Source organism: Fistularia commersonii, chromosome 12, assembly GCF_037954325.1.
Source record: "Fistularia commersonii isolate RoL2024-O1a breed Wild chromosome 12, RoL_Fcom_v1.0, whole genome shotgun sequence".
In the NCBI taxonomy this organism is placed as follows: domain Eukaryota; kingdom Metazoa; phylum Chordata; class Actinopteri; order Syngnathiformes; family Fistulariidae; genus Fistularia; species Fistularia commersonii.
In genome coordinates, this window is record NC_141295.1 from 14,323,253 (window position 1) to 14,559,936 (window position 236,684).

At 43.9% G+C, this 236,684-nt stretch overlaps 1 protein-coding gene across 2 annotated transcripts; it reads right to left on the bottom strand.

Annotated features, from left to right (window-relative positions):
- Positions 1 to 63,786: 63,786 nt before the first annotated feature.
- On the bottom strand, positions 63,787 to 231,306 carry bnc2 (basonuclin zinc finger protein 2). 2 transcript variants are annotated; one of them, XM_086157279.1, is made up of 7 exons: positions 230,851 to 231,306; positions 154,441 to 154,806; positions 150,821 to 150,883; positions 107,753 to 107,855; positions 105,917 to 106,152; positions 75,616 to 78,020; positions 63,787 to 69,162 (listed from the first exon to the last, which is right to left on the bottom strand). In XM_086157279.1, exons 1-7 carry the CDS (start codon positions 230,851 to 230,853, stop codon positions 68,340 to 68,342), a joined length of 3,999 nt encoding a protein of 1,332 aa, XP_086013405.1. In that variant the 5' UTR covers positions 230,854 to 231,306; the 3' UTR covers positions 63,787 to 68,339. The 2 variants fall into 2 exon arrangements, with proteins under 2 accessions (XP_086013405.1, XP_086013406.1); XM_086157280.1 differs by lacking the exon at positions 230,851 to 231,306 and adding an exon at positions 155,957 to 156,207.
- Positions 231,307 to 236,684: the final 5,378 nt, after the last annotated feature.

Here is a 236,684-nt window from a genome sequence, read left to right on the forward strand (position 1 = left end):
CACCGTGTACTTTGGTAATTAATAAGCACAACATATTATCTCTACCGATGGTCTTATATTAGAACTTTAAATTTCTACACATACACAGTATGTATCACTTATTTTGTCGCTCAGTGAGTCCCTGTTGTAATGTAAGTTTGGGCGTTTTCCTTAAAAAATCTCATTGAGTCATTGATAATTGCTCAAGGTCGGGCCCAATGCGTTTTGATCCCCTACTTTTTAGAAAAGGGATTTGTTCTCTATACCACTTATCCTGCGCCCAGGGTCATGGGTTTGCCGAAGCCTACCCCAGCTGTTTCGGGTGATAAGAGGGGTTCGCCCTGGACCCGACGCCAGCCAATCCCAGGGCCACATACACATACAGCCATTCAATGTCCCATGAACCTTCTGCATGGTTTTGGACCCTTCGGAGGAAACCGGAGAACCAGAAGGGTTGGAACCGAACATTTGCCGTCAGGCGAAAGCACTAACTACCGTAAGCACATTTTTGTAAATGTAAAAATATAAAATTATTGTACCACAGCACTTTTTTTAAACAAACAGTTAAAAAATAGATTACAATTAATGAATATTTGAAACTGTCACAAGAGCACAGGGCAATTAATCCTCTCATCATTCGTTAATGATTCACAAAACCCCATCAATAATTACATGTTACTATTGCACAAAGGCTAATGTTGACATCATAGTGTCAGTGTAAGAAAATGATGCTGCATATAATTGATAAATTACAAATTGCATGGAATAATGATACATCTGACTAAATTAGTAATCATAGATACGTTGATCTGAAAAAGGCTCATCAGCCACATCTTCACTCAGTTACTAACAACGGTGTTTCTTTGTTATTCTTTACTATGGTAGCATCTCAGTAGTATCTGAAAGCGCTGTTTAGCAACAGTTCCAGATGATACAAAAAAATTGTTGAGTCACTATTTATCTGCATGATATGCATATTTTTTTGATATCAGTCACAGCGAGCCTTATCATGGGGAGGAAGAGGGTTGGAGAGTTTGTCGGACAGCTTCAGCAAAACAGAGTATCAACTATATGATTGTCAACAGTAAATACACAGTGCAAATGATATACTGATGTATTTAACAATCACTCATATCAGATATGGTCTGTATTTCCTCTCTGAACGTCCTGTCAATAAACAGCAGTCATTTATTTCATAAGGAAAGAGAGGGGAAATGAAATAAAAGAGGGAACGTGGGACTTTGAAGGGATCAGAATCAGAATACTTTATTGAAAAAAAAAAAGCTTTTTGTTGAAAGCAGCTCCTTCTCACAGAGTAAAGTGGAGAAGAATCAAAATAGGAATCTATATAAAAATACAGAATAAAATAGAGAATAATAAAAATAATCGAATTAAAAAAAAGTTAAAAATTACAAGAAATAAATACAAATAAGGTTAAAGGTATGTAGAAATATATGTAACATATATACATGTACATGTACAAGTACATGCATACGATTACAATTCAATACAATATTTGATCGCACTTCTGCCTCACAACGAGATCCCTGGTTTAGTTCCAACAGAAGGCCTTTCTGTGTGGAGTTTGCACGTTCTCCATGTGTCTGCGTGGGTTTCCTCCGGGTTCTCCGGTTTCATCCCACAGTCCTAAATTACCCAAATGTATGAATGAGAGATTGAATGGGTGTATGTCTCCATATGTGGCCCAATGCATTTGACCGTTCTGTTCAGTGTGAACCCGGCCTATTGACAGCTGGGATAAGCTTCAGTCCCCCTGCGACTGTGAGTGCAGGAATACGTGATGAATGAACGAATGAATGAATTTCATCAATGGTTGAAGTTGAACAATCGGCCAATTCAAACATTTTTGAATTGCAGGAAGTGTCATAGGGCGGCACGGTGGCTCACAGCAAGAAGGGTCCTGGTTCGATTCTGACGAGGGGGACCTTTCTGTGTGGAGTTTGCACATTCTCCCCTTGTCTGCGTGGGTTAAAAATCAAAAGAAATAAATACAAATAAGGTTAAAGGTATGTAGAAATATATGCACAAGTACCTGTATATGATTACAATTCAATACAAGATCAATATAATCTGGTATTACTGGTGGTTCGCACTTCTGCCTCACAACAAGACTCCTGGTTCAGTTCCAACAGGAGGCCTTTCTGTGCGGAGTTTGCACGTTCTCCCCGTGTCTGCGTGGGTTTCCTCCGGGTTTTCCGGTTTCCTCCGACAGTCCAAAAACACGCAGCAGATCAATTGGAAAAAAAAATTGGAAAATTGCCCCGAATGATTGAGCGAGTGAATGGTTGTTTGTCTGTATGTGTGTCCCTGCGATTGACCTACGACCAGTGCAGGGTGTACCTCGCCTCTCGCCCAATGACAGCTCTCCGCCATACTGAGTCCAGGATAAGCGTCAGAAGATGGTTTGATGGAAGGAAGTTTCATCCCTAGATTTTTTTAGTGCCTACTCATGTTTAATACCATCGCTAAGGTCATGTTACAATCTGATCGTTCCCGAAGCGAGTACCCTCTCCTCCCCTGAGAGGAGAGGATACCGAAGGAGAAACACAGCTTGTCAAAAATTAGGCTCAACGTCACACACGCGCCCTGCCAAACCAGGAGGACTTGGAATGTCTTTTGTGCATCCTACATTTGGCCCTTCAATTCTTTCGGAGGTGGGAAATCCTTGAAAAAATCCGATTCGTGTGGGATTGGTCAACTGTGAACGTTCTCCAGGTCTGGCCAGCCGTCCCGCACGAGGGGAAAAGGGTGGTGATATTCCTTTCCTGTTTAGGGGCCGGGGCTGTACATTCCAGGACACCCGCACAAGGGTACTTATGAAAACATTCTTAAACATGAGCACAACTGTGTTTATGCCTAAATAAACTTTACACTTAGTATACATTTTAGTGCATACGCAGGAGTGTGCACTCACACATCGACAGTAAATGCATTCAATAGCCCTCCAGCCCTGACACACTCGCTCACTTAGACGCCATCTTCCCTCTACTTTCTCCCTTGCTCTGTTTACTGGAAGGCCACTCTGATAGGCCCGTCATAAGGAGACCACCATCCCAGCTGATTCCGGGGGGAGTCCTTCAGAGACTGCACTTCCAGTGGCTTCAGTGCATTAAAGCTTTTACCTTTTGCTTCTAAAGGCATCGGGACAAAAACAGGCCAAGCTCTTTCTCTCCACTGGGGAGAGTGAGAATGCATTGTCTTGTGAGGACACTGATTACTTAGAAATCAGTCATCAATTATTCAAACAATGGCATACTGTATTGCCTCCACCTTTAGTGACAAGACGGCCTTTCAAGGCTGGGAAGTGCAGAGACACACCCTGCACGGTCCACGAGAATCAATACAGGCCCGGGTAGCTCGCTTGCTTACTTTCGTTGTGGCCTGCCTTTGTCTCCGTGCCAGTGAGAATTTAGGGCCCTGGCTTAAGTAAGTAAGGCATTTACGAAACCTTGAAGTGCCAGCTGCTGAGGAGGCCACAAGGTTAAGGCAGGCCACCATGAAGGCCCTGTAAGGTTTGGAAACACGCCCTTTGGCATGTCCCCGAGTCCAGCCCATTGCCTTTTTGTCAAATTGCGTTCATTCTCTTTGGTCTCTACGGCGTCTATCATTTTAATATATCCGATTAGCTGTAAGGGGCCCCGGTGAATGTCCGTCGTTCATCCGCGACACCTGGATCGTCGCGAGGAGGTCGAAAGTTGCATCAACTACGGGCGCAAATGAAAAAAAAAAAAAAAAGGGGGGGACTTTCTCTCAGACCAACGCCGAGATGAGACCACCCAGAATTTGCATACTTGAGGTTTCTACTTTGCTTTTCTTCCTCCCCTCCACTATATGGTGTTACCAAGTTTTCACTGGACCAGACTTCTGGCACACCTCACTCCCCTCCTCCTCAGTCACTGTCATTGCAACACAAAGAGCACAACACGGCCCTGTGTCCCGTCCCAGACTGTTGGGCCGCTGCTCTCTGGAAGCCCTCACTGCCTCGCAATGTTTGCTAATACAATATCCCCTTACTCTGCCTCAAAGCCAGATAATTTATTTTGAACCGCCAAGGGCCGCTAAGAAGGTCAAGCATCCCAAGCCAAAGAACAAATTATACAAATGAAGTGTGATTCACACCTAAGAAGTATAAGTGGCTTGCATTCTGTACTTTTTTTTTTTTTCTGTGTGTTTATCCCACTGATTTTCAAACACGGCGGTTTTTGTTAAGAACTTTCTCTCAATGTCAAGCCGCTCGCCAGAGACGTTTGTTTGCGGGCCATTTAGCCCTTTTTTCGGAGCTCTGCTATAGGCCGCGGCATAAAACAGCCCGGAGAAAAAAACGTGGAGGGGGAGAGGAAAAATGGTAAGGGTGAGGGAAATATAGGGGGAGGAGTGAAAAGGGGGGAGAGTTGCAGAAGGAGTTGGATAACAATGGCTGGAGTCCAAGGCTGGCTAATAGTATCTGACACACTGCAATTTTGAGGCTTATATCAACATTGTTTTTACAGCTGTAATTAAGCCACCTAATCAGAAGCACATTGGTCGGGACAGTCTGGGGCTGTGAGGGGGCAGACACACAGTGAGCTGTGTTCAGCCCTGCGGCAAAGCAGCAGCGCCGCACTGGGCTTGGGCTAGGTGGAGGCCAGCCAAGGGAACTGTGGGTGGGAGAGCATCCTGAGTGTGACACACGCATACACACAGATGTACGCAAGAGCCGTGCGCACTTTGAGCCGGCATACTGAACGAGTGCAGATATGGGTTAGCGGCATCATGCATGCACATATGTAAGGAGCTCCGCATGTGTGTGTGTGTGTGTTAGTGTGTGTTTGTGTATGTGCGCGGGCCGGAATTTTTGCGGTCATACATCTGTCCAAATGCTGTTTGTGTTGCAATAGTCTCCTCGTGCATATCAGTGTTTATCAAGTGCTCAATTATGCCCAAATCTTACTTATGCACGCATATGTGCTCAAGTGCATTCCCATCTGTGTTCAATGGACAATTTATAGAGTGTGCAAAGGGTGAATATGTGCATGTGTGCGGCCACCTCAGCCCCACAGAGGTTCACCCCGCCCTTGTCAGGGCCCGGTGCCGAGTCACCCAAGTCTCAAATGGCAACAACACACAGACGAGCACACACAGACACGCACACAGAGCAGGACGCAGAGCTCAGCTGGGGCCAAAGTCAACAGATGAGCTGGTCTGAACTGGCTTGCTGTGTGTTCTGATTGTAAATTGCGCTGGTGATGATTAGAGAACTCCAGCACAGGATGTCGACTCTTAAAACTGTCCAGAGAAAATAATTTTCTACTATGTTCAGGAAACTTTTTTTTTTTTCTTTCTCTCTCTCCTCTACACTGACTGCTCCCTGCTCGAAGCCCACCCTCCTTCTTTAATTTAAACATCATGGGACTGTATGTGAGGAGGTGGAAGGGGTTGGTGTGTAAATTGGTTTAAGGCCTCGAGAGTAAAAAAAAAAAAAAAAAAAAAAGCCAGACAATGAGGGCTGTTTAGAGTTTCATCTTGTGCACAGACCCCTAGATTTCCTCTCGTGGATACGCACACTTACAAATATCTCTTAATGTCACTTTTTCTGCGGACATCTGCATTCACTTTTCCTGATTATCTTTTTACAACAGGACATTACCAATTTTACACTTAACACTTGTCCATGTTTACTGTGTTAATGTGTGCATTAACAGCATTAGCCGGGTTTTTATTCCAGTGCGGCTGTCAGAATGTGGGAAGGAAGATCAATGAGTGTATGTGTAACAGAGCCAGAGGTTGATGGGGATGAATGATTATTGTTCTGCTTTTTACCTCCTACTCACTGTGTCATGATGTCATCATCCTGAGACACACTATGCTTGGCCAAAGCATCTTGTTGTTGTTTCCTACATCCCCACAAAAACCACAGCGTTCTGACTCATCACTCACTGACATCACATGGAGTGATGGACCGAATCGGATCATCGAGAGATGGAGCTTCCTAGCCGCTCGTAGATTTATTAGCGATATTGGTGCTTAAACGCAATTGTGAAGGGAGTCTAATAAAGTTAGTTGTATAAATCAAAAGATTTATGCCGTATAACGACAGCCAACTTAAGACAGTACATTGTCCCGGACACCTGATAAGACTTTTCTGAACGTTCTGCAGTCTGTAGCCAGCCGGCGGAGTTAATCCCCCATTCTCGGACCCCTGCTGCGTCGCCCAGCCCGGCGACCGTGAATGTGTTAGCAACTACCGAGACCTCTCACCACGTCCTTCAGCCTAATTTAGATTTATGTCCTTTTTAAAGTTTTTTACATCCCTTTCCTACGGCGGTGATATTTTTGCTTGTTCGAGCCATACGGTATGTATAAATATTCCTCATTCATACATGGTACACAGGCAAAGAGAGGGGAAGGCGAGTTTGTGCGACTCACTTGGAACAGTGTCACCGCTCACCAGATATTTGGCAGCGGTTTCACTCTCCCTCTCTATCTTCTCTCTCACCTTCCACAGAAATGTCCAGTTTAATTTAATCAGGGAGGCAGTGGGGAAATAAAAACGGGCGTGGGACCAAAAGCTTCCTTTTAGGGACAGGCCCTTTGCTGTGGCCTGATGGACTCTTGGGGTAGGGAACAAAGAGAGGCAGTGATTTCCTGAAAGAAAGGCTTTTTCTGTCTCGTACGGTCATACGTATACGTACCGTCAGAGCGTGATTCAAAGAGCGAGCGAGGCTATCGGGGGAGCGGAGATGACGTTAATGTGTCCCTGAGGTGGCAACAGTGGCACTGCTGTACACACACTTGTGTTTGATATTGTGTGAGTCAGGGGAGAATTTCATACGCCGATGATCCCCTCCCCCACGCCCTTCCTGCCACGTTGATCAGATGTTACAACTGGCATTAAAGTCCTGTGGACAAACTCACGATGGGTTTCCGGCCATGTTTTCCGTAACTGTGTCAGCTGACCCTGTAGGCTGGTTGGTGACCTTTTCATATGCGCGGGTATAAGATAAGATAAGATAAGATAAGATAAGATAAGATAAGATAAGATAAGATAAACTCTTTTGTCGACCACTTGTTCCTACATTTTTTTCGTGAATTTTTAAATCAGGTGTGCCCAATACGTCAATCTCGATCAATCGGTTGATCACAAATGGTAGTGTGGGTAGATCGCATGGCATTATAACGTAGACGTCAGCCTATCATCCTCACTATGAAATTTGTCACTTGACTGACAGTCGGTCTGTCCCATCTTACCTTTTCTGACACAGGCGTCACTGCGCATGTACACATAACTGTGCATTCTAGCAAGCTGGCGAGTCAGCTTCCAATTTATGTCTTCTAAACTTATGGGTATAAAAATGAGTGGGGGAGCTGGACCAATTACAAATACTACAACGTATCACTTCTATGCGGAATAGGAGGTGGACTTTTTTTTACTGTGTCATTTTCAAATTGCGTTTGCCTCATCTCCCGGTCTGCCATTGCTATACCGAAAAAAGGGAGATGTGAAGTGGCATTTTCAGACTGTTCATAACAATTACAGCACTGACTTCCCTCCAAAAAGTGAGCTGAGAAGCAGAAAGGTGAAGGAAGTAAATTCCTAGCTGTCAGGACAGCAGTCATTTTTCTCAAAGCTAACTTCAACTTTGCTGCTGACTCCATTCAAGTCATCAGAACAAGGTATTTACCAAAATAGTACTCTGTTGTAGTGTGCCATAAGGGTTCATGCAGTTATGCAAGATCCACGAACATTTATTGTATTAAGTATACTCAGTAGATAAACAAATAAATATATATTCAGCATTTTTAGTGGAGGTAAATCATTTTCACATGGTCATTTGAAAAGTGGCTCACAAGGCGAAATAGTGTGGGGTTTAAATGAAGTGATGGTTCCTCTTTAGTTTTAGGAATCAGGAATCAGGAAAAACAACTAACTTCCAAACTCATTCCTTATTCATTCGTTCATTCATAACTGTACAATTGCTTATCTTGTACCCAGGGTCGCACTCTGTCACTCATACGTCATATACAAACAAACAACCATTCACTCCTTCATTCAACTGCCATAAAGAGACAAAACCATTCACTCTGTCATTCACACATCATATATCAAATAACTTCTCCCTTCACTGACGGAGGGCCGGGCCAGTTTGTAACAAAAAGTGTGACAATATTGTAGAGGTGTCTCAACATAAACATTTATTGTTTTCCAGAAAGCCACACATAACCAAAAATTAACCCTTTCTGGGATCTTGACTGGATAAAAAAAAACAGAATATAAATTATAACATTATTAATGAAATAAATAACACTATTTATGAAATAAATAATAACCAAATAACCCTTTTCAAGTTTTTCACAGATAAAAAGACCAAGGAACATTAACTTTTTTTGTAGACACGAGTGTTTGCAGCTCTCTCATATCAAATTTACTGAGAAAACCAGAAAGCAAGCAGGCTATGAAACTGAACTGAACATCTACCAAGTTAAATACACCTATCAGGTTAAATACCCTGCATTCTTAATCTATTTTTCTCTTACCTTACCTTTTTCTCTTTTTGCCATTATTCCATGTTATTTGACAGGGGTGTGTCCAGGATTTTGTCTTTTGAGGGAGGGGTTTTAGATGAGGCACAGACTGCAGAAGGGTGGAATAGAAGGTTAGGTTCATGTGTTGCGTGTACAAGTCACGATTATGTGGCCGGAATTAGAAAAAAAATCATAATGCATATCTGGTATCTTTCAGGGGCCGGGCGAATGTGGCGGCGGACCGTATTCGGACCCCGGGCCGTAGTTTGGGGACCACTGACATAGCGTCATACAATCATTCATTCTTTCATTCACACCTCATATAGCAATACAACCTTTCACTCTCTAATTCACACATCACATAGGAATTTATCCATTCACCATTTGGACCCGTTTCTCCACAGGAAAGAAAACACCGTGAGCCACACAACCATTTTGAAATGTTAAATAAATTGACACGGCATATAACGTTATTTTATTGGCCTTTTTGCTATGTATAAATTAAAAATATGTGTTGCATTTTTTTAAATCAATGAAAAACTGCAGAGAAAACGAAATAACATTTCTGCATGCACCAAAACATTTTGAACTCCAAAAAAAAGACGTTGGGTAGTTGGGCTCTTATCTTCAAATTTATAATTACGTTTTAAAAATAAACAAACTAAGATAAAACACATTTTAATCAAATACTCGTTATTACTCTGGCGTCATTATTTTCAAAAGCCATGGGGGGGGTCAAAGAGTCACAAGCCAACCCCTGTCAGAGACATTCACTCTCTCATTCACAAATCATATATAGACATTCAGTCATTCACTCTCTCATTCACACATCATATATAAACATACAAACGTTCACTCACTTTAAGAAAGAGAACAAACACCCTGCCATCCGGAAATCATGTTATTACAGTCTCAATGTATCCAAGCCAAGAGTGGCTCTGACAAGGAGCTTGTAGTGTGCAGTATATATTCAAACTGCAGTCATAGGTCCTTAAGGACTTGCCACTAAGTATGTGTGTGTGTGTGTGTGTGTGTGTGTGTGTGTGTGTGTGTCTGAGTGGAGTTTGCAGAGAGGGACTTGGAAGTGAAAAGACCCAGATTTATACGTTTTGCTCTTGGAATATCCCTGAGATATGTTGGAGGCAGCAAGAGGATTTTATAAAAGTCCTCTCCGGTTTCTCTGGTTCAGCATTTTGTCATAGTGAGCATATTACATGGTGACAACAGGCACAGAAATACTGCCCCCCCTTCCAGTTTTCTCCATTTACAGGCGTCTGTGTCTCCTCCTTAGTCTGTCTCGCCTAATCATTTTCCATTTCATCCTTGAAAACAGGGAAACGGCCAAGGTGCAGCTAAGCTATGTAAACATCGGTTTTTCTACCTTATTTTTAAAAGAGCCCAATTGAATTGAAATGTCATTTTGTGCTATATGTGAATAGGTTACAGTGACTCATGGGGGCCCAGAGATTGTTCAGGGAGAGACTCAACTGTCCTGATATGGTTCTCACCCACAACCCACTCAAATGAATAATGAGTCTTTCCCTCTCAGACATGTTGCTACTTCTCCTATTAAAGCAAGGGCCTCATTTCAAAGGCTTTCCTTGAAGCTAAATACTTATCTTATTCTAATGGTACTCCTGAGAACAGACCGCTTATCCTGATATGAATGCAAAATTCACTGAAGGAAGCAGCCATGGCGTGCAATTTAAAACATAAAACATAAAACAGGGTGTAATACTTGAGGGGCGATGCAGAAATATTTACACAAAGTTGCGCTTTATTATTAATATTCGTAAAGAGTGTGAGCAAGGTTTCTTGTTCCATGTTCACAAGTGTAATAAAGGTTGTTGCTATCGCATGGTATGTGTCTCTATATGGTTGTACATGAATGTGCTGTGTCTTTGCTGTGCTTGCTGAAGGCTATAAACCCATTTATGAGTGATTGCTGTTTCTATTTTACCATCCTGGTCAGAGGACATTATAAATCTATACTATTTGTATAATGGGTATACATATTTGTGTTTTTTTTTTGTTATTTGTGTATGTCTTTTCTATAATGAGCAGGTATAAGCAAAAAAGAAAAAAAATTGCAAATTTTTTGGATAAAGTTGATTATGGGGCGGAGTATATGATAAAGGGGAATCCATGGAATTCCTGTTAATTCTATAATGAATTGGATGCTACACAGATATTGATTAAGAAAAAAAAAACAGCATACTTATCATACTTTGGAAACATATCCAGACATTCTGTATATAATAATTTGAGTTGGGGATTTGCATATAATACAAGAGTGGTCTATTGGCCTTGGCTTAGGCTTGCGGTCTTTGAGTGCCCTTATGGTCGTTATTATGCCAGTGCTGTCAGTGGATATGGATGTTGAAGTGAAGAAACTTGAAAACCATAATGGTGTTTTTAGGAGGTTTACTATATCTACCCTTGGAACTTTGTTGGATTAAGCGTATGAATTTGTGTGTGTGTGTGCGTATGTGTATACACACTCGGCTCTGGCAAGAACTTGGGAAACTTTAGGTTATTCACATAACCACAGTTCTCTGAGTAGCATGAGCGAGCGTCTCAAATTGGGAGCGCCCTCGGTATGACCTCACCAGGAGCTCCTATTGCATTTTGGACCTGGATTTCTTTGTTTCGGGGAGGGAAGAGTCCATCTTTAAAATTAATTGAGCTGACACTATGCAAACAGTCGTTCCAAACGATCATGTCTTTCTCATGACATCGGCTCTGGTCAGACAAACACATTACTCAGAGAGAGCGATGAGAAGGAAACACGGAATTTGCCTCTCAGCAAGGCCACGGCGGACAGGTTAACCACCAGTCACCACCAGTCATCTGCGGTTGGTGCCGGTAACCGCTGCTCACACCCGTCACCAACTGAACAATTTATTTTTCTAAGTCTGTTTTTAATAAAGTACCTGGAGGTAAGAACCGACTACAATAATTAACAGGAGCAAAGACGTGAGGAAGGCACATGGCACCCTCAGGTGAGGGTCCCGGTTTGATACTTACCATCGCGACAAGGGGTATTTCACCGCGCCGCTTTTGCGGGCACCTTAGCTGTAGCCGTTGAAAGGTCTTATTTGCCGTCAGGGCATAATATGACGGTTTGTCCGCAATGGATAATGATGTTTAATTAGCGGAAAGCAAGAACCGTCTTGCACGTTGCAACCTCTAGAATGCAATGAAAGTAGCAGAAGTACTCAACGTGGAGTCATTTAATTGACTGTGTAATGGTTGGATGGGCAAGTGTTGCACAGCTCAGTTGGAAGACACACACACACACTGACAAAATATAATCATATTTGAAGTGCCTCCTCCTCCTCACGGTGATCTACAGTTTCATACTATTTGAACGACAAACTGCAATGGCAGCCAAAAGGGACCATTTGGCTCAGCAACCGGAGTGTGTTTTAAAAGGCCGGATGAAACCACATGTCTTTCCACTCACTTTCCTGGATTCTGGACTTGAGAAAGGACTTTATTTACCCTCACCTAAAATGGTCCGGGTGCAAAAGAAGCTCTGGTACACACATAGCGAGCTATGTTATTTTTAATTTATTGGACAAAGCCTCAGCTGTGGAAGTCATCTGAGAGATTCTTTTGGTTCAGTTGTACTCTAATACAGCCCCGGCTGTGTATTAATAGTTTAAAACTCAACAGTACAATCAGATCACCAAACTAAACAACACTTGGGCTTCTGTAACAGTCAGTTCTCTGAGTCTCTTTTTCTTTTCCAGTTTTTTTTTTTTTTTTCACCGGGATGTCTAGAGTGAAAAAAGATGCCTTGAGGCACAGCACTAGAGTTGTAAAGGTTTTGGAATACTCAAGATCAGAAAATCCCTCCCAAAAGTAGGCGGTGTTATCGCTCAGAAGAATTAGCCTGATTAACATTTTAATACATTTCAATTGTGCATCGCAAGCTAAACAAACATATACATGTCTAATGGCATCGAATGTTAATTCTTACCCACCATGTTTGTTCTTACTTGTGATGCTTTCATGGGAATCACTGGGGAGCTTATTGTTTAATAAAAAGAGCAGATATAATTTCAGCGCACAGTTAAAACAGAGGGAGTTGCATCTGTTGAGTGTTCAATATTCTCGATCAATGCTGTTAAAATTTGGGATGCCATGGGGCTGACAGATACGATTTGGATTATATTGGTCAGAGTGAAGAGCGGCAGAATGTTGTGGGAATTTAAATCCAATACTTACTTTCCGTACATATGGATTTGGGGCATTTAACACTTTGGGCTAAAAGACCCCAAGACCCTGGCCCCTCATACAACCCACATACAGTATACCTCAATAAATCACAACACAGAGAGCTTATATGCTTTTATCACGACTATTTCTGTCAAAACTAAAGTACATTTTAATAGGCTAAGCAAAATTAAGGTGAGGTATTTTATTTCATTATTGTCGATGCTGGATCTGATCCCAGGTGACTTTGGGCCAGAAGTGTTTTTTAACAGGATGCCTCTCCATCTCAGGGACACAAATGGAGGCGAACAACCATTCAGGCTCATTCACACGTCTGGGCAATTTAGGCTCTCCGATGATGTTGTTTTTGGACTGCGGGAGGAAACCGGAGAACTCTGAGCAAACCCACGCAGACACGAGGAGAACATTAACGCTCCACTCAGAAAGGCCTCCTTTCGGAATTGAACCAGGGACCTTCCGGCTGTGAGGGGGAGGTGCACAACCACTGCACCTCTGTTTTTTTTTCAGGAAATAGTTTTACTTTGCTATCTCTAAGACCACTTATATTTGAAATCAACCAATATGACATGCTTAGACATTTCTGTCTAAACTTCTACACCCATAGTGAATGTTGAAAACAGTAAATGAGGGGTGATGCAGCTTAAATGGACAGTTTCAATTAAATGTAAACTTACATTCAGATCTGGTCATCCATTTCAATCTTATGTGGATGTTTCTTGATACAGCACTGGAATTACGTTTCACCGTTGACGAAGCGTTTTGAAAGGGTTTGGTTTAAACGAAGAAGCTATTGTGGAAAGGTTACAGTGTTACTCATTTGAAAGATCACGAATAAGAAAACCTTTGTCAGTTGCTATTATTACCATCCATGTTTTTATCGCAAATAAAAAACCAACCGAAAAAACACACAAAGAAAAAACAAGCAAAACACTCCTCCATACTTCAGAGCAGGGGTCTCAAACTCAATTTACCTGGAGGCTGCTGGTGGCAGAGTCTCTGTGAGCCTGGACCACAGCAGGTTTTCCACGAGACAGGTTTTGTTAAAAAATTCAAATCTTCTCAAATCTCTTTATTTCTATTAACACAAAATAAGATGAAAAAATAAATAAACAAATCAAGAATTGATAAGAAAATACATACATAAATCAGTAAATAATAATAATAATAATAATAATAATTTGATTTCTCTAGTCAGCGACTATATCTGCTTTCTTCAGTCTTGTAAAATGATTCGGATTCAAATATCAGTATGCAATATTGAGATGCACAGAGAACGTCTGAACGCATGGAGAACGTCATTTTCGTTTCTTTTTCTTGTAACCGCAGCACGGTGGTTGGCGGTTAAAAGCCTGATAGCAGTCTCCTTTTTTATCCACTCCTTTTTGCTGTTGTTGATGTCATTTATTTAACTACTTTTACATCATATAGAAATATATGTAAAGTTCATTGTGTAAGGCAATGCAAATACAATGCAAATGGTGTGATACAAATAAAAAAACAATGACCCACAAATAACGGTGCAACCCTACAATTGATCTGGGTTACCAGGGACTGTTATTGCCAATGGACGGGTGTCGCTATGTAACTGCAGACTACATTAGGCTGCATTGGGTTCCATAGTTTTCCTTTATCCCGCTGCGAACGCATCACTTTGATTTATTTTGTCAGAGACAGAGAGACCTCATATTAAGTCTCTAAGTGCTATTGATGTGTGTGTATAAATATCTATCTATATACATATATATACGTATATATATATATATATATATATATATATATATATATATATATATATATATATATATATATATATATACGTATCGCCCCGATAGTGGGCCACAAGTTTGAGATTCCTGCTTCAGATCGTTCACCTGCCTGAAAGATGACCCCACAGCCTTCAAACAGGCGAGTAAACATCGTCAATACACATTCAACCATTTATAACCTTGAGCCTTGTAAGGGCCTCTGCACATAGAAATGTAATTCCAGTGGCTTCTGGTGCATTAAGAAATGCATTAATTGTCAATACAGTTATGCATACAGCACAACGTCAGAGAAATGTGACAACTGCATTTAACCCATCAAGGATGCACCATGAGCAGAAGGCAGCTAATGAACAGCACCAGGGGAACAGTTGGGGGTTCGGTGTCTTGCTCAACAACACTTTGGTAGACTAGGAAGAACCAGCAATGTTCAGTTCCAACGGCAATCTTGTGCTTCTATGAAAATATAACAAAATTTATCAAAACTCATTGCAACAGTTATCTGATTACTGTAACATCTTGCTATATGCCTATTCAAAATCCCACACTGGGGGTCGAAAGTGGTGCTTCTGAGAAACAGGTAGGAAATTAAATGCTGTCTAACCATGTGAGCAGGATAATATCTCCAGTGTTATAATTTGGTCATTATTATCAAAGTAGAGATGCTACGGACATGGCAAGAGAAGCCAATTAGCATGATAAAGCGCTACTGATGACGGGCCAATGTATTTTCTTGTTACCCTATCCTATGCCTGATTTTATTTTTCTTAACATGCCTACAGAAGAGAAAGCTATCACACAGTAAGGAAATATTCAGAGAAATCACCTTAAATTGAACTGAAGTACAATTGCTGACTATACCTATAAGTCGGAAAATAAGACCGAAGCAACGTAAAATGCTCTAAATTTCAACTGTAGCCAATAAAAGTGGCTTGTGGCTGTCAGTCAATCCACTGCTGGAAGGTGTTTTATGAAGTGAAATCAAGCTGGTGAACTAGGGATGAGGTGGTGTAGTGAGATGGAGAGGCCAGGCAGCCAGAAGGCTACACAAGAGTAGCTGAGTGCCGGAGAGGGAAACACCATTGTACTATTCGTTTGGAGACATTCTGTCAGAGCCAGTCCAGGCTGACACATCGGATCACAGTTTGATAGACGGAAGAGTAGCTCTCGCTGACTGGGTCCTATTAAGGTGGATGTTTTCAAAGTTTGGGCCGGGCACTAGGGAAAAAATAGGAAGGACACAGAGGGGAAGTGGAGCCTGAGCGGAGCTGACATGCTTCAAGACCTTCTTCCCAAACAGCGCAGTCGGGGGTCAAATCGCTTTCCTTCCTTCACCCAGTCTGGATTGGTGTCCAACTTATTGAATGTCTGAAAAAAAAAAAAAAAAAAAAAGAAGAAAGAAAACCCGGGGAAATAGCCACACGGTGCTCCCCAAAGACACACTCCAAAAAACAAAATATACATGTTAACACGTTTGAGTAAACAAATACCCCTTGTAAAAATGCAGAGAAATATGGCGATTTGCATATGTAGTTCTGTATTCTATTGTGTCCAGGCCAGTGAGATTAGTGTTCGTAGGTTTCCCTGCAAGACCTTTTGCGGTTGACTGCATCCCCCTCTCCTGGATCAATGCTCTCCCACTGTCACAGTGCAATGAGCAGACAGAGGCAACCAAGAGAGGCCTGCTAGACCTACAGAGGCACAAAAAGCATTGAGCGGGAGTAGCGGGCGGGGTGGGGGAGGCGGGGGTAATGCTTGAATGTGTATGTGTATGCACACTGCTAGTCGTCAGAGAGGGGGCGGAAGCAGACATGCTGCACCTTGACCACCTATTATGAAGCTCTTTGCTGCGTTGTCAAGTGAAAGCAAGTTAATTGGGTGAAGCTGTAGAGCATGTTAGGGCGGTGGTTGAGGGCTTGCCAGCTTGACAGTTGAGTGTCAGCGGGACCCAGTCAAGTGTGGCTGAGAGACAGAGCCCTGTCACCGGGCCTAAAGCAGGGCCGCTGGGGCTGTTAGGGTAAGACACTGACCCCTCCCAACACCCCCCCCCCCCCCCACACACACACACACACGCACGAACCGCACACAACGACACATACACACCCGTGAAACACTGGAATCTGCACCCAATTATATTTATTTATCCCCTCTGGTACGGGCCACACGATGTCAAAAATCGGGATCATCGTGGAAAAGGAGGTTAAATAATTACCGTTTACTTGTAGCGAATATAATATCGATGGAAACTGATGCGAAATTTTATGTCTATTACTTTTCCTTTTTAAAACCCAATCCAGAACTCTTCTGGATTCTGAGTATAAATTGTGGAAAGAGCTTATAAAGAACAGAATGCTCTATTTATTTCAGTTACATCTCATTTAACTAACTTTGAAATGATACATTTTACTGACCTCTTCAAAATCAATATCCCCGTATGATGTCAAAATAATCGATGACGTGATTTCCTTTTCCGTTCGATGTGTTCACAACAGGAAAATGTATACGATTCTAATGGTCGGCGAACCAAGTCAACGTCCCTTTTCCTCCCTCTCGAAGCAGAATCTTTGACAGTATTGAACATGATCCCCCTTTTTAAGAGGTTTCCTCTCCTCCCCCTGAACGTATTCACTAATTTAATGGCAATGAGTGGGGGGACACAACAAGTTATTGACAAACCTAAACAGAACTTAATGAAAGAGGCCCCAAATATTCACTCTTAAGTGGTTCCCCCGAGAGGGTTATGTAGCAGCTTTGGATATATAGTGTCGGAGGGTTGGGGAATGCCCATTTATCTTCCTAAAGCTCACATTCAATCTCCATCACACTGTCAGATGGAAATGAGACCCTCTCTTTTGTAGCATCCACTCCCCCAGAAGAGCTACTCAGTGCCCCTCTCTACATATGACAAAAACACTCTAATTAAAGAGGATTGAATGATAGATGAGAGGAAGATGGCCGTGGCCCCGGGATCGTTGTGTGTTGCACCCGTGTTATGGCCAGGGCTTTAATATTTGTGCAGAGCACTGTGGGAATCAAGCAAGACAGTAGATCCCCTGCTATGGGTGTCTCAACATACTCAACGAGCCATAATGTAGGCCTTATGAAACTGATGGGCCAGAACACAGTCTCTATTCTGAAAGGCACAAAGCATTTGACAAGGTTATTAGGACTTTGTCTGGCCACAGTAACTGACCGGACTAATTCTGAATTTTCGCTTTCAGCGGTGAGCTTGCATTACGGACGTTTAAACCCGCGCCCTCCGGTTCAAATGCAAATGGTACGTATGTTAGTGCTCCCCGATTGTTGACGTAGACAAAAGAAGGGAATCAATGATGAATGTATTTTTCATTTAATATTAGTCAGTCAGCATTATAAAACTGGATCAAATCCAAGCCTCCAGCTAGACACAAGCCCTTTGACACTGAATGGAGCACTTGCTTTGGGCAACGCTGAAATAATTATGCTAATTTGAATAACCCACTAATGGTACAAAATTCAAATAGGAAAGGTTAGCATGATCCTGGAAATACAATCTGAAACAAAATAGTTAAGAAACTAGTCTGAGTGCCCTAATTGGTGTTAAGCACTTACCGGGCGTTTCATATAAAAATTTCAGTTATCCTTTTTAGCCTCGAGAGTATTACCTAAAACCTGAGCATCTGGCTTAATGGCATCACGCGCACTTTTAAAATCTAATTCCTCAAACATTTCTACCATTGTCTGAATGTTCACTGCCTGTGTGATTCTACTTCATTACTCCCTTGCCCTCACTAACAGCTTTGTAAACTGCTTATAGGACCATTACTTCTCCTTACTTCCTCCGTCATTACGGGTTAAACGTACTATAAGCGGTCGAGTCAAGTTGTTAAGTTAAAGAGCCATGAGCTGTCAAGTCTTGAACAAAAACCGAGGTGATAAAATAGTTATTTTATTATCATCCCCGTGTTCCTCTTCGTCTTCCCCTTCGTCATATTTTACATTGCCGACGAAGCGACTCGTCGTTTCTTTGCCTCACTGTTGAGAATATCTGAAAATACCACAGAATTCACAGAGCACCATCAGGATATCATTGTATTCAAATAAGTCACAGAGATTGAATGATACAATTGATTCTCATTTGTTCAATTACCTCAAAGCTTTTAATATTTGTGGAACTGTGGCAGGTCCTTGGTTGGTTATATTTAAGTGAATTTATTGAAAGATTTATTCTAAATTTGCTGAAATAAAAGCCATATTGCACCTCATCTTGTACAATATGAGAGTAGGGAAGGCATGTTATATGGGAAACACTGGTAAGACAGAGAAGAAAAGAATAAACAAATAAATAAAAATTGATAAGTAAAGCACAGCATATAGCTGGCTATCATTTTGACCATGCATAATTAAAAAATAACATGGCACTATATCTCTTATGTATTCTCATTTGATATACTTATGTTGGAATTGCAGGACAGTATATCCTTTCAATCAGGCTGAATTAACACTTACCTGATTGTATAAAATTGTAGCCACTTCTAATAATTGAATTATGTACAAAAAAAATCCCCGATGTCCCAAGAGACGGCGTTTCCTGTTTTACCCATCTATTGTAATTAAAAAAAGATAAGTTTGGGAGTCTAATTTTTAAAGTTCCTAACAGAGAAAAAAAAAAGGGGGGGAGAAAATCAATAAGCCATTTTAGTCTCTATCTATCAAAGCGGATTCCTTCTTGTCTGTTTTAAAGCGGGGATGTGGCACTTTAATAGGATAGCGCAAGGCTGTTTGAAATGTATGCCAATGATTCCTGTCATTTCATGGCAGCCCGGCCATGGTTCACTGAGCGCCCACTTCTCCCCTGTCAGCTCGACTGAAGACAAGCATTTAGTTGCAAACTTTGAGCAGGTTGCGCAAACCAGAAATGATGTGACTGCTACTTCCAATCCCATCCTTCCCTTTCATGCTGCAATGCCACTGGCGGTCAAAGAAAGGGGAGATGAGTGCGCTTTCCTTCATTTAACCGGGGAACATGCTGATTTTGTGAAAACTTAAAAGGTGAAAAGACAAGAAGTAGGAAATGATGACAAGATATTAGGTGAAGGGCAAGGTCACCGTATGTGTGCGAGAGGTCAAACTTCTGTAAGTCAGGGGTTATCGCTTGACCTATCGCGCGCAGTTAAGAAAACCCGAGGTTTACTCGCCGTTCCGCCGATGAAACCTAACGACTCCGCTTTTTATCCAGATAACGTAGAGCCAGACGCTTTATTTCGTGATGCACGGCCTGTGTCATTTTACAGATATTGATGATATGATGTTTTGCCGCGGTATTTTCACTAATCCTGGTGTCTTAACACCGGTGCCAGCGAGTCAGTATCAAGTTGCCCTGCTGGCTAGATGACAGTTTCAAGGCCACGGCCCTGTATTTTCTGCCTTGTAGCACACCAAAGTAAAATCGCTTGTCAGGCCGAGGTGTCTGTGAACTGACAAGATGCCCCAGTGACATTTCAGCTCGAAAGAGCAAGTGTCTTGCAACCGAGTGGTCAAATATCAGAGAATAGGTCAAGCAGGGCGGAGCTGAGTGCTATCCGGAAGGCCAGTCTCTACCAAACGCCAAACGCCCCCTTGACTTTGACAAGTGGGACTGCTGGGGGGTCAGTCGGGGCAGCGAAGGGGTGTCTGTGCGACGGAACAAAGTGATGTTCTGTTGGGCATGGCCAGACAGGGTGCACCTTATTGGCTTCAAAAGGGAAAAGACATTGACATTGATTAATCTTCTTAACCCTCTTGAACATGGAGAGGGTGGTGGGAAGCATGGTGTGTGTGGGGGGTTGGCAGCCCCACAAGATGGACCACTCCAGTGGTTTGTACGGAGCATGGCCCCCTGAAATGTACTCTGACATTCATTAGAATATCTTTGACACCTATCATGGGGGCGGCAGCTGGGCTGGAGGAGAGCACTGTCTCAGGCGATCTCAGTCACCTCCGAAATCTTTTAGATCGGATCTATCCGGTGAAATCGAGCCGCGCTAAACAGTGAAAGCTAATCAATGCCGATTCTAAAGCTCTGCGTTTCAGAATAACTCTTTAATTGATACTAAAAAAAAACCTGATAAACAGAGGGGACATTTTCATCTGAAGGCTTTCGGGACGGATGCCAAGTGAACTTTTGGCACCGGCGCACAGTGAGGCATAAAGTTTAAAGAAAAGAAAAAAACAAGCGCGCTACAATAACTCACGGCTTTGCGTTAACAACGAAGTGCGGGTCGGTGCTGTGAAGGCATAAAAGGAATTTATCTTTAGGTTACACCTTTGTGTTTGTCTTTGTTTTTCGATTTCGCTGAATTTTAATGCCAACAGAAAGAGAGAGAGTGAGATCGCGAAAGAGAGAGAACACGTGTCAGAATCTTGACAGCCATCAAGGCAATACGATGGTGCTGACATAAATATTTAACACTGAGGGGTAACCTACAGCATGTCATGTCACGGCCGTGATTAGGGTGAATGGTGACCCCCTCTCATATAACATGGTTTCATGTTGGAGAGTGGCGGGAGGGGGGGGGGGACGTGTCAGCGCTTCATAGGTTCCCTATCAGAGGGTGGACAACGCTCCCCTTAACCCTCATTTCCATAAAGCCATTCCTTTGGAACAGCGTTCCCCACCGGACTCGACTCCCTACCTCCATCTCCAGGTGGTGTGGAAATCTTGCAGGAGGAGCCGACCCCGAAGACCGGGGGATCGCGCTTCTCCGAAGCGTGTTTGCGTGTCATCCCGCTTTGACGTTGGACCTCCAAAGAGCCCGATGGTGTCGGTCTGGGGAGGTGAGCTATTTATCATTCAGCCAACATCCTTTGGTTGTTTTTCATCGATTGGCTCAAAAATGTTTTTCCGATGTTATGTCATTGTTTGCAAGCCGTCAAGGGTGAGCCCCCTGTGAATAATTCCAACCTTAATTGGAAAGAAATCCATACATGGAACTTCACTTGCACACAGGATCACAGTACCCTGAAGAAACAATTACAAAGCATAGAGAGGTAATCAATGGCTTTACCTGACCATAAAATGTCACCATATGAAACTAATATACAGTTAAAGCATTAGTGTTGGCTAAATGGCTTCAAAAAAAGAAAAAAATACTGATAATAGATGATTAAATGGCAGCGGCGAGTGGCAGATTGCATATTTAAACAAACATAAAGATGTTCAAATCTTTATATAACCTCATTCATATTTCTTTTTGACCCATCTAGGAGGATACAGGAGGATACAGAGAATAGGGTTAGATGGAGAAAGTTGATTCGCTGTGGCGACCCCTGAAGGAAAAAACCGAAAGGAGAAGAAGAAGATGCATTTTGGGTTTTTAGAGCACTTCTTAGCTCGGTGTAAATCGAATTAACCTACTTTTGAAATATGGAATTACTGATAAAATAAAAAGCATTTAGATATTCTCAAAACACATAAGCGCAGAGAAGAGAAGGTCAAGAGAAATTTGCTTTTTTGTCTCTCTGGATCCTTTAAATGCAACAGGAGACAGCTGTAAAATGTTAGATTTTATTCAACTTTTTTTGGGATCGAGCCTCCCTACTGTAAGTCAACACCGTCATTGTACCAACAACCATAGCCTTAACCTCAAACACGACCTCAGCTCACAGGTTGTTGCAGAAATACCTGCGAAAAGAAGGATCTCAATACAATTAAAGTCTAAACAGCAGATGTGGTACAAAGGATATCCATAATATTGGAATCTTCATTGAGTAGGATAGAGTTCAGACATGGCGGGACAAAAAAAAGACTCGAGCTGAATTAATAAGAGAAAATCACTTCTTCAGCAACGAAGTAGGACAATACAGTTGACACGATATCATTTACCCTCAGCAAACCGGGAGTTTATTCCTTTTCCAGTAGGCTGAACTGATAGCTCTTCCGGTAGATGACATATTACACCGGTCCTGTGGTCGTGCCCAGTCTCCATCTTCCCACTTCTTTGTTTAGTCACAAATCATTCTGTGGGCTCCCTTAAGTGCATCTGTGTTTGTTAAGTGCCCAGACCATAGACGGCATTGTTAATCCAATTTGGCCTTAACATTTTTTGCGCAGTCGCCGTGCTGGTGCGGTTAAGAGACGGGGATGGGGGGCACACCTGGGAGAAAATGAAAGAAGTCTCCCAAGGTAGGTTCGGGGGATGAAGGTGAAACAAACAGCGTGAGAGGGGATGAAGATGGGCCGTGAGTGCAGCTACCTGTCCCTGTAGTCGCTCGCACACGTCGTCACTTATAGCGAGAGACAAAAGTCTCTCATTAAAATTTAACGGGAAAGCCTTTTTAGGCCGGCCCTATTGTCTTTCCCATTAAAGTCCCGGGGATACTGGTGTCTCTCTAGTGAACGGTGACAATAGGAGACCCTGATATACTGTCCTCCCCGCCTCTCCAGCATGGAGACGGAAGTGGGATGTTATTATTATTTCATGCCTCAGAAGATTTCAGTGTTCACTTTAGGGCTTGGTCATAGCAGAGGAGCATCCTGCTTGGGGAATGCTCTGAGAGGTGCTCTGAGTGCACATGGTATTGTTCATTTCAGGTTGTGTACCATTTTCAAACATGCCCCCTGAGCAGAGGAGAAGCGTTTTACACCGGCCTTGTTTCGCTTGGTAAGACAAGAAAAGCATTTAGTGCCTTAAATAAGGTCAAAGGTGGACAGGCAGCATAATGGTCAAGCAAACTGTAAAATTCTGTTCCAACTGCGAATTAAAGTGCAGATTGAATAAGTTGGGACAGTGGCGGGAATACAGTGTGCGAGTGTGGCCAACAGTTGTCCTTCCGCCGCCACTGGACACGCAGAGGCCGGGGAAAACGCAGGGGACTTGTCAGGACATTTAGTACACAGAAAACTTTCCCCTACATCTCTTATCTCTGGTTCTTGTCTTTTGGTGGTGAGTTGAATAATAGTTTTAGTTTCTCTTGATATTGACTGAATGACCAATGTGCAATCTCTGCTAATGTTTTGCTCCCCTTTTGCCCAAGTTCAAGTAAGTTGATGGCCTTTGGAGGTCATGCTTTTACTCCAGACGGACCAAACCCTTTGAGGAAATATTGTCAATTAAACTGACAGTTCATTAAAGATATCAATAAATGCAGAATGAACGGATGGAAGTTGGGTGATGTCCGCCGCCTCTCACCCTCAATGTCAGCAACAATCTGTTCCAGCAACCCCTGCAACAAAAAATTGCCGATATTCATGCGGCCTTTCAATGTTGTTACCCCAGTGCTGAATTTAAAACTCAAGAATGTTGGAATACCTGTAAAAAGTAGCCAGACCTAACCTTAATTTCATATCAAAAAGACAGGTGTTGCATTGTAAAAGGAACATGGGTCAATACGCAACATTTACCATCAGAATTATAGCTATCATTTTTTTTTTAAATAAAATATTGCTATGTGAATTTTCCATATCAGATGGCATATTATGCCAACAATGATTTACCAGTAAAAATCAAATATCCAGCACAGTAACATAAAAAAACAAACTAAGAAACTAATTAAATTTGCTTAAATAAGTAACAAGGCCATCCTTCGAATATGGCTTAATGTTCTATGCAATATTAATATCTATAGAAAACATTCTGTTTGCTGGAATTCAGCGCCCCTCATGTGCAAATATTATGAACGAAAAGGGCACTGTGAGGGGAAACTATATGATTTCTTCACAGTTTCTTCCATGTTTTGACATAATTGCAAAGCTATTTCCTTTGCCAAAGACTGCAAATTAATAAAACTTATTTGCCATGATTCTTCAGTTTTATTATAGTTTGATGTGTTCACTCATTAGAAAACACATACACACATGTATATATTAGCACTCCTTTTTTTTGTTACTCAACAAGAGCAAAATCCAATCCAAAAAAAAGACACACAGTGAACAGCTAAAAACATCACAGAAAAAAAATCACACAGCAAAGATTTTTATTAATTAGAAAATTTTGATTGCCGGAACAAGAAGCTGAATGAATATTGAAGTTATGAATGTATTTATGAATCCCCTCTAATAACCTTTCAGTGGCCGCAGTGCAGGGAGTCGGGTTTGTTCATTGTCTGTGCGTTCTGAGGGTATAATTAATGAAAAATAGACTAGCTATGACCTTTGTGCAAAGTGATTGACACAGATGGACAGTTACAATCTTTTAACCTTCAGAAATGTCAAGATAATCCTAAACCATGTGGCTCGGCCCTCTGACACCTGTCCTCCCTTTTTTTTTTCCCCCCAAGCCTGGACGCCACAGTATTAGTCTCCTGATGTTTACTATCGCCATATCGATTTGTTTGTGAAGACACCACGGCGCTCATTAAATATTCACCAATATTTAGGTTTTTTTTTTCTTTTTTCCCCTTTCACCATCACTTTATTTTAGAAAAAAAAAAAAAAAAAAAAAGAAGCGGTTTGCCTCCTCAAGTCTTTATAAGCCAAGTTCTGCTCGCGAGTTGTAGAAACATGAAGGAAAATCCTTTCCACTATTAATTTTTAAATGTCTTCGTTTGAATCTCTAAATCCCTTTATCTCTTTTGGCAGTCGGCTCATTTTGTCTGGAGCTGGGCTTGAAATAATAATGTGGAAAGAGCTCCCCTTCCCCCCACTTGCATTTACAGTTAAGATAACTATTACTGCCTGTTTCTCCGTAGTCTGAAGCAGTTCATAAGAGGCACCATCCCGCTCCCTCTTGTAATTGATTTGCGGGATCATGCCATATTTTTTTGGTATCAACTTCACATCTCCTGTCAACCAACAAGAACTTTCCTTAGGTTGATTTCGAGGGTGGCGAAACTACCCCCCCAGCACCCCTCTTTGCGCTTGTTTGTTGTTTTGTTTCAACACAACATTGTTAAAAACAGTGAAAAAGTAGCTGATGTAGATTAAAGAACTCTGTTTTTTGTTTTTTGTTTTTTTTGTTGGGGGGGTTCTTAATTCTGGTGTTCCCAGAAGAGCAGACGCTCTTTTGCTGAAGTCTTTGCTGCCGTCAGAGTGATTAGGTGTGGCTGCGGAGGCCAGCATCCTACTCCCCCTACCCTCCCCGTCTTCAGCAGGTTCTAATTTCTTGTGAGTAGCTGAAAGGATGTGTTTGCGTTTATTTGAGCCTTTTATGTCGAAAAACTTCAAAGCGGCCCTCTCCTCTTCACCTATCATCGATGACAGATCGCACACCCCGGGAGAGTGCAGGGAATCACTTTCTTTACTTATTTGCTCTCTATCTGAAGATGAAATGCATCGTGCACACACCCCCACCCTCCCCAAAAATATAAAAGGGGCCCAGAACTGATAGTGAGAGGGCTGCAGGTGAGGGGCGTCCGTTAATATGTTAATGTAATCCTCCTGTTAGGTGTCTCCAATCCCCTGAAGATGGGCAGTAATCAGTTTGTTCCTGTCTGCTGGCTTTCTGGGAGGGAAAGGCGGCACTAATCAGAAGTGGCGTAGCTCTCGCGGATGCCAGGCAAAGCGTAAGGGAGCGAGATGACACTTCACGGATTTATTAACTCCCCAATCTCCATCCTGAGCCGCGTGAATCCTTCAAAATATTGGCAAAATAAATAAAGATAACTGCCACGTTAACCGTACGTGGCAAACGCGGGGATGGGAATTTGGAATCAAGAGCAGGCGCTCCGGTGCTTAAATTAGTGTTTGTGAAATTTCATCTGCAGCTCATTGTTACTTTGCATCTGAAAAATCGTAGGATGGGTTTTTCCTCCGGTTGTAATAGAATACATTATCAGGCACAATAAATGTAAAATATCCAAATCCTCATTCATCTCATTTATCATAATTGTGTATACTCTGATTTGTGCTGGATAATTGGATCTCTTTTTATGCCGGTTAGAGCTTGGTTAGAGCTTCTCCCTCGCCGCGAGAAGGTCTCTGGTTCGAGTCCGACAAGGGATCTTTCCTTTTGGAGTTTGCACTTTCTCCCCATGTTTGTTTGACTTCTCTGGTTTCCTCCAACACTCCAAATACATGCAATTGGAGACCCTAAATTGTCCAGTCATGTGAACGACAGAGTGAACGGTTGTGTGTCTCTGTCTGTAACCCTGTGAACCCCACCTCTCGCCCAATGACAGCAGTGCCCGGCTCCGTTCCCGCCATGATCCTGCAGGAGAAACGGTATAGATCAACAGCCCTCAACCTTTTTTTTGTATTGTGCACTTATAATAGATATTTATCGGTTATCGCACCAATATCTAATCATCGTAATACAGAATCAGTGGGAGCCCTGAGCTTGTTTTCTCTAGACCGGGGGTCCCCCAACTCCCTGTCTGGTACTGGTCTGAGGATCACTCAGCACCGGTGCGCAAAGAAAATCTTTCTTGGTTTAGTTTTCAACTAGACATTCTGGGTCTTATTCTGAAAAACTACTGTTTCTGCTTTTGCCTTACTGCTGCACTTAATATTGGAAATGCCAAATATAAAGTATAACTGTTGTATTCAGATTAAATACTGGGAAGTGACAAAAGTTTTTATTATTTGAACCCCCACTTAACAAATCCACAGAAACATTTTCATGCATAAAACTGGTCGCTGGTACAAATGAGGTTGGGGAGCGCCGCACAAGACGATCTCAGCTGGGGATGACGGAAGTCCCTCTTTTTGCTGGCACTCCGAAACCCTTCTGGTGTCTTATTGTTTGCTCTTGTGACATTTGTTTGCGAGCCATTTTAGTAAGGCTTAGCTCGCCGACTTTCCGACGCATGGAAAATCCTATGACTAATGCTGGCTTTACACCTTCAGACTTTGAAAAGACTTATGTAAAACTATCATCTCACACCCAGAGACTAGTTTTTAGAGTTCAGTCAGTCTAATGTCAGCATAGTCTGAGACCAAAGACTGCAGATTTTACATCTAAAGAAAATCATTTTGAAAAAGCCTGTAGAAAACTGAAAACTTTCTTTTCCCATCATGCAAAGTTTTCCCATCATGCCAAGGATGGCCAAAGCCCGGCCCGTGGGCCAAATGCGGCCGTGTTCAAATTTACACCGGCCTGAAGCCTTCGTCATAAGATCACTAATAAAATATAATTTGGTCCAGCTGCCTGTTTTTCTATTTTGTATTTTTGATCTTAGTCTAAAATTGAAATAATGAGACACATGGTATTTCTCCTTTTTGATAATGAATAATAAAGAGATTCATATAGCCTTCAATGTTTTGTACTTTTGAATTATATCACTGTTATTGTTATTTTCAATGTTTTGAATTTAGAAATTCAGATGTTTCTGAAAGTTTTTTTTTTTCCAGACAGACTTTTTCCTCACTTTATGTGGTATTCAAATATGAAAGACAGTGTGATTTCCTTCTGACTTACAGTTTGAAGTCGACTTGAAAATCGTAAGGTGTCGGCCCGGCATAAGTCAAGTGCAGGAGTGAGACTCTGGCGGAAGTTACAATTTCACAAAATAAAATTCCTGGAACACTAATGAAAATAAGATACATGTAATTTTAAGCTATTTTATTTTCTTTCTGGACCGATAACACAGGGTCCATGGCCCAGTGCTGGTCTGCGGTCCAGGGTTGGAGACCTCTACTATAAGTAGTAAATAAATGAATGAAAGAAGTTGAAGTTCGTGTTGGATAATACACTAATATGTGATGAGAAATATAATTAATTTCACTTCTGACCTCTGTGTCTCCTGAAGCCTCTTGCTGTTTGTGAGAAGCAGACTATACATCTGCAAAATCCAGAGAGATGTTTTAGCAAAGGTGAAAAGACCAAAGCAGATGTTGAAGGAAGCTACTGAGTAAAATGAGCAGCGTAGCTGCTTACCATGTCTAGCATTACAAAGTGGAATTGGTGCACATTTGGTTGTCAAATCACACACATGCCAACAAAGCAGGATGTATGTGCATTATGAAAGACTATGTGGATCGTGACGCTCGGGAAAACAGGTGAGAAACATAAGATGATTTGTCAGTTTTGGTTCATTTTATGTAAAAAAAATGTTATCCGATGTCACTGGAGATGTATTATTAACGTATTATCGCTTCCGACAGGGGGCCTTTGCATGCGGAGTTTGCATGCGTCTTCCCGTGTCTGCGCGGGTTTTCTCTCATAGTCCAAAAAGTCCAGTGGGTTCATTGGAGACCCTGAACCGCCCTGTGTGAATGAGTGAATGAGTGAGCGAGTGAGTGAGTGAGTGAGTGAATGGTTGTATGTCTCTATATGTGGCCCTGTGATCAACTGGCGACGGATCCGGGGTGATCCCGCCTCTCGCCCAGTGACAGCCGGTACAGGCTGCAGCCCCCTGTGACCCTGAGTACAGGATAAGCAATACAGATAATGAATGAATGAACACTCGTCAGCATTGTGTAGAGTTAACACCTCTAGAGGGCAGTCATGTATCTGCGCAGAGCTGAGTAAGAAAATAATTTACTCAGTCAACCGTCAAGTTAAAGGTGACAAAAAAGTGAGCAGGAACTGGAAAGCTTCCAGACAATGTGCAAACCCTTTATACTTTGCAGTTTGGCCGGAAAGCAATAAACACCTTAGTCCTGATACTTTTCACGACCTTTGTGCAGACACCTTGGTTTCTTTAAAAAGTCATCGTGACACCAAATGACTCAGCTTGTTTAACTGCACGGATTTTAACCCCTTTGGTTGGAAAATATTTTTCTTCAAAGTCTGGGAAAAGGGTTGCAAGATGCAGTCCTTTTATTCTTATTCCTGTGGGCCAGATCGGAAGTTAGCTGGCCTTTTTTTAGCCTTTAGCACCACTTAGTCGATTTAATGGATCTGAACGACGGTGCCGCCTCTGTCCCCTATTTAATTCTAGTCTGATCTTTTGTTTTTTAAACATCCAAAGCTAGAATCATAGACCAAGAATTGTTGTCTCTTGTTTCCCTTATGTTTTGTCTCCTTCGCTTGCTTTCCATCCTACGTGATGCAGCTTTAAAATGCCAAACATATCCGACATGTGACAACAATAAAGGCCATAATAGCCTAAAACGATAAACCAAATACCATTTGGTTTGGTTGTTAGGGCCGTTCCATAATGTTTTGCAATTGAGCTTCAAATTAAGGCTTTGACCTTTGGATGTAACTAAACTGGCCTTTTCACCCGCAAACATTCACCTCTGACCTCTGTCACTCTCAATACGCCCAGCACCTATTCAGAAGGTGGTATCGATTACGTCTCACGGACGCTCGGATATTGAGTCCTTTTTAATTTCTGGTGGATTGGGTGAAAGACCATACACGCCGAATCACTGAAATCACCGAAATCACGCAAACTTGCATTGTTTTGCGGGTGGATTCTCGAGCTTACCAACCGCCAATTTAATATCAGACCGATAAACTCCAAAGTTAAGTATTTTCCTAGAATATTTTTTTAAGAACTTTGTCTGATTCGTCAATGAAAGGCACCGTTGTTGCCGTTGTCTCGGTTTTCCCTGTGTCCGGCAGTGAGCGGCAGATTCATTAGACCAGTATGTATTTGAAGTTGTATCTCTGTGTGTACGTGGGCGTGTGTACACATGGAGCGTCGCAGGACAGGGGCGGTAAAGGTCAGCGTGATGAGTTCAGGAATGACAGGAAACAATGAACCTTCCCAGGTCCAGTAAATTAACCCATGTCACGAGCTGCTCATCCCTACTGATCAATACTGAACACTTTGCTTTCAGAAAATGAGGGTCATCCTCCTTGGGCCCCGGCCTCCCCCGGGGACAGACAGGAACGCTGATAAAACAATCACCATAACGAGGTTCCAGACTCGCTGCTGCTAAAAAGGGAGAGCTGGAGGCTTCCCCAGTGTCAGCCCGCGCGCGCTAAGAGCCGCTTGCTCTGCTCTGACAGCGGCACGGTCGATAAAGTGGATTTGAGATATAAATGTTTCCCAGAGCCCTCTCCATCACTTGAAGACACCTGCAGGCTGGGTCACAATGACACAAAGGGAAACTCCATTCCGGCGTTGCTGTCAGAGCAGCCTGTTTAGAGCGGTGGTCCCGCTATGTTGTGCGCACAATGGTAGCATAGCTCATAATCTCTTACTCCTAAAGGCATTTAAATAAATCTTGCAGTGAATTTCCCGACATAACGGAGGGGCTGAGGACTTCCTCTGAGAGGGATACGCCGGGGAGCCATAGGAGTTAGATAAAATGATTTAGGTTCTTAGTATACACAGCAACACAAGACACAGCAGTCTTGTACAGGAATGGTCTTTTTTTTTTCAGCTGCTGTAATGGTGTAGCTCAAGGTTGAGAATATACAATATGTTCCAAATTAACACTCATTAGCAGACCGCAATAATCTTGAATGTCTTGTTGCAAAATGTAGAATGTTCAGGGTCCACGGATGAACCCCCAAGGAAATAAATCCCACAACTGTTTTTTTTTTAGCATTAAAATTGTCCTTTACATTCACAGTAAAGCAAATGTGTCAAAGCTTAAAAGCTAAAAAGTGAAATATCAGGAAGTTTTCAACCCAGGGCCTGTTTACTGTTCAATGGCAAAGTCAAATACTGATTATATTATTACTAGAATTAATCTGTATATAGAATAGAATAGAATAGAATAAAATAGAATAGAATAGAAACCTTTACTGTCTTTGCCGAACACGATAAAATTGGAAACCTACTCCTTTGGTGAAGAAAACAGAAAGAGGGAAACAGCCATAAACTTCACAGTATAATAATAGATGACGAATAAAATGAAACACAATAATAAAATGAAACACAATAATAATACTAATAATACTAATACTAGTCTGTATTCTCTGAGCACTAATACTAATACTAATACTAATACTAATACTACTAATAATAATAATGACAATAATGATAATAATACGATCATTGTAATAATAATTTAAAATAAAGTCAATGATCATAAAGTAAAAAAAAATCGATCTTCTGAACGGCAGGCTATCAAGAACAGCTGGAGACGCACCGGAAGCAGAACCGTGACGCGTCAACCGCACTGGCAGTTGGTGAATTATTCGTGGGAAAAAAAAAAAAAAAAGTTTAACGTGAAATAAGTAAGACCTCGCGGAGCCACCGTCAACTGCAAACTTAACTCCATCACCCTAAACTCGACGGTCGGCTGCGGGCGAGTGGAGGAGCAACCGGTGGAGCCTCCGGTGGAGCCCCGGTGGCGCCCCGGTGGAGCCCCCCCCTCCTGCGGAGGCTGGTGCCCCGGCAGAGGCCGAAAGGGAGACGCTCCGGAGCGGTGACTTCCCCAGGGTCGAGGTATGTCACTCTGCAAACTCATGATGAGGGGTTAAGAATGAAAATGTGAAATAGGAAAATGTTTACTGAGTTGTATTTTGCTCGATCGAAATGTTGCCACATGTGATGCATTTACAATATTAAGAAACACAAAAAGCTACAACAAACAAACAAAGTGAAATTCCACTTAAAAAAAACTCAAGAATACAAAGTTCTGATCATGGAGGATTCAAATGATTGGCTAGAACAGACTGTATTTCCTCAAGCTTATTCATCATCATTTGTCTCATGTTTTTGTGTATTTTATATGAAAAAAGTTACAATTTTAATGTTGATGGAGTTGTGTTGTGATGTGATTTGGAAGGTCTCTGGTTCTAATCCGAAAGGGAGCATTTTGTGGACTTTGCATGTTTCTTCCCACAGTCCATGTCCATGCGATAGGTTCATTGGAGACCCTAAATTCTAATTCTAATTCCATCTAGACGTCTGAATAAGAGAGTGAACTCTTGTACGTCTTTATCTGTGGCTCTGTCATTGTCTGGCAACCGGTCCAGGGTGAGCCTCGCCTTTCGCTCAATGACGTCTGGGATAAAACCCAACCCCCTTGTGACCCTGAGCACAGAATGATCTTGCACTATTTGAGGAAACTCGAGAACCTGGAAAAAACTCAGGCAAACATGCAAAAACTCGACGGAGAGCCGTCGGAATAGAACCCGGGACACTTCTTGCTGTGAGCGAGCGCTGACCACTGTATCGCCGGCTCAAGTATTGCGTGAAAATGCTTAAACGATCACGCTTTGCATCAACTATGTCTGCTGGGTGAAGGGATTTCTACCAACGAAGGCTATCATCTGTTGGAAATCAGGAAGAAATAGCCCCAGAGGCTTTGTTGAACGGGATGATTGTTTTGGTGAATGCATATGCATCGCAGAGTACTTTTCTAGTCCACCGACCATTCAAAGTAGTACTGCACTTTACTACTCCGCATTCTTCCAGTCTCACGCATCCATACGCTGTTTGGCAGAGGCCGCCGCGCACCGTGCCAACTTGCAAATAATTCCCCACCCGTTCAAACATTGGCAAAAGAATTACTTTCAATCACCTTGTGGTTACTCGATGACCCTCGCTACCTCTGGAGCCACAGCTGGCCCTGATCTGCGCGGAGCGGATTCCAGACGGTCGTCGGCCTGTCTGTGGGCATCTGTGGCTTCGGTCCTGCGGTGTGTTCCGCACGTTTGTTCTAATCTGCCGTTGTTGTCGGTGGTTTGTTTAAATGACACCGGAGGCCACTGGCGGGAGAGAATCTCTCTGGTTGGCTGGAGGAAGTAGACACAAGCGGGTGAAAGCGGAGAACTACTTTGGTCAAGAGGGCAACTCCGGCTTTTTGGATTTTGGGCTTTTTTTCTCGGTGCAGAGCACCTCTATTGCTCTGGAGTGATGTGATAATGAAGGACATTATCGAGAGTTCCCTATTTTGAATAAGAAATGCGAACGAATGTAAGTTAGTTACTAACCTCTTGCTTCATTTTTCAGTTTGGCGAGTTCAAATGCAAGCTTTTGGTCGACGCGTTTGTAAACATCAGCCTCAATGCTAGATATGAAAACTGTTAGCATTGTATTGGTGTTAGCATTCTCAGAAGGTGCATTCCTGCTACCTATTGGACACGTGCACTGCAGCTAAAGTGTCACATGTCACCCCCTTTAACACTAAGTGGTATTAACTTTTCTCTTAACTTACTATTTTGCCTTCTCTTTGTTTTTGAAAAGCGCGCAAGAAAAATAAACATCGATTTTTGTCTTTACACAGCGAGCGATTCAATTTTTGTTCTTTTTTTTTTTTTTTGTGCCATCTGCTGGCTCGCTCATCCTTCAGGAATCTCTCGACTTCGCTGCTGTGAATTTGTGTATTTTCAAAGTATTCCAACCCCCATATCGGTGGTGTTTTACGCTGTCACCCACAATCACGGCTTCTTCGCGAACACGTTGAGATTAGACAGACGAGCACATACGCTCAGCCACCGATGCCTCCTGACCTCAGCTTGTGGTCGCCGCTGGCTGCCCAGAGCATATTAAAGGCTTAGATAAAGTGAGCTAGATACTGGTTGGGGCTAACCCATCAGGCCGGAGAAAGTGCTTGGAGCAGCAGATGAAGTGACGGCTGAGGGAGCCCTTTTTTCCATTAGGAGTCATTTCCAGGTCCACCCTCAGCCAGTGACAAAGTGGTCTCAGCATCTTCATTTTCTGCTGATCCTGTGTGAACTGGAGGGAGGGACTGTCATCAGTTACTTCTGCTGCTTCCCTCTAATTGCAGCCAACTGTCGATGCATGAATTTAGTCCTTTTTCAGGGCTGCATTATTTATTGGAAGGAAAATATTGTATTGATTTTGGATGGCACGGTGAAGTATATGTAAAGTTGCCAAAGAGCTGATAAGACATTCAAACTTTTCCAATTGTCATAGCTGTAATTCCCCCCCACAAAGAAATCGACATACTTTATTCCACTGATTATTTCAGAGGAGACGTGCATGTGGAACCCCGGGTGATACTGAACCATATTTAGGAAATTCAAGAAGAAAACACAACAACGGTACAGCGAAGCTGAGCTATTTGAGCCTTGTGAGTGTTTTCTCGCAGGTTCTGGTCCCTGTCCATCACAGTTTACTCCAAAAACAACGGCTAGAAGGGCCGGTTTAACGTGTCATCTTATTGCTTTTATTTCTGGGTAATGCGAAACACATTCATCCGAACAACTGCTCGCCGAGCTTTCCCCGAAAAGACTAATTGCGGAGAACGGGCCCGACCGGAGAAAGAGAGAGAGAGAGACAAAATAGCAGTCTATGCATCTCACTTTTGAGTGCATTTCAAGCAAGAGCTGGAAAAGGAGGAAAAGATGATGCAAACGCCGCTGCTTTTATTTCCTGTTTTAATGCGAAATTTTGAAATGATTGATCGCATGGAGCCAAAGGTATCGGGTGAGTATCTCCTGAACTAAGAAGACGGCGCTAATAATTAATGTCATCTAATGCTGTTTAAAGCAAATGACTCATCTTTTCCTGGTCTGGTCTTCCTCCAGACCGGAAAGGCAGTTACAACCACAGCGTCTTTCCACCCAGATCTTCACTGTCCCTCGTCTGAATGCGTCCAAACCATCTTTATCTCCTGAACATCTGACACGTAGCGTCCCTCTGATCAACTCATTCCTGATCCTCTCCATCCTCCTCACAACCAACATCTTCATCTTCAACTGTATGCCGCCGCTTTTCTCTTTTAACTTTCCTCTTCGCTGTTACCGATGACTGATGTGCTAATATAAAACTGTCTGAATTAAGGAAGTTCCATCCAATTACAGAATAATGCTAATTAGTGTGCTTTTATAAAAGCTTTGTTTTGGGCTGAAAGAGTGCTGAGATGAACTGGCACATAAGATTTAGGAGATGGGGAACCCTAATGCTTGCTCCAACAGATCCACTCCTAATATTCACAAAACTGCAGGGAATGGGAGTGCGCATTTAGTAATTTTTTGTAAATATTCCAATAATGAGATTCAGGTGGAAACTAAGCTAAGAGATGCATAATGCTAAAATGACTTCTATCAAACACACTTTTTTTCCTCAATCCTGTCAGATACGATACTGGGTTGGCGTGTTTTTATACGTCAACAAAGTAACTAGCTATGCATTGGTGTTGATGCCGAAGGAATATTTTGCCTATTTTTCAACTTCGCTGCTTAATATTTCAGGCGAAGCAGGCTTTCACAACAGAAACATGAAGATAAATACTTCCCGAGTGGGCGGTATTCCTGTCTTTGGCACAAGTCCCGGTGTAAATCCTGTCACAGACGGTCCAGGGTGATACGTCACGAATGACAAAATTAAAAAAATCCAGCCGCTTAACATTTCTTCTGTCACCTCGGCGATGCCGCGTGTGATATTTATGTCTTTTTTTCAGCTTTCCCGCTTTGCTTCAGTGTCGCCGTCGGCTCGCATACTTGGCCGCCCCGTTCTCTGAGGTCATCGCTGAGCTGTATTTTGCGTCTCGTTCCCCTCGCTCGTGCTGCATTATAGAAATATGCTCGTGATCATCTTCCAATGCAGTTACCTCATTACCTATAAAGGCTCCTAGTAGTGAACACGTTCGAGCTGTTTAGTGGTCCGAGGGCAATAAGAGACAGGACCTTGACTTAGCACCAGGTGTGAGCGCTCCAGGAGTCCCAAGAACAAGGCGGCTGGAATGCTTCTCTGCATATTGAATGCCGGTCCAATTTCATAATGAAACACATACATTCGTGGAATGACACATATATAATCCGGCTCTTAATGTTTTCGGACATTTTAATAATGATGAAATGTCGCGTAAAATCTAAGGAACCGTGCAATAAAATTCCATGTACGATGGTTAGCGGGGCACCGTTGAGGGGAAAAAAAAAATATTATGTGGTTCTTGGAAACACTTGATTTTGTTACAATAGTATTCATATAACAAAAGACTGTCTCAGGCAAGCAGGGCAAGGTCTTCTTTCTCCCTCCCTTGCCTTCTTTCAATAAAGACCTTTTGCCCAGCATACCTGCAATGTTTGATTCCGTGTAATTGAAACAAGACGAGAGTTGGTCCTTGCCAGCACATGGCCTCACCATTTAAGGTAATGTTTGCGCTGCTAAAGCGGCTAATGAATCCAAGTCTTGGGAGCTGGCACGGCGACTCCCTTCACTCGGGCCCGAAAAGCGCCTCGGGATGCTGTCCCCTTCCCGTCCACACAGCTGTGAAAAGCTTAAAAAGCCCGACCTATAACATGAAACAGTGATGGTGAATACAAGTACAATTAAAAAGGGGGGAAAAAATATTACTTTGGCATCCTGAGGTCATTATCCACATTTTATTGCCATTTGTACAGTGCTTTTATTTTGCTTTATATGAGAAGGATTGGCCCTTAATTGCCGCATTTGCTTGTTTTTCCTTGCAGTGTTTCTAATTTCTGAATGCTTGCATGTGTCAAGGGGGGAAAAAGCCGGCGTATCTTTAATGACCTCATGAGGTTCCCAAGCAAGATGGCGTGTTCTATCGCGAATGCTTGTTGCCTCTGAGATTCTCCGCGGAGATCAAGACAAAGGCAGCCTTGTGACAGTGCTTGAATCAATCCAATATTATTTTTTAAACCTTTTTGGAGCTAATTTGAAAGTCAACAGGTTGAGGGGCTTGGGCTGTTTAGCTGCTGACCCTTGCATTTTAGGCAAGGCTGCATGAAATTAAACTAAATGTGCCTTATTGGTTAAGCTATGAGTTTGATGGCCATGGCAGTCTGTGTTTTTTAGAGCGAGCGGAGTCACATTTATGTGTTTTGTGATGCTTTGGGCAGTGGATCTGCTGGATATCGACCAGATTCCGACATGGGCGAAGGCCGCGTCTGAATCCCCGATGGGTCAGAAGCGCAGCGCCGACTTTAACAAGTCATTTCAATTCCAAAATGTTGTAAAAGTAATTACGGGCAGAGCCAGCATAACTACACTTAATTCACATTATTTTGTCACAGGTTTTCGGTGAAAGCGTGTGCTGCAGCACGCGGTCAATCCACGAGGTGCCAGACCACATTCAACCAACTACACAACAATTACATCTGTCCCAGAAATTAAGAACACATTTGAGACCACAAGCCACTGAAACAGTTCGGGATAAATGGTACTTTTCTGCCATGCTACCTTTCTTCTGTGGCTTGCTTTATTGAGCCTTTTGAGAGAGGGTCTTAATCCACTAACTGCACCCTAACTGGCCTAATCCAGAGGCTCTCTGGGGCTCTCACAGGTACTGATTGACTGATTGGTGGAGATGGATGCTGTGTTGTGCAGCTCCATTGGGCATTTAAACAACATTAACGTTGCCGGATGGGCAGAGCGAAGCAGAGCATTATAAACTATGAATGATGGTCTCCTGACAAATCAGTATGTGTCATGACAAATGCACATTTTATGACACTCTCCAGTTGCTTCTGTCAGCAGCAATGACAAATGAAGCTACTCTGTTTGTATGTTCCATGTTGGAGTTGATGCATGAATGTCAAGTGAGTTCCTCAGTACCGCGTAATTGTGACCAGACCGGCAATACTCTCTCTTTCTCTAGCTTTTTACTGTACATACAGTGTAAATGTAGAGACAGTTTAAATGCAGGAATGTTCATGTCATAGTAAACTTTGTTTGTGACTGGTCTCATGGTTCACGAAAGGTGTCAGTCTACATTATTAAATTTACGTGCATAACCTGAACTCATGGATCTTGTTCCCATTTCATTTTTCTTGAAATTGAATCCATTTGAAATGTAAATATGCGTCTCTTGGAACCTTTATTTAAATAATCGTCCAATAAAACCAACATCTATTTGCACGTGAATGATTTACATTATCCAGATTGTTTATCTACACTATTTATTTATTTTTTGTGTGCCAACAATTCATGTAAAGTTTCACGCTTCAAATATTGCAGGTGTTTAGAATTTTAATTTATTTCCTTAATTCTGTTTGGACAACCAAACCCCCATCGTCAATTAATATTTCACACCCATATTTTTTTACAATTTTAAATGTACAGGAAATAGGTGTCATCTGTCCTTGCTGCCAAAGCTTCTTGTAAAAATATATTTGTTGTATTTTTTTTATTTTTCTTCCTTTTTGGCTTTGGATCACACATAAACTTTGTCTACCCTCTATCCTGGGAATTATATTACTTTTTAAAAAAGTGATAATTAAAATTGCAACTATGATCGTTATGATAATATATATTTTTCTTTTTCTTGAAAGAACAATATGTAAAATAAGGAGTGTGTGTTGCCGGTGCGTTGCAGCTCTGGGTTGTAAATGATTCCCCTCCCCCTTCATTGCTAAGTGATTATCATCACAAAGATTCACATAGTCATTTACCAATAGATATGTTAAAGTTATTAAGGTAATCAGCGGCAAAGGAAATCTATTCGAAATGGATTGCAGAATATGCTGATTGAGGCATGGTATTATTTGGCGGTTGAGTCCAGTGTGGGAGTGATCATTAAGAGAGCCTCCAAATGAATGGGAATTATCCTTATTCTGAGGAGGAGGCTTACAGGAGTGGGGGGCTTCTCGCTGAAACGGACCTTAATTAAGATCTCCTCCAGTATTTTCTTACAATTTCTAAAAAGGCTGTGCTGAAAGAGGATTTCTTCTCTTCTGTTTGTCAATTTTCTACCTCACTTGTCCTGCAAACAGGACCTCCCGGGGTAAAGTTGCTTCAGCGCAAATAAATCCGTTGGTGATGATGAGACCATTAGTAGCGTTTCTTGGAGGTAAAAATCCGCAAAATGTAAAGTTTATATAAAGATGAGAATAGAGTAAAAAATGTATCCTCCACGTCCCTTTCCTCTCGCTTTATTTTATTTGCATGCAGCTCTCAAAGCTGCCTTTATCCAAGTGAAAATCAATGCTGATTAGTTTGATAATATGATTATGTGCATCTGGAATTGATGTTTACTCTTAAAGCGGTCGATGGACGTTAGGTATGAAACCATGCATGATCCTTCCCACCAAATCGCATTAATACCCAATCATGCAGAATGAAGGGGAAATTCAATTGGTGACAAACTCACTTAAGTTATTGGTTGGTTTTTCCAATTTTCGTTGATACCTTGACAGCCCATAATGTGGTCCCGCTTAAAAAGAAAACTCTGCTGATAATAGACATTTATTTGGCTTTGAATTACTTATTGTCATAAAATAAATGACTGTGTGTTCGTGTTTTGAGTTTTTGGACTTTCTCTGAGCTTGCCCACATGGTCAGATGAAGTTTTGCATTTATTGCTGATTTTTTTCGAGGTGAATATGACCGTTTTAAATTGTAATAATGGAGAAAGAACTGTGATATGGTGTTTTTACAATGTGTAAAATGATTTTTGCCGTGCATTTAATTTTAATGGCTCTGAAATATCGAGATCGAGGCGTTTCCATTGTCAAAATCACTTCATATAAAGATCCCGAACATGATGTTCACTCCATTAGAGAGATGGGGAAAAGAAAAAAAGTGTAGCCGCTTTTGAGTAGTGGAAGCAGCAACACATATATTTTGCGTCTGGGCCTCATTTTCATCATCATTTGTACTGCAAGCCCAGCGGAGACCACAGCAGAAAATGGCACAATAGCGATTCGGATCTGCTTTGCATTACGATACCAACAAGTGCAGATGCCTTTTTAAATTCATAGGAAGTCCCGACAAGCAAAATGCTCAGGAATGAAAATAAGAGAGTGTAGGCACACAGTCGGCTCTAATGAGATCTGTTATTCTGCTCCGTTTTATGCCCACCTAATCACACGCTCAAATAGATTCTGTGAAACCCCATCTCCCTTTGAAGACACTACTACCACTCATATGATCTGATTAGTATTTTACATGGGATACCAGCCCAGGCCAATTATGAGAGCTGACCAGAATGTTCCAATCATTTGATGGGGTGGAGATTCGCTGAGGTGGAATCATAATTTAGGGCAGTTAAAGACAGGCCCCTGGATCAGTGGCTCCCATAATGCAGCGGGGGTTAAAAAAAAAAAAAAAAAAAAAAAGGTGGCCCAATTAGTGTCCACCCAAGAGTGCTTTTAGTCCAACCTTGCTTTGCATGCTCTGGCAAAGTGATTAGTCTTTATCTCGATATAATTTCTTAATTTTTTGTTGCCTTTCACATGTTGGTTTGCAAGTCTGCGATATATTAAATTGTAGCAGCATAAACAAAGCAATTGCGTTCTGTGGAATCCGACTGATAATATCACATTACATTGTGATTGTAAACACGGCTTGTTTTTTTTTTTTTTTTTTTTACATTTTAATTGATGCGTTCCACTCTGTCCCGCATTAAGCGTTTCCATTCGTGAGTGAGTCAGAAAAGCAAAACCGTCACGTAACAGTCTCCCCGCTGTTCCCTGCGGAGAGGATAGTCGGAAGATTGTGGGTCCAGAAGAGGGTGCCATAGATCAGACTCCGCACACAACCGGCTGTTCATTGCATTCTTTTATATTGGGTTGGCAGCAACACACACGCGCATGCACGCACACACACACATACACACACACGCTGAGGTAGCTGGCTATTCTCGTGCAGCGTTCACAACCGTCAGCTCTTAATTCACTACAGTAGATTCTGTTAATTATCACCCGGATGCAGATAGAATGGCGGGGGTTGGCGAAAGGAAGAGCTCTTCAGAAAAATGGGAAAAATGTATTTTAGCTGTGAGGGGAAGTAATTATGCTTTTATCCTCCACAATATTCTCTCTTCTCTTCGTTTCTCTCTCTCTTTTTCTCCTCCAAACCAGTGCGAGCGCTCTCCCGCAGGACCCAGGTGAGGAGTTATTTCTGCATCTGGCTTGAGGTTCCATCGAGCTTTTACATAATCAAATCAATATTGCTATGATTCACCCTCTGGCAATGACTGCCTCGTGCAAGTTTCACTGGTGATGTTTGGCAGCTTACGAGATAAAAAAAGACAGAGTGAGAGGAAAAAAAACCTTAGTTAAAAATCTCTGGGCTATTGATTTCTTGCATCGTTGGTCCTCTCCCTACCACCCGGTTTCGGCTCGCCCTCTTTTTTTTTTTCTCCCCCCCCTCCCTCTCTCCTTTGTTGTGTCTTCCGCGTTTCAGGTGTAAATCTTCAGTCAGGTAAATAAAGAAGTGGTCCGACAGCGAGGAGAGGGTTTTCCGACCGAGGAGGGGCCCGAGGTCTGGTGCGGCTTCTCTTTGAGGAAGTGCCGTGGCCCACTGCGAGAAACCGTCTTGATAAGTTGACGGGCTACAGACAGGAGCAGCGCACCGAACGAAAGCCTCAATAAAAGCAAATATGACAGCCAAATGTTGAAAAGAGAGAAAAAACACACCCACTGATATCTAAAACACAAAAGACAAAGCCCTTGAAAATACCAGAGTGAAAGGCAGATCTCAGCCCTCGTGTTTCACCCGTTATTGAATTGAGCGGTCGGAGAGGAGACGCAGAACGTTACATATCCTTACACGGCTTCGGAACGATATGATGAAAAGGGCCGGGACCTGCTGCGATCCGTCAGAGGCAGACAAATCCAAATGCATATTGAAACAATGCAAAGATTAAAATTTGCAGCTCGCAGTGTTTCTCCGCAAGCGAACCCGGAGCTTATCAAAGCCGTCCCCGGAGTGGTGAAACTAAAAAAAAAAAAAAAAAAACGAGTGGAGTGCGCACATTCAAATATTCTCAAAGATGATATTCAGGTTTTTTTTTTTTCCTCCCTATCTCTTTTTTTTTTATCTTGCCCGAGTATGACTTATTTAAAAAGTTGGTCGAGCGCTCGAAGCTCCCAATTTTATTTTTATTTTTTTCTTCATCTGAATACGGCGGCGGTGACTCGACAAGTTCAACTCCGGTCCTGTTAGCGGCCACAGAAGAGCGTAAATCTTTTCCCCCCTTTGTCACTTTGATCGGCCTCGCTTCCTTTCCTCAAGTGTCCATGAGGAATGTCAGATAGTGGTGGTGGAGAGGGTGACAGGAGGAGCGATGAAGAGTGTGTTTGGGGGTTAGGGGGGTGTCTATAGCACATATCACATCACATTGATTCGGTCCATTTGGTGGACTGAACATGAACCCAATAATCAGATCTTGCTTAAGCACGCGCTTCCTCAGTAATTGACTCTCGCGTATTGATTAAGATGTTGATGTGTCCCGGTCCTGCTCCTGTGCTAATGCAACTGAGAATGAGCCGGATCCCCGCACCAAAACTGACACGCAGATAAATGAAACGTGCACACACACACACTCTCGCTCTCTCTCTCTCACATACACACACACATACGGATGAACAGGCAACATGGACTCACGCGCGCAGCCGGAACAGGGCTGTCACTGTGCTGGGTCTAATAGATAAAGCTGTCATGCCGACGCTGCAGTGTCTCACAGGGCCGGCAGACCAAATTAGCCAGTCAATAATTTATGTAGAATAAGCAAAGAGACTCAAACAAACAGTATGGAAAATGCTGGACGGAAATGACAAAAGCGACACACTTTCAACTCGATTTTTGTTTTCAAAATGAAAATTTTCTCCCTAATCGGCCCTTTTTTAATTTATTTATTTATTACATTTTTATTTATTTATTTATTTTTTTTTTAACCAACCCATGAAAAAAATAATAGATTAAGACACAGAAAATGTTTAAAAATGCTTGAAGGCGGAAATCACAACATTTTGCAAAAGCACATTATGGGTACTTCAATGTCCACGTGTGTCTAAGTACCTTTGTGGATATAAAGAACATTTCAACATTGGATATTCGTTATTTAAATGATGTAGTGGGTTTTAGCTACAGTAATTAAAAACCTGATATGTAGCAACATAGGTGTTCTGGTAGGAACAATTTAGCATAATTAATAACATACAACAAGATAGTGAATATTCACACCCTATGATAAAGTTCAACAAATAATCCATGTGTTTAATGTGCATGTGTCACTCCGCCGTGTTGTTTATCAACATACATTTCCTTGTTGTTGAGCAAAAAAAGAGGACAACATGATATTTTCATAATGTTTAAGTGTGAGTAAACAGTCTGATTGTTTAGTAATGGTATTCATTGCGTCATTTGGCATACAATCGTAATTGCATTGACAGCAGCGTTCCACTGACCAGTTTATAACCTGCCACATAATTCATGGCATATTCATCATAATTAAGTATATCCTGTTTTTAGTTAATTATTCACATGTCCACCCTCAAATACAAAATGTAGATGCCCTCTGTCAATACATATAACACTGTTTATAGAGTTCCCGTATGGATAAGTATATGCTGATTTAACATAATGATTGCAACTTTAATATTACTTTGAAATATATTACCCTTTGTACTTTTAGCATCTTTCTTGTATACAACTGAATGTATTACCCTTTCTCTAACTCCGTATTAATGCCCTTTTTATGACATATCTCCCACATGGCCATTTGGATGAGCCCTCGAATGACAGGAACGTTGTTTTTTTTTTTCCGTGTTACACAGTTTTTCTCTGTCGGACCGAGTAGTTCATTCTTGATTTCCATCACCTTTGAAGAGGCGCACACATACAGATGCTCACCCTCACAAGTTTAACGGCGCAGAATTAACTATTCAGCAACGCGGGGTTACGGTGGCAAAGCATACAAGCGCTCTTGTTTGATATTAACCCTTGTCTTGTTGGGCCTGCGAGTCCCATGACAAGAAAACAGATTGCCAAGGAGATGGTAAAAAAGATTGTTGTGTGTCTTTTGAAAAGCCGATTGCAAGTGCGCGCGCCTGTATGTTTGTGTGCGTGTGTGTGTGTGTGTGTGTGTGTGTGTGTGTGTGTGTGGCCTTCAGGCCTCTCCTTGCCTGCTCCTGCCCCAATGGGAGAGCCGCCTGTAGCGAGGTGAACCATCACTCTGAACCACCCACCCCTTCCCTCCCTTCTCCCTCACTCCTCCATCTCTCCCAGGAGTGGACCGACACCTCTCTGCTGGCCAGAGGGAAGACCGGCGCCTCTCTTGGGCCTCCTTCCATGTCTCCAATCAGCCTGCGCTGCCATGGCCCTAGGGCTCCTGCAATGTGATAATCTCTGCCTTTTGCGTTATGCATTGCCCTGATGAATTCATCTTGTGACCACCTGGCACTCGCTGTTAGGAATTCATGTGTTGTTTTTGCAGCAGAGGCAGGGCCGAACGCTGTGAGGGACTGTTTTCTGACTGTCAGAGAGACCTTGTTATCCTCCCTCCCCCCCCTCCGTCTCCTCATCTCTCCTCCTCCAACATCGGCAGAATGTTTTAACCTCTCCGAAGACCCGAGCGTATCTGCTGTTGTGGTGGCAGGAGTGGGATTCTTCACCTCAGCAGGACCTGTGTGGGAAAAAGCCCTGCTTGGTATTTAAAAACGGAAGGGCTTTTTGCTGTAAGACAAATTGAAACGCGGGAGGCTAGAAAGGAATGTGGCTGTCAGAGTCAACAGCTGCGAGTTTTTCGCAGTGAATAATCACGTAGGTTGACCCATGGAAGCCGAGGATTGTGTAACACACATTTTCACAAAATTAGAGGTCAACGCAAACATATGGTGAATATTTTGCCCCATAACTTTTGACTTTCATCAAAGCTGCTTTTGTGACCTCAATTAAATTATGGAAATAGAAACTTGAGGCAGACGGAATAACCGTTATGGCTTTTTTTTTTTGTGTGTTTGTTTTGTTTCAGGTTTTATAATACAGGTTCAATTGAAATAATGAATTAATTGATGCATTTTTCATAAACCCTCCAAAAAAAAAAAAAAAAAAAAAAAAAAAAAAGCATCCTGATACTGTCCAGTCCGTATTTGAATATAGTCACACTGCACTAGAAATAGCTTGTGGCTCAAAACATTAGAATTTCATATTTTTTTTCCCGTATTAGTTGCTTCTCTGTGCGTGCATCTGAAGAGAAAGAGCGAGTGAGAGAGAGAAAGAATTGAAGGAAGTGTTTAAAAGCGAGTGTCCACGTCCTTGGCATCCCGCCTAATTTATAATTCACGCTTTTATATAATTGGGCTTTGCCACTTTATCGATTGCGCATCCTTGTCTTTTTAGTTTTCTCCACGCGATGGAGTAACGGGGCGAATGTTTTAATAAAACATTTAGATGAAATTAAATGCCAACGACTCGACCAGGATTTGTAAGGTTGTGCGAGGCCACCATGTTTTGGCATTTCCTGTATATTTCAGACCTCGGGCGAGCGTTTGTTCTTCTCGCAAAGTAATTCGGTCGTGTTCCATTCGAGCCAGGCACGGACGCTAAACAGTGCACACTACTGGGTTCCTGAACTAAACTTTTTTTTTTTTTTTTTCTTCTTAAATGATCAGAAATTTTGTCTTGAGATCTTGAGATCAGTCTTGAGATCAGATTTTTTTTCACTCTCCACAAAATGAAAACAACCAAGTGATTTGCTCTGTTTATCATGCAGAGTAATTGGATATGATAAATTGTGCTTTACACCAGGACAGCCTGCCAGGAAAATCTGATAAGAGAAATATTTACCCCTAGAATGCTGCCAGTAAAGCACCAATGATGGATGGGCAAAGAGCAAAATGCAAATGTGAGACGATCCAGTTCTCGGTCCCAGATCAACTTCGAATTTTCCTCTCTTGTAAAATTTCGAAACCCAATTGGAAGCGTGCGTTTTTTCTAATCGCTTCTCTATTAAGGCCCCGACGCCGTGAACTTTTCTCCAATCACGTCCGGATGTTCCGTGTTCCGCACAGCAGCGAAAGCGGCCCCTTTTGCCGGTAAAAACATCTGACACGCCAGCAAAGAAAGTTGCGGTTGACAGATTTCCGAATGGGCTTGAAGTCCCTGGTTTTTGTAGTCTCAGCACAAAGTCATCCGACTAGTCTGATACATCTGAGGGGCCAAAGTTTTCGAGATGAAATATTAATCAGAAGAGGTAGCTTAGCAGGCCGCTGTCACTCTCCTATCATCCACAGGACTTTGGACTTGTTAGCCAGGTAGCTACGGGCCAGACCCCTCGGCGAGAAGTGTACGCCAAGCTGCTGAGTGGGCAGGTGTCTTTGTGTCAAACCTCTCACTTGTTTTTCCCGCACTAACTGTTTGTATGGCTCTGCCTCTGATCATAAAGGGTAACCGTAATCGTGGAGGGTGAAGCCAATCTCTGTGAGCTGTCATTAAAATGTCCCCCGCGGGCATGGTAGCGCACTTGTAATTTTGCACTCTGGGCTATTGACGTGGCCATCTAAAGAATCCCTTTTTTTTCCCCCCCGTTCCCCTACAAGCTGGCTCCAAATCTCCACCGTTCTTAATCCTCAGAGCTGTGTTTGATTTAACATGACAGCCCTGTAACTAAACTTGAAAGAGGCTCCGAATATATGCTGCTGTTGTGGCTTTTCTTTCAGAAGTATCATCAGCTACTTCTCCAGGAAGTTTAAGGAACCCAAATTGGCTGAAATCCCTGAGCTTTAAAAAGCCGCGTTTTATTGCGAACGTCATGCTGAAATACATTGAATGCGCAAGGTGGATTTTTCAGAGGAGCGACAACCAGCATTAGAATAAAACAAAAGTTAAATAAAACTCATATGCACTGAAGTATCCTTTGCAAACACATATCAATTTTATTTTTTTTTCAATCGCTCCCGCTGTATTCTTGGAGCAACTTAAGGATATAGAAAGTCACTGAACATGGAGAAGAAAAAGTACAACAAACTGCAATGCACTCCGGGCAATCGCGCTTAATTGGCACGATTGGTTCCCTTAATATGTGTCCTCAAACTTCATAGTTCAGAGTCACTTTACTGAGGGTCAGGACTGGAGTTATGCCATCGCTCCTGGCAAACGGTGAACTTTGACTCAGCAAAGAGCTCGCGTGGATCCTCCTCCGACAGCCCACAGACCGCCGCTCCCGTTGCCGGGGTGCCGTCCCTCGAAAATGGATGTCTACTTTTCCAAAATAGTTTAGGTTAATGCTCTTGAATTTAATAAACAACATGCGTTTCAAATCACGGGCGAGCGTGCATGTGGGCACGGGATGAGAATAGAACGGTCTCGGTGTGCTGCGGACTTCTAATCACCCGCAAGGTTGTGTGTTCTCATTTAGGGTCCTCCCCCCTGCTCCTCGATGCTGCTGCAGACTAATAAGCTTGTCCTGTAATCGCGTTAGCCGCCCTGTCGGCCCCAGCCAGGGGACCTAATTTGGACAGAGCCCTAGACAAAGTGAAAATTAATAACTTTTGTCAAGCTCCTGGCGCATTGTCTTATGAAGCAGTGCAGGTCAATTAGAAAGCGTGATACGATAAGGTCCAAGCTGCAGAGGAGAGCTGACTCAATTAGGACGGGGACTGGACTGGTAAGCCCGGAGTCAGAGAGGGAGGCGGAGAGCGATTTCATCCCTAAACTGCAGGTTAATGCGCTGCAGATACGGGCCCTTAGTTGCATTCAAATGTCTTTTCTCAGTTAAGGGGACATGGCGTGGTTTTAAATCCGCCGGAGACGTTCAGTACCTGGAAACATTTCTATATCCGAGCACCGAAAGAGACGTAATGGTTTTAAGCATTTTTGTGCGCGCTCGTGCAGCTGTCACTTGGGTAGACCGTTCCCGTGCAAGCAGCGCAAACTCTCCCGACCGCGTAGCGTCGATGCGCTTCAAAGGTATTGCGCGAAAGCCTTTTTTTTTAACTTTTTCGTAATAATGGATGGACAGACGCCAAACTGTGAAAGTCTTGACATCTTCCCTCCCCTCTTTTTATTACTCCCTCCTGAAAGATGAAGTGTGGGATCAAGTCAGGGCGGGCTGTCAGAGAATAAGTGGCCTGGCTTACTGAAATCACCAGCTTCCTTTCCTTTTTACACCATCGTCATTAACGATTTGTGTGTAGTTAAGCTGTAGTATGTAGCCCAATATAGACATGTGGAAAGCTTCAAACTTGATCTGAGCATGCAGGCTGTCTTATACAACGACCCCTTTCCTCCCTCTACATGTGCTAATGATTCCGAATATCTCAGGACTGCCACAACACATGTAATTTAATTATCAGCTTTACTTTGTGTCAATAGTGCCTGCAAGAACACAAAGCGGATCAGCGGCAGCCAAGAATTGCAGAGCTGCCCGTAGTTTTCTCTGGAGAGGAAGAGCACACTTATCTTTGATTCAACATATTGTCCCCATGTTTCCCCCTCATTCCCACTACCTGCCTCCCCTGTTACTTCCTTTTACGCAGATAAGGATCTCCACCTGCCAGAAATGTTACACTAAATACCGGGTAATTTAGGGCTGCATTGTTGCACTTAATCGTAGTGCGGCCGTCATTATGCAATATAGGGGAAACACGCGGTCGTTTGTCAATGACATCAACGTTTGGATCTTGTAACGGTGACTGACGCAGCTGGGCACCGATACAGAGCAGCCGCTGGGACATGAACACATTTTCAAAGAATCTCTCTTTTGAAGGGCTTTCGAAGCTCCGGGGAAATTTCTCAGGGAAATCAAGGATATGAATTAAATGGGGATGGCGAAGGCGAGCGCAGGTGGGAAGGAGTCACAACAGTACCGCCTAATCGCCGTAAGGGGTATATACAAAATATGCAAAAGTATATCACTTCTGACGCCATGATAAAAAATAAAATTATCAAATGCAAACAACCAATAAATGTCCCTTAAATTCAACACTTTTGTCAGAAGAGAGCAATTAGCATTTTGTACTGTTTTGAGATTTGCAGGAAAAGTAGTAAGGTTAGTCTTTATTTATTTTATTTTAATGAATTTATTTATTCACATATTTTTACGTTCTAAAATAATTTTTGATTATTTTAGTCATCTCCTTATTCAACATATGGCTTAGTTTTCTGTGTTTTCTGAAAAACTTGAAAAAATGTCGTATGCGACTATTTTTAAGAAGGTAAGCGATATGCGGTACGGACAATTACGAGATAAACAGAAGAACGTCATGACAATAAATATGAAGGTTTGCTTTACAACAACGTTGTAACTTCATTATGATAAGGTACTTGGACTAAATCAGTGATGTATGTGGGACACCTTGGCTTCCAAATGTGATGCAGAAGTGAAAAAAAAAAGCATTTCTGCTGCCATTTCCAAAATGCATCCAACTCTTAACAAGATGTTGTCACTGATGTTATCACAGCAATGCCTGTCGGATGCATCATCGATGCAAAGTATCACAACGCAAACGTATTGGATTTCACGCAATTCAGACTGAACAATTTCAAATCCTGTTTTTCATCTCCAACCTGAAACCAAACCGGGCTCCAAATGTTTTGTCCAAATTAACTCTGGCCCATTTCTCAGCCACCATAGATTCCCAGTCTACTGAGTATAAATGGGCTTTTTTGATGACCCGTATATTCCATTTCAGGCATTTACAATATTGACTTTGTTTATTTTCATTGCTTCAAAACACTGCGGAATTGTCTTCGTTTGATGACAAAGACGAACGCATCTGTTCCCTGGCATGCATATCTATTTCTCGATCGCTAACCTTTTGTTTCCTTTCGTGCTCAGTCAGTTGTTCCAGGATGTGATTCAATCCTCCTGTGAATCAATGTATTTTTTATTTTTTTTTTCCCAACTGTAAATCCCAGTTAGGAGGTGGTGACATACGCTGATTGTACGGTCAGCCGCAGTTCCTCGTGTCTAATGTAAAATTAAAAGGCGCAGCGCGAGCTCCCTTCGGACCGGACTGGTAGCTGTTCGTACCGCGCAGTCCGGTGTGCGTGCGTTGGGTCCGGGGTGGACAGGCTGGAAAAGCGTTGCCAGGTTTGGGTTGAGCCCGTGTCTCCAAGAAATGGCTCTAAATACTTTCCACTTGGGAGAGAAAACAAATGTTTCAGTTAAATCAAACGGGACTGAGTTGCCTCGCTTTGAAGTGAACAACAAATTGAAATGCATCGATTTGACTTGCATGACACACCATTTTGAGCTGAGACATTCACAATTTTATTGAAAATGCTACACAAAACCACTGGCGTGATGTTATTCGGCGGTCGCAGTGCTTGGGGCACAGCTGCGGCTCCTAACTCGGCTCCACGAAACCAATGGAATAGCCAGAACTTGGTCACATAATGTGATACTACACACATCACGCCGTAACATGAGGCAGATGTCTCAATCTGTACTTTCCCAATTGTTAGCAATTCAATCTTGGGCTACATCTGCGTGTAACCGAGTAAGCGGTCCCTCCTGCCACCGCATTATTGTACTCTCCGAGCTCTGTTCCTTCTCATGAAAGTTTCTGCTCCTTTCCGTTCAGGTAATGTGGACAAATGGAGGTTTAATGTTATTCGCAGTCCCATCCTACATTGCCTAGCTTTGTCATCGGTTTGTCTCCCCTTTAAATGCATTTCTCATCCTTAAGCAGCACTTTATTGTGGCGTGTTATTTTGTCCAATTGGATTAAACGGACAGTGAGTTGGAATCCATTTAAACCCGATCCTCGCAAAGGCTTCCTTGGCCAAATCCATTAACTGTCATACTTGTCTAGAAGCCCTTCGAAGCGATGGCCAAATTTGTAAGACGATGCATCCTCAAGAGCTGAGAATTGCAGTCTTTAAAAAGTAAAACCTTATATTTGATGTCTTTCCACGGAGGCAACAGATCAAATCAGGAACAGTAAAGGCCTGGGTCTAATATGTTTAAAGACTGATGAGACGCAACTCTAGACTTCCCTGAATGGGACCGCGGCACTCCGGTTCTCAGCGTCTCGACATAAATTGGTCTCGTCCGCAAAGTTACGAGCGTAGACACAGACATCGGCGCTAGTTTACTGACATCATTAGAGTTTCCTTATCAGGGCTTCAGGGACGCAACCCCCTTCTCACATCTCCGTCATGAATTGCTTTTCCTTTTGGAGTCTTGAGAGACGAGAGGCAGCAGCCCAAGTGTGTGATTTCCCCCCGCAGTGAGTGCTTCTCTCTGGGCTTATTCCATGGATCTCCTCCCCGCGACGCCTACTGGGACTCTCTCTTGATGCTAAAGAGTAAGAGGACACCAATGCCCTGAGCAGCCTCTCAGATTTATTGAAACTTTACGTCCTGTCCCGGCTGCTCATTTGTCAGGAGACCTAATTTACACCGGCCCTTAAGACTAATTGCAAATTTGTGGGGAAAAAAAAAAAAATGCTGATGTCGTTGGATATGAAGAGAGCTTTTTTTTTTTTTTTTTTCCTGCTCCTCCCTCAGTGTCCCTTGCCATGCATTTACTAATGTGTTTCATATGTAAAGCATAACATAGACGTGCGTTCTCTTGCATGTACGCGTTAGAGAGGCTGGGCGTGCAGGAGAAAAATCGCTCCAGGATAAACCCCCGGCGGGACTGCTAGCAAACAGGAAGTCGTGACAAAAAAACAAACGGTATTTACTGTTGAACTCGGATTCCGGGAGATCGACGCTCTCCCGTCTTTTCTATCAAGTTATCAAAGCCAGCAACAACAACCCCCACGACACCGGGCCACATGGCACCGTCTATTCTTGGCAGGCAAGCAGACACCACATGACAATTAGCAGTACAATTATCCCAGCCACTGGGTAGCTCTGTGTGCAGATGGCAATTGCTCCTAATGAGACGGCTTCTAAAAGGCTGAAGATACGTACGGGGGCACCGATAATTAAACCGCTGCTTTGTACATTTTTCCGTATTTCACATTTTGGCCTCACACCAAAAACTCCTACAGGAATGGCATGACTGCGTGTACTTTTTTTTTTTTTTTTTTTTTTTTTTTTTTTTTTTTTTGGAAATGTCTTAATCGCAGAAGGACGGATTCTTGAGGTTCCGGGTACATTCCTGGTAAACGCATCGCGTCAATACTCCCGAAAAGAATGAGGGTCTGTTTGTCAGAGGCAGATCACGGTTTCACCCTGCCCATTAGATTTCATTTATATTACTTCCAACAATAATGTTTATATCTTTTAAGAGGATGTGAAGTATTTCGGGGCTAAATGGCGGAGCGGAGATGTGAGCGCGCTCGGCAGATGTGAATGCAAAGCACATGCCAGTTGATTTGACTGATAATATGCAACCGCATGACTCAATCAGCAGATCCCCTCCCTTCATCAGAGTTTTGACACATTCGACATACTTTGGGGCCTTTTTCACATGCAAGTATTTAGGAGCTGACAGATTCTTGTCCCGGAGAACGTGTTTCATTAAATCTCCCGAAGAGCGCACACTTCTGTAAAATTTTAGTGAAAGTTTCCAGTAATTATTTTTGTCTCCCGTCTCCCGTCGATTTTCGCATTGTCCTCGCGAAGGCCCCGATTGGCCAGGTCAACTACGACGCACTTACAAGACACACACGTAACCTCTTCCTCCTCCCATCGTGATTTGATGATAGCACATTATTTCAGCATCAACACACATGCATAGCGGGAAAAACTGTTCAGTGTGAGTTTGAGGTTGAGCAATTATCTGATTATAAAAAACATTACATGTCAAAAAGAACAACAACGTGAAATTGGCTCGTGCGTTGCAGCTCCGGAAAGCCAGATGTACAGATGTGTGCATGCCTGTCAATGTAATGGCTAACAGCTTGACCACACAGTCCATAAGGCCTGCACCAGAAGGGCTCAAACCGCAATAAAATCCATCGCGAGCATTTGTTAGTACTAGACACTTCAATTTGATTGGTAAAATTCACACTCTAATAGGCTTATAAAGGATTTCTTGGGCCCAGAACAATGAGCTGGAGGGCTAGAGCAGTGCCAGGTCATGGACACCCAGCGATTCACAACATCCCCCCCTTCTGGGCATGCTTAGTTTCCTCCATATCCACCAGTTACCCTCTGCAGCTCTTTTTAAAAGCCAGTCGGGATGTTCCAAAGGTATTTAATAGTAGCGCTGGTGGAGATGGGATGGGGGATTTCTGGACCTCCCACATTCAGGTTCAACCACAGAGCCATGGCTTTTCTGTTTTACCCCACCCCATCCCTGCTCTCGCTCTCTCTCTTTATTTCTCCCCCAACCATATGTGTAAATGGAGAAATAAGAAAAAAAGCTGCTTAACCATAGACACCTTTCTCCTGCACCTTGCCGGTTGCTCTTTTTTTTTTTTTTTTTTTGGTGAAGACAACACAGAGAGATCGTGAGCCCACACATAGGGAACACATTTACGCAGGCAAGCGGCCAGAGCATTGCATTCTGTGGACCTGGTTGGGGAAAGAACTGGAGAGCAGATTTTACACATAAATATTCAGAATTGGATGTGGCACATCAGCCCCCCACCACCACCACCACCATCACCACCCCACCTTTTTTTTTTTTTTTTTTCTTTTCCACTGTCCTTTTCTCTCCTCTTTGTTTCTCATGTCTCATCCCCTTCACGAGAATCAGACATCCGTGTTTTGACTGACCATGTCGGCCACGGTGTCCAAGACAGGAGTAAAACAAAAGCAGAGAGAGGCTCTGGATTCATTTGATTTTGATTTGTGTTGCATCAGGAATGCAGACATTTTATGCCTGTTGTTCTCAAAGGACGGCCAACTTTACCTCATGGCTCAGATATTTGAGGGTGAGCGGGAGGAAAACATGTTTGACGCTCCCACCGTGAACCCATGTGTTCTGTACGTATTTGTATATTTGCGCGTACATTCGACCGAATGACTTAAGGCCCACAAGCGCTTGTTTCTAGTACGCGGACGCCGCGTACCAGCCTCGACGCCTTCGAGAGACGATCGCGTGTGAACGCATCTCGAGTTCCCCTTCGGGCTGATCCTGGTCTATATTTTCATAACCGCTGTTAATCAATGCTCAGTTCCGATCGCGTTCACATGCAACCGTATTTATTTTGATATCTCCATCCACACGTCGCTCTGGAGTCCGTCTGCCTGTTGTTCGCCGTGCCTGTCACACGCCGACAGAGCGAGTAACGAATTTAATATTTTCGCCTTTTGTTCAGTTCGTGGCGATCTGTTTATGATGACAATTTAGCATTTATTTGATCCGGATCCAAGTTTCGTGCGTTTCTCCGTCTTCCCCTGTGGCGCTGATGGTGGCAATGGTGGGATTGTTGGGGTGGGTGTTTGCTCCCTTTCAACAGTCTCTCACCGTGGCCTCCTGCCTCCTTTGTCTTTTTATAGCCTCCTTCAGGGAGAAGCTGCACTCTCCCCGAATGCAGCACAAGCCAAAACACCTCTCAGTTCCATTGCCAGAGCCTGTTACCAAGGGAATACTGCTATTCCTCCCCTACTTTTCTAAACACACCTTCTCTCATCTCTCAGCTCCCCCCACCCCGCATCCCCGCTCCTCACTCCAGCCTGGGCAGATTTTTTTTGTTTTCTGGAGCAGGAGCACGAGGGTGAAATGTGAATCATAGTGTTAGACTTGAGATTCAAGCCTTGGGTAAGTTAAAACTCATGTGTTACTGACTTATTACTGCCACCTTTCAGTCATATGAATATCATCACCTTTATCTTGCGGTAGAAAGAATGCGGATCATTCTGTGCACTATGAAATCATCCAGACATTTTTTTTTTTTCCCCCCCTGATATTTTGTGAAATTATACCGCCTCGTATGTGAGACGGAAACTACCCATCGATATTTCAGAAAACAACTTTTTCTCATAAATTTGGTGCGGGAAACAAAAAAGGAGTTCCAGTCCCTGTTTTGTGGGAAAAACACACCGGTCTTGTTGCCAGGGGCGATGTGGTTCATTGTTTAACACCAACACCGCCATACCTCACGATTCTACACCGATTCCTCGCTTTTCTGGCAGGCTTGTTGGATTTCATTCATTACTGGAGACAATGGGGATCAACACAGAGGTTTGCAATAGGTCATCCATCACAGTAAACAAATTTATGGACATTTGATTCTAATATATCAAGGCCAATTTATTTTTATTACTTGTAATGCTGTCATCATTGGGGAAAAACTCTCTTGGATGTCGGTAATGGATGCAACAATATCCACATACTTCGGAGTTATACGGGCATTGCACTTGTGTGCTATATTATCACAAACGCAAAGGTGTCATAAACTGGGCAAACAAAGGGAAGGCTGAATAACTTGCACAAAGTGCAAAGTTTGTTCGGAGGCCAGCTCTGCAACAAGGCGGGCCGGGATCGCTTTGTCAGGGACCGTTTTCTATAAAGGACCTCATTATAGCTGTGAAAAACAACTTTATAAAACAAGTAAAAGGTACAATATCTGTTTTCCATTGCATTACCTGGACTGCATTTTAGCTCAATTGAAAACATAAAAAAAGAGTGAAAATCACACACAGACATACAAATGAACTTCCAAACACAAATATGAAAAGGTTCATTGCAAGGGTTTTCTATATTTCTATGCTCTAAGTTAGCTTTTTTTTTGTAATAACTTGAGCTTACAACTTTTAAGTTAGGGCCAAAATATTTATGTATGATATTTACAGATATTTACGTAACTTTGCATGTATGTATGCAGAGAGTGTGTTAGTTTAGTGATTTCATAAAACATTTGTGGACCCCAAATCGGTGGAATGGCAAAGACGTCTCTGGCGAATTTGTCAAAACTTTTTGTAATCGTGGCAAATCAATTGAACTAAGAGTGAGGATTCGGGAAAATGCGACAGCAGTTTTTTTTTTGTTTTTTTTTAATTACATTTAGAACCTGATCTTGTTTCCTGCTGACCTTTTATCCGCCTCCGTCCCCCACCCCGCCCCGCCCGGCCTGCGAAGCAGCCCTGCGTGGCAACCCGTGTACACGTACGCCACCGCACTGACACAGTCGTTTGTCTTCTGACCGCCGTGGCATACGGAGGGGGGCTGGCACCGCGCAGATGTCCACTAAATCTTGGCGAAGAAAAGTGAGGAATGGATGGGCCGGGGCTGAGAGGAGCTGTACCGGTGCTGCCGGAGCCTGGTACAGATCTGCCCTGCTGATATTATTAACTGGGGAAGAGGGGAGGGAGGGGTCAATGAGTATTTCAGCGAGGTATGTGTGTCAAGAGATTCAGGAAAGCAAGCAAGTGGGGGTTCACCTTTTTTTTTTTCTTGTCTCTCTCTCTCTCTCTCTCTCTCTCTCTCTCGTCCTGCTTGGTCTGGTATCCCCTCCGCCACCCCCTTCAAGTGTGAGTGCTAACAGGCTACTGGGTGCTGCGCTGCTGTCTGGCGGAGCTGTAGTTTATGAAGGAGAAGGAGGGCGCGGATTAAAGTTGTAGGTAGAGCAGGGAGAGCCTGAAAAGAATAATTTGCAGCTTAAGGCCAATAGCTTCAAAGTCGTGAATCCTCATGGGTGAGCCAGCCGGGCTCTGAACCTGTCAATGGTAACTTACTCCGAGGATAGCAAGCCAAAGACTTCAATAATGACATCACCCAGGCACGGGGATGGGGGGGGGGGGAAGAGCCGAGAGACGGGCCAGCTTTCAGGGGTGCGAGCGGGGCCCTTCAGAGCACTTTGAAGTCCCGCTTGACGAGGGCTTTGCGGCTGCCTGATACCGGCCATGTTACTTTCTGCATGGATTGGCCACAGAAGCCACCAGGGTGGCTTATCAGATTTATTGAGGCTTAACGGTTGACGTTCCGAGTGTGTACGTGTACGTGTGTGTGTGGGTGTGGGTGTGGAGGAGAAAGTGGGTGAATAGGGAAAGGGTCATCCCTTTAACAATCCACCGGTCCCAGTGAATTTAGACAGCGCCCTTGGGTCTGACAGCGAAGAGGCACCACCCCTCACTCAAGTCCTCAGGACTTGAGCCCAGGAAAGCACTCATGGAGCTTCCCTATCAAATCTTTTTTTTTTTTTTTTCATTTAATAATGCTGTTGTGGTCGCAGTCACGGGGTGGAATTAAATTCGACAGCGCTGTATTTATCTCCCCATGTAGACCTACTGAATTGTATACTATTGACAACAAGATTAAATTCTGTTCTGCCTAATACAACAGTCTGCCTGCATTCAATTGGTAAGTTTACCGCAAACTAATAGGATGTGGATATGTTACCTTGAATTGCAGCGCTCTTGGAGAAGAAAGTGTGCGCCGCAATCTTGTCTTGTCAGATTTCCCAAGCTAAGGTTTCATTCACGCACTTCAAAGTCCCTCTAATGAGTGGAAAGCTTCTGCATGACATTAAAAGAGTGCCATTTTTGTGTGTGTGTGTGTTGCTGCTTTATATTTCACAAGCCTCCCCCTCCATATGTTAGCAAATCATTTTCACCTCCAGCACAAACAAACAGTGAAATATCGCCCATTGTAGCGAGTATCAAAGGCAGCATTTGTTAACAATAAAACGCTGGTTTGAAATGGCTCCAGTACAGATTTTTGCACTCGTGTGCCGGCCAACATTTTTTTATGCCACAGAAATAAGAAAAAAAAAAAAGGGGGAGAAAGGGCTGGGAGAAAGTAGATGATGTATAAAGCATGTAGGATGGCTGCCAAACAAACTACACATATCTTAGCTTTATTTAATTGCACAATTGCAAAGGGTTTTCTCTCCCGCCGTCATGTTTTTAGTTATTTTGGTATTTCCATCAGAGTAGTTTGCCCCATTAAGGGCATATCGAATTTGGGACTTTTTCCCCGGCCTCTGTAACGGATACGGGAGATCAATAAGAGCATCCCAACGCAGTGAATGGGCCCCTATCCCGATCCTCTCATTTATTAAAAAAAAAAAATAATAATAATAAAAAAAAAAAAAGAAAGAAAGAGGGTTGGTTGTCAAGTGAGTCTTTGTCCCTGAGATCCCACGCAGGACAGATCTTGATCTGTCAGGTGGCGTCACAAGGCACTTTCCTCAGCAGATTGTTAGACTTTTATCCCAAATCAAGAGGGATGGTTAGATCTCGAGATCTCGAGATCCGGAGATCCGCGCTATCGTGTGTTTCTATTCTGAGTTCTTTCGACAGGAACGTTTCTGGCCCTCATCACTCATGTTTCTCGGCGCTCTCGGTCGCCCGAGCCTCATTTGGCTCCCCCCAGCATCAGTACCAATTCCATTTAGGGATAAAAATGTAAAAATTCTCCCTCGACTCATTCCCAGGTGGTGTTTGCGAGAGAGAGGGAAAAAGAGAGGAATAGTTTAGCGAGACACACAAAGAGACAGAGGATAAAAAATGAGCAGTGGGGTTTGTTCAGGTTCAAGATGCATTGTGTCTGTTGGCAGCTTGTTGGGCCAACATTGTTTGACGTTCTACCCCTAGTGCGTTTTTGAGCCTTTGAGGGCTTTATGGCTCGGTGTGACTCTGCCGCCAATAGGTTCCAGATGCCGCCGGTGTGGGAACCAGGGAGCGCAGTGAAAGGGGAGACAAGGAAGAAGCATAACCAGGTGTGACCCATTGCAATCTGGGATGTTCTCCACAGATATGCTGACTTTTCTGCATGTGTGTGCGAGTGCGTTTTGAAGAAATACAGGGGATTTATTGTATTTTCAGCCTGACACTGGACAGACAAATAGACAGGTAGACAGAGCAGCGGAAACACACAAACACTTATAGACTTTTTATAAACAATCATTCTTTCTTAACTGCATACTTTTCTAGTCTTGCAAGTCGCCCATGCACACACCCTCTGCCAAGGCACGGAGTTCATGGTTTGAGGTGCATTGTTCAGCACATTTGCTGCTGGCATCGGTGAGCTCCGACATATGGCAGTACTCTGAGCCTTCAAGCCCGGCGTTGGGGCTCCGAACAGAACCTGCCAGCTCTACAGTGGCCGACTGAAAGGGAAAATTGTCAGCAGGACCATTTAACGTCCCAAACCACAAGCACTGATAAATGTCTGAATTTCTCCATGTAATTACCTTCAATCCGGTGTCCCTTTTCCAAGAGGCCAGGAAGGAAACAACAGAGCTTAACCGGCGAAAAAAAAAAAACAACACTCTGCCTGGTGGCTAAATGAAGTATGTTTCTGTTGTCTTTTCTTTTTTCTTAAAGCACGGAGTCGGGGTGGGAGGTGGACAGGAGGTGGAGTCGGGTTTAGCCAATGTGTTTTCCATTTGATAAAAGGTAAGCTGGCGTGAGAGCCAATTCGCAAAAAGGAAAGAAAACTGTAAAAGTCTAATGTTGTTGAGCGCGGAACAGCATTCTAAACACGTTTGTTTCGTATTTAGAGGAACAACAAAGTGAGATCGCTTTCGGAAAACCGAGATGTGTTAGTTTTGTCTTTATCTGACTTCACTAAACGCCGCTGGAGATTGAAATGCAAACGTAAACCTCTCCCCTTTAATTGAGCGATCTATAGCGCTCTACCCTGCACTCGGGGTTGCAGCGCTGAAGGAGTCTGTCCCAGCCGGCTTCGGGCGAGAGGCGGGATTCGCACGATTGGTCGCCAGTCGATCGAAGGGCCACATATAGAGACGTACACTTCGTATAGAGACATACAACCATTCACTCGCTCACTCAAACCTCACATAGAGATAGTCAACCATTCACACAACATATAAAGGAATTCAACAGTTCACACGTCCTGTAGAAACATGAAACTGTTCACTCTTGTTTGCATATCACAGCAATTAAGGGTCTCTGACGTCAAAATCTTCTTGTCGTGGCAACTGGACTTGAATTTCTTCACTGGAATATAAGGGTTATATTCAGATATATTTCCGAATATAACAATTACATTCGGAAACTCCCCGCTGGCCATAACAACTGAAGAAGCCCCTCGGCTATGGGATGAAACATCCTCAAATGAAGAAATGCAAGTCCAGTTGCCACGGCAAGAGGATTTTGGCAAGAATTCTCCATGACCCGGATAAGTGAGAACCTCCTCAGACACGAAAGATCTCTAATTAACCTTCTGCGTGTTTTCGGACTGCGGCGGGAAACCGGAGAGCCCGGCGGAACCCGGAGCAAACATGCAAAGTCCACCGGGGACCTTCTCGCTGTGAGGCAGAAGCGGCAGCCACTCGGCCACCGTGCCTCCCCTGTGATTGACAAACTTTATAAAAACAAAAATTGATTAACCGCATTTCCATAAAAAAGTCAGGCTTCCAAGGATATTTAATGTGAAAATGAATGAAGGATTCCAAATACCACAATTCTTAATATCTCAAACAGCTACAGTTTGTTTTCTGTGGAATGCTATTATTTATTTATTTATCGATTTATTTTTCGTCGTCTCTCAAGCGAGCTGTTGGACAGAGCGTCGTCCTAATCCCCTCCCTTTTCAATCATCATCTGCAAAGTAAAAAACTGCGCCCTCCCACCTGAGCCGGACTCGTAGGCATCCGGGCCCGTTAACCCGTACGCACAGGCCACCGGCTCAGGCCGCCAATTCCCTGCCTCTCTGTTTAGATTATTTCCATGGAGGCAGGTGACTCTCCCGTGTCACTGATAAGAAGGCGGTAGGGTGGGTGGCAAGGGGGTCAAACCTCGTTGGAAATAAAAAAAAAAAACTCTGGAAAATACCTGAAAAATATCTTCATCCCCTTGGAAAAAAAAAAAAAAAAAAGTACTTTCCCCCCCAAACTTCTCCGCCGCGGCGCAAGGCTATTACACTGATAGAAATTCTCCTCCCTCCCCGGCAGCCTGGCCCTGGGTACGCGAGGGGCCAGAGTCTTAGCCACATCTCAAGCTAATTTACAAAGATCCCGAATTATTCTCTTATCTTGGGCTTTAAAGGTTGTAAGGTTGATTAACAAGGCCCTGTCCTGTTTATCAGTTTGGGGCTGGGTGTGGAAAATAGCCTGCGATAAGTGCACAGACCATTAAACATTCTATTTCCCCTAATATTTGTCGGCAACCATCTGCTTAACTGATCTCCCTTCACTTTAATTAAAAGGGATTCCCGTCTTGTTGGGGTCATTATGCTCTGGCGGACGCCAGGAGAGGGGTTTGTGATGAGTTCAGCGTTCCCTCTGTCCCTGGGTTGCCAGAGGGCTTTTTTCATCCTCTCCCTTCCATCCTCATCTAAGTTAACCCCTTGCTGTCCCGCTATGCCGGTGCCTTGTTATGGAGTGGGCAAGGCTGACTTAAGACTCGGTAAGTCCAGCGAAAGAAAAAAAAAGAAAACAAAATCCGGCATGTGATGTTGCAAACTTTTCTTTTCACTCGGGAGCGTATAGATATTCACACTATCTCCCTCCACTCCGGGGAATGAGTCTCTAGCTGTAATGGTTTGATTTGCCCAACACTAGTTGGATCGATGCAGCTGTTTACAGTTTCTCCCTCTCTCATCCCTTTTGTCTTTTTTCTAATTTAGTGTTCCCAAACCATGGACAGGGGTCTGAATCTGTCTGCTGCGCTTGCATCTTCGCCCTCCTCCCGACTCTCCATCACTGTCCATTGATGTTTTTCCCCTCTTTCTTTTCTCGTCTTCCCCTCTCCTTCCTTGGTTGGGCTTGGAAAAAGAGCTGCATGCCTCCACACTTCTGGACAAGACTGATAGTTCGTCAATAGCATTAGCCAGCATTGCAGGCCTCACTGGTGTAGAACCAAATCAATAAGGCCCTGCAAAAAGTCTTCTACATGTATGTGGTCCATCCTTGCCCAGTCTTACATTCCCACAAATGAGTTTTTATACCAATTCATGAATCACCATGCAATTTTTTTCCCCCCTTTTCCTCCGGGAATTTTCTTTTCGCTTATCAACGAGGCCGATCGCGGTCGTCTCCTCTCTTTTACTTTGATTTTTCATGTTGCTCGAAGCCCCTCGGGGACAGTCTGTAGACATATTTAATAAACATGTCATCTCCCCAGTTAATTTTACCACTTTAATTATTTCTTGTATATTCAAGTGCAGTCAGTCCATGTGGATTGTGTGCCGTGCCGGGATGCAGATGTCATACTTACAAAAATGCACTTTAAGTGTAGCAAGTAACACACATCGCAAAGCAGGACTTATTTGTCCTGCTTTATATTTGGTGTGATTTGAACGGATGACACATTGTGATATTGGATTTAACGCTGAAGTATGGTCAATATGTTGTAGTCCACTTCGGTTAATATAATGAATATTATAAATCATTATTATAATTAATATCATGATGCCATAATTAAATCATTATGGTCACTGTTTCTCACCTTCATGACTCATTTTTGATGTGGCTTACTTTGAAATAGGGTTTCTTTAGAAGTAATGTATTTTAATAAAATGTAAGATTTTACTTTAATAGGTTAAACAGAAGGAAGTACTTGTACCTCGCTTTCTGTTCCATCGGACGTTGTGTGAATTCCGTTTTTCGTGAAGAAAAGCGGAAAATTGCAACATGTGTCTGCGCCTTTCGAATTATATGTCGATTAACCTCTATTATTTTGTCATTTTCTGAGATTTCATATGAAACGGATATGGATAATGTTGCCGGCGTCTTACTCGCAGTCCAGCTTTAAAGTATCCTACGATTGATAGACGCGTCTCTTCGCCACAACAAATTAATTTCTAATCTCGAGAAGCCGTAAGGTCACACAGATGGACGGGTCGGCCAGACTGATTGACATTTTGGCCCTGATCACCCGTTTGCCTTTCCAACCTATTGACAGCGCTCTCTCCGCTTCAGATGCACAACAAAGCAAATCTGAGCCACGTCTTTTTTTTTTTTTTGTCTGCGCCTGTTCTCCCCCGCCGCAGAGAGCCCTGTCTCTCAAAGGTCAGCGCGGGCCAATGTATTTGTCAGTCCGATCAATGGCCGACTGTCAGAAACATGCTAAGCTATGTAGCCGACCTCGTGGCGGACGGCGCCGGTTGACTGTCACGTGAAGGATCGGCGCCAGCGGAGGAAGACGTTTTTGACTACGAGGATCTTTGACTTACAATAAACAACACCTGCACTATTGCACCGAAATTCTGTGTGTGTGTGTGTGTGTGTGTGTGTGTGTGTGTGTGTGTGTGTGTGTGTATCATCAGATGAAGAAACTGGTGCGTGACAAAGACGACTGGTGTCTGATTCAAGGTCAGCGAGGCCGATGTCGCTCGTTCACCTCCCCCGAGGGAACGAGGAGGCATCATGTTCCTGTTGGTGACTCGGGCAAACATGACATCCATGCTGGAGAGCATATCAATATGTAATTGAACCCGCCGTCGCAGCAAATGATGTCAGCGGAGGTCATTTTTTTTTTTTTTTTTTTTTTTTTTGCAAAACGACCCTTCATCCATCGCTCATCGCTGTCAGTTTCTCCCACCCCCCTCCTTTTGTTAGTGTTATTGTTCACATAAATCCACTATTCTTCATGCTGCATCATCAAACACCACATTTCAAAAGGCATTCAAAATGATTAACCCTGTCTGTGCCGCTTTTATTCATTGTATTAAAAATTAAGTCTGTTTTGGGCCTTTTTAATAATTCAATTGAGGAATATGATGAGAGAAAATTGTCCTATTTTTTTTTTTTTTTTTGTTCCCTCCTCTTTCGATGTCCAGCTCACGGATTTGCTCACACCAGCCGCCGCTCCTCCTCATGCCGCTACGTCTTTTAATAACTTTATTAATCTAATCATCCCCTAATTGGTCAAGATAGCCTTTTCCCCTGTGATTTTTTTTATCACGGGGTAATTAAAGAGCCCGGATAAACCCGCCGGAATCACTGGCTCTGGTTAAAATGGCTTGATTGACACATTGTCTGCCCATTACTTTGTGCTGCCTTAAAGTGGAACGATTGTCAAGATACTGGACATAATGTTATAAAAACACTGTTTACAGACCTTTTTTTTAAATTCCCTGTCATTAACAGTGGAAAAAAATGCGATGACAAAATGCCAGTGACTGATAAATCTTTAATATAAAAATTGTACAAGAATTCTGATACAAATTACAAGAGGTATTTGGACAAAATATGAATAAAATTCCATTTACATCCCAAAACCCTTATGCATTTTATGCAAAAACCATAGACAGTTATGATACAGAAACAAATAGAAGAAAGGCAAAAAAGGAGAGAAAAAAGAAAGAAAAAGGCTTTTCAAAAGAGGACCTTTTTTTTTCCTCCTGTCTTCAAATGGGAAACACCTGTTAAGGTAACATACAGTATTCATGAGGCTTCCAAATCACCATTCTGATGCCAAAGTGATACACACTTGTCTACTTTGTTCTCCGCCATGGCGCCTACGTAGCCATGCAACGTTGCCGAGGGCCAGTGCTGTAACACGGGCTATTTTTAAGACATAGACACAAATGCATCGGATACACACACACACACACAAAAAAACAAAAAAAAAAACAAAAAAAAAAAGAGAAATGTAAAATCATCAGGTCCTCAAGCTTATTTATACTTTACTGTAAAATACAATTGGCACAATGGAAAACAAGAGCATTATGTTCTAATTTTTTTCAGGATTGTTGACATTTCACAGGTTCCAGTTCAAATTATTGAGGTTTTAAAAATTACTTTTTTTTTTTTTTTTTTTTAGACATGTGAGACAGAAGCATCTATACAAACCTACATTTTTAAGTGTATTTTCTGCATCCCCCTCCCTCCCCCCACCCCCCCATGTCCCATCGAGCGTTTTTTTTCTCTGTCCTACTGTTTTCAACGAGCTACATTAACTGGATGTGTTGCATCACCTCCCAACAGCTCTGGTCACTCACTCACTCATTAGTCATTCATTCACTCACTCACTCAGTGATCAGGGGGAAAGAAAGAAAAAAAAAAGGACAGTGATTATCAGGTCATCTGCTTTTAATCTTTACCAACCCCTTCTTTCTCCCACCCCCCCTCCGTGTGCTGGGTAGAATTACAGAATAATTGATGTGTGATGCTCCCCTAATCAAATATTAAAGATTCACTCCAGTAGTCTGGACCAATGAGCGACTGTAAATGAAGTGGTCCTCTGAACCCCGTGCAGCCACCGGGTTTCACAACGCACCTGGGTCCAGCCGCGTCGAGATGGGAGAGCAACGCAGGCAGATAATGGCGGTCGATTTACCCGTGAAGAAAAAAAAACGGCGTCGTGACAAAAAACGTCTGAGATACGAGGGGTCAGCACGATGGATGAAACGGTCGACTGAGACATCGACCTCTCGCTCGCATACCCGTTTGACTCGCCTCTCTTTGCTGACCATGTCAGGTGGTGCTCTAGAGCCGTGCGACTTTTTTAAGTTTTTCCCGTCGGGATCGAGAGGTCACGCGCGTCGGTCGCCGTTTGCAAAACAGCGACGAACGGCAATGCCGTGGCCGTTCGGTTAACCGGATCAACATTAAGCTCAATTGTGATTTGTTGCATTTGCCGTCTACGGTGAAATGAAAAATGTGAATTTAAACTGAAATTTGTTAAAATGATATATGATTAATAAAATGCTTTGGAGTCCCGGGTTTTGATGTTCGCTCCCATAACGGAATGCGATTTCTCTATGTTTTGGCAGGAGCTGTAATTTCAAATGTTAGATGCGATTTCATTTCCTGTGGCGGGACTGTTTGCAATTTTTTTTCCCTCCCACCTTCTCCATCAAGAGGGGTTAACAAGTCACCCCACTGCTGTCATCCCTCTGGCCCGTACACCAGAAGCTTCATATATGCGCACCCTTTCTCTCTCTGTATGGTTTTGTGTGAGAGAGACAGCTGTCAGCAGAGTTTCCGGAGTAGCATTTTATATTTTTCTCTGCTAGGCTGAAGGGTTGGGGGGGATTGAATGAGTGAATGAGGCAGCAAGCCCACTGCTGGGAGAAGCCAGGGGTACCTGTACTCAATTTTCCCTTCACTTGGGATAAACAGGCAATTACCCATCCCTTTTTCCTATGCCATGGCCTTCCAGTGAACTTAAGCATACACTATTAGTGTGTGTCCCTCCAGGACCTGCGCTGTGGGGTGTGGAGGTGGTAAGTGAGTTGCGGGTCAAAGAAATAGGTTCGATGGTTGTTAAATATCTATGCGTTGACAAAAGAGAAAAAAAAAAAAAAACAAACCCAAGATGAGACCGAAAGCGACCGATTTTAACCCGACCCCTGGCGACAGTAAAGATAATAAGCTCGCGTTAAAAATGAATCTCTGGATTAAATTGAATTAGCCGATTTTTGAATTGCTTTTCTTTTTTCCCCCCCGTTCGCTTTATGTCACTGTTCTATCAGCGCGCCTCCCCTAACCGAGTGACAAGTGAGTTATTAGACAGAGGAAGCCGGAAAGGCAGGGATGCCTCCAGGTAACGGAGAAGCAGCACATTTTTAATGATCGTTGCTGTCATCCTTTCCTACCTAGTCAGCCATCCACCTCCGCAACCTTTCCATCAGCCTCAGCTCCCTGTCGCGCTCTCTTTATCTCCAGGAGGAGATGACTGAAATATAAGTGCTCTAAAAAAATGTTAAAAAAATGCATGAAATATTTATGAAGGATAATGTATATGCTGTAAAATGACCTAAATTTGAAACATGTGGAATTTAACCCAGTGACGGACGTGAGGGATCGTGAACACTGTACATACGTTGCGCCGTGTAACGCTGCATATTTTTCCTTCTGTGTGTAGCACCAGTCAAATAAGACAGGACCTCATTGTATAATAACACATGGCATTGCTAATACATTGACAGAAAATGAGGAACAATCTCTTATTTTTTTTTATCTTTTTACAAAAAAAATAATCTTATAGTGGACACAAACATCTCCATTAGGATACATCACCCACCAATAAATACCCCAGTCCCTCGGCTACTTTTACCAGTGGAAATATTTGTACCATAAGAAAGTTGTGGACTTGTACAAAAAAAAAAATGGCTTGACAATGGCCAGATTTTTTTTTTTTCCTTTCTCGTAGACTACATTTGAAATTCACACTCTGTGATGGAAACGGACACAACGTCACAGCAAAAGACTTAAGACTCAAGTGCATCATGTCGATCCTGCGGGGCATGATTTCAGTACAATACTGAAAGAGCATTATTTTAAACTATTTTGGTCACAGTTGAAGGACTATTTTCCTCTATTTCCTTTCTTTGAAAACAACAGAAATTCACCTAGATGCAGAAACAAACGCCAGCTCTCGCGTCAATAGCCTCGTCGCGGTTTACCCTCCCGAAACCTCTGAATCGGTCATTGAAAGGGGAATGACTCGACGTTGAACCCTTTGCGAAACAGCAGTTTACGCTCGGTCACGCCTCTCCTCGGTTTGAAGCATAACACTTTGGAGACACTTTTTTCTTAACCTCGATTTGTTGACTGGGCGGGAAAACATCGCGGGAGTTTTGTGGAGGACGTTTTTTCTGAATGTTTTCAGTCGGCGATGTGTTCGAAAACCGGGCGGGTGCAAAAACAAACTGGCACAGGTATATGTTGAAGGTACAGTCATTCCCCATGACCCCACAAGCAACACCTAAACTCACCATTGCAAAAGTCCTCTTTATAATAATATTACACATCCCCTTGTATAGATGCAAAGTGCAAAAAACTGAACTGGTATACTAAAGCTCATAAACATAACAGACAAAAAAAAAAAAAAAAAAAAAATCAATAGAAATACAGAGAATGATATCAGTGTAGGAGCCTAAAAGAGCATGCCGGCAACCTCTGAATATCTAACAAGTAGATAAAACAAGTCACATGGTATTCTTTTTTAATTCCTAGGACTCAGTTTAAAATGTGTCTTTTGAAGCTAACATAAAGTAAGATGCTACCTCTTTCTTGCCTTTAGCTGGAAGTATTGTACTGGACTGTAACATAAAAACCATAAGAGAGAGAAAAAGAGAAGCAAACAACCATCAACACAACTCTTTTACACCAAAAGCCTCTTAGGACATTATTTACAAATGAAGCTATCATGCTTTTTGTAAGGGGGGAGGGAGTTGATTTAAAAGCTATCATTACACAAATACAACAAGAAGATTTTCTTTTTTTTTTTTTTTTTGTCTCCATACTATCATTTCCGCAGGCAAAAAGTCACAAATAAGAGAGTTTGAATAGATTCTTTGGAGACGCACGCGAAAACAAAAACAAAAACAAAAAAAACAAAAAAAGAAAACACGGGGAGAAGTTTCAAAGTAAAGATGGAAGGGTTTATGAAGAAAGAAAAAAAAAAATACAGCCGGAGTTTGGAGCTTTGTATAAATTGAACTCCATGCCCAAGAGTGTCATCCTGTTCCTCCAAAGAAGGAAAAGTCACATGTCACAATGATTATTGTTTCTACTGTCGGTGGGATTTTATTGGGACGTAGAAATGCCTTGCAATGACTTGGAGAGAACTGGGCGTGTGGGGGGGCGGCGGGGTATTCAACGGCCCTGAACCGGGATTGAACGGCTAATTGGAGGAGGAATAAGAATGGAGGGATGAACGGAGGAGTGGGCAAGCCGACGGGAGGATAGCAGTCTTTTTTTTTTCTTTTTTTTTTTTTTTCTAGTCTATTAGCGTGGAGAAGGGAATGTTTTTGTGGAGGTTGGGGTTCTGAGAGTGTCGGTTACGGCTGCGCACGGAACTGAACACCATGTTGCAACCGGGGATTTTACACTTGTGCATTTCCCGCAGGTGCACAGTCTTGTAGTGCACGCGCAAGGTCCCTTTGTTGCTGTACATTTTGTGGCAGATGTTGCAGAGGATCCCGCTGCTGCCATCGTTACCGCCCCCTGTGGACGAAAGGAGGAAAGGCGAAGAGGAAGAATCTAGCCCCTCACCCCGTCCTCGTATTTCTCCAGTCTCATTCTGATGCCTCCCTTCAGCCTGCCCCACGGCACGCCGGGAGCCGTCCTCCCCCTCGCTGTTGCCCTCCTCCTCCTCCTCCTCCTCCTCTTCCCCCTCCTCCTCCAGGTCATCCAACAGGATGCCCTCGTCGCTGCCCTCGTCTGACTCGTGTGAGGAGTGGACGCTGCCGCTGGATTGGACGCTGGATGTGGTGCTCAGGTCCAACACCATGTAATCATCTGACTGGCCCCGGGAGAAGCCGTTGGCGTGGTGGTGTTTAAGGTCTTGGTTGAGAGAGTGGTGGGAATACTCGTTGCTTGTGGGGGAAAGGGCATGGTGGTTGAGGCCAATGGGTCCAAAACCGGCACCTCTGATGCCCATTCCAGCCATAGGGTCCAAACCCATGTGGTGCCCGGCATAGATCTTGGCCAGTAACTCGGCTCGAAGGTCCTTGGGCAGTGGCGTGAGTTGGGGGTCCAGGACAATGTCGTCCAGCTCTTTGGTCAGCAGTTTGCGGTGCAGATTAATGTTGGAGCTGTGCCTAATGTGGGGGTGGGAAAAAAAGAAATCACAGTTAAAAATCAGAGTTAATGTCTCTGTTACCAAATACACATGTTGTACGTTCATTTTCTCAATGCTCTGAAATGCTTTAAGGAAATAACGTCTCAACATCCAAGAGGAGCTACAGTAAATGTGTAATTAACAGACAATCACACACAGCGAGAAATGCACCCTGCAGCTCTCCTCAGAAAAATGCACTAATCAAGCACACACACAACACACACACACACACACACACACACACACACACACACACACAGAGCGAGAGCATCTTGCTAGTGTTTACTGCTGTCAGCATGTCTGCACTGCACAGCCCTCAAATCCAATAGACTGACTCAATTAAATACTCCACCATATTGAATGGGAGTTTATCAATTGATTCGAGCTGTGGTAATGTGATAATCGAGGGGAACTAGATAGCATATTACCACTAGGCCCTGCCAGAATTATCACATTTGTTCCCTATTGGAGGTGGCTTAATCGAGCACCTCGATGAACATGTCTTTATGTAGCTCTGGATTTAATTAAAATGGGCATTTCCTCCAAACACAAGGCAAACTGTATCACACACTGTGCTACAGCTGATGAAAGAAACTAAGTAACATGTGCCATGCGTAAGCCGGGGTACGATTAGTGAGGTTTTTTCGGTTCGCATTCAAAGCCATGCTAAAGGATGCAATGTGAAATGGGCCAGAAAAAATTGAATTAAGTGCTTCTTTTTTTTTTTTTTTTTTTTTTTTTTGCTCCAATTTCACAGTCGCCAAGTTGGACTGAGGGGGAAAAAAAGGGCGACCAACACCACACATGTCATGATAAAGCTACAAAACACACACACACATATAAAAAGCAAACTTATAAAGCATATATGCCGTTTATGACATACATAATGTCCACTTCTTTCATTTCAGGCCAGCATTTAAAATCAAACAAGGAAATATGCAAAACACGCAGTGCCTTGAATGTGAAGGGTTTCCATGCAGGGAGTGGCACGTGTGTGTATAACAAAACAAAAATGAAAAAAAAAAAGGGTCACCCTTATCAGGATGGGCAAATATGGAGTCACAATGGATAGTAGAGCTTACCAGCAGTGGCAGGGTTGATGCAGTCAAAAAGGGTCCCTTTCCTTTAATTATTTACTTCCCTATCCGACATTGTCCTGCAAGAGGTAGAAATACATTCATTTAAGGGACCCTTTTCTGTGAACCAGGCAACCAGGAGCCCGTCCACTCGAGCATCGTCAGCATTGAGGAGAGAGAGCGTGGCAAATCGATTGGCTGTGGTTGTCATTGCATGTGTGTGTGTGTGTGTGTGTGTGTGTGTGTGTGTGTGTGTGTGTGTGTGTGTGTGTGTGTGTGTGTTTCCCCACATGCCTTTATGGGAGCAAACGTGTGTGTGTGTGTGTGAGGTGGAAAACAGAAAATATAGTACTTCCATACAGTGGGACTTTGATCAAAAGACCACATAAATCTTTTGTTCTTTTTTTTTTTTTTTTATCTTTTGATAGTAAAGCTGCACCCATATGTTGTTAGCTTATGGCTAAAATATGGGAGTCGGTGTCGTATCCCAACGTTGCCAAATACATGTGCAGTTGCTTGACCGCTGGGGCCAGCGCGTCTAAGCATTTCGGTGTAAGAATAAAAAGGGAAAATGGGTTAAAAAAAATATCAACTGCAGGGATACCATCCACCGGGTTTGCATGTCAGGAGAGCCACAGATTTGCTCGATTAACCCCTGAAGTTCAGGATGCTGTTGATGATGCTCAGGTAGGCAGGTCCTTTGCAATAATGTTTCCATCTCTGTAAGAACACCTACTCACTGCTAATAAGCTCAAAGTTAACCACGGCTATCTCGGTTTTAAAGATATTACGTCACGCTAAACATCATGATCGCTACAGAACCGTTTTTTTTACTTAAAATGCACACCGGATTGTACGACAATTCCCTTTTGTTTTCAGTAATTCTATAGGTGTATGCAAATGACCAAAAAACTGGAAAGAAGAAGTAGATTCTGAGTTATTACACGTCTGCAAAGAGGGGCAAGAGACGCTTTCCGATGTGAATGTTTTCTTGAAGGTATCCTCGTACTCCGAATGATATAAACGAGCCAGAAGTCCACGAGCCAGAAAGCAGAATATTCACACAAGATGAAAATCATGCACTTCCATACTACAACTTTAGTATGCATAACCCTCCCCTCCTCCAAAATCCACCTCCTTAGCGTAGCAACCCACCCTGCCTTGCCCTCCTCAATCTCTACCCCCCCCCATTCGCCGGAAATGCGTCTGGCAAGCCAGTATGACAGCCTGTCCTCGCCCCCAAAAAGATGGGGGGGCGGCCTTGAGAGGATCTTCTCTTTACCGCGCAGAGGAGGAAGAGGAAGCACCTATCTGTCCCGAACCCACGTTAATCATCTTCAGGCTTGTCTGATGGCCCTGGCCATGTTTGTCTGCGAGCGTGTGTGTGTGTACGTGAGTATATGTGCATGGTCTAATTGACTCGTAATGCATAAATGAGATGGAATGCTGAGTGGTGTTAAAATGACACCGGCGGTTCTGTGTGTTTCCTGTCATCCGAAGTGAGTTATGCGGGTTGGGATGGAAGTGGGAGTAATATTATGTTGTATTTATCACTCCGTCACCCATCTTGGGAGGCTTTGTGTTTTATTTTTTAATTTTTTTTTCAAGTTTGGCCCACCATGATGTTCTGACAACCATTACATATTACATCCATGGAATTTTCTCAACCTATCCCGCGTTATCGGATCGCGTTGATAACGAGGCACTTACATGAACTTGCATCAGTTTAAGAAAATAGATAAATCCCCTTATTCTCCTCTTTCATCTCTATGTCGCTTTTTTTAATATATCCTCTCTTCGAGCATCCTGCCCTTCGTAACAGACAGTCAAGTAATTCAATATAATAAGAAACAAACAGAGGTTGATGGTTGAAGCAGTGGAGCCGGGCCTACATGCCGTGAGGGGACCGAGGGAAAAGGAGGGAGAGTTGGAGAGGCCGGGGAAGGGAGGAAAGAGACTCTCCAACATAATTAACCTTCACTCTCTCCATTTGCGGCGGCCCATGCAGGGACCATAGGATGTGCATTGCCGCGACACGGGGGTGCAGAAAGGCGAGGACATCGAGCCGTGGCGGCGGCATAAAAGAAAGAACCGGGTCAAAATGTTGAGAGTGAAGGTTAAAAAAGTTAGATAGACCGATAACGATATGAAAAATGTGATTAATGAATATAATAATGGCCAGGATTACATGGGCGCTCGCCTTCTCTGCAGTTTATCGTGTAGCATCGCTGCTGATGTTTCACAGTAAAGATACAATTGTTTACCAGTTTGTAGAAAGCAAGCAGGCGAACGAGCACACGCACACACGCGCGCGCGCACACACACACATACACACACACACATCAGCATGCCTGTCCCTGTTTTATTTATCAGAAGCATACAGCAAAACGGTTGGTGATGCGCGCATTATATAGTTTGTTTACTATATCTCTGTTTACGTGCGGTTGTTGTTGCCCACATACTTTACATTTTTGTGTGTGTGTGTGTGTGTGTGTGTGTGTGTGTGTGTGTGTGTGTGTGTGTGTGTGTGTGTGTGTGTGTGTGTGTGTGTGTGTGTAAGAATTGTTCGTTCATTGTTTTTTTTCAGTAAAAATGTCAGGATCCGTCCTGAAACAGTTGTCAGGACATTCACAGTTAATGCTGGCTGTTTATCCACGGCTGAACAAATGTCCTTTTCAACATTTTCAGCATCATTTTTGATACCGCAGCCTTCAGTGTCGATGCCCCGTCTCTATCCCTCCGGCCTTTCACTCAGGGCGGTGGACTATGTTATGCGTATTGGACTATGTATGCGTGAGAACAGATGGTCCAGCAGAGCTGAATTTCAAGACTCCCTTATAACCACTGATGGCAGAAAGCTTAAAGAACTTTGTTCCATTCATACATATGTGTGTGTGATATTTTCCTTTTGTTAGAGAAAAAAATCACTCCAAATAAATTCATTTATAGCCGCGATAAACCACTGGAAAGTGCTTATTAATAGTTGGTTGAAAATTAAATTAGGAGAATAAATGGGAATTCACTTATCTACTCTTAAGAAACATTATTTTATGAACATTTATTTCTATACGACATTTCTTAATGTCATCGGACCAAACGGTTTTATGAAAACAACTAAATTACATTCCCATTTTATTGCTACCATTACACTCAAACATGCATTATGTCATTAGAGGATTATCCAGGGACAGATTTGATGAGAGCCCAGCTATTGTATTGACTCGTCTCAAAGCCCCAGGATTGCTCTCGCCGTGAAGCCTTCTTCTTTCAGTTGTTTTGTTCCGTTTCGAGACGGGGGTACAGTAATATGTCCCATATGTTATCAGGAATTTATCCACCCCCCTCTGAAAAAGTGTGGAAACAATACCGCGCTTCGGTCTCACCCACCCCGAACTGCGCTGTACATCCCTGGCGCGATGACAAAGTATGTTCGCAAAACCTATTGTCCCTTCCTAAAAACAAACTTATCTCTGTCTCCCATATGTTCTAACATTTTTTTTTGTATTCATTTATTTGGAATATCTTATTGTTCAATCCAAGTGTCACACACACGTTGTCACAGCGTCTAAGCGTGAGAAGGGTTCATCCTGAGGTTTTACCTTCTCAACACATCTACTGCGTCTTAACTTTCTTTTTCTTTGTCTTTTTTTTAAGTCTGCGTGAAAAACTTCCCTGAAGATTCAGTGAACCGGAATGGGCTCATTGTGGCAGATGGCAGTGCAAATGGGCAATTTTGTCACTGTAGGAAAAAAAAAAAAAAACAAGGATGTTGAAAGAATTTAATTTCCTGACTTATTCACTTGGACAGAAAAAAAAATGAGGAACAGCTGCTTTCTCCAGAGGTGCTCTTACCATGCACTTACTGAAATAATTTACAACGTTAACCCCCCTTCACCGAGTATTCGAGCATTGGACTTAAAATAAATAAATGCAAATAAACAGTAAATAACTGTTTTCTTAAGGGCTCCGCTTAAAGACCTTGTGCGCAAGGCTGTATCTAAGCAGAAATTTATCTTATTGTCTGTTTTCCCTGCACATGCATGATCTCTGTTTGATTTTATGCAGGTGTATGCTTGTATGCGTGAAAGTGAGAATACATGCGTTAAATCGGTGGTCCGGTCATGCCTTAGGCTTTCTAAAGCCTTGTCAAGAGACGGCAGCTAAGGAACAACATCCTCGCAACACGCCGTGGCTATACCTCGGTCATTTTTTCGCCGTTATCACGGCCGTGTCAGGTAAACCGCGGAATGCACCTCAGCAAATGCTGCCTCTCTTCTAGTGCCGGTTCCCCTGCTCCCCTCCCACATCCTCTCTAACAGAGAAGCCTGAGTCACCTGCTATATTTAAATGCTGCTATTAAAAGGAAAACTAGCAACAGATGCCACTGACAAAAAAAAAACAAATAAAAAAGAACAAATAAAATAAAAAAAGACCATGTCAGGGAAAAGAGCAGGAAATTTGGGGGGGAGGGAGATAGCATCATATGAGTAACACAATACACAAAGGAGCACATAAACCTATGCTTTGGAAATGCATCCAAATGGATACTTCCTGTAATTTGCGAACTACCTACCCCTTACTTAAAAAGTCACGGACAGTTTACTGATTAATTAAATTATATGTTGTTTTCAGCACCAAATACAAAGTGATCAAGGCCATTGTGTCAGGCAGCTGAGTTTTATGAAGATAGAGTAAGCAGGAGACACTTTTTTTTTGATAACAGAAATCAATATGACCACACAGTTGAAAAAAAAAAATTTAATATCCCTATATATATATATATATATATATATATATATATATATATATATATATATATATATATATATATATGAGTGAGAGGAATAGACATGTGCTAACAAGCCAGGTGAGCAGGCCTTGCCTCACCTCCTAATGCGCTAATAAATGCAGTGGTTTTGACAAACCATCTTTTATGTAAATGTATTCCCCTCCACCTCTCCGTGCAAAGCCTAAGTTGGTAGGCCAGGTAAACCAAACTGCAGCTGGATAGGTTTGTTAGCTAAATTCCTGTTCATGCTTTCGTGCGTGTGTGTGTGTGTGTGTGTGTGTGTGTGTGTGTGTGTGACGTGACTCCTCTTAATGGTGACTTGAAGGGAAGCAGATGTCCCTGGATCAGTTTTTCCTGCTTCATTAACTGACAGATGTGAAGTGATAGAATGTCCAGGTTGCGTTTAAATAAAGTGAAATTAATACTCGTACATTTGGTCAATTTATGTAGTGAGACTATTGCAGTTACAGCGAAGGATCTGGGTTGAATCAAACATTTTCAGTGAACCTACCTTATAATGTTGTTACATTATAATGCAATGAATTCACTACTAAAGTCTCGCACTAACCTGTCTCGGCTCCGCCGGGAAGGGAAAGCAGCGTTGCAGCCGGCCACAGTGCACACGTGCATCTCTTTGAGGTGCACGTTCTTGTAGTGCAGTTTCATGCTATAGGAACTCTTGAAGCTCTTCTTACACACATAGCAGATCTTGGGGTCTGGACTTGAGCATGGGTCTCCATCTGGTGATTGAGAAGTAGGGAATTTGGGCGGGCTGGCACCGTAGCCCATCGACGAGATGAAGCTCTCATGCAGAGCAGCCATGCTTGCGGCGGCGGCAGCCGCGGCTGCCATTCCTCCATTATATAGACCATACTGGCTCATGCAAAACATGTCGTAAGTCGGATCATTGAGTTCTTCCTTGATCTTGATAGGCGCGTGATGAGGGGAGGGTGATGGATGGCCCTTGCTTTCCATTTCCTTTCTCAAATGGCCTTCCTCGCTGTCCATGTCGTCGTGTTCCTTGTCCAGACCCCTTGTGCCCTTGCTGTGTTTTTGCTGTTCTTCCACGTCCATCAGTTCGTCGCGGTAAAACATCTTTGTATCGGAAGTCTCCGATTCATTTTCAAAGTCTCTTTCGTGGTCCTGGTCCTCAGAAGTGAAGCTGTCCATGCAACGGAGCTCGCCGGAGCCCCGAAGATCCCCCCTGCTGTCACTGCCGGTCCCTTCCCGACTTTCGTCTTCACTTTGTCTCATCATGCCCCTCAGAGCTATTCCGGGGCTCATCTCATCCTGGGATGGGGATTGCTGCCCGCTCCCCCCACTGTGATTACCGGTTCCGTTGCCACTGTTGTTGTTGCAATTTCCATTCATTTTGATGTTGTTGTGAAGAAGCGATGAGTGGTGATGGTGGTGATTGTGGTGGATGTTGTCATCGTCGTCCTCATCTTTGTCCTCGAATTCATCCGCGACGTCAATGACTTCTTTCTCTATCTTCACTGGCATACTAGATTTACGGGGCTTCTTTTTGGGTGTGGGGTCACTGCAGCCGGTGGTGGTGTCCTGATTGGTACCGGGCGTTGGTAAGCAATGCGGCATGGGTCCTGCCTCTGACACGTGAATATTGTTGTGCGAAGCCACGGCTGCGGCTAAGAGCTGCTGTTGCTGGTCCATCAGCGTGGTACTGTTGGTGGCAGTGGGCAGGATGGGACTGGTGGGCAGTGACACCGGAGGACTAACAAGGTCTGCAGGGGACAGTAGTGTGCGATAGAACGGTGGCACCGGCTGGACCGGCTGCACGGACTTTAGGGAGGGAAACACCAGCGGGCTCTGCAGGGGCGACTGGAGCATGGGGTCGATCGGCGGGGTGGTGAAGCCCAGCGGCGGCCTCCCGGGGCTGGTAAGTGTGAAGCCACCGTTCTTGGTGCTTGAGATGACGGGTGTACCAGAGGATGAATTGGCACGGATGAGGTCCTTATCGCGGTTATTGCGCAACATTGGCATGTGCAAACGTGGATTGGGATTGGCACTGTGACGGTTACGACTGCGTAATGAGCTGAAGACCATGTTGCAACCCTCAATGGTGCAACGATGTTTGATCTTCAAATGTACGGCGTTATAGTGTATCTTAAGTGTGCCTTTGTCGTAAAAGGTTTTGCCACAAGAGTTACAGCACACGCGGCCTTTGCGTGAGGTGGCCCCCATGCGGCGCATTCGATGCATCTTTGAGGAAAAAGACGGATGAGTGATGGGTTTCGACTGCTCTTCTTTCACAAAGTGATGGTGAACCTGGTGATCGCTCAAGCTGTTGGATTGCTGCGATTGGTTCTGTGACTGCTGTTGGTTCTGCTGCTGCTGCTGCTGCTGGAGTTGTGTCTGCTGTTGCTGCTGTTGCTGATTCTGCTGAATGGATGGAGACGGTGAGATGGGGGACGCCCTGTTGTTGGGCTCTGTTTTGGGTTCAGTGTTGTTGCTCATGGATCCTAGGGGTCCACGGCTGGGGCTCTGGCCTGTGCGGAAAGGTGACAGGGACACTTCTGATTCGCTGGTCTCCACCTGTTCGACCTGATTGGGCAGACTCGGCTCCCGCAGCCTGAGAGCCGACTGCTCCATGGGCAGGCCATTGGGAGGCAAACCAAGCATGGGGGCTGAAACTGGGTTTATGTACTGAAAGGGTAAAAGGAAGGCAAGGCTGTTGGGGATATTCTCAAAATGGTGAATGCTGGATGGGCTACTGTTTTCCAGATGCGTGAGGAGACCTGGGCTGCGGGTCCTGTTGTTGCTTTCAATAAATGTCCTAATTCCAGAGTCTGTCTTGGAGGAGGGAACTGTAACTGCCTGACCTTCCTTCTCCTGAATGGCCATCAGCTCCACAATAGACTTGGTCTCGCCAAAGCGCAGAAACTGCTGCAGGGTGATGATCTCTTCTTCTCGGGACATGATGGTCCAGCGGTCCAGCACCTTGCCTGCAGCATCCTTCATTCCCCAGAAGAAAAAAGAGAGGACAAAAAAAAACAAACAAAAAAAAAACATTATTGATTGTGCATAATAAGTACGGTCAAAGGAAAAGACAGTACAGGGGTTAGTTTATAAGGCCAAGTGTTTGAGCTTATCAAATTCAAAACCCCCCTCGAGCGACAAGTAACTAGCAGAGCTTTTTCGCCCCCCCACTTATTATCATCCGTTCATTTTATCTTATACATCTGCCTGCAAATGTGACATTTCATTGAGTCTCCAATAAATAAATTAAAAGCAAATGACATTTAACACTGTAGTGGTGTAGATGCAAGGATTATATATATATATAGTCAGAGAGAGAGAGAGATTTTTTTTCACCAGAAAACCATATGGACTGCTTTACAATGGTGTGATAAAGTTCCTTAGTGTTTTCTTTAGCCTGATTGCGTCTTGCATGGAATTGGGGGCCACGATGACGGCAAAATAGTCAATATTTTTTACATCTTACTGCATTTTTTGAAAGGCATGGGAATGGGAAGAAACAAAAGTTCCACGCTCAAACTAGAGTTGCTCTGATGGCCAATGTACCTAAAAGAGAACTTTCCTTGGCTGGTGTTTTTTCTGGAGATGTGCTACAAATGGCTGAGAAATCAGAACCAATCCTTGCAAAATACTCATTTACCCATCATGGGATTGTACATGACTCTGGGAAAATAATGTTGGCAAAACCTTTGCATCCATTCTATTGTTGAGTAACTAGGTTGCAGGAACTTAAGGTTCAAAGGAGCGCTATTGTTCAATCGAAAGAATTATTATAACAGCATTATCCTCATATGCATTCCTTCACATCTGCTGCTGTTGTAAAATGATGTTTCGCTCACAAGATGGAGAGGGACGCGATGAGACTTGGCTTTAAGAGTTTGCAAACAGGTTGCTTTGGGACTGACTGCAAGTGATCACGAGGGAATAACACAAAGTATGACAATTAGTCACAGTGAAATGGTAACATTTCATATGTGCTCCTCGCTGCTGGCATCTATAAAAGATAAATGGCAACTGCGGTGAGCAAAAAGCTGTAAAAACCAACATCACAAAGCACAAAGGGCCTGTAAGGAGAAAACAGAAGATAAATGTTTAAAGAGAGACGGCAAAAAAAGAGAGAGAGAGAACGGGTGAAGACAGTGCAGGAAGAGTAGAAAATAAAAAATAAAAACAGAGAAAATGAAAGTGTGAGGGTTTTCATATCATGCCCTCAGATATACTGGAGAAGTAGAATCTTCTGAGACGAAACATCAATAGTCACTGGGGTATTTGTTGTTAAATATACATTAAAAAACATTTTACACTTTCATTCTGTGTGCGCTGTGGAGTTTTTGCCTGGAGGTATGACTTAAAATTCTAGCCTGGGCACTATTATTTCATACTGCATGGCCATCGGGGCATTAGTACTTCCATTTGATTTAATTGAAACAAAAAATGAAAGCAAATTAGAGAGTGAATCTTTAAATACTTACAACCAGAACTGTTCTAAGGAAATTGTGATTCCAAGAAGTGGAGGGTTTTTTTTTTTTCTCTCAATATTTCTTCATGACAAAATGGGTTAATTGTGAGAGTTACACGTGAAACACGTGCTTCTTTTTTTTTTGTTTCCTGCTAAAGAAGGTCAGAATGAGCCTCTGCTTTTTACTCGACGGCAAATAGCAATCAGCATTTCTGGAGCATTAGGAGGCCACGCTGAATTTATTTTAAGCCAGTATAAGCCATCATAATATCAATTTCCTTAATGTTCCACTTGAATGCTCTTAAAAACAGGAAAAAACAGGTCAGATTAAGATCAGCGGGGTCTAAAGGGGCATCTAATTTGTTTAATTGTAGGTTTCGGTAATACAGTTTCAGCAATAACCTACGATGTAAATAAAATTTTTAATACACAAACACAAAAATCTGCAGACAAATTGCCTGGAAACCAAACACAGTTCCATCCAGCCCGGTCTCGGTCAGTGATTCAGTCACACAGTGTTGAAATCGACATTGCCATGCTTGTCCTGCCGTGTTTCACGCACTAAAGGAGTCAAAAAAAATGTAAAATAGGAACAAAATAAAATGCAGATACAAGGCAAAAGGCAAGGCTTCTGAAATGATGAACTGCTCGTTTCTCCTCTGTAGTCAAACCCCTCCAAATAAGGCTGCATTTTAGTCATTAGCTGCGCTTATTAAACCAATAAATTAATGATTCTTTATTTGTTTTCATGCAAACAGTCAGTGAAAAACACAGGGGCAATGTTTTCTATCAATAACATGTGCGGGGACCTTTATTTTTTAAATAGCTTGTTTTTTTTTTAAGCAAAACAATCCATGTATTCAAAATCATACAGCAAATACAATTCCCATCAAATTGAATAAACACACGTGAATAAAATATGCATCTATTTAACAAACACTTGCAGACAAACACTGGCCCCTGAAGTCCTCAGATCACACAACTGTGCTCCTCTGCATTAGCCTTTTGATGCTGTGAGAAAAAACAAATATGCCATTAGAAGCACTTTTACAAGTGGGCACTCATCTCCCAATTAGCTTAATGTGGCCCTCTCCCTTATATTTTCCAGGCGTGCCCCACCTCTTCTTGTACACACTCCCTCCAGTAGAATCTCATCAATCCTCCCCTCCCCCATCCTCCCCTGTGCTATGACATATTAGTCTGTCATTATGCATCCCAGAGTCCTTTAAACAATACGGCTAAACCTGTGTTTGCCAGGTTAATGACTATTAGCCAATAATTACAGCAAAGAGACGATGGGGTAACCACTTTATCTGGTGGACAGCCCGCCGCCGTTAGTTTATTTTATCTGCCAGCCTCCACGTCTCCCAGAATTAATCTAGCAACAGCTGTATTTATTAATCTCTTTGCTGCTGCAAAGCCTTCCCGATTCACAGCCGTCTCTATTACAGCGACGGATGCCGGTCAGCGGTTGTGTGTTGGGTCCGTCCGACATGCAAATTGCTGACAATGAGGATGAGCAAATGATGGCCCTGTCATGGGCCAGGGCACAACTGTCAGTTAAAACAAATCAGGCAATTATGCAATTAGCAGGGCGCGTGTTGAGCTGTATTACGATCCTGAGCGTACAGTATTCAGGTTGCACTATGTACACAAGGGATTAACTACATTATATGCACATGCCTACCAGCAATACACGCTCATCATAGTCGCCGACTTTCCTCGCTAACTTGGCAAGCGACGCAGACAAGCGGACCCACAGCGAATAATGCAATTATGAGGAATTGAAAGGAGGAAGTCGGGAAGACCACCGCCATTCATCACGTCCCCCTCATGTCCCCCATGTCCCCAGCAAAGAAATGAGTGGAAACCTTTGTGCGTTTCGGTCGTTTACACCGAATCAGACAAATTGAGAATCGCCCTCGTGATCGAGATATGCCAAACAACGGTCTCCGCTTGCCTCGTGTGATTTTTCACCCTCTTTCGCAAATATCGCTTTATCAACCGTCGTTCACGGTTACAAGGCGCGATTGTATCCCCGTGAACACTGGAGAGCATACATTCCTGTTGTTCCATGTTAACAACCAATATAAATTGTGGGATAGAGTGGAGTGTAAGATGACAGCTAGAACGGTTCCACGTAAACATCCTGTAAGGGTCAGTTCGACTGATCGGGGCAGTATCACTTGCAGCAGGGATGATCAGTTCTCACAATGGCAAAGTGAACCATGGGAACCACATTGATTCACCAATCACCTTGCAGTGAATGCGATCTCCAACCAAGCCTCCGGGGAGTCCCCATTGATCTCCAGTCCCGCTTTCAGATCTAGTTCCTTAAAAAAACTGCTGTATCCCTGTGTTCGCCACTTCAAGGGAGGTTAAGCAGGAGTTCCTTGTGATCTGAGAAGGTCTTGAACCTGGGCTCTTCCTTTTCCATATTCTGTTTTTCTCCCCACACCATCTCGGGCTGTATGAATAATGCAGAGGATCTAGTGGCGAGAGGTGCCACAGGGGATGGGTTCACGCAAAGCTCACTGCCTGGAGCCATCACATCAGAGGGCCAGGGTTCCCATGACACACCGTTCCTCCGTTGGCTCCCCAGTGGCGGGTCAGGGGTCAGATGTGAGCAACCAGCTCTACTCCTTCCTCTGTGATGGACCACAGGGAAATCAGTAGCTACGTCTAGATGTGGGTGGAGGACATTTGTAAGAATCACAGAGGTTAAAATTTGCACTCTGTGATCACGGTAAATACCACCCTCATCATCTGTACATCAAAAGAACGTGTTACGTTCGGATGTAAACCAACAGATTTTGTCATCGGTAATGCTGAGGTATATTTATCTGCACCGCGAGATGCGCATTGTTTTATGTCACCTGTAAAAATGTCTTATTGAACCGTGAAAAATAGGTCAACTGACAGTGCTCGCACGTACAAAATCCACAAATCTGCTACAAATCTGAGGTTATATAGAAAGTCATTTTCCCTTCTGTCCACATCTTTACTCCATCTATCTTCTAAGTAGCAAAACAACTTTTCTTGCTTTCTCTCAAATCACTTTACATGGCGAATCTCGTGCCGAATCATTTTCATCTGAGGTTTGACTGTTTACGTCTTGGATTTCAGCAAGTTTTCTTTAATTTCCACATCTCTCGCACGTTGACAGACTAAACCCAGTCTGCCATTCAAGTCAGTCCGAAAAGTATCCGCGGCCGTAAAGCTGAGTAGGATGCACTCGCCAAATTGCACTTCCCACAGAATGGTAACACCCCGCAGCAGACATGGAAAGCAGTTTTGTAAAAAGTCCTGCCAGAGCTGTCTGCACAATCTCATATTCCTGATTAGAACTTGGATGAGATCTATACAAGTTTTGATTTCTACTTTATCATTTAATTAACAGCTATGGAAAGGGCAGTGGTTTGGTCAATAATGTGCTCATCAATACCAGAGAGGAGAGCTTGCTGGCCTTTTGTGTGAATAAGTGCGAAAAGGCCAAGGGGCCATTTCATTGGGCTGGATGCGCCGATCACCCAACAGGCTGCAGGATACCCTCCCTTCACCTCTCATCCTGATTTAACTCATGGCTATGGTTAAAAATTCATGACTGTGTGTTAGTTGTTGCTAAGGGCGGACTAATCAACTGCAGCGAGATTTATCGTGCAGTTTTCAGACCGTGAGGGGGGTCAGGGGGCTTATTACAGAGGACTTCACCACAAAAGGGTAAGCCACATCATTTTCCAGGTGGCCCAAGGTAAACAGTTTCCACTTCTTTTCCCATTATCCCCCCCACCCCCCTTTTCACTATCTGTTACAGAGAACAAATCCATATTTTAAAAAAGAAATTCTCCAGACCCCTTATTCCTCAACCCCCAGCCCTCCGCCCCCCACTAAACTACATCATCACCCTCTTCGGTTTAAAGCATCTTTGAAAAAGCGAACAGGACAGTCCTTTGGCCAGAGCCCAGCAGAAACGCAGATGGGAAGGCACATGGAATCCATTTCACAGTAAAACCAGTTATCCTCTAAGTTCAGAACCTCGATAAAGATTCCTCTTCGTTACACGGCCGGTCTGAAGAAACCTATCGATTGTCCGTTTTGATGTACAAAGCAAATACAGCAACATTAGTGGCGTGACGGTGCAAAGGGAACCCCAGCCATTGTGTAAGCGGGCCTAGAACCGCGCTAGAGGGAACGCCTCAGAGACCAGGGGTGGACGGAGAGCAGCGGGCCGGGAACGCTTGATGGTTCACATTAATTGAGGATGATTCGTGTGATCTGCTGGGTCGGGATGCACCAGCCAGGTCTGTCGCGGGGCCTGGGAGACAGATGTGGACGATCCCTTCAGGGCCAATGGAGAGCAGTGAGGCGGCTGAGAAATTGTCTGTCTCCGTAACGTGTGTGTTGTCAGGGGCTGGCAACCTGCTTTTCTCCCCATCTTCTATCACATCTCTTTTGTCTTGATTACTATTTCGGCAGGAGGCCAGAGCAGAAAAAGGTGCTTCGACATATGCTCACAATTTGGCAACGGAGTTCCATGTTTGTACTGTGTCTTGATGTAGCAGACATTTCGATCCTTCCGCGGTGTAATACCCACCCCCTATCACATTGTATCCCGAGGCTAGTAATGGCTAGTAACACACAAGTCTTGAAAAAAAGTGAAAACCAGAACCTAATGTACATTTGCGATCCTCGGATGTGATACTCAGTTGACATGACATGCTCAGTAACTGCTAAGTGATTTCCTAAATATTCCATGTATGAAAGCCTGAAAGTTTTTCAGGTGTGTTTATATTTCCGCACGGCGCGACAAACAATCCGCGTTCCCGTCCGAACAGGAAGCGGACGTGAAAGGATAATGCCTTAAAGTGCAGGTGAACCTGCTACGTCATTCTGTCGGGTTGAGTTGAGAACAGATAGAGGTGTCTGTAACACATAGACACACTGCATTAGAGGGGGGCTTTCAGCTTGCGCCCGTGCTTTTGCTGTGGAGCATGCAAAGGAAAAGAGAATAAGCTAATGGACTCTTTACTTAATGTGATCACAGCCATTATTGACATGCTGCCAGGAAGATGCAAGACCATTAACTCGAGTCTCTCTCTCAATGGTTCCTCCCCTCTGCCCCGCTCCTTTACCCGACAGTATTTCACCGCCTCCCTGACTCACATACAGAGGAAGGACTGCCGGAGTTCCGGGTCCCCCGGAGGAGTCTGTGTCTGTCATGTTAACTAGGAATCAGTGATACAGACTGCCTGGGCAAATTCACAAGCGCGTGGCGGTCGGTGTGCATCGATGGTCGGTCACTCGTTAAAACAGCGTGTTATTTTAGTTTGTGTGTGCAGAAATTATTAACAAGGAAATGTATCAGTAAGAGCTCTTTGATATGCTGATACTTCATCCCCCCCCCCCCCCTTTGTTCTTGCAATTTTTCGCCATGTGTGCGCTTATAGGAAACGTATGGTGGAGGGGTGACGTGGCCCTCAAACAATTTGTTCTATTAGAAAAATGCCATTCGAATCACTGAGGCTAAAAGAGGTGGAAAGTTGTCGGATCATGTGACGAAGCCAAAAAGAAAATGCTTTGTAATGTCAGTAAATTAACATTTTGGTTCATTTTCATAGGTCGATACATTTCATTTTTCGATTCAAAAACTCCCAACTTTCGACGATATCGTTGTAAAACGTTCAGGGTCACGCTGAAGGACCACGATGTAGACCAATTGTCAACTGTATTTGTAAATATTATGATGAGATGCTTCAAAATCTTGAACTTGTGCTTCCCCCGATTTAGCACCGCATCTCCTGGGAATACAACTCGACAAGGAGTTGTATTGGAATTGCACCGCGGTGAGGAAGCGTACGTTAAACCATTGTTATTGTAGTGGAGAGAAACGGTGCACTGAGCAGATGAAGTAGTCCTAAATCATCACTGGTGCAGTACGCCTATTTTTAAACCTGCTCACTGGGGGTCGTTGCCTGACATGTAGCCGGTTCATTCATGCTGGAGTTGTGGCTGCAGTGTAATTTACACTAACCCCAACCCATGAGCCGGGACACATCAAGCCCTGTGGCCCGAGAGCTCGTATCACCGGCGGCCCGGAGGTATTCATGTTTATGTGTGTGAGTTTTTTTTCAGTGTGTGTATTTGTGATCACGGAGGTTAAGCAGGAAGTGGTGCTCAGGTCTCAAGAGGCACGGCTCCAGGTCCCTGGGCCTGTCTACTGTCATAAGTTCCGAAATGGTGATTACTTGCTGCGAAAATAAACAACATTACCATCTGGTACTGCCTCTTTGTGCTGTAACGTATACACCGAGAAAAAGCTCTAGACCATCAAAACATAGAACAGAGAGCTAGAACAGAAAAAAAATAGTCTTCGCATATCTTCAAGTTTAGATCTTGGAGGAATGCATATAAATACCTTTTAATTTAAAATTCTGAGGAAATGTGATGTCACACGCCATATTTCAGAATATGGCACTTTTTAAGACAAAAAAAAAGAAAAAGAAAAGAAAACTCGCGACGTAATCAGGTGGTTCGAAGGAAGAAAAAGATTTAGCTGGACGTCGGATGGGAAAGGTTGGATGTTGGGGGTCATTCAAGACCATCGAAGCCTCGCAGAGCCGGCAGATGTTTGATCCATCCACAACACATCTGGTCCTCTACACACTCAATCTATTTCACTCCACTTCTCATTTTTTAGAGTTTCATTGTTCCTCACGGTCCACTAAACTCCACGCCCCCTCCCCCCACGGCCCACGGATATTCATCCGCCATCATTCACGCGCAATCAGATTAGCGTAATTGTAACACGTCGGCAATGTTGGAATACCAAAATATTTGTCCCTCGTCAAACATCTGTATTTTATTGTCCCCTCGACTTCCAAGAGGTCCCTTCATCAAATGGGTTTAAAGTTTCGGCGCGGCGAGGAACTCTAAACCTGGCGGCGAAATGAAAGCTGTCATTCTTGTTGTAGCAAGCCCTCGGAGGGTTATGGAGTGCTTAGCGGCTTCATTGTGTCTTTTATTGTTGGAAGCAGCGAAGGGTGTGTGCCGCACAGGTCTCCGAATCCCGGAGCGCAAACGTGACGAGAGGACTGTCAACTCCCAGTAACTCGCAATAAGCTTCCTTTAATAAATGTCAACTCTCTGACCCAGCGGCAAATCCCTGGCAGGGTGGGCGTCTCTGTCAGCGGTGCCGGCGGGCCACACAATGTCTGGGCTTGGCCTCCATGACATGGGGAAGTGGAGCGGGCCGCTGCTCTATTTGTTCAGAGAGGCGATGTAAAGCCACCTGGTGGCTCGGGTCCAGGACCGCCAGACGAAAACATGACCCGTGTGTGTTTCTATCGGATGCCGGGAAAGACTACATGTGTTTTGTTTGTACTTCGGCACAATGGAGTTTATACGGAGCGCGTCTCAAAAAGGGCATGCGATGGCGCGTTGGAAATGAAATGGAAATTGAACGCAGTTGCGCCGCCACGCCGATGACAGTGTACGCATGGCTTCATTTAGGCCTGGTGTGTAATGCAATCTTCCAGTGTTTGTGTCTGGCCCGGTCTTGCCGTGCTGCGCTCTGCAATTGTATTGATCCATGTAGCCTTGTGGTCTGCAGGGTTCCTGTCAGCGAAGGAAATGAGCGGGTCCACCATCCTCTCACCCTATATGGCTTTTGTAGCACTACGAGCTAAACGGCCATCACTGACACTCGATACGCGCAGACGGAGCCCCGGTCGCGAGCTAGCAGCGGTGCCCGACAACATCCCCCGAGGACCTAAGTCAATTTAGTGTCAATGTAGCATCTCACCTTGTGGACCTGTCGGTGCCCTAATACGTCCTGCAAATACATCTCTCCATGCCAATTACAAGGCTGGGTGATATTCCCAGATGCAATAATTATGGATCGGCTAATGTCTGTGTTCCGTCTGCATTATGACTGTGTGGACGGAAGGGAGGGAGTGATAATGATAGCCTCTAACAGGGTGGCTGTCTGTGGCTGAGGGGTAAGATGGAGGCCCACGTGCTTCTGGGATTCCTTAAAGAGCTTAGGGAAATGAAACCGCACGAGAAAGTGAGAATAGGCGAGAAAGATAGCGTTTACAAAATAAACAGAGAAGAATGAGAAAAGGTGCTGCGAAATATTAATGCCTTTGTTTTGCTCGTTATTGAAGATGCAGTCGTTCGGTTTAGAAGTCTCACGAACCCGAGTTCACTGATACATATCGTAGACGCATGCAAGAGGAGCGGGACGGGAGCGGCGGCAAAAAAAAAAAAAAAAGGACGAATTAAACAAATGAAAAGAAAACAATAAAAATAAATGGTGGGAAAAAGACAGAAGGGTGTATGCTTAAGTAGGGGCATAATCAAGAATCACGGTCCGTCTAAACTCAACAGTATATATTGATCGGGTATAATAGACACACACCTTATCTTCCCCTTTGCCATTGCTCACCCACACTGCAGGCACTTAAATAATTCAGGATGCATATAACTCATAGTGGCATCACACCTATTATTAACAGACACACAGAGCGCCCGATATTTGAAATATTTCCGACATATTTCCTGAGCACTCTGCGTGCTAGTACAAACATTACAATTGAAAACGCAAATTTCCCCTGTGAAATTATGGCAAAATGTGATTCGTTTCTGATAGACACACGAGGCTCCTTTTTCAGATGCAGGGGTCATGCTCGCCACCGGCTATCCCTGCAGGCAAATCTGGAGTTTGTGTCAGCGGCCCGCCGAGTTAGTAGACCAGTGTGCCCCGAGTTCAGTGCCCGACCCAACTCTGAGCTGCTTTGATGTATGGCTGATGGCCGTGTGTGTGTGTGCGTGTTTGCTCACGTGCACATGTGTGTGTGTGTGTGTGGCACCAGGTCAGTGAAACAGCGGAGGGACTGTGTAACACTCTGACATGCCTGTGGAAAAATACAAGGATCCCTCTCACAGTGGCTGAACTACAAGCTCAGAGGACCGGTTAGTTTGTCCGCAAGTTCATGCGTGCACGACGAGACTGTGGCGATACGGATACACACAAACAGACCACACTTATAAGTCGTTCCCTGACACAAGATTAATGTGCCAAATTTGCATAATGTTTAAAATGCTATGTCATCAGGCGAGACGACGGTCTCGCCACGTGATGTGTAGTCCAGAGCTTAAATGGTAGGATGCATTACTTAGTGCCCTCCTTATGAAAACACACAGGCGCACTTACATTAACAAAAACAATTTTACTCCACTAGTGGAAGGAGCTCCGGCGAAGAGTTTTGGCTCTGCCCTCGATACATTTTGCATAATTGCACCATACATTTACTTTCGTCTGAAGAGAGGTTGAATCCCCAACAGTGATGGGAATCGGGGCTGCTGATCATTACAGTTTGGCAGCGTTATCTTTTACCACATGTTCGCGAGGTAACTTGTGTGTGTGTGTGTAAATGTCTTTATTTCTACAGTATGTGGCCACCTGTGGGAAAAAAAGAGAGCGAATAAAAAGACATTAAGCGCATGAATCAGCCACAGGTCTAACATGAGGTCTGCGAAAACAATAAGCGACTGAAACAATAGTGGACATTTCATCTTCTTATTGTCTAATCGCCCATCTGACTGTCGCTATATCGCCCCTCTTGACCCCGAGGTTCTCGCTAATGGCCCTCACAATGGAATTATTTACTACCCATGGTTGGGGGGCAAATGGGTCAAATTGTTATGTTTGTGTGTATTATAGAGAGAGGGGAACATGTGCACTCGTCCCCCCTCGTCATCAGGGTGAATGAATGAAAGGGGAATGATGGAGTCATTGAAGCACGCAGTGGCAGAGAGAGGACACGAAAAGAACCGGGGACGAGAGGAGGCGCACTGAGTGGTGCTTGCTAAAGTGAAAAATCATGCCACGGTGCCGAGGGGCCCGCCGGGGTCCGCTGGGAGAAGTGACTACATCCACGCTGGCACTCAAGTGCTCTTAAATACTCACTCATTCCTTTTCCATCCCTCCCGCCCCCCCACTGCCACTCTGTCCCTTTTTATTTCCAGCCCCAGTTCTCTTAGGGTCCGGTCCAGGTACAAATGGCAATTTGCTGTACAACTCCCATCACATGTTAATATCTGCAGAGGCTTGTTCCTGACAGTATGTAATGTAAAAAAAAAAAAAAAAAAATGGAGAAAGAAAAGGGTCCCTTTTTAAATTAAAACACAAAATAACTCTGAATAATATAAATAACAAAGTGCTTTCCTTTCAGACGGGTTTTTTTTTTTTTTCGAGGGAAACCCAAGCAGGACGGGGTTGGATATGCCAGAGAGCAGGTGACGATCAACACGCAAATTATATTGTCTGCGTCTTAAGCGATCAACCCGATTCACTTACAAAGGAAATATAATGCCATTAGCGTTCCCTGCGTAATTTCCTCGTTCTTCCCTATTTAATTGTTGGAATAATTGAGAGATAATTGAGAGAATAACAACCAGGAAGGGAATCTGAAAAATTCCGGCCTCTCATCCCGTTTAGCCGTAATTGTGTCGCGCCCCGCTTCTCGATTTAGCTCGGTTAAATCGCTGCGGATGATGAAGGCTGAAAACAAAAAAAAAAAAAAAAAGGAATCATCAACAGCCGTGCTATCTGTCACCTGCCGGGGTTAACCCCGCGGTTGCCAACACGTTCTGAGCACGGATGAAACACAATGAGCAGACGGGGCCTTTCATTCTCACGTTTACAGCTCAGGCTGACTTTCTGTCATCGGTGCAAAATTCTGTGTGTGTGTGTGTGTGTGTGTGTGTGTGTGTGTTTGTACAGGGTTGTCTGTATTGTAGACATATACCCCCCCCCCTCTAATTAGCACAAGGGAGCCCTGGGGGCAATCGGAGCTGAGGTTAATGAGAGGGGGGGGGCGAGGGTGGTAGGGAGGCAGCGAGTAACACACTCTATAATACACCCTCCTTATCACGCTGTCACCCTGAAGGGGCATCATCTTCGCAGCGCCCATGTTGATGTTCGTACCGTGACGTACCGCGTGCATTCCTGTGAGCGCCTGAGCATCCTGGTGATTCTTGTACCCATTCTCGTCTTGTACTATTATTACCCCCTCCTGTCTCTCCCCCCCCCCCGAAAGGCCCCAGATGTGACAGTGTGCGCACCGTTTGAGAGTAAATTGTTAAAAAAAAAAAAAAACAGGTATCAAGCAAGAGCTGCAACAATGTTTTTGCACAATGTTTTTGGCATCTGTCTGTTTTCAGTCTGTAGATGAAAAGCCACTCCGTCGGCGCGAGTGCTGACTGGCACGGCGGGATGGTCTCGCCGAGATATTTTATCCCCCCGGAAAGACTCGCTTTATGGGAAATATGATTTACAGTCTGATATTAAAACATTACAAACTTAAAACATGGATATTTATATGATGCCTTTTTGAGGAACTAGATTTGTCATATCTTTCGGTATTTCATCATCTACACTGAGAGATAGATCACACAACAGGAACACTGGATTTGAAATTAATAGTTACATTTAATGTATGAATAGTGTTCTGATGGGGCCAAGTCCAAAAGATGGGAGTAAAATAACAACAAACCAAAATAAGATCACATAAGGATGTGGGTTCAGTGAAATGAAAGCCTTTAACGCTTAAAAAGGCCGAAGGGCCCGATTGTGTTTCACACTTTATTTTTCTACATCTGTCACCCTTGTTCCTCGTACAAGCCGCGTCTGGTCAACCGGCGGTGGACAAAAGTGTCTCGTGTGGCAGCGGTTTCTGAACATCATGCGATATGACAAATGAAGGAAGGTTGCACAAAAGAGGGACCTGCATTATTAAAAAGCGTCCTGCCATTAGAGGCCTTTATACAGAAGAATGATCCAATGAGCAGATACATATATTGTGCAGAGGCCCAGACACACACACCAGTCAGTTGGGATGTGTTTTAAGTTTCTTCCAGTAACAAAAACACATATTTTCTTGTCCACAACAGCCCGAGTGCACACAAATAAACAAATCATCGGAATCCGACTTCTCCCGGCCTTTGGTGTTAATTCTAATGAATTCGTGTTCTTCCCCGCTGATGGGAGCGGGCCATCCAAAACAAACATCTCTTTTTTTAATTTAAAGGTTAAAGTTATCACCCCCACATGTTTACCCCCCTTTCCCCCCCATCATCATTTCATGTCATAAAACAAAACACAAGTGATTTTTTTTTTTTTTCTCCAACGTTTCTACGTGCAGCTACCTTTCCAGCCGGCCCCCCCCACCCTTTTTTTTTTTAGTCTTCTGGTTTGTTTTTGTATCTCTCACCCGTTAACAATAACGCTCGGGGCAAGCACAGATGTAAGACATAACAGCTATGCTAGGAGAAGAAAGGATGAGTGGAAAAAAGATAGAAGATTAGACAAAGGGAAACAGACGGGTAACGCTGCTCACAAGCATCACTTGTCAATTTACAGCCGTTGCTCCCTGAACCGCACTGTATAAATTTCCAATGTGACATCCGTTTCTACTGCTTCCAAGCCGATGCAGGCTCAGTCCCACCAGATCTCCTCCCCAGACACGTACTTGGAAACTTTAAGCACAGACATCGTGCCAGATGTAGTCTGCCTTTACTTTTATTTATTTATTTCCCCCCCTCCCCAACTTTTTGATATGTTGACTTTTTTTTTTTCTTTTCTTTTTCTTCCTCCCCGTATTGGAAATCACTGCGCGGGAATGAGAATGGATGGGCTAATGTCTCGCAGGAGTTCTGCTTTTGTGTATTTGATGTGGCCGCCGCCATGCATACAGAGCACATGTGCGGACACACGTTGACTCGCTCGCTCGCGTACACGCACGCAAAGGAGCGTATGATAGTAAATCATGGGTGTGATGTGTGCATGAGTGGGCTGAGACTGCGGAGTCGGGCCAGGGAGCATCGGGGGGATGCTGTGTCTCTTCTGGATAAGGAGAGAGAGAAATTTAAGGGAGAAGCTTGGTAGCGCTTGTCCTTCGTCACTTTTTTTCCACATCCAGTCCACCTCTGAAATGATCTAGATTCTGCCCAGATGGACTTAATGTGTCAAAGCAAAATGTCCAAATAAGTTGGATCGGACATTAAGCGGTCTTTAATAAACCACCTCTGCATCGCTGATGGAACTCATGTGTGACACAGTTTTCCACTCTCGCCGAGTCCATCGTGAAACTGCACGGAAATAACGACGTTGAAACTTTAACCGGAGAAACATCCAGATTCAGGGATGTCGGGTCTGTCCGAACAAGCGTATAGTCTCGTCATTGAGCGTGAGGGTCACCTTAAGCCTTCCAGATGCTTCCACGCGTCACAAACCTCCATTCCTCTGCTGTACCGCGTGAAGGGTCAACACCAGTTTATGTCCACATCAGAGGAGCTTCAGAGTAACGGCACTCGACTTGAGCAAAATCGCAATCACCCCTTTTTTTTATTCTGAATAGCTCATTGCAGTTGTCTTGGACTATTGCTCTTCCATAATGTCGCCAGAATGGCTGATGCACAGCATTCAAAGCCATTTTGGACACAGTGATCTCCTTCGTTCATGTGCAAACCAAAGTGCAGGTCAAAACAATGTAAGTAATAATTTGAAATTTTTATTTTAAACTATGTCTCCATAAGCTGTCTCCCATACTATTGTGTTGTCGTATTGTCCAGCGTTGCAGTCGGTAATTGTCTCAATTGCTATTCATCAAGTGTGAAGGGGTGTACAAAGTAAGAATTTCATCGCATCCTATGAATCCCCATGTGCCCGAATGTAAAATGTATGTGACCATTAAAAACCTTAAATTTCCTCTATTTTGGATTTGTTCGAGGAATCCCCTGCCCTCCATGCTCCTTCACATAAAGTGACGTATGACAGACAGCGGCGAACCACTGGGCAGAATGGAGCAGCTCCCATCGGCAGCACAAGTGACGCAGTATTTGAAAGGTAGAAGCGTGTTGACAGGGTCACGAGCTGAGTTTAACTTTGTGGCCTGACCGGACCAACACCATATTTAATCTTGTGACCACTGTTGTGTTGTCTCAGAATACGGCCGATCAACTCATGTTGAATATCCTAACGACAAAGGATGGGCAGTCGACGGAAATGCGATATATCGGGCGCTTCCTGTCCCCATTTTGTCGAGATCTTCTTTTTAAAAGACGATATTCCTTGTGATTTTCACAAAGTCGGACTCTGCTTTAATTTGTCCTTCTTGAAGTCACGGAACTTCTATTGCTGTCGCGGCTTCCGGTGGATTCACAGTTAATATAAAATGAATGGCCGGTGAATTCACAGTAAGGTCTACAGTACACCATATCTGCAAAAAAATGAAGGAAAAAAAAAAAGAACAACAGTTTATTGTGACTCACACTGGACTCGCCTTTCATATTGACTGGTTTTGTGTCAGCACATTTATTTCTTGCGTTTTGAATTATTGACAAGGCAGGTACTAGCCGACTCCTAGTGAGTCAGATACTCTGACATCCATATCAAAATAGCTCTAATGAACACGGTCCCACATGAAACAAGGTGTAGGCCGTGTGGACAAGAAAGGAATCTGCAAAGAAAACACAGCCCAAGAGAGAGAGAGTACGGGCCGAAAGGCGAGATTGCATTGTATGCGCAGCACCTGTTTCAACTTAAAAAAGTAGAGGCCGGTAGCAAGATTAGCGAAACATGCCCATAAAGGGAGAAGGCGGCTGCTCTTACACTCTGATAACAACAGAAAAAAAAAAAAAAGTGACTCCATCCTGGGTTTATTTCAAAGAGCTGAGGGAACCGATGTGGTCATAATGCCGCGGAATTCATTCCGCCAGCACACGAAGCCAAGAGAGGTGCCCAGAATCGTCTATTTTTAGGCTTGGAATCATGAAAAGACCCCTGCTGTGCACCACACAGGACTGCGAGGAACTATCTAGCTGAGCCGTAGCTGTCGGACGGATTCCAGAGTCACCACTGGACCTTTAAGTTGCTAATAAATAGTAATAAGAATTTACCTCTCGGTCGGCCAAAGTTAGTTGTAACAAGATGCGACTTTTAACTTGGTAATTACAAAGCTTCGAGACATGAGCGTGCAGACTGGGAAATCTCGGGAATCGATGGAATCCAAAGAAATGTCTATCCCGGGGGACATTAGGTGTGCCGCTTGCAGCGCTAAGGAGACTTGATCTGAGGGGTTGTACCGCCGTAATTAGGTTTGCGAGCGTCGGCAAAAGCGAGGGGAAAAAAAAACGCTTTGTACCGTGTCACCTCGACAGGCTGGGTTTTTGTCGGGGAGGATCAAGTCGGAGACGGCGCGGCCCCGGTGCCTCACGAGAAAGCTGTGATCTGCCGCTTAACGTGAGACGCCGGAGCCATTGTCAAATTGTCAGGAGGCTTTAGCACATTTTTGCAGCGACTTGCCGCGATTACATTGTCAGATCATTTGGAAATGGGCGGCTGGTGGCAAACATCTTGTCGGAGCGGAGTTTTTTAACACCTCTAACCGCCGGTCTCCTGTCGATACCGGCTACGAGTGTTGAGCGGCTAACGCTGGCGGTGCACACGGCCCTGTTGTGTCGAGAAGTCTGCCATGCAACTGGCATTATGTAAACACAAACATGACTACACACACACACACGCAGCCACGCGACTGTGGTCTCTCAGTAATAGGTTTGTACCTCTTGGGGCTTTGCGCTGAGTGTTCCCGCTCTTATCTTTGTTTATGCGGAGGGGAGGTCATCATGTTCAACTGTGTGTGAGTGTCTACTCACAAACTCTCGCAAGTGGGCTTGTTTAAATTGCTCATGTCTGTTAGAACGCTACAGATAGCGTGTGTGTGTGTGTTTGTGTGTGTTTTTGTGCGCGTGGACTGTTGGGATAAGGCAGTGCCTTACACCAAACCACCAGCTGGCACGGAGCCTCAGATGCCAGAGATGATGGAGGGTAACAATTAATTTCGAGCGCGGCTTCATGCAAACCAACGACGACGACGGAAAAGGAGGGATGCAGCCGTTGCTTGCGCCTTTGCCTAGATGTTTGTGTTTGCGTGTTAGTCCTGCCATGCAATTTTGTGCACGGACTGAGGTCAGCCTTCTGTAGCAGGCAATTGAGCCTGCCGCTTCAGAAAGCCCTGTTGTCTATGTTGATTACCGCTTTTGCATTTTGAAACACACACACACGTTCAGAGAAGAGTAGTGGAACGTTACAACAGCTCTGCACCTTCTCTGTCAGTGTGTTAGGAACAGCCGGGCAGAAACAAGAAGAGAGAGCCGGAACGTGACATATCGTGGTGTAGCCAAACCGTCATCCAGAGGCTGGATGTGTGTACAGCATGCTGGCGACAGCGCCACACACTCGGTGGTCCCCCGCGCCCGGCCACTTATCCATTTAATAAGACAAGCCGAGCGCACGCACGGCGCTGGTTGAGATTTTTTTTTTTTCCCCCTTCAGTTTTACAAGAGCCCCTTTCTGTAGGAGGCCCGGCGGCTGGCATCCAGTGAAGCCGCTGTGTGTTTTCTCCTAGCCGTCCATTTATTCATTTATTACTACTATTAGTCCATTTTTCTTTCTCTCTCTCCCTCTCCTTCACCTTAGTGAAATTCTAATAAACAATCAGGGCGGTACCACGCTGAGATGCCCTGTAATGGGCTCCTAATTAGCCGCTCTAAACACAGAGAGCGGCTGCTTCACGCCTCGTTTTCTGCACTCATCTGCACAAAACTGGATGAATTGATTCCATTCGGGCGCCACTTAATGCGCTGATTGTTTATTGGCGTGGCTCGGAATAAAAGCAAACAAAATAATCTTTTAATCTCTCAACGAAGGTTATTTTAATCACTATTAAAAAAAAAAAAAAAAAAGACCCGGCAAGATACAATTGAACCGACTTTGATGGGCCGCCGTGAAAGCGAAGCCATTTCACGGCGAGGCCTAAGGGCTTCCTCCACGCCGCCGTTCTCCACCACGCCTCTGCTCCTCAAACCCTCTGTCCACCTCTCCTCTCCTGTCCGTAGTGAAGTGAAGCCCGACCAATTGGTAGGGCAGAGGCAGCGTCTCTCTTTAGACCAGAGAGGGAGAACGAGGGCAGTCATGACTTTCCCCCCCTCGTACCTGCATGACAGGTCATCCTGCTTAATAAAGGCGCTCGTGCGTAACACGTCAGAGAAAGAGATGGTAACGGAAAAAGGGGAGAAAAGGTTTTACGACAACCCGCTAGGCTAGTGAGTTTTTTGACTCTTCAAAGAAAAAAAAAAAAAAAAAAATGGCGAAAATTGACTTATTTCAAATGAGGACGTGCAGAAGTTTAAAGCCGGAGCGCTCCTTCACACACCACTTATATTTTTATACGGATCTTTGTATTATATTTTCAGCGTTTTTTCCACATACACGTTTAATGTATGCATGCGGCCGAATGGGCCGAGACCAAACTGTATACGTGGTGTATTCATAGACTTAAAACCCACATTTTCCCCTCGCCTGCCATGCTAGGTATCCATTCAGGTCATTTCAGTGTGAGTCACTGAATTTCCACGTGACACCAAGAGATATCTGCGCTTCTTAAAATACAACAGAGGCAGAAAATACCAAAATATCTCGAGTAGTGAGGCCGTGATTTTTTTTTTTTTTGGCATTTGAGTAAAAGCAGACTTTTGCAACTAACACCAAACATGTCAATGAAACCTCCAATGGTGCTAAATGGCACTTTTAGGCAAGACTGTGCCTTTACTGGTCGGCATGGAGCCTTTCAGTGTTTTGTTTTTTGAGTCATCTTTTGAGTTGCTTAAGATTCAATAGCCGGAGGATTCACTGCGGGATTTTCTGTTTTCTATTGGATCTAACAGAGATCCAATCAAATTGGATAGAAAATGATGGCCAATTATAGAATCATAATTTTGAGATTTGGTGGTGATGCAGACTTGTATGCCTAATGCTAAAAAGAAAAACCGGACTAAACCGTAGCAACGGAAGAAGCGCTGCTGTTTACCCGCTATTCAGATGTTTCTCTTTGCTACTCGTCTTCAAATACTCAACTTTATGAAATAAAAAGCACAACGATTTTTACCATTTGGAAAGCCGGGATGTAGTCTATAGCGGATGTGTCGAGTTACAACAGGTGTCTCGGCTTGGAACAAGTTTTACACCGCGGTCGAGTAACGGTTTAACCGCCGACACACAATGCGCTGATGCCAGTGACACTGCGGCGTTGCAAAACGCAACCTCTCGGATAACAAACCTTTTAGTGTACGTCTGTGTGTGTGTGAGGTCCCTCTTTGTGTGTGTCATGCTCCTCTCCCTCCACCGGTGTGCCTAGCTCATTTCCTCCACAGGCTGCCTCCCTGCTACTTTATGAGTGAGAGCTTCTACAGCTCCACATCTCTCACCTCAGGACACACTTCAGCGTCTAAATGTTTCCATTCGTGGGGGAAGTGACACACATTCACTCACACCGCAGGGCACCCACCCATAACCAACCATCCTGCGTGTGAGGGGCAGTGAATCAGGAATGCTGAAAGTCTTTATACGTCGACGCATGGGCGGATGTATTTTTACGTGAGGTGAATTTTCTGCGCACACTTTCGGATTATTCCAGTTATACTTACAGGATATCTATCTCGACAGCCGGTCTTTATTAAGCGTCATACTGCGGAGGTGAGGACCAAAACCTTTTCCGGGGGTTCTATTTATTTCCTGCGGCCGCTGGTGATTTTGTATCGCCTTCAGATTATACCACACTAGCGATTTCCGCCACACAGCCAAACAATTTGGCGCGACAATCAATGCGGGACTAAAAAAAAAAAAAATTCCCTCGTGGAGATCGATAGAGCGGGATGCCGCAAGAGCGACCAGCGCTGCGCCAGATCAACACCTTCCCGCAACCGTCATTAGTGTCGCTGACCTTGAAGTAAAATTCAATTTCCCTCTGCAGCGAGCAAACTCCCTCCATCCCTCCGAAAAAGCCACTTCAGAATTCAGAAGCCATTTCCTCCTTCCAGCGCGGGCGAGACAGGATATTATAACTTATGAAAAAGGATATATGAAGCAAAGGGGATGCCTACATAAAGGGAGGAATTCTGTTTGAGAAGATAATTATAACACAGGCCTCTTTGAAAGAAAAGAAGGCAGAGCCCCATCCGAGGTAAATAAAAATTCCCCCCGACGAGGAGGCTGGCAAATTCCCAGTTTCAATTAGGGTGCGCGGCTGACTGTGGGAGCCTCTCGTGGGGGGCGGGGGGGGGGGGGGGGGGGGGGGGCTCGGTCTCCGGCAGCACCGGCGTGGCAGCAACGACCACTCGGGGCCGGGTGGATTCCCGCAGGACACGGACACCGGGTAAAAAGAGAAAGGCAAATGTGCAGTGAGAGAACCAGAGATCCCATTACACTGATCAGTGTAGCGAGTATACATGGAGCGGGCGAGGAGATGGGGGGGGGCGGAGACTGGGCGTTCAGAGAAAAAGGACCCCATTAACACAGGCGGAATATTCCTTTTTATTCTAATTATGACATGGTGGTGGAGGGAGAAAAAAAAAACACACCGGTGGCCCCTTTTCTTCGCTTAAACCCGGAGACACGGGTCGGACGGCGTCCACTGCTTTTTCTCACATACAGATTGAAAGTGAATGGGAGAGGACGTGTTCGTGGGGTGTGGCGGGGCCATGGGAAGAGACGCAGCCAGTGAATCTAACCAGCATCTCAGATAAAGCTGTAGGATTGGCTACCGGACTTTGAAGTCGGCCTTATCATGGGGATTTGGGAGGGAAACGGGTAAAAACGCGGCACACATTCCCTCAGTGTGTGTGTGTGTGTGTGTGTGTGTGTGTGTAGCCTACCCGAGCGTAGTTTGATCAAACCCCTACTGGGATCTCATGGGAGCCCGTAGACCTGACCATGTATGTTAAACATATCATTTTCACTTCCATGTTTGCCCTGCACAGCATGTCAACTCCCCAATCAGATTTCATTAAACCATCTCTTCAACACACACACACACATCTTCTACTCCCATATGTTTGGGTGTGTAATATTCATGATCTTTAAATTTGACCATATAGCGGGTCATCCACTTTAAAATAACATTTTGAAATATACATGCACCTATCAAGCATGTAATAGATGCATTAAAAGGGGTTTCAAATGGGATATAATTACCTCGGCGTCTCCCGGGAAGAAGTTGCATCGGTGCTTTATCATGTTCTGCGATGCAGCATCCATAATGGCGGACCGCAGTGGGCTAAAGGTCCGCTCTTAGTTGCGTAATAATTGGGTTAAAAACACGTTTCAAAGACGCCGATGTCTACGCAATTAGTGCTTCACTGTGTACGTGCTTGTGGATAAAAAAAATCTGTATAAAGCATAAAAAACTTTCATACGCAAAGTTACTCCGCCAGTAAAGGATTTAAAAAGAAAGACGCGCAAATAAATTTCGTCCACGTCTCCCCTTCATCTCCGCATCTGCGACTCACAAGCGATTAAAAGTTAACAGGGGAGCCGGTTCCACGGGGCTGTTTAGCGCTGTTTTTGTATTTATTTATTTTAAAAACGCAGAATTCACGACTTCTTGTGAGGCCTTGTTAAATCCACGGTTAAAATGCAGGAATACCCTCCAAATCCAATATAAGGGGAATCATTTCCCAAATTCCTGCGTACTATGTAACCTGCTCATAACCTTGCTCCTCCAGCTTGAATTCATTTGAGGCTCAGGTTCAGGATTTGAAAAAAAAAAAAAAAAAACGAAAGGGAGAGGATTTGGCGTGGGCAGAACTTGTGTACAGAGTTGGCCGTGAGCTGCGAGGGGAAAAAAAAAAAAAAGGGGACAGCGAGGAGCTCGCGTTTTCAGCAACATATGGATCGTCTACTGCGTGACGCAGATTTATTTCGTTATTATTATTTTTAATGATTTAAAACGTGACCAGTGGGTCGCAGCTACTCTTATAATATTGATCTTCATAAAAGCCGTCCCCTGATCCAAAACCCCCTTACAGAGAAGTGAGCTATTGAGAATTCAGAAAAAAAAGACACCCGAATGATCACTAAGGGGGATAAATGTGTGTGTGTGTGTGTGAGTGTGTGCAGAAGGAGGGAATATCACCTTGATTCAGTGCACCGGCCCTCTTTGAAGTGCTTGGAGGCCGGTGCGGCCGGCGCGGAGCGAAAAACCGTGAGCCTTCCAGCGAAAAAAAAAAAAAAAAATCGAGCCTGACCTCCCCGCCAAATCATAACCATATGAACGTAAGAATTTCCACCTTAAGAGAGAATGCTTTCTCCCCCGTCCATCTCCCAGGGTGAGGCATTAAGTAGTGATAACAGAAAACAGGTTCTGAGAGAAGGGGAGGTGATGGAGGTGGAGAGGAGGACAGGAGGAAAATAGGGGGTTACAAGTGTGCCGTATGGAGGAGATTGGAGCACGGTCCAAAAAATGTTGTTGCGCGGAGCCCGACTACCTAAAATGGAAGTTTCTCAGGCAAGGATCAAGAGATATGGTGACCTTCACAGTTGACAGAGTGAGAGACAGAGAGTAAGGGGGGGGCGCGGCGAAAAAATATTGATGCAGAAGGCGCTTTTCTAGAGGGATCGAGCGTTACCTCCGGCGAGGCCTCCGGACCCACCTGCGACTGGAAATGGTTCCCCCGGCCTTACACAAACAACGTTGCACCCTAATTCGCGTAATTACACCCCGCAATCCGCATGTCGGTGCGCGTGCGCGGGAAAAAATTACAACGCCGGGGTCCTCGGACAATAAAAAACAAGTACAACTCTGAACTGATTAAAGAAACAATGAATCGAGCTAATAGGTAGCGAGACATCTGAGCGGAATAATATTAATAATTCAAACACACAGCGCCCTTGTCTGGGCATGCACGGCTGAAACAAAGCCGATACTGGAGGGCTGTTCAGGGGAGACGAGAGTGATTTTGCGGCCGTGTGTGTGCCTGATAGTTTGAATAAGCATTCCTCCAAGTGTGTGTGCAATTAGGGTTAAGACTGTTTGTGTGCGCAGCAGTGTGTGTGTGTGTGTGTGTGTGCGTGCGCATATGTGTGTGTGTGTGTGTGTGTGTGTGGTTGCGTGGTGGTGGTGGGAGTTGTTAGCGGTTCCATCTGGGTCTCCTGGAAGCCGTGTGGAGTCAGGAAAACCACATCTCATAAAAGCGGAGGCAGCCCAATGTTCTACAAGGACAGAACATTACTGAGAATGTCGCTCAGGAAAACCCTGGGCTTAAGCCCATATGTTGGCTGCAAGGGCTGCGTCTCTCTCTCTCTTTCTCTCTCTGTCTCTTTCCACTCATTCTCTCTCTCTCTCTCTACTTATTTTTCACTTGGTAAGGGATAGGAAAGAGGAAGACATAATAGACAGTGTGGAGTGCGGGAGACGGAGGCCGAGAGAAAGAAGCCAGCGCTGATAGCAATTCCATCTGTTTGTATTGAACAGAGGAGTGAGCAGTGACAGGCTGTGGGATGGGTGGAGCGGATGGGGGGGTGAAGTGGGTGGGTGGGGGGGGCATCTGGTGCACATTGGCTGTACGTCTGTCTGGAAACAACCGAGAGAAAGAGAGAGAGAGAGAGAGGGATGAGTAGACGGGACGGAGGGAGAGAGGGATGAAGGGTTGAGGAGCGGGGAGGTGAAAGTCCTGCCAAAGTGAAGGGCAAGGAATTCTGGCCGCAGATGAACGTGTCTGCGTTGCTCGCATATTGCCTGGGATTGAACTCGCGGTCGGGTCGAGAGGGGGGTGCGTGTGTGTGTGCGTGTGTGTGTGTGTGTGTGTGTGTGGGGGGGGGGGGGGGTCAGGGGAGAAATAGCTGAGAAGTAAAATGGTGTAAAAAGGCCATAAACAAGACGTTACACACATCATTTTCTGTCGTCGGCGAGGTGAGAGACGTGCGGCTCCGACCGTGGGACTCAAACTCGCGCAACCTTTTTTTTACCTTTATAACACCTCTATCTTCAGATACCGGGACAACAGATTTTACCGCTTTGGTGAAAAGCTGACATTTGGAGAATGTTGTTTGTTAACACAAAGGGGGAGGAGGGCAGGCTTTTAGTTAACTTTGTTCTTTCAGCATCAAGTTTTTCCTGGTTCGTTTCCACTCAGGGACTAGTTTTCTTGCCTTGCCTTTAGGGCCACACGTGCTTGTTTGTTTTTTCTAATTTGATTAAAATTTTTAACGGGTTAATATCACTGACTGCCACCTGTGCGTTGCTGTTTTTCTCACACCTCTTTTTTAGATGATTTCCCATCCTTTCTGTCACGTACTCAAGATTTTTCAGGAGGGTAAACAGGAAGTGATAGAATGTAGATATCGGACGGGTCATTAGGAAACGTTTATATTTTTTTTATAAGTGACAGCACTTTTACCCAGAACTCCAAAAAAACTCATTATCTTATCCTTTTTGGATACGGAAATCCTGACTCAGCCGCGCCGTGTTTTCATCCTATGTCTTTCGAGAGAGAAGTTGGTCGACAGAAGGTAACAAAGGCAACAGAGAAAGACAATCATTCATTTTAATGGTTATTGATGCCACACGGAATCCCCCCCCCCCCCCGAACCCTCCGCCCGTTACAAATCAAAATTCCAGCCACTTGATAAGCCATCAAGCTTTTAATAATATTGATTAATTTCTTTCATTTTTTTTTTTTTTTTTCTAAAGGAGACCCATTTACGAAGTAAATTGCAAAAGCGTGCTCGTGTTCAGTCACGCCCCCGGTGTGAGTTCCCTTTTGTTTTGCCTGTATGTCCTTTTCTGCAAATTAGAGCTCAAAGGACGAGGTGGCGCGTCAACTTAAATTGTACGTAGAGCGAATTGATTATGCAGGTAATGATAATAATGATAATCCCACCTGACACGTTGACGTTAATGTGCCAGTATGAGTGTCAAAAGGGAAAAAAGGGGACAAGTGAGCGTTTTTTCCAGCGGATTCCCATCGGTTGAGAATCACACTGCAGCTGGGCCTCTGGCGAGGACAGAGCGTAACGTGGCACACACACACTGCCCATCACGACTAGGGGGGGAATGGTGTGTGTTTTGGGACGCGTGCAAGCAAGAAAGTGACGAACCCTGTGAATTATATACCGACAATATGGATATTATAGCTGTGTCACTGTGAGATGCTCAGTTTTAGGTAAATTAGCCGCCTCTTTCGCCTTCATTTATTTTTTTTCTCTTAAAGCCAAACTATGTGACTTTGGTGGAAAAAGCCGATTAAAAACCACAGATAACTGACCGCAAGCTGGAACTCTGACTTCTTTTTTATTTTCCCACTCTGAAAAAATGTAATGTCATAAAAAGAAATACTTGTTGGGAGGAAAATATTTTAAAAAATAAATTGAAAAATGTATTGATAGTGTGATTGAAATGATGTGAAATTGTATGAGGAGAGACTGTTCCTGTGACTGTAAATGTGGTGTCATCACCTGTTAGTAGTTTATGGAATTCAACAAATAAGAAAGGGATGATACTATGACGCTATTCATAGTGAATATGAGGTTTTTGAGTCAGTTATTTTTCCAATTTTTTTTTCTTTTGTCTGCAACGCATACCTTGAACAGACAGCCGACCGAGGAGGAGCTGCAGGTACGCTAAACCCTGCCAGTTCAGTGTCCGAGATCTGCGATGCGTCAAACGCTTCGCCCTTCGCACGTGACACGTCTCCTTCGGTCGGTGCTGTTCATTGTCATCGCGAGGCACTGTCAAATAATAGCGGTTAAAAAAACGAGAAGAACACAATCCAGATCTCCGAGAGAGATAGGAGCGAGATGAAGTAATACCTCATGTGTTTTATGAGCGGTTATTACAATGTTCTGCACGTCTTAGTACAACATTAGTTAACGTGATTGACCCTAAACACTTTTGTTAAAATTCTAAGTGTCTGTTTGAATAGCCGGGGTTACCATGTAAGTAATTTATCATCAAATAATGTCCCCTGAGATCAATAGTAGAGAGATAACTTATTATCTATCATCTGCAATACAGCCCCGCTCATTTTTAGCTCTCATTTAGCGCAGCACACTGGTCGGGAACACACCCCTGACACAAAGCGTTGCCCGGAGGCTCGGCGAAGATGATTGAATTTCATAGCTACTTACAGGCTAATAGGGCCGTACAATGACTACTTACTGTCCTTAAGTGACTGGCTGTTTCTTCGCAGCCGCAAACCCTTTGAAGCCCTTCTGAGGAGATCTAGAGGATTTAGCCAGTAGCGTGACATGAGACTGAGTGGTTGAGCAACAGTGCTCCCACCAGCTGACTATTAGAACCAGCTGATAAAAACACGGAGGCTACATCTATGAGAACCACAGACGGGGCTTTCTCACAGTGAAGGACCTTTCCTCAATGGCTGAGACGCCAACATGACGCTGTTTCTAAAAAAAAAAAAACAAAAAAACAAAAGCAAAAGGCCAAGTCGTGGCTGAAGATTAATCTTTTAACAATTTGGATATTTGGCAGAATTTGAAATTTCTAATTTGATTTCATTGCATGTTTTACAGGCTGAGGTATTTACAGATTAATAAAAATATTTATCAAATCAAATATTTTAGTTGACCCATTTATATTCAACTCCAACTTTAAAATGTATACATTTTTTTAAAATGAAGGAAAATCGTGCGTTTGCTAAGATGTGTAATTATGAATTTTTTTTTATATTTTTATTTCTTGACATGGGCCTTATTATTATGTACATATCATATATTGTCGTCGCATGAATGAGGCCATGTTTTTTTTTTTTTCACATTGTGTGTATTCTGTGAGGGAAAGGCACTGGATTTGCAAATCTTACTCACAGAAGCCGTTTCCACATACAAACCACCCTCTCCTCACCATGCTGTTCCACTTACACTCTTGGAACACTAAACCATATATGCATATAAGCACATGTGCGCACAACGCACTCGCACCGGCACTCTCACAAAGCAAACCACATGCACATGTTCGCTGCACTCTTAACTAATTCATTCAGGAACACTTTGGGTTTCAACACCAAAACCTCCGTATGTTTGATTGAGAAATGTGTCTGACTGCAATTATATGGGCGGGAGGAAGGCTAAGGGAAGGAGTACACTGCAGCAGTTTTATAGTTTGCTGGCATGACATTTTCCCCCCGCTTTTTTTTTTTTTTTATTTATTTTTTTTATGCCTTTCCTTTTTCCAGTGGAGGGGCAGAGTGTTGACAAGGCAGGAAAAGGGGCATACTGAAGTAGAAGTAACAGCGGGGAAAATGAGAGGAAAATAGATGGCCGGTGGCACCGAAGCCTCTCGTTGTCACTGTCGTGTTTCGGAGCCATACTTCTTGAGATGGTGCGAGGGGGAATGGGGAGGGGCATATTTATGGTTACACTTGGCACAACAGCAACCCCCGGTCGACAAAATCATGAAAAACCGCATTTAAAGTATAAATGTACGTAGGGTTGATGTTTGCTCTCTGCATCAGCACGGCATTTATCTTTAGTGCGCTCCAGTGCGAGCTAGTCACCGACCTGCAGTATGTAACCTCTGACGTAGTCTCGGAGAGTCCATCCCAGGCCGTGCAGGATGTGCAGCACCTCCTCCTGCTTGAGCACGGAGAAGAGGCGGTCCAGGAGGATCTTCAGTCTGACAGGCACGGCCTGGGTTCCGTAAAGCATCAGGCTGCTGATGTCAAAGACCACGTTGGACTGAACAATTTCCACCTGGGTCGGGTGGTAGAGGTGCTGGGTGCTGAGCTTGTCCAGAGCTGGCCAGTGTGACGAGAGGAGAGAGAGAGAAAGACAGAGAGGAGGGAGACACACACACACACACACACACACACACACACACACACACAGAAACAGGCCCGGTGAATGACTGTTTAGTCTCTCTCATCTCAGATCTTCCTTTGGCGGCAATAGTAACACATTTGTACAATGAAACTTCTTCTCCGTCTCCAGCCCGACCTGCACGTCACCCTTTTCTCTCAACACTTCTTTGCAATTGACTCCTGTCTCCATTACATTCATTTATAGCTTCATCTTTTTTTTCCTTCAGAGACAATAGCTTGGGCACCAAAGTAGAAGGATTTTTTTTTTTTTTTTTTCTGTAAGTTAAAATTGAAGCCATTTAGAATAAAAAAAATACATACAGGTATTCTCACTTTTTCCGATAAAATAAGAAATAAGGAAATAATAAAAATGACAATTTTATTTATCTATGTATGTGTTTTGATGAAGCTACCGCTGCTGTCTTTGTCCTATTAAATGAATGTTCGTGCCCCCGATACAACAACCTCAGTCACCTCTTTGCCTCTGCTGTCTGGGTGACACCTGGTCGTCTTTCTCTCTCCCTCCTTGTTACTCCGTCTCTCTCTCTCTCTCTTTTTCTCTCTCTCCCTCTTTTCCTACCTCTCCCTCCTCCCCTACCCTCCCTGCCTGTCTGGGTGACACCTGGTTCGGTCTTTCTCTGATCCTGGGACGGCGTTTTCCTGCTGACGAGGGCTTCGCCTGACAACACGGCGCAGCCAGACACGAACATAATAAAAAATGAAGAACTACTTGTCAGAGTCCCTGCCAATGCTGACATGAAATGAAAAGTGGGGGAGAGGAGAGATGGGCGCCTGACAGTTCAGAGGGAGAGGTTAAGAAATATTCAATGGGGTCCTGTGCGATTTGCTCAAGGGCCCAAGGCCCGCTCTTGTGCGGACGCAAGCCAAACAGGTGTTTTCTTTTATCTTTCCCGACTGTCTTATTTTTCTTTGTACTTTTTCTGCTTTCTTTCCCTTTCTTATACCCACTCGTAAGGTGTGGTCTGTTCTTTTGCTGTCTACCTAGTGATAGTCTTTTTTTTTTTTTTTAAAGATGCCTAAAAAAGCTAAAACTCAGATGCACACACAAAGACAACTTGTTTCTTTTAAAAACATGAATTCCCCTCAAAAAATGGTAAAAATCATTACGGCAGATACAGGAAGTTCTGCAGTTAAGTCAAGCAAACGCAAACACACTTCCATAGAAAAGGAATTTCAAGAACAACTCATTAGCGAAGATGCAGGAAAGTCAACTATAAATTCAAAAGAATATGAGTGATTTTAAAAGATGATGATAATAATAATGACACATTTTATTTAAGGTGCCTTGCTCAACACTCAAGGACACTGTACGGAATCAATAAAAATTTTAAAAAAGTGCATTAGTGCTTCACATTAGATGGAGAAAAAAAATCCTTAACCCTGACTTCTGACGCCTACCTCATATAGCCTCCATTTGTTTATTTTACTAAGGAACATACATACAGACATGCCTCATTTATGATTTCATATACCTGCCCAAGTTATTTCCATGATCCCAGTATTTGAAGGTTCTTACCGTGAGCCACCCAGCCGTGTTTGCACTGGTCACATGTCCGTAGGTGAATCTTGCCTGGTTGGAAACACTCGCACGTGCAGTTCACCAGTGTGCATCGGATAGCCTGCGGAGACAGGGAGATGAGGGGGGACACCGGGGTCAGTCGCAGTTTGAATATGCGGGAGGCGTCAACGGACGATGAATTAAATGAACAGTTAAGCAATCGTGAATGGAGAAAGGGAAGAAAAAAAAAAAAAACAGCCGGACGCGCTAATCCATCGACCCGGGAGGGCGTAGCGTTTCACGCCAGGGTGCCGAGAAGTCTTGCAAATCACAGAAGCAATCGCATCCGCTGCCACAAGTGTTTGAAAACTTAAAAATGCACCGACTGCCATTTTATTTCAATATGACTTTCATTCCCCTTGTTGCGGTTCTTCATCATAACGCTGTAATTTCCCCAAAGTTCATGTGAACCGACATAAGACTCCACCCCCTCCTCCTCTCCTAAGTGGGAGAAATGTAACTTGTTTGACTGAAGCTCAATTACTCTGTGCCGGAGTTGCACTTCTTTTGACCCCGGAAAAGGCTTTTAGCCGCGATAGGTTAAGTGTCCAGACGTGACGGGGGCGTCTCGGTGCAGCGACGACGGATCGTGGCGCAAACGGCTGCTAAGAACAACAGAACAACTCAGGTATATTTTACAGGAGGTCACATGATCCCGTAAGATGTTTGACGCTCTTCAAACAACGAAATTCGTGTACGGCGAAGGCGGGGCGGGGGGGGGGGGGGTATGAGATCCGCACGAACGAAAACAGCTGTATCATCGAAAGGAGCGGAGCAGCTGCAAGCTGTAAATTTCACACTGACGTGGAGAAACAAGGAGACAGTAAAAGTGGCGAAAAGAGGAGTTTAAAGAAGGAACAAGAAATTACGAACATTAATCTTAATAATTATTGGCTGGCCTTTGTTTCGCAGGCATTTTTTATACTATCAAGATAAATCGACGACTAAAGATAGTAACGTTTTTTTTTTTTAATGCTTTTTCTCTTCAACATAAAATGACAAAAAAGAATCCACAGCTGCAGTTGGATTTCTGCAGCGACCTCTGCTTATGAAATAAAAATGGATTCCCACTCCAGAATATTCTTCTTTTTTTTTTCTTTTAAATGCAATAATCTCTTTCCCACACATCCAAATGTAATTCCCGGTATTTCAAAACAATTAATGTTTGTTTTTTTTTTGTTATTTTTTGAATGTGGGACACCACAGACATAACAGATTTAACGGATTTCAGTATTTTATTTTAAGAAAACACGCCACATGATTCCATAGAGGCATTTAATACTGAACCATTGGAAGCGTGTCAATGCCTCTATTTTATTATATTTCATTTCATAAACATACGTCCTGCTTTTACATGCTGGTTGTGTTGCCATTGTCAACCATTGTGTCGGATCCGCAGTCCGTGACAGAGGGATATGTAGTGTGTCAGTTCTTGTGAAGGAAAATAAAAACACATTTAAGTGCTAAGATAGCAAAATATTCAATATATTTTAGTAACTCAGGTGTGTAATGCTCAAAGGGGGAACTGCTTCTGCATTTCATACTATTTGTTGCACGATATGTCATAGTTAACAAATGAATGATTCATTCATCATCTATGTAGCTTATCCTGCACTGAGGGCAACACACACCGACTCCCTGGCCCGATCGCGAGTCAGTCACAGGGACCCACATAGAGACCGACACCCATTCACTCTGTCACCTCATATAGACGAGTTGTTTCGAGACATAAAACGGTTCACTGTCTCATTCACAAGCCCCGCTATCGGGAAACCCACGCAGACACGGAGACTTCGGCGAATCCTCAAACAAAAGGCCCCCTGCTAGAATCAAACCTGGGACTTTATCCGCTATCATATGCGGCATCGTACGATCTCTTTGTTTTCTTGGCGTACGGTGACACCAGCACACACACTTGCAAATAGAAAACGTCCCTTTACGCTACCCAAACTTTCGGCAACCAATAATGTCGGAGTATTTTAACGACATCTTTGTGTATTTTACCAACATACAGAGTAAGTTGCAGATGTTTGGTAATGTTACTAACACCTTGTTATCCTACCTGGAACTGAACTGCAGATAGAAAAGTAATTATTTCATTTTACAGGGAATCAAGTTTCCTTACTGTGCTTATAAAAGTAAACACTTTGAATCCTTCAGCTCAGCACAAACCAAACTCCATTGACCCAAGTTAGGCTCAGCCCTGTGACAGCACCAAATAACGGTAACTTTTCTGTGGATTAAACCTATGCACTATAATTCAGGATTTCAAATGCAGCATAATCTACTAAGGGACCATAAAATCTATCAGAATCCCTCTTCCCTGCCCTAAGGTGTTGTACACCAGATTAGTGAACGAAGGTGTCAAAGTGAACACGGGCTAATCCAAGATTAAACACAAAATTACACCACTTCTAACCATGTCACCTCTCTGTTTGACACAGAACAAGACAGGAGACAGAGATTATTTGACTTTACGCCTTTTTTTTTTTCTTTAAGCTCTCCAGGTGCGAGTATGGCAATCCTCGCCGTGTGTGAGGATTACTCACCATGTGTCAGTCGAAGTGTACATATATTACACACTGAGCTGGTGGGTGCACTTTTTTCTTTTCTTTTTTCTTTTTTTAAGTCAAAAGAGAGACGAGGAGACCTTTTCATGAACATTCATGCGCCAAGGCTGAGGTCAGAACCGGACACGTGTCCTGAGATGAGCTCAGGTGAAGACACACACAGATGTTTTCCTGTAATATGAAATGAAATATCCGTGTTCTCACATTAAACTGCATCTTTCTACGTGACCTATTCCGACATCCTAAATACTACTACTATTTTTAAACTCAAGACACTTTTTATGTTATCGTTTGTGGTGCAGGGAGCTTGTAATAGGTACTAAATCTGTCTGAAAAAGCAAAGTAAAGGGAAATTTGATATTGCATTACAGCACATAAATCAATCCAGGTTGAGACTGGAATCATATTTACTTCAATTTTAAGACTTTTTTTTTTTTTTAATTTCCACAGGTCATTTTCTCAAACCGTACTTGCGGGAAAACGAACAAACAAATTAAGAAAAAAAAAAAAAAAAAAGAAATGATCAGAGCAGGCAAGTTCGGCGCGTTGCTGTCACACAACGCAACATTTTCCGTAATTAACTTAACATGCGTTCCCAATAACAGCGGGGCGAAATAGGAAATAAAGAAAATGGAAATATCAAATGCACCTCTGCTGTTTACGAGCCGGGGTCTGACAGCTGACAAGATAGTTAAGGGGCGTCTAATTCGGCAATTAGAGCGTGGCACTGTCTGCGGGGCTTCTGCTGTGACAAGGCGCCCTCTAATCACTGACTTATTATGCTGGCTAGCGGTACCTCTCATATCTGGCCCATTAAGCAGACAGCGGCATTAAGAAGCATTACAGCGGCAAGCCCCCTCCGCCGAGGAGGCGCTGACGGGAGAAAAAGGGGAAGGGAGGGGACGCGCGGCGCTATTCCCTTAGATTGATTTGTGCGTTGTTCCACTTTCAGTCGGGAAAGTGATGAGTAACAGGAACGGCGTTTGTGATACAATGGCATCCAAACAACTCGCGCGCGACGGGGTGATAGAAAACAGCAGAGAACTGTTGAGATGAGTCGCATTTAACAACAAACACAAAATAAAAGTAAAAGATTTTTTTATGATTCTTTTGCAGGCAACTCCCACTGCAACTAGCATGGGTTTGCATTACATTTGGCTACGGTTTCAGCCGGCCTGGGTTCGGTCAGGGACGAGCTTGGGCCTAGATCCCACTGCTACACTCGCACATATTTGTCACAGCAGGCCGGAGGAGGAGGTTGTGTTATCTGAAGCCCGGCCAGATACACAGCATTAGTCACTGTGCTAGCGTCTCGCCAGGGTTTCCTCTTTGGCTCGCAACTGCAAGACGACGGTGAGGAAAAGGACAGAGTTGTGAGTGTTAGTGTGTGTGTGTGTGTGTGTGTGTGTGCGTGCGTGCATGTTTGTGTGAATGTGTATGTGAGGGTTCTTCTGCATGTATGTGAGGGAGTGCATGCGAAACTCTTTAAATCCAGCCAGTCAAAAAGTTTGGGACACAGTGTTACCACCCTGGTCAACAACCTGACCTAACACACAACGCATCAGCACTTATCTAGCTCAAGTGTGTGTGTGTGTGTGTGTGTGCGCGCGCGTTTGTGTGTGTGTGTGTCTCTCACTGTGGGGTTTTTGTTTAACTGGAGGCTTGATGTTGCATGGATGTTTTGCTTGGCTCGCAGTCCTTGTCCCTGCCCAACTGTAAACACTTTCAGTCAGCAAAGGCCACCATCAGACTGGAGAGGACTCTCAATTACAAAAGAGTGTTGGTTGGACAGACTGAGCCGGAGAAACGGGAGGAAATAGAAGCTTCAAACCGAGATGGGGTTCGGCCTGTGTCCTCGCAGCTGGTTGAGGGGGGGGGATTGTAAACAGATAGGACGAGAAAAATAGCACGGAATCGATGCCCATACGAGCAACCCGGCCGTATCATAAACCAAGCTTTATGATCGGCAAAGACTCTATCAAAGCGGTGAACTAATGATCCTTAGCTAATATCCCATACAACCGTATTACTACCCTGACATTGTAATTATATGCCACAGAAACACACCAGTTGCCTCTCGGAAGGCAGCGCACAATGGAAAGCCGAGACAGACGGGCTGCTGGATGTCGGGCGGGTATTGTCCCTCCTCCTTTAATTGAAACCTTTACAGCGTTCGACGTGCCGCCGCAGACCGCATTTCTTGTTTTGGTGAGTTAAGCAAAGCCGAGATTTAAATGAAAACCCCGTGTGTGTGTGTGTGTGTGTGTGCGCGCGCGCCTCTTCCTCGCGAGCGGCAGCAGCTTCGGATTTAAATTTGTCTTTGCTTAGGGTCACTGTAAAACACTGGGAGCATCTTGTCCTCTCTTCCACCCACAAGATATTATCTCATCCATGAGTTAGCTGCTGAAATGCCGTCAATTTCCTGCCAGAAATGTGCAGACAACGTGCATAGGAAAAGAGGCACAGCAGCTTTGCGTGTCATAAAAACCCTCCCCGGCTCCGTCAGATAGATCAGGGCTTCACAATGTCCATATTGGAAACAGGTGACAAATAAAACATACTGAATGAAAAAAAAAAAAAGAAAAGAAAGTCTTTGTAGTCAGGAACAGCACGCCACAAAATAGAGGGGAGCAAATACCTTATGCCAAGGCTAATTTTTGCTTATTTGATTTGGATTTGACTTGAAACAGAGCTTTCTTGCCTCACAAAGTGGTACAAAGTAAACAACGATTAATAATTTGTGCACTGACCTCAGCATGAAACACCATTATACTGTACAGGGGGAAAATGTACTCGACAGAGAAGGCTTGTTTCGCTCAAATCCCCACAGTGTAGAGCCTGTCCTCCTTGTCAGTTCTGGTTTGGAGCCCAGCGGCTGGCAGTCACAGAGCCAGGGGTCCCTGTCCTTTGTGCAGCTGTGCGTCTGGGCTTTGACACGGGGCAGAGCGACCAGAGCTATGCTAATGGGAACCAAATGGGGCGTGAGTCCCCGGTGGATTACAGGAGGAGAAGAAATGTTTTCATGTATTCATGTGGAGACCAGGGACCCCTTTGCTGTTTTTTTTTTTTTTTTTTTTTTTTGTGCTTTTCTTCCCTTCTTTCTTTCCTCCCATTCCTTAAAGCCAAACAAATGGACGGAGCGACGTCTGCTGTTTGCACGCACTCTTAATTAATAGTTTCTCTGACTCCCCTTTGTTTTTTCAACGTATGCCAAATCTAATAAGATGGATAAAAAAAGAACTACAACAATGTTTAGACCTGAACTAACTTTTTTTAATATGTATGTTAGTAGCACAGTTTGCAAGGTAAATAAACAACAAAGACCGACGATGGTCGGTCTGAAAGCTATTGTTTGGTGAACATATTATGTCTATGAAAATGCAGGACACGAGTTTCGGATTCTTGGCAGCGCGCTTCGCTCTTACTTCACCTGCTTTGACTGCAACACATAGCAAGTCTCCACACAGCCGCGTTGGGGTCCAGCCAAGGGCCGAAGAAGTGGTCGTAGCTTGGAGCGCGTCACTTTTCAATGTAATCGGATAAAAAGTCACGGCCCGGTTTTACCGTCGGTGAGTGTACTTGTAAAATATGTAGAAAACTCTGTTATCTGTAGTTACGCTTCCAGCTGATGTGTCATTTTGAGTGCGACCGTGTTTGGGTTTTCGCATGACCCGCCCTTGCATTTAGACACATTTACAAACATTTTGATTGCACAAGAATCGAAATAAGAATGCACTTTTGCGTTCTACTTAACAAGCCCCACCCTCCCACCCTGCAAAAAAAAAATTTGATTATTTACATTATGCAAGTCCGACTTCCATTATACGCTCCTAAGCCGTGGAGCTTGTGTGCCGGCGGGATGGTTACCGACCCAGCTGGCTTAGATATTAAGGATAATATCACAAACACGGACCGCTGCGATTGCAACGCCATATGTCGAGGTCCGAGTCGGGGCAGCTGATTAAGATGGAGAGCCATGGCCGCGCTGTTAATGCCGGACTCCAGTCAATTCAAATATTCTCAGCGCTCTCAGCGGAAGTTCCTCCCATCCCGCGTGCGGACAGCAGGTCCAGGCAGAAGCCCTGGGTCCGTCTCCGCTCGCCTCGAACCATTTTCTCCCAATCAGGGATCACACCATCTGCCCCGGTGACAGACCCCCGAGTCCGCAGACACAAGGCCAAGTTCAAAGAAGGGCGCCGAGAGGGGAGGATGGGAGGGGATGGAGGGTGACTGGAGATTTGGTGAAAAGCGAATGAAGTGAGATAGCAAGGGAGCAAATAAAAAAACAAAAACGGAGGATTTAGAGCGGGGAGGGGGGGGTCAGACAAGCAGGTGCATCAGAGGGGTGGGGAAGAGCTGCATACAGGAAAGGTGGAGGAGTCGGAGGAAAACAGATGAAGGGAGGTAGGAGGCTTGAGGAAGCGCTGGCAGAAGCTTCTAGATGCTGGCCTTTGTGACCCCGACAAGCTCAAAATCAACGTTGTACCTGCAGAACAGGAATATGGTCACCTACGGGTGAGAAGTGCTGCAGCGGCCTTGCTGTCGTCATGTTAGCCGCAGATTGCCCAGCAGAGGAAATGGGTCGTTTTAATTTTGACATAGTTTTTCAACAGAAAGGTCGATAATTATAAAGATTATTTTTCGACCAATTCGGATTTCAAGTCATGATGTAAATAAAGAGGCTACCCTTATTGTGTCCCCCTCTGATTTATTATCAGAAAAGGATTCGCGATTTTGGGACAAAGCATCTTTGAGATCTTAATATAAACATATACATTGGATTAAAAAAAAAAAAGCACTCCCAAGTTTTACAATTGTTCTCAGTTTATTTGTTTTCTCAAACTGTCAGTCACATTTTAATCAACGCTCTCACTCTTGCAAACTGTAATGTTTAAATTCCTCCACTGGATAAACTGTTAAAGTGTTAAATGAAGTTGCTTTGACGTTTTGTTGCTCATTTTAGGTTGTTGTATTAATGAATCTGCAGGAGAAAAACATGCAAACTAACTTGGAATTACTTTAAGGACGCAACAATTCCAGCTGTTAAGAAAAGAGAGTTAATTAAACAGAACTTGCAATTAATTCATATCAATTTAACAGAAAAATTAAATGAAAACTTGTTTTATTTTATTTTATTCATCTAGTTCTGCTAACCTGGTTGGGTTCTTTTGTTGAAAAAATGACAAATAAATAAAACCAATTAAATAAATGTGACAATTGACTATAAGCTTCAGTGATGACATGTAATTATACCTTGACCTGAATAAAAAAATAGTCTTGTGCTTTAGGTACATTGGTCAGGGACAGGAAAAAGAAAGACAACAAATGAGCTTATTGTTATTGATGTATATGCTCTAACCTTCCGCCTATCAGAGGGAGTGACCCACACCAGATAAGGACAACTCCCTGTCGAACCTGACACCTGCACTCGCTTGCCCCCCTGAATGCAAATACCCCGGTAACAGCCTGCACCGTAACAACATGCAACTTGTGCGTCGAGAGGCCTGGAGGAGTGACATGACCACACAGTGCGACCAGACACATGTTTGAACTAGAGAGAGAAAGAGCAGAGAAGAGGAAAAAAGAAAAGAAGAGAAAGTTCTGTGGGAGTAAAAATGGGGATGGGAGACATTCCAGTGGCGGTGGCGGAGGGATTGTGTGTCCGTATGTGAGGACGACAAACATCATCTGCTTTCTACCTCCCTTCTCAGCTACACCCTAACACAAACAGAAAGTATTAGTCACAGCACAGGAATATTGGCGACCCCTCTGTGAGAGGGGACATCTCTCCTGAGGTTATTGGTTGGCATGTGCGACACAGCACACTCACACACACACACACACACACACACACGCTGTCCCCATGCGGACTTGACAGCGGCGTGACAACCGGACACCAGCGCTGCAATGCTTCCCCCAAATTGACGTTTAGTCATCACACTCATTTACAGGGTGGGACTCTGCCTCCCGAACTACACACACACACACACACACACACAAACACAGGCAAAGCCCACACACTCTCCCACATTCCCTCTAATGCAAACACACACACATTCACAGGCAGTGAAATCCCCTACTCCGACTTGCTCTTGGCCAGCAAAATCTTGGAGCGACTCCTAGATTTAATCTTGCCAATAGCTCTTTATTTTCTTTGACCATTCTTAATGCAAAAAAGCCTGCACTAATTGTGTGTAAGCAATCACCAAATTATGTATGTGTTTTTTTTAACTACACCTAACACTACTGTAGACGGATTGGCTGCCCGTCAAGACACACGACTGGGCAATAATATTTGTTTCTTTCCTCAGAGTTTTGTTCAAACAGCGTGTCAGCATGGCGGTTTACTTGTAAACACCTGGGCCCGCACACCCAACAGCTGTGGAAATACAAAGTTACGGTCTAAACCGTGCCGAGCGGAGAGCTAATCGCCGCGTTCGGATTATTTGCAACAAGGAGACGCTTTTCGCGTATTTTCGTCATGCACTCAGCCATGTCTATTGAACAATATAAAGAAAAACACAGAGGGCGGCGGAGCTCTTAAATTGAAAGCCAGTCTTGGATAACTGTCGTTAACGTTGACGACGGACATCGCGGATGATTTACCTCGGCCAGCATCGCGAGAGCCCTGGATTCGGTTTTGCTGTTACGGACGACTTTGTAACTTTCCAAGGAAGAAAATACACCTCCATCAGTGTGAACAGTCACAGTCAGCAAATGACACTCAGACACGGGTCACTCAAGATAGGGATATAGACATGGGATGGGAGGGAGGGGGTTCAACCAATGGCTACATGGCTGCGATGACAAGTGTGTGACTCTCAAAGCCGCACAAGGGAGTGAAGTGAGGAGTATGTGTGTGTGTGTGTGTGCGTGCAAACGTGTGTTTGTGTGTGTGGCCTAGGTCTGAAGGAAAGTCTATCTTTTTCGCTTTGGTCTTTATCAGTCTTACAAAGTTCACAGATACGGGGGCTGAAGTGGAGGCGAGACACTGTTGCAGTCACAGGTCACACGGATGACAGGGATCGGTTCAAATCTTAGAGGGGGGAGCAAAAAAAAAAAAAAAAAGGGGAGATGAAAGCGGGGAAAGTCACGGCTGCGCCGGGGAGATCTCTGCCAAGCATTGGTGATTGCCATTCTGCAATCGACCCCGACCAAATTGGAAATTCCCCTCTCAGGACCCTCTAAGTCGGCTTCATTTGGCTGAAGCCGGAATCCTTATTTCTGCAATTATAAAGCTATTGACTAATTCGACATATGTTAGCGTGTCTTCCAGCCCTTGAGCGCTGGTGTGCCATTGAGTCATTAACTTTGACAAATTGTGACAGACGTTTTTATTGCCACCCAATCATGAGAAACAAGACTGTGGCAGAGGAGTTAATGAGTGGCATGTTTCTCCTCTTCCTCAAACCCCCCCCACTTTACTCTCTCTCTTTTCTCTCTCCTCTTCTTCTACACCCCCCACCCCCACCTCCAACCCCGGCCACCCCCTTCCACTTAGATTCCTGCACCCCCAAATCCCCCTCACCCCTGCATATTTATAATTTTACCACATCCTAACAATAACACGGCCAGTACTCAGCACAAAACATGCATACCCCGGACTAATGAATCTCATGCCTTTACCGCGGTAAAATGGCCAGTAAGTACTACCAGCTGCGACACTCTCCCCGCTTTCTCTCTCCTTGGCAGTGGCATTGAGCTCAGGAGCGCAGGGGAGTGTGTGTGCGTATGTGTGCGTGTGTGTGTGTGTGTGTGTGTGTGCGCGGGGTTTGGGGGTGGGGGGCAGACACATCTGAGTGCAGCTGGACCTGAGAGAGAGTGAGAGAGAGAGGGGTGGTGTTGGTGGAGAAGTGGGGGAGAGAGACCGCAAGTCTCCGTGTTTCCAGCTGCATTTCTCAGGGGCTCGGTTTTCTCTCCCTCCTCTTGGCTTTTCGCAAGGCCCTTCTGGTCCCAGGTTACTTGAAATATCACAAATACACACACATGCACGCACATCCACACACACACACACACACACACAGACACGCACACACCCTGATCCACCTCCCCTCCATCCCTTACATTCGGCCATCTTTGTTTGGACAGGGCTCAGGAGTTCCAGAAAAGCTCTCTCAGATGTGCTGAAGTAAGGGAAAAACAAAACAAACTAGCCCTCACACACACACACACACACACACACACACACACACACTCATAGTCAAAATTCATGTGAACACACACACACGTATTTGTAACAGTGTGTAGGTGAAGAGCTTCACACACTTAAATGCACACGTGCGCGCGCACGTACATGAGCAATTTCACATGTGTAAAGGCCAAACTACCGGCTTAACCAGAGAACAAATTTGCAAAGAGAGAGAGAGAAAAAAATGTGAGGTACATTTTTTTCCTCATGGAGGTAGGCAGCCTATCTTTTAAAGGCACGCATTCTTTTACACTGTGTAAGTGTGTATGTGTGTGTGTGTGTGTGTGTGTGTGTGTGTGTGTGTGTGTGTGTCCCGATCCTGGATCACAGCACCACGGCAGGCCCGAAGCATACCTCGACATGTGTTACCTCTTTGTAATATTGACTTTGTTATAGCTATACGAGTGGGAGAGAAGAGCCAAGAACCTGGGCCTTGCACTAGTGGGGCCCCCGAGTTCGCTCAAAAACAAATACCCGAATGAGCCGTGAAAATAGAAAACACGGTGCCACAATGGCAATCTATAAAAACACACTCAAATAAAACCGTAAAACGCCTCATTCCTACTCTGTGGCTTTACATTTTCACTATATTTCGCACCCCGGTTTAATTTTCTGCGGTGTTTTTGGTGCTCTGAGAGTGATCTTGACATCTGGGTGATGCTCGCTGATCAGTGAACATGTGAATCAACCCGAATGTAAAAAGTCGAGAATCCTTATTTTTGTATATTATGTCATGCACATAACCGGAGTCAAGCAAACACTCCGCCGAGGTCCAAGCTAAATAATTAAACTCAATCATTGAAACGTGGCACTTAGTCGATACGGCGCAAATAAGCTTAATATTGAGGCCTCGAAATTCAGATGACATGAATTAAAAATAAAAAAAAAAGAAATAAGCATGAAGGGAAACCACATATGTTGTTTGTTTGATTGCTTCGCAGGAATAAAAGATTGATTATCATTTTCTCCTTCGCGCTGGTGCGATTTCCCCATCTCGTCTCTTTCCCCCAGTGATGACTTTGCTTATACATTTGAATAATGCAGGCGAGTCATTTGAATATTCCCTCTGTATTAAAAAAAAAAATGGTGTTTTACACGATGCAGCAATATTAACCATGTTAATTGGGCTCTTTGGACTTTCCCAATAGAAAGGCTAAATTAATTACTTATGTCGACAAAATGTCAGACACGTCGATCTAATAACTACATCTGTTTTTTTTTCTCTTTTCTCTTTTCTTTCAGTATGTGGCTTTTTTTTCCGTCTTTGCATGCGCGTGTATCCAATACATTTAAAAAAAAAAAAAAAAAATGAACAAGACGGAACGGATTCGACGCCCCGTCTGGGTTTTTTTTTTTTTTTTTTTTAATTTTAGCGGAGCCACTCGCGTTTGCATGTTTACGCTTGCTTGTGTCACCAATGTCTACGTCGTGATTGAACTTGTGAGGGAAAAACCTTAACCGTTGGACGTTAGGTGCGTGTTTGTACGTAACGCGATCATTAATGTGTACCCGCCGCTGCACAGGCCTTTGAAGTTCCCTTTTCTTTAGCTTATGGCTGTTTTTCAGTAAAAAAAAAAAAAAAAAAAACGTATCAGCGCATTTTCCTGAAGTGCGAATAAACCCAGACTTCGGCAGAGGAGGGGACGGGGTGGTGGATCTGGGAGAGCTGAGGCGATCAGACGACGCGGGGGCCAACGGAGAGGCCTGCTGATGCCACGTTTCAGACGACCCCTTGAAGTGGAAATGAGATTCCTCGGTCGACTCCGCTAACTAGTCTGTTCTCACGAAGTCAGCAAACTCTGGACGCCTTCCTCTGAAGAAAGGCGGACGCCTCCCCGTGGTCAGCACGCAGGATGAATTCGCCGTCGGACCGTAGAAAGGAGAAAACGTAACGTCGGCCATCTTTGTTCGGCTGCTTTTGTGACTCCGGGACGTCTGCCGCCTCAACTTCTACAGCTTTTCAAAAGAGGAAGTTGCCACATTGTCACCCCAAAAACAGCACAGAAGCCCCCGATTGTAACCCAAGCGAAAAATAAGAACGATTTTAAATGTTTTTCTCCAGGGGTTATGCTTTGAAGCGGATGTATTTGCAGTCATTGTCGACTCCGGTCGCAGGTGCAAGAAGTTCAACTTGTTCCATTTGTCTTATGTAATTTATGTAATTTATCTTATGAATTATGTAATTCCATATCAAAAACGTCAAGCATATGATTTAACACATCCAATTTAATTTAAAAAAATGCTGCGTTTCATTAGCCGCAAGCACACGTTTGATACCAATTAATCGATTGCCTAACACGGACACCAAAAGCTCTTTTTAACGGAAAAATAATTTTAAAAATGTCCTATTCCTGCCAAATGGTCAAAATGGCAGTCACGTTTTTTTTCCTTTTTTTTTTTTAATGTCGACCACCACAGACAAGTCATTCCAGGGGTGATTTTTTTTTTTGCATTTAAAAAACAAAAAAAAAGACTTTTAATTTAGCTTTAAATGTTTTGATAATGCTCTAATTGAAAGTCTGCTCATGTGTTCAGTATAGAATCTTGTGCGTCTACTCTTGTCGCATATACGTTAATTTAACGGTAGTCTTTACCTTTCGTGTGTGTGTGTGTGTGTGTCTGTGTGTGTGTGCATGCATCGCATGCAGAGCGAACACACACGGGCTGCTGTTCGAACCTGCGCGACCACCTGAGGGCCCATCCCCAGCCGCCCTCGGAGCGGGGAGCGACAGCTGTACGGTGATGCTCTAGCGATAGGCATCATCGGCTTGCTGGAGACTAATTGGTCCACGGCGCTCCTCTGAGTGGCCTCACTAATTAATTAGAAAGGCAGTGGAGCTGAAATTTTTAATCAGGACACCAGGCTCTCCACAGCAAGCAGGGGAGAGAAAAAAAAAAAAAAAAAGACACATCACCCCATCATCCCATGTAATACACCTGACACCGATCTCCCATGTTGTCGTATGACGTGCACGGTGTGTTTAGGTATTCACACGAGCCGGCAGGGGAATCAGAAATACATCTAGGAAAGAGCTTGTTAACTTTTTTTAATCATTTGGAGGAAAAAAAATCTGAAATATCACATCCTCATGCAGTTCCTATAAGGTGATAGAAGTAATATTGATGTGTTTTTTTTGTACCTATGTTGCGTCGTGACTTATAGATTTATCAGTTTAATGGTAAAAAAACGTATGTTTACATAAATTACTATTCCAGGAAGACTATTAACTAGCAGTTATTACTATGTTTATTTATTTATTATTTTTCATCTTTTGTCCTTTCAAGTAAATTCATTAATATGTCTATTTGCAACTATTTGAGAAGACTCACTTGTGACTCACACACACACACACACACACACACACACACACACACACCTTCCTTTACCCCCCCCCCCCCACTCCCTCCATTATTCCACTACAAAAGTGAAACCAAAATATGATATTTCCTTCCATATATACTTAACTAATTAAAAGCAGTCACCCGAACTAACGGTCTCCATCACACTATAAAGAAACTGTGGAAATCACAATCTCCTTGGAAAAATAGTTTTGAGTTTCTTTCACCAAATAGGGGCTGTGACGATGACGCTCTTGCACCGGCACGGGGGCAGGAGCGCGCCCCAAAAGCTGCGTGCGGCGGTCCGCTGCGATTTGTGGTTGAGGGGCCGAAGTCTGCGCGGAATCACCCGGGGACCGAAAGACAAGAGGCCGCATTACAATAAAAAGCTGCGCCGGTCAGCCACTTCACACAAGAGACAAAGGAAACAACACGTGTTTATCATCCTCCCGCTGGGATTACAGACTTACTCAAGTTACAATAACAGGAAAATCATAGTTACAAGTATGAATCAGGAAATGGTCCTCGAGTTAACGCAGACAACTGTGCAATGAATGTATTATAGCATACTTTTCAATATGGCAAAACAATTACCTGGAGGTGCTGCCCCTTCTCCTTTAAAGAAGCATTTCAATTGTGAACCCACACGCAAGGAACTCTACCTTGACGGACATTATCTGTTTTCCAAGTATTGGCGACTCTCTCAGCTTTGTTCGGCGCTAATCAGCCAGCCCTTCTTATCAGCCTGTTGCTTTGGCCAAAATAAATACACGCTGCCCTTTTTATTGCTTTGTTTTCACAGGTCATTAGGGGGAAAAGAGGGAGAAGCGCATTGATTAGTTTTCCAGACGACTCGATTATTGTTGTGTTATGACCGCCATCATTAAGTTTCATTAAACTGTTCGCCCCCCCCCCCAAATGAAGATATCGCAGGAACGGTGGCTCAAAAGAAGACGGCCAATAGTAATAATCTAGATGTAACGCAATGACACATAACATGTCAGGAAAATTTTGTGATTTCTCTTTTTTTTGTTTTTTTTTTTTGCTGATCAGACCAGTGGATAGTTAGATAATCCTCTCAGTTAAAAAGATAAGACGGGACTGACCCGCTTTTTCTTTTTTAAAACCGCGTTAAAAGACTGGCTTCGGTACCGTGTTGTATTTTTTTATGTTGAACCAAATTCCTCGGCATAAAAGGGAAACTTAATGAAGCGGCATAAGCCCCCCCCCCCGCCCCCGACCGGCTCCTTGCAGCCGGCCTTGCTCTGAAGGTATACATATGCTCCAGAAGAGAAAAGATCCTGGCTGTCGCTGGCTAATTAGCATGTGTTAGCTCGTCGGCAAGAGGGCGGCCCTGTGTGATGTGTACTGAAGTGGAGTAAAACACTGGGGCAAGGACTGTACTAATGACCCACTTCCTCCCTACGGGTTCCCGCCCTGCAGCTCCACACGTGCTGGCATCAGTGCAGCCACGGGGGGAACCCGCAGGACCGCCGCCGCGGCTGCAGGGGCATACAGGACACTAAGACCACCAGCCACACCGATGTCTTTTTTTTTTTTTTTTTTTTCTTCTTCGCACCCTCCTGCAGTATCGGTTTAATTCTCTGCAACGCAACAGCAGGGGATAACTATACCCGTCGGAGCACGATGTCAAACCGAGTGTCGCGTCAGGGTAACGGATCTATTAAGCCGTGAAACGGCACAGACGGCGATGGAACCGTGACACCAGCTCTCCGCTTGGCATTTGCATTATTTACAAGAGGAACTGGAGCATTAGCAAGCACTTTGACACTTGGTTAGCAGGACGTGGCCTCTACGTATCTCTGTCAGCGGGGGTAAACAAACGGGGGGGGTGCATGGTGTGACAGAGCAAATGGCACACACACTCACATGCAAATCATTAGGGAGTCAGGGGACAGTGAGAGAAAGGAGTGTGTGTGTGTGTGTATGCGTGGGGGAGTAGAGGGGCATCCATATTTATAGGGCCTTTCCAGCATTTGTCCCCAGGCCAAATTCTGTGACTACACTCAGCTAATGTCAGAACAGCACTTAAGCAGGCATTTCCAGTCATGGGCAGTGGGGAATACACGGGATAGATACAAGACCCTGGCGCAGAAACACAGAGGAGAACAAGGCTGGAAATAAAAGAGAAACGCTCCAGTGTTGTTCCCTCACATGTTCGCAAATAAATATAGGAAACTGCCTCGCTTTTAACAGCCCACCGAGTGTCCTCTTGGATGCCTCGCAAAAAGGCGGAGCGCTTCAAGCGCAACTGAGAAGGTGGGGGAAAAAAAATCTGCATGCCTTGCAGTGGCTGCCACCATTTTTGAAATTTGAATTGAATTCATGACTGTTTTTGTTAGGTAAGATATAGATATAATACTGCTTTTTCTACTGCTGTTAAAATACAGGGGGCGTTGGGGGGTGCGGGGTTGAAAGCAACTGGCTCATGAAATGGTACAAAATAATAATTTCATCAAATTTCCATTTTGAAAATGTAGCATTTTGAGAAAGAATGGCAATCAGTTAAATGACTAATAAAATACAAATATAAATAAATAAATAAATGAGATGTATCTCTGTTATGCTAAAAGTCAATGAGCAAATGAGCTTTTATGTTGTATCCGGCTTGGATTTGCAGCCAATCATTATCTTAACTTTATCCTGTTTATGAATTTTTATTTTATATATTTATAGATGTTGGCTATCAGCTCTCCGTTGCTATGCTACCCCTTGTACTCTCTTAACGCCCCTCAGGGACAAATAACATTTCTCTGATTCTGATTTCGGTGTTCATTGCTGATACTTTTGCATGCTGTGCTGCAGCATCAGCCGCGGCCAGGAAAATCACACGTAAACATAATAGCGCGTCTTTCTACACACGTAAATTCACTCCAATCGAAAGTCCTTCCAAAAAGTGTACTTTCCTTGAAGCTTTTATAAGAACCCATAAAATCACTTATTAGGAATCTCAGTTTGATGTTTTCACATGAAAGTTTTACCTTTTGGATTCTTTGCTGCTTGAACCGATGGAGCTTGGATGCGGATCAGATGTAAACATGTCAATGGTTTGCGAACAATACCTCATTTGACATTAACCTACAAGTTGAACCCAGTTTATTACCACTCTTTGGTTTCTGACCTTCTACTGACACCAGTGACGTTGTTCCTGGCATTCGAGAAATCTACCCCGCTGAGGAGACACTGCCCCTTCGCCCCCGACGGGGCCTCGCAAGCATGCCCCCTTTAAACAACCGAAACAAACTGCGCGATACCCCCAAAGAGGGCCGTCTAAGCGGGTAAAGTAGCCCCTTTTAGCACAATCTGTCATCATCTCAATTGGCACATAGTCGTTTTGTGTAGCAGCATCCATTATGCATCCGCCGAGAGCGCCGCCTAATTATGGGGGCTTACATTTATTCATTTGTTTGCTGCCAGTTGTCCCGCTCTATTTTTGGAGAGGTGCGATAAATTCCCATGTTCTTTTTTATTTTCTTTTATGGTCACGGCACTCCGGATGACGTTCCAGAAGACGCATCGGTTTTCTAGCGGTTAGCGGAAGCCGACGGCAATACAATGTTAAAAGATACTGACACCCCAGATAACTGTGACACTTAAATAGCCCATTATCTATTATTGATCTCAATATAAACTGCATTAATGTTGATGATGACACAATTAATATGCATCTCTTAAATTTGACATTCTGCATGCTCGTGGCACCGCTTTGTAAATATCGGCAACACAAACCGAAGGAGAGTGTATGTTGTTCATCTCGTTCAAAGCTTTCTTTCTTTCACCGGGTGAGAATAATACGGCCAAAGCCCGTGGGTTTAGCAGAGCGAGATAATGAAAGCAACAGCAATCAGCAATTAGATTTGACCAAATTAAAGCACGGGTGAAAATCTGCATCAAGGCCCCTAAACAATATAATGACCAAAGGTGTGCTTGATCCTTTTTTTTTTATCGTTTTTTTTTTTTTTTCTTCCCGGGACAGGGAGGAATTAAGAGGATTGAGAGCAGGCGTGCGCAGAAGGTGCAGCGGGGCGATCGGTCTTCGGCGCTTCGCTTATTTCGTCCAACGGCGCCGCATCTCGCACAACTTTCTTAATCCGCCAATGAGAAGTCTTCGTCGCTCGCAAAGCCTTGGCCACGAGGTTTACGGGGAAAAAAAAACTCTTGGTTCCCAGGCTTGGCAGTTGAGGTGAGACGGCCACTTTAACCTCCACCCCACCCCCTGCCTTGCACGCATATTATTAGCACTACCATATCTGGGCCTAACTGCAGCTTTGGGGAATAATGTGCGTCAGGAGAGTGTAAAATTAGAACCAAACCAACGCTGTTCTTTAAATCCCACTTTCCGTGTCCCCGCTTCCTTCCTCATAGCCGAGCTTAGTTCCAATGTCAAACACTAATAAGCCTGCTAATTCAATTAAGGACTGCGCTCCTTTCAAACACTCCAAAAAGAGACTATGTGAATAAATTTGCTCTCAGTTCCACATAGAGCTCTCCATAGAAAAAAAAAAAAAAAAAAAAAAAAAAGTTAGCCTTTATTCATGAGCGAGAGAGCGGGGGAACTTACTGCTGAGCTTGTTAGCAAAATACTCCGATCTGAGGCTGGAGATGTGTGACTAAAGCCGGGTCTCTTAAGTGTCTGTCACCCTGATCTAACCCGCGGAGAGCTCTTTGTAGGCCGTGTTTTCTCCGTCTGTTCCTGCAGCCGCTCCGCCGAGTGACTGGGGATGATCCCCTGCCGCATAGCTGTAGGTGACAGCGAGCCCCTCGCCCGCCACCCCCCTCCACCCCCCCTCTCCTTTTTTGTTGTCAAATCCCTGACGGAGCCTCCACATGAAAAACATTTCACTCGAGTTGCCGCTTCTGCCGTCTCTTCCTTCCTCTCTCGCTGGATCTCAAAGGCTACGGCGGCAGTGGAGACCCGGCAAACGAGTCAATCACTTACTCCTTTTCTCCCTCGCTTTCTTTTCGTTAGGCTCTGCTGAACTGTCTTCTTACGCCCCCATCACCCTCACCACCACCACCACCTCTTACTTACCAGCATCTCTCTCTATGACCGGCTCTTTTCTTTTTCTCTGCGCCCCTAACCCCCCCCCCCCCTCCCCCCCTCCCCCCCTCCCCTCCAGTGTACAGATCTGAGTTGGACCTCAGGAGGAAAATACCAGTCAAGCCATTGTCATTTCAAACAGTGTGATAACCAGACACCGGGCTGCCCACTGACAACTCTGGGGAACCAGCCCTCGCTTTGACTGTTGGCTCCCCTCTCTTTTGCTTCCTGCTCTTACTTTTTTTTTTTTTTTCTGTGAACCCCTCCCCACCACACACACATATTCTGTAGCTGGTTGTTTGTTACTTGCTCTCCTCTCCTCTCTCCTCCTGATGCTGTGCAGGAGTAGGAGTGGGAGTGGGGGGTGGGGGGGGGGGGTGGTCGGGGGAATAGTTGTCTTCGCGTGTGCACCAAGGTCAGCGCTCTCCACATGACAGTTCCCTGCCTCTCGACAAGGCGGGAAATCAATACTTTCGGACTTGTGGCGCTGCCCTCGGTGTAACAACAACACTGTCCGGCATCGGAGCACCTGACACATCGAAAGCTTGCCTCGGCTCCTCCGGGCCCTCGCCGAAGAGCCCGCTCCTCTCTCACCCTGACCCTTTTATACTTCATCGAGCCCTCTTTTGCTTTTCTAGCGTTACTTCCAATAACCCCCTCCTCTTCGGGGGCCTCCTTTTTTTCACAGGATTCAATGCGTGCTCCAATAATATATCTTAGGGTGGGGAGCCGCCTGATGAACTGCGTCTGTTGTATCTACTGATACATGTGTTTTGGAGGGGAGAGCGTGTGATCTATGCAGAGATCAGACAGTTTATCAGAGAGAACCACAGGGAATCTGGTAAATGAGAGACATGCTAATTACAGAGAAGCAGAAGATACATATACGCGCAGAAAGCTGAGCCAAGGGCGACATTTTTAATACGGCACTGAAGCCTAATATGCCTCTGTATGCTTTTTCTCTGCCAAATAGACGCTCAGAGAAAAAGACAAAACACTGGCGGCGCATCCCACACCGATTGTTAAGCTCGCCTCTCGGCCTGCCTCTAATGACGAGTGTGTGCGAGGCCAATTACGGCTCTCGTCCTTCAGCAGTCAAACAGTGTAAAACTCCCCTCTCTCTCGCCCCTGCGGAGAGGAGCCACAATTGACCGGAGTCGTTCACCCCCCCACCCCCAACCCCTCACCCCCATCTCTCCGAGGGACGCATCCGGACACACACTCGGTGCCGTGTATGTGTGCGCGCGTGACTGGATGTCCATCAACGGGTCCCCCCCACCCCCACCCCCGACCCCCCCACTCCCCTCCCAACCATCCCTTGGCTCCATCTCTCCGTTCAGCTGGAGTAAGGAAAATGCATCAAATAAAACAGCCACTTTAATGAATTAGATATTGAGCTGCTCATTTAAAAAAAAAAAAAAAAATCAAATTCTCCGAAGTCAGCAGGCAAAACTCGGCGTAACGCGGGGATGAGTGTGACTTGTCCAGAGGAGCAGTAAAACACGGGATGGCGGGGGGGGGGGGGGGTCTGATGACTTGACTGAATGTCTGCCAGAAATGTTCAGGTCGGCTTGGAAACGACACATTTTCTCTGAAATCATGGAAAGTCGTTTTTTTTTTTTTTTTTTTTCTTCCCCGCTCTTTATTTTTATCTCTTATCTACAAACGGCTTTGACAGGCTATTACCTTTTTGGTGGCAACAGTTTGGAATTCATACAAATGAAAAAAAAAAGGGTTATCTGACATTCATTCTGTAAAAAAAAAAAAAAAAATGCCTGGCAGTGGCAAAAGTGTACATCTGCTCCGGGGAGATATCTGTTTTTACTGGCCGAAACTTTAGGTCCCACTTAAATCCAGCAGTCTCCCGTTTCTCTTGTCTTTTTTTTTCGGTTCAACGCGGACTCGCCGCACATTCCCCGCTCCAAAGCACATAACACGGCCTCCTAACAAAGAAAAATTAAAGCTCGAGCTGAAACGAATATTCCCCTGCCAAAACAAATGACAGCAGAGATCCGTTCCCCTGGCGGTTTTCGTCTTCATCCAGCTGCTATCAGCCATTTGATGGAGAGATTTAAAGGATGCTTCCCTTGCTCTCTCCTCCTCCTGGTCGTGATCTAAACAGCCACATCTCATTACTCTTTTTTTCTCTCTCACAGCGACAGCCTTTCTCATGAATTAAAGGAAGAAGCCATTGATTTTCCCATTGCTTAAAATTTGCAACTTCATCCCATGGACGTTTCTTCCAGCGTCGATAGACGGCACATCGACTTGACGACGGGCCGGCCCCGACGCTGGAAATGGATAGCAGGGGACGAGAGGCGAAGCCCCGGGCTCAAATTCCACATTGTGGGACAGGAAAATGTACGCCGACCATTAACGCGCGCTTGGATGAAGGCAAAGCCATCCCACTGCTAACTTTAGCCGCCGTTCCATCCATTCAAACGCACCACATCTGTCCGTTTAGTAGGCTAATAAACTAATCACCAATACACATCTGCGTAGTGTAACCGTCTTTCCTTCGCCCGTTATATAACGGAAACCCAACACACTGAAAATAAGTTGTCTGGAACTGAGATGGAAAAAGCACACTTGTCCCCCTCCGAGCGCCGGAGTTCGAGGAAGTAACGGGATATCGCAACCTTCCCCAGCGAGCAAACAAGGCATCGTGCCCGTGCCCTAATTCACGATAAGCACCATAACGTTCTCGTCTGACTCCTAATGTGGCCTATAAATCCACGGTGCTCTACATCGGCGCGACGCTCTGTATTAATAGCTCGATTTGTACGAGCGTCCCGGCCAAGTGTTGCTGTTTTATCCTCGTCGTGCGCGAGACGAGAGTAAAAGTTTTTATCCCGCCGTACGGGAAACGTGGGATTCAAGGAGGGGCTGTTTTCCGAAGAGCAACTGGACGCAGCGCGCGGCCCAATACAGGATGACCCTCGCAGACTTTACTCCGCTGCACTCCATCTCTGGTTTAAAACCCTATCCCATAAGCCTCTGGGGTGGTATGGCTTCTTGCCAGTAGCCGTGCTGTTGTTGGCAATGGATTTCCTTTGTGGCCTCAGTACTTACTTGTGTAGGGCATAACATGATACACACAAAGGCCACACACACACACACACTCGTGCGTGATCTGTGTATGCCCTGCGCGCACATCTACACACGCAATTATGCACAAAATCACTATATACTCGCCACTCATCCACAGAAGACCCACAGCCTCAAAGGAAACAAGGAGGGTAAAAAAGCACAATGTATCCTTGACGGGTTCATCTGTTTCCAGTTTGGTGCAGATGCTCAGGTTTTATTGCAGCAGTCTAGTATTTCATGGCAGATTTAGCCAGTGGTTTGGTTCCCCACTCGCTGCAGCTCTAATGGTGGCACATCTCTTGTAAATTGTGGCACACCAATAACACAGTTTGTTCCCTGATTCCACCGTTTATTATCATTAAGACACATTTCATGTTCCTGTCTGTGCAGGAGGGGGAAATACGCCTGTGAAGTGTAAGCGTATGACACGGCGTCGATTTGAACGTAACCCCCCCCCCCCCCGGAGTAGATAATTGACCTGTTTGTTTTTCAAAGAATTTCCTCAGAGGCTGGAACTAGATATAAAAATTACATCTACTGTGCCCCCCCACCCCCCTCTCCCCCCGCCCCGTTTAATAGTTTGTCGGCCTCCCAGTCCCCGCGTAAACACGGTGGGTCTCGAATTCTAAAATACAGCTTTGACATAAGACGCCCTTGTTGTGCCGGTAATCAAAGAATTCTAAAATAATTGAAAAAAATATGAAACATTAAATGTTAGCATCGGGTGTTCCGCCTTTTTTTCAAAGACGGTATTGTAGCCGTCTGCAGATGTCCGGTGTCCGTGCATGTTGCCCGGCAACTGAAATGTTCGATCCAGATTCCGGCTCTCAACTTCCAATTAAAAGCATGAACATTCGTCACCTATACGAAAGTACGAATATGTTTTCGGGTACTTCATTTTTGCTCCCTTGTGTTTTCCATTCAGCTGCAGGCATTAAATTCACTCAGAATTTAATGTAAATTCATTCATTAGCCCCTTATTTGATTGCAACAAATTGACTTTCAATTTACTTCTTTTAGCCCTCCTTTCAAAAATGTGAAAAACTAAGAGACTACGCCAGCTGATACTTGACGAAATTCTCGAGCCCCGGTTTGCCTGAAGATCAGCAGTTAATGCACGTCGTAATGAACCGCCGTCTTGTCAGCGGCGGACGCACAATGGCTCTCAGCCTCCAGACAGACGCGAAGCGTTGAGTGTCTCTTAACTGGCTCGTTTATTCCTGATGGCTTAAATGATTTCATCACTATTAATGACAGGGACCGTGGCTCCCCGCGATGCCTCGCCAGATGCTCGGGGACCGCCGAGCTTCCCGTTCTCTTTTTCTCGCACCCAGACGCTCCTCCTCATCCTTCCTTCTGTTCAGTTTAATGGTTGTCCTCCACACGTCCCCTACCAGCTTATTCTTCCCATTTCCCTACTCCGCTATGCATCACGCGAGCACGGGGTAAACGTGCAGGCCCATGGCGCGTTAGCAAGTCGGAAGAACCAGCTCAGAAAAAAACGCCACGCAAAAAAATCAGCAAAGAGCTTTGTTGGTCTGATGCTATAGAGGTCAGAGGTCAGACAAACAAGGTCGCCCAGCTCGGAAACCGGGATGCAAATCCGCAGTTTCCAACTCCGAATGAAGTCAAAATACTTAGATTGCAACTCCAAACCCCTCCTTTCATTCATTCCTTGACAAATCAGTCAATTTTAAAACTGATGCTCAGCCTGGTCATGGTATATAGATATGATATTTCTGCGATGTTCCAGTTTGGAGCTTATACAGTTATACAGTTTTTTTAAGCAGTTTTCGTTGCTTTTCGGTTGAAAAAAGTTTAAAAGGTCACCTGAAAATTCTACATGAATTTTCCCCTGTGTGCTGCGAGGATAAATTTCATTGAATATATTAAAGTAAAACTACTTATCAATCTATCAATGTGCTCTTGAACTTGCATGTTCAGCTTCCTGTTGGCTCGCGCCTTCGGACATTTCACTTTATCTGACAGCTACTTTTCGGGAGCTGGCTACTGCCCAGCACTATTTTCATTTTATTTATTTGATTTTTTTCCCAAACATAAATATTCCTCTAAACAGAACATTTAATTTTATATGAAAAAAATTAATACTAAATTAACAACGCTCAACGCCAAAGGCTGTCACATTAAGACGGATACTTAAATGCTGTGTTTCGCAAACTGGCTGGCTATTTAGAAAAAAAATAAAGCTGTGTGTGTGCGTGCTGTTTTGTGTGTGTGTGTGCATGCGCATGTGTGTGTGTGTGTGTGTATCGCCACGGGTGCGAACACGCCTGTGTGTGCCGTTATAATTTCCCAGAGCTTCATTGATTCAGACCCTCTTGTCTTCCCAAGAAACAGGGAGAGGATTATGCCTTTAAAACGAGCTTTCTCATTGCAGATATTAGGTCATTAATTTCACAGGCTTACATATGAAAATATTGACTCTTCCCAGACACCTCACTATATCCCCGGTTCCAGCCCAAGCCTCGCAGAAATAAATCTTTTCAAGAATGCAACATTGATATGCCATTGATTTATTAGTTTGAGAATCCAATACGTGTACAAATGTATTTAATTCTTATTCAATCTCTCAAGTTTTCCGCTGATTTCTTTTCCTTTTTTTTTTTTTTGCCCCGCATTCTCTCTGCATGAAACAGCCGATAACGAACGCGTTGTTTAGTTTAAGGATGTTTCGAAATTTCACCAGGCCTCTGCTGTTACTTTTAAAAACAAGAGACGACAAGAAGTTTGACGACACGACTTCCTTTAAACGAAACGGCTTGCTCTTTGATACAATGCATGTTTTCCTCACGACTGAACGCTGAAATAAATGATGTGTCTCAATGAAATACATCAAACCACTATGACACAATTATTCTTAGATCTCGGTGTCTTTTTTTTTTTTTTTTTTTTTCCAGTAAATTAAATCAATCTCTGATTCACTGCTTCGATGGGACCCCGAGGAGCAAGACTCAACACGCACAGTAAAATTATCCAGGTCACATATGGAGACAAAAAAAAAAAAAAAAAAAAAAAAAAAAAAGAGGAAGATCCAGTGGGTGGGAGACGGGCTCAGCTTTATGTCCCCGCATAGCGGTCCTGGGATGGGCAGCCTTCGGGGGAAAACAAAGGAGGCCAGAGTGAGTGAAAGTGCAAAGGTTGTCGCAGTCTCGTCGCAGGAGGAGGGATGGGGGATAGGTGGAAGGGAGGGCGAGGTTCCCGACTCCCACATCTGTTATTCGTTTGTCCCGAGCCGGGGGAGGAAATAGCAGGAAGCGTTCTGGTGGTGGCGGAAGATGAAAAGACAAGAAAATTGGATAAAAAAAACATGTGTCGCGCACGCACTGCGGCTGATTGGATGTGTCCCGTAGATCAAGGGGGGGTGGGGGGGGGGTGTACACCGCGTTGTGAAACAAAGCGACGTCCAAAAAATACACACGCCGCGAGAAGATTTGCGAAGATTCCCCTCATATCCACATGGCTGTTCTACTCCTGTTGTTGTGTTGTACATCATCAATAACTTCTGCAGCAGCTCCTGCCACTGTGCAGCTCCGGCCCAATGGCAAGGCTTGTTATTTCTCAAATGAACTTGGGGAGGGGGGTTTCGGACGGGTTCATTAAAGAGGATGGCGAGGGGTGCGACAGATGTAAGAAGCGAAACAGACGCGACGCTCGTTGGAAAAAAAAAAAAAAAAAAAAAAAACACGACACGACACAATGGCGAGCCGCATTAAAAGCTCGTCACTCGGCCGCAAGGTGAGACCTCCTGTTGGTAATGAGCTGAACACACACACATGCACAGGTAGAATGGATGTTTCTACAATTATGCAAAAATCGCACTTGTCCATATATTAGTGTGTGACAGTGTGTGCGTGCATGTACCACGCCACTTAGGGCCCATCCCGCAGCTCATTAACAGTAATAAGTGACTGCTGCCACTTCTTTTCTTTCTTTTTTTTTGTCAGCGGGGATGCGAGCCAATCAATAGGGTCATTTAACATCATAACGGCTTACCAGAGCACATTATGGCACTTGTTCATGGCTGGGAATGACTGCCATTAGCGGCATAGCCAGATTAGATAAGGGCTGGGTCTGTGGGGGGGGGGGGGTGCAGATGGAGGGAGAATTAAAAAGGAAGAAAGAGAGAAGCCGATCAATATATGAATAGTTATGGAGATAACATCACAATAGGGGTGTTTGGGAAAGAAAGTGAGTTACTGATGGCTCCGGAGTTTTTGGTGTTTTGTTTTTTTTTTCTTTAGAAAAAGATGGGTACGTGTGAGTGTGTGTGAGGACTTGGAAGGTGTGTGTTTGCTCAAGCCTTAGTGTGTGCAAGCCCTTGTATATGAATAAGTCCATTGAGAGTGTGTGTGTGTGTGTGTGTGTGTGTGTGTGTGTGTGTGTGTGTGTGTGTGTGTGTGTGTGTGTGTGTGCGCCTATGCGTCTGTATGTGTACAAATTTGATCATGTGAGGGGTGAGAGTATGAATTACATAGCAATCTACTCACTAATTTTCACTACTGGTGTGTGTGTGTGTGTGTGTGTGTGTGTGTGTGTGTGTGTGTGTGTGTGTGTGTGTGTGTCCGGAGGTGTGGAGGTGTATGCTTTACTTTGGCGCATGAAAGTGCAATCTTGTTTAATTACAGATCAGGCTTTGAGGCCGAGGCAAACAGTGCCATAATTACAGGAAACACCTCTTCTAATTTTTTATGGAAATCGACCCTCTGTGTTAAGAGTGTGTGTGTGTGTGTGTGTGTGTGTGTGTGTGTGTGTGTGTGTGTGTGTGTGTGTGTGTTTGAGAGAGAGAGGTGTAAGAGAGATATGTTACAGTTATTTCTTGAGGAGAATAGAGGAACAAAATAGAGACTATTTGTCGTGAGCGTTTCTTCCAAAATCTTCCTTCCTTCATCACCTCATTTATTCTTTACGGTCTTTCATTTCAAATTTGTTTCCAAACGCTAAATGCCCAACACACACACACACTGCTAGGCTCTCAAATATTTATACCCCCTTTTTAAAAGGGCCAAGAGACAGAGGGGTGAAGAAAGTGGGAAGAGGCCTAGAATCTATCTATTAAAAATGAAGAGCATCTCAAATGTCTAAAGAGGGGTGACGAAAACACTTACTGAGGTGTTAGCTGAGGCTAAATGCTAACACACATGTCGAGGATTTTATTTACCATTGATGAAAAAAAAAGAGAAAAAGCAAAAAAAAAAAAATTGATTGCTTAAAATAAAAATAAAAAAGCGAAAATCAATGGAAGCGAAAATGGCAAAATTAATCATTTGAAGAAAGCTATTCTATTCTATTAGATACACGCACACAGGCGGACGCACGGTGACAATATGGTAGCACTGAGCCGGGGACCCCCTGCCGAGACCGGGACCGGGCAAAAGTGCTTTACAACACTTTGATAAGTACCAGTCATTAAAAATAGATGGCGGCCAATCATTACGGCCATCAGAATTAATCCAATTAGCCCGACGCACCAGGCCGCTCCGGTACTGGGGGGCATTTTGCAAACAGAACCCCCTCTCTGCCACAAATACAGTGTAAGCAGAGAGGACAGGGATGCTACGGGGTCTGTGGTGCTAGTATGTGTGTGTGTGTGTGTGTGTGTGTGTGTGTGTTTGTGTGTGTGTTTCAGAGAGAGAGAGAGGAGGGGATAATCCGCCTTGACTTATTAATACGCGCAAACAAGATTTAGCTCCTCAAAGCAAACAAATGAACCGAGTGCTGAGAGGAACGAGGGGAGGACGGGGTTGGGGAAGAAACACGTAGAGAGAGAGAGAGAGAGAGAAAGCGCACGATCGCGGGGAGGAGGAGAGCGAGAGGGGATGAATTATTGAAGCATCCGCCGCTGGTAAAAATGGACCAAGGGCCAGAAGGAAGGTGCGCTCTTCAGTCCGTCCTGAATGACTCTTTTCGGTTGTGATATACTGCAAAGACAGGATTACTGTACTTTAAACCACTTTTTTTGGGGGGTGGAGGGGTTGTTAACCTGCCGGTGGAGGGGCGACCGCTGCAAGGGGTTATTATACATTATGGTGTGAGCATTTTTTTTAAAGAGTGCGCCGGGTTCGGACAAAGGTAATAACGTTGTTCCCGGAGTCCAGAAATCGTTCTATTCGCAATAATCGGCATCTCATTTCGGAACGTTGGTTTAAATCTGGGAAAACATTTATGACAAAGCTGCATTATAAGACGCTGAGATATTTTACGAAACCTAGAACGGAGAACTCGCAGGAGCTTCCCACAAAACCGGATGAGACTTTGTCAACATCTGACATCTTCTAGCCTTTGAGTGTTTGCTGGAGTATTCTTTACATTAATGTAATGTATCATCCACAGGGCTTTTTTTTGTGAAAGTGTTCCCCGATTAAAATCTGCTGAAATGTAATCCCGCTCCTCGGTCCTTACAGGCGGGAGCGGTGGCGGTGATTTCGCCCTCGGGCGGATCAACCACGCCAAGCACTCCTTCTCTCAGCGGGTTCGTTGGTCATTCTTTCATCCCGGCTTCTCCAACGCCAGCAGACGGTCATTACCATCTCTTTGATAGTTGGGGGTCCCAGCTGTGTCCAAGGGTCTAATACCCCCTCAACCTCCATCTTAGTCCAACCATCCATACTCAGTCCATATCTCCCTTGCCCCCCACTTCTTAAAAAAGAAAAACTTGCCAGTGTTGTGACCATTTGGAAGAGCTTTTGGAATAGAACCCGGGGGAGGGCAGAGGGAGACGACCCAACCGGGCAAAAATCAATTATAAACCAAGGAACCAAGGACATTCTGAAGAAAGGAGGCCATCTTGGCATCCAATAGCAGGCAGAGCTGTTTCTCTTTTGCGGGATAAAACAAGATGGTTATCTGAAGAATCATGAGTCCAAAAGCTCACAGAAGCAAAGCGGTCGCCATGTGAACTCGTCGGAGTTTAACAATCTATAAATAATTATGAAAAGAAGAATCCACGTCACTGTTTTCTTTTTTCGGTGCGTGTGAGCAAACGAAGTCCGATTTTCACAGAACCGTTTCTTCATCTTGAAAAAAAAAAAAGGAAACGATCGCATTTTTTAGCGGTGAGATCGAACGTGCTCTGGTACGTTCGGCAAACACGAGACAACGACACGAGGGGGGAGACGGCGGAGTCGACGCATGACGCGTTTTTCCAAATCACATCTCACGGATACACAAAAAGAGAATCAAGGGAGCTGACGGGAAAGGAATTTCACCGCCACCTTGCTCAAACGAGGACGCGAAGGCGGTGAGAGCGAAATGACTCGATGAAAAAGTGTATTTCTTGGAATCCACTTGCGCTCAAATTACAGTTGAGTTCTTGGCAGAGCTTGCAACTCACGGGTAACGCAATGTACAAGCAGACTTTTCGGGACACACTTATCGGGATCGTGACACTGAACGATTAACGCGGGAGATGAAAAATCGAATCACAGAGCTTAAAAAATAAAGCCTGGTTTTTCTGGCCGGCCCCAACATCTTTGACGTTAACCGCCCCCCCCCCGCCCCCTTCCCACTCCCAGTCACCAGGTTCAGTTACAGGCGTGAGGTGAAGGAATGAGGGAGGTGGAGTGGTAACATACGGTACCATGAGGAGTGAGATGCCGGCCCGCCCTGACATGGCAATCGTGGAGGAACGCCCCCTCAGCGGCCCCTGTCGGCACCAAACACGGACACACACACACACACACACACACACACACAAGCACACATACATGCACATACAGTATATATACAGACCAATCTAACAAATGAAAGCAGATAATTCCATTTTCTTGAGTGTGCATGCTCTCTCTCCCACTCTCTCTCTCACACACACACACACACACACACACACACTCACACACACACATGCACGCACGCAAGGAAAACACTCCTTCCTTCCTTCCTTTCCTCCCTCCCTCCCTCCCGCTCTGCATGTGTCCTGTCATATCTGCTTCAGCCCGTAATTGTCCCAACCTACGGTGTTTCTTCCTGCAAGCCACAGTTTAGGGGAAGTGAAATCCTTCTAAGTGACTGTCACAATGCATCAGCCTCAGGCGAGTGGGGGTGGGGTGTGTGCACACCCGCTCACCGACATCCCCCCGCCGCCGCCGCCACCGCCTTCCCCCGGCTGCCTCCTTCAAGCCCCCCCCACTCACTATCTCTCACTTTAAGTGTTTTTCTTCCTGAGATGCTCCACTCGCGCTCTTTCCCTCTGTCGCTGAGTATATTTTTTTTCTCCTTAATATGGTCACCCTCCCATCACACTCCACTTCCCTACCCATCACCCCCCCCCACACACACACACACTCACACACTTCACTGTCTCTCTTCAATCCAGCGTTTAACCTGAATGGAGAGCTGTAGTCACAACATCACGCTGCCATCAGGGCCCAGACGAGAACCTGCTCTCCGTGTGATCCTTGCTCTCCTGACTGCTCGGAGTTTGTTTTTAACTCGGAAGGAAAAGTCGGATAGTCGGTCGTTTGATACGCACACACACAGAAAAAAACAAAAAAAAACGCCATGGAGGAGCTAAAGGGGATGGTTGTGTGTTTCTTAGCGGGCCGGGGAGACCTTTGTCGTGACCTTGGCATGTCACAACCCTGTGATGCATGTGTCACTTCTTCTGCGCCTCTGACCTTGGCGTTCACACTTCTGTCACCCATTCAAGCTCAAAACACACATCCTCTGCCCTCAGAAACACGGGGATACGTCTTTTTCCCACTAACCAGACACAAACTCTATACTTTCTTTTTTTTTTTTTCTTTTCTTAGTATTCGATATGCGGAGTAGGACTGAAACCATTATTTTCATTATGCATTTATCGGATGATTACTTCCTTGATTTTGTGGTCGATGAAATGTCAGAATATTGTGAAAATCCCCATCAGATTTTTTTTTCCTTTTTTCCCAAATCTCCGCTCAAATCGCCTAGTCCACAAAGAATTCACGTCAAATCTCTGCTCGGTCACAGAAGGCAGAGAAATCCAGACGAGGCTGGAACCTGAGAAATTGTTGGGGGAGTTTTATTTATTTTATACCGCTCATCCATTTGATCTGTTTAGCCATTGGATGGTGGAAACATAAATACACAATAACGCAAGGCTTAGAGAACAAAAAAAGAACATATAGACAAACAGTCACTATGACTAGTGATCACCGCAATGATGGAAGAAGACTATTATGAACACTTTGCTATTTAAATCATTGCATCTCACTGATTCGCCTCTTGTGTTGAAAGCTATATAGCCAGTTGATGTTCACATTTCTCACGGTGGAAGATTCCAGATTTGTGGGCCGGGAAAGAAAAAGAGTACTTAGATGATGGAGCGATTGTTTAAAAAAAAAAAGAAGAAAAAATGCAGCGTATTATTTTTCTTTTGATCCAGTAATTGATTGCTTGTCCTTTTTTTTTTTTTTTTCTCTTCTCTTCACACAATGGTTTTGAATCTTGAAGAAAAAAAAAGGGCGGTGTGTAGGGTGGGAGGGGAATGCTATAAATGTCTGTTGTCGATCTAGCCGGAGCAGAGTGAGGCCTCACAAAATCAACCAAACAGGAGAAAAATCAAAAAGCCGAGAAACGCCGTTGTGGTTTCTCATTAAACTAGCGAAGAGATATGTGCTTACTTTGGGCCATGATGGTGTACGTATGTGTGTGTGTGTGTGTGCACCCATGTGTATGTTTAGGTGCTTTTTCCTCTTAGGTGTTTTTCTATTAGCCCTGTACGGACCGGGATCAGTGCTTTATGGAGCGTTTTATTGGAGCTGCGGACAGACAGGCGCCCATCAACCTTTCATCGGCCAATCATGTGCAGCGAGGGGTGGGACCAGGGAGGTCTGGCAGAGATGGACACCAGCAGGGGAGGAGGGGGTTGGCGGGTGGTCATTCACTCATCACTCGGATGCAGCCCGGGTGTGCATGTGTGTGTGTGTGTGTGTGTGTGCGCGTCTGCGTGTGAGACGAGAAAAAGGTCAAGAATTGGTCACCAGATGGTAACTGTTTGGGCTGGACCGCGGCGAGCAAGAAAGAGGGGGACAGTCTCTTTACTCCCTCCGCTCTCACACACACGTACGAGCGCGGCCAGCGCGTGCGCGCACACACACACAGCTGGACACAAAACAAGTGAGGGATGGGTGATAATGGAGTAGACACTAACAAATCTGCAACACTTGGCCAGAGGCCTTGACTCGGACTCAGAAAGCAGACAGTCTGTCCGACTCATAAGCCCAAGTACAACACATCACTACCTAGTCAGCAGACTGAGGGACCAGTGACCCTTGCTGTACACGGCTCGGTTTCCAGCGGCACTCGTTTGTTGTGAAATGACAGTTCGTGCTGGGGAATTCATGGCGGTCAGGAGGAAGGCCTTGTGGATGTGTAAGTCATCGCCCGCGCTCTCCGGGGGTCGGTTGAGTTTTAAAAGCGGGAGCCGAGCAGGACCTTGTCACTGTGTGTGGCCTTACAATGTGCAGGCTACCGCTGCTCTGAATATTAGCTCTTTTCTCAGTGTGGCTATTGAAGCCCGATCCGAAGCCACACACACACACACACACACACACCACTTCCCTTTCAGTCTCGAACTCAGGGACGTCTTTTGGCTGGCAAAGATTGTGCGGGCTACAAAAAGGAAGGGGAGAAGAAAAAAAAAAAAAACAACATTTTTTTTCGGTGAAACCTTCCAGCTGGACACAAAGACGGGGTGAGGGGGAGAAGAGAGCCGGGCACGTCGCCAGGGCGACCAAGGGGGGCACTTGTCTGGTGCGGCGGAGGAAAGGATGAGTCAAGACTGCTGGATGTCACTTGTGTAGAGAGAGGCGGAAGAGGGGGGGGGCGGGGAGGGGGGCAGGAAGAAAGAGAGAGAAAAAATGAGCGGGAGAAGTTAATGGGGTGAAATTATAAAACAGAGTAGAAGAAAAAAAAAAGTCAAGAAAGACATAGAGGGGAGGAAAGTAGAAGAGCCAGCAGCCGGAGTGCCTCTGCTAATTCAGCACTTTAACAAATCAATGCCACTTGAGGAGTACAATCCCCACCCTGAGCTCAGCTTGATGCATCAGTGAGACTGTGGGCATGTGTGTGTGTGTGTGTGTGTGTGTGTGCGTGTGTGCCTAGAGGGGTGACGATGTTTGTGTGGGGTCGTCTGCAGTTGTCCATATTAAGGTCCGGTAATGTGTTAATTTATAACTCTATCACCCCAGAAGCCAGTATTATCCATCTGTGTCACATGCTAGGCCGGCGATATCCATCATCCAGTGGGGAAAAAATGACCACTCTGGAGAGATTAAGCCACCGCTCCAATAATTTTTCCCTTTTCTTTTTGGCCTCAGCTTTATCTACTGTATCCCCCCTCCACACACACACACACACACACACACACCCCTCTGGACATGTCCTCAGACCCCTGGGTCAGAGTGATCAATTAAAAGCCTTGACAAACCTTCTCTGTCCTGGATGTCGGAGCTCAAGACGCCCTGCAGACATGGCCGTCCATCCCGAGACCCGGCGCTCACAAAGGGGCTTTAACGCAGTCTCTCCCCCTCCCCTGGAGGGTGCCGTTTTGGATATTAGCGATTGGATACCGAATTACATTTCGGCTGTGACCTTTTTGAACCCGGGGAACGTGTTATCACTCACAACAGATTGACATAACAGACTGTAATAAGAACATAAATGTGTGTGTGTGTATGTGTGGGTGAGTGGGTGTGTGGGAGCTGAGAGAACAAGAAATGGCTTTGGTTGAAAAGACCCTTGGCACATATAAATCAGTGACACATTACCAAGTCTGTCATAACACTACTGGAGTTTAAGTTTTACAGGTCTCTAGCACCAGTTCGGGGGAATAATGCTGGTATTTCCATAATATATGATGTCGTAGGGAAATACACACTTTTTTTTTCCGTGTTGATGCAACTTATTGCTGTTTTCCAAGAATGCAAGCAGTATTTCTTTGGTACACATTGCTGTGTGTATGTGTGTGTGTGTGTGTGTGTGTGTGTTCGTGTGTGTGCATGAATGTGCATGTGTGTGTGTGTGCATCAGTGTAAGTGCGCGTCAGTTTGTGTTTATGCAGGTGGCTCATGTGCTCTTTGTCGGGAGCAGCAGGCATTAATAACACACAGGGGGAAATGATCAATACTCACTCTCTCTATTCAATTTCACAACATCACTACTATCACCGGACACATACAAACACATACGCACACACAAACACGTGCACGCTCAGAGCCGGGCACACAGTGCGTGTAAATACACTGACACGAATGTAAAACAAAGGGCCTTTGACAAACAGATGTAGCCAGAGGGCTGGCTAAAGCAAGTGAATTGCGAGCAATACATTAATATTTATATCACTTGAAATACTCTCTTCTATCCTCGGAGAGAGGTGGAGAACATGAGATACAGAGGATAGAGGAGGGGCGGGGGATCGGAAAGACAAGCTGGCAATTCCACCTTTAAAGAGTGCAAGAGTCATCATGAGAGAAGAAAGGGAATCTGCCCATTAAGACTAAGTGGATGTCTATTAGATCATGGAGGTAAAGAGGTGGGCATTTACCATCAGCCCCGGTTCGCAAACAACCTTTGCCGCCCCGCGCCGTGCCACCACCTTTCAGCGGCAGGAGATCCTCCAAAGTTCCTTGAAAAGGCGACAAATTGCAACCCCCGCCCCCCAAGTTTCGGCGAAGTCCGTCCAAAAAAAAAAACGGTCGGCTCGGAGAAACATCTGCCGGGGACGTCACCTCTGCGAAAATGAAGGCAATTAAAAGACTATCAAAGTCACCGCCCAGTCCTAAGAGATCAAACAAACCCTCTGCCCTCCTTCTATTGCTTTCTGTCTGTCCCCTGCACACACACACACACACACACGCACACAAACACACGCATACCCCTCTTCCCCAGTGTAAACCCCCCCATTCTTATCACTGCGGTACAGTTAATCCTTCCTCTCCTCCTCCTCCTCCCATCGCGGCGTCCCTCCGGGGGTGCGCGAAAGGCTAAAAGGAGGGAGCACATTTGCCACTTGCCTGCGACACATAATATGGAGCAGGCAATCAACTTTGGCTCGACATGAATTTGCTCATCTCTGGGACCCCCCCGCCCCCCACTGCTGGGAAATCGAGGGGTTAGGGTGGGAGTCGGAGGAGGTGGTGGTTGGCGGCGGGAGGGGGTGGGGGGGGCTAAATTAACACTTGACATTCAATACGGTCAGGTCCTTAATTGGCCAGGGCCTTCCTGAGAAGGCAATTTTCTATTCCCCAAACTGCCCCCGCTCTGCGCCCTGTGCCAGTGTCATCTGTGTATATATGTCTTTGCGTCTGTGTGTGTGTGTGTGTGTGTATGAGTGTGTGTGTGTGTGAGGGGGAGAGGAGAGAAATTGCATCTGTGTGTAAGTATGTGCCAGAGAGGGGGAAAAAAAAAAAAAAAAAAAAAACGAGACAATGTGTGTTTGCATATATCTGCGTGTGGCTGTGTGTGAGTGTGTTTTTAAAGCCCGGGCCCTGTCCTAAGAGAGGCCCTCTGGTCCCTTCCCACTCTCTAATGAGGCTGGATGAATTAGCGCTACGTGACATGATTTGAACAGTGGTGCCCCCCCCCACCCCACAATCACACACACACACATACACACACACACACACACACACACACACACACACTCCAAACACCACCCCTCCCGCCTCTTTGTCCTTCCCCGCTCCTCATCCACAGCTCTTTCTTCTCAAAGCAGTGGCAGGCATCTGGTGGCCGAACAAATGCCAGGAGCGACCCCCGCGGCTCTTGCTTTTATGCTACTTTATACAGCGCGCGTACACACACAAACATACACACCTAGCCGCTGCGCTTGCACACAATGAAACACTTTTACCCGCCTCCCCCAACCCACCCCGGCTTTTTTTTTTTTTTTTTTTTCCACTCGCCCATGCACGCCCAGACTCACTTGCACTTCCCCGCAGATCTAGTTACACTTCATGTTATTACAGCTTTCAACCTGAGAGGTATTAGGCTTCCTTGAACAGATCTGACAGCATTTACAACGCAGGCAAGTCCCGGCCTCTAATCGCCTCGGTGACTTCAACCTATTATCAATTGATCTCAGAGAGAGCCTCCTTCTCACCTCCTTCTTACCGACGCACAACTTGTCAGCCCCCCTTTACTTCCCCGTTGTCATAACACGCCTCCGCCGCCGCAGTGTCCCATGATGGTCGCGCCTCGTTCTTGCACCTCTTCAGCTGTTTGCGTACGATATTTCTGTTATTTACGATTGAGCGTTCAATCCGCTGGCCTCATACATCCGGGTCACCTTTGCCTCTGCCGGGCGCTGTTTTATCTGCGAACGCGAGGGGTAGATTTATGAGTTTTTGAAGATCCGCGCCCAAGAACGCCCGCGAATCTTGGCGATAAATCGTGCCCTCGTTGCCAGCTTTTACGTAGCAAAGTGATCAACAAGCTGTGACGGGGACGTCTCTGTGAAAGAAACAAAAGCGTTTTTGTTTTTCATTTGGGGGAGATGCATTTGCATTTGTATCCGCAGCAAACATATCAAATGAATTAAATGTCATGAAATATTAAATACTAGTCAGAGTCGCACACATCATGCAACAGCCTGCACTCCGACGGCGTGCCGCGCTGAGTGTGTTTCCCGACAATGAAAGAGGCGGCCCAGGCCATTTATAGAGAAAACATTATCACAGCAAAACATGGCTCAGTGTGGCTGCACGCAGGTGTGTGTGTCTGTGTGTGTGTCCACATAACAAAACACCTCTTTGGCCTCTCACTGAAAAACAAACAAAAAAATAACACTGGAAGTGCCAAATATGGATGACGGGTTGCAATATGTGGGGTTAGAGGTCATGCATGGTGTTTTCCCTTCCACCCACCAAACAAGTCCCATCCCCAGGTGGTTGCCATGGATTTGGGGGTCGAAGCAATTGATGTCTATCACAGACGGATAATCAGTTCATTTGTGACTTAATTGACATTATAGATTGTCGGGACGCAAAGTGCCATGTTGCTCGATATGCGATCACCTCCCCTTGCAGGCTGTATCACTTCAGAAATGTGTTTGAGGTGTGTTGGGAGAGGGGGTCACATTTATGGTCCCTCCCCGCACACACACACACACACACACACACTGCGCCGTAATGGTTACACCGGTAACACGCGAGCAACACGCTCGCAAAAAACAAAAGCCACCCAAAGTCTCCCATTTTTCCAGAAAAACACAAGCAGTGGGATGCCAAGGCAGCTGCGTTTAACAGTGGCCATTAAACATTATTAATCCAACAGCGCAAACATCTTTTACGCAGTCAGCAAAGCACAAACAAACGCTTACACATGTTGCTTTAACACTTTGCTCACAACAAAAGGTAGCTAATGAGTTAAGAGGCTTTTTTTTTTTTCTTTTCTCAAAATGACAACATCGGCGGGGAAGTGATTTACACGGTCTGTAGGAAGAGAAGACAAAAGACGAGTGTGTGCGAGCAGGTATCGTTGTCTGGAGGGCCGTGTGCGTGCGTGCGTGCGTGCGTGTGTGTGTGTGTGTGTGTGTGTGTGTGTGTGTGTATGTTGGCTGCAAGCCTACCACAGTCTGTACCACTAGCCTCCCTTCTCCAGAACCTCCCTTAAAATCCTCCCTGGGCCTCTAGCAATCAAATCTCCATGGTAAGCCAGAGACAGAGCAGAACAGAGATAGACGGAGAGTAGAACATGGGAGCAAAAGGGAAAGAAACAAAAAAAAAAAAGAAAAGAGGGTAGAAAAAGCCCCCTCCCACCCCACACTTCCCCCTCCTCCCCCCCCCCCCCCCCCCCACCTCGCCACACACAAGCCACCGAGTTCAACGTATGCATTAAGAGATGTAATATATTTATTCTCGCTCTCGCACAAACCCCCCCCCCCTCCACCACCACCTCTTGCGCGAACCGTCGACATGAAATCAATGCAGGAAAAACATTTTCTTTGCACAACAACTTTGGTAATTTGCCAGTATATCCAAAAAGTACAAACAAACACACGTACACACACAGCAGTGCACGTCGGATGAGGGAAAAGAGTCAACTGTGAGCCCTCGGCAAAATTACCATCATTATCCATAACCATAAATAAGCCTGATGATAATGATGGTTTTAACAATAATAATAGCAATCCACCCAGAGTGCTTTTTCAAATAACAGTGACAGCATTAGTCACATCGACAGCAGAAAAATGAAAGGTTCGGTGCCTTGAGAGCTCTTCTTCGTTGCCACTGCTGATGGGGCAAATTGGCAGGCGGAGAGAGTAGACAGGGGTCCTTAAAGACGGATGTAAAAATAGTAGGCTGTCAATTTGCCGTTGCGCTGGCGCAGCTCCAAGGAAAACAAAATCACAGGAGTTGAGGAATAACAGGAAAAGGGAGAAGTCGCCGTAAAAGTATGCCCAAGTTCCTGTCACTTAGCGCAGGTCACACCTAATGTCACCTTCCTCTGGATCGAGACGGGAAAAGAGCAGCCGCTCGCCACAATGCCTCTGCCATATGGTCACTCTTAAAATACAACGCCGCAAAACACATTTCTCCTCTTCTCAGGGGATGGCATGGGCTAATCTGTGATTTTCCAGGTAGCCTAATCCAGCCAGTGTGTGTGTGTGTGTCTGTGGGTGACTAAGCGAACATATGTGCGTGCATGCGTGCGTGCGTGTGTGTGTTTCAGTCGCTTATTAGTCAGTGGCAGGGTGGTGACATCCTGAGCGAGTGGCCGTTCAAACGCAGCAGGAAACCACCCAAAGATAAATAATGAGCACACCTCATTTGCCGAGGCTTTTAGAAACAAAAAAAAAAAAAAAGGGAGGGGGGGGCAGAATTGTGGCCTTTTACGCAAGTTCAGGAGGAAAAAAATAAAGTAAATTGAAGTCAATAATATTAGTTATAGCATTTCTGAATGCAGCACCTTTTAAAAAATCAAGTTGAAATTTGAAAAAAAATAAGTCTGAAGTTATCAAAAAATATTTACATAACAGAAAAAAAAAGTATTGCAAAAAAAAAAGACTTTTGAGGTAATAAAGGAATAACTACTTTGAGCAAAGCAAACGTCATTGTATTGTCAGGAAAGGAGAGCATTCCTGTAAAATGATTCAAGTGATGAAATAATAGAATGGAGTAATTAAATGCCACGCTTACAGATTTGTGTTTTTAGAAGGAGATAAACTCAGATTTATTTATATATTTCATTTTTTTCCAGGGAGGGGCTTTATCAGAGGAGGCCACCCCCCCTTAGCTCTGGTCTTATCTCATCAGAAGATCAACAAAAAATTCTTGGGTGCAAATCCAGAGACTCCACGTCTAAATGCAGAAGCGGTCCACGAAATAAATCGTATTCTAACACGACCCCGCTCAAAGGGAAACGCATTTTCCTCGCGCTTTAATTTGCATGCTTGATACAAATACTATGTGTAATATAGCCATTATTATGCCACGTGTCTTTTAACTGTTTCTTAACACTATTTGCAGAGCCCTTAGTTCAGCTCGAGCTCTGTTTTAAGGGTACTCAAGAGGGAAACCTTACTTACTTCCCAACAGTTTTATTTATTAAAGGATGTAAGAATAATCACATGCCACAGCCAGGACTGAATCCCATATTGAATAGCGCCGCAAAAACTACATTTATTAGAACAAATCTAAATAAGCCTTTTCATCACACACCACGAGCAGCAAGAAATCCAACATGATCCACTTAAAGTCAAATTTAGAGGTTTTCTATTAAGATCGCTGGTGCTTTTATTGATTATCCTGTCAAAGGCGCCTCACGTAATGAATAAAAATAACAAAAAGCAAAAAGAATACGTATATTGTGTTTCTTTGCTTTCCCCCGCACGTGCCAGCACATGACTAAAAGGCGTTCCCGGGAAAGACTCGGCCGGAGTCGATTTCACCGCTTAAAACAAGAAGAGAGCAGATGGTCGTGCATTTCTGTCGTTCCTCCACACTCCTCAGCGTACGAGTCGCTGCACAACGCCGCCCATGCGGACACGCGCTCTCGTTCACAAAGACTTTTTGTGACACAAAGACGTCTTGCGACACACGCTCGTTGTTGTGTAGCCGTTATTTTAGAATTCGCCGGAACATCGAAGACAGCCGCCTCCTCGGGACAAAGAGGAAAACAGCTGACACGGAAGCCTGTGAGTGATGCTCACATGATGCTTATTGATCGCCGGTTGCCCCGGGTCTCGCACCCCAGAGTCAGGGTCGGTGCATATCCATAACACTGGCGCTGCGGGGCATCGCTGCACGTCTGCGGAGGTTACAGTATGACCCGGAACACACATGATCAAAAGCATGCGCGGGATGAAGTATTCTCTTTATGAGGGGATCTTGCACGTGATATGGACGGGCGTGCATGGGTGATTGTCTCTCTCAAATCCGAATTACGTTTCGAAAGTCATGGAAAACGCAAGAGTTCAGCATGTGATATGATCAACTTGAAACCAAAGATATCGATAAATCTATTCAAATGCATCCATACGAGCGAGAAATGTGATAAATGATATGAATCAAAATATAATGCATTGCATAGGGGACATTTCACCTCTTCCTGCTACCTGGGAAACTGGGATGACAGCATGAATGGGACTGACATTGTGATACTCCTTCAAACTTCACACACACACACACACACACACACACAGTAAATCCTCCCACTCACTCTTTACGCTCACATGTCTTCGCTTCGTCTTGTAGAAATAACGCCGCCTGCCTATGTACAAAGACCGAATGCCTCACAGCGGCCGTTTCCCAAGACTGCCCCTGCAGGCTGCACCCTCCCCTAAAAAGCCCGGCGGCGTAAATAAAGAAATAAATAAATTAATAATTATGTTAAATAACCACGACTTTAGAGCGAGCTGCGATTATTGGGCGAGAAACCCTGGGCCAAAACAAAGCATGATGGAAACACGCATCTCCCGTTTAAAGAAATATACTTGTGTTTGACTGCCGGTTGCAGTACTTTAAATGTCAAGAGTGGCTATAGAATAAAATGATTTGTTTCAGCTTCTGGAGGACAGTTGGAGATATAGTCTTAGGTGGGAAAGATAGCTGAGAAAACACAGAAAAAGTTGGGTGATGTGTGTGTGTGTGTGTGTGTGTCTGTCTGTGTGTGCGCGTGTGTGTGTGTGTGTGTGTGTGTGGTGGGGTGGGGGGGTTAAGGGGGAAAGCAGAGCGAGAGAAACAGAGGAAGCAGTGAGAGACAGCGATGTCGTAGAAGAAGGGGGGGGGAAGTAGTTATGGGGGAAGTGGTGCGTGTCTTTTCTGCAAATCTCCTCTTTCACCTCTGCTCTCCTCCAGCTCTCCAGCCAAGGCCAGCCAAGAGACACTTCACCTCGCACCCGCACACACATGGAACCAGAGCCAGCACGCAGACACACACACACACACACACACTCACAAAACTGCACTCTTTCATGCACACACACACACCCACTCGCACAACTGGCATTTGAGTATTTAGCCACCCACTCAGAAAAATAAATGGCAAAAGCACAGACACAGACGTGCACACGTATAAACTCAGCATCAGAGCGAACACACACTTGACACCAGATACATGTACTATAGGCATCCCATATGCTCTGTGTGCAACGACCCATCAAAGACAGACATGGAAATAATAACAGTGGAGTGTAACGACACACACACGTTCAGTCGCTGTAGATAATTCTACACATATGCATCAAATCACTGCCTCTCCGTCCCACACAATGGAAGGAAGCAAACACATATGCACCATGCAGCATGCCTGCACCCCGCTGTGTAAAACAAAGTGTGCACAAAGACACACACACTGATGTTGCTCTAAGTGTACCAATGTGTTTATAGGCAGATTACCACGTTCCGGGACCGGTGCGGCAGAGATCGGTTTAAACCCCCACTGCTTAAGCGTCATACGCTGAGAACAAAACAGCTTTCCACGCACAATTTTTTTTTTTTGTCCACACAAAGACAAGAGGCGGCAGACAGAAAATGAATGAAATTCCAAAAAAGTAAAAAAAAAAAAGGGGAAAAATCAAAAGAGATGACAGCAAAGTAAATGATTAAATATTGAACGAGAGGCTGAAACATAATATCAATGAAAGATTGAAATGAAAAAAAAAATGAGGCCAGTTTTTGGGGGGGTACAAATTTCAGATGGAGAAAGGCTACAGTAACCCAGCATTTGTGGTTCAAACACAAACCTCTTCTCGAAAAAACATCACATTACTTCATCCTAAGTGGACTATTTCTCCTTATTTACAAGTAAGGGGGGGGGAGGGAGACGACTATCACCGGTAGATGCTTAAAAAAAAAAATCTGTTTCAAAAAAAAAATCACAATTAGAGAAAGCACCGTCCATCCATCCATAATCCAAGCACTTGCATCATAATTTGTGTAAATGATCAGGGACATAACAAAATACTTGACGTGTGTCAAGAGGTTTTTTTTTTCATCTATTTTTCTTAACCATTAGTTGCAGCAATTGCTGTGCTGGATAAATGCACACAGCAAATTATATTTTAAATACAATTTATTATTACTGTTAGTAGTATTATTATTATTGTGATAGTCATCGCTGTTGCTATTATTATTATTGTTATTGCTATTTTATTACTAGTGATACTGCCTTAATTGCTGAATTTATTTATTTCTTGCTTTGATAAAGAAGTAACTTGCATTTTTTTTTCTTTTTTATGACTGTGTGTGTGTGTGTGTGTGTGTGTGTGCTGGGGATTGTTGGGAGGGTACAGGTGAGACAGTTCAGAGCAGACAGAAGCTGTAATGCCACTGTACCTCTTCCAGGTCTCGGCCCATAGTCGACCTGTCGCACTTCAAAGGAAGCCGCGTTACAGCGCCCTTGCAAAAAGAGAAGGGAGAGGCTGTTTTAGAGGGAATCCTTCACTCAATGCATTCAGAATTATTTTTAGTTTTTTTTTTTCCTCTCCCCCAACACCCCCCCCCCCCCCCCCATCCCATCTATGAGGTCTCCAGAGAGCCTGGGTGGCGGCATCAGATCTGCAGGTGGAGGTGAGGGCACTTTTTTCTTTTTTGTTTTTACGAGCTTCTCTTAATCCCTGTTTTTTCCACATTCTTCCCACTCGGGGAAAGAGAAAGAAAGAGAGAGAGAGAGAGAGAGAGAGAAGGAAAAGGAGACAGGGCCTGTGGTTGCTTTATTGTGGATAAATTATCCCTGATCAACCTAGTTGCTGGTGTTTTGTTTGCTGTTGTTTTTTTTTCTCCCCCCATCTCTAAATTAATTTTTGTTTGTTTTTGTTTTATATGGGGGGGGGGGCATTTCTCCTTTATAAAACATTTATTAACGCCCCCCTCCCCCCTCCCTCTCTTTTCAGCGTTTTGTAAAACGCGAATCGATGTCTGATCTTTGGGAAGCCGAGCTGATCGAACCCCTGTCATCGATTTCATTTAAATCGCACGCTGTTTACCCCCCCTCCCCCTCCCGTGACGAAGGTCACGAAAAAGTGTGATGAAGATCACCGTGGCCTTTTAAGAAAGGTGTACCCTACTGACCTGTAATAACGCCTTAATTCCCACTATCATTAATTTCGTTAGGGTAAAATATTCAACAGCCTTTGCACGCAAAGTAATATTTAATTATCCTTTATTTTTCAATCAAAGGTCGTCAGAAATGTTTACTGGGGGAAAAAAAAATAATAAAATGTATCGTGCCTCGACAGATAAAAGATGTAATCGATTATAGAAACGAATCGATTTCTCTATTTGAAACGATTCGCCATTTTACGCTCAATAATAAAAAAAAAAAAACATTTAACTGTATTTAACAAACCGGAAATCAAGTGTGTTTCCGTTTCTCTTTTCCGCGCGTTTTCTCCACGCAGGTGTCGAATTCTGAGGCTCTCTGTGGTTCGTTTCTTTTTTCCAAACCTCACATCCCATAATAAATCATTTTCATTCGAGATTTAGATCATTTTATTCGATTTTTATTTTATTTTATGTCCTGCTTTCGTCGGCCGCTGATGAATCACTCGGATGACTCACCTGCAGTAACCCCCCCTTCATATATATACACATATATATATATATATGTTGTTTTTCTTTTAAATATCCTTTCTAATTCCTTGTGTGTCTGTCGTGCGCGTGCACGTGTGCATCCTCTAAGCCAAATTTCCAAGATATTTCCGTGGAAGGGGGGGGTGAACATAAAAAAACATTAAAAAAAAAGTTTGTATCGGTGATGCTGCGTCTGCGCGGCTGCTTCACTGTCTCCATCGATCAGTCGGAAAACAGAGAACTCAGGTTTGGAAAGACAACAAAAATCCCCCCCCAACACACACACACACACACACACACTCACACACTACTTTTTTTGGGGGGGGGCACCCCAGGGTGCGCCAGCCTCGGCAAACACAAAGTCATTATCGGTTAGATTCCAATAAGGCGAGTCTGTCAAGGAAGCGGCTTCCCCTCGGAGGATGGATGTCACGGCTGCTAAACGCGGGGAAGATGTTGCCCTAAGTACTGCGGCGGAAGGATAAATAACAGCGAGTCCCACAGCTGATTATATTGAAACAACGGCGCGCATTTGTAAAAAGGGATCGCGGATGCAAAGGTGGTGGTGGTGTGGGGTGGAGTGGGGTGGGGTAGGGCGGTTGATGTTGCGTGGGGGGTCCCAGCAGATGCTGAGCACGGTGGGGTAGGAGGGGAGGAGGGGGGTGGTGGTGGTGGGCCTCATTCCACCTGCTTTTGCAGCGGAGGAGAGAGGAGCCGCGCCGGTTCCACGCCAGCTTATAGACACTTTGCGTGAAAAGTGGTGGTGGGGCGGAAAATAAAATAAATAAAAAACAAAACAAAACAAGTTTTAAACTATATTGAAATGGTCGTGTGGAGACAATGAATTAAATTAATTTCGCTCGAAAATAAAAACATTGCTGAGCCGGAAGTTGCTCCTTAAAATAAGCCCCCGTTATCTCTAATATATTCATGTATCCAATACTGTAATTATCTGTTATTATTATAACATGCTTTTTTTATGATAAAATGAATGTAAAGCCTCTGCCAGCTGACAGATTACCCCATTATATATATTTTTTTTAGTTTAAATCACGGAACCGCGGCGAGGCTGTTGCGCAATAGCCGCTGCGGCCTCCGCGCGTAAAAAGGCGCAGCGGCCGGCGCGCGGAGCCCGCAGCTCCCCGCCGCGATGAACCGCAACCCCGACAATTATTCTCTATCTCCCCCTCCCCTTCCCCCACGCACACACAACCCATCACCTCCACCCCCACCTCTTTAACACATGCGGATGGACGCGCACACACAGACACACACACACACACACACACACTCAAACCGGACCCCTCTCTCCTTTGACATTTATCCGACAGAACCCCGCACCTCTTAATGCCCCCTCCCCTTCCGTAACTTGGAGCTACTTAAAAAAGCGATGTGTGTGTGTGTGTGTGCGTGTGAGAGAGGAGTTGGGTTAGGGGGGTACAAAACAAAACAAAAACAAAAAAAAAAAGAAAAGAAAAAACGGGACAGTAATCTCCGCGATAAGAGGCGAGAAGTTGCCGGCAGGGAAACGACGCGCTCTCCATTTCTCCAGCCGGGCGCTGGATGTCTGGGTGTCCCGCTTCCCCCTCCAAGGCGGGTTCCCGTTCGGTCGCGGAGCCGCGTAAGGGGCTTCCTGCACCGGCCACATGAAGTCAATTAGCCGGTCCCAGAGGGGGAGCCCCCCCCCCCTCCAACCCCTATTCCCCCACCCCCCAGAATTTATCGGCGCTGGGGTTACCCAAACACTGCTATTGCTTTGCTTTTAAACTCCACGCCGCTCACGGAGCAATTAGGGAGACCCGAGTCGGTGTGCGCGTTTAGATGTGTGTGTGAGTGTGTGAGTGTGTGTGTCTATGTGTGTGACGAATCCGGATAAGAGATAATCCATCAAGAGTGTGATTTTTGCAATTAATAATAATAATTCAAAAAGATAACTTCAATGTTTTTTTATTATACGTGGAAAAAAATCTTGTTTAACCATGGTGGTAATTGTGAATTAATTGGGGGGGTGACAATTACACACACACACGCACACTTTAAGACATGGTGTGTGCAGGACATCAACACACACACACACACACACACACACTAAATCTGAGATATTCCAAAAGCAAGAGGAGGAAGAGAAAAGTCGTGCATGCAAAGTGAAGTCATTTTCCTAATATCGCAAACATGACACCCCCTTTCCTCGAATAACTCACACCGGCTCTGACACACACACACTCTCTCTCTCTCACACACACACGCACACACAGCCACTTCCCAGAGGATGCAGAAAAAAAAAAAAAAAGTTGGAGCTGTGTATGCAGAGACACCAGCTGGGAGGAGGAGTGGGGGTGATGGAGTGGGGCTGGGGGTCGAGGGGGATTCGGGTTCTGACGTACCTGCTGGGACATTCTGTAGAGGAGGTTGCTGTCAGTGCTCTGCTGCTGCCATGTCCCCATGAAGCCCGGCTGCTCAGCACTAGGCGGTCTGGTGCTGAACTGCATGGAGCTCTCGGCTGCTCCCTCCGCGCCGCTGCCAACGACGGCACCGCCACCCAGACCACTTTTACTGCCGCCGCTGCTGCTGCTGCTGCTGCTGCTGCTGCTACCGGATGGGTCTCTGGTGCAAACGCCAGCGGTGCTGCCGGGTCCGTTAGCCTTGGCTGGGGGCGGCGACGGCGGCCTGGCTGGCTCCGGGTCTGCTCTGGGCTCTGCTGGGACCGCGACGCGTTCACTGCCTCTCACATCCAACTCTGCCTCCTCGGACTTAGACAGAAAAAAAAAAGAGGGAGAGGAGGACGGAGGGAGGGAGGGAGGGAGGGGGAGTGTGAAGGAGGAGAGAAGAAAAAGTGAGTGAAGGTGGGTTCTTTTGGGGTCGTGTTGCTTTTTTTTTTTCTTTTTTTTTTTTTCTTTTGGTCTTGAGTGCGTCTTGCTCCTGGAGGAGGATAACAGAGGAGAGAGGAGTCGAGGGAGTAGATTTGTGTGAGGTTTCTTGGCAGTTCTGGTGGCAGAGGAGTTTTTTTTTTCTTGAGGAGTAAATTCTCATGAAGAGAGAGAGAGAGAGAGGAGGAGGAAGAGAAGAAGGTTTCTTCCTTGGAAAGGATCCCCTCTCTCTGGGGCCTTGTGTTGGACGGAACGAGATGAGCTGGAGTTTAGGGGTGATGAGGAGATGGACAGAGGTGAGTAGCTGATCAGGAGGTGAGCGACAATGGAGTGAAGAGGAAAAAGGGGAGATGAGAGAGGAGGTGTGTGTGTGTGTGTGTGTGTCTGTGTGTGTGTGTGTGTGTGTGTGTGTGTGTGATGTCGCCTGTGGCCTCAGATCCATCTTCCTCTTCTTCTCCAATCTGTTTGTCAATCATGTTGCACTTGAACGTGGGCTCAAACACACACACCTGGCACCCAAACACATGCTGTGCAGCACATGTCGACCTGCACGCACGCATGCATGCATGTATGTGTGTATACACACGCTCATACACACACACACACACACACACACATAGGGCAATATTTGCAAAAAAAAAAAAAAAAGGAAGAGAAGAGAAGAAAAAAGGGCTAAAGAGCCTGAAGAAGTGCCGGGAGCAAACTCAAACACAAGAAGAAGATATGCAAGATGAGGAGGAGGAAGATGCAAATCAACACTCTCTTTAAAACGAAATCAATCATTATCTAAAAAAAAAAATAATAATAAATGGACAAACATGCATATGTGTTAATAAGAACATGCAAGGAAACAGGAGACATTAAAAACTCTCTCAGGAGAAAAGGGGAAAAAAAAGACAAAGTGATAAAACTTCTTTCCTAAATTACAAAAAAAAAAAAAAGAAATATAATCTGATTTTTTTTTTTTTTTTTTAAATATCCTATTTTAAAACCCTTGGTAATAGTTGAGAAAATAAAAATACAAGTCTCTTACCATCAATTCTGTGCCTGTCCCAGCAAAGTGAAGATGAGGAGTGGGAGTGAGCCACCAGCTATCCAGCTCTCCCTGCCTCCCGCTTCTCTCTCTCTTTCTCTCTCTCTCTCTCTGATTGTGCCCCTCTCTTCGCGTCCGTGCTGTGCCGCCTGTCCACTCACTTTCCCCTTATTCCTCTCTCTCTCTATCTATCTCTCTCTTCTCTCTCCCTCCCTCTCTTCTTCCTCCTCTCTCTCTCTGACTCCTCTGTACTCTGCTGCAGCCACTGAGGAACTGAACGGAGCGTCCGAGCGTGTGTGTGTGAAAGAGAGAGAGAGAGTGTGTGTGTGTGGGAGCGAGTAAGAGAGAGCGAGAGAAAGAGAGAGAGGGGGGGGGGGGCGCCGGCTCCCGGAGTGTTTTGCGCGCTCCGTTTGTGTGTGTGTGTGTGTGTGTGTGCGTGTGCGTGTGTGTGCGTCGAACTGGTGCAGGCTCAAGTGAGTCAACTGTGCCGCTCCACTCTGAGATGCTCAATGACATCGCGCTGCACGCTTCCTCATACACACACACACACACACACACACATACATACACACACGCACACGCATGCACGCACATCCCTCCCCTGCTAGGGGCAGGAAGGTGGGGGCAAAGCGCCATCGAAGAGCAGAGGAGGTGGGGGGGGTCCCCTTATTACCATTTGTGCTGCGAGCGGGCGGCGCGTCTCCGAGCAACTTAGTTCCCCTGTGGGACCGTCCCACACACACGCACACGCACACGCACACACGCGCGCACTTAACCAAAGAGCGCAGTTGCACTTTGAGTAAAGAGAAGCAGAGCGTCCCTGCCCCTTTCTGCCACCAAGAATTAGTTTCTTTAGTTTAAAAAGGAAAAAAAGATTTTAAAAAATAGAAATGTGAAATTGTATTATTTTTTTTATTTGTACAAATACACACACACACATACACACACACAAACACACACACATACACACCAAAATAAAAGGAAAAAAATCAATAGTCTTGTTATACTCACACAATATCAGCTGCCTTTGTTTGATTTTCAGCGACTCGAATGAAAGACTAATGGAACGCAGGCAATCTGCCATCAGCGTACATGTGAACACACACACATTCAGACACATGCATGCATGCATGCACACACACTGCGCGAGCGCGGAGGCTCTTGGATTTTAATTAAGAAAAAAATGAAGAAGAGGTTCCATTTTAGCCAAATTGGTCCCCACAGCAGCAAAGGTAAGGGAATAAAAATGAAAGATGGAGGAGGAACGGGAGGCAGAAGACACGGAGGAGGGTGGTGTTGGATGAGAGGGGGGGGAAGGACACACAGGAGGATTAAAAAAGAGGAAGGAGATCTATGCTTCCTTTGACACAGAATAGGACACATCTGAAACAATGAAGACCCCCCACCCACCAGCAGCAGCAGCAGCAGCAGCAGCAGCAACGCTACTAACATCCTCCCCTTTCTTCTCCTCTCCTCTCTGTGATTCTCTTCCTCTCCTCTCCTCCTCCACCACCACCGTCATTACAGAAATGACAGACCAGGTGCTTCGGCGAAAGGAAGATGTCACTGTGATCTCTCCAGAACAAAAAAAAAAAAGAGTGCGGGATGTGTGTGTGTGTGTGTGTGGGGGGGTCAACGTTGAAAACTTCTGGATATATAAAGTCACTTCTAATTCGTAGAAAATTGCAGCCGCCGGCCGCCGGCTCGTCTTTTGAAAGCCTTTTTTGTGTGAAGCGTTAATGGCAGCGCTCTGTTAACCTTTTGCCGAGGAAAACCTGTGTCACTGTCAATGTGCAATTGTCTTTTTGTCTTAAGCCGTTTCAACCCCCCCCCCCCCTGTATTTTGCACTTTCCATTTATTTAATTTTTGTCCAAATAGCACACCCGTAACAGCTTATTTAAAAGGTTGCGCACAGCAAGGCTCGGGACGATTATATTAGGTGACAATTTCGCAGCCGAGGTTAATTTTTTGCTTTCTCCCCGCCCCCCTCCGTCCCTCCCCCCTCCCTCCTGTAAATGTTCTCGTCTGTTTTTCTTTTTCCGAGTGGCACTCAGTGTTTTGAGTCAAACTGGTGGTTTAGCTTCTGACCCGTCTGGTTAACGGCCGTTATTTGTGGGGAGGGAAGCAGAGAAGGAGGGAGCGGACTCTGCCGACATCGCTCTCCATCCACCACCACCACCACCACGTCTCTGCCGATGGTAATAGTCATGATGACGGGCAGAAATGGTAAAAAGAAGAAGTTGAATGGATGTGCATCTGTGGAGGGGAAACAGGGGAGGAGAGGATGGAAATGCAAAAGGTGAAAATGCCGGGGAGCAGGAAGGGAGGAGAAAAACGACGCCTGAGCTCCTCAGTGCTCCTTTAATAAAACTATTATTGTGCAGGACTGGAGAATTCCCCCCGGGGCAGGGGTCCATGACGAAGCCCTTATAATTAACTAGAGGCTCAGCTACGGATCAATTACCAGACAAGCAAGTGATAGCCGAATCAATGGAAGATCATCAGGCTCGTTATCAGTGTTGCAACTCATTAGAGGAAAAGTGAGGTAGAGAAAAAGGGAGAGTGGAAAAAAAAGGGGGGGGTATTGTTGGGGTGGGGGTTGGGGGTGAAAGAGCAAGGGTGAGGCAGGGGCAGGGTCGGTGGCTGTATTTGTGTGTGTTCGTGTGTGTGTGTGAGGTAGCAGAGTGTGATGCGCCGCCACCGGCTGGTGACAGAGAGGCCGTGCGAGACGGACTGCAGCCGGCTCTGTAGCAACAGTCACTGAGGCTTGTACGGATCAATACAAGTGTGTGCCGGAGGTTAAAGCTCCGCCATAGCATCCTCAGTCCCCTGCGACTCGACACACACAGTGCCGCAACTATCTGGCTGGCAGTCAGAGCTGGAGTGGGGTGGAGGGGAGGGGAGGGGGGGTCAAGACTGGAAATCGACAGAAAAAAAAAATTCTGAAGTACTGTTTGCTTTTATTCGTCAGATTTCCTGATATGGGAAATGTCGCTGTTGATAAAGGGTGGGGGTCCTTAATATCGGAAGGTGGGGGGGGTTCGATTCCCAGCCCCTCCCGTCTGCGTGACTGATTGTCCAACCCCCCCCAAAGTTGCTCCCATTGGTCTGATTAGCGCTTTGCATGGCAGTTCAGACGTGTGTGTGTGTTTGTGCGTGTGTGTGTGTGTGTGTGTGTGTGTGTGTGAATGGGTGACTGCAATATAATATAAGGCCCTTTGAAACCACTGTATTAGTTGAGGGCACATAAATATGCATATACGCCAACAGACCTATTCAGACAAATTCAAATGATTTTTTTTATTGGAATTAAACATGTTTATGATCCGTTTCTGTTTTTGGTAAATCAAGTTGTGTTTTGATTGTTTTAAAAATTGCAAACAATTTTTCCAATGCTATTTCACCGATGCCTGCCGTGCATGAAACAGTCTCCAGACAGTCAGTGTGTGCACTCACATCCTCCCCGATCTTTGGATTGTTGTCCCTCTTAGTTTTAGCAATCTGGTCGTCGCTTTTTGATTTTCTGATTTTTTTTTTACAAACGAGTTTCCTCTCTTATTTTCTTCTCCCTTTAGCAGGAATGTTTTGATATCCATACATTGCTGTGGGTAAAATCTGACACCTCCCCAGGGGTTGATCTGCTTTTTGAGAACTGATGACCGGCAGAAATCAATACCAAAACTTTTTCTCTGACCTCTTTACCTTACCCAAATGAGCCAAGGGGTTCTCCTGATAACATTTTAGATATCAAATGCAGTTATTACATTGTAATAACTTCTCAGCAATATCTGAGCCGGTGAAGATAGTTCACACTTTGAAATCCGATATATACGTGAATGTACACAGCAAACTGAATGCGTTCATCTTTATGTTAAGCACAACCTCATTAAACATAGATATACTCACATGGAAAATGGGTTTATGAATAATCTATAGTTTATGGAGGAAAGTCAGAAAAGAGAGCGAATAAAAGTTAGCCGGCAAGCAGGATTTGAGATGTGTGAAACACACCGTCGACATAACCGAGCCCACGTTATTGCGCCCATCAAACCTCTAAACGCTGTCTGTTTCTTAAACTGTAGCAGCTAATGGGCCAAATGGCCTCAGAAATTGGATGCGACAGCGGTGAGACGTCAAAGAAACAAATAACCTTTTTGCACTCTTATATCTGGAGAGGCGAAGTGCCTCCGTTTGCCTTTTCTGTGCAAAGTGAGAAAAGCCATCGGAGTGAACGAACAGCGAGGACCACGCGGACGAGGAAGTCATCAAAAAGTCATAATTACTGCAGTTGTCTGTTTGTTTTTGTTCTGTCTATTCTTTTGTTTGTTTGTTTTTGTTTGTTGTCCTTTCTGAGAGCTGATAATTTTTTTCACGGAATGAAATCAAGAAACCGGGCGAAACCTGAAAACTGAAATTGGCCTTTTACGCACTAAAAGAAAGGCAAATGGAGGGAAAGAACCAAAAGAGGTTGGGGGATGGGGAGGGAGAGTGGAAAAACATAATTTGTGGAGTGATGGTGATTACGTGCTGCAGAAACAAACGATTAAGTCCGGTAGGGAAAGGTTGATGACTGTCTCTGTGCTGAGAAGGCAGAGAGAAAAAGAGATAGAACACAGCGGTTTGCTTGGGGTTGTCATGTGAAAGAACCACGGCCTTCGGCCACTTTTGCCATCTCACCTCGCCCCTGTATCGAACCCTTGCCCCATATCGGGGCCCGAGACCAAAAAAAAATGAAGCAGACAAAGATAAACAGTTATAATCACAGTTCAACACTGGTGGGAAGTGGCTTTTCTGCAAAAAAAAACAAAAAACAAAGAGTGTGTGTGTGTGTGTGTGTGTGTGTGTGGCGTCTTTTATATGGTGAAGTAGAGAAATAAGGAGCACATGTTTTTTTTTTTTTTGTTTTTATTAAAGCTGGCACTGTCGGCGGCCTGATTTTCGGTCGTACGAGGATGCTCGCAGACACGCACGCTGGCGCGCAACTCGCAGTATGTGTGTGCGCGCGTCTCCATGTGACAAGGGGTGGCGTGTCGATCAGATGGCACTGGGATAGAAGTGTCACTGTTTTTTCTACCACTACAGGGCCACAAGACATCATATGACACGGGAAGGAACAGCTCTCCGCTTGTAATAGAGGCAGAGAGGGAAACGGGGGGGAGGAAGATGTTGGGAGAGGAAGGCAAGGGCACCGAGAGGTCTGAGTGTAACGAGAGAGAGCCACATGATTGTCTGTGTCACTGATCACCGAAATCTGCTCCCCCGCTAATAAGTGCACCTTTGTGAAAATAAGAGTGCAGAAAAAAAAAAAATGCCAGTAGAGCGTTTCGTTGAGTCTTATGAGTTATTTATGAGATTTGTGTTTGCGGTAACATAGAATGGGAGAAGGTTAATGGCTGAAAGCACAAACTCCTAATGGCAATTCGTGACCTAATGACACATGTTAAGTATTAAGAGGTCCTCGTGGTAGTTTTATTTTCCGAGAGGGGAGAACTCCGCTTACAGGGTCAAGAGACAAAATTACGATTTCATCAAAAGCATTGCGGTCATGTACCTCATAGCTTTTTCAAATGGATGGCGGATTAACACATCCCATAAACATTTGACATTTAAAGGACCTGGATTTGGTGAGTTTCTTTCCATTCATTCATTATCTATACCGCTTGTCCTATAGTCAGGGTCGGGGGCTCAGCCTACACCGGTCCCCAGTCGATTCCAAGGCCAAATGTAGAGAAATATGGCTGTTCACTTTCATTCACACGTCATACAGAGACAACTATCCATTCACGTGTGAAATGGAGAGATATAACCATTCACTCTGTCATTCACACGTCATATAGAGAAATACAACTATTTACCCTATCATTCATATGCCATATAGAGAAATACAAACATTCATACATCATATAGAGAAATGCATTAATTCACTCTCTCATTCACATTTAATATGGAGATGTATTCACCCTGTCATTCACACATCATATAGAGAAATACATCCATTCGCCCTTTCATTTACACGTCAAATAAAGCCAGGGTCTGTAGACTGGTCCTGGTCTGCGGAACATTTGGCACTGGGAAAATCTGAGAAAATCTTTCTTGGTACAAATTATAGTTTTTTCATTCGACTTTCCGGATCTTATTTTGAAAAACGAGTGTTTCGGCCTTCACCTTACTGCCGTGCTTAACTCTGATGCGCCATTTCACATATCAGCTACCACAAGCAAGCCCTGGAAAAAAAATCAGCCAGAAACAAAAGTCGCCGGAGAGGTTTATGGGGGGAAACGAACACTAACCAGGAAACATTTACATGCATAAAACTGCTCCCTGGTACAAAAAAGTTTGGGAACCGCCAATATAAAGAAATACGTCCATTCACCCTGCCATTCACACGTCATATGGCAGCACCACCATTCACTCTGTCATTCACACATAATGTGGAGAAATACATCCATTAACTCTTACATTGACATGCCATGTAGAAATGTGCAATCATTCACTCTCTCATCCACATGTCATATGGAGAAATACAACCAGTGACTCATTCACATGTCTGGGAAGTTGAGGTTCTCCAGTGAAACTACTGCTTGTTTTTGATTTGTGGAAGGAAACCAACGCAGACACAGGGAGAACATCCAAACTCCGAACACACAGAAAGGCCCTCTGTTGGAATCAAACCATGGACAATCTTGCTGTGAAGCAGAGACACACTCCAGAGAGTTCCACGTTGACCAAAAATGTATTTTAACGGGCAGGTAGGGGCTCAGCGTCTCGCTCAGACACTTCTGCACGGTCGGTGCCAGAGCCGGGGATTACACCAGTAATCTTTTAGAGTGCAGCCCTTTTCATTTCTGTGACTATAATAATTCTTTTAATATTCATTTTCTTACGCTTATGACTTTCCTTTTTATATCTTGGTCAATCAGTTTGGACGTTCTTATGTTACTTGAATAGTTTTCTTCTTGTCTTCCAGTGGCCTATTTGCAAATACTGCCTCTTTTATACTTTATTATGTTACACTATGAGGTTTTAGAGTCTTTCTGCTGCCCTCCCTGTTTGCCCTGGTGGCTCGTCCTTCCATCTTCCGATACGTGCATGTTCAAATTTTGCCAAAAAATCTGAATAGGTTCTTCAAGAAAATGTGCAAATTTTCATTTGAAGATATCTTATTATGAGCATTGTCGTCGTTGTCGTCACTATCATCATTACAGCTATTATTGTTTATGTCATTGTCATAATATTGTTATTGTTATTGTTATTATTATTATTGTTGGTGATGGTGCTAATAACAATAACAACAAAAAATAATAATAACAATAATAACATAATAAAAAATCACTTTCTGCAATGAAAATGTAACAATGGCAGCTCATTATACCATTACATACTATCTATATGGATTCAGAAACAGAGACAGTTAATTCAAGATATGGAAATAAATGCCTTATATTAAATATATTGACATGATATAAATGTTTTTTTCACATCCTAAAGTTGCACCATTTACTCATCCAACTGACCCCAGTAGTGAAAGCGCACCCTGCAGCTATGTGGGACAAATGCTAGGAAAGTGAGGGTGGCTGACCCGATAAGCGGATCGGATAGAGGAAGATCCTAATTAGAATTTCCTGCAGCTGCTTTATGGAAAATCCAGTCAAATTCGCAATGCATTTTCAAGGAGACCAGCTGATTCTTTTCTGGTCTTTTTAAGTTCTTACGCTGCCCTGGCGTTACCCTGCCTCTTGTGTAATTAGCCGTTTGATTTAATTTTTTTTGCTGTTCTGTCATCTGTTCTGAGTACTTCACTTTCTTCTGCCCATTTTCAGATACTAGATTGTCTGTGTACTTTGCAGTTTGCAAGCTCTTTTAGAGGATTATAAGAAACCTAAGGTCATTTGAGTCCTGCCTGCTAGTTCCTGTTGCTTCGATTAAGGTTTGACTGTATCATTAATTCGTTCATTAATTCATCCATTCACTCAATTATTATGTATTCTGTCGTGGCGCGAGAGGTGGGGTTCACTCTGGATTGGTCAGCAGTTGATCAAAGGGCCACGTATCAAGAAATACATCCATTCACTCTATTATTCGCATGTTATTTCGAGACATACATCCATTCGCTCTCTCATTCTCATAGAGATACACAACCATTCACCCTCATTCAAGTGTCATATAGAGACATAAAACCATTCACACATCACATAGAAATACTGTAAATATACAACCTGCACTGAAAGATGTTACAAAGAAACATTTTTTTCACTTTTAATTGAATACATACTGGTAACAAACTGGCTTTTTTTTTTCCAAACAGTGCCTGTAACACGGCTGATGAAAAAGATTAATAATAAATAACAGAAGGAAAAGTCCATCCATCCATCCATCCATTTTCTATCCCCGCTTTGTCCTACTCCAGCTGATCCCTATCTTTGTCTTTCTCCTGCGCACTAAAACCATAAACGTCGTCTTCTTCAGTGTCGGAATCGAACAGCTCCAGAATTTCACGGTAATTTAATTAGTCCGATGTGACGAGTCTAAATGTTTTGGCGGCATGAAGCTCATTAGCACCCAAAAAAATCAGTAAATTAGCCGCATCATTGTTTAAGCTGCGGCGTTCAAAGCGTGTGAAAGTATTCATCCAGTCACCCATCATATAGAGACATACAACCATTCACTGTCTCACTCAAACGTCTGGGCACTTCGGAGTCTCCGATGAACCACCTGCATGTTTTCGGACTGTGAGTGGAAACCCACACAGAGCCGAGGAGAACATGGAGAGTCCGCACAGAAAGCTGTTGGTGAGACCGGAGCGCTAACCACTTCTCTACCCTTTGTTTGCTCCGCTTTGATTTAAATGTTGATTGATTTATTGATGTTAATGATTTGTGGGTGCCACAAATAATGTACAGATGAGTTGTTGTAAAGTTAAGGCAGACGAAAAGCATTGGGAAAAAGGAGAGGTAGAAAAAGAAAGCAGAAGAGTAAAAAAAGAAGAAGAAGACGAAGAATCGCACTTAGCACCAAATAAGTATATGGTTTTGAGATGGCTATTTGGTAGAGTGGTCACTTCTGACTTATGACTACTGGTACTTCGGATCTTTGATGACTGAATTGCACTTTTTGTAAGTCGCTTTGGATAAAAGTGTTTGCCAAATGGCTGTTATGTAATATAATGTAAAAGAAGAAGAAGGAGAAGAAGAAGAAGAAGAAGAAGAAGAAGAAGAAGAAGAAGAAGAAGAAGAAGAAGAGTACCATCACTTTCCTAATGACTGGGGTACTTTGAGGGCATCCTTCTGGTTTCTCTCCCTCTTCCTCCCTCCTTTAACTCCTCAGCCATCTGCACTCACACTTGGATAATTCTCTTCTAATCACCTCTAGCCTTTCTCCTCCTCCACCCTCATTTACTTCCCTCATGTCTCACCCTCGCGTCTCCTCCCCCCCCCCCCTCTACTATCTCCTTCTCACTTCATCAGACAGGCCTCCACCTCACCCCTCCGTTGCCTCCGTTCCCCCGCTTCTGTCCTCTTTCACTGACCCGTGCTCCCCCCTAGTCACAGGGCGTTGTGTCTCTACCTGCCAGGCTCCCTGACAGCCCCACGTCCCCCCTCACCCCCTGAGAGGAGACCGCTTGCCCATCCGGAACACTGCCGTGGCAACTCTGCCAGCACCTCTTCCCCACCTCCACCCGAGCCTGATCTCCTCCAAACCCAGCACTGAGAGTTTGACAAAGTGTTTTGTACAGTCCTTCCCTCTTTGCTAACTTCCCTCTTCCATCCCTTTTCATTGTTTTTTTTTTTTGTTTTTTTTTTTTACCTTTACGCTTGAAACACTTCCTCTCAAACTTAACTTAGAATGAATGACCAAACATGCGGTGATATGACGTAATGCTGTTTGAGAATTGAATAAAAATTTTATTTGAGGACTAGATGATCGATATTCTTGATATTATATTTATCAAACGTGTATTGCATTGATTTGACACCGATTTCCACAACGAGTATTGCACTCCGCCTCATCTGTCTAATGTGTCTATTAGAGTTAGCCATCCCTTACAATGCTGGAGTAGCGGGGTTTACCTCGAGGGATGATAGAAAATGTGTTGAAAGTTCTCCCCAGGTCCCTCATGGATGAAGCAGCCAATAAAAGTCTGTATAAGAATTCATCATTGACTACGAAGCAGTACTTGGAAGAAGTACAAGTAGAGGTCCAATATAATGCGTGCAGAGTCTGACCAGCATTTGCCAGATGACCAAGTGGTACATATTATGAAATGTACAAAAAAATCAAGAATTTAGGTCTGGAGAGTATGGGAGGTTTTGAAAAGGTACAATGATGTAGTTGTGATGAGAATCCTCATGATAGAACTGATAATCCTGCAAGAAGACAAGTGTGAGAGAACCTCGGAAGGGAAAGCGTCCAAACTCTAACAAACTCTGCTCAAACAAATGATGGCAGGCTAATTCCAGCTGAGGTGGCTCATTTGAAAGATGCAGAAGATTGGCCGCGGCTTAGTCGGTGGCAGGCAATTCCATACAATCAGAGGGTTAGTGGTTCAATTCCCGGATCCCCACCTGCATGCCAAGTTGTCCTTGGGCAAGACACTTAACGCCATGCAAAGTGCATTGCATGGCAAAAATATTTTTGCGGTCGCAAATCAACTGATCCTCTTTCATATTTTTAAATTCCTCATAAATGTGTTCCTGTGTGTGTGTAACATTTAACTATGAGCTGATGCTTTGCAAATATTTAAAAATTACATTGTCCCAACTTTTGCACAACATCCATTGGTTTTAATCATATATCACTATGTTGGTTTAAATGTATTGTCATTGCATTATTGTGGACTAGTTGTCTTGGGACTTGGCTTTGGGTGTGTACTGATAAAACAATGAATTGCCCCATCCTCAGAGTTAGCAGTGTGTGTGTGTGTGTGTGTGTGTGTGTGTGTGTGTGTGGCATTCGAAATTTACAACAGACATTCCATTAATTAGAGAATACACCACACTTGTGTCTTGATGTGACAGCGTGTGCAAATGTGTTATGAAAAGAGTCATCATCGGTAACGGCCGGCTGGTACATTAATCGGAATCACACATTGCACCGCTTCATCTGGCAAAGTAGCAGGGAAGTCCGCGACTGCTTTTGATATTACAATAAAGGAAATCAATGACTTCACAAAAGCTGAGACACATTCCAACAGACATGTGTACCATCTGATTCTGACACAATGGTGAGCTGGGATGGAGCTCGGAACAAAGAACATGTGGGTTACATTAGCTGGTCTTTATTTATGGCAAACACATGACAAGGAACATAACCGCTAACAACACGACAAACACACAAACACTTAAGACTCGCCCTGTTGCAAAAAAAAAAAATCTCCCAAATAAATGTCACACAAAACATCTTGTTGTAAAAACACAAAGCAAACAAATTGTTGGTTTGGGATTTAAGTTCCTAAGAGGAAGATTAAAAAAAAAAAAGCGGGAGAGAGATTCATTTCTCATTTCTGGCACGTCATCTTCCCTCTGTCTGTGTCTTTATCTTTGTCCAACTCCGCGCTTAAGTGGTGGAAAAAAGTAGGAAGCGTTTTATTTTTAAAGTTCTGTTTGTCTGCATCATCCAAACAATATGTGTGTTTAAGAATCATTGAAACTTTTTTCCGGGCGAACCCATGGATAGGCTGTAATGGCCATATCTGCCCCTCCGAAACCCCCAAACCTCTTGTAATTGAATACTATCCCACAGCCCGAGTAAAAAACAAAAAAAAAAAATCTTAGTGAATGCTGAAAAAGGAAAAAAAAATCTAAAGAAATGATTATTATTCCACCATCAGGTTTCAATTACAAGGAGAGGGAGGGTATGGGGGGGTTAAGTGAACATCAAGTCATATTTAAGTATATGTACCACTGGCATTGGGAGACTCTGTTGAAAGCTCTCGTGTATTAACACACATTCTTACAAATGGCCAAGTTACATTACTTGATTATTACAACTGTAGCCACAGGTTTGGCGTGCACGCCCGGCAATCCAGCTCTCGCCTTAGAGCCACTTCCACGGAGAAAAAGAACCATTAGATGAGAAAGAGTGATGAGAGAGGGAGCGAGAGAGAGAGAGAGAGACAGAGAGAGAGAGAGAGAGAGAGATCCCCTGTCCACATCTGGCATGTACAGAGGCCAGGAGCCCAGCTGTGTGTGTGTTTGTGTGCGCAAGGCATAGGCGTATACACCATCTTCTATTTCTTTGTTGAAGTCCTTTAATACATGAGACACATTGGACAGATTTAATGACAGAGCCAATGGGAACCTGCGCTATAAAAATTCTGATTTCAAAAAAATAAAAAAAAATAAAAAAGCATTGCCCCAGTAACTTGTAAATCCCTTCCTTTGCTTCTCATCTGTTTCTCAGTATTCAGGTTCGCTCCGCTGTCCGCCCCGCTTTCACCCGCCGTCACTCTCCCGCCGTCTGTCCTCACACGCCGCCGACCAGATTCTGTCACCTGTCTCTGCTTGTTCTATCACTTCCAGAAAGGCAGGGCGATGTCCTACGCATTCCCAGAGGCGAGACATAAAGGGCTACGAATGGATGGATGGATGGTGAGGGGGACGAAACCAAGGACTAAATTATTAAGTGACACTTCACTTCGCTTTGACACACACACACACATACACACACACACACACACACAAATACAAGGCAGGGGGATAAACGCATTAGAACATTTATCCCCCTGAATGCACCCGACAACTCAACTACACGCTAAGTCGCGTCAAAATCATCAAACCAGGCCCGGGGCTCTTAAAAATTTTACGCGACTGCTCGGAGGGACGTTGTGGAACCCGGGAGGCTTTCTGAGAGTGAGTGGCCCTGTCATTGCAGCCATCGCCGCCAATAAATAAGTAAATACGGCAGTGGACCTGCTGAGCTGCGTCGCCACAGAGCTTGACGGCGTCTACCCCGCTGCAAGCTCCTGCGAACATCAGCGACGGCAGCCGCGTGCGCACGCGTGCCCTGTCCCAGCCTTTCCACTCCGAGGGCCGCCGGCACCCTAAAGCGTCGATTCTTAAAGTCCCTCCTGACTTCTGATTTCAGGTGGATATGGCAAGGTCTTGCAGAGCTCTATTTTTAATTTGTTACATGAGACTGAATGACGAGCCGCTTGGCTACCTTGGACCCCAGAGCTATGTTTAGGCCCTTCAGGGGGGAAAACAACAGCCAGCCAGTTCTTTTCTTTGTGGCGTGTAGCAGGATAAGGGGCTAAATGGACTGTGCTTTCCTATCCAGCTGCACCCAGAGGGTAACATTGCTGCCAGGCGACGACATGCAACAACAGCACATGAGAAGATAGGGGACACATGGCTCCCCTCCAAAAAAGTAGAAAAAAAAAAGAGAAAAAGGGATTTTGAGATTAAAAAAAAAAAAAGTTTTATCATGGAGTTGAATGGAATTTTGCTGGCTGTATTCACAGTCATTAGTCGCACTTCCATAGAGAATTGCACGGAGGTGATGTATTCTGTGACCGAAGCAAACAACTAATGTTGTAAGCCATTCAACAACCTTTAGGGGTATAAGGTAGCGGTCGAAATCCCAGGGAGATATTGACCACAAAACTAGATTTTTCCAAAGGGCCAATTCAGTGTATTTGCTCAGCTATTCCTTCGGGTGTTGATTTAATCCCATTATTTTGCTTTGAAATGAGTAGCCGCTGTTTATTTAACTATAGCCTACCAGTGCAGTATCCTTTAGGGGACCCACTAAAAGGGTAGTCCCCGAGAAAATTCAACTCGATCGGGGGCCTTTTTATCTTAATCAATAAAATCTGTCAGATATCAACCCGACAAGGAGTCGCCGCTCCGGACCTCTGCGAAGGCGGCTGTTTTGCCATTCAATCGATGGTAAAAACACACGTGTTGCTAATGATTTCACCACAGTTTCTATTTAGGAGCGGCGTCTTCATTTATGCTATCAGAAACACGTGTGTTTTTGTACTTTATTGTGAAATAAATTGCCGCTGTAGAAAGGGGTCCTCTGGATATCGAGGACAGTCGAATGCACGCGGCCCCGACAACTGACAGCGAAGGCATCGTGACGCTTAAGCAACTGCGGGGAGTGTTTGTGGGTCTGTTCCTGCACGCACAGTTTGGATGTATCTGTTTCACTGTGTATGTGTGTGTGTGTGTGTGTGTGTGTGTGTGTCTATCTGCAAGAAGGCTCATTGTAAAGCCTTCTAATTGCAGTTGAGATTCCTTTAATTAACACAAAGAGAGGTCTCTGGGGAACATATGGGCACCGTGAGTGTGTCACGAGTTTATATCCAGCCAACCTGAGGGACACAACAGCCTAATCAGAGCCTTTTAAGTTCTGCCATGCTTCCACTGGAGGCTTTACCGAAGACACACTTTCGTCGTGGAAAATGAGACAACAGAGGATCTTTGCCTGTCTGGCTGACAAAAACAAGCAAGACATAAAAATACCCCAAACTAACACTTTGATGCTTGCACATAAAGGTACGTTTAAGCCTTCTGAGCATGGACAAAAATGGCCGCTCCGCCATTATTTGTGGCCTGATAGATTTATGCATGGCATTCTGTGTCTCATCACCTACATTCCTTCTTTTTTTTTTTCCTCTCTCCCTCGCTTTAAAAATAACTTCCTCTTTTTATTCTCCCAGCCAATTTGGACTTTTGCCCTGGTCAGAGACAGATTACACTAAGTCGCATATCAAACCTAATCAATCTTCAACCCCTGGAAGGCATCACTCTTCCAATGAGTAATTACTGCGATCCAGGTATGAGCTATCTGTGCCAAACTGCTGCCACCGCTATCTTTTAGGGATGCCGAAACCCCCGTCAACTTTGAGACGGAAGTTTGGTGGGTCCGTGCGATCTCAGGAGAAACAAATTCGGAGGGAGAGACACGATGACTGAACTGCAATGTCTCGGGAATGAAGTCATTGCGACCGCATTAAATCAGAGGGGCACCTGGCGTGCGCAGACGTTGGAGAGCACACGGAGAATGCGAGCGATCACGAACGCCGTTCGGTCCAAGTTTTCGTCTGGCAGGATCGATCCGGGCAAACAAAGACCAAAGTTAATTTGGCTTCCATGCATCTTTTCTTTTGTCTTCAAAAAAAATTTGTAGGCAACATGCTACATCACCCTCCCGTAGCTGACAGATACACACATAACCGTGTGTGCAACACGCAAAGATGATTAAAAAGGAGCGTAAGGCCTGCGGTGCGAAGAGGGAGGAAAAGATAAAAGTAGGAAAAGAGAGAAGCGGTAGAAATGAGCGATGAACGAACGGAAGGCCCGTTGATGAGGGCGCTGTTATCAGCGGGTAGACGACGCTACGGTCTGTCAGTCAGTCATTCAATCACCGACGTGTGATGTATGAAAGGGCGCGAGTGCGACGAAGGTTCTTTCATCAGGAGACACTTTTTTTTCTTTTTTGTTTTTTATTTTTTGGAAGGGGTGGGTACTAAGAGAAAATTGACAAGATGCTTTCTTTCATACAGGAGAGCAAAGCCACTGGTGTGCATGGGAGTAAATAGTAGTGACTACATGGAGGAGGAGGTGGGAGAGGGCAGAGCGGCGAGTGTAACTGCAGGGCAGCTGTATTGAGTGGAGGAGGGTGTCATTTAAAAAGTGGCTTGCTCAGCAATGGCCATTAGTAGTGCTTTGATGCAGTGGGCCATCAAGCAAACATACACCATTTTAAAAACAGGCAAAGATGTTGACACCCAGAGAGAGAATCAAAATGAACAAATAGTCACCTAATGACATTACTGATATATCTGTTGATTTTTTTTAAATTATTATTTAATTGATTAGTGATAGAAATGCACCGCGCAAATTTTCTCATGATTTACTCTTCAGGTGGATAGCTAATGCTTTTTGAAAAAAACAAAATCATGTTTTTATCCAAAGATGTTAAGCATGGAAAAGCAGTGAGGAGAGGAAAATATAGATTAGCGATCAGCAATATTCCCAACTTTGTGTAAAATATATCGTGTATATATATATATATATGTATATACATGTACTAAAGTACTAAACTATATATAAATATATGTATATATGCATGTATGTGTATATATATATATACACATACACATATTCAATTTTGTACTTCTTATTTATATAGAATTTCATACATATAAGTACGAAATTCTTGCAACTTATGATATATTATTATCTGCAGAGGATTATTGTCCGCGCTCTGACTCTGCTGAAACAAGACCTTGAAAAATACTAATATTTATACCATTTGAGTAATCTGATATTTTAAGCCAAGGAAGCCTCTTATAACATTATGGTGAAAGACTAGATACTTAATACTAGGATAATACCGCCATTCTGAAAACCACAAACTATCCAGCACTGCGCCGCAAATAACGGATTTTTTAAACTCGGAGCAGCAAAAAGGGAGAGGAAAAGCGTAAAAGACAGTGAGAAGGGGAGACATAACAGAAAATTACTCAAGCTCATGAAATTCCTTAGACAGCACAACTAGCGGTGAAGGCTAAACACTCCAGATACTGGGTGTTGGCAGACGCTAAACACTGCCAGTATGAAGTCTGAGGCATTAACATGCACCCATAGGGTAACCTACAGTGGGGTTTTCGGCACAAATCACCACTATTTGCCCAGCATCATCAGGATCGGCATCGGAGCGCGGCAATTCATCTAAGTGACGTGATGTAATAGGGATCGGTTGACGTCTTCTTTTCTTTAAACCCCTGATTTACAGTTATTTGAAGTGGTAACAGATTATGCGCCGTCAGACGTCGCTTCTTTGCGAGTCTTGACCCGTCGGCGTGTCGAAATAACAACATGCTTCAGCTTTTAGCCTCCTTACGCTCTGCCCTTCATAAATAAATTCTAGGTGAAACAGAAAAATCAAGCCTTATTTATTTATCTGTAAGGCGAATCTCAGACCCTGCCTTGTTTTCCCAGTGGTCTGTCCAGCCGCCCACTGCCAGAGAGCGTTTTGCTGGGGACAGTGTGGTCCTATTGGAGCGGCAGGAATTCACAAACAGAGGGGGCAAACCAAGGTTACTAAGACGGAGGGCCCAGGCACGCTCCCAAACGAGGCAGGCGGCGAGGCAGCCAGCGCAATCTGGGGTCCTTCTGCTGACTAGCCACGCTAGGACTCATGGGAAGAGAATGTAAGGCCTTGTCATGGGCCAAGTTTGGAGGAGTGCGGAGTGAGAGACAAACTGTTTGAAGAGAACGGGGTTAGCGCAAGAGAACCCTCGTGCATGTGGCCGCGTGTGATCGTGTGACTGTTTGTGTATGTGTGTGTGTGTGTGTATTTGCGTGTGTTTAAAATCCTTGACAAGTAAACTCTGGCTGCCATCACTCATCACTTCTTTATGTTGGAAAACGCCGCCATGCCACACCCTGCAGTATTTCCATGCAGGCCAAGTCTTATCCCATTTCAATGAGGAGACATTAAGGGAAGAATAATCACTTTGGACACCGGCTGCCAATTTAGTCTGAACTTATTTATCTCATTCAAATCAGTTCAGAGGTATATACACATGGCAAATTCCGACTTCACAGACACCACAGACGGAGGAGGAGAAACCGCTGGCAAGGCCGATAATATTCCCTCCATTGAGCTTTTTCTTTACTGTAACAAGAGAGGGGGTGACAACGGTTTGCCAAACCCTGACAACTGCAATCCTGTCACCGCTCGCTGCCAGTTTATCTGCGGTTTCTTCTTCTTCGCTGGATGCTTTACCCTTAATTCGATTTCTTCTGGTTTTTCAAGCAATTTGAATCCGGATCTCCCGAGACACCAAACCTCACCTTCACGAGGGGAGACACGGAGGGACCTCTGGTCGCAGGGGACACAAGCGAGCGCGCGAACCTCCGTGCACGTGATGCGGGGACCACCCCCGAAAAAAAAAAAAAAAAAACTTTATATCCGGCATTGAGATGGCTGTGCATACTAACAAGTCAGCGCAGGACCAAATCTGGGGGGGGTGTTGTCATGCAGTCGGAGATGGCCCCTCTTTTCATGGAGAGCGCACGCATGTAAGCACATACACATGCACAGTAGGATTAGTCTAATTAGTGCTGGTATTTTCAGGGCTTGTTTGCACAAATTGGACATGTGTGATATGAATTAAAATATGGTCGGGGCTTTTTTGTTCCAATAAAAAAAAAAATAAAAAAAAAATAGAAGGGGGTTTTACCTTGCCCCTTTGTTGGGGCTCATACGAAAGTAATTTAGTCCAGAGAGAGAGAGGAGAGAGAGAGAGAATGAGAGGGATGTAGTTAAAAAAAAAAAGGCAGAAAGAAACAGAGGAAGGGGAGGGAGATACATTCCGCTTGGCCCGGAGTGAGAGGCACTGTGGGTGTCTGAGGGGATTGGCTGCCAGTAATTGCTTCCATATAGGACCCGTCCATGGTCACACACACACACACACACACAGTACATACATATGCACACACATGGACAACATGACAATGTACAAACAGATGCTTGATGGTAAAAAAAAAAAAAAAAAAAAAAAAAAAAAAAGGGTAATAACGCTTGTTCTAAGGAGAGATGTGCGTTTATTTCGGTACTGGATACCGTAACCAAATCTCAGGGCTCAGAGCTTCAGCGTGGGCTGAATTACAGTAACAGGTCCTACGCCGGATCAGAACGTCAAAAGACACGGACGTCAAAAAAGACAACGCATCCTCTGCTTTGGCTCGTCGCTCTCACGCGTCGACCGCTGCCACCATATGTTTCCAGCCAAGTGAAGAAAGTAGAATGAATGTAAATAGAAGAGGGAAGCTGTGGTTTCTCCGGATGAAAAGCAGAATCGCATTGATATTTCTCAACCGACTCCAGTGACTCATTTCATACTACTGGGTTTGTGATCTAGACAGGGTAGGAAAGAAGTGACCCTAAGAATTTCGATAATGATTCACGGCTAGATGCTCGAGAGAGAGAAACAGAGAGGAGCGTGTGTCGCCATTACGAGAAATTTATTACTTACTCTCTTTCGTGTAAATAAATGTCAAAAAGAGTTGCACAAACACATTTATCAAGCTTTCGCTTTGGCGAAAATATTGGAAGTGTGATTTTTGTATAAAGTGAAATGTTTTAGTCAACAACATACAGCATCTGTTTAGTATTAGAACCCTCCAAGTCTTGCAAAAGTATGCGCTCAATATGACATTTGTTAAGACGTTTAGCTTTTAATGCGCTCACATCCAAAGGATATTACAATCTTATAATCAAGCTGAAAAGCTCCAGTTAAAAACTTATGTTTTTTGAATCACAAATCCATAAAATTGCAAGATAAGAGGCTGAAATCTAAAAAATTTTAAAGGACGAGAAAATATCTCATCGTATGACCCATGTGGTGTTGTTGGAAAATGGTTCTTTTAGAATTTAAAGTTAAAGAATGGGATGGCATCCCTCTCTTTTTGTGCATGGTAGAATGGGTCATTAATTTAATATGCAAATACTGGCATGCCAATGCGGTTATTTCGTTTTTGTTTTATCATCCATAGATCTAAATCCCTCTTCCTCCTTTCTTCCATTCTTTTCCAATGTATTTACTATACATACGAGGCTCTCGGGCCTCTACATACGCTAAATTCTTCATTTCATATGATCTTTTAAAATTACCCCGTGTGGCCAAATGACAATATGTCAAACTATGCTGCGGTGCTTCAATAATATGAACTTTGATTCTCATAAGGAATGTGCATTTCAAGACAAAATTGGTCATTTCTGTCCGCAAGTTAAAAAAAAAGAAAGGGGAAAAAAAAAAAGCATTCACGTCAGTTTCCGCTCAAGTTTCGTTTCAAAAATGAATTTTCTACTCTTCTGACATAAAGAGCCAAGTATAAGTTCCACATCTATTTTTCTAATCCCTTGCCCTTTTGTATCACACGCATACTTGGGAATACGCTGGATCACATCCAATCGCGCATTGAGTGTAACATGCACTCGTTCTTGATGACACACACTGTACCGCGGCCATTCAAGCCCCGCCATTATTACGAGCGACTCTGAAAGGGGCAACAACAGTTGTCTCCGCTCGACCGCCGAGAAGAAAACATACAATAGTAGACATATGTAACCGCATGTGGTTGTGGCTTCGTCGGGCTATCTTCTACTTCCTCTTATGTCAGAGACAAAAGGAAAAACTTCCTATTTATCTCGATTTAAAGGAAAACGGGACGGAAGAAGTAGACGTGGGGAGAGAAAGACATTTCAATAAGAAAAGTAACTGAAGTGTGCTGTCCTTCCGTAGTGGATATTTGAAATCCGAGTAATACATGAAGGAAGTCAGCTTTGCCATTTCGACCACTTACAACCACTTTACCAGGTGTAAATGCACATAGCAGCCCAGGGCCTTGAACCCGTACACAGAGAGAGCCAGCTACATAAAATTTAATCTTAACTTTACCGGGTTCCACCGGAGTTTAAACAGCAGACAGGCTGTTTGTTTGACTGTGAGTGAGTGTATGTGCTTGTGTGCGTGTGTGTGTGTGTGTGTGTGTGTGATGGCGGTTCAAAGCGTTAATGGGACTGAGACCACTTGAGAATGCTCGTATGGTAGGTTGAACAGGTGCAGAATGAGTTTCCCGTCGCTAAAATGAACAAAGTCACTGAACTCGCTCGACACACATTCTCATTTACGCTCTCAGAGAGACACACACACGTCCACGGCTCCCACTTGAGCAGTTATTTTAAATGACTGTAAATGACTGCGCAACTGAATCGACTGAGCTCGCAAATCAAAGGCACATGGGGTTAGTGGAGGATTTCCAATGAAGTGGCAGCCATGAGTGCGCGTGTACTGCGCGTTCATTGTCCGAGTGTGTGTATGCGCGCGCGCGCGCGTGTGTATGTATGTGTGTGTGTGCCCTCCTTCTACTTCGTCTTACATTGAGGGAAACTCGGACGTGACATTACCGTAGCATCAAAATTAAACAGAAAAGATTTTATGTCAAAAAAGCTAGACTCCGCCAAGGCCGAGGTAAATCTGCCCCCATCCCCCTCCCAAATTTATACCCCGCTGCTATATTTCGTAAAAATCAATCGTTTGGTTTGAGCATAATATTGCTAAAAGACACAGAAACAAACAAACCAGTAGATGTAGCAATGTAGCATAACCTACAGGGCGGAGGTAATAAGGATCTGTCCGATCGTCCTGTCACCGTCGAACACACCACAGCCTCGCCGAGATGAACCAACCGGGAAAAGTGCTGCAGATTGATGAGTACCACTAGTCTGGCACTGAGCTTTGTGTGTGTAAAAATGAGTGTGTCCTGGAGGAGTGGCTGTCACTATATCAGTTGCCACAGCAGATAAGACAGTGTAGCGCGGCGGTGCCGGTAATGATGCTGGGACCACTGAGCCAGGCGTAGTGGAGGTGTCTCTGCTGATTCTTGCTGATCTCATCACATCACATTACACAATTTTCATCCGTGGTCTCACAACAACCTCAAGTACAAACACGGGTTTATACCTGGACGCCCTGGACGAACATTTTCGCTCTTTAAAAAAATTATTTCAACTAACGTGTCAGACTTTGCTATAAATTTCTTACCTGTGAAACGTCATTTTTTTCTGCAGTTCTACAATGTAATCTGCATGGGTAACTTTTTATGTTTTAGGTGAAATTATATACGCATGCATTATTCTGTGACCAACTGTAGAGAGAAGCTCAAAAAATGTCGCCAAAATTTAAAATCCGCTCACAAGGCTGGTGTATCGGGATGCGTTGCATTTTGAAGTTGAACAAATAACCCATTTGCAATCGTAGGGAGACATGGGAGAGAGATCGCTTTTATGTTTCCCCTCGGTTAAAGGGGAGCGAACAATTATGTGTTATTGATGTGTGAGGTTTGTTGTAAATAAATTTATATGAGTTTTCAGAACAATGCAAATTAAACCTCTGGATGATGCGTGTCCTCCATTCTAGTGTGTGCTGAGAACGCGTCTCATAGCACGTCGATTAGTGCTAAAAGACATAATTACATATTCACAAAATTCAACAATAATGTGCATATATGATATCAGATTCAATTATTGCAGGAAATTTTATTGCAGGAATTTAAAGCGGTTACTCGGATTATTCTCTATGGTATGAAAACCTGAATATGCACAGACCAAAAACCTCAATCTTGTTTAGAATGAGCGCAATAGTCAAGTTTATCGCAGTCCAAGTACACAATCGCTAATTTAAAGGACAAAATCTCTCCCCTTTTTTTTCCTCCACTATAAAAACCCAGATCAAGCATCAGATGTCTTCATTTCTGATTTAGGTGCCCTAGTTGGCCAGATTTCAGTGTTTGGCAGTCCTGAGCGCCACTAAGATCAAATAAAGAAAACAAAATAAAACAGGTTAAAAACCGACATATATAAAATGAAGCTCACATTTGCAATCGTGAAAAAACAATTGAAGAGTGAGAAAACCTGAGTTAAAAAGGAGGAATGAAACCTATCGGTGGCATGGACGCAGAAAAAAATTATTTTACAATCGCCGAATATTATGTATTCCCTTTCAAGGGTCATCATTTTCCCTCTGTTAGGAGTCACAAAGAGGATGTGGTGAGTAGTTAGAAAAATCAAAAACACAAACCTCCACTGTCCTGTGCCTAACCCTTAGCCACGGGTGTTCCCACATGTAGTGTTAGAGAGGTTTGTGGTATAAACGAGTCACGATCCAGAAGGATCAAGGGTTGGGAGGACATCAGAATTCACTTACTGCAATCTAAACTGCATTTCCTACCATAGGGCCGCCGCTGCTGCGCGAAGGCGGCCAAACCATACAGAGTCTATACACAATGTCACGGCCGGGGAAAAGCGTGCGCGTCTGTGTTTGTGTGTTTGTACACCGCGAGGTTGTGAAGATGATCGAGTCAACCTCAATCAAGGGGAGAATGACAAGAAAACAAGCACAGGCTTGTTTAGCTGCGCGGACAAAATGAAAACGTGAAGGGTCAGATGGATGCGCATTCTAAACAAACTATAAGATTAATGTAAATGTATATTAGCGAGGGTGCTGGAGGTAAAGTGGTGGTCCTTTAAAGAGTGTGACATACTCGAACACGTACACAAATTAGACCATTTTTTTTCCCCTGGGTCACATCATACATTCTGGAGCTAAAGGCCTCCAACAAAGGCTAAACAGTGGGATTAGATGAACACAACACTGACGCTTTGGCTGATGTCCGCATAAGGAAGAGGGCAGGCACTGTAAACAGTTTACAGGGGAACTTGGGGTTACAGCTCTGTGTATGTGTGTGTGTGTGTGTGTCTGTGTTTACGATGCAATATTGTGGCTTTTGTTATGGGTTAACTTCTCTCTGATTGAGACAGGACACAGTGGCATGTGTCCGTACACAAACACACATACGCTGTTTACATTTGGGGGTCGGACGCGAAGGCTACGGAAACCCCGTCCGGCGGCGTGCCGCTGCTCGGAGTCAAGATGCAACAGCTCCGCTAACTGCTGTTACACTGGCCTTCAAGCGAGCATCAAGCCCGATTGTTCACATTATTCAATCTAGATGCATTCTGGCACCAGAATAAAATAAAAAATACAAGATGCTCACCGCAACTGACCTCAGGAAGCTAAAGATATTTCGCTGTTTTTGTCAGTGGAACCAATAATCTTGTTGACATCCTCTGGGAAAAAAAAAAAATCTCAGCATGTTCAATTCACTTTTTTTTTTTCCCTCGTAAATCCACGCGATGTAGCGATTCAGTGGAGAGGAATCGGTTTTGACATAATATGCCATTTTTGGGGTCTTGCTGGAATTGTTTTTTCTTTTTTTCTTCAGTTTTCTAGGCATGGTTCCCTAAAACTTTGATTTGTCTGACACGACTTCCATATTGTATAATATCTTATTTTTTGTGCTTCGGCATCGGATAGAAAGGACTTATGAAGTTGCCACTCAGCTGCGCTATACTCCACAGAGCTGTCGTTATATACATTTACTTCATGCTTTTCAGCAGCTTAGAAGAAGTATCACGAAAATCCTGTGAATAATGGATTTCTCGTGCCAGCAGTTACAAATGATGAAGTGCCGTGATGGATGAAGGGGGAGAATCTGTTGTTTCGTTTGTGAAAATGGACGGGACGCCGCAAAGTATTCGCATGTCTTTTTCACTCGATCCGCGCAATGCAAATGCGTGTGACTCTCATTGCAAATAGACCGGGCACATGTCGGATAGAGCTGGAATGCACGGCGGTGGAACCGGTGCGAGCGTAGTTGAGCCCGGGTCTGTTTCCTATTAGCTCCCTCTAGTTAAGAGATTGACCTCTACAGTGTTACAGTGAACACACACACAGGTCTGTTTAAAGATGAGTTACTTCTCTGTGCATTGTGAAAACACACAGGCGGAAAATGATCATTTCAAAAAAAAAAAATCCATATAACACACCTGGGAAGGTTTAAGTTGCGTCTCACCCATTGCTAAATACTTCATGGCCCCTCATGCCCCAAATGTTTTATACAAATCAGTGTCACTGTGGCTTCTATCTCTTGTTGTCTGGAAGCTGAAAGTGTGTCAGTTGCTTGAAAGCATTTCCAAGTTCGGGGAGCAAAAAAACGACAAATGGTGAGTAGAACAAAAGAGAAAAGGTGGTGAGATATGAGTCAGGCCTGCGAGCTAACGGTTTCTGACTCATCTCGGTAAAATGACCCCTTGTGTTGCTTCCTCCCTGAAATAATGTGGCAGCTACATGCTAAAACAATTAGCGTCTCCTGCACAGGCCGAAGAACAGCTTGTACAGTAGGAGGCTAAACAAGTAGAGGAGACTTAAGAACACGACATGAATATATATATATATATATATATATATATATATATATATATATATATATAGCGTGTGTGTGTGTGTGTGTGTGTGTGTGTGTGTGTGTGCATGTGTGTGTGTATGTGCACGTGTGCGTGTGACAAAGTACCTCCCTTGGAGAGCAAAGCTCTGATTGTACAGACAGAGTGGCTGTGTGTGATAATGGTTTCCATTAACCTGGGCTGAGTAGGGAGACCTGTGAGACTTCCCATTCATTCTTCTCTCTCTCTACCTGCCTCTCTCTCTCTCTCTCTCTCCCTTCCACCTTCTCTAACACACACACACACACAATAAAATACACCACGGCCAAGTATAAGGGGACCTAATTGTGACATGAGCTGCTCGAGGAAGGCGCTGTATTATTGTGCGCTGATGGGCAAACAGCTCAGAACTCTGTCAAGAAACCCTAAAGGAGTCCCAAAAAACATTTAGCATAGGTAAACCATTAGGCACTTGTGTGTTGTCTGAGAGAGGAGACAGGAGAAAAGTGGCCCCTTTACTCACTGAGAGCCTCTAACTTTCCGTATCAATAACACTAAAAACGAATACCAGAAAGGAAAAAGTGAGGAAGTGCAGTAGATGGCAGAAAAGAGACCGAAGCAGTAAAAAGCCCATTCTTTTTTTTCAGAGGTTTCACCCGGACTCTCTATTTGAGGAATAATTGTAACGCACAATGCTCCTCGGAGATGCTTTGACGAGAACCGGGATGTGGACATGTGGCTCTAGCCGAAGCATGTCACGTAGTAATGAATAGGATCGGCGGAGGTAGTGTAGCAATTATTGTCAAGAAGCCATTAAGGGCCAGGGTTGGCTTCTTTAGACTATCACAGCAGCTGACTAATGGACAAACTTGTTTTCCATCTATCTCGCATCCTAGATTCATCTCCTCAGCCTCTCCAGAGGGAGATGGAGGGAAACAAAAATCCAACATATTGTACATACGGAGCACTTTTCACAAAGCAAAGAAACATGGTTTTATATGCGCTTGTATAGTTGTTACTTCCATCTAGTGCAGTTTTGGCCCCGGGGCAGCGAGTCCCGAATGCCACCTGTCTTCTCAGCCCCTCCCCCCTTCTACCGGACGATCGTGCACCGTGTTTTCGCATTAACGTAATAGCAAACGGCACTAACAAATAATGAGGGACCATGTCGGCTATGCGGTCTCACCCTGTTACCCCCCGGTGATGGACTTTGTGGCGAAAATAACGTACAGCCGTTGTGCTGATAAATGCACTGAAAATGCAAAATCTAAGGCACATGTTGCGTGAATGTGTGTCATCCTACTTGTAAAAACATTAACTCCGAAGTTCGGTCACTCCAGTTCGGCAGCTAATATTTCTTTTTTGTTTGATTTCTAAGGATTCCATATTTATTTGGTTTTTTGGATCATTTGAGTGTTCTGTGATTCAGATCAGATTAGATTAGCACACACGAAAAAGTCTGAATCTTGGCAGAAGGACAACAGCTTTTTCTTTTTCTTTCTCTTTTTCTTTTTCTTTTTCTGTTTCTTTTTCTTTTTCTAGAGGTTCTACGGTAGTTTTATGGATTGAAATTCAGAATACAAAGCTGCAATCCCGGCCCTAAATACAACAAAAAAGAATTTCATGTTCCAAATAACAAGACAGAATGCACTCCTAGTTTATTTGGCTGTACCTTTAAGACAATGTCATCCAGGCATTTTAAATCACAAAAAAAATAAACAAATGAGAAATCTTGTAATTGGAAAAACTAAACTTGGGGCCCTGGTGTATTTAAAAAAAAAACTTTGGGTTGGGTTAAACAATTACACATCAACTCCAATACTGTATTAAATTTTGTGGCACTCTGGCCAACAATTGAACCTTTTTTCAGTTCCCAGGCTTATTTTTATTTGGCAACAGGTTCAAAAAAATGAAAAATAAAATAAAATCAGTCTGCACTAGAAAGTTGAGGCTGAATTTTGCTGTCAAATGCCCGCTGTCACTATCAATACTGGTCGTGTCTTATTCTCTAAAATCTTCTGATTGGAATCGCCTTCTGAATGGAATGGCCTTCCAGATCTGTACAATACTGACAATAAGTCAGTGAAATCCTTTAAAGGACTACATATTATCATCTTAAGCACTGGGAGGTGTGTGTTCTCAACACATTGACACCCAAATCTGTCATGAAAGCAAACTCCCACATGGATTTTTGGCCCTTTGGTGACTTAGGTATAATCAGATTTGGCCAAAATGTTGTCTTTGAATCTGCTTTAACATTAATTCATTGTGACAGGATCAACAGTCGACTACATTTTTGGATTTGTTTTGAGTGACCAGTTATGCTCTGATCAAGTTTCTCCTTTCTATACGCTCTTTCTGTGTCAGTGTTTATAAGTGGATTGTTATTTTTTTAAGAGGATGCGCAAAAAACTTTTGTCTTTTGCCCATAGTCTGTTAAAGATTAAAATAAGTGTAAATAGTACAGACTGGGACATTTTCCAGGGAAACCAAATCACTGAAGAACTTTTCAAAATAGTTTTTGTATTATTAGGCACCCATTAAAACATTCTTAAATCTGCACTGGAGTGGATACACCGATCTCTAACATACAGTACATATTAAATAACCACAGATTCGTAACCTGAAAGTAGGCCACTGTGTCAATCGGTGATCTAAGGAGTCTTCTAAAAACGAAAAGATGATAACTGAAAGCATATGATTGCAGAACTCATCCTCAATATATGGCCAAGTCATGTAAAGTGACTTCATTTCAAAAGACCTTTTGCACTGTAGATACTAAGCATGCATTTGGACAGCATAGGAACCAGGGACAATAGACCTCAGTTCCTCTAACCCTTTCGGCTTCTACTCCGATGCAGGGTCTTTTTACGGTTCCATAGGAAGTCCTAAAACGTAGGTGCCTGGTGATGGGTGTTACTTATAAGCCTCCCCCATTTCCAGATATTTCTTGCCATTGGGCAATCTTAAAAACTATCGCTGTCAGCTGTTTTCTCTTGACTTACAATGGACAGAACAAGCGAGACGTGAAGCGACGAAGGGGTCTGCGCTCTTCTGGCCCGCTGCGCCACTGAGGGATTTCAAGGGCCCACAGTGGAACATAAACATTTCTGCCAAATGTACGGAGTTAGCTAATGGCAAACACGACAAATCAGTGCAGGGAGAAAATAATAACACTTAAACCCATTTGAAAGTACTTGGTTATTATTCCATGCAGACAATGAATGCTGTGGCAACTTTGCTCTCCGTGTTGTCTTTCGTATTCGTTATGGTGTTTTGTTTTTGAGTGTGGTGCCTAAAGTATACCTACCGTGGTCCCTTACTGTCTGTGCAAATGCTTAATAATTTCCGGACTATAAGTCTCTTCTTTTTTCACACACTTTGAACACTACAGCTTAAAGTATGATGTGGCTAATTAATGGATTTTTTAGGGTTAGCGAACTTCATGCCCCCAAAACATTTAGCCTCGTCACATCGGACCGATGAAATTACCGTGAAATTCTGGGGCTGTTCAATTCCGACACCGAAGAAGACAACTTTCATGGTTTTAGTGCACAAGGAAGACAAAGATAGCTATCAGCTGGAGAAGGACAAAGCAGAGATAACAAATGTATGTATGGATGGACACTTTCTTGCGTTATTTATTTTTATTCTTTTTCAGCAGCCGTGTTGCAGGCACTGTTCGGAAAAAAAGCATTTCCAGTACGTATCTGTGGATGTTACCAGAAGTTATTTAATTAAAGGTTTCAACAAATGTTTCTGTGTAACATCTTTCTATGTAAATATCTCATGTTACAACATGGACACCTGTAGCTTATAGGCAAGTGCCGCCTATATATGTACACATATTCATTCATACCTGCGACCCTGACTGCAGGATAAGCGACAGAAGATGGACAGATGGATGGATATTTATTTGTTTTTAGCCGGCACGGCTTATATTCAGGTGCGCAAAACAGTCTGGACATTATGATACAAAAGTCCTGGGAGGAGGGTCGGTCTGAGAACTTTTCTAAAGCTGCTCATGTGTCTCCTGAAACCCCTAGGGCACATTCACATCTCAACTTTGACCTGTCCACTCAGTAAGTACCTTTACAAGGACTCTTCCCCCAGCCCACCCCACTCACACACCAATTAACAAAAACCCGAGTCGTATCTGTTGAAGCAGCCAAAAAAAAAAAACATGTTAGCATTGCATTGCCTTGGGCACCCCTGCTGTTTCCTTTGGAAATCACAGTCTGACATCACAGAGAATTCACCAAAATGGGTGGACGGGCAGAGGAAACAGAGATTAAGTGGAACAGAGTGAGAGGAAAACATAGATTCGACACTCATGCTTTGATTGAAACTGGAGATTAATTACGGCTACGACATGCAAGCCAACGTTAACACAAGTGTCTATAAGTCACTGTTAGTGCTGGTAACTATTAAGTGGTGTGACGCCCTTTAAATTTTGAGGAGACGGCGAGAACATCAACAAAATCAGACACTTACCTTCACGTTGGAGGAGCAGTGGCGTGGTCATGTGAAAAATGAGACAAAGAAAACCAAATTAGTATTTGAATAAACACAAGCACTGATGGCCCAATATTGACACTTGCATGCAGGCTGTTCCATTTCAGCAAATCTAGCTCTAATTTATGTTGCTTCACAATAGTGGGATCTTTAAAAGGGAGCAAAGAGTTAACCTGGGGGTCTGTATTTATGGGAGAAACTAGCTTCAGATGAGCTGTGCGCTGCTCTTGTGGCGGTAATGGGAAAATTGCTCCAAGAGGAAGGACACACGCAATTAGAATCTGGCGAGTCGGTCGGTGGTGGGTGGCAGGCAGTGGGGTGGAGGGGTTCCGGGAGGAGCCGCGGAGATGAGGAGAGGTACGAGGTAGCACCCGCCGGACTCGATGTGATTTGGTTAAAAGCTGGCTTTTTGTGCGCTGCTTTACACTGAACACCGCTCACGCCGCGCAGGTTGGGGAACGTCCTCGCCCGCCGCGGTGACAGCAGCCCAGATGTCAATCAAATTAGCGCCCATTTACAGCTGATTTGCCCGTGTCATTTGCAATATCCCCTTTCTGTCTCTGATGGGGTAGCGCTGAGAAAAGGGAGTGATAGAGGAGGAGAAAATGGGAGAGGAGGAAATGGAGAGAGTCACTTTATTGCAGTCTCTCTCCGTGAATGTCATCTGCCCACTTATCGCGCATTCCAGTGGGACGAGCTGAAGGAGGAGAGGAGGAAGAGAGGAGATCCTTCGTTCCGTGGAGTGGCTCACTAGCACATGCAAATAGGGCGGCAGCGTCGAGGGAGAGGCTGGCGCGGGTTTTAATGGAGTTGGGGCAAACTCATTTTACAGGAGAGAGCCACAGAAGAAGTGGATAATAATATCACTCCGTGTGTGTGTGTGTGTGTGTGTGTGTGTTGGATGCACACAAAAACGAGGCACGGACGACGCCGTACACTCCCCGATATCGGCAAAGTTCAAGATAAAAGTGTCGCATTTGTGCTCCTGCTACTTTCACATGGGCTTCACACCGGCTCTGTTTATGTATCCCAGTAGTGGCTTTTGAACGCGGCAAACACGAGAGACAAAGGAGTGAAAGGGGAAGGGAAAAAAAAAAAAGGTCGTCCTGATTGATGCTGTTTGATTCAATTTCCAGCGTGTGGAGACAATTCAGGGCCCTCGGGGCCTCGGTGTCTTCACAGCGGTGAAGAAGGGAAAAAAAGATGGTGATAGGTCGGGTGAGAGGGAAGGAGGGGTGGGTGCACGGTGGGGGTGCACACATTAATTTGAGATGTGCTTTTCAACATTGATGTTCAACTTATACACCGAATCTCTGCTAAAAAAAGATTTGCCTAATTGGCTTGAAATAGAGAGGGAAGAGAAACAAGGGAAGGGTTGAACAAAGACAAGCTTAACTTCAAAAAATCGCTGTACGGCAAACCCCAAACACACACACACACACACACACACACATTATCGCGATGAGGAGGAGACTGTCTGATATGAATATTGAACATCACACAGAATCTAGAAGATTGTGCTTTGTTTTTATTTTTTTTTTCTACCAGCTGTCATCTGCTCTGACTGATCTCACCTTTTCATTGATCTCACATAGAAACGTCTCATCGGTGAGAAACGAAACCTGCCCGTGACATTTAGATACGGTGAATTATTATTTTTTTTTTAAAAACGGCACCATGCTCGATAACACTGATCTCTGCGCGCCCCTGCTTTTTGACACCTATGTGCTATATATGGAAATTAAATGAACACGCGTTTTTACTACGCGGCGCTACGACTGTCATTAATGTAACACGGCCACATCGTGATGAGCGTTGGGAGAAAGTGTCATTCAAGTGTCAGCTTTCAGTGAGACAAAAAAATATGCGTATAGAAGCTTGTATTTTAGCTCTTACGTGCACACGCACACACACACACATGCACACAAGGGAGGGAAAGAGGGTTGGGCCTGTCACTGCTCCGTCACTGACTCCTTCCATTTAATGCAGGTCCTGTCACAACAAGACAGGAGCAGAATGAAGTGGATCACCTACAGGCACCACACCTCGCCCTGTCTCCCCCCGCTGCCTGCTGATCTGGCTGAGCACAGACAGGGCAGTGTCACCCCGACACTTCACATCAAACACGTGGCGCTCTCTTGACTACACAGGGTCGCCAATTAGGTCCTGTGATGGATTTCAAGTCAAAAATGGCACAAGTAGAGAAAGACTGCCATACTGGAAAATTTCCTCATGTTGATTTCAGTCCAATCTGTCTGGTGGTGTCTGGAGGGGAGAAGAAGTGCGCATGGGGTGACATTTCTGCAAATCACAACTTTGCTAACTTATTCCCTGCAGACACACACACACACGCACACGCACGCACATATATACAATTGCTCTGGCAAACAAGGCATTCAACATTTAGCATTGACACACTAAAGCGCGCGTTCTTCCTTCACAAATGACGTCACGCATGAACTGTGCTGCATCATCAACCTCAAATTTCCTTAATGCATTATTATTAGGAAGGCATGAATTAGCCACCATGTGCTTTTGGTTTGTGTGTTTGATTGCTGCTTCACTTCAACAATGGCCGCATCAGGGCCTTCACTTATGGGCAGAAGGGGAACGAGAAAAGAAAGAAAGAAACAATGAGGAGATATCAAGTCAAGGAGGTAAAGAAGAAAGTTAATGTCAGGATGTGCCCCATAATGACTAGTATAAGCTCTGGTGGGAGCTTCCTCTCGCACCAGTTCCAGAGAGGGTAGCTTGATTGGGGATAATTGGCTAGCCTTCACTAGCGGTTAGCATCCAGGCGTGGAGACAGGGGAGGGCACAGGGGAAGGCACAGGGGCTTGGCAGGCACACGCACACACATGCTAATATATATGCTCACACATACACATCTGAAAAAAAAGCATGCAAAGACACACAGAAGATGAAGCATGGGACCAGCGTATCAGCAAGGGTTGCATAAGGAAAGACAATGACCAGAAATTAGTCAAACTGCTATCGGCTGAACTGCAACATCAAGTCTGAGCATATTCTGGCACAAACGCGAGGCTAAACCTCCAACCCCGTTCTCTTTCTTCAAGAGCTCCTTTTAATATCCGTTCAGCTCTCAGATAGAAAACCTTGCAATAAACTGGTCTGGGGTATTGGATATATTAGTAACCATTGTTTTCTGACATATATCTGGGAAAAAAGTTATAAAGAGTGTTGTATGGACTTTTGCGACATACGTTTCAACTGCCATCAGCCTGCATCATGTGCCCTGCTTTGACCAACTTATTGCTCTAGGATTTATAGCATGACTGCATGGCAGTAGGAAACAACTCCTCTCTAATCCCAATATGTTGTATGAAATCAATATTTGTTTTTTATAAGTGGACAGCGATGGTTTTTTTTTTTTAGAATATACCTTTGACATACATGTGTATCATATCCAACACTCTTGTCAGTCTAGGCTGGGAGGTCTTTAGAAATGGTTAATTTACTGCTCTATGTATTTTTACGATGTTGTAAAGCACTTTGTAAATTGCATTTAAAAATTACTATACAATCAGGGATAATCACGTGTTGGTAGTCATATTTGTAGTAGTCACGGTCATAGCACTTAAACCTATGTTACAAGCTGGAACTCACTAATGTCGTATTTATTGTACCAATTGATTGCACAAGGAGAGATTTTGCATTCTCTCCTACACAGCAGCTAATGTTTAATGTATGTGCAAAGTTGCATTTCTCTGATAGCCTTCTCAAGCTTCTATTAATCACAGTCTAAAAGCAAAGATAGAGATGGGAAGTAGCAGTCATAAAGCAACTCGCACAGTCATAACGACCACATACACACACTCACACACACACACACACACACACACACACACACACGCTTTCCTTTCTAAGAGATAACTTTAGAAAGCTACCCACCACCCCGGCTGTCTGCTATGCCAACAGTGCCTCCACGGGAGTGTTTGTGGCCTCGAGCTCTGGTGGCTGAGCGAGCCACATGGTAGCCAGTGACTCAAACAAACACATCAGTTCACCATGAAAGACTGTCTGTAAGTGAGCGTTGATAAACAACCTAAATTTACATTACACAGATTTCACATTACGTGGATTTTCCATGTGTGTACTATAAGAATCAGTGCACTTTAACAGAAACAAAGAAAATAAAGTGCAAGTTCCCCAATTAAGAGATTGTGTTGTTTTATCTCAACTATCTCATTTCATTTTTAAGATTCTAGATGCAGGACTCAACGCTGTCATAAAGTTCAAAATGATGCGAACGCGAAGGCAGCCTGTCGTCGTCAGCTTGCTGAGCTTGTGTGTCGAAACAAGCTCTTTGCTCCTTGTTACAGGACCAGAAGTTTCCCTGTCAGTCCGTCAGCACGCCATCAAAGCTAGAAAGGATACACACATATGTGAAGTGAGCTGTTAAGCAGAGATTGGCAGAATGGAAATCCTAATTGGATATTAGGTTTGCATTGATCTTACAACATTTCCACTTGTCTGTAGGGTACTGTTCCTCTTTGTCGTCGTCTTTGGGTTCTCATATAAACATAAAAGACCCTCTTGTGAGTGCGTGAGGTGCATTTGGCTGTCGGGGTTAATTCAAAAGTGAGGCCTTTTAAGTCGGTGAGAGAATCTCGGTGAATGCGGCCACATCCATTGATGACTGAGAGCAGAAAGCAGCTTTTTAAACATAAACTGAAAATACAAAGCGTACAGAATATACCAAAGTTGCAAACGCTGATTTTGCAATACGCCACATTTACCGCTTGGGTTTTCATATATTAGCCACAGCATTGAAATTGGTTCTTAAATCTAAACGAGGCTGAAGTTTTACAGAATACGAACGGTATAACAACACAAAGGCCTTGAGCGCTCATTAGAATTTTAAGTCTTGTTTTTAGGAGATATTTTAAAGTTGAAAAGTGCTCACCTGAAATTAGATCTTAGATTCAAGCAAATATGCTGATCCTTTAACATGCATATTTAACACGCGCCAAAACTTTACTTATAAATCACCTGTTTTTTCAGATTTTGTATGTATCCTTACTTTTCTTAAATATCAGCCTTGGTCAAATTTTTCCGAACACAGAAATAATATGTGAAATAAGAAGTTGATTTAGGCTGATTAAAAAAGACTTGGAGATTTATTTGTAAAAAAGTGATGTGTGTGTGTATGTGTATGTGTATGTGTGTGTGTGTGTGTGTGTGTGTGTGTGTGTGTGTGTGTATGTGTCTGTGTAAGTATATATATAAGTGTGTGTATGTGTATGTATATATATATATATATATATGTACTGTAAATAAAATCTATACTATATTTGTATATACTATACAGTATATATACTGTATGTATATATGTTCAGTATATATACATTTTATTTTTAGATGTCTTACTCAATGCTCAAGGACACCATATACATACGTATATATGTGTGTTTTACATAAACTTATATAACTTATGCTTTTATATATACTTATATAAACACAAATATGTATACATGTATGAACATATGTGTGTGTGTGCATATATATGTGTGTATAAATAAATATATATATATATATATATACATATGTATACTTACATACATACATACGTATGTGTGTGTGTGTATGTGTCCCTGTGTGTGTGTGTGTGTATGTGTGTGTGTGTGTCTCCACCCAGCATGTTCATACAATATTAATGGCGGTCACTCAGCTGCAGAGTGTATACCAGGTCACAAACATGTTTTGTGCTGGCCGGCTTTGTGACTGCTCATTACATTGTCGACTCCTTTTATAAACATTTTACATATATATTTGTCCACCTAGATGTGGAGCACGGCACTGTTCACATGATATTATCTTCAGTACCTTGGCCACAGAGTGTATACCAGGTCACAGAAGTGCGTACTGCCGCCTTTGTCGCTGCACAACATCGCATTGTCTCCTACACAGCCATAATCAGCAGAGTTCACGGAGCGCTTCCCCCGGTCAGCACGCACACTCGCGCTGGCAGGAGAGCTCAATGAAATAACAAGGGTGTGCGGCCACACCTCTCACTTCAAGGACTTCAAGGAGGCAGACAGAACGAAAGGCTGGAATAGAGAGGGGACACGGGCTGTACTGAATGGCAGGAAATCCCTGAGATGTTTTCTCTCCATGTGTGCCACAACCTGAGGCCCCGCTAAGATGTTTGTAGGAATTGTGTTACACTCATTGCAGAACCTACGATCCAATCTTTTTGTTTTCTTATTTTCACACAAAAACAAGCACAGACCTATTTCACATCTTCTTATAGCCAGATGTCAGCGGAAAGGAAGGCCAGCGAATGCTTTTACTTAAATCTTTGCACACAGGCAAAGACTGAGAGGGAGAGTGGTGTGTCAGTAGGCAGGGGAGTGTCCCTGTGCAGGAATGTGGGGATGATAAGTTGTGGAGGTGTCAGGGGAGAGACCCATGCTGTTACAGCCAGACACATAAAAACACTCCACCCAGCTTCCAACTCCTCACTGATTCTTTTATGATCCCCTTCCCTTTTTTACCTCTCTTCCCCTTTAACTTTCCTCTCTTTTGTCGCCGACTTCTCCTGTACGCCTGGGTTCTGTTCGCACCTCCACTCAGGTCCCGCGGGTCTCCATCCCTCTGTCTGTTACGACCTTTCCCCCAAAGATCACTTCCATTCTCATCAGTCCCTCCTTGTTTTTTTTTTTTTGTTTTTTTTTCATTTCTTTTTCCGCTATACAAATTCCTTGGCTACATGTCAAATCACAGGCTTGCCAGATGTATCAGATAATCCCAGTGGGTTACGCATTAAATTGACACCGTAAAGTGTCACCGTGTGTTTCTTTGCAGATGCGCATTTCTGGGACAATTTCAATATTTCACTCCCAATAACGGCTACGGCGTGTTCCCACGCTTTATTTTCCATCGGAGTGCACTGAAAGAGCTGAGATCCAGGCAAGCGCCTACATTACAACGGAGTGAAGCTACCTCTATGACCACACAGGTACTAATGAGGGGACCCCGGAACAGCTTTTCAAAGCATTCATATTGGCCTAACTACACAGAACTGTGTGTTAAATACAATCATAAAAAAATACCCTGTGGGAGGAGTGGCACTTTGAATCTCTACGCTTTGAATCCGCTTAACCTGCGTTGTGTGCAGACAGGCAGCGGGTTACACCTTGTGCCCCAGGGCACGAGAACAGGGTGTTCCCGAGCCGACATCCGCCGGCGCTTTTAATGGAAATGACCAACATCGCGTTAAGTAACTGAACTCGTCACGCAGTAGACGGTTAATCGGCGATGGGTCGGTCTTTACTTTTGTCCCCTTCCATCTTGAGAGCAAAACCTGAGGTCAACGTGAATCAGTGTGGCGCGCCTTCATCAGAACCTTTAATCCGTCAGTCCGACAGTTGAAGCGCTGCACCGTCGTCGTGCCTCGCTATAGAAAAGTCCAAGAGGCAGAATCCCTCGGGGAGGAAAAAAACAAAGATTCGTCGTATGTGTAAAAAAAAGCCTGGAATGGCAGAACGCTGTTGTGTTTACCCGTCGCTCTTCTGTTGCAAAACACTGAAGCACTATATAAACTCGAGCGCTGAGGAGGCTTTACACCAGAATTATTTAGTTCACTTTAAACAAGCAGTTTCCTAACAGCGGTTTTTTTTTGTTTTGTTATTTTTACTAATGTAATCCAATAGTAAAAGTGGCTTATTTTTAAGAAGTTTGGCACTTTGTAACACTACTTTCACTTCATCTCTTTTTTTTTTTAGATGTTTCCTCCCTTCACAGGTCTGAGTCCCAGATAGTGACCAGGTCATGATGACATGTTGGCCCTGCTTGGCCACATACACACACACACACACACACACACACACTCTCTCATACAAGACTTGTACATACACACACACATAAATGCATCACGGGCTTTAGGGTTGGCTGAGTGACTTAGGAGGAGTTGTTCTATCGCAGGAGGGTAAGATATCCGGACGGGCCCCACAACTGTGTCTCAAGACAAAATTATAACCAATTCCTCAGCTTTATGGAAACAGTAATTACTGATGCCCATTTAGGCCATTAACACTTTATCACCCCACGTAGGCTGCCGTCCTCAGCACAGTTTGAAACTCGGATATTTTCCGGAATGTATCATTGAGGCGCCGGGCTGCACAAACTAATTGAGTTCCCTTTATCAAATATATCGAAGGACTAGAACAGGGTTTTTGAGTAACCTGCTGCATGTTACTTTGAACGGGATGTGTCTGCAAGGAGTGAAAGCAAACAGAGTCACTGTTTAATTTTTCAAGGTTTTGGAATTATGAAAAACCTCTCCCCCACTAACAGAAAGCCGGTACGGGACCGGCTGGTACAAATATTCATTTATCAATCATGCACACGAATTTACGTTGAATTTTGTTTTTTCCCACCCAATGAATGATGCTGGGAGTCAAAGCGGCTGGCAGTAGCGTAGAGGGTGAGTCATGCCAATAAAGTCTATTGAATAAAAGCAGATGTTAAAAAACTTTCCCCGGCAATTAAACGTCGGCTTAATGCTGAGAGTCATGTGAAGATCGGCTGAACTGAGCTGTTTGTTCCCAGGCTGCTATGATATCACCTGGTGTTTGTAGTCCATCTTGCGGCTCATGAAATCGCAAGGAAACATTGTTACTCTATGCTCGCAAAATGTTCTCCCGGGCACCGGTGTTAGCATTAGCATCGGTGACTGAAAGGCGATGTGTTGAGACCTGTAACCTGGCGAGGATCGAAGCGGATCGCTGCTCCACCCCAGAGCACACCACGGGGAGAAGGAGTCTGAGCTTGCACTCGGTGGCGGGACACATTGAACCAAATAGGAAGGTGGATTAGCACGCCGCGGTAAAAACAAACCAAACATTTCACTTATTGTGACATAATTTCGAGTGGAAGCTATCCGGGAAGGTGGTTGACGGCAACTTAAACACACGCAGACACATTAATGGAGGGACAGTTGCGGTAAATTCCATTGAAGCGGAGTATGCTTTTTTTTAGGCGTACTTTTAAAACATGCAGATGCACAATGAGAGGGTGCCGCTTTTTTTTTTTTTTTTTTTTTTTTTTTTCTTTATGGGCTGTCAACAAATCTCAGTGCGTCTAATAACAGTGCTGGGGCCAGGCAGTGGCTAAAGCATCCCTTTTAGCCCATCACAACTTAAGTGGCTGGAAGGGGAGTTAAGGCAGCGACGGGGTGACTAGTGGATGTGAGGTAATTGTCCGAACCAGGTGGAGTGGTTTCCAAATGGGAGGAAGGAACACGGGTGAGCAAGCAGCAGGATGGACGGACAGGTTTATCATCATGACAACAGCCTCCCCAACCGCAGCCCCTTTCCTTCGCGGCGGTCACCTCTTCATAGTCGTCAATGGGGATCAGTGCAGCCCCATTGAACACGTCACAGGGAAATGGGTGGGTTGCCCCTGACAACTGTCAACACCTGGAGGTGAATGGAGTGACAGGAGGCAAAGGCTTCAGACATACAAAGAAACAAACGGCGAATAATAGGCGGCAGTTGGAGCCACACTATCGCAACAGTCCAAAAATGCCACCGGAAGGCAAATGTTGAGACAAAGTCACTCAGTGCTGAAACCCTGTGCTGCCTTCTGGCATCACTCTGGAGCCGTCCAAGCTTCCAGCCACCATTCAAGGTGTGATGAACACAACAGAGAGATCATGAGAGGAATAAATTGATCGATGCTTTAGTGACAGCCTCTGTGCTTTTGATAGATACCCATCTCCTCATTCCTAAATGTAACAGTGCAATTACACGCACGCACACACACACACACACACACACACATGCACGCACACCACTTCCTGTGTGTCCATAAATCACAGCGCTCACAAGACAAAGAATGTGACACGGAGAGCAGGCAGGGAGGAGCGGCGAGAAGGGGAGAAGTCTTGTGAACTGGTGCTGATCATTGCCAAAGTGCCTGAGGAGGAGTGGGCGGGATAGAGGTGGGAGGGGGGGGGGGGGGGGCAGATTGAGACGGTGGATAAGACTGACAAGGATGAAAGACCCCCCCACCAACCCACCACCCCCCCTTTTTTTTTCTCTAACAAACATACGTGGAGATTGCATGCACGGGGCAGGATACCGCCAAGGCCTCCGCTCTCGGTTTCCCCTGCGCTCCCTCCCTCCCTCCCTCTCCGCTTCCCTCTTGAGGGGGCGCTGGGGAACGTAACTGGGCTCCAGCTCCTCCGCTCTGGGCATTAATCCCCTACAGCTGTGCCCCTTCCTCCCTTTCCTCTCCTCTCTCACCTGCCTTTCCCTCCTCCTCCTCCTCCTCCTTATCCGTTTTTTTTTTTTTTTTTAACACCAGCTGGCTCTTACACCACACTCTTAATACATTTTTCACAAGCTGCTTGCAAGTGACACGTAAAAAAAAGCTGGTTGCCGCACACATTGCCATGATAAAGGACACATGTGCATACATACGTATATACACAAACTCTTTGCCATGTCTTATTTTATGCTACTCCTAGTTAATAGAGTACCCTTGCGGATAGAAACACAGTGACACACACACACACACACCAGAGGCAATAGCGCACGCACACACACACACACACACACACACACACACACACACACTCACAGAGCTACAAACATACACAGAAAATCCCCTCAGGCTATGCCCTGGAGCTTCTGCCGAGAGACTAGGTTGAGGCCCCGCCATCACACACAAGGACCTCAGGATAGCCCAACATTACTTTGCTCCTTTCCTTTGAGACGTACTCCTCCCTTCATATTTAATAGTGAGACAGAAGAGAAACTCTGGGAATAATGTACCGGGGGGGTGAGACACATGAATTATGGAAGAAATATAGGAGATGGAGATATACAGTGGTACGCGGGTCACCATCAGACTCTCTCAATTAAAATAAAAATAAAATAAATGTTATTTATTGTGTTGCCACATATTTCACCAAGTGGTACAATTCTGAGGACGTGTTGATGTTTGGAATACGGATGCTGTTTGTTTGTGCTCGGGTTCTGATCAGCGACACTGTTCTGCGGAGGGGCAATGAAAGTGTCGCTCGCTCACACTCAACGGTCCACGTGCATTTGTGAGCATCGCATTGTGACGGAGATACTCTGCTGACTCATGCTATTAAAAGTATCCAAATGACACGTCTCACTCTGCATTAGGGGTTTTAAAAAAAATCAACGTGACCCACCAAGGAATTTGGCTCAAAAGTCAACCCCCAACACACACACGCATGCACACACACACATACACGCATGCAGACACACGCACACAGAGCAACCTCTCCAGAGACATGGCTTATTAACTCTGCTCCTGTCTGTCAGAGTGTGTGTGTGTGTGTGTGTGTGTGTGTGTGTGTGTGTGTGTGTGTGTGTGTGTGTGTTGTGTGTGTGTGTGTGTGTGTGTGTGTGTGTGTGTGTGTGTGTGTGTGTGTGTGTGTGTAAGGGCACAGGGGCTCACAGGAGCACAGGAGTAAATTAAAACACACTTTAATAAAGTGACCACAGGCAAGTACTGTAGGCCACCCGCTTCAGCACACACCCAGCCACCCACCCACACACACACACACACACACAAACATGCAGACAGACACACACAAAGACCAATGCATTCCCCCTAGGACAGGATGGAGGTACCCTTGTGAAAAGAATGTGGACAGACAGGAGACAACAGGAAAGCCGTTCACCACAGTGCAGAGAGAGAGAGGTTAAGGAGGAATATGGGTAAAGAGGAGGATGTTAGGGGTAGCCAAGTCACCCGTTAGGCCAGGTGTCTCCCGAACAAATAAACCATTTCATGACATTCCTGCTCCTCTGACTGTCTTCCAGAATGCATGCTGTGCACGGGGCTCCCTTGTCGACTAGATCTAGAAACAGAAGTCGATCGCACATCCGCAAAATATTTATTATATTATACTCAGGGAAAACTAGTTCTGCCTTAAGTTCAGATGTAAACCTGCAATTAGTGCATGACTTAAGTTATGAAACATGTCCAAAACAATGTAAATATGATATTTCCTAGATAAATACAAAAATAAAAGCCTTTATTCTTCAGCTGCATTTTGCTGTTTTTTCCCATCATTCTGTAAAAAAAAAAAGGCAATTCTGGAGAAAAAGTTGAGATGTAACTGTAAGTTCAGTCTGTCGTCCTGTGGGCAAGTATTGTCTGCTCTGAAATAATCAAATTTTTGGTGTACGAACAAAATTACTCCCACACACAGTGATCCTGTCCCAGCTCCAGTACATTCAAATGGGCCGTTTCATTCTTGCGCGCGCGCATGCACGCAGACATGCACACACACACACACACGCGCACACACACACACACACACACACACACACACACAGAAAGTGGGCTGTGGCCAAATGCTGGGGACTTCCACTGTCATCACTGCCAAGAGTTCCTTATTTCTTCCAAAGAAGATTCGAGGTAGACGTGATACACACCCAGACATAAACACTTAAACACACACACACACACACATCCACAAATACACAACATCTATTAAAAATCCCTCCGGCCAGCAAATCATGTTATGCTGATGCAACAGAAATAAATGTCACCAGGCGCCGATACAAGCGACTCATCTCCCGAGTAGGTTTTCATGTATTCCGATGAAGTGTGTTTTAATTTAAGCTGCTTTGCATTTGACTGTGGGGCGTCACAGCATGCCGTGAGTGATAGGCTTTGATGAAGGCACCTTGCCTCCTGCTTAAAGGCAAAGTCTTTCTATCCGAGTGGGAAAAAAAAAAGTTCGGGCGCTCAACTTTTTCTTTTTCTTCTTTTTTTTCTTTTTCATTGGCGTTCGTGTGAGGAGACTACAGCTAATCGAAGAGTAGCATTTTTTTTCAAAAGTGAATAAGAGACCTGAGATCTCTCTAATATGGCGTGTTGGCATGCTAGTTAACAGGCTAGTTTGTCAGCTTTTTGAACAGACCAGTCTTTAATTGCTTAAAAAACAATAAATAATGAAGATTTTTATTTTATTTTATTTTATTTTATTTTATTTTATTTTATTTTATTTTATTTTATTTTATTTTATTTTTTTATTTTTTTATTTTTTCTTATAGCATGAAGCGTATACAATGCTTTCCATGCACTTCTACTCCAGCTGTTAAGAGCTAACATATCATGATAACATATCATGAAAAGCACAAATACACACACACACAGTGCATTTCAGGCATCAGATCTAAAATCCCCCCCAACCCCCCGGCAGAGTCTCTAGGAGTGTAGCGTCAGTGTCTGCTCTTAGAAGAGCACTGAGCCCCTGGTCTTGTCCTGCAGGCATAGACAGACATCTCTCCCCACGGCTCCATCTCTCCCAAACAACCAATGCGAACGCCGAGGCGACCGGGACTGATGCAGCGAGGCAGATTAACCGTGCATCCAGGCAACACTGCCGCCTCCCTCCCGCCGGAGCACACAACTCTTGATTACAGCTAAGCCTGACTTCTTGTAGGTGGTGGTTAGTACATTGCTGGTGTGTAGCTGTTTATTACTGTGGGGACAACTTGTGCATGAGCATGGAGACAGTTTGCCATACTCCCTTACACAAACCATGTAGTGCTATATAACACACATAGAGAAGATACATTCAATGCGTTTGGAACTAACTCATGAAATACGATTAGTGCTGGACTGATTCATGAATTAAATGACAACATAGCAAAGTGTCTGCCTTGAATAGATGGGGGAAATGCAAACCAGTAGCAACAATATAACCTTCAACTCAGTCTCAACAATAAGTGGTTTGTTAATGCAGCTTTGGTTAAAAAAAAAACAAAAAAAAACACCTGCATTCGCTTTAAGCAAGGACGGCAAGAGTCTCGCTTTGTGCGAATCACTACAGAGTTTCCAACATCAGGATCAGTTCTGCGAGGCAATGAGATCTTCGTACTTCTTTTAAATGTTTGAGGTTATTCATACCGAAAGATGACAAAGGTAAATGCGGCGTGTTTTTCGAACATCCATTGACGTACCCGTATTTGCGCTGTACTCGTTCGAATTAGGCCGTGTCTCGCCCAGCCTAATTCTGTTTATGCAACGTGATCGCGCTCCCACTTCTCCACCATTACTTATATTGTTTACAATAAAAAAATAATGGCCAAAAATACAAATAACTACAACTTTAAAAGATCCATTAATAGTTCTCTCCAGCACACTGTTGGCTTTTCTCTCTCCAACGCGTGTGGAGCAGTGAAAGCGCAGCATCAGGCCTCCCTCGCTCCCCAGGTGAAGGGGCCCTGCGGTAGGTCACATGTGAAACTCGGTCTCTGGTGTTGCAGAGGTTGACACAAAGTCCCCACCCTGAGTCCGGTGGGTGTTTGTGAACAGTGGGCCTGTTTTGGAAGAAAGTGTCCTCACCACAGCTGTTGAACAGTTCAAGGCGGGGAGTCCTTCTGGGCAGGGGGACTGGGCGGTAATGAAAATTCCCCAGGAGAGAAGCAAGGGGAATTCTGCTCTGTTATTTGTTATGGGAAAAAGGAGAAGACAGTGACAGGAGGGGAGAGAGGGAGCGATGTGAAAGGAGGGGAAGGAGTTAGAGGAGACGACTTTGTGTGTGTTTCTGGCTACGTTGTATATGTGTGTGTGTGTGTGTGTGTGTGTGTGTGTGTGTGTGTGTGTGTGTGTGTGTGTGTTCGTCTGCTCAGGTGGTCAAATGGTCCCTCCTAATGAAAACGAAAGGCCTGGGAGGAAGAGCGATAGAGGGAGGCAAACAGTCAGGAACGAAGGCAAAAGTGTGTCAACATGCGTTTCATTTCAAACGGCAAGAGGGGTCAGAATCAAACATACATCATCCCAACACACACACGTTACGACCTTATGCTCTTTTCTCTTAGCTGCGCAATATGAAAAAGTCATAGTCTTGCTGCAGCTGCATTGCTTCACTGCGTTGTCCTCTATCTTTTCCTTGTGTGTATTTATGTGAATGCAAGCACGGCCACACCAATAAGCTTCTGTTTATAATGAGAGGGTTCCCTTCTGAGTGTGTATTCGAACTTTCCAACACGCCCCTTGTCATTTCTTTACACAGGCCACGGTTACAACATTACACATAAACATACACACACAAACGCACACACACACATACAGTGTCACTGCAATATTGCAGAGCTGAGGTAAAGTGAGAAAAGCGAGCCCCCTCCCTCCGCAGTGGTAAAACAAGTAAGGCTACTTATCAAACCCAATGTGTTTCTACTTTTCTAATCTGCATCATTTATTATGGGCAAAACCAGAAGAGGGAACGCGGCCATAGTCAATATTATGTCTTGGCACTGTGACAGTTACAGAAAAGAACCCCGGTGTCCTGAACACACATGCATGGAGGTAAACCGTCACACATGCACTCAAGCCGACATGCACTTGCACATTCAGTTTTCTCCGACAGGCCTCCCACCAAACTATATCCAGTCTACTGCAAATAACACGGCCATTTTGGAGAGAAAAAGCTATTCAGCATGAAACTTTGCGAAGTCTGCGTTCACGAAACTACAATAGCTGATAAAAAAAAAAAAAAAATTAGCATGACTTGGACGGAAGAAAAGCCGATAAGGTTCAAATGTTAGATTATAAGCAAAACGCACCCACAAACACTGACCAGAGGACACCCCGAACACAACTGGTTAAAAGAGGCTGAACATTGTGAAGTACAGTTGTATTCGAAGAATATGGAAATTAGGTGCTATATAAATTATGTGCTATATATACCGTAAAAAAAAACAGAAACGCATGTGTTTATGTATGAGCACTTGTGTGTGTATGTACGTGTGTGTCTGTGTGCGTCTGTGTCCCTGTGTCTGTGTATGTCTAAGATAGGGCTGTTTAAGGGGCCTGGGGTCTCTTAAGGATTAATGGTGGCAGGCCAGGCAGGGTAATCAAGACAGCGGATAAGTCCTGGTCATCCAGGCGTTGAGCTGAATAAACATGAGTTTGGCAAAATCTCTGACACACACACACACACATAAACACACAGACACACATGTAAAATAACCGCTCACACGTGCACGCAATAACCAGATCTAGAGGGATCCGGCCTTGTTTCAGAGGGATGATGCCAATCAGGAGACGATGTCGCGTGTATTGAGACACACACATATATACAAATCCAAACATCCACGCCTTCACCTTCCGGCGAATCACTAGCGTGGCTCCTTCCTGTGAGCCATCAGGCCTTCGCTAAGTCCACACCTACATGAAGACAGCAGATAATACGACGGGCCCGGGCCGAGGGCAAATTAGATTATGTATCCCTCTCGATGAAAAAACCTTTCTTACGTAGAACGCCATAAAAGGAAATAAAAAAAAGCATGCAATCGTTAAAGATGCCAATTAGTAGGAAACACAAAAAGTAGTTGTACAGGATGGATATTACTATTTGAAATGATTTTTAAGCCACACTATCTTGCTAGTTTTATGAGCTGCAAACTGTCCTTTTTATAGGTGGGTGGTTTCAGCGTGTGCACATGAAACAATACAAAACAAACGTTTTCTTTGAAAACCACTCCATTAAACCGTATTTGGTCCGAAGTGAAATCAAGAGAATTCCTTGGTTTTACCACAAAGAGTAATGGGTCTTTTTTTTTTTTTTAAACCACAGGCAACATAAGATAAAATAACTTTGTGCACACTTTTCTAAAGTTGAAAACCAAGCTGGGGACTATCTGAGAATGGCTGTGCTTGTTGTGGCTGTGCGCCAAGGGTAGGTATGCAGCCCAATGGACACCATCTGCATGAACACATTTTTAAAAGCTAGCGTTTCAAGTGTGTGTGTGTGTGTGTGTGTGTGTGTGTGTGTGTACATGTGCAGAGTCGGAAACCAGGAGCAAATGCTTCACGCCAAATCGGGGGGACGAGGTGGGAGAGCAGGACATTCCTGTGAGATGACAAGCCATCACAGTCACACACCAGCACAGGAATGTTGGGAAAACAGGGTGGGTGGGAGGTGGGAGGTTGGGGCAGGAGGATGAGTGAGCAAGAGAGAGGGGGGTGGGTGGGACAGAGCGAGACTCGGGATGAAGAAACAGTGTCACTTCGTGAGGCCAAGAAGTCGGGAGTTTTGAAAAATGAGAAGATGAGCCGCCAAAAGAGGGGGGTGAAGAGACGAACGAGTAAAAGAGATGAAGATAGTAACGGAGGAGAGCGGAGGGCGAGGTGTGGATAAGAAAACGCTGACTTGTGCTCCCCATCAGTGCTCAACTCAGCGCCCCGTACTACCACCCCCTAGCCCACCCTTGCTGGTAGTTAACTCCAATTTCTGTCATGCAACTGAAAAAACCACTGGAGGGGTGAAAGGACAACAAAAAATGTAAAAAGTGAATGAAAACACAACCCGGCGTGCGCGCGTCTCTGCGCTATTAAGTTTGAGGTGAGCTCGCCATAACAACGACAAAGGGTCTGGAAATGGGCGGGAGGAATGTGTCTGGTGGCAGTATTCTGGATATATAGAGTGCCAGCAAAGAGTGAGAGGGGGAAAGAGTGTGAACACTGGTGAATATGTGCTCCAGATGTGTCGGCCTGTCACACTGCAAGTAAACACCCTCACTGATGGACAGCTCAGGACTGGATGGCCTCACCGTCTTCCCCCTGGGAAGAGGGTTGGAGAAGGGGAGGAGGACGAAGGGGTGTGGGGGGTGGAGCTGCGGGGATGCAGTGAGCGGAGAAGGAGAGGGCTCTGGAGTGCTGAGGGACCCGAGCCAAAAGCAAGTCACCCTGAGGACCTGTGTAGCCTGGCAGGCTGGATACAGTGGAGACAGAGAGAAGGGAAACGGGAGTAAGGGAGAAAGAGGAAAAAAAAAAAAAGAGGGGGAATGGGAGAAAAAAGTACATGGGAGAGGGATCGCGAGGGAGGACTGGGCCTGATTGTTCCTCTCCTGTCCCTCCTCCATGTGGCCTCCAAGGGGGCTCCTGCAGCCTCAGCGAATTTCCGTCTGGCACAAACCTGCGAGCTCCTGGGAGCAAACTGAAATATGAACTGCAAGGAGAAGAGGACAGGAGGAGAGAAGGAGAAGGCAAGGAAATGAAAGAGGAGGAAAATGGAAAGAGAGGAACAGCACCCGGTGAGACAGAAATGGCGCGATGGTCCATCACTTTACCGTGCTCAGATAATCACATTATGCGATTCCCTCCATTTATTCGGACGGATTTTGTAGATCTCTTCAGCCACACGAACAGAAAACACAAAGAGAGAACTGACAAAAACATTTTCTTTCCTCCATTACTATCTCACCGTGTTTAAGTTGGTTGGCATTTGAAACCTGGATACAATGAGACCGAGTTCATTCGGTGCTCAACGGCGGTGTCCCCTTCCAGTTAAACCCTGTTAATTTGGTAATCCACAGAACATGGCCTCAACCGTAAAAACAGTTTTTATTAGGTCTATTTCTTTAAATAAGGCTCGTTCCAGTGAAAACAGCCACAGTGAGAGGTACGTATGGTGTACCGGCAAATATCCCAAACAAAACCTTCCAGAATCAGTTTGCAAAAAAACTTGGAATAATTGAGACCCGACTGCTGGGATTTTATTGTTTGCATGAACCGACCCTTTAAAATAAGCCAAGAAAATACACGCACACACACACACACACAAATGCGTATGTGCAAGTAAAATGAATAGTTAAAAGTGAAAAACCATCATATTGTTTTGGCCGCACTGGACACAAGATCTCCCACAGAGATGCTGCGTGATTGGATGACCATGGATGTCAAGGTCAGGTGACCAATGCCCATCCAAACACTGGAAAATTTTAATTTTTTATCATTTTTTTTTTTCATTTCAAATTTAAATCATGATGAAAAAAATCATTTATTATCTCTGAGAGATGCATTTTAAGAATTTGACAGAATGTATGAAATATGATAGGAAACATGTTTGCAATCACACACCGCAAATATGATGTGTCTTGCTAAGCGCACAATGCAAATGTGATATGGCGTACGGCTATAACGCACCTTTGCCGGGGATAGTCCAAAATCACATTAGTCGATCTGCTAAAATGCAGGGGCCTCGTGTACAGCCGATACATTTGAGCCCTGTCAAGTGCAATGGAGCTGCTATCAGAAGACAGCGTTGATGACACTACTGCATTAACCAGCTGTCCACTCCCATGATCATTAGCGCGATACGGATGCAGCAGAGCAGTGAACAGGATGCCGGTATTGCTACAAAGGCAGGTCTCCAGAGGGGATGGGGGTGGGGGATGGGATGTGGGGGGAGCAAGGAGATGAGTCTAAACAACATCAAGTCACAACAGCCCTCAGAGACCGGGTCAAAACTTTTATACGCACAAACAAACCGAATTCTCCAACATATCGATGATACGGCCGAAGTGGCTTTGAAAAAAGAGATACGGGGTATTGATTTCTTTTTTTTTTTTTTTTAAAAGCTGATAGAAAGGCATTTTCTTAAATGGATAAAAATGAATATCAGGTCGTACACACACACACACGTACACATACAACTATGAGAATATGTAAACACTAAACGCCTTCTCATCTATTACTTTGCCGGTTAGTGCATCTAGCAAGGGCACTTTATAACAAAATAAACTCTGAGGAATCTTTAAAAAAGCATAATGTGTTGTATTAACGACCCCTAAAAATTGAAACCCAATTGAATGTCAGCTTACAAATTTAACTTGTTCTTTGATTAAGTTTGCAAACCCAATCCATTTTTCCCATTGAAATCTCACTGATCTGGTCTTCGGCCCCAAAATCATACTTTTTATGGGTTCATTTGGGGCAAAAAAATAGAAAGAATTAAAGGGAACCTTAATTCTTACTGCGTTTCTGATGTTCCTTCTCTTCCCGACAGCACTTACTCTGCGTTTGCTTCACTAAATCAGAATGCAAATGTAAAGCGTTGTGGCCTATGAGACCCTTGCTAACGCTATCTCCAGCAAGATGCCTTTCATTAATCCATACTAACAATCACTTTTCTACGTCTTTTAAAACTTGAGACATTTGTATACATCCCTTTAGCCACATCGGCTGTCTTTCGCTCATCTTTGTTCTTCAGTATCGTACAAACGATTGACTTTGCCACGTTGTAGTGCTTGGCTAGATCAGGAACAGAAACACCACTCTCCTGTTTAGCTCCTACTTCAGATCAACAGTGATTCTTAACCACTATCACAAGCACTTCTTTGGAAGCTATAATGAGGGCTAACTTACAAAAAAAAAAAAGATATAACTTGAGTACATAACAGTGTAAACAACGTGGAGAACCGTGCACGACCGCCGCTGTGATACAAAGCCGAGGTTCTGCGATAATAGAATCTACTTGTGCCATAACCTGTATGGAACTTGCAGACCATTTCTATCCCTGTCAAAATTGTGACCCCCAAAAAATGGATGAATTGGCTGATACTCAAACACAGTGTTTTAGACTTCAGACTCAAGGTGATTTAAATTTGAATATCATTGGAATAATAGTTGGGATGGTTCTCGATGTTGGCTCTCATCCCAACTGAGAAATTTAGTGAATATTTCAATAAAAACGACTATTCTAATTCAGAGCGTTTCACACAACAGATCCCTGTAAAGAAACTATGAATGAAATAGTTTCTGGAATTCACGCAGTCTGACAGATTTAGCTTTTTTTTTTTTTTTATCAAAAAGGGGCTACATTTTCTCATGTGTAGCTTCAGTTACATTTTTCGCTCCGCGATTTTGAGTGTTTGGGAGGAGCCCTCGTCTGGTCTGGGATTCTTGTATTGACGCCACAGAATTTGCACGACAAAACTGTAAACCTCGTCCAGTTTCATCGCACTCAATAAATTAAATTAGAGTGCGTATTTTAAATACTCCCATATTTTTACAAACACTCAAACATGCACACACACACACACACAGGCACACAAATGATCATTTCATACTACACTGCGGTCTCAGTAAAACTCGTGTTCTTAGGTCTGCGTTAATTCTACTCTATTTTGCTGTAAGTTGCAGAAGGTGCAACTTATAGCTTTGTTTTAGTTATTATTTTGCTTTTATTCGTGTTTTTTAACTATTATGTTGGTAAACTATAAACTTGATTTTTCTCAACCCAGCCACGCATTCATGCCTTGATTGAAAAGTCACCGAGAGTCATATTTGGATTCATCCGAAATCTGTAAGTGAGCAAGCAGAACGAAGAATCCAGTCAGCTCCCGAACATCGCCGCTTATTACCACTGTGTTTGTTTTTGCCACGGCCGTTATATCCCTTTTTTAGGTTTAGAATTGTGTAATAAAGATGTGTCATAACAAAGTGACAGCACAACTCCATAATCTCAATGCTCAGTCAGTTCAACATGACAATCGTGGTAACTGGAGATCTTACTATGAGTAAAACAGACAATGTTTTCTTATTTTTTTTTTGTGATCAACAAGTTTGCTGACAGAGTCTCCTCAGTTGGCTTCATCCTCTCAACCCTACATGGTCACATCTGGCAAAAACAAAAACAAGAAGATGACAATAGCAAAAATACCACGCTTGAGGCTTCAAACTAGCCCTCAAATCGAATTATGGTAACTTCATGCTCTGCTTTTTATACACCCTCTGATTTACCGGGCATGGTATGTGATTTAATGTGGAACAAAAGTCTACATCTACAGATATTGAGAAGCTATATAAAGTATAAAATATAATGTGTTCTGAGTTAATATATACATCTATTCATCTGGCCTTGCTTTTTATTCGTTTTTTTAATTAAACATTTTCTTAATCTTCGGCCATGCTACCACAGCTTTAGGTTACACCGCTCATTCAGCCGATTGGATAAAAAGAGATTAAATAAAGAGCCGCTTCTCCATTCTCATCACCCGCTTATGATTTGTATCTCTTAATCCCTATCTTAAAACCCATAATTAAGCTAATTAGACACTCTATCTTCACACAATTTCACCTCCTTGGAGATAATGGGAATATTCACTGCGCAAGGTTAGATTTTGATAAATGCTAAAGGCCACCACAGTCATTCATGCTGCAAATACTAGTAGTTCCCTTTTTCCCTTTTAGTTTGTGAGTATTTTTGTCGATACGCTTAAATGCACCCAGATACTTGATAAACCTTCAGCACTTCATTCCAAATGACACTGTAACAGACGAGTGAGAAACATTTCGTTTTTTAAAGTGGCGCATTCAAAGGTTTTATATTCCGATCCGAGTCGTTTTTCTTTGCAAATCCGACGGTTCCGTCACAGCCGAACTAAATCTCGTGTCTTAAACATAAGACTATCTAACATCTTTTAAAATAACAAGATTCAGCTGAACAAGCAAGGAGTTGTATTTTAAAGAAATTACGACATTCGCCTGGATCAAGCCGATTTTTTTTTCTCCTCTTAAATTGACGTTACTTTTTAGGAAAATCTCGACAGTTTCGGAGTGCTATTATATTTTCTTACCGTGAAAAAGTCGCAAAACCGATAGCGATTGAGAAAATAGAACGGCATTTTTTTTTTTTTCCTTTTTAGATGCAAGGGCTTGGTCCACTCCTGTGGCACAAATGTGTGACTCCCACAGCGTGTGTTTACTGAGCTATGGAAGGGTTCCCCCCTCGGAGCCTGGTGTTGAGTGAATATTCCTCGCACGTTGGGACAGTCCACAACACAGCGCGTCCCTGTAGACCCCCGCCTCGCCTGCCTGTACCCTCTGATTTGGACAGAGGGCAATCAAGCAGACCCGGTAAACACACAGCGAGGCCACAGAGAACCACAATAGCTGCCCCTCAATGAATTCCTCTCATATCGCTCGGGACGCCAGTGTTTGTCCAATCACCGTGCGGTTCGAACGCAGGCAATACGGAGTGACTATTAAAATGATCAAGGATGCGGTTTAATGGCCGGTGGAATACGGTGAAAGATGACGCGCTGAACAGTGCTTTCATACAGCTTTGTAGGGAGCGGCCATTACAGCTCTGGTCCATAGGAGAGATATTTATAGAGGAGTGTCAGTGGCTGCCTTTCAAAGGTATTTTCTTGTTTATTTTCTCCCAGGAATGCCTCCAGAGATCGCACTTGATTCTGAGCCAGGGGGCAAGAGGAGAAGGGGCTTCTGAAGCCCTTCATGTGGCTGCCCTGCCTGGGGAAACTCCCTGACTCTTTTAGGACAGCAAACAGTGAACCTGTTGGCAAAAATGATGATACACACACACACAAACACATAAATAAATACTTTGTGCGTTTTATAAACCTGCAAAGCAGAAAATGTTCCTTTTACAGGCAAATGTTTGGTATTTTGTCTTTTGCCAGTGCTTCAAAGAATAGTGCCACAATAATAGTTGATAGAGACATGTCACATTTTTGTGACTTAATACTGAAAAATACAAATACTGGGAAAAATTAAGAATATCATATAACACATTTTCCTAATTGAAAATGTAGTTTGGGCTTTTTGAGTATTGTTTTTCTAAAATGGTCTGTAAGTGCATGTTTTACACATTTCTTTAAAGAAATGCCAAAATGATTTGGTTAAAATACTGTTTTTTTTGTTTATTGCTTTAGTTAGTTAGACACCAATTGTCATATTTCTACTGTGTATGCTCACCATTACACCATTACAAAATAAAAAACAGAAAAACAAAAAGCAAAGTAAAATTAGCTATAAATGTGTTGTATTGTGATATCATAACACATTTAGCGCTAACTTTACTCTTTAAAGTTCGCAGTAAAGTTTTGAATATATTTCAGGAGATGAAATTTCAGACCCAACTATTAAAAAAGGTGATACTGATGATAAAAAAATAAATTGGAATCTGCTGTCATGAAAATCCCCCAGATCCAAGAGTTTGTTGACTCAAGCGTATAACTTGTCGAAATGGGCAAGTTTATCCTGATTTATACAAGAGACTGATACTATTTGAATAATATAACAGTGTGAGACAACCGATAGGTCATTTATTCATTCATTCATTATCTACATCGAACCAGGAGGTGAGGTGGAAGCGCTCACCACTGTGCCACCTATGTTTCATTACCATGTCTTAGATTTCAAAGCTTGCCGTCAAAAGTCAATCCAGCATATTTGATACAAGTATCTGTATGTATGCATGAAATACAAAAATGATCCAAGAAATATTTTGTTCGTAATAGGAGCGTGTATGTATTCATACTGATCTGTTGTTTTGTTTTGTTTTTTGATTTCATTATACTTTATTAATCCCTTGCGATAAATATGTTCCCTGCATTTAACACTACAAGTAGCGATCACACGTTGATGGACAAGGCAAGATGCTGAATGCAAGCTATGCACAGCAGATGCAGAGAATGATGCTACGGTCGCCGAGCGAATCAAACACCAAGATACAGAACGCCATGCTCTGGTTGGTCGCCACCCTGGTAAATGCTTATTTTACAATTAAAATAAATGTATAAAAATACATTAATACCGCAAAAACCCATGGTATAGCGAAAAATCCACAGTATAAAATTAGATAAAAAAGTTAAAAAATCTACAGTACAGTGAGACCGCGAAAGGTGAACTACGATACATCGAAGGACTAATGTATGTGAAAATATATACAAACAAACACATACATACATATATATATTTATGTACCTATATGTATAGAAATTATATCTATATGTATATAAATGTATAAATGTAAATATAAATGTATAAATAGATAAATGTAAGTATAAATGTGTAAATAAAATCTGTACATTTATTATGTATTTATATATATATATATATATTTGTGTTGTATTTTCGTGACTTAATACTATTCATATACTGGAATACTATGTATATATACATATATATATATATATATGTATATATACATAAATACATAATGAATGTACAGATTTTATTTACACATTTATACTTACATTTATCTATTTATACATTTATATTTACATTTATATATATATATATATAAATGTGACACACACACACACATATATATATATATATATATATATATATCGTCTCTCTAGCGTGTCCTGGGTCTTCTCTGCGGTCTGCTCCGAGACGGACACACACACACATATATATATATATATATACATATATATATATATATGTGTGTGTGTGTCCGTCTCGGAGCAGACCGCAGGGAAGACCCAGGACACGCTAGAGAGACGATGTCTCCAGGCTGGCCTGGGAACACCTCGGGGTCCCCCAGAGGAGCTGGACCATGTGGCAGGGGAGAGGGAGGTCTGGGCCTCACTGCTCCGGCCGCTGCCCTCGCGACCTGACTCCAGATAAGCAGGAGAAGATGGATGGATGGATGTATATGTGTGTGTGTGTGCATACGACTAGAGTTCATCCTTTAACAATTTCCTTCTCCATTGAGTTTCTATGAGTTTTAGTGTATTTGAAGGCAGAATGGGGCAGAATAGTTTATAGTTTTGAATTGTACTTGTTTATGTTTATTGACCTGCTCCTTGGAAACACTCGCGTCTCATCTCAAAAAAAAAGGGTGGTGTTCCCGAGGTGCCCACAGCACTGTTGCGGATGCACTTGCCTTCGAAATGGACAGGAATGCCATCCTTGTGATTGGCTCTTCTCGGTTTCACCTCAGAACACGCCGGCAAATTAATGAGAAGACCATCCCTTTGAACCATGCAAATGACACAGAGGTGATTTATTTTTTCCTCAAAATTCCAGAGGGTGATTTGACTACACTTTGAATTACTTAAAATCCACTGCAACTTGCCCCGTGGCCACGGCACTTTAAATCATTAAAAAAGAGACCTTGATGTTATTTTGCTTCCAGATCGTGTCTCCTTTCAGACTACTGGAAAAATAAACTATTAAGTAGATGCTTAATTGCACCGTGGCTGCCTACTGCAGTGGTTTTTCATGACGCCTTTTTGAACTGATTTCATTTGAAGCCATATAATAGTCAGGGCAGTCTGTCTCCAGGCTAAAGCTGGTGGCTGTCAAATTGTCCTGAGCCGATGGCATCATCATGGGATATCAACTGTGGTGGAAACGCATTTACGTGTTCAATCCACACAATCCTTTTTGAAACTATTTTATGTGTTTTTAAGGTTGTCTTAAGTTGTTCATTTATTCATTGGCTATACCGGTTATCCGACTGAGCAAGAGACAGGGTTCGCCCTGGAACGATCGCCAGTCGATTACCGGGTCACATATCCAGACATACGACCGTTCACTCTTTCATTCACACGTGATACAGAGACAAGAATCATACAATAATTCACCTTCTCATTCGCATGCCATAGACAAGACTGTCACAGAAAATTTGAAAATTAAAAAAACAAGAATTACTTTTTCATAATATTCTAATATTTTGAGATAGGATTTTTGAGTTTTCTTAAGATGTAAGCCATAATCAGCAATATTAAAATAATAAAAGGCTTGCAATATTTCTATTGATTTGTAATGAATCCAGAATGTATGACATTTTTGTTTCTGTAATTGCTTTACAGAAAATAAAGAACTTTATGACAATATTCTAATTTTCAGAGACAGTCCTGTGGTTATGCAACATGTCTGTGGAGGTTTTCAGTCACCCAGGTCACGGTGAATTCTTGTTGAACTCTTCTTGTGGTGGCAACTGCACTTGACTTTCTTCACTTGAAGACGTTTCGCTTCAGTTCAACTGAAGAAGCCTCTCGGATGAGGGTTGAAACATCTTAAAGTGAAGAAATTCACGTCCAGCTGCCACCACAAGAAGATTTCAACAAGAGTAGTTATGCAACCAATTATTTTCTCATTCACAGGTGACATAGACACAAGAGTCATTCAACCATTCACACTCATTGCCACATCATATAACAAGAAACGAACATTTACACCCTCATTCACAGGTTATATTGAAACAAGAGTCGTACAATCGGTCACCGTCATTCAAACGTCATACGGAGACGTACATCCATTCACTCTCTCATTCACATGTAGCATCAAACTATAAATCTGTTCACTCTTTTATTCATACAATTGTGCACCCTCTCATTCACACATCATGTAGAGTCATGAAACCATTCACTTTCATTCAAACATCAAATACAGACATGCAACCATTCACACATCAGGGCTCTGGCTTCTGTCAAAATTGAACCATGGACCTTCTTGTGAGACACAAATGCCAACAAATGCCAGCCACACGTAGTCGTGCCACCCAGGTTGTCTGAAGTGTTTCATTGAAAAAGAAAAAACTGTTTTATTTGTTTTATTCAACAGTATCCACTTTAATATCTACAGCCACAAAGCATTTCAGCATTATCATAATACTTTCTGTTCTATAAAGATTTTAATTGAACGCTTTCTTTAATCATTCATATTGAAAGTTTGTTTTCTACAAGTGGTGTAAGTGAAGAAATATATAGAATTGTAAAAAAAGAACTTGGCTAGACATTTATTTTCTATTCATATTGGGATGAAAATGATAAATAAATAGAAGAAAAACTAAAATGTCTACAGGCAACTTTTGTTATTTGTTAGATTTGATGAGACCTCATTGGCAATATTGTGATCTGGAATTCTAAAAAGTCATCATCCCAACTAAAAATCTGCTGAGTGACTGAAACTGTCAAAGGAAGAGAGACGACAAAGCCTTTATATGTTTATAAATTTATAAATACAGGTGTCTTTCAAGTGTCAGCCGGGTTATTTAGCGAATGATTTTTTTCTCTGCCATTTCCTCCTCAATATTTGTTTATATCACGAAGAGAATGCAAAACAGGAATTTAGTACAGCTGCTTCCGTTTTCGGCAGTGGCGAAACAAAATCTGCTACCTTCTTTTGTGCCGCGGCGTGAGTGAGACCTGCTCGGGTCACGACTGAAGTAGAGGAAAGAGAGTTTTCCTCTCACATGACCTACCGCTGCACTGGCAAATGATTAAGCTGCTGAAAGCATCTCATTATCAGTATTTATGAGGGAGTGCGCCAGCCGGAGTAATGACAGCTTTACGCTAAAGTGGCACTCTCTCTTTTCCTCTCTTTCATTCCCTTCCTCTCTCTCCCTCTCCCCCCCCCCCCAAATACACACTCTGTCTTCATTCTTTGGCTTGCTCCCACACACCAGTTGTGTACATATGTACAGGAAACACAGATTGTGCAGATACTGCAAATGTTATCTTATCACGTTAACATCACGTTCTGCCACCCACAGACACTTTGAAAGAAACCTCTTATTTTCTGCGCCCATAATATCCGTAAAATATTCTACCTTGGGTCTTACTCATGTAATCTATATAATATGGCCTAAACTTATGATAGCATTTTATACTAGATTGCTTACATACACACACAGACACACACACAGACACACAGACACACACACAGACACACACATACACACATCGATGGCAGCAGAGTTGCCATGCGTGGCACTAAAACGCCGGGAGCAACTTGGAGTTCATACAATTGTGTTCATACACACACACATACACACATATATATACATATACATATACATATACATATACATACTTTTGGTGCATATATATATATATCAAAAGTTTCATACATAAGCTACAGGCAATTCACCCACATCAGCACAACTGAGCACAGCTGCCTTAAACCATATGAAGCAGATTAACAAAGCTATACTACATTTGTAAAAAAAAAAAAGGTTGATCTGAATAAAAGATGGGACAGAATCGCTTTCTCTTTTTCATTTACTGTGTTCCTCAGTCATTGCCTCTTTTGTATTTTCCTTCCCCACCACAATTATTTATTTCAAGAAATATATATGTTCAGAGAACATGTTTTCAGCTGTATTTTCCCTCTGTCTAAATGTCTTCGACATCGAACGCAGGGATTTAAACACACTTAATGAACATGTCATGTTACTTTTGCAACACGGCCGCAACAACCACTCGCTCTAAAATCATTATTCTATATATTCTGTCATTCACAAAGACCATTCAGAGGATTGGTCAAAATGATCCCTGGTGGAGCCGTGAAAAAAATGCCTTTAAATGCATGTCACTTATGGGCAAGTTTGTTTAGTTTATGTGATATTTAACAAAGTGTCAATCAAAGTGATCATGGTCATAATAGCAAGCATGTAATAATCACAGCGCCATGCCAAAAAGACCTTGAGCAAGATACTGAGCCACTAATTGCCCAGATGCTTTCACCGACAGCAGTTGGGTGTCAATCCAAATATATTACACATTTGAAACACATTTTCAGAGAATGTAATGTGTACCAACCACTTCTGCTCTGTGGAGTTTGAACTCCCGACAGTCGCCATTAAGAGAACACGTGCATCCGGATGACATAATCGGAGTAGATTGACATGCGTTTTACACACCTTAATACCTAGTTTTTTCACCAGCCACCATCTTTAAAATTCCATCCATTATTCCTTGAAACTGTTTCTATTACACTAAATCTGATTTTTTTTTTCACACCTCCTTTAATGGTTTTCTCACTTTTTCAGCATTGCCACTCATGTCTTTATCAGACATGTGTAGTAGATGAATAGAAACACCACTAATGTGTGAATATTGTGCTCTTAAGTAAATTTTAAAGCAGCCTCAGCCAATTACGTGTGACTGAGCAAATTTAATGGGATTGGAAACGAGTGGTAACTGACTTAAAAATGCTATAAATCCAGTTAGACAGCGATCCGTTTATCTGTTTTCCCATCAAAACAATCATTCCACATCTGTTCCAATAAATTGATCCTTGAGAACCGGTTTGAAATGATTTGGAGAATGAAAAGCGTTAGTTTGGACTCGAGACAAGACTCGAGAAGAAAAACATTAGCCAAATAATACAACTATGTCATGGCCTTGAGTTAGGGTCTTCCTCTGCCAACATGTCGACTTCTATGATTAAGGATTTAGTTTAAACTTGTTGAAAATCTGGTTTTGGTCACAGATACCTTTCACGCTCTCTCTAATATTTTTTTCATCTCTTCGCCCAACCCAGGAGACTGAAGAAATTTCTTATTAGTTTGGATCCCCTCGCCGCAGGGGCCAGAGATATTTGACCAAACGGAGAAACCAATAAAGGGCCCATCGATTAGGAAGTACGAGCGCCATATTGAAGATACAGGTGGCTACAAAGAAATTAAAAAACCTGCAACCAAGAAACAGGATAAATAAAAAATAGCATATTAAATCCCACGCCACAACATTCTTTGTGTTCGGGAGTCTATGATAGCTGACAGACTGGAAAGTCGAAATTGTAGCGCGTACGATAAGAAGAAGTGTGGAGGATGTTCTCCAAGGAGATTTGTAATTATCAGATGCTTATGCGAGATCTAACCCGGGGGTTCATAAACCGAAGGTCTGCATTTAAAGACGGAGTCTTGAAGCTAAAAAGGAGCTAATGAACGTGTGATCCCCAGAACACTGGGGGAGTTGGTCGGTTTTGTTTGACTGAACTGACCCCCGGTGTGCGTTATATTCTGCTCCGGAATCAAGTCCATACCATAAGGGAGGTACAACCGTTAAGTGCGTCGATCATTTGGGATCTTGGCATCTTAAATGTTTGGGATGTAAATTATGGGTCATCACTCCGCAGTACAAGTCATTCAGCATTTGCCCTCTCACTGTTTGTCTTGACCTGTTTGTGTATGCAGGTAAGATGAACAAAGAGAGATAGTCATTCACCGATGCATCCTATGCGGGCTCACTGCAAAGTCTCCAAGTACTCCCGGCTGGAGAATATAAGTCAACGGCTTTCACAGAAATGCCAAAACATACCCTCGAGGAGCTTCCGCGGATATGTCCAATTACATTTTTATCCTTATCTTTCGGGTGATTGTTTTTTTTCTATAATGCAATTTCAGTGATCGTATCCTCATTGTCTAAATTCCCGTCCATTGACGTGTACAAGTATTTAATATATCATGCTACAAGTGTAGCACAACTTCACAGCTGCTTCTCCCAAAGTGCCAAAGTTGCTTTCTCGATATCATCTATATTTAACTTTGGTATGAAGGCAAGATTATGTTTGTGTTGTAAATACTAAGTGTGCAGAGGCTATAATATGAATTGGCTGCAACTGGATACTTGTGACTAGGGGGCAAATGGATCTAATGGTAGTCTTAATGCTGGCCTTGAATAATGAGGCCTTTGTCTAATAAAACTGGAAAGCCTCCAAATACCTATAGGGACCTCAGCTAGTTAGAGCAATAACAGTCTATCAAAAGAGAAAGCAAAGTGATTACTTAGAGGGTAATAAATACAAGGTCCATGCTGGGGAGGGACTGGGGGTAAGATTGAGAGAAAGAAAGACAGAGGCTGGGACAAAGCGGGGAAGAAAAGAGCCTATTAAATAAAACAAACGCTACATCTCCTCTTTCACCAAGTGGTGCTTACAAGGGCAGAATGTTGCTCAAATCTGTGCCAGATTGAGATCTATAGGTATGCAAATCAACCAACAAGCATTCTTTACATATTTCAGCTACTATTTACAGAAAAGAAAACGTCAGATCAATAAATCCAATTAATATTTGTAAATATCAAATCATTCATGAAGTCCTTTGAGCTGCTCCATCACTGAGCAACTTCAAAATCAAATTGGGAAATGCAGTCGGGACCTTGACACTTGCACATGAGTGACAAGTAATTTAAGGGAAAAAAAAGCCTTCTCAAAAGCTGTTTTTGTCCCCTTTTTTGATTTTGAGAACCGCTCCATATTGCCCGCCCAAATAGATCATAATTAGGCTGAAAATATGCAAGGACCGCCGACGAGAAAACACAATCATCGCAATCTCGCACATTCCGAAGGTGGCCAAGGGCGAATGCTACACTCACGTAGGAACGTTGAGTTCCATGTAAATATTGTCCCTTATTCAAAATGACAAAATTGAGTTCAAATGTGAATGTCAAATGTGTTTTGAATTTTAAGAACAGTTTGAAAACCAATCAGGTACACCTAGATTGCTTAAACAGACTAAGCAAATGTATAACCCTGTTTTTTTTTTTGGAGGGGGGGATTTTTTTTCCACCCAAACACACAAAACACACACGCACCCAAGCACGGCAACACACAAACACACCAAGCGCTCTTCACCGTCTACCCCCTTCTCAAATGTGTTTTAAGTGGCAGAGTAGTACTGACCTGGAGGAACGCCTTAAGGGCCAGAGAGCTGGACACAATAACACCACCATCAATTATAGCCCCAAGAGGGAAGAGAGAGAGAGAGTCCAATCAGAGAACTTGAGAGATGTGGGGCAGGTGGATCGACAGCCTCAAGGCAGAAGAAGAGGGTGGAAGGAGGGATGGCGAGGATGATGAGAGAGGGAGACAGACTGCGGGTCGCCGCTCTGACTAAGTGACTGGATGAGGATCATCAGGAGTCAGTCACAGAGAGACAGAGAGAGCAGTGGCGTCACAGGGGGAGGAGAGGAGGTCTGAGAGCGAGTGACAGAGGTGAGAGATGGACTTCATCAAGGCTGCTGCCTGATGCTCTGTGTTCAGACTGTTGCTCCGTTCCTGCTCCTCAGTCTTCAGGGCAGAATGTGTGTCGGCGTGCACCGCCGTATATGTGTGTGTGTGTGTGTGTGTGCACTCCGACTCAATCTCTAATGACAGAGCTACGATTCATTGCCCCCCCACACCACCACCACCACTCCACACCCCCCACCAGAGTGACCAATGCCTTTACACTCCAGGCCCTGATACATTTCAGCTAATGTATTACCGGAGGAGCATCAGTGTCCGCTGTCTGCTGACTGGGCTGGACAGACCTAAACACAGCTTTGCCGGGTATTACTGGACCACACCAGGCTTTGCCGCCTGTTAGCGGAGAGGAAGTTTACACTTCATCAAACTAGATTTCAAGTCACCTTCCTTGGCTCTGATAGCACAGCTGGATTTTAAGCTTCTTATGTGAGATTACCAAGCTGTTAATGTGCACAATATTTAAAAGAGTGAGATAAGGGGTTCCTTAACAAACGTCATACTCATTTTGATCAACAAATTAATGAATGAACGGTGAATTGGTTGTATGGCAATCTCAACCATAAACATCTTGCATGAATTGGCTCACTGGTTAGCGCTTCCGCTTCACCCCAAGAACGTCTCCGGTTCAATTCCTTCATGTTCTCCTCACGCCTGCATGGGGTTCCTCCGGTTTCCTCCCACAGTCCAAAAACATGCACTTGGTTAATTGGAGACCCTAAATAGCTCGGCTGTGTGAGTGAGGGAGTGAATGGCTGAATGTGCCTATATGTGGCCTTGTGATCGCCTAGCAACCGGTCCAAGGTGAATCATGGCCTATCGTCCATTGACAGCAGTGCGACAGACCCTGCAACCCTGAGTGCAGGATAAGCAGTATAGATAATGAATGAATGAATGAAAAGTAGAGTAATTTATCATTTCAGCTATTACAGTGTAACTGTTAGCTCGACTGTTAATATTAGTAAGAGGTTATTTGTTTGCCAGTGTGACAACACTGCAGTGTCTGTCCTACTTTGGGCAAAGCAGATGACCACAGTTGTGTATCTGTGTCTCTAACAGATACACAACATCCACTCTGTGGATGCCGGGACAGATCAGATGCTGCCATCATGTCAGCTATGAAAAGGCATCTACTGCCAGCGTACTTCCATGCCGATTACTTCTTCGACAAGATGATTTGTAAGCCGCCATATTCCCAACACTATATTTACAGAAACAGAAATCGAAGATAATCTCATCAATAGCGGAGGATTAAAAACATTTAAGATCTCTCAAAACCGAGTCTGCGGTTGAATACAGAACAGGCTTCTGTAGTATCAAGCCAATTACTTTCTTTATATAAGAGCTGTTGAATTATTTAAAAATTCTGTAGACTGTAAATGGGCGACTTGTGAGAAGCTCCGGTCATATATCCCTTAACTCCACCTTAATTCGGCTCTCCCAACTTGCAAGTTACTAATAGATACGGATCGGAAGAAGAGAAGCTCAAAATGGCAAAACTGGATCACGTGAAATTCATTTTTAAGCATGATCTCGTAAGTGCATGACTGGTGTCACCATTCAAAGGTGTAAAGGAGTTTTCAGTTGGAAGACACCGGGAAATGAAGTGTGTGGCAGACAGGACTTGACTTGAACCTGCTCTGGATACATGCAGCATACGTTACATTATGTCATTATGAACATCATGTATTACATTACTGCCCTTAGTTGTTGTACCAAATTTTCCGTCACTCTGATTGGCTTGTCCTTAGCCCATGTGTGGTCTGGCAGTGCTAAGCTAGCCTTCTAAATCATCACGCTAAATCGTGTTTAGCTTCTGTCTATACGAATCAGCAACTCCACTGTCATACTCAGAAATAAGTAAACGTGTATAAAAAAAGAGCCGTGTTTTCCAGTTAAATTGATATGTTCTAAAGAAAGTAAAACATATTAAACTGGGAAAAAATATCTTTGTGCGTTCCCAATTCACAATAAACAAAATTCTTCAACTCAGCAGGAGTTGAAGATACGAGTGATAATGTTCTCAATGAGCTTGGCATTCTGCCTTATGGTCAGTGAGCCCAGTTATTACTGATGTTGCCATGGAAATGCTCATCCTTGACTTTTGGGGTCAGAGCTTCTGTTTGTTATGCTGTTGATCTGAAATATCATCAAGCTTTCTTCAGCATCGCTAAGTCCATGTTTAAATCTGACACAAAGGGGTATTTTCCTAGATATAGTTTTAAAATGCAAAGAAAGAATTATATTCCAATCACCAAAACAGGGGATCTTTAATGATCTCTACACACCGTTTGATTTGCAAGAATAAAGAGAGAAGATGGACGGATAGCAACCCATCATAGCAAGTATAAATGGAAAAATCTGGCGATTACCAGAAAGTAGAGAGGGATGAAGAATTAGTGCCAATTCGTTCTTCCTTGGGGACCAAGCGAGCCAATCCAAGTCACAGTTCTTCCACAAAGTGTTTTCAGTCTCACTCCTCCAGGGTGCTGCTCGCAATAGCACAAGACAGTCACACCGAGTATGTCCCACATTTGTCTCTGCATGCTCTCCTCTCCTTCGTGACGAGCATTTCCTTGCTTGTTCTCTCTTAAACCTGTCTAGTATCAACATGTGGCACATGTCCTTGACAAGTCAAGAGGATCTTTCACCATAGGAGATTGGCGGCAGCATCAGCCATTCACCCCCTTTTCCTCTGTTTTCCCCTTTTTCCCTCATCCTGCTGTCCCTCCTTCACTTTCCCTCCCTTAATATTGAGTTGCCGGGGTAAGAGGGGGCCAGAGGAATCTAATAACTGTGACAGTGGGGCTTTTGGCATTGTTCCTGAAGCTGTGCAGACACACACAGGGCTGTCTGCTGGCTCTAATGAAAGGTTAAATGAATAGGACAAAGTGACAGGAGGTACAATAAAGAAACAAGACCGAGGAGGGAATGTGTTTGCAAGCATGTGTCCGTGTGTGTGTGTGTGTGTGTGTGTATGTCTGGTGTGTGTTCCTGCATATGTGTGTGTATGTGTGTGTGCGTGCACACAGCTCGAGGCCAGCAGTCTTTGCTCAGAGAACAACAAGGACACACATCCACAGTGCCACAATATTCAAAACAGATTGGTCTGCAACAGGGTGTGTGTACACATTCATGTTGCTGTGTCAAATAAAAGTGTGCGTGCGTATGTGTGTGTGTGTGTGTGTGTGTGTGTGTGTACGTGTGTGCATGTGACTCACACCGGGACAGAGATGCTTAAGCGGAATTCCAGCATGGGGTTCTTTGATAAATGTTAAGGTCACAGGCGGAGGGAAGGGAGGGAGCGCGAGTGCAGTGGGGGGAAGAAGCAGCGAGGGTGACGAGGGGGGACGCATGTCTCATCTTGTGCCTCTCTGCCTGTGCCTTGGTGGAATGCGGAGTCACATGAAAGAGGCCCTCTTTCTTCCTCCTTCTATCTGAGACTCGTCTCTTGTGTCTTGTCTCAAAAGCGCCACTGTCCCCCTCCTGACACACTACCTATCAGCAGATTTTCTCCAAAAAACCTCAGCCACCCACGAGCACATGTGAAAACACACAGGCGGCGTCATTTATATTTGTCCGTACGTGCAAACGCGTACATGCAAACATGCGCACTCGAGACAGATGAGCCCTTCACGCACAGTGTGCGAGTTCCCGTCACACAGGAAAAGTGAACCGAGGTACAAACAGAGAAAATCCCATCATCCTTAGACTGTCTGATTACTATGATTATCAGTTAAACAACCCCTTTGTCACAAACAATCACAGAGGACTTCTAGCGTGCCATCTCAGCGTGTGATGAGAAATTCCGAGGCACAAAACAGTTCAATATGCGCAACCCGATCAATTCCAACTGTGCATCACACTGCCATTGTGATATAGATTAAGGCACAGTCAACGTCACAGTCACGCTTATAACGTGGCATCAGACTGAAGGAGGACGAAGGGCAATTCATCTGAATTGCATCAAATCAGTTTCACAGGTTTAATCCGTGTGTGCTGCCAAACCGTGAAGCTGAACTGACGTGACCCTCCACAAAAAAAAACAATGATGAAGCCTTGTAAACTGTAGCCAATACATTTTACAATATAAAGAACTTAGAATTAAATTTCACAGGACAAGATAGAGGCGGCAGCAAGGTTTTCTCATATTGACCATCGTGTGCTGCATTTGCACATCAACATGCACAGACAACGGAAAGCGCAGTTGTTTGTAAAAGAACATTAACTGAGGCAAACTGGTTGTTTATTTTTGTTCTGTTTTTCTCAGATAATCTATTTTCTTCCCCTCGATCCAAAGTCATCTGTAATTCTCAAATTATAGGCTCAACTAATATAGTGGATAAACAAACACATACACCCGTATAATTCATGTGCAGATGGCTGCGTTTTAATTCAATTCTAAAAACCTCCGTCTTCATAAAATGACCCAACGTGGCCGTGAAACTTTTGAATCTAACCGGTAAATGATTACCGTACTGACCAGCTTTGATGAGCTGCGTTATTTTGAAAAATGAAAAGCCATAAGTGGCTTATTTTTTTCGCACACAAGTCCCACCTTACCTTTATCCTTATTTACTCAGATATCACCCTCGCAGCCATGCATTATATTGAAACATGCAACCATTCACTCGCTCATTCACGTGTCTTATCAATTTAGGGTCTCCAATAAACCTCCGATGAATGTTTTTGGATTGTGGGAGGAAACACGAGAACCTTAAGTAAACCCCCGCAGACACACAGGGAACGTGCAAACTCCACACAGAAAGAATTGAATGTAAATATATATGGCTTTGGTTACGCGATTACATAAAACATACAAAACATAAAAGTTGAAGAAAATGGCTTTTTTTTTGGAATCACCGAAACCATCATGTAGAAATAAACTTGGTAACTGACCACGAAAATACACCTTTAGCAACAAAGATTTCCCTCTGGTTAATGTCCGTCTTCTACCTTGCTGAAAGAAGACTTGACAGTCTGGAAAAAGAGCAAAAACATGATTTGTTACACCGGCATTTTATATGCTGTAAACATTTAACATTGGCCAAAACAATAAATGAATAAAAGAAGTGTGAGGGTTTTAACAGTTTTACTATGATGTTTAACCTAAGCCTCTCTCTGTCAGTCACAGAATTATATCATTTGACTACAACTTCATACACACGATTCATGTTCATATAAGGCAATGTTCTCATTGCCAAGTCCGCATTTTAATTTATCCAGCTTTCTCTAAACATTTTAATTACTTGCTTCTCATCCTATTTTTGGCATGATAAAATCTGAAAAGACAGGACTTACAGGACGTAACGGAAATTTGAACCAGCTCGGCAGGGCAGATCTTCCGTGGTCATTTTACAGAGTGTTCCAGTCCACCCTTAAGTCTGCAGTGTTGTACTCTTGCTTTATTTGTAGTTTTACAAATTTCCAATTCAGTCGGTTCTCATTAAAGCCCATTAAGACAAATGCTATCAAATAAATTACAAGGATATTGATTGACATCACTGAGATTCCAATGAAGATCGTGAACGGCTGGAGAACAATGTTCTTTGTACATCGCCAACACAAAGAATACATCTTGTTTGGAGAAGACATGTATCTATGACTATGCGACGACTCTAAGGAAGATGTTTTCAGAAGCCTTTATATTTGTAATCTTGCAGAAGCGGTTCAAGTGCTGACAGGCCATCTTGTTTGTCATATCTAATTTGAAAAAATGATCAATGAATGAACTAGAATGACTGTTTTTGATTGGTTATTGATCACATCGGGTGCGTGACTGCTTGGGATGACTCATCCAAGTGTGTCTTGGCTGTAAAGGGAATAAGAAGGTCTTGAATGGTTTGCCATGTCAAAACCAGACCCGAATCCCTCTCATTATAATCTATCCTCCTACGCCAAATGTTTCGCCGTGCTAAGCCAAAATACCAAATTAATAGTTGACCACACAACCTCGCGAGGTCCGAGTCTGCACGTCTGCTCAGATCTACATACAGCAACCCAATGTATCAATACTAAAATGGCCATCAATGATTCCAAATGGGATCTTTATCATCAACATTTAACTGTTGAAAAGCTAATTTACATGAATGCATAATAAGAATTAAAATTAAACAAACATATCACATTGCATTTTTTTTTTCTTTTCTAGGAATCTGTATCCGGATCTTGAGATTTTGTTTTTAACACTTTTTTTTTCACTTTTATTATTCAATTCAGATTCAACAAAATGTACGTCATGATGAAATTTTGAAATTTTGCTGCCCTGGCTCAGCGCGGTGACAAAACAGTTGCTATGAAAATTAAAACGAAAAAAGTACAAGAACTCTTGTAAACACAATGCACTCTGAAAATGTACCAAAATAGAGTTAAGATATGTATTCACAATATATTTAAATATATTACAGTGAATATGCCACAGATTTTATCCCCAAACGCTACATAAGCGTCTTTGTGTACCGTGAAAAGCGCTATACAAATCGTATGTATTATTATTATTATTATAAGCTACCGATGTAAAAGGATATACGGAAAAATAATGCAAACATCAGCATGCAATCCATCCATTGCTAACAGCCTCACTGTCAACTATTCACTCTCCCTACACTCTGCCAGAAATGTGTTATGTTATTAAGTTGCGGAAGCCAAATGGAGAATCATGATATTGCTGCTGCTGCTGCTGCTTCACATTAAAGTACTTAACTTCAGAAAAAAACACAGGGTCATTTAATAAAAAAAACATGTTTGTCAGTTAGTCTTGCAGTTAGTGTTAATTAGTCCAATGATCATTTTTAATTTTTTACACAGAGTTACAGAACAAAAGGGGGTCATCAGTGTGTTGTTAAGAGTTGCAGGCACCATGAAGCTCACCTCCAGCTTATTAGTCAGATAACCAGCTCATTGAGCGCCGCTGTTTGCAGAAAACATCTCGCACCAAGCAGATTTCATTTGCAATTATTTTTGACTGACTTCTTTATTAAAACAACATGAATGTGTTTTGATGAGTTGAACGGATACACAAGTTATACAAGCCTGGGGCGATTCAAAAGTACGACGCAATAAGAAAGGCAACAGCTACTCATTAAATAATAATATATTCTGTATTCTGATAGGACTAGATGGGACTCCTTTGCAGGCAGATACCAATGGCATCAACTCTCTTGAACTGAGGAAACTAGTCAAAAGGTTGAAGAAATAATCACAGAGTGTAATGTAAAATCAAATAAAAGTTAGAAAAGCAAGAAATTAATTAAATCATTTCAGTTTTGTAAAAGAAGAATGTGGTTTCTCATTAATTGGCAACTTTTGCCCCCATTTACTGTGGAATATGACCGAGCATTAACGTTAAATCAAACTTTTAAAACATCAAATATAGCATCAACGTTGTGAGCAGGTGTTCGGATACGACTGAAATCTGTTAGCCCAGATCGAATGTCATTTTCATCAGTGTCAAACTCCCAAACACACAATGTTAATTATCCATCATCTAAGGAATTGTGCAGTAAAATGCCTTGTGCCTCATCTGTAGCTGCTCAATATAGTGATTTTGCCAAAGTGAACTAATGGTGAAAATGGGACAAGGTTTTGGGTCACAAACTTTCAGGGACGTGCTGATGCACCAACCCAGCTAATGGATATTCGCTGTCTGTCGGTAAAAGTCAAATATTTTATGACTGGACATCGTTTTAGCCAAGAGGTAAGCTCTAGTCGTACTTTTTTGAGATAAAGAAAATATGTTTATATACTGCTATTTGCAAGCAACAATATGGGCACCAAAAAAAAAAAACAACTTCTAAAATAACGACAAAGATTTCTCACAAGACAAAACAAAAACCAAGATTTCCATGCCATGATTGATCTGCACGTGGAGTTTGATGCTATGTTCTTCGCTGTGATATCTGAAAATTGCACATGTATGAAATAAATTTCTAGCACCCATCTGCAGTAGGAGGCCAGAGGCCATGCGCATAAAATGACTGAAAACAGGCCAACAACAAGACACCAAGCCCAAATTACGGAGGCAAGCAGATGAATGGCCGTGAAAATGGAGCCACGGGAAAAGAAAAGGTGCGCAAAGCATGTTGCTAAAAGTTCAGGAGGTTTCATCTTTTAGTCACGTTCAGATGAAGTGGAAACAGGACCAGAGGGCTACGATGGGGTAGGGAGGGAGTCTGGGGGGGATGGGGTTGGGACTTTGTTGACATCTGACATCTGACATCGCGCAACTACTGAGAGTGTCTCTCTGAAGAGATGGTCACAGATGGAAGGAGAACAACTGTCCATGTTGTTGGAGGCAGGATGGCTAGATCTGCGAATTGGTGTGATGGAGCATGATGTGGCAGCAGACAGAAAGGCGCATAAGTCTGCACATATGTGCTGGTACGGTCCCGGGAAATATACTGACCGATCTATCAGTTAAACCTTTGGATGAACATATATGTATTTTAAACTACACTGTCTATATCACATTTCCAGTAACTTCATGGGAACAACACAGTACATTGGCAATCAGTAATGTTTAAAATCAATAGAAGGTTGCTGAAATGGTCTGAGCTTACGTGGCACTTTACACAAACAAGCCATTCGTACGCCAACATGCCAATGGCGCTAATCGGGCCAACGGGAGCACAATAGAGGATCAGCGTCTTGGCCAAGAACACTTCGACATGTGTATCTTGGGATCGAACCGCCAATCTTTTGAATTGGAGGGAAACCCGCTCTAACCTAACTTAGCCACAGCTGCCCCGTTAAAACTAAACTACCGGAAAGCAGCACTGTATTACGGAGAATTAGCCAAAAAGTGGACTTAAACTATCCACAAATCCATGATAAAACATCTACAAATTTGAAATAAAGGATTTACGACATAAGATTATCCTTTATTTGTCCCATGGCATGAAAATTGCGCAAGACAATGATTCCAAAAGTGTCTGAGAATTGTAAGTTTATTAAGCTTTTTAAAATCGTAATTAATAATATGCAAAGACAAATGATTGACTGAGGCAACCTGTTGAACCAAACCAAATCAAGCACACAGAGGTGTTTACAGCCGGCAGGTCCAAAGAGCAGATAGTTTATTTAAACTAGCAGAAAATGCTCAGAATCAAATTCCGAGTTCGGTTTGTCTGCAATTTTGGACAGAAAATAAACAAAACTACATATGAGAAGATTCGAGTCCGAGCGAATCATTTCAAAGGCAATTCAGGTAAAAATAACATTGTCGGGCAAAGTTAGTTAGAGAGAACTAGACACTGAAGGCAATAATTCCAAAGTCAACATGCTACGTCTCAGTTCTCAGGAATTTTTCATGAGCCACCACTTATCTTGTCATATCAGATTTCTTCCACCAGCTTTTTTGGAAGGAAGAGAAAAGACACCTTGAGGGCAAATTATTCTCTTTTAATCAAATCACTCTGTATGGCCTGAGGAGATCTTTGCATGCCTTTTGAGTCACTGGGACGCGGTGCTTTATTGCGCACACCTACAATAAACACAGCAAGCCATGCAAACAAGCAGCCGCACACAGAACCCGCACTGAAAGGGCCGCTCGGTGTCGTCGACGCGAAAGCGAGAAATGAGACTCAGCAGTAAAATAAAACATGCGAGAAGAAAGAAGGAGAGAAAGAAAGGGGAGCAAAGTGGCGTCTGGAGTTTCCATCACGAGCGAAATCCCAGATTTTCTCACTCACTGTTCGTGGAATAAAACTGAACAACTTTATCCTGGAGTGCAGTCAGTGCAGGAGGGAGCTATAAAATATAAATTATACCACATAACCCTATACCTCCCAAATGAGCCATTTGGTTACAACTATACTCCTGTTCGTTACACAGGTCCAGTGTCTCTGGTATTTCTATAGCATCAACATGAATTATATCCTATCCCAGCTGAAGTACGTACGGATTACAAGTGAAATGTAATTTCCCTACCGATTGGACCATCGCCAAAGTGTTTATTTTACACACTTACCGGTAATTAGTTCTGGACAGAATCAATTAAGGCCACCCCCAAAATTACAGATGCAATTGTTCAGAAGAATGACTTTTTCCCGATAGAAAAAATAAATAATAATCAAAGTAAATGAAAAGATACAGAGGAGGTATCGTGGTAAAATGTTGAATTGTGCAGAAAGTGTGATATCATTTCTCACATTAAACAAATAGAGGGAGCGTGCGGCTTCTGCACCCACTGGGCGTGTTCATGTTTAAGACCAATGTTTTCCTGATTCCTTCCTAGAGGAATAGGATAGTGTTTGGATTAGCATGTGAAATGAAGCTTGAGCAAAAAAAAAAAAAAAAAAAAAAAAAAAAAGACACACACACACACTTACATACGCACACACAAAAAAAAATGAACACATGTAAGTACAAGTATCAGTTTCCACTTTAAACACAGCTTGTAGCACTGAGCCTGATTGTAATCTGATTAGTTTGCCATTACCAAGTGTGATCTATATCCTCCCCACCGAGACAATGCTATCATTTAGCAGATTAAAACTCAAAGAGAGCTATCAATCGTGTGGTAGAAGAGGACCAACACGTTTGAAATACCCCGTCATAACAGCTAATCATTTACATTTCTTTTTTTGGTTTTTAAAAACAGGACAAACATATTCAAAGAAAGGATTAAATTTCTTACTCGGCACGCTAAGGCGTTTAACATGTTTGAGCTACATTGCATTATGTGTACTGTTTTAGATGATTAATGTCTCGAGTTGTGCACTTTATGAAGTGAGAAATCCTGCCGTCCAATTTGTTTTAATGTCTCTGGGTGTCTCGGGGCTTGGGTTACGCTGTCTCGTTCAAAGAGTTTCATCCGGGGGGGGGGGGACCCCACGTCCTGACCCTGAACCCCCCCCTTTCACAATATCACCTTCACTGTCACCGCCAAACTAAACATTATTGCGAGAATGCAAAAAATGATCACATACCTTTTTAAAGAAATTAAATTAAAACTTTTGGAAGCATCTGCGACTTGAAAAATAGAAGTCAAATTTTCTTTTTTTTGGGCGGGGGGAGGGGGGGGGCATTTCTCGGGTATTTATAATGGCTAGAATTCAGCAAAAATATAATTCCTAAAGTCATCTCTCAATAACACACAAGGGTGGAAAGAACACAACGGAACGACAAAAGTAAAAAAAAGTACTTCCCGCCCGTTCTTTTAAAATAAAAAGCGATAAGAAAAAAAAAACAGGGAAAAAGAAGAGGATGAAGATGAGGAAGGAGTTCTGGATGTGAGCAGTAATCAGAGGGAGCCAGCAGGGGGGACCAGGAGGGTTGGAGGGGTCAGAGCGGAGCACCACTAAGCAGCCTTTCTCTTCATTAGCAGCCTCTCTAAGGGGGGCGTCACAGGCCTACCTGTCCAGCAGATTATTGAACCGGCTAACCAGTGGCTCCCACACCGCACACACACGCACCCGTGCACACTCTCCCCTCACTGATTCCCACAGACCCAGAGGAATCACGACCTAGCAGCAATCTCGCTGACAACTTTCACTTTTTTCCTTCGCTCCACGCGGCAGCAGAAGCAGCGGCCGCACAAAACCCGTTGCATTTACCCCCAATTCTCCGGCATTTTGCTGCCAATTCCCTCAACCATGTTACTCCTCGCATAAATGTGATTTGTTTTTTTGGGGGGAGGTTGCGTGTGCGTTTCCTCTCGGCAACACAACAAAACCTCTGAGCTCATGACGGGCGTGTGATAAACTAACACTCGGAAATAGTGTTTTGACTCGTGCTACCAAGAAAATGCGAGGTACGCGGATGTCTGACTTGTCCGGTGAAGGAAAGCAGCGCAGAGATAAAAGTAATGAAATGACAGTCCTGGAATGTAAATTGGCGTTCTTCACCAGCGGCAACTCGGCCTCATGAAACATCCACGCTGACACACACTCAGGCCAGGGCCAAAGTACAGTGCTCGACATAAATCTCACACACACCTCACTGATGAAAGTGTACTTTTGCAGTGCTTTCGAGTGGAAACGTCCGTCTCTCTCACTGTTTAACTTCTCGACCCCTTCTTCCTCCTCCTCCTCTTCCTTGCTGTCTCCTGAAGCACGCTGAAATGTCTTAAATTGATACAAAATGTCTCTGTTTTATTGATTTTGTTGGGGTTTTTTTTGGTGTGGGGGGGTTCTTCCCAGTGTCATAGGTTGCCCGTTTGCCCACCTCCTTAAAGGTAAACCACAAGACAAGATAATGTCAAAAAAAAGTCTAATGCTCAGACAAGTCGCCATTCTAAAAAAAAAAAAAAAGGTATTTTATCCTTTCCAAGAAATAGCATAGCATAAAAACATAAAAAATATCTTGTTTTTGTACTCACACCGAGAATCATTACTCAGCCGACTACTTGTCTGCTTGAAAAATAAGGAAAAAAATCTAAACCAAGAAACACTATATTTCAAGAAATCAATAAAACATTGGAGAGAAATGTTATACAACAAAAGAATCCGGAGAAAGATTGTGCAGGACAGTCCACTGTGTGTCTGAGTGTCCCAAGCCTGGGAGAGAACTTGGCAAATGTCGCTGCCAGCTGTGAAGCGGATTCTGTTTATTTGCTTTTTATCCATGTATGTATGTTTCCATTATGAAAATAAGGCACGGCAGCTTCCAAAAAAACTCCAACCGTCGCGAGGACACGGTGAGAAAACATCTCATCTGCAGGTAAAGATGAGTTTAAATGTTTCTGTCTCTTGTGGGAAACATATTTTGATTATTGTTTTTCGTGTTGCTGGAGTTGCATTTGTTTCCAGAATCTGGGTTTGTGTGTTTTTTGTTTTTATTTGTACCAGGCAGGGGGATGCAAAGAAGTGAAACTCATTTCTGAGGTGAGACCCAACTTAGGAACTGAATCTATTAAAAACAGTTTTTTACTTCTTCCTGTCTGTATTAATTTATTCATTTTATTTTTTCTTTATTTTCAACATGGATAACCTTGTTTGGGTCTCAGAGGCTATAATAAGGGCAAAAGTGGAAAGAGAAAAGCATTCAAAAAAAAGTAGATAAATACATACATTTAAAACATATTTTGTTTTCTTTTGAATAATATATAAAATAAACAATATTTAAAGATTAGCAGGTAAGATTGTGTGTTTGTATGTATGTGTGTGGGGGGGGGGTGTAATATATTAATCATAAACACTTAGTTAACTGTGTATCCGATGAGTTCAGATGCCACAAGTTGTGAGCAGGAAGCGTGTTTATTCACATGTGTGTTTGTTATCAGAAACATTTATATAAGCTCAAAAAAATATATATTTACCATGGCTGCATGTTGTATCTGACAGACCCCGGGGTTCCTGGCACTTTTCAAACTTGGCGTCCTCAAAAAAGTCTGACTTCGCCCTCAAGTGGGGAACTTTCTCCTCTTCACTTCGGGTCGCTCTCTTGACGGCGTTCGTTTAAACAAACTTTTTTTACCATCGGCTCGATGTGACAGTTTGGAGGTTCAGCCTGGAGATGTGCGTCTCCCGGGATGCCCACAAGTCGCGCTGCGTCTTCTTCGCCTTTTTTTTTTTTTTTTTTTTTTTTTTTTAGGAGAGAGGTGGGGAAAAAAAAACTCGTCGCCTTCACGGTCAGAGAAAGTGTGTGTCCCCCACCTTTTTTTTTTTCTTCTCACCTCCCGTCTCAAAAAAAAAAAAAATCGGAGTAGTCGGTGATCGCTGGCAGCAGGCGTCGTAACGGCTTGTCCTACCTTGAGAAAAAAAAGAAAACGAAAGAGGGGAGAAAAAAAAGAAAAAGAAAAAAAACGCCTCCCCGCACACACACACACATGCACACACACACACACACACACGCGAACATACGCGCGTACACGCACACACTTCTCCGGATGGTTTCCTCTTGCGGAGTCAGCGCGGTGCGCCGTCCGGGGCTGGAGAGGGAAGGGAAGGTGGCTGCCTGCTGCGTGGATCCACACGGGTGGGGGGGTTCCTGTGTGACTTTAACCCCCCTCGGGGGAGTGGGTGAGTGCGTGGGGGTCCGGACCCCCCTCCCCAGGGAAATGATTTACGATCCCGACTCCGACATGTGCCAAAAGGATGATCCCCCCCCCTCCTCCACGGAGGTACGAAAGCGCCGGAGAAGCGGGTCGCGTCGCGTCCCGTGGCAGCCCTTTTCCACATCCACGGCACCGCCGATCCCGGGATCTTTCACTCCGACCCTTTTAATAAAACCCGAAATATCTAAAATCATCAATCAATGAATCGATGTTTTAATCTCCCCTTGCCAAAAGCTGTCATAGATACACGGTGATACTACATTAGAATTCGCATTACTGGTTTAAAGTTTGCCCCCCCAACACACACACACACACACACACACACACACACACACACACACACACCTTCTCTGCCGCTTCATTTGCGTTTACACACACACGCACGCACCCACGCACACGGCTGTAAGGGAATACTTCACGGATTTACTTTTGCGCAGGGGATGTGACGCCGATTTCCCAAAGTTGTGTCCCCTCAGATCCCCCCCCCTCCTCTCTCGTGCGTGCTTGTGCGTGCACGCTCATTAAAGTTTCATCGTGCACTTGTTTTTTCATGAGGATTTGCTCAACATTTGACTGAGACATCTCCAGAGTGAGGAGTTGAAGGGGTGAGGGATGTGTGTGTGTGTGTGTGTGTGTGTGTGTGTGTGTGTGTGTGTGTGTGTGTGTGTTTGAGGGTAGAGAGAAGCAAAAAGAGAGACATACAGCAGCTCCTTAGAGTGACTGCCTGCCTGCGTGGCTCCTCCACTGGGGTGAAAGAGGCAGCCAGAATCCCAGGGCAGTCATTTCTATCAAGTCAAGCGTCTGGAAGCCCCACTTGCATGTTTGGTCAAGGGGTAAATAATAGATCGGGGATTAGTCTTGTGTAGAATTCATTCCGGGGTAACAAGCTACCGAGGTCCCAGGATATGCATATTCATTCCTCGGCCAAGGCCGTGGGAGAGCGAGGACCATATGCCTGGTTGTCAGACGGCTCGGATTGCTAATTAAATGAGATATTACGTACTTATGTGAGGAACAAAAACAAACAAAAAAAAAGCCCTTTAGTGGCAGCCTGTGAAATAAATAAGTGTTTGATTTTTGTTTTTGTTGTTCCTATGTGTTATCCATATCATTGATGGACAAGAGCGGGGCTGTAGGCTGCTCGACAAACTGCTCAAGAGCAATAAAAGAAAAAGATTTCGACCTTTTTCCTCTGCGCTTAACATGTTGCCGAGGTGTCAGATGAAAAATCTATATCATGGTCCGTAACAGTCACGTTGATGGTGGGTGTGGGCAGCAATGAGTCTTTTCTTGGCTTGTACGGTTTTAGTTTATAATTGTCGGAGTGGGGCTGTTTCTCTGAGGCCGGGTGAGCCGTTTAAAGCGAGAAAGGTCAACGCTAACTTTAGTTGATATGCTTAAAACGCCGACATTGTCAGAAGCGGCGGTGTGTAATGTGGAAGGATGTAATTTGTGAGGTCCTGGGTAGGTGAAGGGTAAAGTGTGAAATGGGGTCAGGTTAAGGTCGAGCTTTGACATAAATGGGTCAGCGTTTAGGATGGTGAGTTGGTAAAGCCAATGTAAAGGTCTCTTATGGACAGTTGAAGCTGAAATTTGTCTGTGTGTGTGTGTGTGTGCGTGCATGGTTGCATTAGTGTCTACATGTGCGTGACTTCAATGATACTAATTGAAACCATGGTTGAGACAAACCGAATGGACACAATATCCCATATATTTCACATTATAAGGCGCACTTAAAAGTACATCTTCTCAAAAATCATCCGTGCGCCTTATAATCCACTTTTACGCAGTATGTCTATAAGTGATGAAATGGTTTTCACAGCGGTCAGCACTTTGTCTCACAGCAAGGAGGTTCCTGGTTCTATTCTGACCGGAGGCTCTCTGTGTGGGCTTTGCGTGTTTTCCTCATCTCTGAGCGGGTTTTCGCGCAAGTTCTCCGGTTTCCTCCCACGGTCCAAAATCACGCATATATGGGTTCAATATCTCTATATCAGACCTGGGCATTTCACCACCCGGGGCCAAGATGTGGCCCTTTTGGCGTGCTTGTCCGGCCCGTGTGGGGTCTATCAGAACATGTAAGACAAAACATTCTCGTCGAAATCCTCTTGTCCTGACAGCTGGACTTGAATTTCTTCACTTGGACACATTTAAGCCCTCATCCTAGAGGCCTTTTCAGTTCTAATGACCTGCGGGCAGTTTCTGAATATAAGAGCCAGGGTTTTAGGTGGGTCTACGTTGTGGTGGCTCATTATGTAAATGTTGATCGGCAGAAACTGGGTCTAAAGGAGCTGTTATGCTAACGGAGGTGTCAGTCGTCGGGGACAAAGGAACAACTTTTTCGACAAGATTTCGACAAGAATTCACAGCAACCTGAATAACTGTGAACCTCCACAGACAACGACAAAACATGTATTCCGTCCATGCTACAAAAGTGTGTTGCTTTTCTGTTATCGTTGGGTCAGCCCTCCAATGGTGTTCAGGTTTCTCATATGGCCCCTGTTATAATTAATTGCCCACCCCTGTTCTATATGATGTGTGAATGAGGGAGCAAATGGTATATGTCATTAAATGACATGTGTATGATCATTAGTCTCCATATGACATGTGAGGGAAAGAGTGAATGGTAGTTTGTCTCTTTACGTGGCCCTGGGATGGATTGGGGACCTGTCCGGTGAGAACCTGGCCACTCACCCAATGAAAGCAGGATAAGCCTTATACATAATGAATGATTGACTGAATGAATGAAACGATGAAACGCACATTCCGGGCAGCGTTTCAACTGTATTCATCTGGATTGATATATAAGTTGCACAGTTAGACGGTTATCTCCATGAAGGAATTAAAGTGTTTTCTATAAGTTTTTTTTCCAAATACAATTAACCACAATGTTTTTAGCCTTACCGTTGACCCATATGTGTGTACAAATAGCAATTTAAAATGGGTTTTTCCTCGACTGTGTGTCACAACACTCATGGCAGACAAAAGTACATATTGAGGCAGATTATTTGTGTTTATTTGTCACTGTGACATGATCCCACTGTTCACTAATTAACCAGCGGGGCCACAATAATGAGCTATTGAACCTGCTACTGAAGTGTTTCACCTCCTGGGATAGCCATCAACTTCTGCATGCTGCTTCTGGATTCATCCAATCCGCAGAGATTCTCCTGTTCATTAAGTTCCAGTCACTACAGAAGCAACGAAAAGGTCTGGAAAGGTCAGTTTCACTTTCCCCCAAGTGCCCCTGACGTCAGGATGCTTTACTCTGCAAGCTGTCCTCACAAATCACGAGATTATGCTCTCAACTTGAGAAATCCATGCTATTACTTGAGGTAACAGCACATTTCATTTATGGCCTTACACCAATTTCAGTTCCAGCTGATACAAAAACAGTATTTTTCTCCTTTTTTTTAAAGATTGCATGTCAGTTTGCAATTCAGCACATATAATTATTGATATTATAGACATGTCAATTTGCAATCCAGTACATAGAATTATTGATACTGTAGAATCCTAATATAGCTCACTGTATGCTACTGAAAAGCTTCCATGCTATAACGCAACCATAATCAAAACTTTTGTATTGTTATTTTTAGTACTCTAAGGACAATAACACTGACTTCATTCAATTTCCCAAGTGTGAGAAAACAAGCTCACAGGGAAGTGGAAACATTTCACAGTAAGTGAGCGACTTTATATGACTTCAGCAGGTGTTACTCACAGCTGAATTTCACAGAACTCAAGTTAATATCTCTAACTCGACTCTGGCTTTGGCCTCGTAGCTGTCCTAGGTCAAAACCTAAATGTTTTTATCTCTTTTTATAGCCAATAATAATTCAATAACAACATTATTTGACATTCTTCAAGGTAAGGCATGTGTAATAATTTACATTAACAACATAATTATTTGCCGAGCCAACTGTTATGTTGTGATTCTTGCGCAATTAACCTAAATGCTAATCAAATGTTAGCAAAATGTGACACAGAACAAACTTTTAAAGCATTGCAATGTTACCACTTCCTAACACTGTGCCACTTCCTGCAAATTAGTTTTAAAGGAACATGTTCATTCACACATAAAGTTAAGATACGGGGTCGAATGATTCATATGTTAAAAAAAGAAAGTCTGCCATTCCTGCCTTGCATAAAGGGCCCTTTAAGTTACTGTACAATGCTATTATAAAGGTAAGTGTAATTACTTGACCTAAATTCAGAAATGTATGTTAGAGGGTTGTATTATCTGTGGATAATACAACAACTTCTATTTTTCTGACTTGTAATTTCAAGTGGTTATTAAGAAAGCAGTAATAAATACTGAAATGCGTAGAGCTCCAATGAAAAGCAGTGATAGATAGCAATGCTGAGCCACAAGACAATTCCATAGCTACTTTTCTTTTACATTACATGTAAGGTTTTGGAAACACTTTGTTCATCTAAAATTTTTGTTTTTTTATGCGACAGGATCGATCAGTGTCCTGCGTCCTTGGTCTCTCTCCTGCACACAGGGGAAATATAAACTTAAATACAACCTCACCACCATAATTTAGCCTTCACCACAGAAAGGACAAGCTCTCCTGCAAGGACCCGAGGGAAATTGTTCAATTCTTCGTTCCCACACATTCTGACGGGGCTAACGGGGGTTTGGATGGCACACTTGTCGGTTTAGCCATAAGAGAGCGTGGCCATGTACTTCATGGCACCATGAATGTGCACATACACAAACACACACACATACACACACATGCACAAAATGCTGCTGCCTTCAGGAAGCGGGTTTTTGGTGTGGATCAATTCCTCCTTTATGAGGGCTCTTGTCTGTTGAGGATCAGACCAGAAGGTCAACAGATGGGAGTCAAACAAAGGTCCGCGCCTTCTCATTGGGGTTAGGACATGAACAAGGGGGCTTGTGCACACAGCATGAGGGGAAGACTAGTGGGAGGTCAGCGACATCACATGCATACACGAACGCACATGACGGCAAAAAAAAAAAAAAAGAAGTGCAGACCTCACTGTGAGGGAAGGTTTAGAGCAAGAAATCTCAGTTTTAGGTGCACAGATATTGTATGTCTCAAGGCTGAAAGGGGGAAAAGAAGTGG

Coding starts and splice junctions, on each gene's coding strand:
- bnc2 (XM_086157279.1), bottom strand. Junction 150,884..154,440: donor TCTACAGAATGTCCCAGCAG/GTACGTCAGAAC, acceptor TCTTTTTGCAAG/GGCGCTGTAACGCGGCTTCC. Junction 78,021..105,916: donor TCAGAGGTTACATACTGCAG/GTCGGTGACTAG, acceptor TGGGGAATGAAG/GATGCTGCAGGCAAGGTGCT.